Below are 288358 nucleotides of genomic sequence, written 5' to 3' on the forward strand. Positions count from 1 at the left end.
TCGTATTCCTTTATTTTTGATTACGCAAGAGTCAATTTGTGATTCAGCCCCTGGGTGGCAGTGTTTCTGGATTGACTTCCGGGTCTATCTATGGCCTCTCTAGGCAGTGTTAGAGCCTTTTTTCTCTGTGGCACTGCCACCGGCCTGTGGGCGTGGTCTGCCTCAGAGCTGACTCTCTGATGGTCACTCCCCGCTCCGATCCCCAGGTTCCAGAAAAACAACTTTCCCCTGCAGTCTCCCAGGGTGTCCCCAACTGGGTGATCCTATGTATTGGGCTTAGTAATCAGAAGCAAGGATTTGAAGAGGAAAAAGCCCAAGTGTGCGAACTCCAGGACTGCGAGTAAACCCAGGCACAAAGGGAGCGCACGGGCTGCGCGTAAGTCTGGACAGCCTGAAATTCTTAGGGTGTCCCTGCACTTCAGATCAAAATGGGTTGCTTTTTAGAGTGCCCTTCTCTTAGCAGCTCTGAGGACCCCTTTCCACAATCACAGATCACGCCAGCCCCTACAGCCACGGATTTTTCTAGGCACAGACTTCCCTGGTCCTCCAGCTCCCGCAAAACGCGCGTTCCTCTCTCCCGCCGGGACCAGAGACCTCACCTTATCCCAGGCGAAATCTGACCTTTCCGTGGTGGAGTGTAGAGCTCCTCTGAACCCGTGTGCTTGCGCCAGTTGGGGAGCGTTGTTCTGGGGCTCGCAGCTGTTCCTGGGGTGCCGCCGTTGTGGATTCTCAGGCTTCAGGTAAGCTCCACTTTCCGGATCAAGATGGCGCAGACTCCGCGTCCAAGCCCGCAGCTCCGGGAGGGGACCCAGCCGCAGTTGGTGCTGCCAGGTCAGGGGAACCCCGTTCAGCAGTCCCCCACCTCCTTCTGGAATTCAGCTGTCTCCCAACCAGCCAACAAACACTCCTTGTGCGTCCCTCAGCTGTTCTTTCTTTCTGCTCCGGGACAAGGCTCGGAACACGTCTGTCTATTCCGCCGCCATTATTCCCTCTCTCCTCGCAAGATCTTTTTTCAATGACCTAGATCAGTGGTCGGCAAACTCATTTCCTCCTCCTGTTTTTTAAGTTTTTTTCCAGTTGTGCTCTGCTTGGGTGTTTTTACCTACTTTGTCTTCTAGCTTACTGATGCGGTCCTCAGCTTCTTCCACTCTACTGTTGATGCTTTCTATTGTGTTCTTTATTACAGCTGTCATTCTTCATTTCTTCTTAGTTATTCTTCATTTCCTCTTGATTCTTACTCATGCTGTTGAATTTGTCTGCCATCCTTTTCAGCGTCCTTATGACCATCACTCTGAATTCTTTCTCTGACAAATTGCTTGCCTCCATTTCATTTACTTCCTTTTTTGGTGAGTCCTTTTCTTTCATATGGGAGCTGTTTCTTTGTCTCCCCATCTTTTCTCCTCTCAGGGTATCTGGTTATGTGGTTCACTCTCTGCCACGTTGACCAAAAGGCACAAAATACAACTCAACAAGACATGACATGGAGGGAATAAAACATGAATGTATTCACTACACTAATAACCCCAAATAAAGGTGATCACCAGAGAAAAGAGAATTAGGGGAGAGAAAACAGCACAAAAATGATAGTGAGAAAAGGGAAAAAGGTAAGAGAGAAAAGAAAAAGAAGAAAAAAGAAGGGGGAAAAATATATGTATATGGGGAGAAAACTCCACAAAACCAACAACTAATCCAAAAAATGCAAACAACAAGCACCCAGAAAAAAGGAGGGAAGTTAAATCTGAAGTGGCAGAGCTTATTTCCAAAAGTTAAGGTAAAGGAATTTAATGGAAGTGGGAATGGCCACAATTCAGTATAGAGGAGGTAGAAAGAGAATGAGTGTATAAGAAGAAAAGTAACAAACAAAAAACTCAATTAAAAAATAATAATAAATAATATTAATTAAAAATATACATATTAAATATATATAAGAAAATTTATATTTATAAAAATTAAAAAAATGTCCCCCTTTCTTTAATCTATCTATATATTAATCTATTTTTGGAAAAGGAGAATAGAGTAGAGAACAGATAGGCCTGAAGTTTGGTGAGTGAAACTAATTAAGCTATTAGTAGAAAAAGAGAACAAGTAAGGAGAGCAAAAACAAAAGCATAAAATAAAAAAAAATGAACAAACAACAACAAGAAGAAAAATAATTGGCTAGCGAAGAAAGAGAAAAGAAAAGGGTGCATGTACTTGGAGCAGGGGAGAGGAAATTAGATATATGAGTAAGCCAACAGAGACTACTATAATAGTGATGTGTCAATAAAGCAGATCAAGAAGATTAATTTTTAACAAGGAGTAAATAGAAATGAGAGAGAAAAGCTAAAACAGGAACAGGAGAAGAGAACCAGAATGAAAAAGAAAGAAGTGAGGAAGAAAGATTTGGCATAAAGGAAAAAATGAGATAGAGTAAAATAATGATAAAAAATAAAAATAGAATGTAGAACACTAATCCAAAAACAAACAAAATGAAAGGTGAAGGAGAAGAAGAAGAAGAAGAAGAAGAAGAAGAAGAAGAAGAAGAAGAAGAAGAAGAAGAAGAAGAAGAAATAAGATAAATAAAACAAAGAAAAGAGAAAAAATGTTAGTTTCTTAAGTAAAAGATAAAAAATAAAAATGTGAAGTAGTGAAGTTCGTTTGCTTCAGCTGAGTTTTAATGTCCCAACGGGGCTGGTTTAAGACCCCTCTCTACTGTTCTGTCTGCCACCTCTCAGTTTCCTGTCAGGTAGTCAGCATTGTGTTGAAGTTCCCAGCATCCATCGCTCCTCTGTGTCAGATGCCAAAGCCTTGGTTTCAAGCAGGCAGAATCAACCTGCCCACTTTGTTTTTCTGCCTGTTTTCAATCATATTTACACAAGTGTCTATTTCTCACACAGCCTCCAGGTGGCGGTGTTTCTGTATTAGTTTCTGGGACCAAATGGCCCCTCAATCCAGTCCCCAGGGCTCCCTGGGGGTACTTAGAATCTTTGTTTCTCTGTCACACGCAAGGCTGGGTGTGGCTGCATTGCTAGGAGGGGCCTGGTCTTCAGGAGAAAAATGTCTGTTCAGGGTTGGAAGGATCGGACTGTCCCAGAGCTGGCTTCCTGATCGTCTCTCCCTGTTTTGCTCCCCAGCTTCCACAAAACCACCTTCCCCTGCACCACTGCCTCAGTGAGTGTTTGTAATTGAAAGATCCTATGCACTGGGTTTAGCGAGTAAAAGCAAGGAAGTTATAAAGACAGAGCAACTGTGCTGCTGCTGCGCGTCTCTCTCCACCCGGCACTGTGCGGTCAGTGCAGAACTTCAGGCTGCCTTTCTAGGTGTGGCCTCCCACAGCTGTGGGCTTAAATCTAGAGTGCCCGCTGCCAGCAGCCCTGTGGATCCCCTTCCACAGCTGAGTGCTACACGTGTCCCCAAGGGACATGGATTTGGTGCAGCTCAGTCTCCCTCTGACACTCTAGTCCCAGCTGTGTGCGTTTCTCCCTCCACCCAGATCCCCGATCCCCGATCCCACCTCTCTCCAGGCGACCTCTGATCTTTCCATCCATGGATTGTCTCACCAGCTGTGTGTTTAATTCTCCAATTCCAGATGGATGTTATTCAATTTAGCTGTTTCTTCTATCTGCTCTGTGAGAAGGCACAGGACCTGTCCGCCTATTTGGCCGCCATTTTGTCTCCCCCTGGACAAACTTTTCAGGCGCTGTGGCGGGAAGGCTGGAGTCTCAGTGTTCATGGGTTTGCAGCCGAGGCAGCTGGTCCCTGGTCCGTATGGCTGTAGGGTCCCGGGTGGTGTCTGAGGTCTCCCCGGTTAAGGTAATGCTGGGCTTCCGATCACAGCTGCTCTCCCCTTCAAGATGGCCTGGAAATATCTTTATTTCATTTTTATTTCTGAATAACATTTTTATTGGATATAGTATTATAGGTTGATTTGTTTCAGCACTTTATAGATATCATTCCACTGTCTCCTGGCTTGCAGTGTGACTGAAAGACAGCAGAATTTATATCTTTCCCTTGTATGAAATGTGTCTTTTTCTCTGGCTTCTTTGAAGATTTTGTCACTGGTTTTCACCAATTTGATTATGTTGTGACCTCCTGTAGTTTTCTTTGTGCTTATCTTATTGGGTTGTATTGAGCTTTTTGGATCTATGAATTGATATTTTTTACAAAACTGGAAACACCTTTGAACATTCTATTTTCAAAATTTTTCTGTCCCCACTCTTCTCCTGGAATTCTAATTATATGTATGCTGATATTTTCTCACAGGGAACTGCCATTTTATTCATTTTTTAAGTCTCTTCTTTCTGTACCTCAATTTGATAATTTCTATTGCCATTTCTTGAAGAAGTTTTTTTCATTGTCCTATCATCTATTAAGTTGAATCTAGCAGCCATAGCATCAACTCTTATCATCTATATCTTTCATTCAGATATTGTATTTTTAGCTCTAAAATTTCCATTTATTTGTATTTTTAAATTGAGATATAATGCTTACACCATAAAATCCATTACTTTACAAGTACCATTTATTTCCTCATTGTGTTCATGTTTTCCTTTAAATTCCTTAATATATTCATAACAACTTTTTTAAAATTGTCTGATACATTTTTTTACTCTGTCATTGCTGGGTTACTATCTATTACCTTAATTTTTCTCCTGACTATGGGTCACACTTTCCTACTTCTTTGCAGGTCTTGTGTCTTTTAATTGAATATAGGACATTGCAAATGTTTTATTTTTAAGCGTTTGAGTTTTATCTTATTTTAAAGACAACAAAATATTTGAGCTTCATTCTTACACATAGTTAATTTTCTTGTAGATCATTATGGTCCTTCTGAGACTTAATTTTAAGCTCTGTTGGGTGGATCTACAGTAGCCTTTTTCTTAGTGCTACTTCAGTTCTATTCCTAAGGTGTGACTTTTCTGGGATTTCTACTGAATGTCCTGGGCATTTATTAAAATACTAGAGGCCCAGTGCATGAAATTTATGCACAGGTAGGGTCCCTAGCAGCTGCTGGCTGCTGGCCAGGGCCTCCCTTCCCCCGGCTGCTGGCCAGGGCCTCCCTTCGCACCCGCCTTGGCCTGGCACTGCCTGCTCACCTGCTCCACCATCCCACTGCGATCCTGCTCTCATTGGGGCCCATTGTCGTGTCCTGTAACAAGACTCCTGAAGAGTCATACTCCTCTATTTCAAGTTCATCTTCTGCCCTTCTCATATGTTCATGCTGTTCGCCATGGAAGTTACACCTTGTTTTCACACGCATCCCTTTCTGCGTGTCTTCCTGTTTGTTCTGTTGACTGGCTGCTGGAAACAAAGCCGGGAATTGCATTCAATGTGAATCTGGATTTTGTTACTTCCAACATCTCTCTTCTCTTTCCAATATTGTAATAAAATCAACATGTGCTTCTTTGAATCTTGATTCCACATGGACAGAGGCAAGTAATTCTCCATCTTGTGCAATTTCTTTTATCTATTAAACAACTTTAGTTTGCTTGCTGGCAGGGGTAATACACATTTATTAAAAACAAAATGGTGCCCTAGCTGGTTTTTCTCAGTGGTTAGAGCATCGGCCTGTGGACTAAAGGGTCCCAGGTTCCAGGCAGTCAAGGGTCCACAACATGCCCAGGCTTGCAGGAGGTAGCCAATCAATGATTCTCTCTCATCATTGATGTTTCTATCTCTCTCTCTCCCTTCTCCCTTCCTCTCTGAAATCAATAAAAAGTATATTTTTTAAAAACCACACAAAATGGTGCCCAGCTGACACGGTTCAGTGGTTAAGCATCAACCTATGAACCAGGAGGTTATGGTTTGATTCCCGGTCAGGGCATATGTCTGGGTTTTGGGCTCAACCCCCAGTATGGGGCATGCAGGAGGTAGCTGGTCAATGACTCTCTCTCATCATTGATGTTTCTCTCTTTCTCCCTCTCTCTTCCTCTTTGAAATCAATAGAAATATATATTTTTAAATGGTGTACAGAATAAAGAAGGCTACTTTAAATTCTACCACTCTAACACAAAAGTTAGCTTCATTTTTTTATATCGCCACCTGATCCTTGCTCCACTACACATATATCTGATACACTTATTTGCTGTATCATTAACTAAGCATTTCCCCATAACATTAGACATCAGTCAGCTATTATTTAGTCTACAAACATGATAAATCATAAAAACAATGGTATCATGGATTAGCAAAATCCTTAGTTATTATATAATCTGAGTATTGTAACATCTCTTTATTCTACTTTCTTTCATTTATTTATTCATTCATTTACTCATTAATCCCACAGACATTCATGGTGCTAGGTAGTGGGGGTACAAATATAAATAAGACAGACACTGTCCCTGCCATCTAGGAGGGGAGATGGCCATCATGTGATCTTCATGCATGTACCCACATGATGTCCTACATTCATGTTATATTTACACAAGCTTCAACATGTAGAATATCTCATTTTTAATGCTTATCATGTACAAGTGGCCAGAGTGGCAGTGGATGTTTTGGTGCACTGAGTTAGTTCCTCAAGGCTGTAAAACCAGAACCATGGAAGACCTGCCTTCTCCTTTTGTGGTTTAACCTCCAGCCAGCACTCCCTTCTACTTCCTGCCATAGGACTGGCAGTCAGATAAAATGTTCTTTTGAATGAGAAAAACAATTAAGCATTGAAAATGTGAGAATAAGAAAGCACAAGATAAAAATAGAACTCACCAGCCTGCTTTATAAAATGTATTTTTAACTGGTGGGTTTAATGGTAGCATTTTTATCATCCTCCATACTTTCTGAACTATGCCACATTTATAAGGAGAAAGTCAGCAAAACATTAACTGTACCACTTAACTCTAGTTTTCAACTCTAGGCCATTATGAGGAAAGCTGTTTTATGTTTGAAGCCCAGAATTAATCATTAACTCTTAAAAAAACACTTTAGAAAAAACTTACTTTGAAATATATTTTTAAATTGATTTCAGAGAGGAAAGGAGAGGGAGAAAGAGATAGAAATATCAATGATGAATCATTGATCAGCTGCCTCCTGCACGCCCCCTACAGGGGATTGAGCCTGCAAGCCGGTCATGTGCCTTGACTGGAATCGTGATCTCCTGGTTTAAAGGTCAATGCTCAACCACTGAGCCATGCCCACTGGACAAAAAAAAACTTTAAAAAAAATACAACTTAAGCCTGACTGGTGTGGCTCAGTGGTTGAGCATTGACCCATGAACCAAGAGGTCACCACTTTGATTTTCAGTCAGGGCACAAGCCCAGGTTTCAGGTTTGATCCCCAATTGTGGGGAGGGGAAGGGGTGCAGGAAATAGCTGATCAATGGTTCTCTCTCATTGATGTTTCGATCTCTCTATCCTTCTCCCTTCCTCTCTCTCTAAAATCAATATAAATATATTTTTAAAAATTCAATTTAAAGCCTATACTTGAAAGAATAGCACCGTCAACCCTTGTGTTGTTATGCCCAGATTTCGTGATCCCCAAAGACCACCAGGGAGCCGAGTCCGATGCAAAAGCAAAGAGCCTTTAATCGAGCTAGCTCGAGCTCAGTCCCACACACACACACACACACACCGGCATAGCGCGAGGTGGAGAGATAGAGAGCCCCAGACCCCAAACGCGCTGATTTATAAGGGGCCTGGGAGAGGTAGGAGGGGTGAGGTAGTGTGGCCTCCGCTGATTGGTCGGGGTCAGGTTGCACATGGGGGCAGGGCACGGCTTACTTTCCTCTTGCATTTCTATTGGCTAATTCAAAAGTGTGGGTTGGGCTCTTGGAGAGGTTCTAGGGCGGGAACCTGACTCCACGAGGTGGAGGACATGGAACAAAGGGAACATGGAGTCGGTCTCTCCCCGCCCTTTCAGTGTACCCTTTCTCTAATTTCAACAGTTCTTTACTGTTTTGCCCATTTTGCTGCATTTGCTTGTATATATATATATATACACATTTTTTGCTGAAATTATTTGAAAGTAGATTATAGGCATCACAACACTTCACCCCTAAAAGTTTCAGTACACACCTCCTAAGAACAAAGAGATTCTCTTATAGAACTACAATGTCATTACCACATCCAAGAAATGTATCATTAATTTAATAGGATCACATAATAACCTGCTGTGGTATCTTAGGATCGTGTGGCCTTGGGACTCAGCCCATCTCCCTGCTGGAACTAGCTGCCAGCTCAGCTGCCTGTGCATCGAGTCCTGTCCCCGTCATGCCCACACTCCTGTTCATGACTAAAAGCCTGACTTGGGCGCTTTCACTGTCCAGAGGCTGTGCCAGGCACCTTCATCCACAGCTCAGACCCCTGGATGCAGATGCCTTCCAGACCCCTATAACTGAGACACTCCCCCCACCCCGTTCCCCATCCCTCCGGGCCAGCCCCACAGCTAGACTGATGACTCTTGACCTTGACCTGTGGCCATGCTGTAGCTGCCCATTGATATTTAAAATAGCAACATGTTAATCATACATAATAGGACTGGCCATTGACATTTCCAATGTGTTCCTTGCACATGATGCTACCATGGAAAATGGCTTTCAGCAGCAACACCCATGAGCTTGAATTTCATTAACATTTATATCAGAAGATAGGTTCTCATAAAAGCAATGTGCATTTCAGGTTCTTAGTAAGGGAAAATGCTTTGGTCAGATGAAGATCAAAGTGTTAAAGGTGGGGAGGGAATGGACTGCTTCCACTCTCATTCCTCTTGTTCATTTATTCTTTCAGCTCAAGCCTGCTCTTGCAGCAGGGCAGGGAGAGCAAGTGGCCATCACAGGATGGCGCCCAATGAGCAAAGACTCAGCACCAGGACAAATGGACATGTGACACAGACATCTTCTAGCCTTGGTCCCTGCCCTGGTCACTCGCAGGCTAGGAATGGTGAGGACTCCGAGAGCCCTTTGACCTGGGGAAGAGATCCTGGTGCTACCGCAGGGTACAGGCTCCGCTGAGTGGAGTGTTCACTGCCGTCTGCCAGTAACAGGAACTTGCTGCAAGGACGAAAAGCTGAGAGAAAAGGAAAAGGCAGGGGTTGAATAAAAATAGGAACAGGCTTGATGCTCTGACAGGCAAGATCCTTAATTAATCTGGTCCCTCAATGAGTAGAAATATCTCATTTGAAATAGAACTTTCCTCCCCCACCCCCACAAGCTTTGGGGCTTTCTGTTTCCACCACATTAAGGCCCTGACAAAGGGCTGCAGCACTGTGGATGCAGGAAAGGAGGGCAAGAGCAGACATTAAATGGCTCACCCATTCCTCCCTTTTATGCAAACAGTGCTGGAGGCTGTGTGCTGGTTACCTAGGAAACAGCTTGGATGTGAAACTCCAGAAAATGTGCTATCAGGCAGCAGCCAATGCAATTGCTGATTTTTTTGCTGGCATTGCATGATGCCAGGCCATTGTCTTAACTACTCTGAACCGGTTTCCTCATGTGCAAGGAGGACAGAACATCTACCAAGCAGGTGTGTGAGTGCATGTGGGTGGGTATATGAATGCATGTGGGTATGGGTGTGGGTGTGTGAGTGCATGAGTATGGGTGTGTGTGCATGTGAATGTGGGTTTCTGTGCATATGAGTGTGGGTGTGTGTGAATGTGAGTGAGGATGTGTGTGCATGTGAGTGTAGGTTTGTGAGTGTGCATGTGAGTGTGGGTGTGTGTGAATGTGGATGTTTGTGCATGTGAGTGTAGGTGTGTGAGTGCATGTGAATGTGGGTGTGTGAGTAAATGAGTGTGGGTGTGAGTGCATGTGACTGTGGGTGTGCGTGAGCAAAAGCGCCTCAGCTAGCTGCATTACACAGGAGGAGCTCAGTGTGTATTTCCTTCCATCTTTCTTACTTGCCTCACAAGCAGAAGGTATTAAAAGGCACCATTGAATAAATGGGATGTAGATCTGACATGGAAAGTTGGGGTAATGAATGAGAAGTTAATTCAATTGGTATAACTAAAATGATAATTTAACACTTAATAAGAAAATTCATTATGTGGTGTTAGATGATAAATCTTTTGTAAATTGAAAAATTATTTACAAATACTTCTAATTTATCAGCTTTGTAAAATGAAAAGTTTTAGTTTAATGTTTTAGCTGCCCTTTGAATGACCACAGCTGCGTAGTAGGGGCATGAGGACCTCAGAAACAGCACTCCCTGTTGCTCTGCTCAAGTTCAGACCAAGTGAGAAATGAATGTGGGAGTTGGACAGATCACCGGCAGAAAGGCAGCATTATTACTGATATAGTACCTGTTACTGTCCTGTGCAGAAACAATGGGCCTTTGGATGCTGCTCTCCAGAATTGGAAAGACTCACACTCTCATCCCAGGCAGCGCTAGACAATTGTGGCCACTCCCTGCCTTAGTTCCCCAGTGGAGCCACTGTAAGACATAGGCAGCTTCAGCTCACTCTCTCAGCATGCAGGCTGGTGTCACAGCAGCAGAATCTGAGGTTGTCGATCACGTGTGCACTGAATACTTAAAAGTTCAGGCTACATGTTTCCAGTTTAATTAAGGAAGTGATCCCTCTTCAGGACTATGAGGCTCTCATATCCCCAGCTGTTAAGTTTAGGCCACTATGGCACTTCCGCTGAAGAGAGCTGCCTACTCCAGAGCCATGAGCCCTTCCTCGGGGGTCATCTCATATACAAGAGCTAGTCCAGGCTCTGGCCGGGGAGCTCAGTTGGTTAGAGTGTTGTCCCAATACATCAAGGTTGTGGATTTGCTCCCTGGTCAGGGCACATACAAGAATCAACCAATAAATGCATAAATAAGTGGAACAACAAACCAATGTTTCTCTCTCCAAATCAAGAAATAACATTTTTTTTTAAAAAAGCTGGTCCATGGGGGGAAGGTACAAAGGTTTAGCCTTCTTGCTTTAATTTGGGACATCTCTGAAGGGTCATCTGAGCTCCAGAGCACCCTTTGGGATGGGCTGAGCCCTTTATTGGGATTGCACAATTCACTCCTCACTCCCCCCAGTCCTGCTTCCTTCATTCTCCAATGTGCTTCTTATATAAATTTCTCTGAGTATGTTTCCTGAGGAACTGATCTGACAGTTTTCCAAGTAACTAAATCATGCACTTAGATTGTAAGAAGGTGATGGACTTCACCATATAGAATTATATCCGGAAACTTACATTTTTCTGTCATTTAAGTGATATCCTATCTAATAAAAGAGTAATATGCAAATTGACCGTACCTCCACCATGCCCACAAGCCACACCCACCAGCCAATCAGGAGCGAATATGCAAATAAACCCAACCAAGATGGCTGAAGCCACAGAGAGCAGGAGGGAGGCTTGGGTTTCCCCAGCAATGGAGGAAGCCAAGTTTTCCGCCTGCCCTTGCCGGCCCAGGCCTCCACTCCAGGCTACAAAGTTTCAATTATAGAAGATAAATAAATCCAAACAGAAATGGCAGCAGTCACGGAGCTGGAGAGAGTAGGAGGCTAGGGTTGCCCCCGGTGATGGAGGAAGCCAAGCTTTGCAGCCCTGGCCTGCTTTGGCCTCCACTTAAGGCTATTAAATTATAGAAGCTACATAAATCCCAACAGAAATGGCTGCCACCACAGAGCAAGCAGAAGGCTTGGCTCCACTCAAGGCTACAAAGTTTCAATTGTAGAAGATAAATAAACCCCAGATCCCAGGTCCTCTGCTTGGGTCACCAGGGGGCATGGCCGGCCTGCAAACCACCACAGGCCCCTCGCCCAGGCCACCCCACCCCCCAAGGGAACCCCCACCCTGATCCAGGACACCCTTCAGGACAAACCAGCTGGCCCCCTCCCGTGCACCAGACCTCTATCCTATCTAATAAAAGAGTAATATGCAGATTGACCATCACTCCAACACACAAAATGGCTGCCCCCAGGTGGTCAAAGATCCTGCCCCCATGTGGACACAAGATGACCAGCAGGGGAGAGCAGTTGGGAGGGACCAGGCCTGCAAGGGAGGGCAGTTGGGGGCAATCAAACCTGCAGGGGAGGGCAGTTAGGGGTGACCAGGCCACCAGAGGAAGGAAGTTGGGGGTGACCGGGCCTGCAGTGAAGGGCAGTTGGGGAAGACCCAGGCCTGCAGGGGAGGGCAGTTAGGGGTGATCAGGCCTGCAGGGGAGGGCAGTTAGGGGTGACCAGACCTGCAGGGGAGGGCAGTTAGGGGTGACCAGACCTGCAGGGGAGGATAGTTAGGGGTGACCAGGCCTGCAGGGGAGGGTAGTTAGGGGCAAACAGGCTGGCAGGGGAGTGGTTAGGGGGTGATCAGGTTGGCAGGCAGAAGCGGTTAGGGGCAATCAGGAAGGCAGGCAGGCGAGCAGTTGGGAGCCAGCAGTCCTGGATTGTGAGAAGGATGTCTGACTGCCCGTTTAGGCCTGATCCCATCAGGGCAGTCGGACATCCCTTGAGGGGGTCTCAGATTGGAGAGGGTGCAGGCTGGGCTGAGGGACACCCCCCCCCCACCAGTGCATGAGTTTTGTGCACCAGGCCTCTAGTTTTTATATAATCACTAGAGGCCCGGTTCACGAAATTCGTGCATGGGTGTGGTCCCTAGGCTTGGCCGGCAATTGAAGTGCAAGCGTCTGGTGTGGAAGGGCAGGTCCTAGCTGACCTCTGGGCCATGGGCAGCACCTGGGCCCCCAGGCTCCTGCACAGCTCCCTCCGCCTGAGTCATCGGGCCCCTGCCTGGCTCCCTCAGCACCTGGGAGCTGGGCGGCAGCCCCACCCCCCACCACCTCCACTGGTTGCCATCTGCAGGGTGATCAGGCCCTGTTTGCACCCACCTTGGCCTGCTGCCGCCCACTCACCTGCTCCACCATCCCGCCACAGTCCTGCTCTCGTTGGGGCCCATCAGGGCTGGTAGCACCTCCACTGCCACCTGCTGCCAGCACTGCATCGCCAATGCCCGCCATGTTCCATGCAGCCCCCTGGTGGTCAGCATATGTCATAGCGAGCGGTCAAACTCCCAGTTGAGGGGACAATTTGTATATTAGGCTTTTATCATATAGGATATTTCTCCAACCCCCCTCCTCCCTCCAGTTTTCTCTGTGGAGTACCTGGTCATCTAAGATTGGACTTCCAGCCAGTCTCCCAATTTTCTTATCAAATTCTCTCCAATTTTCTATCTCTCTCTCGTCTTACTGTACTTTCTAGATTTGCTTGTCTTTATCTTCCAGTGTCTCAATTAAGTTTTCATTTGTGCTCTTGTAAATTTTGATTTCTAAGAGCATTTTCTTACGTCTTTAAATTTTATATTTTTATAGCATTCTGTTTTTATTTCATGGATGCACTATCATCTCATATCTGAGGAATTCATGAGATATATATTTTTTTGGTTTTTTGTTAATCCTCACCTGAAGATATTTTTTCAATTGATTTTTAGAGAGAGTGGAAAGGAGGGAGGGAAGGAGGGAGGAAGGAGGAGAGAGAGAGAGAGGGAGGAGAGAGAGAGAGAGAGAGAGAAGGGAAGAGAAGAGAAGAGAAGACATCAATTGGTTGACTCCCCACACCCTCTGACCAGGGCCATGATCGAACCTGCAGCCAAGGTATGTGCCCTTGAGCAGGAATGGAACCCATGACTCTTTGGTGCACAGGCTGACACTCTAACCACTGAGAAAAATTGGCCAGGGCAGATTCATGAAATTTTTAACAGACATTTTTGTCTCCTTTATATAATTTCCTCCATGTTTCTTTATTTTTTATTTATTGATTTATTTGAGAGAGGTGGGCGGGAAGAGGGGAGAAAGAAAGAGAAACATAGATTTGTTGTTCCACTTATTTATGCATTCCTTTGTTGATTCCTGTATGTGCCCTGAGCAAGGATTGCACCCGCAACCTTGGTGTTGGGGCAAAGCCTCAAAAGTCTAAATTCAGGATGGATTCCAAAGAACTGACTATAAGAGCTTTAATAGGAGAAACTTACATATAGGGGCAAAGCAGCTGCTCCCAGTGGTGGCCAGGCTGGGAAGAATGCACACCCTCCCAGAACAGGGCTTCTCTTTTCATGGGGGGTTAGTAGTAAAAGCATGTGGGGCGCAGTTCTGTAGACCACCTGAAAGAGCAATGCATTCCTCAGTTAACAGGCTGTTATCACACTCTATACATTCATTAATCTCCCTCCTGGGGCCTGAGGGTTACCTTTGGGCGGTATTCTGGCTTTCCGGCTAGTCAGCCAAGCCTAAGGCCACAGAGTTAAACAGTCACAGAAGGCTAGAGTCCAATATTTCCCTGACGCCTTTATTGCTGGAGACATATTGCACCTCTGAGCTCCCTTATACCTGATGTCTGAGGATGACACTTTAACCAACTGAGCTACCCAGCAGGGCCATATTTCTTTTTTTTTTTTTTAAATATATTTTATTGATTTTTTACAGAGAGGAAGGGAGAGGGATAGAGAGCCAGAAACATCGATGAGAGAGAAACATCGATCAGCTGCCTCCTGCACACCCCCCACTGGGGATGTGCCCGCAACCAAGGTACATGCCCTTGACCGGAATCGAACCTGGGACCCTTGAGTCCGCAGGCTGACGCTCTATCCACTGAGCCAAACCGGCCAGGGCCATATTTCTTTTTTTTAAAATCTTTGCTTGTTTGAGCCTCTGTCTTTCATGATAGCGGCTTTCTTCAGGTGTCTGGTAATCTTAGGTTTATGCTCCTTTAAGAAAGACATGAAGCTATTGGAATCTCTCAGCCCATGGGTGGAGCTTTTAGACTACAGGACTCATTGGGTGAAGTATGAGTGATCTGTCCAGTTGTTTGCTCAGAGAACCATCGGAGACTGTACAGATTGAATGATAGCTGAATGTTTACTCTGTGACGGTGAAATTTTATATGTCAACTTGGCTAAGCTGTGGAGCCCAGCTCTTTGGTCAAACAATAGTCTCAGTGTTGCTGTGAAGGTATTTTGTAGACTCGACTCATATTAAAATCAATTTACTTTAAAACAGATGACTTTTCATGATGAGCCTTGTCCAATCCCGTGAAGGCCTTAGGAGCAAACACTGGTTCCACAGAGAAGAATCCCTTGCAGGCGCCTGTCTGAGTTCCTGGCCTGCTGGCCTCCCCGCACACTCCAGACTCTGCTGGGTCTGTTTCCAGAGAACACTCACCAATACATGCTTCTTTGGAAGTGACTTTTCTCCTCTATCAACAGGTGAATTCTATTCCTCTACCTCCTCAATCTGGGTTTAGTTACATGATTTGCTTTTGCTAATGGGGCATTAGCAAATGTGATACAAGCAAGGGTGGGAAAGGCATTTGTGAATGGGGGTTTGCCCTCTCCTGCCACTGGGGACCCCTTTGCCACCAAAGGAACAAGCATTACTAACCTGACGGACAACGAAAGACATGGCTGTTGCTCCAGTTGACACTAAGCCAACTGCCAGACATAACAATGCATCTCACTAGATCCACAGGCCTGCTGACCACAGACACGTGCATGAAGCTGCCCTAGAACATCAAGCCCCACATGAACTGGCCCATAACAAAGACTACTCAGCCAGCCTTCAAATGTGTGATTGATAAGAAATGTTTCTGCTTGGCCAGTGTGGCTCAGCAGTTGAGCGCTGACCCAGAAACCAGGAGGTCACTGGTTCGACTCCCAGTCAGGTCACATGCCTGGGTTGTGGGCTCGATCTCTAGTGGGGGGTGTGCAGGAGGCAGCCAATCAATACTCTCATCAGTGTTTCTGTTTATCCCTTTCTCTTTCCCCTCTCTAAAAATCAATAAAAACATATTTTTTTAAAAAAGAAATGTTTTGCCTCTAAATGCACTAAATTTGGGGTTAATTTGTTAGGTTGCAAAAGATAGCAGATATAACCATTATTACTACATCTTTCTTCTTGAAATGGTCATATACACCAAAATATTCCTGCTTCCTATGCCTGGCTATCAGCATTCTGACAGCTGAGTAGAAGCCTGGAGGTTTCAGCATTTCACATGTAATATTTATACAATCCTCTGAATAAGTTAGGCCAACTATGAAGCTGTAGAGGGAACAAAGTCTCCATATAGAAGACTGCCCTTAATTCTAACACATGCAAGTCTGAGGGGTTCTCAAACCACCCTCGCTTTCAATGATTTTCCAGAAGGATTCACAGAACTCACTGAGCTGTTACACTTATGGTTATAGTTTATCATGGTGAAAGAGTATAAATTAAAATCAGCCAGGGGAGGAGACACATGGGGAGGAGTCCGAGGGGTCCAAATATAGAGGTTCCAGTCATCCTCTCTCTGCGGAGTAATAGACCATGTTAACTCGTGGCATCAATGTGTGACAACAAGCACAGAGGCCTGCCAACCAAGGAGGTTCACCTGAGCTGCTGGTGTCCAGAGTTTCACTGGGATTAGACCTCATACTGCCCGCATAGCCAACCTGCAGACTCCAGCCCATCTAGAGGTTGGGCTGCTACCTTTAGTCTCTCATTCCTAGGAGATCTGAACTGGCACCATGTGACCCAGAGTCCCCATCATCAATCACAGTGATAGAAGGGCTAGTGAGGAAAGCCCCAGGCAAACAAAGACACTCCTATTAGGCAGGGCATCCCAGGGTCCTAAAGATCACCTCCCAGGAACCATGGCAAGGGCCAGACCTTTGGGTAAATTAATTCTTCACAACACAGGTCACCCCTGGCCTTTATCCAAGACTCTGAAAGCAAATCATCTTTGTCTGGGCATCTCTATTTCATGTAGCATCTATTAGAGCAACAGGAAACACTAAGCGATTCATCCTATAAAGTCATTACATATATTTTCATACTTTTGGATGAAGTTGACTCTTTCCACTCTTGATTTGCTGTTATTTGTATCTTATGATAAACTTGCACATAACTATTAAGCCTAAAAATGAGCTGATGGTTAGGTAAGTCCAGTTCTTCCCCACACTAGTCATTTTGTTACATCTTGAGGAGCTTTTAACTCTATTTCTCAATATATTTGATTGTCAATATCAGTCTTAGAAGACTGTTTACGCAAGATGGTTGAATCTGACCAACAAGGCCAGTGCTACACTGCATCACAGTATGGTGACCTGAGCAGTGAGAGTCACAGACGCTGCCACATCACCAGAGCCCAGTGAACCACGAACACTTAGTTCAGTCCATCGTCATGTCCTGGGATGTTGTCTGAGTGACGCTGCTCAGTTCTGCAGGTTTTCACTCACCTGCTCAGGTTCCAAAAAGGAGAGTGGTCTCAGCAGCATGTGGCTCTGCCCTTCCGGCATCTGGTATAATTGGGCTAAGTCTTTTTCGAGGGACCAATATAAATATTTTACTTTCCTCATTGTATAAATCATGTATTCATTACTTTATCCTTCATGACCATTCCTCCTTCTCCACATTTATCATTTTATCTTTTATCAAACTTTTGCACTTTTGTTTAGAAAGGATTTGGGTTTGGCCACTGCTGGTCTAGAAGCCAGCAGCAATACTAGTCTAGGAAGTACCTTCCCTCAGTCCACTTCCATTTACACAGCATGGGGCTAACAGGTGCAGAACTAGTGGGCTGCCTTGACCACTAGGAAATACAGCTCCTTTCCCTTGTTAACCCCAATTTTGCCAGATGGGATAGAGGCACAACCTTTATCTCTTTTTTTTAAATATATTTTATTGATTTTTTACAGAGAGGAAGGGAGAGGGATAGAGAGCCAGAAACATCGATGAGAGAGAAACATCGATCAGCTGCCTCTTGCACACCCCCTACTGGGGATGTGCCTGCAACCAAGGTACATGCCCTTGACCAGAATCGAACCTGGGGCCCTTCAGTCCACAGGCGGATGCTCTATCCACTGAGCCAAACCGGTTAGGGCACAACTTTTATCTTTATCCCATCAACATCCACTTTATTTATCCAACTAGAGGCCGGGTGCATGAATTTATGCATAGGTGGGGTCCCTCGGCCTGGCCAACGATTGAGGCCTATTGGGGGCCGGCCAGCCAGGGGGAGGGACCCTGGGAGGTTGGCCGGCCAGCCCCCCCCACCCCCCTGCCAATTGGGGCCTGTGGGGGAGCCAGCCGGGTGGGGGAGGGGCTGCGGGAGGTTGGCTGTGGGAGTGCACTGACCATCAGGGGGCAGCTCTTGCATTGAGCGTCTGCCCCCTGGTGGTCAGTGTGCATCATAGTGACTGGCCAACCGCTCGTTCTGGTCATTCAGTCGTAAAGGTTGCTTAGGCTTTTATATGTAGAGATAGTAAATGTTTAAAGATTTCTATCCTAGTGGATGGTTCTCTGGATTCTCCCCATTGTCTTTCCCCTCATTGTCTTGTAAATCTTAGCCTCCACTGGCTGCAACCAACTATTCCCTTTGATGGCAGCCCTGAGGTACCTCAGAACAGCCTGAATCCAAGCTGGTTCAGCCTCAAGATCCAGTCCGACACTCTACCTTTCATTTGATAACAACAACAGGCTTGATACTAGATTGTTTCTTGTTACTTGGTTTTCTTATGCATCCAGTGAGCCAACTTCTCAGGAGTTGGAGCTTTCATTTCTAAATTCCTTTGGTAAATTTTACCTCCAATAACTAATTATAACACAGCTGTAGTTCTATACCACAGGTGACCTTGTGGTTACCCCAAAATCAAAGGCTCATCAGCCTCCACCCTTTCATCCTTCCTTTTCTTGAACCATACGTTTCAGCGAGTTGAGGTCAGGCTAGTGAATGCCACTTCTGACAGCAACTGAGAAGTATTTGGGCCAACTGCCAAGTTAGAGGGAACAGCCTCCAAGATCATTCTTATTTCTGATACCAATTGCAAGGTCAGGGAGCCCTAACATTACCCTTGGATCTGATAATTCACTAGGAGGACTCACAGAACTTACTGAAAGATATTATACTCACAGCTTTCCTTCCTTCCTTCCTTCCTTCCTTCCTTCCTTCCTTCCTTCCTTCCTTCCTTCTTTCCTTCCTTCTTTCCTTCCTTTCTTTTTTTATGGAGAAAGGATACAAATTCAAATCACCCAAGAGCACATAGGGTGAAATCCAGAGGAATACCAAACACACAATTTATGTTGTTCTCCATGGAGTCAGGACATGTTACTTTACCTGGACAGATGTTTGACAATATACAGGGAGTATTGCCAACCATGGAAGCTCACCTGAGCTCAGTGTTCAGAGTTTTTATTGTGCTTTGGGCGCATGTTTGTGGATGTCCCAGTCCACCCATCTAAACTCTATCATCCCCCTCTCCACTGCAGTCTCCCTGGGCCCTAGAGGTATACACACGCATGGCCTGCCCTTTGGGCTACTCAGGGAGGGTGGGTTATACATACACTAGAAGTGGGCTTGGAGGGGTGCAAGCTTTGGGTACATATGACCTTTTGGTTCTACAAATGTCGCCCCTGGAGAGGGGCATAGGCAAAAAAAGGGAAAAACGTGCCTGCAGTTGAAACAGATCCTGTTATTTAGCAAATCTCATTAACCCTTATCAAATCTTTAACCAGACTGCCTTCCTTTATTGCCATAACTATACTATCACCTCCGACTTCAGCTCACCCGGTCCTAGATGATCCAAAAGGTGCACAAAAGCACATTACATCTGCAAGACGAGGTGCAGAATCCCAGACACAGAAAGTGGTTTGGCTTCCGTCCTTACCAGGTTCTCAAGAAGCTTTGGATCAAGAAGCTGAGGGGCTGGAGGACTCTAAGGCTGGACCACTCAGCAGACCATGTGTGGACAATCTGTGTCCAGAGCTGCTGCTGCCTGGGCCACTCAGAAGGTTTGCCAGAATCCCCCATTTTCCATGCTCTGCTTCTGACAATGACCAGAAGTGTAGGCAATCTTATTGCAACACCAGCATCATCACCACAGAATGACAGGAAGTCCAGCAAATAGTCTGCATTGGACCTGATCCTGGCTTCCCCAGGGAGCACCTGTGCAGGGGTCAGAAGGAACCGCTGTGTGTGCGTTCCCGTAAATGTCTATGCCACCTCCAGAACTATTCACTGCAACCTGGAAATTCAGCAAATTGCCACTGTCATCCTAACTCTGCCACCTAAGTGTGCTCAGGCCCCACATCTCTGAGCCTTCTCAGCTAGCTCCCTTCAAACCTCAAATTGTGCGTCGACTGCCTTGTTTAACCTTTAATAATAATTCTTTTTCATCAGGTTCCTAAGTCTGCCTCTTGTGAAATCTCTGATCTCTAAGACCCTCTTCACCTGCCAGTCTAGGAACTTGCTCAGCAGAGAATAACAGCTAGTTCTTCGGGGCCAGCAGGAATGTGGAGGCCAGCCCACCTCTGACAACTGATTGGACCAAAGTCAACCTCACCATGACTCCTCTTCTGTTCCTAACAGTGCTAACCACAGACTGCCTGTGTGAAACAACAGGGGCGCTGACACGTGCTCACCCTGCCCCTTTCCACCCTCTACCCTGCTTCACCCAACTTTAGTCAGGCTTCCCCCACCCACAAACCAGGAATTTGGGGTCATCCCCAAGTCTAAGCAAGCGCACAGGTGAACACTATGCCCCTTAACAGTTCACACTGAGAATCTGCTGACAACAGAGAAAAATATTCCTGTGGCAGCAACCCAATTATGTGCCTGTTTCCCACTCTTGTTTCCTCCCCACCCACGAAGCTCCATGGTCCTGCTCAAACCTCCACAAGAAGAAAAGCCTATTCTGTATGATTTTAGACGCTTGCAGGTGTCTGAGATGACAGCATTCTCCCTAGTGCATTAGCCTTCAATTAAAGTTGCTCCTTACCAAAGTCTAGATATGTTTCTATTTGGCAACAGAGTTGCATAGATGAGGTGTTAGATCATCTGCCCAATGCGAGCACCATCTAGACATGGTAACATATGCCAGTCTGGCTTCCTGGCTCCCAAGCATGGTGTATGGGTGTGGGCAGCATCTGAACAAGGACATATCTCTGTCAGAACCGTCACATTGCCCACCCAGCCTCCCTGCCCCCTTTTTCTGCTGCCAGTTCACAATGGAGGTTGTGCTCTCACTAGGGCCAGCTGCATTCACTGCCCCAGTCCTGCTTCCAGGCTCCTGCCTACTCTCCTCAACACCCTCTTGAGCTCAGTGGTCAGAGGCCAGTATGGATGCCAGGGGCATAAAACTGCACACTTGGAGGGCTGGGTGGGGCTTGTGCCAGGAGACATTGATTCCCAACGCAGCCACAGGGTGGGATCCAATTGGGTCTGGATCTTGCCTAGACCCATACATCAGCCTGGACGCTGGGACCTCAGCCCTGCCTGGGGCTGCCAGCCTCCCCAGCACCCACAGTTCCTCCAGGAGACCTGCTGTGCCCACCCTCCTCAAGCCCCTCCCAGCTCTTCAGTCTATCACCATCACATGGCCCATGCTCTGCCAGTTTCCAAGCCCCTCAGCAGCCTCTGCTGGAGGGACAGGGGTGCACAGCTACCTGGTCTGTCTGGGACTCCTTGACCATCTGACCACCATGGCCGCTGCTCCAAGGGCACCAGAGAAGAAAAGGGCCATCCTTACTGATGTTTAGGAAGCCAGGCCTTCATGTGATTTTTTAAATTTCCAGTTTTGGGAGGTCATCAGTGATGAGCATGGGATCGACCCCACTGGCAGTTACCATGGAGACAGCGAGTTGCAGCTGGAGAGAATCAATGTGTACTACAATGAAGCTGCTGGTGATTATTTGAATGTTTTTTGCTTTTCTTTCAACCTTGCTTTCCATACTGGGGCAGATGCAATGTACTAGGAACATACAAATGACAGAGAAATGCTTCTTGCATTCATTTAAAGTGTCAGCTGCTAAAAAATACACTACAGTTCCTTAAGACTCCTGCATGTTTGCCATGGCCACGCTTGCTCATTAGCTCCTTTATGAAGCAGCAACACTCCCCTATTCTTGTCCTTTTGTGTCACACGCTGGAATGAGCTCTAGTGAACTCTGCTGTGAGAGGCGCAGAGAGCACCACCTTGTCTGATTCCTTTGCCATCACAGATCTAAGTCCAGCTCTTCCCCCCGCAGGTAACAAGTACGTACCTCGGGCCATCCTGGTGGACCTGGAGCCGGGCACGATGGACTCGGTCAGGTCTGGACCATTTGGCCAGATCTTCAGGCTGGACAACTTCATGTTTGGTATGTTATCGTGATCGGTGGGAACTGGCTCAGTGAGTCTTCTTCCTAAACACTGTGGAAATCAGAGTTTTTCGTGTTGAGTGCCAAGGTGGACACTGTGTGTCCACAGACAGCCCTGAGTCATGGCCTCATTCCACCCAGTCCCCAGGCTGTGACTGTCCAGACGGCTCTAAGAGCACTGTCAGCCTGCAGGGGCTGGTAGGTAGTCCTGGAACCACAGAGCAGCCTGTGAAGGGTAAGGGATGAAGGGCGATGAACAAGCTTCCAGTGGGAGTTACTAGGCTACTGGTAAGTTCAGAGGGCCCGTCACAGTAGGTCGCCACTCCAAGAAGCAAAGGCACAGGAGTGAGGCCCCTGCTTGGAGCCTGTGTTCTCCCCTGATCTCATTGTGCCTTTGCTCTTGCCTGGTAATGGGGCCTAACTTAAGTGTATAAATACTGAGACACACCTGTGCCAACTGGTCATGAGCACGTGTCCTTTCCCAGGATCGGGCCCTGACAGTGTCCGAGCTCACCCAGGCAATGGCATGTCCTTCTGTCAATCCAAACGCCAGCAGTGGAGGGCCTGGAAGGGTGAGATGGTTGCTAGCAGCTCCACAAAGACCCAGGACAGCTTCATCTGAGTCACAGTGTGATGAGGCTGCCCAGAAGCTGTAGTCAGCCTGCATTGCACACAGCTCTCCATCCAGAACAACCCAGCTTTGGGCAAAAAAGGTGAAGGGATTCAGAAGTACGAAGTGATCCTTACAAAATAGTCACAGGGATGTAAAGCAGAGCATAGGGAATATAGTCAATAATATTGTAATAACTAGGTATGGTGTCAGATGGGTCTCCGTTTATCTGGGTGATCATTTCATAAGCTATATAAATATCTAATCACCATGTTGTATACCCCAAACTAATATAATGTTGTATGTCAAATATAATTGAAAAAAACATTTTAAAGAGAGAAAAAGGAAAACAAAGTACAAAACGACTAGTTCTGAATCCAGTGCCTCCCTAGATTATAGCTGATTTCAAATTCTGTTTCATTGGGGGGAGAGGGGGGAGAGCAGGAAGGGACTGGAATGTTTAGCTGGGCTGGCCCTTGCTGGACCACTCCCTTCAGCATTACCCCCTAGGGATAACATCTAGGCCTCAGCTGTGCCTGCTGTGAGGCCCTCCCAGCACACTTTCAGTAGAAGACAGACTGGCTGGGTTCTGCACGCCTAGCTGGCAGCACATAGAGGAAAAGGCTGACGTCAACCTTGTTGTTTGCCTTGAAAGTGAAAGAACAAACCTTGAGCTCTGGAGCCTCGGTGAAAATGACCAGCACCCTTTCTGCCCTCAGCTTGGCCCCGTGAAGTGTACGTGGTGGCCCCACCCAAATGCTTTGGCAGCTCCCAGCGTGAAAAGGGTCTATATTCAGAAAATAGATGGGAGGGGATCAGGACACGGGAAAGTGAAGGGAATAGGCTCCTCCAGGCGCTAGTCCAGTCCTGTACCGGCCTTGGTGGTCCTCGGGCTCAGAAACATCCTCAAGGTGTGGACCCCTATTGACATGCACACCCTTGGGGTTTGGGTGAGAGAAAGAGCATTGCAAGTGGTGCTGCTTGTTTGTTTCCTTGCTGTGGACAACCTCCTGGACCAGGGGCCAGAATCACAACACCAAGGTATGTACACACTGTTATGGGCACAAAGGAGGGAGCATCACAGAGGAAATGACTTTAGAGCTGAGCCCTGCTTCAAGGGGAAGAGCTCCTGAAGTGGGGGAAGGAGGGAAAGACTGGGGAAGGGGTGGGGAGAAGGGAGAGCAGGAAGTAAGCAAGGAAATAGTAAGACCAATTGTAACAGCTAAAATTTATATAACACCATGGCTCAGGTGCTTTCTTTCAAATATTCATTCAATCCTTGTAACAACCCCAGAAGGCAGTTACTATTGTTATTCCCACTTTACAGATGAGGCAATTGGAGCACAGAGAGGTTAAGTAACTTGCCCTGGGTCACATAGCTAGTAAGTGGCATATTCAAGATTTGCACCAACTCTGTCCAGGGCCTGTGGGAACGTGGAGTGGGCTGAATGGGGGGTAATTTAGTCCAGTAACGTGAACAGCCTTGGCCAGTGAAACAGGAACAGTAAGCCCTGAGAATTTGATATGGCCCAGACGCCACAGATTACAGGAAAATAGCAGCAGTTCAGAGAAGATTACATATATCTGAGAGTTTGTAAGATCATTTCTGATTTAAATCATGGCATAATAAAATACAGTATTTTTACATTCTTAATGTTGAAGGCAAAAATAATTGAACTTATGTTAAAAAGGAACAGACAGCCGGCCTCTGTGGCTCAGTGGTTGAGTGTCAACCTATGAACCAGGAGGCCATGGTTTGATTCTGGTCAGGGCACGGGTTGGCCCCATTTCCTGCTATTATCTGTTTGTGCTGTGCAGACTAGCACTAAGGTGGCATGGCCTGGTGGTTGGCCTGCCTACAGGTGGAGGAGAGAGGAGCTCCCAGCCCTTGGATGAGCCAGCTTAGAGTGGGCAGGCATTATTTAAAAACCCGCTGTGTGCTTCTGTCAGTGGTGAAACAGCACCAGAATGTCACTGGCGACTGGACCTGAGTTCAGAGATCTCAGTTCTTGCATTCTGGCTAAGAAATAATTCTGATACAAGACTCAAATTAGGAGGAGATCCAAGATGGCGGCGTAGGTAAACACCTAAACTGCTGCCTCGCACAACAATTTCAAAACTACAACTAAAAGACAGAACGTCTATCACCCAGAACCATGGGAAAGCTGGCTGAGTGGAAGTTCTACAACTAGAAGGAAAGAGCAAACAGCATTGAGGGGTGCACAAGCGCTGAAAAGCTGAGGTACGGAGACGCGCGAATCGGGCTGGCGACGGGTGACTGGGAGCGCTGCTGTTTTCAACCCGAAGGGAGATAAGCTCCCCGATTACTCCGAACTCGTTACTGGGGAGACGCGGGGGACCCAAACTCCTACGGGGAGAAGCTGGACTGTCTGCTGTGGCGTCGGAAAGTGAGGGAGGCTTGCTTGCAGGGCTGCGCGCAGGAACAATTGTTTATTGTACTGGGGCACGGGACGCAGGGACACGGTCGGAGACCCAGAGCTGGCTTACTGGCAGCCATCGCTGTTTGCCACGCCCTAGCCTAGTGACGCCCTGAGACCCCGCCCAGCACAATCTACAAACCCACCCAAGCTCCAAGCAGCGGCTTTAGCATATGAATGGCCTGCCCTATCGCAGCTTAACCTAGCAAACTTGCAGCCCCAGTCAGACAGCTCCAAAACCTCCAAACCCCAAGCAAAGAGGAGAAAACTGCAGTTCTTGCTGTAGCTCCTGCTGGGTGGCCTCAGACAGTAGCTGACCTGCACCCCATTGGAGATCCAGAAGCCAGTGTACCTAGTGGTCAGTGTGAGACACCATATTTCAACTCCTCACATCCATAAGTGATACATTCAAGAGGCAGACTCAGTGAGCACCAAAGCCCCACTGAAACAAGTCCTGCACCATAAGCGTGTCTCCAGCGCAGCAGTTCTTCCATTATAGACACAGCGGGTCCTCACGGCCAATTGGCCTGGAGGTCAATTCCTCCCAGTGTACCAACAGCAATCGAGGCTTAACTACACCAAGACTTTGCACTCAGCCCACAAAGGGGTGTACCAAAGGCGTCCACCTCAGGTGATTGGGGAGGCTGAGCTACTGGCCCCTATAGGTCACCTACCACACAAAGCCACTCCGTCAACATAAGGAAGCAGCAAAATGGGGAGACAAAGAAACATGTCACGAATGAGAGAAATGGAGGAAAGCAAACTAATGGATGACATAGAGTTCAGAACCACATTTATAAGGTTACTCAAGAATCTTCTAAAAACCGCCGAGAAACTTGATGAGACCTCCGAGGAGCTTAGTGAGACCTTCAAGGACCTTAATGAGAATGCCAAAAAAATGGAAAAGGACCAGTCAGAAATTAAGCATACACTGTCTGAAATAAAGAATATACAGAAACTCAACTGTAGATCAACGTACCCCAAGAATCAAACTAAAGATCTGAAATATGAGGAAACAAAAAACACCCAACCAGAAAAACAAAAAGAAAAAATCCAAAAATATGAAGATAGTGTAAGGAGCCTCTGGGACAACTTTAAGCGTACCAACATCCGAATTTTTGGGGTGCCAGAAGAAGACAGAGAGCAAAATATTGAAAACCTATTAGAAGAAATAATGACAGAAAACTTTCCCTACCTGGTGAAAGAAATAGACGTACAAGTTCAGGAAGCACACAGAACCCCATACAAGAGAAATCCAAAGAGGACCACACCAAGACACATCATAATTAAAATGCCAAGGGCAAAAGACAAAGAGAGAATCTTGAAAGCAGCAAGAGAAAAACAGTTAGTTACCTACAAGGGAGCACCCATACGACTGTCAGCTGATTTCTCGGCAGAAACTATGCAGGCCAGAAGGGAGTGGCAAGAAATATTCAAAGTGATGAACAGCAAGAACCTACAACCAAGATTACTCTACCCAGCAAAGCTATCATTCAGAGTTGAAGGTCAGATAAAGAGCTTCACAGACAAGAAAAAGCTAAAGGAGTTCATCACCACCAAACCAGGATTACATGAAATGCTGAAGGGTGTTCTTTAAGAAGAGGAAGAAGAAGAAAAAGGTAAAGATAAAAATTATGAACAACAAAATGACATCAAATACATGCCTACCAACAAGTGAATCTAAAAATCAAGTGAATAAAAAATCTGAAGAACAGAATGGACTGGTGAATATAATAGAATCAGGGACATAGAAAGAGAGTGGACTGACAATTCTCAGGGGGAAGGGGGTGTGAGGGGTGGGGGAAGAGACTGGACAAAAAGCTTACACCTATGAATGAAGACAGTGGCGGGGGGTAAGGGCATGGGGTGGGGTGGGGAATCAGGTGGAGGGGAGCTAGGGGGAAAAAAAGAGGAACACCTGTAATAATCTGAACAATAAAGATTTATTTAAAAAAAAAGACTCAAATTATAAGAGGAAGTTTATTTAGAAAGTTACAGAAGTAGAAAAAGTGAGCTAGCTGGGTGTGAGCTCAGGAAACAGATTACAGAGGCCAAAGATGAGCCCTTGGAGCAGGGGTCCTCAGACTTTTTAAACAGGGGGCCAGTTCACTGTCCCTCAGACCGTTGGAGGGCCGGACTATAGTTTAAAAAAAAAAACTATGAACAAATTCCTATGCTCACTGCGGGCCCGCGACGAGTCGGCTGCTAAGCAGGACAGGCAGCGGCACCCAGTGGGCCGGATAAATGTCCTTCGCGGGCCGCATGTGGCCCGCTGGCCGTAGTTTGAGGATGCCTGCCTTGGAGCTTAGGAAAGAGAAAGGTAAAGGTAAAGCACCTGTGGGGAAGATGTGGGGGAAGGTGTGCTACAGGGAGGGAGAGGGCACTGGGCCATCAGTCTTGAGGGTATTTACCTGGAGGTCTCAGGGGAGGATCCAAATAGAATATTCATCAGCTTTCCAGGTGTGTCCTTTCAGGGTCATGGTCTCTGCTGATTGGTGGGCCCCAGGGCAGGGGGTCATTAGTAAATGTAGCTGGTCATGATCTCAGCTACCAGCATCACTTGTCTTTGTTTTGCTACTTTTCTGGGCCTGGAGCTGAAACGCAACTGAGGCCTAGATGTTATCCCTAGGGGTTAATGCTGAAGGGAGTGGTCCAGCAAGGGCCTGCTTGGGAATTGAATGAGGCCACTCTTAGGCCCTTGTTCCTCCTCTGAAGGGGACTACCACATTGTTGGAAGCTGCCCATTGCCTTCACTAGCAGAAAGAGGTGGACAAGGAACTGGAAGGCTGGTCAACCTTGAGGCTCTGGCAAAGGTTAGAGCCATACACCCACTGTCTAGTTGAGACAATGGTAGCTGAAGCAACTTCCACCTTTCAGTTTTATGTAAATCCTTACTGATAAGATAGTTTGCCTGTTACTGGAAGTTGCCTGCCTAAGGGCTATAGGTGGATCCCAAAAGCGGAGTCCTCTCTTGGGCTCCCACCTGGCCCCCAATTCCCAAATTAGTATTTTCTTGTCTTGTCTCTTTCATTTGTGTGCGGCCTCCTCCAGAGCCCGAATCCTGAACCTGAACCCTGAACCATGCGGGATGTGGGGGGTACACTCGCAACTGACAGCCCGATGGGGGCACTCACACCACATGACTAGTGACATGCCAGGGGAGGGAAGGTGAGGGGAGGGTCCGAACCTCATGACCAGCAATATGAAAGGTCAGGGGTCCAAACTACATGACAGATGAGACAGTTGGAACATAGAGAGGTTAAGTGATATGCTAGGGGAGGAAAGGTTACCTTGGGGGTGAGGTCCTTGTTTTCCCAAATTTGCCTGTTGCTAGGTACCCGGAGCTTTCTGCCTTGGTGACCTTCTGTACCTGGCCCATCATCCCTGCTCTGCTCAGGTCTGTCTAACTGACTACCACTGTTCTCTGACATCAGGGGCAGGTGTTGGAGGAGGTATGGGCAAACAAGTAAGAAGGCTGGGGCAGGAGGAGGCGGCCTTGGGAAGAACATTGGCTGCCAGTAACCCACAGAGGCCCTGCTATAAGAAATGTCACTTACTTATTGACTGCATGTACACTAAAGGTCCAGTTCACAAACACTGTCTCTCATCTTCACAACATAATACAATTGATTTCCAAATTTCAGACCAGTAAGAGAGGCTCTGCGAGGTTAGGTGACTTGCTTAACAACCCAATCAGGATGCAGCCGAGTGGGCACACTCCACAGGGTGATCTACACCTCCACAGGTAGAGAGATGCCCACCTGATAGAGTCCTCACATCACCAATAGCATCCTTTCCTGGTCTTATCATCTCTCCTCTTTGGCATACCATGGTTGAAACAACAAAGGCCAAGAGGCGATTATCTTCAGAAAGGCTTTGTGGAACTGTGTAATGGAGCAGGCCCTTCTCTGGAGAGGCTCTGGAAGACTCCAGCTGGCCGTGAAGAGCCCAAGCCCCGTGAGTTGGCGATAAAGGTGGAGGACCAACCCTAGGAACCTGGGAACAGCACTTGTGGGATGGGCTCTATCGGGGGAGGGGGGGGGAGCCATATGGGGAGGGGAAAGAAGAGGAGGAAGTCTAGGAAACCCCTCCCACCCTGAGAGGAGGCCCCAGGTGCCTGCCTGTGTGGTGGGGGCACCCTGAAAGACCAGCTTCCTAAAGCAGGGTGATAAAGCCATGATTTTGCCCACGCACCTCAGATATATGCTCACTAGTAACATGACAAATAGGCTTAGTATTTATGACAGCATCATCTCGGGTTTTATGGGGTATTTTTGCTCCAGAAACTAGACCTGCTTTCATATAGAGCTGCTCATTTCCTGCTCACAAAGCTGGCTTCAGGGCTCCTATAATTATCAACATTTTATAGTAGGAGAAACTGGCCCCAGAGAGGAAAAGGAGGATGTGCTGAGAAACAAAAGCAGTCCCAGGCCCCTGCTCACCTGGCCCACTGTTAAGATCATCTTCGAGAAGAATTAAGGTTGGGCCATACCTCACCCTAACCAAACCTTTAACACTCACCGGGTGCCTTCTCTTTATAGAAGGAGTCTAGATGCCTTCATTTACTAGCTCTCTGGCTACTCAGCTCTTTCAGCCTCCTTCCAGAGCTATGGCATCCGGATAGTATACTGTTTGCTCCAGAATAGTGCTGTTGAATAGAAATACAATGTGAACCACATAGGTCATTTAAAATTTTCTAGTAATCACTGCTAGTCTAGAAGTTATTTAAAAAGTTAACAAAAACAAGTGAAATTAATTTCAAAATATATCCCAAATATGTTGATATGCAATTAATATACAAAATCAGTAATGAAATGTTTTACATTCTTTTAACTTATGGAATCCATGGGATCCTCTGAGTATTTTACACTGAAAGCACATATCAGTTCAGAGTACCCACGTTTCACGTGTTCTATATTCACACGTGGCTGGTGGCGCCGGGACTGGCCTGCCCAGATCTGTAAGATTTTGCTGTGAGGATGAGGTGACACCGTGTATGTAAGGCACTCCCACTTTGGCTGAAGCTTGGCTATTCTATTCACATTCATCCCCTTCCCTCTCTCTCTGCCACACACGCTCGCATAATTTTCCACATTTAAGTGGCCTTTACAAGGACCCAAGACCCAAAGCATACAAATCCAGCCCCGCGTCCCTTTTCCTAGCCCCTCCCAAACCAACCATCTTCCTTACACGCAGAAGGGGAGAGCCGCCCACCCTCCCTCCTTGTTTTCCTTGAAGCCAGCTGCCTGCCCATCGTCCTCACCGGAGAACACACACTCCCCACTTGCAGGCCCCCCTGGGTTCATAATCGCCGCGAACCCCTCCCCCGCACCTCCTCCCCACCGGAATAGAAAGAAAACGAGGCTCAGGACGCAAGAAACCTCAGCGAGCCCCTGTAGACTGCACTGAAAATTCTGGGCTCCCCACTCCAAAAGGGTGCTGGGTGTCTCTCGCCCTCCCCCGCCCGGGAGGCAAGGACCCTGTTTGGAGGCAGCCCCTCCTCCGGGTCCCAGGACCCAGGTCTCCAACGCCTCTCAGGGATCCAGAGGGACGGGGTGGGGTGGGGTGGGGTGGGGTGGGGTGGGGATTCGGCTTTCCTGAATCACCCAGTGCAGAGTATGGCGGCACCGTGGGTCGGGGAGAGGATGGCTGGCTGGGTCGGAGGCCCTGGGGTCTAGGTTCCTTCCGTGGACCCAGTGGGCGCGACGACCAGCCGGACCCCGGCACCTCGCACCGCGCCCCGGCTCCCCCTCGCGGTGCCGCAGTCTCGGGCGCGCCGCCCTCCGCAGGTCCGCCCCGATTACGTCAGCGCAGGCCGGGCGGGGCTGTCGGCATAAAAGGTGGAGCCCAGGCGCACCCGCAGGTTTCAGGGCTCCAGTTCTCCGTCCTGCCGCGCTCCCAGTCCCGAGGTCCAGCGCCTCCACCCGCTCCACAGCCGGCACCATGCGCGAGATCGTGCACATCCAGGCGGGCCAGTGCGGCAACCAGATCGGCGCCAAGGTGGGCGCGTCCCCGAAGAGGGGGTCTTGAGGGGCGGCGGACCCCGTGGGTGGCAGCGGGTCCCGAAGGAGCGGACCGGGCCGGGAGTGGCAGGGGGTCCCCTGGGTGCGGGCCGGGGTGGCAGCGGGTCTCCGGAGTACCCGCCGGACAAGGGACGCATTTTCAGGGCGGCCGCCCGCGGGCTCCGGAAGCCCCATCACCTGCTGCGATCAGCGGTGACGCAGCTGTAAGTGCCTTTAATCAAGGCCCTTTGAAATTTCCTCGGAACCGACCTTAAGCTGCGTGTAGTTGGCATTTCTCTGGGTGTATTAGTCTCTGAAATTTGGAAAGAGGCTGCGGCCGTATCAATCCAGAGGCCTCATGTGGAATTTAATGGGATATTTTTGTCCATAGTTTGAATGAAAAAATTGCAGTGTCATTGAGGTGACAGATGTTATGCAGACTACTTGTTGGGATACAGAGATGCAATGTTAGGTCATTTCCCCAATCCGAGCACCATCTGCATGGTAATATATGCCAGTCTGGCTTCCTGGCTTCCAGGCGGCAGGTGACGGTATCGGGGCTGCAGTTACCCCCAGTGGGCGAGGCCGTGGTGCGGGGGTGTGGTTGGCATCTGAGGGAGGACAGATCTCTGTCGGAACCGCCATGTTCCCACCCAGCCTCCCCGGTGCCAGGGCCCTGCGCGCCGCCTGGTCTTCCCTGGTCCTCGTGCCCATGAGTCTCCCTGGTCCGCTGAGGGAGCCTAGACCCAGCACCAAGGGCCTCCGACTCAGCCAGCCATCCGCTCCCCGACCCACGGTGCCGCCCTTCCTGCTGCCAGTTCACAATGGAATCTGCGCCCTCAAAAGGGATCAGCTCCACTCACTGCCCCAGTCCTGCTTCCAGGCTCCTCCCTTCCCCACTCCACCCATCCCCCGTGAGCTCAGTGGCATAAAACTGCACACTTGGAGGGCTGGGTGGGGCTTGTGCCAGGAGACATTGATTCCCAACGCAGCCACAGGGTGGGATCCAATTGGGTCTGGATCTTGCCTAGACCCATACATCAGCCTGGACGCTGGGACCTCAGCCCTGCCTGGGGCTGCCAGCCTCCCCAGCACCCACAGTTCCTCCAGGAGACCTGCTGTGCCCACCCTCCTCAAGCCCCTCCCAGCTCTTCAGTCTATCACCATCACATGGCCCATGCTCTGCCAGTTTCCAAGCCCCTCAGCAGCCTCTGCTGGAGGGACAGGGGTGCACAGCTACCTGGTCTGTCTGGGACTCCTTGACCATCTGACCACCATGGCCGCTGCTCCAAGGGCACCAGAGAAGAAAAGGGCCATCCTTACTGATGTTTAGGAAGCCAGGCCTTCATGTGATTTTTTAAATTTCCAGTTTTGGGAGGTCATCAGTGATGAGCATGGGATCGACCCCACTGGCAGTTACCATGGAGACAGCGAGTTGCAGCTGGAGAGAATCAATGTGTACTACAATGAAGCTGCTGGTGATTATTTGAATGTTTTTTGCTTTTCTTTCAACCTTGCTTTCCATACTGGGGCAGATGCAATGTACTAGGAACATACAAATGACAGAGAAATGCTTCTTGCATTCATTTAAAGTGTCAGCTGCTAAAAAATACACTACAGTTCCTTAAGACTCCTGCATGTTTGCCATGGCCACGCTTGCTCATTAGCTCCTTTATGAAGCAGCAACACTCCCCTATTCTTGTCCTTTTGTGTCACACGCTGGAATGAGCTCTAGTGAACTCTGCTGTGAGAGGCGCAGAGAGCACCACCTTGTCTGATTCCTTTGCCATCACAGATCTAAGTCCAGCTCTTCCCCCCGCAGGTAACAAGTACGTACCTCGGGCCATCCTGGTGGACCTGGAGCCGGGCACGATGGACTCGGTCAGGTCTGGACCATTTGGCCAGATCTTCAGGCCGGACAACTTCGTGTTTGGTATGTTATCGTGATCGGTGGGAACTGGCTCAGTGAGTCTTCTTCCTAAACACTGTGGAAATCAGAGTTTTTCGTGTTGAGTGCCAAGGTGGACACTGTGTGTCCACAGACAGCCCTGAGTCATGGCCTCATTCCACCCAGTCCCCAGGCTGTGACTGTCCAGACGGCTCTAAGAGCACTGTCAGCCTGCAGGGGCTGGTAGGTAGTCCTGGAACCACAGAGCAGCCTGTGAAGGGTAAGGGATGAAGGGCGATGAACAAGCTTCCAGTGGGAGTTACTAGGCTACTGGTAAGTTCAGAGGGCCCGTCACAGTAGGTCGCCACTCCAAGAAGCAAAGGCACAGGAGTGAGGCCCCTGCTTGGAGCCTGTGTTCTCCCCTGATCTCATTGTGCCTTTGCTCTTGCCTGGTAATGGGGTCTAATATAAATGTTGTTGTTTTTATTTTTTGGGGGGTGGGGGGAATAAGAGAACATTTATTAGGTAAGTTACAGAGGTATTAAAAGTAATTCCCAGAAGCAATTGGCTTAGGAAACAAGTTATTCAGGTAAAGGAAGAGCCCCTAAGAGCTTGGAAGTGAGGAAGCTAATGGTATAGTGCAGCCGTGGGCAAACTACGGTCTGCGGGCCGGATCCGGCTGTTCTATCCGGTTCTCTTGCTCTCCCCTCTGCTCCTTTACTTTGAATTTATATTAGTTCACACAAACACTCCATCCATGCTTTTGTTCCGGCCCTCCGGTCCAGTTTAAGAACCCATTGTGGCCCTCAGTCAAAAAGTTTGCCCACCCCTGGTATAGTGCCTGGAGGCGGGAGGGGGAAGGAAAGGAAAGGGAAAGAAAGGGCAGGATGCACTCCCTTGAGGGACTGCACACTGGGTCCTCCATCCTAAGGGTTTTAAGGGTTGGGATTTTAGGAGAAGTCTCAGGGCAGTGGTCGGCAAACTCATTAGTCAACAGAGCCAAATATCAACAGTACAATTATTGAACTTTCTTTTGAGAGCCAAATTTTTTAAACTTAAACTTCTTCTAATGCCACTTCTTCAAAATAGACTCGCCCAGGCCGTGGTATTTTGTGGAAGAGCCACACTCAAGGGGCCAAAGAGCCGCACGTGGCTCGTGAGCCGCAGTTTGCCGACCACGGTCCCAGGGGAAGATCTCAATAGAATATTCAGCAGCTTTCCAGGTGTGTCCTCTCAGGGTTGTGGTTTCCACTGATTGACTGGTGGGCACCAGGGCAGGGGGTCATTATTCAATGGAGCTGGTCCTGAGGTCAACTGTGGCTGGATTGGTTGCTTACCTGGTCCTGGAGCTTAAATACAACTAAGGCCTGGATGTTATCTTCAGGGAGGAAAAGTCAGGGTGTCCAAACCCCATGACCATCAATATGCTAGAGGAAAAGTCACCCTTGGGGCCACATCCCACCCTACAATTGATTGTCCACTGTTAGATACCCAGGGCTCTAAGTATTTTGTTTTTAAATATATTTTTATTGATTTCAGAGCAGAAGAGAGGGAGAGAGAGAGAAATATAAATGATGAGACAGAATCATTGATTGGCTGCCTCTTACATGCCCCACACTGGGGATCGAGCCCTAAATCTGGGCATGTGCCCTGACCCAGAATTGAACCATGGCCTTCTGGCTCGTAGGTTGATGCTCAACCACTGAACCACATTAGTCTGGCTAAGCTTTTTTTTTTTAATCCTCATCCTATCTAATAAAGAGGGAATATACTAATTAACCATCACTCCATCACAAAGATGGCTGCACCCACAGCTGAAGCCAAGTTTCCATAAGGAGCCTTACGAGCAATCAGCAGGGACCTGAGGCTACACCCTCCCCCGCCCCCATAGGGCTTGACAGAGGACCTCAGGCTGTGCCCCCTACCTGGCAGGGCTTGACAGGGGACCTCAGGCTGTGCCCCCGCCCTGGCATCAGGCTGGGGGACCTCAGGCCATGCCCCCCACCCCAGCGCCAGGCTAGGGGACCTGAGGCCATGCCCCCCGCCTGGCAGGGCTTGACGGAAAACCTCAAGGTGCGCTTCCCATCCTGGTGCTGAGCTAGGGGACTTCAGGCTGCTCCCCCTGCCCCAGTGCCAGGCTGGGGGACCTCAGACCGCACCCCCTGCCCAGTGGGGCTTGACGGGGGACCTCAGGCCATGCCCCCCGCTTCAGCATCGGGCCAGGGGACCTGAGGCTGTGCCCTCCTGCCTGGCTGGGGTTGACAGGGGACCTCAGGCCGTGCCCCCCACCGAGCAGGGCTTGACAGAGGACCTCAAGGTGTACCCCCAGTGCTGGGTCAGGGGAACCTCAGACCACACCCCCCACCTGGCGGGGCTTGACAGAGGACTCAGACCTAACCCTCCACCTGGCGGGGCTTGACAGAGGACTCAGAACTAACCCTCCACCTGGCAGGGCTTCACAGGGGACTTTAGGCCACGCCCCCCCACCCCAGCACCAGGCTGGGGGACCTAGGCCGCACCCCCCACCCCAGTACTGGGCCAGGGGACCTGAGGCTGCACCCTCCTGCCCAGCGGGGCTTGATGGGGGACCTGAGGCTGCACCCCCCCCCCTGCCCCACCTGGCAGGGCTTGATGGGGGACCTCAGGCCATGTCCCCCACCCAGTGGGGCTTGATGGGGGACCTCAAGGCATGCCCCTGCCCCGGTCTGGGCTGGGGGACCTCAGGCCACGCCCCCCATCCTGGCACCGGGCCAGGGGCCCTGAGGCTATGTCCCCTGACTGGCGGGGCTTGACAAGGGTGGGACTGGCCAGGTCTGGATCTAGCCCAATAGGGGTGGGGGTCGGCTGGGTCTGGGTCTCACGCGATTTTGAGGCACATGTGGGTGGGCAGGAACTTGATTCTGGGTCCCGTGGTGCGCCCCAGACTCTGACAGGAAGAAGGTTTTCATATACATTTTACTAATTTTCTTTCATCTCTGACACTTCTATTATAGAGAAAGGGCAAATAGCAATATTAAATTTTTTCCTCTAATTAATCCCCTTTTAATGTGCACGAATTTCGTGCACCAGGCCACTAGCCTGAGGATAATGTTTTTATTGATTCGAGAGAGAAACATTGATGTGAGAGAGAAACATCAATCCATTGCCTCCCAAATGCACCCCCAACAAGGGATTGAACCCAAAACTTAGGTGTGTGCCCTGACAGGGTGCAAGGGACAAAGTTCCAACCCACTGAGCCACCTGGCCAGTGCCTTAAGTTTTATGTAATGTTGTCATTCTTAAATTCTCTGTCCTTTAGAAATAGTTTTGTTCAACTAATAACCTCGTTTGAACTAATCTCATTTTATTATGACCTCCAGTGTTTTTTCAAGGTCACTGTTATAGAGAAATTTTCAGTAGGTAAGAAAAGGCATCTAGTGCAGAGTCAAAATGGCAGAACTCTGAATTCCTTATGGTTCCCTAATAGTCTCCTTTCTCTCTGGCAGGCCAGAGTGGGGCCGGGAACAACTGGGCAAAGGGCCACTACACGGAGGGCGCCGAACTGGTAGACTCAGTCCTGGATGTGGTGAGGAAGGAGTCAGAAAGCTGTGACTGTCTGCAGGGCTTCCAGCTGACCCACTCGCTGGGGGGTGGCACCGGGTCGGGGATGGGCACGCTGCTCATCAGCAAGATCCGGGAGGAGTACCCAGACCGCATCATGAACACCTTCAGCGTGATGCCCTCACCCAAGGTGTCCGACACGGTGGTGGAGCCCTACAACGCCACCCTCTCCGTGCACCAGCTGGTGGAGAACACAGATGAGACCTACTGCATCGACAACGAGGCCCTGTATGACATCTGCTTCCGCACCCTGAAACTGACAACCCCCACGTACGGGGACCTCAACCACCTGGTGTCCGCCACCATGAGCGGGGTCACCACCTGCCTGCGCTTCCCGGGCCAGCTGAACGCGGACCTGCGCAAGCTGGCGGTGAACATGGTGCCCTTCCCGCGCCTGCACTTCTTCATGCCCGGCTTCGCGCCGCTGACCAGCCGGGGCAGCCAGCAGTACCGCGCCCTGACGGTGCCCGAGCTCACCCAGCAGATGTTCGACTCCAAGAACATGATGGCCGCGTGTGACCCGCGCCACGGCCGCTACCTGACGGTGGCCGCTATCTTCCGGGGCCGCATGTCCATGAAGGAGGTGGACGAGCAGATGCTCAACGTGCAGAACAAGAACAGCAGCTACTTCGTGGAGTGGATCCCCAACAACGTGAAGACGGCCGTGTGCGACATCCCGCCGCGGGGCCTGAAGATGTCGGCCACCTTCATCGGCAACAGCACGGCCATCCAGGAGCTGTTCAAGCGCATCTCGGAGCAGTTCACGGCCATGTTCCGGCGCAAGGCCTTCCTGCACTGGTACACGGGCGAGGGCATGGACGAGATGGAGTTCACCGAGGCCGAGAGCAACATGAACGACCTGGTGTCCGAGTACCAGCAGTACCAGGATGCCACGGCTGATGAGCAGGGCGAGTTCGAGGAGGAGGAGGTCGAGGAAGAGGCTTAAGAACTTGTCAGAGACATCGTGCTGCCTCAGTGAATTTCTGTTGTCCTCAATGAAGCATGGTCTTTCTATTTGTATCTATGGTGCTCAGTTTTGCCTCTGTCAGAAATTCACACTGTTGATATAATAATGTGGAACTCCTAAAAATTAAGATATAAACTATACTAATTAAAATGCATGTGTCCAAAATCTTGTGGCTTTTTTATTCTTTTCACTACATTCTTCTTGACTGTTTTTGCGTTTAGCAATTTTAACAAAATAGAATTTGTATTTAATGTTTTAAGTAATAGTTCTTTTAATAAAGAGATAAAAATAAATATTTTTCCATCTTCACTGGTTCAAAGTATTAAAGTAAAGGAATCCAGCAAAGGTAAGGGAGTGAATGGGGATTTGAGGATAAAGCAGACTTTCTTCCCTTTGTTAGAGTTAGAGCAACCCTGTGAAATGTAGAATCCGGGACCTTAGGCAAGGACTTTCTTCTACGTACTTCCTTTACACAAAGTGATAATACAACTAAAAAGACTAGTGACCCCTTGTACCTCTCAGATAAAAAGTACAGCATGAGTTCAAGGTGCCCTAAAATAGCAGTCAGGATCACTACAAATGCTCATCTAAGATTTATTCGCAAATAAAGTAAATCATGACAGGAATTTATTTTGTCAATGTCAGAAATTCACAACTTAATGTTAAGAAGTAGTGGAGGGAAGAGCTGGAAACCGGACGGCAGGTGCAGGGAGGTGTGCCATGGGGTGGTTGCAGAGGCAGCAGCAGCTGAAGCCCACGCAGCCCCAGCTCACAGATTCTCGGGGACACTTTCATTGTAAGAAGTCTTCTACTAACTTGTTGAATTCATTTGCAAAACGTAAATGGAGGTTGTGTTTGCCTTCTGGCATCAGATGCAACCTAAAGATAAAAAGCCTATGTTTAATGGCACAGCATTTAAACCCTCTTACCCGCCCCAGCATTACCTGAAAATCTATAGTAAAACCTGCCGCATTTTTTCCTGACTACTACTGGGGATAATATGTAAGGTACACAGTACACACTTTCCTGAATGTAGACTTAGAGTGAAAGCCTTCTGGAGTGTATGACTGCCTCTGAGGCTGACTCACAGTAACAGAGCGCACATGCTGTATTTGGAATTGTATTCCATAACAGATGGTTTAACTGAACCTGACTGAGAGGGGCATAGGCTTTGGTTATTAAAAAAAACCAAAAAACAATTTTACTAGTAATATGGTTGATTTTAACAAGATTAGAAAGATGATAAAATATAGTGTCCAGAATCCGCTGGATAGGAACAGGTGAGCTGCTTGGGATATCTATATAGTGGGAAAACCCTTAGGCAACCCTGCTAGCGGTTCTCAACCTGTGGGTCACAGGTTGAGAACCACTGCTGTAGAGCCTAAGACCATCAGAAAACACAGATATTTACATTATGATTCATAACAGTAGCAAAATTACAGTTATGAAGTAGCAATGAAAATAATTTTATGGTTGGGGGTCACCACAACATGAGGAACTGTATTAAAGGGTTGCAGCATGAGAAAGGTTGAGAACCACTGCTCTAATGTGTATTGAGTTGGATTCAGAAGCAGAGACCCCAATCTTCCCAACTTGCAAGTCCTCCTTTGTGGATAGTCATGCTGATTATCATGTGCTCTTCCCCATTTCTGTGAGTCATTCACTCAGCACCCGTAATGAGGAAGGAGAGACACCAGCAGTGAATCCCTTCTCTTTCACCTCATTGCTGTCTGCATTCTTCCTATAGTAATCTCTAGGTTTCAGGGAAATAAAAACAAGTCCCCTTCATTAAGATTATGGGAGATCTGTTCTGAGGCATCTACATTCAGAACTGCACTGAATTATGGATGGATGGATGGACAGATGAGGCTGTAAAGAAAATTGTTCTTCTCCTTGAGACCTTCTGGGGGTCATTTCAAGTTCTTTAATACGCTTCCTTTAGGTCTTACACAAAGTCCCGGGACCTGAGGCCTCTGTATGCTCCTCTTTGGGAATAGCACCATGCCAGGCAGTAGCTAGAGGTGTCCAGGCAACGCAGCAACTCTACTGCCGGCCCAGGTTCTCACCCAAATAACAAAAGGATCCAATTACATGCTCCATGGAGCGTGTTTCAAACAACCACATCCCTCAGGAAAATCAGGAGGAAATCCCCACCACCTAACACATGGTTCAGCTGGAGTGGAAGGACCTCTGAGACAGTACCCAGGAGTTCCTATTTGCTGGGACAGGTTCCTCATTGCATTTGGCACTTTCAGAAAAAGATGTGATTAGATCTTTTGAGAAATTAAAATGTCTAACCTCACAGTATAAACCCAGTGGTCAGTTTATTTCTGCCTGATACAGTCCTTCTAGGATCTCACTCTTTATAGCCAGGTAGCAAAGGAGAAATGATGCGGCCACCTACCATCCTTTCCTCAGTCCAACCTTCTACAGCTTTCAAATTAAGCTCTGAGAGCTACAGATATGAACAAGACCGTAAATAATGTGCTGTAGCATTCTCTTCCACGTTGATATAATAAAATTCTAAATTATTTATGAACCCATAGAGTTTCCAGCAAGTCTGTATTTTTGTTTTAATGGAAAACCAAAGTAGGCTTCTGCCCAACTGCCTGTGAACTGGGCTATTGGCTGTTCACACCTTCAGAGTCAGACTGAAGCATCAGCTCTTCTGCTTCTCAGGCCTTCAGGTCAGACTGGAACCACGCCTCTTCTCTCCCGGGTCCGCACCTTCCTAACTCACTCCAGCTTGCTGACAGATGATCTTGGGCTTCTTGGCCTCTCCACTGTGTGAGCCAACTAACACACCCACACACCTAGACTAATAATGGTGCTGAACATGGGACAGAGGACAACCTGCCTCTCGCCTGCTATGGAGCTATTTCCTGGTGTCTCCAGGAGCCCCTGATCACCTGCACCTACACCAGCCTCCCACCCACAAAAGTGGCAGCTACTGTGTGTTGTAAAATATTCACTCATTCTTCAAAAAATATTTTGAATGATATCATCCTCGATTTACTCACAAGGAAACAGGTACAGAAATCCATGTACACTGCACTCCCTCCCTCCCCCAATTCCTGCTCCTCACCAACACTGCTATGAGTGTTTCTCTGGATCCCAAATACCCAGTCTGCTCTCCTGGCAGGACTCTGTTCCCCACTGCTCCCCTTTGGCCGACACTGGCCCCAGGCGCCAGTGGATATTCCTCCTCATTCTTTCCCATCTGCTCTGGCCTCAGCCCAGAACACGAAGTTGGACTCTGTACCATGCTTTTTGGCCCTGAGTCACCAGTTGGTGACCAATGGCCATCCACAGAGGCTTGGCCCTATGTGCCTCTGCTGCTCCCACATTCTCTTTCAAAATGTACTAGACTGCATCCTTGGATAGGTGTTGACATGCTCAACAGGCAGAAAATGAAATTCACATGTTCACCACTGTATAAAGGTATGAATAAGAAGCTGTGTGGCCTCAGGCAGATGAGTAATTGGAGATGGAGGAGGGAGAGGAGGAGAAGAAGACTGAAGGATGAGTACACTTGGCCAGGGAGTGAAGGGGTGAGGGCTAGAGCAGGACCAGGCAAAGTGCTGGTCACTTGCAACTGGGTCTCAAATCCGGGTCTCAGATCCTGACCTCTGCTGGCCCCCAATTCCTGAGATCCGAGGATCTCCTCAGAAACAGACAATTATGGACTGAACTGCATTCTCCCAAAATTGTATGTTGAAGTCCTAACCCCCAGCACAGTGTGACCTTATTTGGATATACGTCTTTAAAGAGGTAATTAAGTTAAAATGATGTCATTAGGGCCCACACTAATATGGCTGGTATCCTTATAAAAAAAAGGAGATCAGGACACACACAGGCACAGAGGGAAGACCATGTGAGGACACAGGGAGAAAACGGCCGTCTACAAGCCATGGAGAGAGGCCTCGAAACCAACCCTACTGACACTTTGATCTCGGACTTCCAGCCTCCAGAACTGTGAGGAAATAAACTTCTAGTATCTAAGCCTCCCACCCAGTCTCTGGCATTTGTTGTAGCAGCCCTGGCAGACTAATACACATAATGAGCAGACACACAGTTCAACAAGCTGTGGAGTCATCAGCTCTTCTGAGAGGTCTGAGCCCCACTGCCTCCTGGGGCCCATCACCCCAACTCCAAAGAGTCTGATGCCAGCCTCTCCTCAATGCAAATTCTTTGAAAACGAGCTGGGGCTGGCCTCATGGGTGATGCCTGTCTGGGAACAGGAGACGCCCAAGCAGAGGCTGACTAGCTAGACAGGTGGTGAGCTGTGTCAGTGCTTTCCTGTCTCGGAGGGAGGGCCGGACAAGCAGGGATACACAGGGACTGGGGCAGGACAGGGGACCAAAGGGGCAGGTCTGCTCCCCACCACTATTGTGATCAGACCAGCTCCTATTTTACATTTATATCTTGGACTTATGCATAAGATTTGTTGGGAGAAAGGGTTCAACTGCCTAAAAACAAATTTTAAAACTGGTGAACTTGAATGATCTCTAAAGTTTGTTTGCTTCCAGGAGATTCTATCACTGTTCTCCCACAAAGAGAGCAAAGAGAGAGACATTAACCTGAGCAAGACACAGGCCTGCTGAACAACCCCACCCTTCATTAACCTCTTTCTGAGGAGAGAAAGGCATTGGTTTCATATTTGATATTTATTTGTTGGTAACATCTTTGAAGGGACAGACTGTATCTTTGAGTTAAAAAATTACCTGACAAAGTAATAAAATACCAAGTTCCCTGGAGTTTGCTACACTCTGAGTTGCTACACCTGTTGTCAAGTGGCATGGTATTCAGAACCACAGTATGACTTTGGTGCTCAAGGAATCCACCTTCCTTTTATGGGGTTCAAAATAAACCACATCCATCCTAGGTAAATTCATGTCCAGCATCAAGGGCTGTTTCAGCAGAGGAAGGGAGTAGGTGTAAACTGCAAGCTAGTTTTAGATAATCACTGCTAATAGCACTTTACCTTCAATGGATTTGTTCCAAAGAATGTTGCTCTAAGAAAAGTGATCTTCCATAAAATAGTCTGCTGAAACAATTAACACCAGAACAGTAAGGGGATATTTTTCTCTCATACTGTTGTATCCTGTTAGGACACGGGTCTGGAATAGAATTCCTACATTAAACTTCCTTGCAGACTGACCTTATTGAACCTGGCTGTACAAGGGAACACATGCATTTACTATGAGAGTCAGCATACAAAACCCTGTCATTTCTGAAGGTAGAAAACAATTAACCAGAGCAGCAAGTATATAACCCAGGCATCTTACCATCATATTAAAATAAGAGTATGTTTATGAGAGGCAGCTGTGCTGTGGGGGAAAACACTATATTAGGAGAAAAACCATCTAGAATTTGTCTTTAATTGGCTATGCAACCTTGGACGATTACTTAGCATCTCAGCCTTGATATTCTTATGTGTAAAATGGGGACGATACTTCTTTTCCATAAGTTAGTTGTAAAGTATAATTGGATTTTTGTATATAAAATGCCTTTTAAAATATAAAATGCTATATAATGATAGACATTATACAGGCTTATGGTAATTATTTATTGTAGAATCAGAAGCATGCCCCCACATTTAAAAGTTCTCTTGGGAACTGCTTTCAAGGCAGAAGCAGATGCAGTACAGCAGGATGACACTTTTCATCTACAATTAATCTAATAGATATGAGATGATAGAACTAGCAGTGGGAAATGTTAGGGGCAAAAATAGAATATTGGGGAATTGCTATGGTTATGGGAAATATTAATCATGCTCTGTTAACCATGATTGCCTTGTGTTGGTTAAAGAAAGGACCTTCTGACCTGGCTGGACTTTGTATGCCCCTGGGACCTGGGAGTTAACCTTGGACCTGGGATTCAACCTTGGAACGATTCTCATTTAAGAACCAACCAAAGGACTTGTATGCATGCATACAAGCCTAAGCAATGGACACAGACAACAGGGGGTTGAGGGCATGAGTGGGAGGTGGGGGAGGGCAATGGGGTGATAAGGACACATATGTAATACCTTAATCAATAAAGAAAAAAAACAACAACTGCCTATTATCATGGAAAGATTAACAACCTTTTTTACACAAACAATGGAGTCCCACCCCAGCCTCCTCCTTCCCCTTGCCTGTAACCCCTACTTCCCCATGAAATCCTTGTCTTACCCTATATAAGCAGCTGGCTTATGGGGGGCTGCAGAGCAGATTTTTTTTATTTTTATTTTATTTTTTTAATATATATTTTATTGATTTTTTACAGAGAGGAAGGGAGAGAGATAGTTAGAAACATCGATGAGAGAGAAACATCGATCAGCTGCCTCTTGCACACCTCCTACTGGGGATGTGCCCGCAACCAAGGTACATGCCCTTGACCGGAATCGAACCTGGGACCCCTCAGTCCGCAGGCCGACGCTCTATCCACTGAGCCAAACCGGTTAGGGCTGCAGAGCAGATTTTTGAGGATGACCTACTGCTCTCCCATACTGCTGACAGTATTGGAATAAACACTCATATGTGATTCAAAAAAAAAAAAAAAAAACACAACACAAAAACAAAACCAAAAAAAGTTCTCTGAGAAATTTGTTTGTTAAAATATAGCATGGAATAGTGTGATTAGGAAGCAGTGGAATAGTTTCTGAGTCACTTTCCCTCCTGAACTGTGGGAGCTCCCAGGGCAGCGCTGGCCCACAGTAGGCATCAGAAGTTGGCTCATGAAGGGAAAGGAGGGAGAGAGGGAGAATGAGAGGAAGGAACAAAGGGGGAAGGAAGAAAAGGATGAAAGGAGAGAGCGAATGAGCAAGGAAGGATTTTCTTAGGCTGCTAATAAAAGCCAGTTTCAAAAAATTCCAGAGTCCCAAAGGTGCCCTAAGTAATGACAGTACCGTTGAAGTTTACATTTAGTCTGTGAAGTGGTGGAGGCTCATTGGATGTTTATTTTCCAGTATGTTTGCTTTAAAAAAAAATTAGGTAACTATCTTCTAGTCACACCTCATTTTCTCCTTCAGGACATGCATCCATTGCATGTAAGGGAAATACTGAGTTTATTCCACTTTGAACTTTCATCTTGACAGAGTGGGCTGTAGATTTTGGGTGGCAAAGCTGGCTCCTGTGCCAGCCAAAGTATTTAAAATATAAATTTATATATTTTTTCAAATTCAATATATATATATATATATATATATATATATATATATATATTTATTTTTTAAATAAATCTTTATTCAGATTATTACAATTGTTTCTCCTTTTTCCCCCCATAGCTCCCCTCCACCCGGTTCCCACCCCACCTTCTGCCCTTACCTCCCCCGCACTGTCCTCATCCATAGGTGTATGATTTTTGTCCAGTCTCTTCCTGAATGCCCCCATACCCCTTTCCCCCTGAGAATTATCAGTCCACTCCCTTTTTATGCCCCTGATTCTATTATATTCACCAGATTATTCTGTTCCTCAGGTTTTTAATTCACTTGATTTTTAGGTTCACTTGTTGATAGATATGTATTTGTTGTTCATAATTTTTATCTTTACTTTTTTCTTCTTCCTCTTCTTTAAGAATATCTTTCAGCATTTCATATAATACTGGTTTGGTGGTGATGAACTCCTTTAGCTTTTTTCTTATCTGTGAAGCTCTTTATCTGCCCTTCAATTCTGAATGATAGCTTTGCTGGGTAGAGTAATCTTGGTTGTAGGTTCTTGCTATTCATCACTTGGAAAATTTCTTGCCACTCCCGTCTGGCCTGCATAGTTTCTGTTGAGAAATCAGCAGACAATCGTATGGGTGCTCCCTTGTAGGTAATTAACTGTTTTTCTCTTGCTGCTTTTAAGATTCTCTCTTTGTCTTTGCCCTTGGCATTTTAATTATGATGTGTCTTGGTGTGGTCCTCTTTGGATTCCTTTTGTTTGGGGTTCTGTGGGCTTCCTGGACTTGTAAGTCTATTTCTTTCACCAGGTGGGGGAAGTTTTCTGTCATTATTTCTTCCAATAGGTTTTCAGTATCTTGCTCTCTCTCTTCTTCTGGCACCCCCATAATTCTGATGTTGGTACGCTTGAAGTTGTCCCAGAGTCTTCTTACATTATCTTCAACTTTTTGGATTTTTTTTTTGCTTTTTGCTTTTTCGGTTGAGTGTTTTTTGCTTCTTTGTATTTCAATTCTTTGACTTGATTTTTGTGTTCCTCTAGTCTGTTTTTGGGTCTCTGTATAATATTTTTTATTTCAGTCAGTGTATGTTTAATTTCTAGTTGGCCCTTTTTCATATCTTCGAGGGTCTCGTTATATTTATGGGCCTTTTCTAGGATATTCTTGAAAAGCCTTATAACCGTGGTTTTGAATTCTATATCCAGTCGTTTGTTTTCCTCCATTTCTTTCGTTTGTAATCTGTTTCTTTGATGTCACATTTTCACTGCTTCCCTGAGTTGGTAGGGTAGTTTTGTGTGCTAGGTTTCCTATACGGCCCAGTGGGTCTGCCTCCCCAGTTCACCTGAGGTGGACACTCTTGGTGCACCCCTTTGTGGACTGTGTGTACAGCCTTGTTGTAGTTAAGTCTTGATTGTTGCTGGTATCACTGGGAGGAATTGACCTCCAGGCCAGTTGGCTGTGAGGATCAGCTGTGTCTACACTGGGAGAAGTTTGGTGCTGGAGACTGCCTTATAGGATTAGACTTGCCAAATTGCAATAGCCTCTGTGCTCAGCTTGGATGGGGTGGAGTCTCAGGGCAGAGCAGACAGTCTTGGCTTCCAGTCAGCCTTGCCCTTGCGCGCGAGTCTCCAGACCTCTGCCTTCCGTGGTTCCCGAGTTTCTGCCTTACAGTCCAGATTTCCCCCACAAGAGCGTGGGTCCCCAGGGGCTCTCCTGGAACTGGGGTTCAGTGCAGTCAGAACTGGGGCTCAGTGCAGTCAGGAGCTTCTGACTCCCTTCCACTAGGGGAAGCCTATGGCAACCTCTGCAGCCTTTGTGCACACTGGCACGCACGCGCCTCCAGACCTCTGCCTTTCCCGGCTCCTGAGTCTCCGCCCGAGAGTCCAGATTCAGATTCCCCCCCCCCCCCGCCCCGCAAGAGCATGGGTCCCCAGGGGCTCGCCTGGAACTGGGGTTCAGTGCAGTCAGAACTGGGGTTCAGTGCAGTCAGGTGCTTCCGACTCCCTTCTGCTAGGGAAAGCCTGTGGCAACCTCTGCAGCCTTTGTGCACACTGGCACGTGCGCGCCTCCAGACCCCTGCCCGCTGGGGCTCCCCCAGGTCTCCCCTGGGTTTCTGAGTCTCCGGGTGCCTTTCTCTCTTCCTGACAGTCCAGACTCCCCCTGTATGAGCCTGGGTCCACGGGGTTTCGCCCGGGACTGGGGTTCAGTGCAGTCAGAACTGGGGTTCAGTGCAGTCGAGGGCTTCCTTCCCCCTTCCGCCAGAGAAAGTCAGCCAGGCTCTCAGCTGCCCTTCCTCTCTGCGCGCACAAAGACCCTTTGCCGTACCTCCAATTCTCTGTGAGCTTTTCTCTTTCCTTCTAGTTGTAGAATTTTCACTCAGCCAGCTTTCCTGTGGTTCTGGATGGTGTCCGTTCTGTCTTTTAGTTGTAGTTTTGAAATTGTTGTGCGAGGCAGCAGTTTAGGTGCTTACCTATGCCGCCATCTTGGTTTCTCCCTCAATATATTTTTCTTTAATTTAATTTATTTTTTCCATCACCATTTATCCCTTCTATGCCCTCACCTACCCCCTTCTCCTCCCCAACCCACTGCGTCCCATAATCACCACTATCATCCATGTCCATGAGTTCTTTCTCTCTCTCTCTCTCTCTTTTTTTTTTTCTCAATCCTCCCTCCTCATCTACTCTCTACGAGAGCTATATGCCTATTCTCTATTTATGAGTCTGTCTCTATTTTGCTTGGTAATTCAGTTTGTTCATTAAATTCCACATATAAGTGAAATCATATGATACTTGTCTTTCTCTGACTGGCTTATTTCAGTTAGCATAACAGTCTCCAGGTTAAAAAAAATAATACTAAAATAAAATAAAATATAAATTTCTATTCACTCTATACAAAAATGTAGGGAACTGAAGAACATAATTTTTGCTGACATAGCTTACAACGTTCCTGAAGCCCAAAGCCGGTTGGCAGAAACGAGAATGCAAAGGACAAGCAACATCTATCTGCTGTCTAACCAAGCACGCCACCAGCATGGTTGGGCATATGTTGGTATTTATAATTCTGAATAACAGGTTTATGTCTGGTATGTACATATTTAAGGCTGAAATAACATGAAAAGTTTACAACATAATTTTAAGAAAAAAAAAAGCAGCATCAGAGTTGAATATAGAATATGATTATTTCTATGTGAAAAAAAAGGAGAAACACAAAAATGCTAATGTAAAAGAATTGGGTGGCAAGCAAAAGGTTATTTGTTTCCTTCTGATTTTACTGATTTTCTTTATTGGGTAATGACAATGATAAACTAGCCTGAAAATTCCCAAATTGCATAAAATTGCTTTAGTTCACAATGATTACTTTAAACCTAAATTATCACCAGTGGTACAGAACTTGGTTTGCATCAGCACAGTTGCCTTCATAGTAACAAGACTTGTACCTGAGATTCCCTTCCTGGTGATTACTGGTTGCCCACAAACCAGGACTCTACTCCTGCTCCCCCTGTTTCCCGGGTGCCCTGTAGACAGTGGTACTGTTTATGGACATTGGTAACATGGGGGTGGGGAGCCTTCCTGTCTCTTCCTTACTGCAGCTCTGCCATTTTCTCCGAAGCCCTGAGGCACCGGATGCTGACGCGGAGATTGGACTTACTGTGACCCTCTCACGTGCTGGTGGATGAAGTCAGCATGAAAACGCGGGACTAGAGGGTCCTTCTCACCATGCACGATTAAGGTGGGGCACTGAACCAGGGGCAGCAAGTGCCGACAGATATTACCTGAAACACAAATGCATGAGAGTCGGCTTTAATGCGACCACTCCACAAGCGTAGGCAAAGCGAGAGCTGGGCAAGTCATGCCTCTCTTAGGACCCAGGTCCCGTCTGTAAAATCAGTGGTTTAAATTAGAAGTGGTCTGAGGTGCCTTCCAGCTCTAACGTTCTTTGGGTTTCCTTTTCTGCTGGGTGGTTTTTTTGTTTTGTTTTTGTCTCCTTTTCTTTTAAAGCTCTAGTAGTGAACAGTTTTGCCTGGTTTAAATGCATCATCCATGTAAAACATTAAGAAAAACAAACAAACTAACGCCCACAACTCTTTATATTACACTAGTGGCCTGGTGCACGAAATTCGTGCACGGGGGGGGGGGGAAGGAGGGAGGGGGGAAGGGTGTCCCTCAGCCCGGCCTGCACCCTCTCCAATCTGGGACCTCTCAGGAGATAACAGCAGTCAGACATCCCTCTCACAATCCAGAACTGCTGGTTCCTAACCGCTTACCTGCCTGCCTGATTGCCCCTAACTGCTTCTGCCTGCCAGTCTGATTGCCCCTAACCACCTCTGCCTCGGCCCTGCATCCGGGACCCAGGATCCCCTCCTCCAGCCAACCACAGGCACCCGGATCTGGGCTTCCCTCCCTCTGGTCAGCCATAGGCACCCAGGCTGGCTGTAGCCGCAGGGGATGGTGGGCAGGTGGCTTCGCCTGGACTGCACCCGCAAGTGCTGGCACCCGGGACTGCGGGGTGGGCAGCTTTTCCGTCTACCAGGCTATAGCCAGCCACAGGTGCTGGCGCCTAGACCGCAGGCGGGCGGCTTCTCTGTCTTCCCTGGGATGCAGTGTGGGTGACTTCTCTGGCTGGCTGCAGCCTGGGATCACGGGGCAGGCGGCTTCTTCGTCTCCCGGGCTTCACCCAGCCTCAGGTGCTGGGGCCCGGTTTCTCCATCTCCCCCAGGATGTGGGGCAAGCAGATGTAAGGCTTCTGCTGCTGGCTGCGGCCTGGGATCACAGGGCAGGTGGCTTCTTCGTCTCCTGGGCTGCAGCCAGCCTCACGTGTTGGGGCCCAGTTTCTCCATCTCCCCCAGGACATGGAGCGGGCGGCTTCTCCAGCTGGCTGTAGCCTGGGATCACGTGCCAGGCTCCTGGGCCACACCCAGCCTCAGGCACTGGGGCCTGGTTTCTCCGTCTCAACCCAGGACGTGGGGCAGGTGGATGTGAGGCTTCTGCTGCTTTCTGAGGCTTGGGATCACGGGGCAGGTAGCTTCTTGGTCTCCCTGGCTGCAGCCAGCCTCAGGCACTGGCACCCAACCTCTCCAACTCCCACAGGCCTGGAGCGGCTGGGGGGCAGGGCTGCCGCCATCATTTCAGGTTAATTTGCATACTCACTCTGATTGGCTGTTGGGTGTAGCGGAGTGACAGTAATTTGCATGTTTCTCTTTTATTAGTGTAGATAGAGGCAGTTCCCAGTTTGCAAAGCCATGGTAGGTGCTTGGCATCTGAAAAGCATCTGCTGTGCAACAATGGCTTAGGTGGTCCTTGGGGTCCCAGTTAGCCCTCAAAGCCTATATACTTCACAGTGAACTTACAATTTACACAGCTTCTCTCATCCCTCCTGCCTTTGACATTCTGACTGACAGACTTTTGAGAGATGATAAACTCCTCACTCCCACTTTTAACAACCTTTCTGAGGCAAATATGGCAGAGCCTGGGCTCCTGCCCCTGTCTACCTGCTCCACCCCACCCCCCACCCATGCAGTCTCAGTGGCTCTTCAGCCACTTTGAGCTTCAGCCTTCTCCTCTGATCAAACAGGGATTAACCCCAGTTCCCTGGTGGCCAAGGGGCCAGGAACAGAAGAAGCCAGAGCTCAGGTTTCTGGCACCAGCAGTTGCTCCACAAAGCCAGCATCTCCCTCTTCCCTTCCTCTGCATGTGCCAAGCAGAAAGCTCTGTGGCTCCCAGAAGGTAGGGGCCAGCCTGGGGTGCTGTTCTGGGCACCTGCCTCTCCCTTCCTCTCAGTCAAGGTAGACCAGGGAAATACTTCTCTAGGTCACTGACGCTTCCCTCGCCTGTCCCTGGGATAACACGCACCTGCCAACTGTATACTCAGATAATTAAAGTGCTATTACTGAGTGCTCATTGTCTGTTAGGAACTGTTCAAATTATTTAATACCCACAAAACACATGGTAGTTACGTTTTAACTCATTTAGTATGTACGATTATAAATCAAGTACTTTTATTAAGCACTTCCTCTGTACTTGGGAGTGACCAAAGCTGAACATATATAACTCATTCAGTCCTCAAAACAACTGCATGAGGTAGTTACTAGTATCTCCAGTTCTCAGACAGGAAGCTGCAGCTTAGAGAAGCAAAATGACCTGCCGGCATCCATTCTAAAAGCAAGCCAAGCGGCAAAACCAAAATTCACACTCGGGCCTTTCTAACTCCAAATCTGTGCAATTAATCCCTATGCTAGTCTGAGCTTCTATAAACTTGAGTGTACAACCATGAAAAAGGGCTCTTGCCAAATTAGTATAGAAGGGGGATGAGTAGTTTATTAACAATCTTGCCATAAGATGATTGATACACTGCTAGATCCTCTATATTATGACATTTTTTCACTTCCTTTTTCTTTTTTAAAGATAGATTTTACTTTTTAGAGTTTTAGGTTTACAGAAAAACTAAAGGAAAGGGACAGAGATTTCCCCACAACACCCCTGCCTTCACACATGGCCTCCCCCATACCAACATCCCTGAGTGGTACATTGTTTACAGTGAATGAGCCGCCACTGACATACCATTTTCGCCCAAAGTCCACAGTTTTCCTTAGGGCTCACGCTTGCTGTTGGACAAACTATGGGTGTGGACAAATGTATAAGGACATGTCCAGTATGGTAGCACACAGAGCATTTGCACTGTCCCAGAATCCCTCTGGTGGCCGTTTTAATAGGTGAATAGGGGATCACGTTGTTTGGCCCAGTTTTTAATTGGATTTTTTTCTTATTGTTCACTTTTAAGAGTTCTTTGTATATTTTTGGTAGTTCTTTTGCACATGGGTCTTTTGCACATATTTCCTCCCAGTCTGTGGCCTGTCCTTTCATTTTTCTGACAGTACCTTTTGCAGAGCAGCAGTTCTTAACTTTAACATATACAGGACATATTTTTGAACTGCTCATTTAATTCTGCTTCTACCTTTGAGAAATCCTACCTGTTCACTACTCTCTTCAAGAAAGCATAGAAGTTTGCATGTCATAAAGTGGCCTTCTTTAGTGGAGAACTGTCTCAGACATTGTTGTACAGTGTTTTTTTGTTTGCTGTCAGAGCTGGGGGAAATGGATTTCAAGGACCTGCTTCTATGAGTGGATACTGCTTTCAAACAGGAGATACTGGCTGTTTTGAACTTAAGCCAAGAAAGTTACACTTCCAAATATCCTTTTCATTGTGAAAGTTTTGACAGATGACTCATTCTGGAAATTATTACTTAAGAGATCAAATTGGCCCTTCAATCACAATGATTTTGTACTGAATGTTCTCCAAGATTAGATCTTAGCTATTCTCTATTTTTTCAGCAATTAAAAAAACACACAAGAGATTAAAAATGTAAATATCTATATAAAACACTTTAATTAAGAATGTCTCTTAAAGATGTCAATTCTTACTGTAATTGGAAATCATTAATTTTCAGATAAAGACAGGAAGACATTGATTAGGGCTAAAGTCATATAACTTAGTTCTGAAGATGGGAGAAGAACTGAACACTCTTCCTCATGCTAATTTTGCAGAGGCTGATGGTCACAACAGAAAGTCCCTCCTTCTTTGTCCTGGGGTAACTCATCTAAATGGGCAAAGAGAAAAAAACGTGGCATATGCTGCAGCTTGTTTGTTTTCCAATTCCTCATTCTGAAGTTAGAAAATAAAGACTCTTGGAGGCTTCTGGATAATTATTTTGAGAAAGGTCTGCTATTAAAGACCTTTATAGTAGACACTCTGTCTAGTTGAAGTGGATTTAATACCCAAGAACTTGCATGTACACAGTCACTAGTACCCTCTGTTTCTATGTCAGTGTGTGTGGGTCATGGGCGAATGCATTTATCCCTGAGGGATTCTGGAACATCAGGGAGGAACTCAGGCCAACTCTATAATCAGCAAAGAAACCATTAAATAGTTCATGTAACCTACCATCCGGAAGATGTTTAAACTGTTTTATGCCATCCACCCACTTTTCACAGGTTTTTGCAAAGTAGTCATACCCATATAGGGTTTCTAGAGGCTTTTTTGTTTTCTCACTCCACTTAGAAACATCTCGGATACCTGAAAAACAGTAGTGTGAACAAGGATAGGTTTAGTGTCATACTAAAGTTTATCTGTAAATATTCCAAGCACAGTTCAGAGCCACTGTCTGCTTTCTGTTGCCAAGAACACTTCCCCAGGTTCTGTATGGCTCACTCCTCACTCCATCTGGGTCAGCGAGGCCTTCCCTTCCGACCACCCTCCCTCCACCTACTCCACTTAGCACTTATCACTTCTTTGCAGTGTTTTCTGTGTCCATGGCTGAGTGTCTGTCTCCCCACTAGGATGTAAGCCCCAGTGTAAGCCACTTTGCTTTGTTTTGCCCCCAACTGTACCCCCAGGGCCTGGAACAGTGCTTAGTACAAAATAAGCAACAATAAATTCTTACCAAGTGAGTGAAATCAGATCTGTAGTTAATGCTTTCTGTTAAAGGTATATAATTAAAAAAGATATTCCTCTAATTAAGGTCATCTGAGTAAGGGTGATATTATTTACCAAAGAGGTTGTTTTTCTGAATTGTGTTTATGTACATTGAGAAATGCACACATATTTTTTATTCTAATTCCTGCTACTGAAGAAATATGGTTGTAAAAGGCTAAATACTAACTTCAAACTATACTGTAGATGATTCACTATTAGAAAAGGAAATAATAGTTAAAAACACCTTTAAAATAAATAAACACATTTAATTACATAGCCTAATCTTTTCCATAATTCTTTAAATACACTGAGATACAGATTCTAATCCTCCTGAGCATATTAAATATTGCTCATCTAGAGCTTTTAATACACCACCTCTGCTACAAGATGCACCTTTAAGACAAGCTGACACTAATAATGAGAATTTACATTGAACAAGATCTTAGCACTCATACCTGGCAGACGCCCAATATATACTCAGTGAATGGAAGTAATGAAATGGTAGAGCGGGGGCGGGGTGGGGGAGAACTGCTACTTACAGCTATATAACTGCCTTCTAAAAAGGGAAGGTCCTGTTCCAGAGCCTGCCTTTGTTCTCCTGATTGGTTTAAATCTGGAGGTGGAAATTCTTTGTGCAAAAGTGAAAAGACTCCAGAGATGGCTGTAGAGAGGAACCTAAAAACTAAGTGGTGGACGGAGAATTTGGGAAGAAGAAAAAGGAAAGTTGAAGGGGGTGGGGAGGGGAAGTGGTTGGAGAGAGGTGCTAGCAAGATCGTGTGAAGATGGCCAGTTAAAAATTCCCTGTACATGGGATCTACTCAGCCATAAAAAGGAAGGAAATCTTCCCTTTGCAACAGCATGGATGGACCTGGAAAATATTATGCTAAGTGAAATAAGCTAGCCAGAGAAAGACAAGTACCATATGATTTCACTCATATGTGGAATTTAATGAACAAAATAAACCAATAAAATAGGAACAGACTCATAGATACAGAGAACAGACTATCAGCTGTCAGAGGAGTGTGGAGTTGTAGGGCTGGGTGAAAAAGGTGAAGGGATTAAGTAATAAAAAATGAAACAACAACTCATAGACACATACAACAGTATGGTGATTACCAGAGAAAAAGGCGGGGGGAGGGGGCGCGGGGAGTGTGTGGAAGGCTTTAAAAATAAATTTAAAAAATATTCCCTGTAGATTTTTTTTTTTTTTTGGCTATACAGCAGACCATACCCTCTGAAAAGTCCTCTTACAGTGAAACAATTAGATCTTTAAAATATATAGTTTTTGTTGCATTGTTGGAGTTGTAGTAATTAATGGACTAGAGTATGAATGTATATGAGTTTATATGTGTATGTGTAAGTGAAAGTGAACCCTGAAAATAGAACAAAGAGTGGTAAGACTACTCAAAGGGCTGCTTTTGGGGAAATGTGACTGTTAGCTGGGGTTGGGAGCGTGGAGCTGAACCTGAGACTCTTGGGTTGGCTGAAGTGAAACTGGCCCCACCTGGTCCAACCCTGTGGTTCCCAGGAGTAGTGAATGCACATGCTCTGTGGAGGAAGCATTCTCAATGACACTCACTGGTCTTTCCTGTGGTTCCCAGAGTAAGAATAAGCAAATATCTGCTTCTAATCGAGATCACAAACTATCAGAATCTTTATGAAGCTAAAAAATAAACTTAAAAGAGAAAGTTTAAAAAATTATGCAGAACACCACACCGAGAGATAGGAAAATGAACAAGAGGTAGGGAAGATGGAAAGACAAGGTCTACAAAGTCCAACCAGTTCCAGAAAATTAGGAGAGAAGGAGAATGCAGGGCATGCAATACTTGAATGAAACAGGCAAGCCTGTTTTTTAGAACTGATAACAGAGAAGAGTCCACAGACAAAAATAAAATGTAATCCAAATAAGAGAAATAAAAAGAAGCCACACTTAGACACAGAATAGTATATCAGCAACATATCAAAGAAAAAGAGAAAATCTGAAAAACAGGCAGAGATCAGACACATCACTCCACAGCAAGGAAATTAAACTGACAAAACTTCTCAATAGCAATTAAAGAAAGCAGCAGACAGGTTAATGCTGGAGAAAATAATTTTCCACTTATATTTCTATTCTTAGCCAAACAATCTTTAAAGAATGAGGGTAACATAAAAGACATTCTTAGGTACGAGTGTACGGTTAACACACCTGCCCTTATAGAACTTCTAAAGAATAACTTCAGGAAAGAGAGAAAGGATCTTAGAAGGAATGTCTGAGATGAAAGAAGGACAGGTGAGCAAAGTAACTGACAGTTTGGTAAATGTAAAAACAAACAAAACTCACCAAGTTAATGAGAAAATAAAACATTATAACATTTCTCCACATTGAATTAAATAATTCTGCCCAAATATAAAGCAAAAGACAAGCCACAAGTTGTACAACATAACTACTAACACAACTACTAACCAGCAAGAGGATAGCAATCAGATTATCAAAAAACAAAACTAAAAAAATCACACCATCCCTGCTGCAAACCAGTAACAATGAAATAATATTGAAAGTGTTCCAGTCTGCTGTTACACCTAATAAAGTATACCTGTTAAACATATTGTGTTATATGTGTAGTTATCTATAAAATAGCGAGCCACAGTCGTAACATCCACAACGACCGGAGGCTCGACCTAATGCCAGGCTGAGCGGGCTGAACTGCTGACTTCTTGGAGAGAGAGGGGGGGGGGGGCTGATCAGTGGCAGTGACAGCGGCTGCTTATGAGGCCCAGAGAGAAGCAGGGTGATCAGACCCTGCTTCTCTCTCTGGGTCTCGCCAGCAGCCAAGCCTCTCTCTCTCTCCCAGAGGTCAGCAGTTCAGCCTGCTCACCAGCAGCCTGGGGCAGCTGACCATCAGCCTTGCCTCTATGATCAGGTCCAGAGATAGGCCCAGAGACGCTGACTGGCATAGAAACCGACCAATCAGAACCAAATCTGGGTGAACTGCGAAGGCAGAACCTAAGGTGGGGGCTGAGGAGGCGTTTTAAGAGCTATTTGGTGTAAGGTGTAAGAAAGTAATTCAATTTTCTAGTGACTGGTTTGGCAGTATAGTGCATACGGCTGGCTATCAGTCCAGATATAGGGATTATGTATTTTTGTCTGCCAAGAGCATTTCCTCCTGCTGAAAAAAGGGTCCCCGCCCCCTTTAAGCAATCCTATCCTATATAATATATCTATACTAATAAAAGGGTAATATGCTAATTAGACTGGGTCAACCAGCCATCTTCCAGATGTCTGACTTCCTTCTGGACAAAGCCATGGTAGTGGGGGCCAAGGCAGAGGCAGTTAGGGGTGATCAGGCAGGAAGGCAGAGAGGTTAGGGGTGATCAGGCAGGCAGGGGGGGGGCAAGGTAGGGGCAATCAGGCTGGTAAGGGGGCAAGGTAGGGGTGATCAGGCCAGCAGGGGGACAAGGTAGGGGAGATCAGGCCAGCAGGCAGAGGGGTTAGAGGCGATCAGGCAGGCAGGCAGGCGAGTGGTTAGGAGCCAGTCATCCTGGATTGCGAGAGGGATGTCCAACTGCTGGTTTAGGCCCTGTGGGATCGGGCCTAAACTGGCAGTCAGACATCCCCCAAGGGGTCCCAGATTTGAGAGGGTGCAGGCCGGGCTAAGGAACCCCCCTTTGTGCACAAATTTCATTTACCGGGCCTCTAGTCCTATATAATAAAAGGGTAATATGCAAATAGACCGAATGGCAGAAAAATGGAACAACCAATCAAAGCGTAGTATGCTAATGATATGCAAAGGCTGCTCAACTGCTTGCTATGACATGCACCGACCACCTGGGGGCAGACAGTCAACTGGCCAACCAGTCGCTATGATGTGCACTGACCACCAGGGGCAGGTGCTCTGACTGGTAGGTTAGTTTGCTGCAGGGGTCCGGCCAATTGGGACTGAGCGAGATGGGCCGGACATGCCCTGTAGCCCTCCTGAGGTCCCTCCCTGGATCATGCACCAGTGGAGTCCCTCAGCCTGGCCTGTGCCCTCTTGCAATCTGGGACCCCTCGGGGGATGTTGGAGAGCCGGTTTCAGCCCGATCCCGCAGGCCACTCCCCTTGGGAGGGCACCAGACACAGGGCTCGTGGCTGGTGAGTGCTGCTGTGGCAGCACGAGCTTCTCCCGAACAGGACTGATTAAGCGTGAGCCCACAGCAGGCACAGTAGGGCTGGGATGAGTGGGAGTGACAGTTAGGAGCTGCAAGTGGTGTTGGACTGCGGGTTTAGGCCTGATCCCTGCAGGGCACCAAGAGGGACCCCATCCATGCACGAATTCATGCACTGGGCCTCTAGTTACATAATAAAAACTTAAAAACTGCCCTGGCCAGTTTGGCTCAGTGGATAGAGCGTTGGCCTGCAGACTGGAGGGTCCTGGGTTTGATTCCAGTTGGGGGCATGTGCCTTGGTTGTGTGCACATCCCCAGTGGAGGGTGTGCAGGAGGCGGCTGTTCCGTGTTTCTCTCTCATTGATGTTTCTGGCTCTCTATCCCTCTCCCTTCCTCTCTGTAGAAAATCAATAAAATATATTTAAAGAAAAAAAAACTTAAAAATCAAGAAAAATAAATGACATGGCCCTGGCCGGTTTGCTCTGTGGTTAGAGCGCCGGCCTGTGGACTGAAGGGTCTCAGGTTCAATTCTGGTCAAGGGCACATACCTTGGTTGCAGGCTCGATCCCTGGCCCTGGTTGAGGCTTGTGTGGGAGGCAACCAATGGATGCATCTCTCTTACATCGATGTTTCTCTATCTCTCCCTGCCCTTCCATTCAAAAAAAAAAAGACATGAATAAGTATAGTACAGAAGAAAAAGCCCTAGTGGTGCATAAACACATAAAAATATTCTCAACTCTATTGGTAATAGAAAAATGCAAATTTAGGACCCCCCAATAAGATACCATTTTACACACATTTGACTGGCTGGCATTAAGAAGTCTAATTATTCTAAGTTGTTTGTTTGTTTGTTTTGTTAATCCTCACTCGAGGATGTTTTTCCATTGATTTTTAGAGAAAGTGGAAGGGAAAGGGAGAGACAGAGAAAGAGAAACATCGATGTGAGAAAGACACATCAATTAGTTGCCTCCGGGATCGAGCCTGCAACTGAGGTACATGCCCTTGACTGGAATCGAACCAGGGACCCTTCAGTCTGTGGGGCAACACTCTATCCACTGAGCAAAACTGGCCAGGGCTGATGATTCCAAGCTTTGATGAGGATCTAAGTTAAGGTACTCATGTGTTGCTGGTGGAAGTGTAAATTTATTTAGTTGCAGAACAATCTGTCATTGGCAATGAGGTGTATTTGTATTCCACAACACTCAGCAATTTCCTACACCCTAGAGAGACACTGTGGCTCACATGCTCCACAGGACAAGTACAAGAATGTTCATAACAACACTGGAAACAGACCAATTGTCCATTGATAAAAGAAAGGGAATGTAGAATGCAGCACGCTTGCTCAGTGGAGTATGATACAACAACATCATGAATGAATTCTAGAAATATAATGCTCCCTGAAGTATCACAAAAGACGAGCTACAGTGTGAAATCACTCAGTATAGTTCAAAAACAAAATATATAATAAAACATATAATATAACATATAATAAAATATAAATGTATGTTTAATTTATGATTTATATATCTAACATTTATATAGAAATGTTACACATTTCTATAACATTAATATATAAATTAATATATTGTATATAATATTTTAAACATATATTTTATAAATTTATATACATTTTTATCAAATAAAGTAAGTCCCCCGTGGTAGGAAGGCCAAGACCTTTTAAGAACTAAATTGGCTAATGTTCAATATGAAGATATTTTTCTTGCTAAAATGTAAATTCCTCCCATGACACTTAGGACCCTCTAATACCATGGTTGTTCACAAGTTCCTGACTCAAGAGCAGAGATGCTATCTCATTCAAGTTTGTATCTGTTGTGACTAACACACAGCAGACTTTCAATAATGTTTACTGGATTAACAAGGTGCTGAAGGAAAGGATGGTTTTGTGGGGTAGGGAAGAGAAAAGTGGGAGATGGACTTAGAAAGACAGAGGTCCTGGGTCACTGAAACACTGTGTGACAGCAGGCGATCCTTCAAATGAATTAACTTAATAAAGCCAGGCATCTAGAGCAAGAGGTACCTATGGGAATGTGAAATCTGGGATAAGCACAGGAAATATTACCTGAATCTCAAGGGCAGGGAAATCCAGCTGGAGCTGGGCAAGCCAATTGTTCACACCAAGCTCGGTAGTTAGAACACAGGCTTAGAAGTCACACTGCCTACTTCTGAAACCCAGCTCTTGCACTTACTGGCTCTGCGACCCTGAGCAAGTAAGTTCCTTAACTTCTCTGTGATATAGTTTCCTTACCTAAGAAATGAGAATTATAATAACATTATGGGATAAAAGCAAATAAGTTAGAGATGGAATGTGCTAACAACAGTGCTTGGCCTATAACAAACACTCAAAAATAGTCCACATATTTATATATTTACTTCTGTAATTTTTTAAAAGAGGAAGCCAGTTTTACACCAAAGTATAATTTCCACCAAAAATAAGTAGTAATTATGTTTCATAGTTAAGTTCCTAAAGTTACCATTTGAATCAAACTGTTTGTTGATCCAAAACAACTAATTTATATCCAAAAAGAAACTGATATATTTCTTTTTGAGCATATAATTTGTGATAAGCACTGGAAACTTAATGAAGAAAACACTCATTCATCATCAATTAGTGAGTTAATCACTAATTGACTGGCTGGAATTAAGAAGTCTAATTCCAGGTGTCCCATGGGTGTGGTAGCACAAAGGCACTGTTTTCTCTGGACTGGTGGTGGCGGGGGGGGGGAGCCATCTTCACACAAGTTAAAGAGAAACTGGGCAGACTTTATAACACATGTGCCATTAGAGTTCCAGAAGAAGAGAAAGACATTGACAAAGAAAAAATATCAGATAGAATAATGACTACAAATTTCCCAAATTTGGTGCTCCAAAATACACAAAGCAAAAAACTAAAAAAGGAGAAAGAGGCAAATCCACAATTATATCTGGAGACTGCAACATTTATCTCTCCATTTTCTCTACAGCACAAGTAGAGAAAAATCAGAAAGGATAAAGAAGGGCTGAACAATACTACCAGCCAACTTCACCTACTAGTAATTGACATTTATAGAACACTCCAACGAACAGCAGCATAACACATATTATTTTCAAATGCACATAGAACACTTATCAAGATAGATTATATTCTGGGACATAAAACAAATGTAAAAGAACTGAAATCATATCAAGTATTTGTTCTGAACATTAAGTTCAGAAAATCAAGTTCTTTGGGAAAAAAACAATGAAATTGATAATCTTCTAGTTAATCTGGTCAGGATAAAAAGATAGATAATACAAGTTACCAGTTTTGGGGAATAAAGAGGGGATATCACTATAGCTCTTACAAACTTTTAAAAAGAAATAAGGGAATACTACAAAGTACGCTAAAATAATCCACTGGCTTTGACAAGTAGATTATACTTATCTCAGTGAGAACAGTTTCAGTATGGGCCAGAATGGGAGATGGTCCAGAAGAGACTGAAGAAGGAATGCGAAGAGAATGTGTAGAAGCAGAGAGTGCAGACAACTTTTTCCTTAAGATTGTGGGAAAGGACAAAGAATGGTAAGGTAGTAACTATAGGTAAGAAGTAAACCTTTTGGAGGAGGAACAATGCCCACCTTTATAGACTGAGAGGGAAGGTCCAGGGAGAGAAGTCAGTAATACAGGAGAGGGAGGGAGAACCAAAGGCACCATGTCCTAGAGGCAGCAGGAGGGAAAGGACTAGCAACAGAGTGGAATGGCTTTACACAAGACAGCCACTCTCCTTGGAACCAGGGGGCGATACACTAAGGACAGGCAGGAGTTCCAACTGGGGGATTGGAAACAAAATCAGACTTATCATTTAAGAATTTCATAGTTCTTTATCACACAGAAAGACTGTCAAGAGCTAAAGTTCTACAGTCCTAGCTAGTTTGGCTCAGTGGACAGGGCGTTGGCCCATGGATTGAAGGGTTCTGGGTTCGATTCCAATCAAGGTTGCAGGCTCAATCCCTGACCCTGGTCAGGGCGCCTGCAGGAGGCAACTAATCGATGTGTCTTTCTCTCTCTGTCATTCCCTCTCCCTTCTACTCTTTCTAAAAATCAATGGAAAAATATCCTTCGGTTATGATTAACAACAAAAAAGAACTAAGATTCTATAATAAAACATTGCCATTAAAGAGCTTACTTAAGTCATGTGAATTGCAGAACAGCTGAAAAAGACTATACTTGTAATATTCTAACACATGGGTCTGCAAGCTATTTCTGTAAAGGACCAGAGAATAAATATTTTAGGCTTTGTAAGCCAAGAGGCAAAACCAAAGATATATAGAAAAAGGAGAGAAACTTCTGATCTTCCTGGCCCTAACTGTCTGGGGTAGGCCATCTGGGAACCTACAGCAACACACTCCTGGCCTGAAGAGAAGGGTCTTTGTGGGCCAGGCCAGCGTGCGGTGTGGGGAGGGTAGCCCAGGTCAATTTCACTTTGTGCTCCAGGGACCCCCAAATACTGATGTGCCCTTTTCTCCTCCTCAGGGCCAGGCGGTCTCAATTTGGGCAGCCTGCTGGAGGCTAAGCAACTCCTGAATTGTCAACTGAAATTCCATGACTGGGTGCCTTGTTATAACCAACAGTCACCAAGGTGTATGTGACCACCAATCCAGGTCCTGGTAGCTATATTGGGAGTGGAGGAGGAAATGGGGATGAAGAGGAACACCCTATATTGGTCTCTAAGACTCACTACAATAGCCTCCCCAATGGTGCCCGAGTCTTAAAAAAACAGATGGTGAACTGGAAATGTACTCATGTTTCTACAAACCTCAAAGATAAGCCAATCCCACCTCTAAGCAACGCAGCTGTACTGTCTTAAAACATGTGAATAGAGAGGAATGGCAGTGTGAAAAACCCCTTGTCTTCTCCCCCAAAATTTCAACAAGTTAACCAACTATAATTCAACAAAGAAATCCCTGCTCAACACAGATGCATGCCTGAGAGACCCATGCATTAAAACTTCTAAAGGTGGGCAACTAGGAATAAACAGGGACACAAGAAGAGGGAAAGCACAGATGACCTGAAGATGCAGCTGGCAACTGGGAGCTCACACCCTGGAGGAACAGAGAGCTGTGGGGGAGGGAGGATAGACCAGCAGGGTGAGAGGCAAAGAGAGAACAGATGTCAGAGCATGGGGTTCTGCCACGTGGCTCTCCACTGTCTGGCTGGCAGTGGTGTTTCATACAAAGAAATGGAACCACAGAGCCCTGCTGCTGCTTGGAATCCCAAAACCCACTTCCCATTGCCCTTGGAATTGTGTCAAAGAGCATATTATCTGTAAACCAAGAGCTATTGCAGTAGAACCACTGTTTCCCTCTGTGATTGATCCCTAGGAGGGGTGCTTAGAGCAGGACCACACGGAGGTCGTTCAAGTTTGTATTTGTTGTGACTAACACACAGCCTTGTTGGAACTCCTTTGTAAGTAACAAATTACTTTTCTCTTGCTGGCTTTAAGATTCTCTCTTTGTCTTTAATTTTGGGCATTTTAATTATGATGTGTCTGGGCATGGGCCTGTGTGGGTTCTTGCTTGGGACTCTTTGTGCCTCTTGTACTTGTGTGACTTTTTCCTTCATCAGGTTAGGGAAGTTTTCTGCCTTTATTCCTTCAAGCATGTTCTCTATTCCTTGCTCCCTTTCTTGTCCTTCTGGGGCACCTATTATGCGAATATTGTTACGTTTCATGTTGTTCCACAGCTCCCTTAAAGTGTCCTCCTGTTTTTAAATTGTTGTTTTCTTTTTGGTTCTCTGATTGAGTGATTTTTTTTCTACTCTGTCTTCGGATTCACTGATCTGACCTTCGGCTTTCCCTAATCTGCTATGTATTCCTTCCACTGTGTTCTTTATTAGTGCTATGCCATTCTTCATAGTTACTATACATTTTCTCATGCTGTTGAGCATCTTTGCCATCATTATTCTGAATTCTATGTCTGATAAATTTCTTATCTCCATTTCAGTTACCTCTTCTTCTGGAGAATTCTCTTGTTCTTTGGTTTGTGGATTGTTAGTTTTTTGTCTCCCCATTTTGCCTGCCTGTTTGGGTTTGTGACTATGTATTAACTAGATCTGCTATGCCTCCCAATATCTAGTGCAGGACAATGTCAAATGCTGTTTCTGACTAATTACATCAGGCAAAGACTCAAAGCCTCCAGAGACCTGCCTCTGTCTGAAGAGTGATTGTAATGGCAATGGTCCACAGGTGGGGCGAGAGGTTTTCCAACAATGTGGGGCAATTGCTTCTGACTCTGAATGTAATTTTTTAAAGAAATAGAAAAAGAAATCATCAGACTTGTGTGGAACCACAAAAGACCTCGAATAGCCAAGGCTATCCTAATAAAAAAGAATGAAGCTTAAGGTATCATGCTACCAGACTTCAAATTATACTACAGAGCTACAATAATCAAAACAGCATGGTATTGGCAGAGAAACAGACACACAGATCAATGAAACAGAATAGAGAGCTCAGCTATAAAACTACATGTATATGGATAGATAATTTTTGACAAAGGAGCCAGAAATATAAGACCCAAAACAATAAGTTATATAGAAGAAAATACAGGTACCAACCTTATGGACTTTGGTCATAGAGAGCATTTTATGAACTTAACTCCAAAGGCAAGGGAAATAAAAGCAAAAATAAGTGAATGGGACTGTATCAAACTAAAAAGCTTCTGCACAGCAAGACACTGACAACAAAACAAAGAGGCAGCCTACCAGATGGGAGATGATATTTGAAAATAGTTTCTCTGACAGAAGTTTACTTTTCTTTAAAATATATAAAGAACTCATAAAACTCAATACCAAACAAACAACCCAATCAAAAAATGGGAAGAGGACCTAACAATACACCTCTCCAAGAAGACAAATGAACAGTCAATAGATATATGAAAAGAGATTCAACCTCACTGGCAATTAAGGAAATGCAAATCAAAACTACAATGAGATACTACCTTATACCAGTTAGAATGGCCAGTATCAACAAAACAAGCAATAACAAGTGTTGGACAGGTTGTGGAAAAAAGGGAACCCTCATCCACTGCTGGTGGGAATATAGACTGGTACAATCACTATGGAAAGCAGTCGGGGGATTCCTCAAAAATTTGAAAATAGAGCTACCATATGACCCAGCAATCTCTCTCCTGGGTATATCCCCCAAAACCTTGAAATCGTGTATTCACAAAGATATATGCATCCCTATATTCACTGCCACATTATTCATGGTGGCCAAACCATGGAAACAACCAAAGTGCCCTCTAACAGGGGACTGGACAAAGAAGATGTGGTACATATACACAATGGAATACTACTCGGCTATAAGAAAAAGATTAAATTGCACCATTTGCAACAACATGGATGGATCTTGAGAACATTATGCTAAATGAAATAAGTCAGTCAGAAAAAGCTAAGAACCATATGATTTCACTCATATGTGGGATATAAAACTGAAATTCATGAAAACAAACAGCAGTGTGGTGGTTACCAGAGGATGAGGGAGAAGAGGGTCCTAATATATGATGCCAGGAGAAGATTTGACTTGGGGTGGTGAGTACATGGTGCAATATACTGATCTTATAGAAACCCACATCTGAAACCTATATGCTCATGTTGACCAATGTCACCCCAATCCTATCTAATTAAGAGGTAATATGCAAACTGGCCCTCACACCCTTGCAGAAGATGGCCGCCCCCATGTGGTCAAAGATGGCCACCACAAGATGGCTGGCAGGGGAGGGTAGTTGGGGTGATCAGGCCAGCAGGGGAGGGCAGTTGGGGGGGACCAGGCCAGCAGGGGAGGGCAGTTGGGGGCGACCAGGCCTGTGGGGAAGGGCAGTTAGGGGCAATTGGGCCAGCAGGGGAGCAGTTCGGCGTCGATCAGGCTGGTAGGGGAGTGGTCAGGGGCAATCAGGCAGGCAGGCAGGCAGGCAAGCAGTTGGGAGCCAGCATTCCTGGATTGTGAAAGAGATGTCCAACTGCCAGTTTAGGCCCGATACCTGTGGACATCCCCCGAGGGGTCCCGGATTGGAGAGGGTGCAGGCTGGGCTGAGGGACACCTCCTCCAGTGCACGAATTTCATGCAACAGGCCTCTAGTACATTTAATAAAATATTAAAAAATCAAAATAAAATAAAAAATGTGAATAGCGCAAACATTATCAAAATATCAGGTTTCATATTTGAATACAATATTTCCTTTTGCACTCATGTTATTTTAAATGAGGTTATGAATAAGTTCACTACAAGTAGGAGAAAATGTAAATACTAGTTTTGCCCTTTCCTGAATCGTAAACATGCTACTTCTGGAAAGAGAAAGCTTTAAATCACAGACTGGCTAAATTGCATTACCATTCTGAGAAATTATTATTCCTACCTTAGGAATGAGAACTAGAAGAGGATATGACTTGCCAGGACATATCAAAATAAGAATTGAAGGGGAGAGGGGAGAGGAGGATGCTACTTATCATTACGTCTCCAGTTCATGGAACCTACCCTGATAAATCATCTCATCTTCCTCAGTCACATAGGCGTTGGCCCCCCAAATCACTATCTTATGGATGTAAGATGGGTATTTTGCAGCTGCAATGAGGGCTGTTATACCACCATCACTCCACCCCAGCAAAGAGATCTTCTTAAACTTCAGCGTCTGTGGTAAACACAACAAAAAGCACAGCACAGATTATTGCTCCTCTCTGTCAAAAGAACCCAATAATCAATAATTAACAGAATCAATATAGCTGTGGGGTTTGGAATATCAATTGGTAATTAATGAAAAATCATTGAGTCTACCACTTGATGACATAAATGCTTTCTCTCAATTAGTTTGGTGTAAATATAATTGTCATAAGTATTGTTTTGAATTTTGAAGAAACTACTTCTGTTTGGATAGAATCTCAAGGAACTGGAAACAATGGAAATCAGCTGAACTTGGACATGACCAATAACATGAACACTTGAGCAAAGACTTTGAGAACAGCTGTGCAGATAAGAAAGGGAGATTGGATGAAATTAAGTCATTGCATCTGGTTATGTCCCTAATTTCAACATTGTGAAGAAGTGGCTGGAGGAAGTTTGGAAGAGTATGGTGTCATGGGGAGGTTATATTAGTCCCAGAGTGAACGAACAGGGCTCTGAAAATGTGCTTCAGAGGGAAAATGAACAGAGATGCTGTCTATGACAGAAATGCTGTCTAGAACAGAGATGCTGTCTAGAAGTAAAATTTGAATTGGGAAAATTAAGTTAAGGAGTTAACAAATACCAGTCCAAGATAGTTCCTGATAAACTGGGATTACCACTATGGATAACAACTTGACACTACCTTGTGAAATGAACACGTGCATTTTCTGTATCCCAGCAAGCCATTGCCTAAGTGGGTATGGAACTTTTATGCATATGTACCAGGAAATAGGTCTAGGATATCCACAGCGGCATTGTTATAATAGAAAAACAAACAAACAAACAAAAACAGGACTAAAATGACAACAGACAACAGAATGATCTCTATACTGCTGTTTATAATCACCAAAGAAAAGGGCAACTTAAAAATGAAGTTATTTATCTACCATTAGAAGAGATGTGAATAAGAAGTAGTACATCCATACAAGGAAATACTATGCACCTATAATACTGATGTACCTCAGCTGGAGTGGCTCAGGTGGTTGAGCATGGTACCGAGTACCAAAAGGTTGCTGGTTCTATTCCTAGTCTATACCCGAGTTGTGGGTTTGATTGTCAGTCAGGAAGCATACAGAAAGCAACCTGTCAATGTTTCTCTCTCACATCAATGTTTCTTTCTCTCTCCCTCTTTTACCCCCCTCCCCCCAGCATGTCCTTAGGTGAGGATTTTTTTTTTTGAATGAAGAAAATGCTGATGTAAACTTATATTTATTGACATGGAAGTATCTCCTTGACCAATTGAAGAAACAGTAGGTACAGTATAATGCCATCAATATAAAATGGTGTATTTATATATGTAACTAGAGGCCCAGTGCATGGATTCATGCACCAGTGGGGTCCCTCAGCCTGGCCTGTACTCTCTCGCAATCCGGGACCCCTTGGGGGATGTCCGAGAGCCAGTTTCAGCCCAATCCCGCAGGCCATGCTGAGGGACCCCACTGGTGCATGAATCTGTGCACCAGGTCTCTGGTATGCATATAAGATCTTTGGTTAATCTCTTCCTGCTCCCCCTCTCCCCTCTTCCCTCTGAGATTCATCAATCTGTTCCATGTTTCCATGCCTGTGGTTTCCACTCCTGTGTTGAACGTCTGCCCCCTGGTGGCCAGTATGCATTATAGTTATTGGCCGGTTGGCCAGTTGCTTAGGCATATATATATATATATATATATATATATATATATATATGATTAGCCAAAAAGGCAGAGCCTCAAAGGCTTGGTTGGTAGTGATAGCTCTACATAGTTGGACTGTGGGCTATTTCTACTTTCTTCTTCATACCTATTTATTTATTTTATTTTTATTTATTTTTTTAAAATATATTTTATTGATTTTTACAGAGAGGAAGAGAGAGGGATAGACAGCTAGAAACATCGATGAGAGAGAGACATCGATCAGCTGCCTCCTGCACGCCCCCTACTGGGGATGTGCCCGCAACCCATGTACATGCCCTTGACCGGAATCGAATCTGGGACCCTTCAGTCCGCAGGCCGACGCTCTATCCACTGAGCCAAACCGGTCAGGCCCTATTTAAACGTTTAAAATTTTCTATAGGAACTATACAGTATTACCCTTGTAGAAATAAAAAACAAGATAAATGACAGGTCCAGCCATTCTCTCTCCCCTGGGCTCTTCCCTAAGAGACCCACCTTCATCAAATCAACAGCATCTTTTGCATCCCTTTCAAAAAAGTCCCCTGGGAAATCTCGATCTGGGGGTCTGGAATGTCCATATCCTCGAGGATCCCAAGCAACCACTGTGAAGAGCTTCTTATTTAGGTTTTTAATCTGAGGTCCAAAATCAGTCTCTCCACTTCCTAAAAATAGCCACTTGGTTAATTCAGATGAATGCTTTCACTGTTTCAAACACTTTATTGTAAAAAAAGAAATAATTACAGTCTTAAATCAAAGTAACTCGTTTCTACTCAAAGTTAGACATCAGAATGTAATCAGCCAAGGAGTCTTGCTTGCAATGAGAATCCATTAACTGGGAGGCTGACTTCCTTTCCCTACGGAGCTCAGAGTTGCCTCTTATCTCCCCCTAGTGGCTACTTTGAGAAAGACAGAGGTCCTGATTCTTCATTTGGTCCTGTGTTATTACTGAAGTCCTGCACTTTTGATACCTCCCCAGCTTAATCTTCCTTTAAAAAATAAATCATGATACTGCACAGAAATAGACTTACTAATATGATATGCTTATGGGTTATTTTTTCTTTTCTTTTTTAAAAATGACTATTACAAGTGAGAGAGATTATAATATCTGTAAACAAATTTATGAGATTTGATCCAAGTTATTTAAAATAGAATTCTAAAATCCAAATGTTCTTTTACTAAGCGAATGTGAATAGCTCTGTAGGTATTTTGGGGTTATAACTAGAAATCAGAAAATTAAAAACAGAAATGATGCGGGAGGGCGGGGTGTGGAAGAAACAACTCAATTAGTTTATTTCATTAAAAAATTACAAAACAGCCCGGCTGCCTGTGGAGAGGGGAACTGGGTGCTGTGGACAGGGGATTTGGAGATAAAATCTCACTATCTGTCTGATTTTTTAATCAGGTAAATGTTTTACATAAACAAAGTTTTTATAACTGGATAATGATTGCAATACTGAAATAATGAAAATCTAAGCCGATAAGTTATTTATTGCTTTTAGAGATGGCTTTGGCTCGACATCAGCCATTGGAGTAAATGTCCTTCTTCATTATAATAGCTTAAGGAAAAACATATACTAAATGCTATCTAGACAAGGATGCCTCCATAGCTACAGTACCACATTTAGCTCAAATTCAGTCAGGTGGAACCATCAACTGAAATACTTTAGGAGAAGGAAGCAAATTATTTTTAAAAAATAAGTATAAATTGGGATTATTTAATTAAACAAAACTACCCAATACTAAGACACTTAAAACTAACTTTTAGATGTCCTGAGATCACTAGAAAATCTCCCCCTTAACTTGCTACTACATTGAAACCACTTATCTGTAAAATGAGATTGAGATTCAGCTGGCTTTACAACAGTTCATTCATATTGATCTAATTTTGATTGTCAAAACATCTGTAAGCTCTGTTTTGTTCTTAGCTCTTATTTTAACACATAGTCAACCACAAAGGGCCATCAATCCATCTTTCAGCATGGAAAGTCTCCCAAATGGAAAACCCAGAATTCCAGGCAATCTGGAATGGCTGGTCACTCACTCATCTTTGTCTATCCCTTCTTCCCATATCTCTTTCATTGACCCTGTCATCCTACCAAAGTGTAGACAACCAACTATACAGTGTACTTGCATGGGAAAAAACAGGTATATAAAGGAATAAAAAATACATATAGCAGAAAGTTATCTTTCTAAATCACCTAACATTTATTATAGCAAATACTACTTAAAGCATTTCTGCAAAGCACTAAAATTAGTAATCAGCATTTGGCCACTACTCTTGTGAAAGCCTCGTGGATCACACCACATGCTAAAGCAGTCCATGAAAACCTTGCAGACCCAACATTCCAGGAAGCAGCAGGACGGCATGCTCGCCCTCTCCGGTCCGCTGGTAATGCAGGTGGACACCGTTCACAGCCACTTTGGTGGAGGTTACTGAGGTGCTAGAATAGAAAAACCCCATCCAGAAAGAAAAAGTGTAAGTTAGCAGGGCCAATGTAATATGACAAAACTGCCCTTTCATACATGAGTCAGCTCCAGTGCCCTTTTCAGGCCTCTCAGAATACTCTGATTTGTGCTTCAGTTTTCCCAACCTGAAAAATGACATGAGTTTGTATCTTCCTCACTAGACTGCAGATCTGGGCTGGGTCTTCACATTTGAATGTCCAGCTTGGGGCTTACCCTACAAAAGTACTGAGAGGCTTGCTCAAATCAGTGACCAGACAGGCCCATGGGCACAAGCCCAGGGAGCTGGAAGCCAGTAGTGCCAATGTGCAGGCTGATATGGGGGCTCCACACACTGGAACATGATGAGCATCTGCGCAGCACAGACCACCTTCTGAACCTTAGTGGGTCCAGAGGAGTGACCTGGACCTGCAGCTGACCTGGCAGCATTCCTAAGGATGAGACTGATCTCCAGGGTCCACAGGGAAGGCCTGGATCTCAAGGCTGTCCTTAGGCATATGACTTCTCACGTTCTTTAGCCAACTACAGAAGGGCTCTAGTTAAGAATGCTTGTCTGCACTGATATGGCCAAACTAGTTTTTAAGATGTTGAAATACTTCTGTGTTGATAGTTAAATAGCTAGGTCCATAAGCTCTCATCTCAAGAGCCCTCCCCCTGCTAACCAACCCTCCTTGGCCCAAGACTTTCCATGATTCAGCATCTCACTGCACATGCTTGGCGTGGAGAGGGTCTCGGGCCAGGGCTACTGCCAGGGTCTGTTCTGATTGTATGATGTGTGTGCTATACCAGGTGTTCTGTTCTGATTCCTCTCCTCAGCTGTTCGTCCAGAAGCTCTGGGACACCTATGCTGGGATGAAGGCCCCCATATCAGGTTCTAGCAGCCTCCCCCCAATTTCCCAGAAGGCTGAGTGACTTGAGGAAGGGACATTATGGCATGCCAGGACAGATGCTGGAACAAATGTGCTGAACACAGATACATCAAGTCTTAAACAACACATAATTTCTGGAAAAATAAGACAGAATTGATTGGTAATAAGGCCTGACATGACTGTGAGCTCATTATCTACACAAATATTATGGGAAGAGCAATAATAAAGGCACTAAGCAGTGGTTGTATCATACCAACATTGCCAAGTTACTTATTATTGATGTCCTATTCCTCTAATTTATTGTTATTGTCAAGATGACTCTAGGATCAAGATAAAAGCAAATAACGTTGTACTAATATTCATTTCAAATGTTTGTTTACTGACACATTTGCTTTGCTTACAGTCTATTAGGAGAAAAGATGAAGACGCAGAGATTCACCAGCAAACCCTCAGGGAGGGGTAGGTCATGAGTGAGGGAAGAACTTGAGGTACACAGTTGGAGCAAAGGTTATTAGTATCTCCTGTGTTCACCACCCAGGAATGCGGAAGCTCCCCAGATAAGATGACTGGCATTTGCACAGCTTACGATAGTGATGTGTACCTTTCTTACTCCTGTGCCCTAAAGATTTTTAAGGGGCTCCCTTCCTTGCTTGTAGAAGTAATTTGTACACTGAGGATGTTATGCACCATCAGAGGATCCCCCCTTCCTCACCCAACTCTGTCAATGCCCAAGCCAGTGCGTTTTCATGACTGGGTGCTGCTGTCTGCATCTCTCCAGGATCCCAGGAGCCAGCCCTAGGGCACTGTCTCAAACAGGCTTCCCTTCCCTTCAGTGTTCATCTCTGTTATTAAAAAACCCTCCACTTTCCCTCTGCACTTTGCTGTATGTTTTGATTCGCCATTCCAAATTTCTTTTCTTTATTATTATCCCTATCCCATATTTTTTTGGTTGCCTAGTAATACAGAAATAAAATCAGGTAGTCTAAAATGGGGCATGATGGCACTTGATGTCAGATTACTAGGGCAGAGGCAGCTTTAAAGGAGAGACAGCCTGGCCAGTGTGGCTCAGTGGTTGAGCATCAACCTATGAACCAGGAGGTCATAGTTCGATTCCCAATCAAGAACACATGCCCAGGTTGCAGGCTCCATCCCCGGTAGGGGACGTGCAGGAGGCAGTCAATCAATGATTCTCTCTCATCATTGATATTTCTATCTCTCTCTCCCTTCCTCTCTGAAATAAAAAATATATATTTTAAAGGAAATAAAAAAATATATTTTAAAGGAGAGGCAGAGAGATTTCATCAGATATTTGAAAAAGAGGAAGAAAGTAGCATTTGAAATGAACTTCCAAGAATACAGTGAGAGGATGATTCTAACAGAGGAAGTAGTGTGATAGAAGGCACAGGAGGAAGGACACATGTGGGGACAGGGCAGTGTTCAGCCTGGCAGGAGTGGGGGAAAAGAGGGAGCATATTTTGAGGCTGAGCAGTGACAGGTTTGTGGTTCAGGGGAAAGGAATGGCCTAGTGCACTGCCATCAACATATACCAATCTCCAGTCTTGGGAAACAGGATAGAGGACTGCTTATAAACAAAAGTAAATTAAATGAAAATCAATTTCAAACATAAGAAAAAACGTTTTATTTTAAAAATAATAATTATTGAGTGATTAATTTTCACATAAAAATTTAAATGGGTACAGCCTTTTTTCTCCAGCTTATCAAGGGGTCCTTAGATGGCAGGCAGGCCTCAGATAAACATTGTTACACTGTGAAGAGTCACCTGCAGGGAGCAGGCCTGGAAGGGCCCTGACATGTGCGTATTACTTGAACTATATGCAAAGTACCAACTTTCCCAACTCTCAGCTAGGAAAAAGATAGAAAAGTTCAGAAAATTTAAAGAACGAAAGTAAATCCCTTTCCTCGGACAGTTAATTTGTTGTTTCCACTACTTTCTCCCTCCTAATGATTGCTTCTCTAACCAAGGTGTTCTTAAGCAGGTGTGTTCACTAGAATTACCTGTGAAGAGGAAAAATATACCTGCCTAGGACAATCCTGGGGGACCACCAGTCAGTAACTGGGGTAGGACCCTGGCATGTACTCTCTAAAATGCCTATACCCTATTGTACTATTCATTCATATATTTTCTGAACACCTACTTTGGGCACTCCGTGTGGCTTGGAGGCTGGCATGGAAGACAGATGATGAATCCTGCAACCAGCAGGTACTATGAAGTTTGCCAAGTATTATGACAGAAGAGTAGGGGAATACAGGAGACCCTGGGGTTGAAGGTGGCGGACATCATGTTCCCCATGCCTTCACTATCATCTACATGGCTGCCCACTCAGCTCCTTTCTATGAGTGTTTCCAGCCTGCTGCTGTATCAATGGGGCTCAAACTTAGATTTGAATCATGTGGCAAAACTTTTAATTATTATAACTGCATTTTTAAGTTTTTTTTTTCTTTTCTGGCAAATTTAAATCTCTGGATGCCCAGGCTGCACTAAATCAACATCTCTGGGGTGGGATCCAGGCATTTGTATTATTTTTAAATCCCCAAGAGATTCTAATAGGTAATCCAGGTAAAGAACTACTATACTGAGTTAATTTCTTGGAGGAGAAAAAAAAAAAATCCTGTCTCCCTTTTAAAAAGCCTGTAGAAAGGCATGCTCATCTACAAGAGCCTATGTCTTACCTTTTATTTGTCCTTGACTCCTTTTTTTCTGGGAGGTTGGACAATTTTGTGAAAGGGAAGGTCAGGAGCAATGCAATGGCAATCAGTTCCTGATTGAGGGGCTGAGCCACTCCCCTCAAAGGGGAAGAGTCTACTGTGGGGGGAGGTCAGAATGTAAGAGTTTGGGGCAAATAACTAAACTAACACTAACATTTAGTGTCACTATTAAACTAAATAATGGACTGCTAAGAGCTTATCTCATCTCCTTCATTTTGTGATGTAAGGCACATTAATTACAAGTAACCACACTTTACCATTGAGGAAGCCGATGTTTAGGAGGGTTAGGCAATTGCCCCGTCATCCTGCTGGGAAGTTGCAAAGTCAAGATGAGCACCTGACTGTCTGATACCAAAGCCTGTGGCACTTTTTACACTTTGCTCAGAAATAAAAATGGGGACTATTAATAGGAAACATCCTCACTTTGAAAGTCCTACATAGTCTCTATATCTTGTATGTTGAGCAATTTCTTTTGTATATCTTTTCCAAAGTAACCATTGGCTACAATAAAGCTACCTCGCAGAGCATGGATTTACATGAATTTTGATGACACACTTTTACATCTTTTATACTCTGCTTTGTTATTTAGATATTCATATATGTATCATTGCTAACTTTACCCACTAATTACTTAATTTTTACCTCCAAGGCCTTTAACATTCACTCTCTCAAATACTCTGTACAATTCTGCAAGGCATGCAGCTCAGAGAGGTTAAGTAACCTGCTCAGGTTAATGTAGCCAGAAGTGGCAATGTAGCCATTTGAACACCAAAGGCCATCATTCTTCTGTAACCTCATGGCTGAAGAGGTTCCCCAATAGGGCTCCAGCACTAGGGCCATTCACCCTGACTGCCAGACAGAAGGTGGTGGCAGGTTCCAGGGGGAAGGAAGCTCTCTGGTTCTCCCGAAGAACATTCCGAGGTTAAACTTGGAAAAATTTTTTTTGTCAGGCAGTTAGTTAGGTTCTGTAAATTATTAATATTGCAGCTGTATGTAACATAACTTCCAGATTAGAAATAAGAAAAGTCAGCATTCCAAATAACAGACTTACAAACAAGTTTTCAGAACACAACTCAATTGTAGTCGGGCACTGGCGCTTTTACCTACTTACTCTGGGCTGCAGCCTTGTTTCAGGATTAACCAATGCCACTGCTTATTTTCCCTGATTAAATGTCACATAAATTTGCAACCACAGTTATAAAATGGCAGTTCAAATTCCAGAGAAACCTGTTTTTGAGATGTATTAGGAAGAATGATTTGAATGCTAATGAATCAGCCTTCCTTCAACCATTAAATAACCTACCATAACTTTGATATTGTTAAAATCACAGTAATTTTATTTCAATCCTGTTCTGCAAATAGGAAACTGGATTAAAGCACCATTTTACAGCATTGGTTTATAACTGTGGCCATTGACATATATTTCCATTTGCATCAAAACAATCTTGAAATTCTTCTAAAAGATCTATACTAATAAAAGGGTAATATGCTAATTAGACTGGACATCTTCCGGACATCCTTCCAGATAAAGCCATGGTGGCAGAAGCCAAGGCAGAGGTGGTTAGGGGCAATCAGGCCAGCAGGGGAGCAGTTAGGGGCAACCAGGCCGGCAGGGGGGCAGTAAGGGGCAATCAGACTGGCAGTAAGGGGGCAGCCAGGCTGGCAGGGGGGCAGTTAAGGGGCGATCAGGCTGGCAAGCAGAGGCAGTTAGGGGCGATGAGGCAGGCAGGCGAGTGGTCCAGTGGTTCCGGAGGGATCGTGCCTAAATCGGCAGTCGGACATCCCCCGAGGGGTCCCAGATGGAGAGAATGAAGGCCTGGTTGAGGGACACCCACGCCCGTGCACGAATTTTGTGCACCGGGCTTCTAGTCTATAATAATAAAAGAGAACCTAAACCAAATATGAAACTCCTAATCAATCACAATATAAAAATGTAAAGCTGGTCACATTTTCTTCCTTTCTCCTTTCAAATTAAGTTTTCAAATGAGAAATTTCCACCTTAGAGAAAGTGAAGTTCTCAATGCTCTCTCTAGCATTTGACTTTTCTTCCTATCACGAATGGAACTTGCCCATCAACAGTTAACTGCGCCCACCTGGTGTGGCTCAGTGGTGAGCAGGGACCAAAGGTCATGGTTTGATTCCTCGTTGGGGCACATGCCCCAGTGGGGGTGTGTGCAGGAGACAGCCCATCAATGATTCTCTCTCATCACTGATATTTCTCTTTCTCCCTCTCCCTTCCTCTCTGAAATCAATAAAAATATTTTTAAAAAATATTTCAAACCAGTTAACTGCATACATGCATTGCGCGCGCGTGTGTGTGCGTGTGTGTGTGTGCGTGTGTGTGTGTGTGTGTGTGTATAGGGAGGTAGGTCTTTAGGGAATTCTTGCTGCTCTATCCACACTGTCCGCCTAGTATCTCTTAGGACCCAAGGCACCCATTTTTAAGACAGCGGGTCAGAGATTAATCGGGTTTTTGTTGTTGGTGGTGGTTTATCTCAAAATGTGTGTGCGGTGTGGGGGGGGGGGGGGGGAAACAGGGGGCGCGAGAGAAAGGCGGGCTCTCGGGCGTCTCCGCAGACCCCCAGCACCTGTGGGAGTCAGGCGGGGGCTTGGGTGCTCCCCGACCCGGGTGCTTCTGCAGGAGATAAGCAAAGGAAGGCTCGCGCTCGGGATCCTGGCTCTGAGCGCTAGTAGTCGCAGGCATCCTCAGGCTGGCTTTCGATAAACGAAACATGAGAGATTATTGCCCTGAAGGTCTTACGAGATTAGACAGAGCAACGGACTCCGAGCACGGGGTTCGAGGCTGTAATCTGCCACGCGTGCCTGTGACTAATCCTGACGTTTCTTCCCCGGCCCTTCGGTGCACAGCGACCGGCCGCGCACCTCTCCCGCCCCACGCCACCCCCGGAGGCGCGAACACATCACGGAGCTCGTGCAGGGGAGTGGGCCATTACCCGAACGCCGCGGCGGGCCGGGCCAGGGGAACTTGGGGCCCCGACTTCAGAGCCGAGAGAAGGAGCCGCAGGCGGAGCACCCCCCGGCTGTTCAGCGCCGTCGCCATCGTCCCAGGTCGCGCCGGTGCCAGGAGAGCGCATGCGTGACCCACTACAGGCTCCTTGGACGCGCCGCCGCCTGTCGGGTCGCGCAGGCGCCAGGCCTCAGCCTGACCCATCACCCCCAGGCCCAGCCTCCGCGGGTACGCCTCGCTTCGCGGGACGCTGGATAGCAATCTGGGTGCTCGCTGAACCGTGACCGAACGGGCACTGGCGGTCCTGCGGGAACCCGGGCACGGATCGTCTTCACGTTGGATCTGCCCGCCCCGCGCTCGGCGGGGTAACCTAGCGGTGCAGGTGGGCGAGCAGCCCCTGTCCCGCTCACCTAGAGGCAAGGAGTGGGTAGGCTCGGAGTTTGGCTGTCAAGGCGGGTGAAGTGCATTTGCTTCTAGAGATGATGTGATTAAAACATTTTTGTTCTTTACACCACCTCACACTCATTATGATAGCTGTTATTTTAAAACAACACAGAAATTAATGTGTTGGAGGATGTGGAGAAACCCTGTGCATTGTTGGGAATATACAGTGGTGCAGTGGCTATGGAAAATAGTAAAAAAAAAAAAAAATTAGACATTGTACTACTGTTATAGGCACTTAGATAGACATGAGCAGAGCAAGGACCATGGACCAGGTGCAGAAGGTCACCCGGGAGCAAAGTTCCTGGGGCCTAGCAAGAGGCAAAACTGGGAAAACAAGAACCTGGTCCCCGGCTGCTCTCCCCAGTCTGCGAGACAGCCCGGCGGGTCCTTCTCCTCCAATCCTGGTTTTTCTCTCTCGCTCGTTAGTGCAGAATAAACTTCCTCTTTTAACATGCAAAAAAAAGAACCTGGTCCCCAAGGTAACATTTCCTCAACTAGCATATCCCTGGTCATGCAGTTTGGACCCCTGCTCTTTCATCTGGCTGGTCAGGCGGTTTAGACAATGCCCCAAACCGCCCGTGCCCGTCCCTTCCCCCTCTCCTCCCTCCCCCCCCCCCCGCCCCCACACAAACACACCTTTCCTCTCAAGAGAGAACATCAAAACCAGGCAAGTGACATCCTGCCTGCCTCAGGACCAGCTGCATTGACTAATGACCCCCTGCCCTGGTGCTGACCAATCAGAGGAGATGATGACCCTGAAAGAGCACTCCTGGAAACTTGAGGAATATTCTATTGAGACCTTCCCCTGAGACCTCCCCTAAAAGTCCCACCTACAAGAGGAAGTAAATACCCTCAACACAAAGGACCCAGTGCTGGCTCTTCCCCAGAGGAGCACACCTGAGCCTCTAAGGGACCCCACAAGACTCCAACCCCCTGAACCTGCCTCCAAGGCTCCCTTTTCTCTGACTTCTCAGTGAGACAAAGGAGCTCAGCCTAGGCTCTCCTGTTGCTTCTTCTATGCCCTTCCTTGTTTCACCCTCCTAAGTGTGTTTTGCTGCAGCCAATAAATTTTGCTGCACTTTGTCTCTTAATTGAAATGTTTCCTTCAAGAAGACAAGAACTGAGGTCTTGACGTCTCACTGGTGTAACACTACCATAATCCAGCAATTCCACTTCTGGGTATAGACCCCCAAAGAATCAAAAGCAGGCTGTATATTCATACATCCAGTTCATAGCAGCGTTATTCACAATAGCTAAAAAGTGGAAGCAACCCAACTGTCTATCAATGAATGAAGGTATAAATACAATATGTATGCATATAATGGAATACCGTTTTGTCTTAAAAAGGAAATTCTGACACCTGCTACATGGATGAATCTTGAGGCCATCATGCTCAGTGGAATAAGCCAGTCACAAAAGGCCAAATACTGGATGATTCCACTTATATATAGGTCCCCAAAGCAGACAAATTCATAGAGATAGAAAGTAGGATGGTGGTTGTCAGGGACTGGGGCAGAGGGGTAGGTAGTTTAATAGGGACAGACTTTCAGTTTTGCAAAATGAAAAGGTTATGGAGAAGGATGGTGGTGATGTTAGCACAATGTCAATGTACTTAACGCCACTGAGCTGTACACTTGAAAATGGTTAAGATGGTAAATTTATGTCATGTGTATTTTACCACATTAGAATTATTTTCTTCGTGACCATATAACTCAAGCTTTATAAAGGTTATTAACATCTGGAGATTCAGTGGAGAAAAACAACACTCCTTTTCTTCTACCATTATGCCTTACCTTAACTGTAAATGACTGGCAGATTGGCTGTTTAGTCTTGGCTTGAATTATTCAAGATGATTACAGCTTCCTTGCATATATTATTTCTCCTCCAAGAAACCCACTGTGCTTCTAAGTGTAATAGTCATGGAAAGTTCTGTTACCTCTGGGGTCCTCACTAGCCCATTAGAATTTCTTGGTCAGTAAAGGCAGGTTTGGCTTAATATGGAATATGCAAAAATATTTACATTCTACTTTCAACATAAATCTATCCCATTAAATTTCCTGAATAGAAAAATATATATTTCAGCTGGCTGCTGTCATTTGAATTTCACACATCTTTGGTAGGGCCAACATTTTATTTTTTTCCTGAAATGTTAATTGGGGTTTCTTGTCAGAGATGATGAGGATTAAAAATAATTGTCTACAATTTTAACACCAATTATCCTACTGGTAAGCAAAATGGCAGCACTATAACGTTTTAGATTATTGGGGTCACAATTTAAAGTACACATTTAAGAACTAGTCCTTTATATATAACACAAGTGTAGTTTAAAAATAACTATTTCTGTGCCAGGCACCTTATGATGCATTATCTTATTTTATTCTTTACATCAATCTTATAAACTTTGCCCTCTCTATTTATAGATGAGGAAACTGAGGCTAAGAGAGGTTAGGAAGCAGGCCCCAGATATTTAACTAAACAGTAGCAGAGCGGGATTTGTCTGCTAGATTTTAGAATCCTGCATGTGAATTATTACATATTACAGAATTCACTGCAGTAGCATCACCATTCTGATCAGTTTTGTGATCAGAAGGTTCTTCAATCATCCTATAAACACCTTTTTATTTTTTAATCCTCACCCAAGAATATTTTTTCCAATGATTTCTAGAAAGAATGGAATGGAGGGAGGAGGGGGAGACAGAGAAACATTGACATGAGAGAGACACATCAATTGGTTGCCTCCCACATGTGCCCCTACTGGGGATGGGGATCAAACCGGCAACCCAGGTATGTGCTCTTGACTGGGAATCAAACCTACGACCCTTTGGTCCACAGGCTCATGCTCTAACCACTTAACTGGCCAGGACTAAACACCTATTTTTATTTATATTAGTATAATTAGAAAAACTGTTCTCTATAAATAATACACATTAAAATGTTCAGCAAAATACTATTTAAAACATTTTTTAAGAAAGAACTTTTCTTATTTTTGAAGACCTAACTTCATATTCTGGACTCAAAGCAAAGATTATGACCATAGCAACAAGTGGACAATCTGCCAAGCAAGACTGAGCTGGAAGTGGGTCTTATTTGCCAGCGGTCCTTAGAGTCTAAATATCTTTTTGAAACCAATCACGGATACTCTTCTTTCTCATTTTGTAGTCTGTCATCTCACCTGGTTTCTGCCAAGGACTAGTGTTTTTGTGGTGCTTGGGCCTCGTACTAAACTCCTCCGAAACCAATTAGACTCTTTGCAGCCCAGGTTTGAGAGAGTGGAGGCGGAAGGAACAGCCTCTGAGCCGTGTCTGAGGGATGGCAGTGCTAGCTTTTATCCCAAAACAAAATGCTCTTTTTACCATCAGCTTTCTCTCTGCTGCCAATAGCAGGTAGTGAAAGAGGATTTTGTATTGGAACAGCTAACCTAAGTGGTAAAGTCCCAGTGGAGAACCCTAAACTGTCTCATTTATACAAACACACATCATTTCAATGGTTTACATTTAATGTACAAAATTTTATTTTTAAAAAGTCAATTAAAATACTTTCCACTTTTGCCTCTTATCAATAATCATTCAATCACCTTGGAAGCTAAAGATTTTACAACACTGTTAAGATAGAGTACAGGGACACATTTAGAAAAGAACTTACCCAGCCCCCACTAGCAAAGCCTGGGACCCTTTCCCCTAGTTTTCCTTTTGGTCTTTGTGATCAATGCTGTGCGGCAATTAAGTAGTGAGCCTGCAAATGTGTGGTGAGAAAACTGAGATTCACAGTTTTATCACAGGTTCTCAACAGGAGTGATTTTGCCCTTCCAGGGAACATCTGGCACTGTCCAGAGATATCTGTGTCACAACTGAGGAGGGGAGGAGGGGGAGAACAGGGCTATTGGCATCTAGTAGGGGGAGGCCAGTGTTGTTCCCAAACATCATACAATGCACAGGACAGTCCCCTACAGCAAAGATCCGGCCCAAGATGCCAGTGGTGCTGGGATGGAGAAATTCTGCTTTACAGTCCCATTTCATTTCAGGGGTGTGTGTGTGTGTGTGTGTGTGTGTGTGTGTGTGTGTGTAACTGCTGGGGGAGATTTAGAATCAGAACCAACAATACATATGAACCCTCACCAGACACTAGTATCTGTCCCGACAGCCAGACTGACCACACTGAACCGGGATAAACTGGGGAGCTATTCAACAGTGATAGGCCCTGAGGCTTCTGTCATAGCCTGCTGCCTCCTCAGGGCATACAGGTTGGGAAAGTGCCTAAAGTGCCAGGATGCTAAGAAAGAACTTAAAAACTTAATCAAGATTTTTGTAGTTGTCATAATTTGTAGCAATTTCTTGCAACAACTGCCTGGGAAATTGTGATGATCTATATTTCCCCCCTTCTTAGTACACCTTAAAATCCCTTCAGTTAATTTATGGTATGGATATTGCATGCAATTCTTGAAGCTTGTAGTGACTGATACAGCATTTGATACTGATGTGAACAGACCCTATAACTGGAATGAACTGTGGTAGTGATACCAAAAAATCTATTTGAAGAAAAGTTAGATTTTTTTCTGTACTTTGTTTATAATAGGAGCCTATGTGGAGAAAAGAGCACAAAATAAGAAAGTTGGTTTAGTTTACATTCTCCGAATTTTTTTAGCATAATTGGAGGTTATGGGATAAAGTGAAAGAAAATGATCTTCCTAAAATATTTCTGCTTTCCCTTTCAAAACCCATCAGACTTCTTTTTTCTTTTCTTTTTTTAATCTTCACCTGAGGATATTTTTGCACTGATTTTTAGAGAGAGTGGAAGAGAGAGGGAAAGATCGAGAGAAATACCAATGTAAGAGAAACACATCGATTGGTTGTCTCCTGCTTGCACCTTGACCAGGGCCCGGGCTGGGGAGGATCCTGCAACCGAGATACATGCCCCTTGACTGGAATCAAACTGGGACCCTTCAGTCCGCAGGCCGAGCCAAACTAGCCAGGGCAAGGCTCTTTTTTCATCAAGGCTCAGGCATTCAGTTTAGCGGGTTGTTTGCTGTAGGTTTCTTTCCCATTTCCAGTTATGAAATGCAGGAAATGATTTTTGTGTAGACACAGAACCCAGGTCAGTGAGGCAGCCCACTCTCAGTGGCTCATTCACTAAGTGGGGGTTGACTTCACGGATGGTCTGAGGCAGCCCATTCTCAGTGGCTCACCCACTAAGTGAGGAGATGACTTCATGCTGCCGAAGCTGCTTCTAGTTAGTTCTGGCTGGTAGATCCCAAAGAGTTCAGAAGGTCTATGCGTGAGCACTGGTAGAGCGCCCGGGCCAGCTTTCCCACGGTGGCCCCCTTACTGCCTTCCCTCATCAGCCATTTCTGGAGCATCTGGTAAACCTTCTCTTTTAATCCATCTCTCTCATAGTCATGGTCAATTTCATCAATCTGCGATTCGGTGAAGCCCAGTTTACGGGCACAATTTTTCCAGGTCCTTCCCAGATTTTCCCTGACTGGGTCCAAGTGTTTATCAGTCAGACTAGTGGTATTATCTGCCAAAAAGAAAGGAGAAGGCGTCAAGCTGAAACCCATTTGAACATTCTAGCTTCAAAAACCTGTATAAAGTGAAGAGCACCTGGAGTCCAGTGGAAAAGATAACTTCATTATATAGCTATTGACTCATTGGGTGGTACTTTACATGTCTGCTAGCCCATTAGGGGAGTTTTTGTGAATTAAAATAAGGAACCTCTTCCTCCTAGCAAATGCATCTCTGAGCTGCAGCTGATGGCTTTGGGATTAAAACGCTTGCCTGACTGTTAGGCTGTTTTAGACAACCTTAGCCAGTGACCCTGTTTATACTAGATCTTCCTAATGTAAATGAGAAAACACCATTTATTTTCTTTTGGGCATTTTTAACTTACATATAGCCAGAGTTAAGGTCACTCAACTCCTGAGCCCCTTCACCCAACAGTTATCTTTCCTCTTACTTAATCAAGGAAACTGAGACCATCAAGTGCAAAACTACCTACTCAATGACAATGCCTCCCCTGTCTTTTAAGGGATGAGGCATGTATATTCTTCAAGGTCTATTTCTAGACTCCTCCCTCCCTGCCTCAACTGTTGTCCTCTCTTCTCCAATAGCCATAATCTCCCTCTTTCTACTGGTTCCTGCCTTTAGGCCTTCACAAAAATGACAAAAGGAAACAGAAATAGAAAATAATCACCACAAACAAACCATACTCCTTGATCCTCATTCTACCTCAGAAAGCTGAATATAAAGAAAAAGACATCTCATTTTTGCCCCTTAACTCACATTCTTTCCTCAGTTCCCCATAATGCAGCTGTTATCACCACCACTGGACGTCAGCAATCCCCAAATCTCCCAAGATATTTGACAAATTTCATCACTACCTCTCTGCAAGAGGGAACCCTGGGTTTCATCAGATTCTTAAAGATACCCTTGTCTCTCCCAAATTTAGGAACCTATGCTCTAGGTCAGTGGTCGGCAAACTCATTAGTCAACAGAGCCAAATATCAACAGTACAACGATTGAAATTTCTTTTGAGAGCCAAATTTTTTAAACTTAAACTTCTTCTGACGCCACTTCTTCAAAATAGACTCGCCCAGGCCGTGGTATATTGTGGAAGAGCCACACTCAAGGGGCCAAAGAGCTGCATGTGGCTCGCGAGCCGCAGTTTGCTGACCACTGCTCTAGGTATTTTAAAAACTATCCTTCAAGTGGGCTAGACCAGGGATTGGCAGCCTGTGGCCTATGGCCCAACGCTGGCCCGTGGCCTACTTCTGTAAACACTGTTTTACTGGAACACAGCCATCCACACACATATTGTCTGTGGCTGCTACTGCACTACAGTGTAAGTTGAGTAGTTGCAACAGAGACCTCAAGGCCAGTGAAGCCTAAAACATTTACTATCTAGACCTTAATAGAAAAAAATTGCCAACCCTAGGGTTAATCAGAAAGCTGGGTTCTTAAATCACATTGTTTAGGCCTAATGACTGCTTTCTCCAGGTTGTGTTTTGGGATTAATGTTATAAGCCTGCATAGTGGGACCCTATAAGAGAAAGTCCTCATTTTTATTACAGATGCTGTTAAGGGCACAGTCTCCTATTGTTTACACAATTCCTTCTGCTGAAGACCTGAAGGAGCTCTGTCCTAGGTTTGGATAATGATGTTGATGATGATCATAATCTAATCCTTTTGTAGTTCTTACTATGTGCCAGGCAGTGTTCTAAGCTCTTTATACATCTTGACTCACTTAATTTTCACAACAATCCATGAATTAGCTATTGTAATAATTTTTCCCATACTAAACATAAATAAATTACAATGACATTATATGGAAATTACACAGATATTTTACAGAGGAAACAGGGGACACCTTTCAGGAAGAATAACCAGATACACTTTAGGATTCCACTACATCCCTCTCAACAAGTAAGAAAGTTCAAGGTTTCTAGACAATGGGCCCTTAAAGAGCATCTTACCAAAGATATATTGGTACTTAGAAGCTGGCTCTTTCCAGTTCACATATGTGCTATCCAGTAACGGCAAGCTCATTCCAACCTCCATACGATTATTGTCTCCAATCTGAATTCCAGCACTGTTGTATATGGCACATTTTGCAGTCTCATCTGAATAGAGAGAAGCACACAGGTGAGCACACCTAAATTGAAGGTAAGGGGAAAAATGCAACACTGTAAAGGGCAGGGCTTCACTCCAAATGTTAAGTTAAACTATTTTATGCCACCTTGTAAAATTTTCCTTCTTAAAATGTGGCTGAACCACATCCATTAGGATGGCTACGATCAAAAACAGAAAATAACAAGTGTTGACAAGGATGTAGATAAATTGGAACTCTTGCGTGCTAATGTGGGAATACAAAATGGTACAGCCTCTGTAGTAACAGTTTGGCGGTTCTTCCAAAAATTAAAAATAGAATTACCCTATGTTCCAACAATTCCTTTTCTGAGTATATACTTCAAAGAATTGAAAGCAGGGTCTCAAACAGGTATTTACATCCCTATGCAGCATTATTCACAATAGCCAAAAAGTGAAAGCCACTCGGTGTCCATCAATAGATGAATGGATACACAAAACATGGTGTATACATACAATGGGATATTATTTGGCCTTAAAAAGGAAGGAAATTCTGACACACATTACAACATGAATGAACCTTTAGAACATTATACTAACTGAAGTAAAAATAAATACTGTATGCTTGATTCCAGTTATATGAGGTACCTACAGTAATTAAATTCATAGACATAAAAAGTAGAAGGCTGGTTGCCAGGGGCTGGGAGGAGAAAGGAAAATGGGGATTTGTTGTGTGATGAGTACAGAGTCTCAGTTCAGGAAGATGAAAAGAGTTCTGGAAATGGATGATGGTGACAATGAGATTTTCATCACAAATGGTAGCCTTTGGCCTATATGAGATTAGAAATAAAAATATCCAAGACTTATTTCTTATCTTCAGAAAACAGCAAGCAAGTAAAAGAATACAAGCAGATCCCTTCGCTTGCACCAGAGATTGGGTATAATGGGACCATTGTGATTCAGGTTAGAGTGGAAGATGCCTACCAGTTACAAAACCTATAAACCAACACGGGTAGGCAGCTGCACTGAATCCTACCCAAACTGAACTACCCAGGCCAAGTGGTTAGATGGAGACTATTTCATGGTGTAAGCTGCATCTGGCAGCTGAAGACTCTGAACCATTTGCCCTTTGTTACCTTATAGTCTACAACAGAGTTAACGGCTGTTTTATTTTCAGAAAGAAAAAAAAAAAGACAAGATTGGACTGAAAGGCCTCTTTACCTCTTGATGTCAGGGAGATGAATGGAATGGTGGGAGTGTTTCCCAGCAGGTTGGTCTCAGGCACTGGAGTTTTATGCAGGCCTGGTATCTGGTTTGCATTTGTCCCAGACCAAAATCTGGAACCTTCTGTTCCCGCGCCCAATGGTCTTGCTCTAAAATCATACGGATTATATGGAGTCCAGTGGAGTCCTTGGGATTGGCAGGTCAGTCCAGCTGGTTGGTGTACTGCACTCCCAGGATTGGCTGTGTTGGAAGAAGCAAGGCCTTTTATCCCTGGGTTTTGAACAGTCTCATAAGGTCTTGGCTGTGCAAAAGGGTCATGGGAGACCCTTCGTCTCCTTTCCTCCTCTCTGTTGTAAGCTACACCCTGCCTGGGTTGCTGTTTTGTTTGCTTGTCCATGCGGCTGCCAAAAAGATGGTAGTTGGCTTCCTCCTGGAGTTTGTTCTGCAGGCTGCACTCATTCTCCTCTGGCTGGTAGTCTGGGGAGGGAGCAAACCAGGACTCCTCCACAGGACCCATCCTGAGTCCCTGTGAACTGTGCAGCGAACTGGGCTGTTCTGTGGCTAAGAAGAAATATTCAACATTGGAGAGAGTTTCATGAAACATTAAACAGTAAAATGAAACCTGAGCCCCATAATGGATCTGTCCTCAGAGTAAAATACTGAAAACACTGAGAATAAGTAAATTCTTTTTTTTGTTAATCCTCACCAAAGGATATTTTTCTATTGATTTCTTTTTAGAGAGAGTGGAAGGGAGAGGGAGAGACAGAGAAAGATGCATCTATTGGTTGCCTCCTGCATGCACCCCAACCGGGGCCAGGGATCAAGCTTGCAACCGAGGTACATGACCTTATCGGAATCGAACCCTAGACCCTCCAGTCCACAGGCCAATGCTCTATCCACTGAGCCAAACCAGCTAAGGCTGGCCCTCTTCTTTTATATGGAATGAATAGGAGCCCCTGCCTGACAGTGAGAGAGCACTAGGGAAGTTATAACAAGCAATAAGGTGGGTGTCACAGGAATGACCAAGGAAGAAAAGGACTTGTGTTGCAGCAGTGAGGTGGCTGTCTCCTTGGTGTGATCCAGGGTTGGAAAATAAGAGCAACAGCTCTGGCCCTGGCCGGCTTTGCTAAGTGGTTAAGAGTATTGGCCTACGCACCGAAGGGTCGTGGATTCTAGTCCTGGTCAAGAGCAGGTTTGATCCAAAGCCCTGGTTGGGGCACGTGTGAGAGACAAATAATCAGTGTGTCTCTCACATCCATGTTCCCTCTCTCTCTCCACCTCCTTCCCTCCCTTCTACTCTCTTTAATCCATTGTACGCCATAAGTGTCTGTAGACGCAAGCTGTGGACCTTCCCCATGCATGTCTATAAAAAAAAAAAAAATGTTTTCCCTAAGTGGCAGCCCTGATCAACTTTAAAATCATTTTTCATGAGAATTTTCAGCTGAAAATATTCAAGAGCACCCGAATTGTGAGTAATATATTTATTTTTATAATATTCATTGCAAATTGATTTTTTAAATTAAATTTAAAATATCATGGCGTGTGGGGATTGTTTCCGTTTTGGACGCATGGCAGTTAACTGGTTAAAAATTAATGGAAAAAATATCCTCGTTTGTTACAACAACAAAAAAGAGCAGCAGCTTTGTGCTGTTTCCCATGGATCCTTTCATTCTTCAAAAGCCCTATCAGAGTAGGAGTAATTATCATGATTTGATGGATGAGGTTTAAGAGGTTAAGTGCCCTAGAACAGATAGCTAATAAATGGCTTCAAACTCCTGTAGTCTGCCTTCCCTTTTGTTGTAAGGAAAAAGTATCCCTGCCTGACTCTGACACCAACCTCTCTGTACTCTGGGTCCAGTCATCTCTGACCTTCTCAAGGACTTGGCTCCCACATGTCTCCTTTTTCCTAAGCCATCACTTTCTCCCTATCGGATATTTTAGGACTCATGTTCAGGATAGTTTATGATTTTGGTGAACTCAATGTTACTTAACATTTCAAATATATATATCTTGGCTCTGAATCTATACTAATAAAAGAGAAATATGCAAATTAACCATCACTCTGCTACGCCCACCAGCCAATCAGAGGGAATAATCAAATTAGAAGGAGAAAGATGGTGGCTGCCCAGCTGCTCCAGGCACGAGTGGCGGGGCAGGACGAGTGGCGGGGCAGGATGCCTGTTATGAGAGGGAGGGTGGGGGCGAAGGGATCTGTTGGAAGCCACTCATTGTCTTCACTAGCAGAGAGGTGTGGACAAGGAATCCGGAAGGCTGGTTAACCTTGAAGGTTCTGAAAGGTCAGAGCCAAGCACCCACTGTCTAGTTGAGACAAAGGGAGCTAAAGCAACTTCCACCTTTTCGTTTTATGTAAATCCTTGCTGATTGGCTATTATTGGAATTGCCTGCCTAAGGGCTATGGGTGTATCCCACAATCTGAATAAAAGGAATAGCAAGGCCAGAGTGGGGTGGAGTCCTTCCTCTTGAGCTGGGCTCCCGCCTGGCCCCCAATATTTCCAAATTAATATTTTCTAGTCTCTTTCATTTGTGTGCGGCCTCCTCCAGAGCCCAAACCCTGAACCTGAACCCTGAACCACGTGGGACGTGGGGGGGACACTCTCAACTGGCAGCCCAATGTAGGGTACTCGCAGGGATCTACAAGAGTGGCACTCTGGCCACAGCGAAGACAAAGACTGCAGACTCTGGCCAGAGTCAGCAGCAAAGGCGGCAGACTCCGGCCGAAGCGAAGGCCTGGGTCCCAGGTGCCGGAGGAAAACTGGTGCTGGAAGTCAAGGGAAGGAAGGCCTATAGTATATTATAAATTCCTTTATGACAGGTGTTAAATTGTATAGCTTCTTCTATTTTTCATATGGTTGTGAATAATATTTTAGAGAGTACAGTGCATGTATGAGCAAACAAATAAATGGATAAACAGATTTTCAACCGTAGTCTAAGTTACCTGAATTTGACCTGCTTGGAGGCATTGCTACACAATCTATTTGGAGAGACTGCATTCTCTTCACAACTTCATTTTGGCTAGGATACTCTTTCTATAATACAGAGCAAAATACATATTTTAGTAAATAGCGAAAATAGTTCTAGAAAATTATTTTAAGAAGAATGAATCTTTTCAGAAGGCAGAAATTTTACATAGCTCTTATAAGCAGTGAATATTAAAAAGAATAAATGGTTTTCCCAAATAGTCAAAACTATCTTAAAAAGAGAGGAACAAAGTTGGAGGGTTCACACTTTCTGATTTTAAAAATCTCTACAAAGCTAGAGTAATCAAAACAAGTGGTATAACCTAAGACATATAGACCAGCAATTTTCAACCTTTTTCATCTCATGGCACACATGAAATAAGTACTAAATTCTGTGGCACACCCAAAAATATATTACATTTTTTGCTGATCTAATTTTTAAGAAGGGTATTTTGATTCATTCATGCCAGACAGCTACTGTTGTACTGGCTGTTGTCATTTTTTTATTTCACAATATAAGGAAAAAGAGGTCAGTGTCCCTGACTAAATAGTCAGGAATTGCATGTTTTAAAAATTCTTGTAGCACACAGGTTGAAAATTGCTGTGCTAAGTGAATATGCTAGACACAAAAACATGAATATTGTGTGATCACACATCAGTGGGGTACCTAAAAGAGGCCAATTCATAGAGACAGAAAGTAACATAGAGGTTACCAGGGGCTGCGCACAGAAAAGAATGTGGAGTATAATGGGTACAGTTTCTGTTTGGGGTTTTAAAATGTGGAAATGGAAACTGCTGATGGTTGCATAACACTGTGAATGTATTTAATGCCACTGAATTGTACACTTAAAAATGGTTATTATGAAAAAAATGGTTATTATGATGGCAAATTTTATGTATCTTACCACAATAAAAAATTTTATTCCTACAAAATAATACTCATTATAGAAAATGTAGGGATTTATATTTAAAAAGAAAGTTACACATTGTGCCTTCACTCAAAGAAAAAAATTAACATTATGGTATTTTCTTCAAGTCTTTTTTCTTAGTCATATTTGAATTTTGCTCCTAATAGACTGCAAGCTACATAGGTAGGTGGTTAAAAATATTCACTGAACAAACCTATGAGTGATTTGGGGGAGACTGTTAGAGGATATTAATTATGTACAAAGTTTGTAGCATTTTATAGATTGCTTTTTATTTAACCTGATAAGCATTTTTATGTTATTTTAATTTATAAAAGTAACTAGAGGTCCGGTACACAAAATTCATGCACTGGGGGGGGGGGGGATTGGGGGGAGGGAGGGTCCCTCAGCCCGGCCTGCACCCTCTCGCAGTCCGGGACCCCTCAGGGGATGTCCACCCACTGGCTGAGGCCTGATACCCTGGGGATCAGGCCTAAGTTGGCAGTCAGACATCAAGGGATGTCTGGGCCTGCAGTCTGGGGCTCTTGCAGTCTAGAACCCCTCGCTCCTTACCGCCTGCCTGCAGTGGAGGCGGGAGAGGCTCCTGCCACCGCCACTGCGCTTGCCAGCCATGAGCTGGCTTCTGGCTGAGTAGTGCTCCACCTATGGGAGCATACTAACCACCAGGGGGCAGCTCCTGCATTGAGCATCTGCCCCTGGTAGTCAGTGTGCGTCACAGCAATCAGTCATTCTGGTCATTCCACCCTTCGGTCAATTTGCATATTAGGGTTTTATTATATAGGATTGTTTTCTCTTGATAGTTATGTTTTATTACACAAAATATATAAGTACACATTCCTTTAAAAAACTCAAATTGTGCACAATCACACAGAACAACACTTGAAAGTTGTTTCTTCCAACCCACGCTCTTTTTCAGTCCCTAGAGGTAATCCTTACTCAGAGCAGGTTGTTCATCCTTTTAATCTCTCTAGGTATTTGCATATGTATTTGTAAATATACATACATATATATTCATATATATACGTACATACATGTATACATACACACACAAATATATTCAAAAGGATCATACTCTATGTATATTTTGACATTTTTTCCACTAACAACAAGTCTTCAAGATCTTTCTGTATCATTATATGTTAGTTTCTGTCTCTTTAAATGGTTATATATTATGTAGTTTCAATGAATCATAATTTAGTATATTTACTTATGAATTATTTGGGTTGTTTCCAATTTTCTACTCTAAGAAACTAAGGTGCAAGGAACTCCTAAATCCTTGAGCATACATGTGAGTAGGATAGATTATTAAGAGTAGAATTTCTGCAAAAATTATGTGCTTTTAAAAATTTGATAGATGCTTCATTTTCAATAAACCTCACCAATTCACACTCCTGTTGTTGTTGCTCATCCTTACTCGAGGGTATTTTTTCCATTGATTTTTTTTTAGAAAGAGTGGAAGGGATGGGGAGAGACAGAGAGAGAGAGAGAGAAAAAAATACATCAATGTGAGAGAGACACATTGACTGGCTGCCTCTCGCACATGCCCTGACAGGGGTTGGGGATCGAGCCTGAAATGGAGGTACACGCCCTTGACCAGAATCGAACCTGTGGCCCTTCAGTCCATGGGCCAACACTCCAACCACTGAGCCAAAGTGGCTAGGGCAACCAATTCACACTCTTAACAAATAGTGTGTGGGGACTGCTTCTTACTCTGCATTTTCACCAACACTTGGTATTACCAATCTTTTAAAAATGTTGATCTTAGTGATGAAAAATTATAATCAATTCATTCTGCTTTTCTCTAATAATGAGGCCACGTATCTTTTTTTTTTCATTGTCCATGGATGGATTCATTTGGTCATATTTTATTCAGGACCATCGCTTCTATATTATGTGTGATTGGCCTGTAATTTTCCTTTCTTTCCTTCCTTCCTTGTATCTTCTTTTTCAAGTCTGGGAAAAAAGGATATGCTAGTCTCATAAAATGAGTCTGGGAGAGTTCTCTTCTCTATTATCTGGACAAACTTATAAGATTAAAATAATGTATTCATTGAATATTTGGTAGAAATCAAATTTGCATATGTATTTGACCACAGCTATCTGGTTGTGGGATTTTCTTTATGGGAAGAATTTTCCATCACTGATTCTATCTTTTTTAATGGTTATAGGATTAGCAGGTTTTTAACTCAATATTTGAGTCAGTTTTGCTAAGTTATACTTTATTTCTAGAAATTTGCACATTTTATCTAAGTTCTAAAATTAATTAGCAACAAGTTGGTCACAATATCCTCTTAATACCACATTGATGTCTACAGGAGCTATAGTGATGCCTCTTTACTCATTATTTCAGTATTTTTTCTATTTTCCCTGATTGGTCTTAACTAGTTGATTTTATTAGCCTTTTCAAAGAACCAACGTTTAAATTTTTTGATCCTCTATTAGCTGCTTTCTTTCTTTTTTTTTTTTTAAATTTATTTTTTTATTATTTTTTTTAATATATTTTATTGATTTTTTACAGAGAGGAAGGGAGAGGGATAGAGAGTTAGAAACATCGATGAGAGAGAAACATCGATCAGCTGCCTCCTGCACACCTCCTACTGGGGATGTGCCCGCAGCTAAGGTACATGCCCTTGACCGGAATCGAACCTGGGACCCTTCAGTCCACAGGCCGACGCTCTATCCACTGAGCCAAACCGGTTTCGGCTAGCTGCTTTCTTTGTCACTAATTTATGCTCTTCCCTTTTTTTTACCTGTTTAACCATTTTTTTAATTTACATTTTGTAGATTTTTAAAAAATCTTTATTGTTCAGATTATTACAGCTGTTCCTCTTTTTTTCCACCATAGCTCCCCTCCACCTGGTTCCCAGCCCACCCCATGCCCTTACCCCCCCCACTGTCCTCATCCATAGGTGTATGATTTTTGTTGAGTTTCTTTCTGTAGCCCCCACACCTCTTCCCCCCAGAGAATTGTCAGTCCACTCCCTTTCTATGCCCCTGATTCTATTATGTTCATCAGATTTTTTATTCACTTGATTTTTAGGTTCACTTGTTGATAGATATGTATTTGTTGTTCATAATTCTTATCTTTACCTTTTTCTTCCTCTTCTTACAGAATACCTTTCAGCATTTCATAATACTGGTTTGGCGGTGATGAACTCCTTTAGTTTTTTCTTATCTGTGAAGCTCTTTATCTGCCCTTCAATTCTGAATGATAGCTTTGCTGGGTAGAGTAATCTTGGTTGTAGGTTCTTGCTATTCATCACTTTGTATACTTCTTGCCACTCCCTTCTGGCCTGCATAGTTTCTGTTGAGAAATCAGCTGACAGTCGTATGGGGGCTCCCTTGTAGGTAACTAACTGTTTTTCTCTTGCTGCTTTTAATATTCTCTCTTTGTCTTTTGCCCTTGGCATTTTAATTATGATGTGTCTTGGTGTGGTCCTCTTTGGATTCCTTTTGTTTGGTGTTCTCTGTGCTTCCTGGACTTGTAAGTCTATTTCTTGCACCAGGTAGGGAAAGTTTTCTGTCATTATTTCTTCAAATAAGTTTTCAGTATCTTGCTCTCTCTCTTCTTCTGGCACCCCCATAATTTGGATATTGGTATGCTTGAAGTTGAACCAGAGGCTCCTTACACTATCTTCATATTTTTGGATTCTTTTTCTTTTTGATTTTCCGGTTGGGTGTTTTTTGCTTCTTTGTATTTCAAATCTTTGACTTGATTCTTGGGATCCTCTAGTCTGCTGTTGGATCTCTGTATATTATTTTTTATTTCAGTCAGTGTATGCTTAATTTCTAGTTGGCCCTTTTTCATATCCTCGAGGGTCTCACTAAATTTATCGGCGGTTTCTAGAAAATTCTTGAAAAACCTTATAACCGTGGTTTTGAACTCTATATCCAGTAATTTGCTTTCCTCCATTTCTTTCATTTGTGACATGTTTCTTTGTCTCCACATTTTGGCTGCTTCCCTGAGTTGATAGAGTGGCTTTGTGTGCTAGGTGTCCTATAGGGCCCAGTGGATCAGCCTCCCCAGTTACCTGAGGTAGACCCTCTTGGTACACCCCTTTGTGGGCTGTGTGCACAGTCTTGTTGTAGTTAAGCCTTGATTGTTGTTGGTATCACTGGGAGGAATTGACCTCCAGGCCAGTTGGCTGTGAGGATCAGCTGTGTTACGATGGGAGAACTTCTGTGCTGGAGACACCCTTATGAGGCAAGACTTGCTTCAGTGGGGCTTTGGTGCTCACTGAGTCTGCCCCCTAAGTGTGTCCCTTATGGATCTGAAGAGTTGTAATCTGGATGGTCCTACTCTGACCCCTGGGTACACTGACTCTTGGATCTCCAAGGAGGTGCAAATTTAATTTAGCCTCTACCTGAGGCCACCCAGCAGGAGCTATAGAGAGATCTGCAGATTCCTCTTCTTTGTTTGGGTTTTGGAGGTGCCCAGATGAGGCCCAGCTGTGAAGCAATGCAAGCTGCTGTGGGGCCTTGGGCATTCTTTTGGATGTTCTGGGTCTCTCTGACTCAGCTGCAGTTTGATAGGTAAGTTTAGATTTCAAAGGACCAGACCATTCATATGCAAAAGCCTCTGCACACAGCTTGGATGGGGCGGAGTCTCAGGGCGGAGCAAACAGCAATGGCTTCCCGTCAGCCTTGCCCTAAGAAGCCCCCGGGTCTCAGTGTCCCTTGGTAATCGCTGCAAGTGCCTCTGAGAGAAAGCCGCCCTCAAGTTCCGCCCGCTGCCAGACAGTCCAGTTTCTCCCCGTATGAGTCTGTGTCCCCAGAGTCTCACCCGGAACTGGAGTTCAGAGCAGTTGGGAGCTTGTGTCTCCCTCCGGCTTGAAAAACCCAGCTGCGTATTCGGTTGCCAGCCCTCTCCACGCGCGCACCTCCGTACCTCTGCACTTTACTTCCGCAGCTCCTCTGAGTCTCAGTGTGCTTTTCTCTTCCCTTCTAGTTGTAGAATTTCCACTTAGCCAGCCTTCCTGTGGTTCTGGATGATGTCCGTTTTGTCTTTTAGTTGTAGTTTTGAAGTGGTTGTGCGAGGTGGCAAGTTCAGGTGTTTACCTATGCCGCCATCTTGGTTTCTCCTCCATCTTGTAGATCTGTGCTCTTCTCTTTTTACTGCTTTCTATTTGCTCTAGGTTTATTTTGCTATCTTCTCTAGATGAATGCTTGGCTAATTCATTTTCAGACTTTCATATATATAAATCAATGACTATATTTTACTATTAAATACTCCTTTGCAAATTCTGTACTTTTAATATGTAGCATTTTGTTAGCTCCAAATATTTTCTAAATTCCATTTCTTTTTACCCAAAGGGTATTTAAAAGTATATTTGTTAATGTCTAACCAATGGAGTTTGTAATTATCTTCTCAGATTAATTTCTAGTATAACTGAAATGCAGTCAGAGAATGCAATACTTTTTATGTAATCACAATCCTTCAAACGATTGAGACTCGTTTTATATTCCAGTACAAAGTCAATTTGTGAAAATGTTCTGAATGTTCAGGAAAAGCCTTTAAAGATAAGAATTCTGCAGTTATTAGACACACTGTTTTAAATATTTCCATTAGGTCAAATGTGTTATGTTCTTCAAAGTTTCTATATCCTTACTGACAAATTTTGTTTGTTCTACAAATTAGAAGGAAATTTGTATTAAAATCTCCCAATTATGATTGTGGATTTGTCTATTTCTTCTTTGAGTTCTGCCAATTTTTGCTTTCCATACTTTGAGGCCATGCTTTCATGAGCATGTACATATTTAAAGCTATTATTATCAGCCTTATTAATTGAACCTTTTATCATATGAACTATTACTGATTATTGTGCTAATGCTTTTCTGCCTTAGTGACCATCTTTCATGATGCCCTTTTGATGGCTTTCTTGGCTTGCAGTAGATGTCTCTCTTTTAAAGTGTAAAAGTCTGGCAATTCTTTTTTTTTTATTATTTTATTTTTTTACTAGATGTTTCCTGCATGGTTTATCTCCTCAGACATTGTCCGCAGGACTCTGAGAAGTTGTAGGAATATGCAGGCGCAGACTCAAGGCCCGGCTTTCTCTCCAACGTTGTGGAAAGGGACTGTACATCACGGGGCAGAGCCCTATGCTCCCCTACGCCACCTGGACAGAGCCCGGGGAGAGTGACCTCCCAGGGTATCCACGTTGGGGGTCTGGCAATTCTTAACTGTACAAGTGTTTTTCCTTTTTTGTATTTTAAAATTGCTATTTGCCTGCCTGTTTTATTCACTGTAGTCTCCTTTTCATGATTCCAGCAGTATATTGCTGAAAGACTATGACAGTAGCTCATTTCCAAAGTGTGTATGGAGGGCAGGTCTCTGCTTCCCTTTGTTGGTTAGTTGGTACTGGTCTTTGACACACCTCTCTGACTCCAGGCTTTCAAACTTACCGCTTCAGCCCAAAGCAGCTGCTTCTCCCATTTGTTGCTCAGCACAAGGCACTTAGGGGGAGGAGCCAACTTGCATGACTGATAGAACTGTGAACCCCAAGTAATCTCCCTGCCAATGTCTTAGGTGCCATGCTGTTTCTTCTCTATATTGACTCAAGACTTGTTCCTCTGGTACTTCTTCAGCATTGTGTTCCAGGTTGGCTTTGCCTTTTCTGTTACATGTTTCAGCAAGTGTAATTCTGTTGGCTTTCTATCTTTCAAAACTTCCTCCAACTGACTGATCCACATAGGGTACTTCCTATTCTATTCAAGAGAAATTGTGCTTCTGTTTTCACATTGCTGTGTACAGTTTCTCTCATTTCATTAGTCTCAAAGGCAGAATGGGTCCAGAATGCGAAGGCCAAGTTGATATCTTCATAAAATTGATAATTTTGTTTTATGTAGCTACCAAGCTAGCTTACCTCCAATCTCAGTAACTCATTATATTGCTTTGGTTTTCATGACTAAAAATATATATATGCTCTGATATATTAACATTTTTAGCATCTGCTCTATTACTTACCTTTAAACTCTTCACGTCCTCTTCTACATCTTCTTCTAAATTATGTAAATAAAAAGGCCTAAATTTTTCTTCAATGCCTGGATAAGAAAAACAGTACTTTAAATTTCTTAAGTATTTTATAAAATAAAATTGAAATGTTAGTAATCTATTATCTTTGAATTACTTACCTCATCTGTGGGAAAGCAGTAAAATAAAAATATAAATACCAAATCACTGACTTTCAGGAAAAAACTAACAAGATTAATAACTAGGGAGACAGAACAAGGGACAGTATAGCACTGAAGACCAAGAGCTCCTGCCTAACAGCATGTGGTTTCTCTGGCTATCTGGCACAGAGCCCCATCCACCGTGAGCTAACCTCCAAATGAACCAGGATGGGTGCACTCTGTTTCTGCCCCTGTGGCATCAGATTTATATAGGATGGAATACTCAGAATGAGGATTTGGTATAAAGAGTTACAGCTGTTGGCCTTGAAAGAAAAAAGCAACTGCCACTCTCTGGACGAGGGAGTAGATGTACTTTTCCTTATTTCTCCTGCTAAGCACAATGGAAACCCATATATATATATGAAAATATAGGAGTCTGAGCAGAGGAGAGACAAAGGCAGACCAGATAGGGACTTTGGGATCTGAGAAAAGACATGCTAATGAGTTCACTGGGTTTTCCTTTTGCCTCATAGATTCCAAACTTGCACCCGAAAAAGCTAGCAACCCAACAACAACAAAAGCCCAACCAAACCCCAACCAATAAAATACTTCCCATTCTATTCCATTGATTTTTATCTTATTTAAAATATCCTATCTAATAAAAAAGTAATATGCAAATTGACCATCACTCCAACACACGAGATGACCACCCCCATGTGATCAAAGATGGCTGCCCCCATGTGGACACAAGATGGCCACAAGATGGCCGGCATGGGAGGGCAGTTGGGAGAAACCAGACCTGCAAGGGAGAGCGGTTGGGGGCAATCAGGCCAGCAGGGAGGGAAGTTAGGGGTGACCAGGCCAGCAGGGGAGGGCAGTTAGGGGTGACCAGGCTGGCAAGAGAGGGCAGTTAGGGCCAACCAGGCTGGCAGGGGAGTGGTCAGGGGTTGTTCAGGCTGGCAGGTAGAAGCGGTTAGGGGCAATCAGGCAGGCAGGCAAGTGAGTGGTTGGAAGCCAGCAGTCCTGGATTGTGAGAGAGATGTCCAACTGCCCGTTTAGGCCCAATCCTGGTGAGATTGGGCCTAAACGGGCAGTCGGACATCCCTCGAGGGGTCCCAGATTGGAGAGGGTGCAGGCTGGGCTGAGGAACACACCCCCCCATGCACAAATTTCATGCACCGGGCCTCTAGTATATATATATTATTTCAGAGAGGAGGAGGAGGAGGAGGAGGAGGAGGAGGAGGGGAGAGAGAGAGAGAGAGAGAGAGAGAGAGAGAGAGAGAAACATTAATGATGAGAGACAATCATTGATTGGCAGCCTCCTGCATGCTTCCCACTGGGAATCGAGCCTGCAACCCAGGCATGTGCTCAGACTGGAAATCAAACTATGTGGGTCATAGGTGGATGCTCAACCACCAAGCTACACCAGCCGGCCTTCCATTGATTTTTAGAAAGCATGGAAGGGAGGGAGGGAAAGGGGTAGGGAGGAACAGAAGAAGAAACAGAGGGGGAGAGAGAGGAAGGGAAGGAGGGAGAGAGGTGAGATGCAATTAAGTGACTGGGGCCAGCAATCGAACCTGCCCTTGACTGGGAATGAAACCCGTGACAATTTGGTGCATGGACTGACAATCTAACCACTGAGAAACATGGGCTGGGGCCCATTTTTAATTATTTCAATACTGCTTCACAATGGTTGCACCAGTCTGCATTCCCACCAGCAGTGTTAGTTCTCCTTTTTCCACATCCTCACCAGCACTTGATATTTGTTGATTTATTAATGGTAGCCATTCTGGCAGGTGTGAAGTGATACCTCATTATAGTTTTAATTTGAATCTCTCTGATGATTAGTGACATTGAATATTTTTTCATATGTCTCTTAGCCATCTCTATGCCCTCTTTGGAGAAGTGTCTAGTCAGGTCTTTTGCCCATTTTTAAATTGGACTGTTTGATTTCATTTTGTCAAATTGTGTGAGTTCTTTATATATTTTAGAATTTAACCCCTTATCAGATGTATCATTGGCAAATATGTGCTCCCAAACAGTGTGCTCCCTTTTGAGTATGATTTCTTTTGCTGTGCAGAAACTTTTTATTTTGATGTGGTCTCATTTGTTTATTTTTTCCTTTGCTTCTCTTGCCCTAGGCGATGTATCTGCAAAAATTCTGCTCAATGAGACATCTGAGATTTTACTGCCTATGGTTTCTTCTAAGATTTTTATGTTTTATGACTTACATTTAAGGCTTTTATCCATTTTGAGTTTATTCTTGTGTATGGTATAAGTTGGCGATCTAGTTTCATTTTTTTGCATGTACTAGTATCTGTTCAATTTTCCCAAAACCATTTACTCCATTGTATGTTCTTGCCTCTTTTGTCAAATATTAATTGAGTGTAATGGCGTGGGTTGATTTCTGAGGTTTCTGTTCTGTTCCATTGATCTATGTGTCTGTTCTTGCACCAGTACCAGGCTGTTTTGATTACAATGGCTTTGTAGTATAACTTGAAATCTGGTATTGTGATCTTTCCAACTTTCTTCTTCTTTTTCAAAGTTACTGTGGCTATTCAAAGTATTCTTTGGTTCCATATATATTTTTGGAATATTTGTTCTAGATCTGTGAAATATGCCATTGACTGCTGATTAGGGATTGTGTTGAACCTGTAGATTGCTTTGGATAGTATGGACATTTAAATTATGTTAATTCTTCCAATCCATGAACACAGTATAGGCTTCCACTTGTTTGTATCTTCCTCTATTTCTTTTTTCAATATCCTATAGTTTTCTGAGTACAGGTTTTTACCTCCTTGGTTAAGTTTATTCCTGTATGTATGTATGTGTATATATATATATATATATATATATATATATATATATATATATATATAATTTGCAATGGTAAATGGGATTACTTTTTAGTTTCTCTTCCTGAGAGTTCATTTTGGGTCTATAAAATGCCACCGATTTCCAGATGTTAATTTGTATCCCGCTACTTTGCCAAATTAATTTATTAAACTAGCAGTTTTTTTATGGAGTCTTTAGTGTTTTCTATGTACACTATCATGTCATCTGCAAATAATGACAGTTTTACTTTCTCCTTTCCAATTTGGATGCCTTTTTTCTTCTTCTTTTGTCTGATCACTGTGGCTAGGACTTCCAGGACTATGTTGAGTAAGAGTGGTGAAAGCAGACATCCTTATCTTGTACCTGTTCTTAAGGGAAACGCTTTTAGTTTTTGCCCATTGAGTATGATGTTGGCTGTAGTTTAGTCTTGTATGGCTTTTATTATGTTGAGGTATGATCACTCTATTCCCCCTTTACTGAGAGTTGTTATCAAAAAAGGGTTTAGCCCAGTGTGTCGGCCTGCAGACTGAAAGGTCCTGGGTTCAATTCCTATCAAGGGCATAAGCCCGGGTTTCAGGCTTGAACCCCAATAGTGGGTGTGCAGGAGACAGCTGATCAATGATTTTCTCTCATCATTGATGCTTCTATCTCTCTCTCCCTCTCTGAAATCAATAAAAATTAATTAATTAATTAATTAATTAATGGTGCTGGATTTTGTCGAATGCTTTTTCTGTACCTATTGATATGATCATGTGGTTTTGTCTTTCAATTTGTTTATGTGATGTATTCATGTTTATTGATTTGAGAATATTGTACCAGCCTTGCATCCCCAGAATAAATCCTACTTGATCAGGGTGTATGATCTTTTTAGTGTATTGCTAGGTCCAATTTGCTAATATTTTATTAAGGATTTTGGCACTCTGTTCATCAGGGATATTGGCCTATAATTTTCTTTTTCTGTGTGTGTGATTTCTTTATCTGGCTTTGGAATTAGGATAATGCTGGCCTCATAAAAAGCTTCAGTCTTCCCTCTTCTTGAGTTTTTTGGAATAGTGTGAGGGGGATAGGTATTAGTTCTACTTTGAATGTTAGGTAAAACTCACCTGTAAATCCTTTCGATCCAGGACTTTTGTTTGCTGAGAGCTTTTTGTTGTTGTTTTTTGTTTGCTTGTTTGTTTTTTAGTTCTTCAATTTCTTTTAGCTGTTATCAGCCTATTCAGGTTTTCTGATTCCTCCTGATTGAATTTTATAAGATTGTATGTTTCCAGGAATTTGTCCATTTCATCCAGGTTGTCTAGTTTATTGGCATATATAGATGTTCATAGTATTTTCTTCCCATCCTCTGTATTTCTGTGGTGTCAGTTGTTATGTCACCACTTTTGTTTCTGATTTTATTTATTGGGGTCTTCTCTCTTTGTTTCTTGATGAGTCTGGCTAATAGTTCACATATCTTGTTTATATTTTCAAAGAACCAGCTCTTTTTTTCATTGATCCTTTGTATTTTTTTAGTTTCTTTGTCATTTATTTCCACTCTGGTCTTTATTATTTCCTTCCTTCTACTTCCTCAGAACTTTTCTTGCTGTTCTCTTTGTAATTCTTTTAGTTGTAGGGTTACTCTGAGCTTTTTCTTGTTTCTTGAGGTAGGCCTGTAAAGCTATGAACTTCCCTGTCAGTACTGTTTTTGCTGTGTCCCATAGATTTTGCATTGTTGTGTGTGTGTGTGTTGTTTTTTCATTTTTATTCCAGGAAGTTTTTTATTTCTTGCTTGATATAATTGGTAACCCATTCATTGTTTGATAACATGCTATTTAGCCTCCAGGTGTTTGAATGTTTTTGAGTTTTTTTAATTATAATTGATTTCTACCTTCATGCTGTTGTGTTCTGAGATGCTTCATATGATTTCAGTTTTCTTAAACTTTTAAGAGACTTATTTTGTGTCCTAACTTGTGGTTTATCTTTGAGACTGTCCATTTGTACTTGAGAAGAATGTATATTCTGCAGCTTTGGGATAAAATGTTCTGTAAATAGCAATTAAATCCATCTGATCTAGTGTGATATTTAAGGTTGCTGCTTTCTTGTTTTTTGTCTGGAAGATTTATCCAGTGATGTCAGGGGGATGTTAAAGTCTCCCACTGTGACTGTATTGTTGTCAGTCTATCCCTTAAATTCCATCAAGAGATTTTTATATATTTGGGTGCTCCTGTATTGGGCACATATATGTTTATAAGGGATATATTTTCTTGCAGAATCATTCCCTTTAGTATTATATAGTGATATTTTTCTCTTGTTATACTAGTAGCATTTGTTGTGAAGTCCATTTTATCAAATATAAGTAATGCTACCCCTGTTTTTTTTTGTTTGCTTGTTTCTATTTGCTTGGAAAATATTTTGCAATCCCTTCACTTTCAACCTGTGTGAGTCATTTGTTTTGAGGTGGGTCTCTTATGGACAGCATATATATGTGTCATGTTTTTTTATCCATTCAACTGCTCTATGACTTTTCATTGGAGCACTTAATCCATTTACATTTAAGGTTATTATTGATAGGTAATTATTTATTGCCATTTTTATGCCTATGTTCTTCTCTCTCTCTTCCTTTTTCTTCTTCTTCTTACAATAGTCCCTTTAGCATTTCTTGCAATGCTGATTTTGTGTTAATAAATTCTTTTAGACCTTTTTAGTCTGGGAAGCTCTTTACTTCACTTTCAATTTTGAATGATAACTTCGCTGGACAGAGTCGTATTGGTTTCAGGTCCTTGCTTTTTAATACTTTGAATACTTTATGCCATTCCCTTCTGGCCTGTAGTGTTTCTGTTGAGAAATCAGCTGACAGCCCTATGGGAGCTCCTTTGTAGATAAATGGCTATCTCACTCTTACTGCCCTTAAGATTTGTCTTTAACCTTTGCCATTTTAATTACAATTTGTCTTGGTGTGGGTCTCTTTGTGTTCCTCTTGACTGACTCTCTGTGCTTCCTGAACTTGTGTGACTTTTTCCTTCACCAGGTTAGGGAAGTTTTCTGTCATTATTTTGTCAAACAGGTTTTCTATCCCTTGCTCACTTTCTTTTCCCTCTGGTACCCTTATGATGTGGATTTTGTTCCATTTCATTGTTCCAAAATTTCCTTAAACTCTCCTCGTGCATTTTAAGTATGTTTTTCTTTTTGCTGCGCTAATTGAGATTTTTTTTCTACCATGTCTTCCAAATTGCTGATTCCATCATCTGCTTCATCAAGCCTTTTTTTAATTGCTTTCAGTATTCTTGGTGTCAGATATAGTATTCTTCATTTTTGCCTTGTTCTTATTCATTGTTTATATGCCCCATTTTATGATAATGTAGTGCCCACTATGTTCCTTATAATTCCCATTAAGTTCCTTGTAGTTATCAGTAAGTTCCTTGACCATGCTTATAACCACTACTCTGAAATCTATGTCTGATGAACTGCTTACCTCCATCTCACTTAGGTATTTTTCTGAAGATTTCTCCTTTTCTTTAATTTGGGGATTATTTCTTTGTCTCCCCATTTTAGTTGTCTTTTGGTGCTTATTTCTATGTATTAGATATGCCTACTTATGACTCCCAGTCTTCATGGGGTGGACTTTTGTAGAAAATGTCCTGTGGAACCCAGTAATGTAGTCTCCTTAAACCCCTGAACTAGATGCTCTATGAATGACCCTTTTGTGGGTTATTTGGGCTCCCCTGTTGTAATTGGGTCTTGACTGGTGTTTTCCCATTTGTGGGTGGGACCTCCTTTCAGGCTGGCTAACTGAGAAGCTCAGCCCAAACCACATCATGTGAGCTGTTGTACTGGTGCTGACAGGGCAAAACAAAACAAAACAAACAGGAAACAAACAAAGACATATAAGAGATTCCAACAGCAAAACAACCACAAAAGAAAATATAACTACAAGAGAGAAAAAGAGGATAAGAATAAAACAAAACAAAAAAGAAAAAGGTAATAATACTACAAATAAAATATAAATAAAAACAATACTAGAAGAGGAAAAGAGGAAGAAAAAAGATTCTGAAAGTAAACAAGGGAGAGAAATAAAATAAGAGTAAAAAATAGGAAAAGGAAAACAGTAAGAAAGAAGAGAAATAAAAAAAATGTGAAAAGGTGAAAAAAGATAAAGTGAAAGGAGGGATAGAAAGAAAGAATAAAAATAGAGTAAGAAAAGGAAGAAAGCAAATAAGAGATATGAAAGAAACAAGGGAAAAAAAGAAAAAAAAAGAAAACAATAAAACCAAAGCAATAAAAAAAGAAAAAATATTGAACCCTTCTCCCCGCCCCCCGCAAGGTTGCAGGCTCGATACCCAATGTGAGGCATGCAGGGGGCAGTCGATTGATGTTTTTCTCTCATCATTGATGTTTCTATATCTCTATCCCTCTTCCTTCCTCTCTGAAATCAATAAAAATATACTAAATAAAAATTTTAAAAAAAGAAACATTCAGTACCACCCCAACCTCCATGGAGTCCAATCACCAATGATTTAATCAATCACGTCTACCTAGTGAAGCCTCCATGTAAATCTCTAAACAACGGAGTTTGGAGAGCTTTCAGGTCAGTGACTTCATTGAGTTTCTGAAAGAGTGGCATGTCCAGAGAGTGCATGGGAGCTCTGTAGTACCTCCACTCCCTCTCCACTCCCCAAATACCTTGCTTTATGCCTTCCATTGGCTGTTCCTGAGTTGTATCCTTTATAATAAACCAGTAAATGTAAGTAAAATGTCTTCTGAGTTCTGTGAGTTGTCCTAGTGAATTACCATATCCAGGGAGTGTTATGAGGACTCCTAAATTTGTATTCCAGTTGGGAGGAAGTGTGGGTTGCCTATTTGTATCTGGTCTTTGAAATGGAGATAATTTTGCAGCAGGACTAAGCCCTTAAACCTGTGGAGTCTGACAATAACTCTGGGTAGATAGTGTCAGAATTTAGTTGAAGTCTAGGACATACAGTTAGTGAAACATTTGGTGCCAGAAGCAGTATTAGAAAAAAGACACCATATCCTGGCCAGTGTGGCTCAGTAGGTTAGGCATCATCCCATACACCAAAAGGTTGCCAGTTCGATTTCAAGTCAGGGCACATGCTAGGTTGTGGGCTCAATCCCTGGTGGGGGACTGTGCAGCAAGCAGCTGATACATGTTTCACTCTCACATTGATGCTTCTCTCTCTCCCTCTTCCTCTCTCTCTAAAAATCAATAAAAATATTTTTAAAAAGAAAAAGACACCACAACACAGCACTAAAAAATATGGGTAAATACAAAAGACTTTCTTTCTCCTCTTGCATTTTCTAAACTATATTTGGCAGTTGAAGCATAATTGTAACACTCTCATGTGTTCAAAATGTACATAGAGGAAATATTTAAGGCAATTATATACAGGGGAAGGTAAAGAGAAGTTTTTATACTTCTCTTAAACTGGTAAAATAATATTAGTAGACTCTGATCAATTATGTATAGATTATGTAATACCTATAGCATCCAATAGAAACACTACATTTAAAGATAAGTCAAATAGAATTCTAAAAAATATTCAAGAACTCATAGGAAGGCAGGAAAAAACAACAACAAAGAAAAAAACCTCAAAAAGGCAGATGTGAGTCCTAACATATCAATAATTACATTAACTGTAAATAGTCCAAAAACACCAGATAAAAGACAGAGATTGGCAGAATATTAAAATAATAACCCAACTATTAGTATATGCTCTCATAAGAAACTCACTTCATATATAATTATAGGCAGCTTAATCTAAGAAAATGAGTAAAGATATATCATAGAAAGCAGGGTATATTAATACCCAATAAAGCTATATTAATACCCAATAAAGTGAACTTCAGAGCAAAAAGAATTACTACAGACTGAAAGGGACATTTATCTACACTAATAAAAGAGAAAGATGCAAACTGACTGTACTTTCGCAATGCCCACCAGCCAATCAGGAGTGCGTATGCAAATTAACCTAACAAAGATGGTGGGTTAATTTGCATATGCAGGCGCTGAGTGGCCGGGGGTGGGGTGGAATGCAGGCGTTCCAGGCCTCTGGGCAGTGTCAGAAGGCAGAAAGGCAGCTCTGGCCGGAGCGAAGGCCGTGCAGGCAGCCAGGGGAAGGAAAGCCCATTCTTGCACAAATCTCCGTGCATCAAGCCTCTAGTATAATGATAAAAGGATCAATCCATCAAGACATAGCAATCCTAAATGGATATGCACCAAACAATAGAGACACACAAAAATTAACTCCAAATGGATCATGTTTTCCAGTAAGATATAAAAGGAGTAACTGGCAAGAAAGACAACCAAATATTTAGTTCTGTGCTCTTGTTCTGTTAGCAATGAAGAATTTTCCTTGACAATCATAGAAAAAATTAACAACACAGACCTAAATGTAAAATTGTAAAAATTTTAGAACAAAATATAGAAGAAAATCTTTGGGACCTAACCCTGACAGTTCTTAGACTTGACACTAAAAGTACAATCCATAAGCAAAATAACTAGACTTCATTGAAATAAAAAAAAAAAAAATTTTACTCTGAAAGACCCTGCTATGAGAATGAAAAAACAAGCTACAGATTGGTTGAAAATATGTACAAACCACATATCCAACAAAAGAATACTATACAGAATATACTGTATAAAGAACATTCACAATTCAATAGTAAAAAAAACAACAAACGAGCAATCCAATTAGAAAATGGAAAAGACATAAAGCAATTGTTAGAGTCACCAAAGGAGGAATGCATGAGGCCAAAGGGGTGAAGAATTATGAATTTGTTGGGTCATCTGGATATGAGATGGGCTGAGCCCCAAAATGGCGCCAGCCCACAGAGACTGGGAGTCAGAGGTTTTTAAAGGACTCTAGGGGGGCTTTTTCTGGGTGGAAAATTCTCTGTGCAGGTCAGGATTCTGGGAAACTCTGGAGGGGAGAGATAATGGTCTTAGCAGGTGGGATGTGGTCTAAGCAAGTAGAATGTCCATTGTGAAGTGGCCTGAAGGTCAGTTCCCAGGGGAAGGGGTATTGATTCAATTATTTGATCAGACCTAACAGCAGTATTTCACCAAAGAAAATAAACAGATGGAAAATAAGAAAATAAGTACATGAAAAGATATTCAATGTCATTAGTCATTTGAGAAATGTAAATTTAAACCACAATGAGATATTACATCACACCTACTAGAATGACTAAAATAAAAATACGACAATACTAGTAAATGTGGACAAAGATGGAGAGAAACTAGATCATTCACACACATTGCTGATGGGAATATATAAAACAGTAGAACTACTCTAGAAAACAGTTTGGCAGTTTCTTAAAACCAACCAAACAACTAAACATGAAACTACCACCAACCTAGCTATCTCATTGCTGGGTATTTATTCCAGAGAAATGAAGACTTCTATTCACAGAAAACCCAGTAACATGAATATTTACAGCAGCTTCAGTCCTAATAGCCTAAAACTGGGAACAAACCAGATGTTCTTCAAGTAGTGAATAAACCAACTGTGGTACATCCATACCATGGAATAGTACTCAACGATAAAAAGCAATGAATACCTGGATGAATCTCTAGACCAGCCGTGGGCAAACTACGGCCCGCGGGCCGGATCTGGCCCATTCGGCTGTTTTATCCAGCCCGCGAAGCCGAAAGAGCGGAGGGTTCTCTTGCTCTCCCCTCCGCTCCTTCACCAGCAGCAGTGTTAACATGGCAACGTCGGGAAACACGGCCACAGCTCCTTCTTCTGAGTGGGCGGATTTATATCCACCTGTTCAGTAGAAGGAACAACCTCTCAATCTTCCAGAGGCTCCTTGTAATGCCCGCGGACGCGTCCCCCGACATCACCCTGGGAATGCGTAGACACGTTATCTGGTGATGTAGGGAGACACGCCCCTGGAGAGCACAGTATCAGAGCATTAGCTAAAAAGGAGACCAACAACACCGTTCCCACTGAAGTTGATGTTTTAAAGACCAAAAACCTTTCAACCCAGTCTACATTGCCATCTACATCTACGTCCCGGGCATAATTTGGAAGTTGCACTAAAGAAAATGTTTAATTTACTGTTTACACATTTTGTTCTTTTCTATTTGTTTTAGTTTTAAATTATTTTATTATATTTAAGTTTAATTTGAAAGGCTTTTGTACCTTTCCTTTGTTAGGCAATTTTATTTTGCCTTTGCCATCTTCAATATAAGGTATGTTATTGTGCTATGATTCCTCCATTTTTTGAAGTTTCAAATTATAATAATTAGTGTTTACAATCTTCTTGTTAAAATGTTTGAAATGAATAAAACTATTGAAATAAAAAAAAAAAGACCGTACCCTTTTATGTAATGATGTTTACTTTGACTTTATATTAGTTCACACAAACACTCCATCCATGCTTTTGTTCCGGCCCTCCGGTCCAGTTTAAGAACCCATTGTGGCCCTCGAGTCAAAAAGTTTGCCCACCCCTGCTCTAGAGATTCTAGAAATTCTCTAGAGTCTAGAGAATTATACTGAGTGTCAAAAAGCCAATCCCACAGATTACCAAAAGGTATTTTATGATTCCATTTATGTAACATTCATGAAATAACAAAATTATAGAAATGGAGAACAGTTTAGTGGTTTCCAGAGGGAAGGGAAGAGTGGGATTAGGGAGGGAGGTGGGTGTAGCTATAAAAAGAACAACCTGAGGGACTTTGGTGGCAATGGAAAAGTTCTGCATCTGACTGTATCATTCACAATATCCCAGTTGTAACACTGTACTATAGTTTGGCCAGATGTATCATTGGGGGAAACTAGGTAAAAGGAACATGGGCTGTCTCTTTGTCTCAGCTGCTGCATATAAGTCTACAATTATCTCAAAACAAGAACTTCAATTTTTAAAAAGTGAAAAAGGCATGAAAGAAAAGAAATCAAGCCAGGAGAAGATTTAAGCTGACTGAGCAAATAAGAAAATAGGCACTAAATCAAAGGACCCTTCTAATCCTTTGGTGGTAAGTGGTAGGTGGGGCTTCATTTCTGTTTTCTCAGAGCAGAAACAGGAGGGCAAAATGCTTTAAAGGCTCCTAAGTGATTTCCTACTATTTATTTTTTTTCTTCACCCAATTTTCTTCTTTCCTCTGCCTCTAGGATCTTAGCGAGATCCTTAGTAACATAGAGGAATGGGACAAACCCATGTGAGTGGTATTCACTGTATGCATATGGGAGTTCATTTGTTTATGAATTGTACTTTTAGTGTCAAGTCTAAATGGATAAACAAGTGAATGGATAAACAAAATGTGGCATATGCATATAGTGAATACCACTCAACAATAAAAAGGAAATTCTGACACCTGCCACAACATGAATGAACCTTAGGACATTATTCTCAGTGAAATAAGCCAGTCACAAAAGGAGAAATACTGTATGATTCCTCTTATAATGAGGAACCCAAAGTAGTCAAATTCATAGAGACAGAAAGTAGAATGGTAATTGTCAAGGGCTAGGGTAGGGGCATTAGTGTTTAAAGGGGACAGTTTCAATTTGGGAAGATGGAAAAGTTCTGTGGATGGATGGGAGTGATGGTTGCACAACACTGTGAATGTACTTAATGCCACTGAACTGTATATTTAAAAATGGTTAATATGCTAACTGATGTGATATATATATATATATATTTTAACACAATTTACAAAATTAATTATGAAACAAATTAAATTTTGGGAGGGATAGCATCTTTTCATTGAAGAAAAAATGTTTGAAATCTAGAAAATCAGTTTGAAATCACAAGTGGAACTCAGTTTTTTGAAGACTCAAAGCAACTTTCTGACATCTTACTAGGAAAACCGCCACATCGGTGACTGTACACAGTCCTAAGAGACGCCCTTACCAGGAAATGTTGGCCGCACTTCCGGGTCCGCTTCCCAGCACTGCTTCATGAGGCTGATAATCTCCTTTGGGCAGTACTCAATGATGTCGTCCACATGTGGCCTATTCCCAGATTTAATACATATGATCAGCTGCTGCTCACAGATCGCATCTGTAAAGCAAAGAGGAGCCTCAGTTTAGACTTGCTTTTAGGTCCTACTCTTCTCGGGCATCTCGGGCAGGGAGGTGACAGAACTTGGACCACGCCACTAATCTCTCTCTGCCTGGGACATGCTTTTAGTAAAGCTGTTCATCTGATAGGGGCAGAAGGGCCCTGTGGCAAGGAGCCACACAACATTTCAATTTCTGCAGATGAAAGACAGAATTCACAAGAAAGCTACCTCCTGGTAGAACAAGTGGAATATTAATGAGTGACTTAAAAGGTAGAGTGATGCCAAAACTGGTTTGGCTCAGTGGATAGAGCGTCGGCCTGCAGACTGAAGGGTCCCAGGTTCGATTCCGGTCAAGGGCATGTAACTTGGTTGCGGGCACATCCCCAGTAGGAGGTGTGCAAGAGGCAGCTGATTGATGTTTCTCTCTCATCGATGTTTCTAACTCTCTATCCCTCTTCCTTCCTCTCTGTAAAAAAAAATCAATAAAATATATTTTAAAAAAAAAAAGGTAGAGTGATAATTGCTACTCAAGAAGTAAATACAAGGTTCTGAGAACGCAGTCTTCACCAGATGGTCAGAGAAGGCTTTGTGGAGTCAAGAAAAATAAGGAGTTATCCAGGTAAGAAATGGGGAAGGAGGACTCAGAGAGGATGACTATGGGCTAGGGAAGTAGGATATAAATAGATTGGAGGTTCCGTAAATTATGATGTATCCCAGAAATTATGAGTATTTCAGTATAATTGAGCATATTGCCTAAGGGGAAAAAAAGGAGTAAAGCTAGAGAAAGAAGCAAAAGCCAAATCAGAAAGGACCTAGTATTGCATACTGAGGAATTTGAACTTTATCTTTAAGGCCCCAGAGAATCTTGTAAAAAATTTTTTTTAAACAGATGAGTGAGACGATCATATTTTCTTTTGGGATGACCAGTTGGGCTGCAGTGTGAATGGTGGATGCATATGAGGAGCCTACTGCAGAAATACAAAGGGTTTGACTAAATAGAGTCCAGTGGTGATAGAAACAAGTGGGTGGATTAAAGGTGTATCTTGAATCATATATATACTTTGACTTTGTAAGTTTGGATGTCTGATTGTATGTGGGAGATGAGGAACAAGGCTGAATGATTAAGGTTTCTGGTTGGGCAACTCAGCAGATGGGTGATGATGCCATCGCTGAACATAACAAGAGCTGCAAAGCTGAGTGGGCTACAGGAGAGCAAGTAGATGAATTTGTCTGGGGGAATGTTGCTTTGAGGTTCCTCTGGTACATGGAATAGTTCTAACAGACAAGTGGATCTCTAGGCCAGGGCTAGAGATAAGAGATTTGAGAGACATGGGCAAAGAGGTGATCATTGAATCATGGTAGCTCATAATCACCCAAAGAAGAATGGGTAGGAAAATGTCTATTAGTTTAGGCACTTAACACACTGAAGAATGACTACTTACGTATCTGTTCTACATGAACCATGTCTGTCTCATCCTTACAGTCTCAATTCTGTTAAAGTGCCCATAGAGGTTCTGAAATGAAATAACTCTTGAATGAAGGAGTGAATGGATGCAAGTCATCTGACATGCATGCCTTGTAGGACGAAAGGGTAAGTCCTCACACGCAGGAGCCAGCAAGCTTTCTTGTCCAGGAAGAGTCCTGGAATTTCCCAGCACCTCCTGAGCTTAGATGCATTATCGCGGCTCCTGTTTGTCCTGTGGCCCCTGATTCCTAAACTGAGATTATTCATTCAGTCAATAATCATTTATTGAGCACCTACTATGTTTCTGGCACTGTGTGTGCAGATACTTGGAAAATGGAAGAAGATAAATCAGATGTGGTCCCAGCCCTTGCGGACCTTAAAGTCTAATGGGTAAGACAGACATTAAATGAACAAACCATTATAAATTTTAATTGACTTCATTGAAGGCCATTATCTCATTTAATGATTTTGATGAATACCGAAATCCCACTCCTGTATAAATGTCTTACTTTCATATGGCTCCTTGTTTGCAAATATTGCCCACAGTACTATGGCAAAGCTGTACACGTCCGACTTCTCCGAGGGCCTGGCGTTGATGTCATTCAGGTGCTCGGGCGCCATGTAGTAGAGAGTGCCACCGTTTTTCTTAGATAGACTGTCCGCTTTCCTCTGCTCATTGTGTTCCTCTTTAGTCAACTTACTCCACGTCTTAAAGGACGCAACGCCAAGGTCAGCTATCTGCAAGTGATCAAACCAACAGGATTGTTCTATGAAAATGACAAGCGGATCAGATTTGTCTTGAAATTTGGGGCTCATCCAATAGATTGGAGGTACAGTGAACTTTCCAGAAATGGCTGCAGTGAATAGTGTTAAAATAGCTACTTCTGAACAGACTCAGAAACTTTGTATTTCCTCAGTCATTTAGAAAACCTCCCCTAAGAAATGTCCATGTGAAGTTCTGGTATCTCAATTCTTATGTAATTGGAAAAAAACAGGAAATCTGCTAGAGCAGGTGGTGGGAGGGGAGGAAAGGAGGTGAAACAGAAGACATTTCTGACATGAACAGCAAAACACATTTGTCCTAATTTTTCATTTACTCTGCATATGTTTTCCAACTATTTCTGGAGGAAAAACGGTTAATTTCTTCTGAGCGTGCTTATATAGCAGACAGTGGTGAGGTACTGCACCTTCTATTTTCCAAAATGGTATCCGAAAGCCCATGGATGCTAGTCTCCAAGGGTCCCAAAGACACTGTGGATAGGGCTGTGCTGCTACGGGTTTTGAGTTGGTAGCCTTAACTGAATCTAAGAGAAGATGGGAGGGGAAGGAGGAGAAAAACTGATAAAAAGCAGAGAGAAAAACACCAACATCAGACACACACACACACACACACACACACACACACACACAAAAGAGAGAAGTGGCAGTGCAAAACGACAAAACAATGCAGTGACCGAGAAATCAAAGGTGACAGTTTCACTTCGGCCTCTAGGAATCCAGCATCTGCGGATGAATTCTGGCACGTGGTTATGTAAAACCCACAGATTCTAACATAACAGATATGTTATTAATGTAAAGAAGGAACGTTCCTCTTAAGACAGGAATAAGAACCCATCAAAGACGAGGATGAAGTGTTAGAAGAATCTTCTAGCAAAGAGGAACACCTGTGAAAGCAGTCCCACAGTCCTTACCCCTAGACCGCTTCCCCTTTCAGATTTTTGCACTTGGATCCCTGCTGCCAGAGCCAATTAGCTATGATGACCCCACCTACTTAAATATAAAGTGAAGGACAACAAAATCCCTTTCTTGTTTCCTTTCCTGCGATGAAAAGAGTTGGAAGTTTTCAAAAGGAAACATAAAAAATGGAGGTGAAAGTACACAAATCCATAAAAAATATAAACTCCATCAAGTCTGTGTCTTTCTTTTCAGTCCTTGGCACCACCGTCACCATGAGAAACTGAGGCAGGTCTTCCTTTGTAGTCACCGTGTACAAACATGGATTTACAGTGAAGAGTTACAACTAAAATCACCCAAGCTTCTACAGCCTTTGGATTATGGTTTACCTTAATGTGAAAGTTGTCATCAACCAGGATATTTTCAGGCTTTAGGTCCTTGTGTATTACACCTTCTCCATGTAAATAGCACATTCCTTCAATGGTCTCCATAATTATCCTTCCTTTTACAGAAAGGGGGATGCTGATCTAAAACAAGTAACATTAAGTGTATGAAATGGAAAGGCAATCAAACACGCCAAAGCAACTGTTTCACTCAAGAGTAGTGGGGGCTGCACATGAGGACGCAGTTACCTGCCTTCTCTCCGCTCTGCAGCACTGCGGACATTGCAAAACAGGCTCCCTTTTGAAGAAAGAGTTCGCCATAGGTGCTGAGGGTATTAATGGTGTGTTTTTCAGTGTAAAACTAAAACTTCCATGACAATATGCTAATATATAAAAATGATATACAATTAAGCTCCTTGAGAATAAAAATTATTATTATTATTATTATTGTTGTTGTTGTTGTTGTTGTTGTTGTTGTTTAGGATGTATGCTTACTACCTAGCATCCTGGAATGTTTGGTGAATGAATGGGTAAACAGACAAAAAACAAACATTCTCTATGGTATACTAATATGATGTTCTACTATGTATTAAATATGTGAAAAATGTCATGGAAATGTGTGCATGAAATAATGTTAAAAGAAAAAATTCAAGGGAATGTGCTTACACTGATTAAAAACATGGAAAGATTAATCAATGAGATAATATAAGGTCCTTAATGCTGAAATGAATGTATTATCTATTTTGTGACTTTATCAGGCACTTCAGGTTTTGTAGACTCTCAGGTCATTCTTACAATTGTATTCTAGTTACATGAACATCTATGTTAATATAGAGAATTCCAGTTTTTACTTACAGTAGTTAAACATTAGATTTGTTTAACATCATGAAACAAACTCTGTGTGTGAGAGCATAGTCCCTAGTTTACAAATAGGCTGCTTCCTAAAAATGTATGTGCCTGTTGGTTGTTGGTAAACAGGAAACATTTAAATGCTGGATGTTAGACTCCCAAGCAAAGCCCCCAAACCATATCTGCCTCATACCGCAGCTGAACTGCAGTATTTACAGCCTGATCACCACCGTACAAAAATGGCCAGAGATCCTTCCGTCTTCCACGGTGTACCTTTGCAGTTAGGAAAAATTTCTGAGCAAGCACTGTAGATCCCTTTCACATCCCTCTTTCTGTTTCTCTCCCTCCGTCCTCCTGACTTTCTTGTTGAGCCTGTCAGTGCACCTTATCTTTGCCTGCTTCCTTCATGCACCTGATCTTATCTAGTTTTGGAGAGAAGAACAATCTGATCAAATGATAATACAATGTGTACAAGTGATTATCTTGTATCTTGTATCTTTCCCACAGGTATTTGTGAGAGATGTCTGTGACTTAGAAGAATTGGCATAGCTTCGGCAGCTATGAGGCCAGGGGAGAAAATGGAAAAGTGGAGGATGTTTGCCATAGAGACAATCATATCCCACCACCCTCACAGACAATCTATGCTTTGCCAAACCCAGTTATTTGCAGTTTTCCAAATTTGGCATACTCTCGTTCCTTGGCACATGCCATTCTCTCTGCCTGGAACACTTACCCCTAATTCTCTGCTTTCAAAACCTCTACTTGTCCTTCAGGTTTTTGCTCAAGCATCCTCCTTTTGGAATCCTTTCCTACCTGTCCCATGCTAGAGTGTGTTTCTCTCCTCCGTGTTCCCATAGCACACAATGAAGTGGTCTATCAAAACATCACGCACTATTTGCCCCCTTTACTTGTCTATGTCTTATTTGCTACTGTTTCCTAAGCAATTAGCACAAGGCCTTCCTCTTAACAGATACATAAACTTTTAAAAATGCTTTAGACTTATTTGGTTTTGGTAAACTTGTTATTTTCCTATTTTAAGTCTTACTTCTCCAGTGTTGTTGCCTCTAATGCTATACATTTAAGCTGTAAGTTTCTTAAATGGTATCAATGTGCAATCATTAATACTCCTTCTCATACAGGCCTTTATAGAATACACTCTTTAATCAATCAGTTAATATGTGATTGTTATCCATTGTGCATATACCCCTCATCAGACCCTGTGCTTCATGCAGAGAGGGCCTGTCTCTGAATTGTGGATCTCAGAGTGGCTGACAGCAGGGACCCAGACAACTGTCTGCAGGGAGGAGAGAAGGGCCCGGCCACCCTCTGGGCAGGGAGAGTCACGGAGGATTTAATGAGGGATTGACCAGAAAATCCAAAATATCTAACAATTTGCGGAAAGATTATTTTCACCAACATCTACAAAAGAACACGAAGCATAACCATCTCAGACAAGTGCACAGTCACCCTGGGCTCTGTGGGGTGGAGCGCACCTCGGCCTTCAGCACGTGCATCAGGTTGCCCTTCTCCATGTACTCCATCACCAGGGAGTAGTTCCCCTCCTCTATGATGATGCCCAGCAGCTTCACCACCCGCTCGTGTCTCAGTCTGTGCATCATCTTGCCCTCCTCAAGGAGGGACTCGTTGTACCTGTGGGAGGGAAAGGTACTGTGAGGATGGGCAGTTAGCTCCTCTTCCCTTTGTGCCCCCGCCAGTGCAGCCCACATCTCCCGGGCATCCTGGTGCACGTGCTTTTGTCACTACTTGTTGTACTGGTCTCTGCCAGGCACTGACTACAAGCTGTAGAAGGCAGAGTGGTTTTTCCTTCCCAGTGGCTGGCAGTGAGCCCTTAAGAAATATCACACTGCTGAACCAACGAGAGAACAGTAACGTGAAGAGCAGCAACAACACACGGTCTGAGAAAAGGACAGTGCTGGGCAGTGTAAGGAAAATGCAGCCTCTCTCATAACCACTGTGGCAAGAAGGGATGTAAAACAGTACTACCAACTGTTTTAAACAGAGAGTTCCTGGAACCGCTAAGTAATGAACCACTTTCTTTTCTTTTCCATACTTAGGGCTAGTCCTCACCAAACATGTGGAGCAAGTCTATTTTCACTGATCTCTCCCATTTCCTTTTCATCACCTTCCTCATCACCTTCCTCAACACCATCTCCTTCCCTTTCTCTACTTTAAAAAAATACATTTTTTTATTGATTTGAGAGATGAAGGAAGGGAGAGAGAAACATCAATGATGAGAGAGAATCGTTGATCAGCTGCCTCCTGCATGCCCCACACGGGGGATCGAGCCCATAACCCAGGCATGTACCCTGACTGGGAATTGAACTGTGATCTCGTGGGCTTTGTCTACTTTATTGCCTTCATTTCTCATCCTTTATTTACCAGCTGTAACCTTTTCATCAACCAGCCTCAAAATCCTTGTCAGCTAGCTATACAGTGACAATAACCACCTTGTAGGGTTGTTGGACATGAGCCCGTGTGCTGACACTTACATCATGGTCTGTCTCATTCTAAAGCCAGTGCCAGCCTTCCCCACTGCAGCCCTGTACCTCCACAGCCTCCGCCCCCTGGGGCCAGCCCATAGTGGGCCCACCTGCCCCACTCCCCACTCACTCTGTTCGCTTAGGCCCCGTGTACACCTTCTTCAGTATGACCAGCCCATGGGATCTGTGTAAACACAAGGACACCTTCCCGAAGCCCCCGCTGTCTAGGTGCTTCGTCTCCAGGAAGTCACTGGATTTCATCTTAATGTCATCCAAAGACATGTCTGGTTTCCTTCCGTTGCGCAGAATGCTCAAAAACACAGCACCTTTTCTTCACCTCAGAGCTGTGCCCTGTAAAGAAAACAAGAAACCATCTCAGTGCAGAAAACTCATTATACTAAAACCACGTGTTTGGTGGACCTCGATTTTTTGAGGATAGACTTATAATGAACGTTTCCCCATATAGCTAAGAATCACAGAAGACCACAACTTTGATTCCTCAGACTTTCATTGCTGGCAACATACAGGACTATAAAAGTTTGAAAACCCTCCTGCTACAAAGGACCCATATATGTTGGGTAACACAATACAAACACGTATTCCCATGCACAGCTAGGTCAGCAGGAAGGAAAACCCCAGGGACTGAACACAAACAGGGCACTGGCCACAAGCCGTGACCCAGACAGTAACTGCTGTGGACTGAATGTTCGGGCCACCCCCAAATTCACACATTGAAGTCCAATAAGTAGTATTAGAAGGTGGCGTATTTGGAAGGTAATTTGGTCAGGAAGGTGGACTTTAGTTTCCTTATAAAAGAAAGGAGGGAGTTTTCTTTCTCTCTCCACCACGTGAGGACATAAGAAGATGGCCAGTAAGGGAGCCCTCACCACACATGGGTCTGCTGGCACTTGACGGTGGACTTCTTAGCCCCTAGAACTGTGAAAAATAAATGTCCTTTGTTTAAGACCCCCAGTCTGAAATCTGTCCTAGCAGCGAACTGACTAAGACAGTGGCCCTCTGGGCACAACTAACTCGCTATCCAGAGGCCAGGGACCAAAGCCCAGATGGGACAACAGCTGAGGTCAGGAAATGCAAGAAGAGGGTTGAAAGAAAGATACCCCTTAATACGGCACTCCTCGGTGTGCTCCCCTACTCCTCCGTGAAAGGATGGATTAGAAAAAAAGCAGCCTATTAGCAAAGGAACTCATCTTAGACTGGGCCTAGGGTATAAAAAATGTCTGTGTGAATTCATAACCTTGGGCCTGTCCTCAACTAGACTTGAGCTTTGAATGTAGCCAGGATTCTTATAGCCATGATTCCCCAAACCAAGAACTTTTACATAGAAAGTGGTCACAGACTGATGGCATCCCTGGATTATAATGCTAAAGCAAACACAACACAATCCAGCCAGGCCAGACAAGATTCCCAGAAATAAAGAACTCCCTTTCCAAAATTATAAAACACAAAGAAAAATTTCATCATGAACCAGACTCAGCTGAATATTAGGCATTATAGGTAATTAAATTGCCGAATAGCTCTAAGGTAATCTTATATAATAAAGAGGTAATATGCAAATTGACCCTCACATCCTCACAATATGGCTGCCTATGACCAGGCTGGCAGGGGGGGTTAGTGAGGGATGACCAAACAACTGAACAAGCAGGCTGCATGGGGCAACCAGGCCGGCAAGGGGGGGTCAGTGAGGGACGACTAAACGACTGATCAGCAGGCTGCGTGGAGCAACCAGGCTGGCAGGGGTGTTAGTAAGGGATGACCAAACAACTGATCAGCAGGCTGCGTGAGGCGACCAGTTTGGCAGCTAGGGGGGGGGGGGGTTGGGGGGCAGTTAGGGGCAACCAGGCAGGCAGGCAGGTGAGCAATTAGGAAACAGCAATCCAGGATTGTGAGAGGGATGTCCGACTGCTGGTTGAGGTCCGATTCCCAGGATCGGGCCTAAACTGGCAGTTGGACATCCCCCAAGAGGTCCCGGATTTGAGAGGGTGCAGGCTGGGCTGAGGGGACCCCCCCCCCCCCACAATGCATGAATTTCGTGCACCGGTCCTCTAGTTATGAACATAAGAAGGAATTTGAAGAATATAAAAAGAACGATGCACTATCTAAAAAAAAAACAGGAAGATGTGAAAAGGATGAGGATTTGGAGAATTTGTACATCAATGCTATGAAATATACAATGTATACAATTTCCAAGAAGAACTATCTGTTTCATCCTTCTAGTCTTCTTCCATTCACTGTATTCATTGTTTCCCTAAACTGAAATGATGAATAAAAATCCATGGGGCAGCACAAGACACTACTACACATTCACCAGAATATACAAATAATGGTGAAAATATGAAGCAATTGGAATTCCCATTGTGTTGGTGGGAGTATAAAATTGTACAGTCACTTTGGGAAAAGGTCTGGCAGTTTCTTATAAAACTAAACATATACCTATACTATGACCCAGCAATTCCAAGCCAAGAGAAATGAAAACATATGTCCCAAAAGACTTGTGCAGTGTTCATAGCAGCTTTATTGGTAATAGCCCCAAACTGGAAACAGCTATTTATCAATAAGAGAATGGGAAAAAAAATCCCTGTGGTATATTCATACAATGGAATACTACCCAGCAATAAAAAGAAACAAACTACCAATACACACAACAATGTGAGTGAATCACAAGTACATTGTGTTGAGTAAAACCTTTTACAAAAGAATGTATACAATATAATTCCATTTATATGAAGTTCTAGAACAGTCAAACTAATCTGTGTTGTTAAAGGAACACTGGTTGCTGGGGCTAGAGTAAGGATTGAGTGGGATGAGGCATGGGGGACTTTCTGGGGTGAAGGTAATGTTTTAGAATCTTGGGAGGGGGGGGGCTTAGGGTTATACAGACATAAGCATTGGCCAATACTCAGCAGGTAATACTCCTAGGAACTGCAGGTAAACTTTACATCAAAAGAAAAGTATGTAAACATACTGAACTCTAGCAAGTGGTGTGCATGCTGAAATACTTAGGGGGAAGTATACTGATATCTGACTTATTTGCAGACAGACTGGTGGATAGAGAAAGGGATAAGTGATGGATGGCTATGCAATAAAGCAAGCAGAGTAAAATTATGTTAATGGTGCATATGTGTGAGTTTACTGTAAAAACTTTTTAACTTTGCACTTTGAAGATTTTTTATAATAAAACTAGAGGCCTGGTGCACGAAATTCGTACACTGGAGGGGGGTGTCCCTCAGCCCAGCCTGCACCCTCTCCAATCTGGGACCCCTTGGGGGATGTCCGACTGCTGGTTTAGGCCCGATCCCTGTGGGACATCCCTCTCACAATCTGGGACTGCTGGCTCCCAACTGCTCGCCTGACTGCCTGCCTGATCACCCCCTAACCACTCCCTTGCCAGCCTGATTGATGCCTAACTGCTCCCTTGCCAGCCCAATCGCCCCCAACTGCCCTCCCCTGCTGGCCTGGTAACCCCCAACTGCTCTCCCCTGAAGGCCTGGTCCCCCCCAACTGCCCTCCACTGTAGGCCTGGTCCCCCCCAACTGCCCTCCCCTGCTGGCCTGGTCACCCCTAACTGCCCTCGCCTGCTGGCCTGATCGCCCACAACTACCCTCCGGCTGGCCATCTTATGGTGGCCATCTTTGACTACATGAGGGCGGCCAATTTAACCACATGGAGGCGGCCGTCTTTGACCACATGGAGGTGGCTATCTTGTGCGAGGGTGTGAGGGTCTATTTGCATATTACCTCTTTATTATATAGGATGTTGGGAGTGGGGGAGTTTTAAAAAACCAAAGTACCTGGAAGGGTTCCTGAAAAATGCCTGGGCTGACAGTGGTCTTGTGCGGTGGCCGGCTGCAGTCGGGCTCAGGTCACCAGCCTCTACACCTTGTACAAAGGCTGTGGGTGGGCCCTGCCACCTGACCACGTGCACATATCAGAACAGTAGAGGACACCATGGACCACCTTCTTATAATATGAGTCATCACCAAACAAGAGGAAGCACCCTCGAAAAGTAGCCCATCTGTGGGTCAGAGGTGGGGGAGGAGGGAGGCTGTTCACTCATGAAGACTGAGAGGACACAGGGTCAGGCAGGCACTGAAGGCGAGGAAGTGGAGGCCATCATGATGGGGGGAAAAGCACTGGCCTTCCTTTCTCTTGATTGAAATCTAGTTCTGTAATTTATTAGCCCTGTCACTTGGATACTTCACATAAGCCTCACTTTTCTCATTTTCAAAAGGAAATAATGACGGCGTCACAGGACCAATAAGGATTATATAAGAACAAATATTTGAAAACACATTTGTTGCCTATTTTATGGCTCTGGTTGGCCCAGCTGCCCACATTCATCCCATTTTCTAGGCTTTGCAAATGACAACAGGCAGCTGACATCACTTTGCTCAGCAGTTCTCCACTGACCAATCCTTGTGAGTGTGTGTGTGTGTGTGTGTAAGAAATAAAACGTATTTCAGCATTTGTTTTAGGCCTCCTTTTCCATTTCTATAGATCCTCTGCAGCACACAGAATCCATCTTAGGAGGGTATTTTACCCCGCTCTTCCATAACAACCCCTTTAAGTACAGTCTTCTCCTGGCTACATGCTACTCATCCTTCAGGTCTCAGCCTTTATCATATCCTCAGGGAAGCCAGCCTAAGTCTTCCCATTAGACATTTCCACGGAACCCTGTATTTCTCCCTTGAAACAGTTAAGACAGTTGCAATGTGAGATTTCTAAGAAACCTCACAGACGGCAGGAAACACTTGCTCACTGTCTCCAGTGCCTAGCACAGAACCTGATCCGTGGCAGTTGATCATTGAATGGACAATTTTTTTAAAAGAACTCTTTAATTGTCCCCAAATAAAGGGTACAGTTAAGTGAATTATGGCACATTCATAAAATGGAATATTATTTAGCCATTCAAAATTATAGTCTGTTAGATATACATATGTAATGAAAGACACCAAAATGTTAGCAAGGCATATATTTGGATGGCAGGATGTTTACTTTCTTCTTTACACTTTTATTAGATTTCACAAATTTTCTACAATAAACACAAACTACATTTATAATGACAATTAATTTTTAAAGAAAGTAATTCCTTCACTCAAAAGTTCTTTATTCTGAGGAATTAAATCAGAGATGCTGATAAAAATTATGTACAGACAAGGATGTTCCCAGTTACCTTACAGAGAACAAAAACCATATAGAACAATTTACACATACAGAGGAAAGAATAAGTTATGGCCCATCCACACTCTGAAATACATCTAGCAGGCTTCAAAAATGATGTTATATGTGAATATTTAAAAACATTTAAGGAAAACTCAGATTAAAGAAACATGTCCTGAAATATGCCTATTGGGGTATAAAACTTCAGTTTTATGAGTTCTGTTTGGGATCTCTCCTTCAGCTCAGGTCTTCCTCCCCAAATCTGCCAAAACAACTAAGACTTGAAGTGTCTCCTGGGAGCATGATGCTCAGTTGAAGGCCTCCAGGTGAGTCCACTGCACTCTGTGAGGTTGGTTCCCGTCCCAAGTCAATTCTCGTTATAGTCTGGCAGTTTGCTGGTTTAGTCTGATCTTTCTTAATCTTATGAACTTTTCCATTGTTTCCAATGATTTCTAATGTTTACGCTTTACTCCCCTTTCTTCCATTAACAATTCAACTTTATAAGCACTGACTATCTTAGGAAGGCCCTGTCAGTGGTTTACATACCCATGAGTAATAGAAACACTGCCTGTAGGCAGGTATAAACCACCTTATAAAGCCATGTTACACAGCAATTAAGGAAAGCACACTGGCCTGTTATGTCATGTTATGACAACTAATTTCAACTAGTTGTGTCCATTGTAATGGGATAAATGGGTATTAATTCAGGGATTCAGAGAAGCAAATGTTTTCCACTGATACTGATTAAAAATTCTAAGAAATTTCATGACTTATCTATAAGGCAGTTGAGTCTGTATATTAAAGTATTCAGACCTATATTCAATTAATGTTTGTCAATTATACCTCAATAAAACTAGGGAAAATATAAATGAATAATAAATAATGAATACCCCCCAAACAGGCATAATTAATTTATGCTATTAACAGTCAGAGTAGCGGTTAATATTAGGTGGAATACAGGAGATAGTGAATGAGAAGGGGGTTTCAGGAATGATAGTAATGCTCTATTTTCTTAATTTGAGTAATGTTCACTTTGTGATACTACATACAGCTATACAGTTATGATCTGTGCATCTTTCTGTACATGTTATACATCAATAAAAAAGTTTTTTAGTCCTGGCCAGTTTGGCTCAGTGGTTGGAGGGCCAGGTTCAATTCTGGTCAAGGGCACATACCTCAATTACAGGCTTGATACCCGCCCCAGTTGGGGCACATGTGGGAGGCAACCAATCGATGTGTGTTGCTCACATCGATGTTTGTCTCTTGGTCTCTCCCCTTCCCTTCCACTCTAAAAATCAATGGAAAAATATCCTCGGGAGAAGATTAACAAAAAATAAATAAAAGTTTTTTAAAGGCTTTAGAAAATATATTTATCTTTCAGGGTTAGAGGATGATTTTTTCAATTCAATGACCATTATAAGTCGGACAAAAAAAAATGTTGGTTGCTTACCTATTATTGCCCCCACCCACCCACCCACTGCCCTTTCCCTGCTAATAGGACTTTGACTTTACTCATGTATCTAACATGAACTTCACTAAAGTTTTATGATTATACAGCTTGATGCTTTCCCCAGACAAATGAGAACTCTGAGCAAGGAAGAGCCAAATGATGAACAAGAAACAAGACTGAAAAAGTTTAACCACATTATCATGTACATTAGCACATTGTGACACCGTGAAATAAGTTCTAGTCTCATTAAACCAATTTACAAACGAAGAAACTAAAATTTGGAGTTGAATGATTCACCTAAAGTGGCAGAACCTTTGACTCTTCACTCCAACTTCCACTATTAATTCACTAACAACATGCAACTTCATCTAGATAGCAAACTATAATCTGTCCTTGTTAAAAATCAGATGCAAGTACCTAATCTTATAGTCCTGCTCACCTATATTAGATAAGTAGGCTATAATCAGAAATATGAGGAATATACAGACTAACTTTTAAAAACATGAAAATATATGGTTCAAAATCAATATTCTACAGGTTAATACAATCACTTTTGCCAGAGTATAATATCCAACCAAAGCATGTGAAGGTATATTTTTCAAATCCCTAGATCAGGCGTCCTCAAACTACAGCCCGCGGACCACATGCGGCCCGCCAAGGACATTTATCCGGCCCGCCGGGTGCCGCTGCCTGTCCTGCTTAGCAGCCGACTCATCCCGGGCCCGCAGTGCGCATAGGAATTTGTTCATAGTTTTTTTTTAAACTATAGTCCGGCCCTCCAACGGTCTGAGGGACAGTGAACTGGCCCCCTGTTTAAAAAGTTTGAGGACCCCTGCAGATCATATTAATGGTATTAACATGTTATGGATTAATAAAAAACAAATAAGTTTACCATTTTGGAAATAGGTATTTGAAGAATTTTTATTAGCTTTTATTAATAATATTCACAATCCTGAAAGTGGAACATATCTCTAGTGGTCAATATAGGGCAGACTGAAGAAAATGAAAATTAAATAATTGTTATTGCTATTTTATCAGTAATAATAATGACAATACACCCTAAATTTTAAACAGGCTTAGTCTCCACTTTTTGTTTAGAAGAGCTTCAGTTTTCCACATTTCTAATTGACTATCATTTCTTCCTTAATCTAGCACCAACCAGGTGGTTACAAACTGCAAATCAAGTATTGTCACTCTACATTCCAAAGTTGGCTCAGAGCCTTGATTTCTTCATGTGTAAACCAGGGAAGGGGTTCTGCAAGGTTGATTATAACAGCCTCAGGCTTTATCAAAAATAAAAGTTCTGAGCAAGGAAGAGACAAACCATCAGCAGGACACAAAGAGCAGTGTCTCCCCCTACTCTCCCCCCTCCCCACACACAAACACTCCCAGTGGGTTTTTGTCAAATGCTTTTAAGGATGAAACTAATCTTCTTCAAAACCGTGAAAAGATTCCGTAACACTTCATAAAAGCAAATGCCACTGACCACCGAAGAGGCCTCCTAGGGTTGACATCAGCCGTTTTGGTCGATGGGTCTGTTGACTCTTCTTTTCCATTAGCTAGTTCACGTCTAAAATTATGCAGAAATGCTTTTGATTGTGTTTGCAACCCCCTATGGCCCCAAGTGCAAAAAAAGGTCCTTTCGAAGGTCGGTAAGAAGTCCCAGGCAGAGCCACCTACTAACCCTATTATGGCGACTGTAACTTACTGAAACTGCAATGAAAGCTCATCATTCCCACCAAAATAATAAAACCGAAGGTTCTGTCTAAACATCACACAGCTTTCGTGGCCGGAGGGGAGGTCTCCGCCCTTGTACGGATTTACACCAAAAGCTCCGAGGAGCAAGTGTCTGAGCCTTGGACAGTCAGCCTTGCGCCCGAATTCCGGGAGCGCTGGCGGAGGTTTCTAGGACTAGGTAACATTTATTTTCCTTTGTCCCCCCAACTCGCTTTAAAACAGAGTCAAGCTGGGATCCTTTGGCTGGAAGATCTCTAGGAGCCCGCCGACCTAGTCCTCCTGAGCGGGAAAGACCTGGGAAAGGCGACCTTACCCGACTTCCGGGAATACCGCTCACTCACAACCGACTTCCGGGAACGCCGCGGACTCCGCCCACCACCCGATGGGCCATTCGCCGCTCGACTTCGGGGCCCCGCCCCCAACTCATCGGGAGCCCCGCCCACCTTAGGTCCCGCCCCTTCCGGCATCCCAGTTCGCGGAACTTGCCGCTGCTGCCTCCGCTCCGACGCACCCGATAGTTATTTACTTTCGTTTTCGCGGCAAACCTCTCCAAGCTCAAGGCTGAAGGAAACAGTGGTGGAGATCCGGAATTACTCCGTTTTCGCGGCCGCCTCGCAGGGTCGCACCCGGGAAGGACGCCGGAGCCTGACGGAGTCCACAGGGACAGCTCGGCGGGCTCGGGGAGACTGGACCGCAGTGGCCGCCCGGCCCCGCGCTCAGCGCACCCGGCTCGGTGGGCCAGCGCTCCCTCGGCCAGTGGGCAGCACGCTCGGCACCTGACGGTGTGGGCCGAGACCGCCGCGCTGCGGAGGCTGCCCAGGGGTACGGTCCGGTGTTCGCGCTGCCCGCGCCTCAAATGAGCGAACTCCGGGGCGGGCAGCGGGGCGTGGACTGCTCGCTGTGCCTCCACCCCCTGCCCCGCGGAGGAGGAAGACGAGGGGGAGCGCCGCCCTGCGCCGCGGCGCTCTGTACCCCGAGATCCGAGGTCTATTTGCATCCCAGCCTTACTCTGAAGCGGATTGGGAGGCCAGGAAAGAGGAAATGTTACCTGGTCCTAGAAACCTCTGCCACCGGGAGAGGCAGCTCGGCGGAGTTGGCAGCGCCGGTGGGTTACCTAGGGGGTGGGTTACCCAGGGGATGGGCTACCCAGTGGGTAGGATTCTAAGCTCTTACAGCAGACCCAGACCCTCAGGCAAATTACCCTCTCTTCACTTGTAAGTTGAGGCTAATAAAATCTCTGGGGCTGTGGAGGGAGAAATGTAATTATTTATTTTGTGGCCTTTTAAACTGGTGATGGGGAAGTCTCAAGCAAAATGGGAAATGCTTGCTATAGTGCTATATTAAAAAGCCAATAATACATACTGCATGATCACATATAAAAAGATATAGAGTCACGTGAATGAGAAGCTACAAACTGAAAGAAAATACTTGAAAAAGACATGTCTGATAACTGTTATCCAAAATACATTTGACCCTTAACAACTTGGCTTTGTACTTTGTGGGTCTACTAATACAGGATTTTAAAAAGCTGTGTTTAAGTGGACCCACGCAATTCAGACCCACCTTGTTAAAGGGTCAAGTGTATTTCTATGTTGGAGGGGCCGCCTAAGTTATACCCAGATTTACGACTGCTTGGGTGGTGGATGCCCCAACACCCCCACCTCTTGTTTTAGGGTCAACTAAAAACTTAACACTCAACAATTAAGAAAAGGAATAACCTAATTAGAAAATAGACAAAATATCTGAATACACATCTGAGGATACAGATGGCAAGTAAGAATGTGAAAAGATGCTCATCATTATAGGGAATTACAAATTTGAAAAAACACCGAGATACTACTCTTACATATTTTCTAGAATGACTAAAATCCAAAATATTGACAATACCAAATGTTGGTGAGGATGTGGAACAACAGGAATTCTCATTCATTGTTTGCATGAATCAAACTGGTACAGCCACTTTGGAAGAAAATTTGACAGTTATTTTTGTTGTGTTTTTTTTTAAAGCAAAAACTGTCTTACCATATGACTCAGCAACCATATATCTTGGTATTAACCCAAATGAATTGAATATTATTCAGTTCCAAAAAGAAATGTGCTATCAAGCCACCAAAAGACATGGTTGAACCTTAAATGGTTGTTTCTAAGTGAAAGAAGACAATTTGAAAAAGTTCATAATAATGTGATTCCAACTGTAACATTCTGGAGAAGGCAAAATTGTGGAGACAAAAAAATCCATAGTTGTCAGGTTTGTGTGGAGGGATGGATCAATAGGTGGAGCACAGGATTTTAGGGCAATGAAATTATTATGTATGATACTATATTGGTGGGTACATTATACATTTGTCAAAACCCATAAGTGTACAACAGTGAAACCAAATGTAAAGTAATGGACTTTGCTTAATAATGATGTGTCAGTGTTGGTTAATTGTTGGACTTTGCTTAATAACGAATGTACCACACTGCAAGATGTTGATGATGGGAGAGGCTTTGTGTTTTGGGGTAGAATATGTGGGAATGACTCAGCAACCACATGTCTTGGTATTAACCCAAATGATCTGAAAACTTATGTCTATACAAAAGCCTGCACATAAATGTTTATAGCACCTTTATTAATTGCCAAAACTTAAAGGCAACCAAGATTGTCCTTCAATAGGTGAATGTGCCAAAAACAAGCAACAACAAAAACCACCTGTGGTCCACCCATTTGCATGATCACTCACTTTTGCTGTGAAACTAAAATTGTAAAAAAAAAAAAAGCTGTAAAAAAAATAAAGTTACATATATTATTTAATGAAAGGGTTACCTATTCATTTAACAAACATTTCTAAATAGTGTATAACAAGTATGTACTAGATACAAGAATATCTGATGGTAGATACAAATGATACAAAAAGGCATTCATTCAATAAATATTTACAGATTACCTGTTTTAGGCACTAAAGACTTGATTGTTAATAAACGAAATATCTCTACCCTTATGGAGCTTACATTCTAATGGGGAAGATGAATGGATGAATAAACTATGTAGTATGTTAGTAGCAAATATTAAGAGAGAGAAAGCACCAAAGTTGGATAGGTGTTCATATATGTGTGGGTAGTATATCACAATTTTAGATGGAGTGGCCAAGGAAAATCTCACTGTAAAGGTAATATTTGAGTAGACAACTAAAGGAAGTCAGGGAGGAAGCCATGAGGATATCTTGGGGATTAGCATACAGAGCAGAGAAAGGAGAGCAAGGGCAGCAGCTCAGAGATGGGAGCAGAGGGAGAAGCCACATGTGGAATAAACAAGACAAAGTAGTAATAGAGGATCAGGTCAAGGAACAGGAAAAATAGTGTGAGGACTTATGGATAGTTTGTGTGTTTTTTTTTAATATGTCTATTTCAGAGAGGAAGGGAGAGGGAAAGAGAAACATCAATGATGAGAGAGAATCATTGATTGGCTGCTTCCTGCACACCCCCTACTGGGGATCAAGCCTGCAACCTGGGCATGTGCCCTTGACCCGAATCGAACCTGAGACCCTTCAGTCCGCAAGCTGGTGCTCTATCCACTGAGCCAAACCAGCTAAGGCTTATGGATGATTTTATGAAGATTGTTTTTTATACTGAATTAGTCGAGTCATTGGAGGGTTTTGTGCAGAGAGGAAGCATACTCTAAATTATAATAGGATTAGAGGCTCAGTGCACGAAATTTGTGCACAGGGGGTAGGGGGGTCTCCTCAGCACGGCCTGCACCCTTTCTAATCCGGGACCCTTTAGGGGATGTCTGACTGCCTCTCGCAATCTGGGACCACTGGCTCCTAACCGCTTGCCTGCCTGCTTGCCTGATTGCCCCTAACCCCTCTGCCTGCCTGCCTGATCTCCCCTAACCACCTCTGACTGCCTGATTGCCCCTAACCACCTCTGCCTCACCCTGCACCCAGGACCCAGGATTCCCACCCTCTGGCCGGCCGTAGGCACCCAGGACCTGGACTGGCTTCGCCTGGGCCGGCCACAGCCGCAGGGGACAGTGGGCAGACAGCTTCGCCTGGGCTGTAGCTGCAGGTACCCGGGACCACGGGGCGTGCGGCTTGTCCCTCTCCCGGGCCCAGGCGCAGGCACAGCCGCTGGGACCCGGGACCGCAGGGCGTGCAGCTTGTCCCTCTCCTGGGCCGCAGCCTGGCTGGTCCCCATTCCTTTCTCCCCAGTGTTGAGTGTCTGAGCAGTTCAGGCATGAGGGTGTGAGGGCGTGATGACCATTTGCATATTAGCTCTTTATTATATAGGATTGCTCTGGTTGCTGAGTTGAAAATAGACTGCAAAGGGACAGCAAAGCAGAAGGTTATTGCAGTAATGCAGACAGGTGAAGATGGCTTGGATGAGAGTGATAGCAATAGAAATAACAATAAATTGTCGGGTTCTGGATAAAATATGAATGTGGAAGTGACAGGATTAGCTTAGGGACCAGAAACAGTGTAGGAAATAAAATAACTGGGATGTTGTTTTTTTTCTGAGCATAACTTGAAGGACAGAGTTGAACAGTGCAAACAGCAAGTTTGTGAAAATAGATCTCTGTTTGAACATGTTAATTTGAAATGTCTATTAAACATCCAGGTGGAGATGTCAAGTAGGCAAGTGGGTATCTGAATATGGAGCTCAAGGAAGGGTTCCAGGTTGAAAATGTAAATCAGAATGTCATGAACACATGGATGGCATCTAAAGCTGTGAGTCAAGATATCAAGGAAGGAATGGAGATAGAAAAGAGGTCTGAGGAGTGAGGCCTGAGGTCCTACAATATTTATGAGTTGATGAGATGAAGAGCAGCCACCAGGAAACTAGGGGGAACTAGGTGTGTGGGGGGATCCTTAAGAGAATTATTAGTTGTGCCAAATGCTGCTAATATGTCAGGAAAGATGGACTGAGAATTTACCATTGCATTTGGTAACATGGATATTTTCAAAGACCACAATAATGGAAGTTTTTGTAGTATGGTGGGAGTAGATTCAAGAAAATGTTTGAGGACATGGGGAGAGAGACTGAGTATAGTTAGGTCTTAAAAAGGAATTTTTCAGAAAAGGGAATGAGATGAATATGACAATAGTCAGAGGTGAAAATGGTGTAAAAAATTATTAAGATCTCATATTTATTCTAAGAAACTTCACAGTCTTTTGGAGAGACATTTTTTTCCATACAAATGTTATTTAATAAGGGGAATGATAAAGGTATGTGCCGGGTGTTATGACAACAGGAAAAGGTTCTACTTATCAAGATAATAATTCTACTCAAGAGGAAGAAAATCAGGAAAGACTTCACAAATATGAGTAGAGAAATTCCTATTCTGGTCTTGATAGAACATACAGAATGAATCCTTCCATTGAAAACAATAATGCAACATGGACAAAACATGTAAAATGACTGCTTGAAGGCATTAGAGAGCAGCTAACATAGGGAGAACTGAAAAGGCTACTGTCCTTGAGAAGAAAGCATATGAAGTGAGCTCCATATTCATTCACACAGCATTTTCTCTCAGGGCATTTCTAATTCTGTGTAAAGGGAAATAGAGCCCAAGCAGAAAGTAGCAGTCCCACTGGGTGAGTAGGTCAGAATCTGGAACCCAAGCAGCAAAACTTAGGAGGGTACTAAAGAGAAACGACTCAAAAATTGTCCATTGAAATTACACTGCAATGATTGGCTGATGACTAAACTGCACATTTGTAGGGACAGACTCCAGGAAACCCAGCAGGCAAGAGCAAATCAGAGGCTAAAAAGCTGAGCAGAGTTTTCAGTAGCTCCGTAGTACTAGCAAAATAGATGTTGGATTTCAAGCCCTGCCAGGCTGGAGAGGCTATGAGGAACACTCTAATCTTTCTATCAATATATCAGAGAAGAGGCAGCCCTATGAGTCAAGACCATGCTTGTTTTAATCTGCCCAGGCTACCATAACAAAATGCTATAGACTGGGTAGCTGAAACAACTCACATTTATTTTCTCATTGTTCTACAGGCTGGAAGTATGAGATCAGGATGCCAGCATGCTCAGTTTCTGGTTAGGCCTCTCTTCCTGGCTTGTAGGTGGCCACCAGCTCACATGACCTTTTCTTTGTGCACCTGTGGAGAGAAAGAAAGCTCTATGGTGTGTCTTTTAATAAAAGCACATATCCCATGTGAGGGTTCCATCCTCATGACCTCATGTAAACCTAATTACCTGCTAAAGAACCCATCTATAAATGTCAGCACCCTGGAGTGTTAAGGCATAAACATAAGAATTTGGGGTGGGGGACACAATTCAATCCATGGCAATGTCCTCAAAGTAAGAATGTGACTCAAGAATAAGGGCAAAATAGCACAGCTCTAACAAAGCCTGGCTAAAATAGGACCACAGTAATTTGCTAGTACACTTTCTGCTTGCCAGAGGAAACTTAACCCCTTTTGAACAAAGGCAACATCATCTGCACCTCTACATTTTCTCATAGTGTCTGGCACCCAGTAAAACAAGTATGAAACATGCTAAAAAAGCAGAAATTATTTTTTAAAAATTAGAGAAGAGCCCTAACCGGTTTGGCTCAGTGGATAGAGCGTCAGCCTGCAGACTGAAGGGTCCCAGGTTCGATTCCAGTCAAGGGCATGTACCTTGGTTGCGGGCACATCCCCAGTAAGGGGGTGTACAAGAGGCAGCTGATTGATGTTTCTCTCTCATCGATGTTTCTAACTATCCCTCTCCCTTCCTCTCTGTAAAAAGTCAATAAAATATATTTTAAAAAAATAAGAGAAAGAAAGACAAAAGAAATAGTACCAATGGAAATACAGATATTGAATAATCAGACAGGGACTTAAAATAATTGATAAAAATTTTAAAACAAAATAGATGAAATAAAAAAGTCTCACTAGAAATCTGGAAGCTCTTTAAAGAAAGCCAAATGGAGATTCTAGAACCTGAAATATGTTATATTTGAAGTTAAGAAAGCAAATGGATGGGTTTAAAAAACAGATAAAAAACAGGATTAGTGAACTGAAAGATAGATCAGTAAAAAATAGCCAGAGTGAAGAACAGAGAGAAAAATAGATGGAAATAGAAAGGAAAAAAAAAGAGGACAAGAATCACATGGGACATGATGAAAAGGTCAAATATTTGTGCTACTGAAATACCAGTGGGAGAGAATTGGAAAGGAGACATATAGAAAAAAATACTGGCCAAAGTTTTAAAAAATTTAATGGAATAATTAACACATTAAAGAAACTTTACAACCCCTATACAGGATAAATACAAAGAAAATTGCACCTAGACACAGAATAGTAAGCTGAAAAAAACAAAAAAACAAAACAAAAAGAAAATCTTAAAAACTGGAGAGAAAAGACCTACTACCTTTAAGATGGTAACAGCAATACAGATGGCTGATTTTTTTAAAAACAGAAATTGAAAACAAATTGTCACCTTTAAAGTGTTGATAGGGGAAATATACACTGAGTGGCCAGATTATTACGACCACCCCATCAGTACTTCATTGGGCCACCTTTTGCCTTCAATACTGCGACGATTCTTCTTGGCATTGGCTCCACGAGATGTTGAAAGGTGATGCGAGGAATTTGACACCATGCCTGATGAATATCACTGTCCAGTTCTGTGAGATTTGATGGTTGTGGAACCAGCTGCCTGATGGCTCTTTTAACTTCGTCCCACAAATGCTCAATTGGATTGAGATCTGGTGATTGTGAGAGCCACCTAAGCAAGGTAAAGTCTCCCTCATGTTCTTGAAACCACTCCTGCACAATATGAGCACTGTGGCATGGCGCATTGTCTTGTTGGAAGAAGTCATCTCCATTGGGATAAGCCATCAACATGACAGGATGAACTTGATCAGCAATGCTACTTAGGTATGTTGTGCTATTCAGACATTGTTCCACACTAATTAAAGGGCCCAAATCATGCCAGGAAAACATGCCCCAAACCATAACACTGCCCCCACCAGCTTGAAGGGTTGTACTCATGCATGTGAGGTGCATGCTTTCATGCTGTTTCCGCAAAATTCTCACTCTGCCATCTGCATGATGCAACTGGAAACGTGATTCATCGGACCACATGACTTTTTTCCAATGCTTGACTATCCAATCCTGGTGTTCCTGTGCGAAATGGAGATGTTTTATCTTGGTAACTTCAGACAGCAAAGGTGTTCGAACAGGCCTTCGGCTTCCATATCCCATACAATGCAGTAAGGCTAATTTCCCTACAAACGTCAGGTGGTCGTAATAATCTGTCCACTCGGGGTATATCTATACCTATATCTTCCAACCTAAAGTTTAATAACTAGCTAAAATATCCTTCAAAAACTGAAAGCAAAATAAACTTCCCACCCCCTCTCCAAACAAAAGCTTCAAGGATTTATTGCCAGAAGAGCTGCATTACAAAAAAATACTAGAGCGTTCTATTAGCTGAAGGCAAATTATCTCAGAGAGAACACAGAATGACAGGAAGGAAAAAAAATACTGAAAAGGAGAGAAATGTGGAATCCTATATAATAAAAGCCTAATATGCTAAGTGTCCGGTCATCTGGTCATCCGTTCAACCAATCAAAGCATAATATGCTAATGATATGCTAAGGCTGCTCAACTGCTCGCTATGACATGCACTGACCACCAGGGGGCAGATGCTCCAACTGGTAGGTTAGCTCGCTGTTGGAGTCCAGCTGATTGGGACTGAGCGAGATGGGCCAGACAGGCCCTGGAGCCCTCCTGCAGTCCCTCCCCAGCCCTGATCATGCACTGGTGCGTCCCTTGGCCTGGCCTGTGCCATCTCACAATCTGGGCTGAGGGAACCCCCCCAAGTGCATGAATTTCATGCACTGGTCCTCTAGTAATATAAATAAATGTTGAATGTTTAAAATAATAATCATGATGATGCCTTGTGGGCTTTAAAACGTAGAAATGAAATATATGATAATTGTACAAATGAAATATATGGCAATTGTGCAAGATGTAAACAAATGAAATTAAACTATCTTTAGTTTCTAGCATTGTTTGTGAAATGATAAAAATATTAATTTGTGGACTACCTATCTCAAAATAAATAGTATAATTTCTATAAGATTAATATAAAATGTATACGTAAAAAGCTTATACAGGGAAATAGCCTATCTAATAAAAGAGTAATATGCAAATTGACCATACCTCGGCTATGCCCACAAGCCACACCCACCAGCCAATCAGGAACGAGTATGCAAATTAACCCAACCAAGATGGCTGCGGCCATGGAGTAAGCAGGAAGCTTGGGTTTCCCCGGCAATGGAGGAAGCCAAGCTTTCTGCACACCCTGGCAGGCCCAGGCCTCCACTCAAGGCTACAAAGTTTCAATTATAGAAGATAAATAAATCCCAACAAAAATGGCAGCAGCCACGGAGCTGGAGAGAGCAGGAGGCTTGGGTTGCCCCTGGTGATAGAGGAAGCCAAGCTTTCCACACACCCTGGCTTGCTTTGGCCTCTGTTCAAGGCTACAAAGTTTCAAATATAGAAGATAAATAAATCCCAACAAAAATGGCTGCAGCCACGGAGCTGGAGAGAGCAGGAGGCTTTAGTTGCCCCTGGCGATGGAGGAAGCCAAACTTCCCCCACATCCTGGCCAGCCCAGGCTTCCACTCAAGGCTACAAAGTTTCAATTGTAGAAGATAAATAAATCCCAGATACCAGGTCCTCCGCTTGGGTCGCCGGGGGCATGGCTGGCCTGCAAACCACCATAGGCCCCTCACCCAGGCCACCCCACACCCCAAGGGAACCCCCAACCTGATCCAGGACACCCTTCAGGGCAAACCAGCCGACCCCCACCCGTGTACCAAGCCTCTATCCTATCTAATCCTATCTAATAAAAGAATAATATGCAAATTGACCATGACTCCAATACACAAGATGGCTGCCCTCATGTGGTCAAAGATGACTGCCCCCATGTGGACACAAGATGGCCACCACAAGATGGCCAGCAGGGGAGGGCAGTTGGAAGGGACCAGTTCTGCAAGGGAGGGCAGTTGGGGGCAATCAAGCCTGCAGGGGAGGGCAGTTAGGGGTGACCAGGCCAGCAGAGGAGGGAAGTTGGAGGCGACTGGGCCTGCAGGGAAGGGCAGTTGGGTGGGACCCAGGCCTGCAGGGGATAGCACTTGGGGGGGACCAGGCATGCAGGGGAGGGCAGTTAGGGGCAAACAGGCTGGCAGGGGAGCAGTTAGGCATCAATCAGGCTGGCAGGGGAGTGGTTAGGGGTGATCAGGCTGGCAGGCAGAAGCGGTTAGGGGCAATCAGGAAGGCAGGCAGGCGAGCAGTTGGGAGCCAGCAGTCCTGGATTGTGAGAGGGATGTCCGACTACCCATTGGATTGGGCCTAAATGGGCAGTCGGACATCCCTTGAGGGGTCCCAGATTGGAGAGGGTGCAGGCTGGGCTGAGGGACACACACCCCCGTGCACGAATTTTGTGCACCCAGCCACTAGTGTATAAATAAGCTTCTAAGTGCACATTTTTTTGGGGGGTGTTTTGAATTCATTGAAGATAGTTCTATCTCAAAATCAGAAGGAAAAACAGCAAATATGTAGATATCTGGCATTTTAAAATTAGATTATTTGGTGGAGGATGTTATTAAATCTGTGTGTCCCTAAGGACCAAGTTTCCCCCAGGCTGGTGTGTGAGTGCTTCATTTGAAACGAAGCTGTTCCTCACACTATAAGGGGAAGCACAAAGGTCTGGACCGACCTTTGTGCACAGAGAGTCGCTCCACAGTGGACCAACTCTCTGTGCACAAATTTCATGCACCAGGCCCCTAGTAATAACATAAAGCATTTTAATAATCCAAAATCATGCAATGAAGAGAAAACAAAGGAACAAAGACAGGTAGGGTAGCAATGGCCCTGTTTAAAAAGAGAGAGCCCGCCCAGCTGGTGTGGCTCAGTGGTTGAGTGTCAACCTATGAATCAGGAGGTCGCATGAATGGGTTGCAGGTTCAATTACCAGTGTGGGGTGTGCAGAAGGCATCCAATCAATGATTCTCTTTCATCATTGATGTTTCTCTCTCTCTCCCTTCCTTTCTAAAATCAATAAAAATATATTTTTAAAAAATAATAAAAAGAAAAGGCCCACTGATATCAGGAATGAAAAAAGGGACATCAATACAAAATTTAAAAGGATTAAAAGTAAGGAATTATTATTAACACTTTTATGCTATTAATTTAATAATGTAGATGAAATAGAGAAATTTCTTGAAAAATATAACTTGCCAAAACTTACCCAAGAAAAAATAGAATATTGGAATATTCCTGTGTTTTTTGATGATATTGAATGCATCATTTAAAATCAAACAAAAGTCCACACCCAAATGACTTCATTGGTATTTTTTTCCGAACCATTTAAAGATGAAATAATGAAAATCATACATAAACTTTTCTAGTGAATAGGAAAAGAGGAATCTTTCCAAACATTTTTAATAAGACTAACTCAACCTTGGTAGCTAAACTTAACAAAAACAGCACCAGAAAATAAAATTATAGCCCAATATATCTCATTAACATAAATGCAAATAATCCTAAATTAGATATTGTCAAATTGAATCTAGTGACATGTCTACAGAATAACACATCATGACCAACCAGGCTTTATTCCATAAATGAAATATTAATTTAACATTAAAAAATCAAAGCAATTCACCACATTACAGAAGAAAAAAAATCATATGATCTACTCAAAAGATGCTAAAGAAGAATGGATAAAAATTCAAGACTTGTTTATAATAAAAACTTTCAAAAAATAAGAATAGAAGAGAATTTTTCTAAATGGATAAAGAATATTTACACCAATGTACAGATAACATCATACTTAATCATGAAATATTAAAGAATTTCTTTTGCAATCAGGAGCAAGACAAGAAGGCCTACTATCATCACTTCTCTTCAAAATTGTGCTGGAGTCTATCACCAGTGCAATAAGGAAGGAAAAGAGTTAAAACATAAAAATAGCATGGCTGGTGTGGCTCAGTGGTTGAGCATCAACCTATGAACTAGGAGGTCATGGTTTGATTCCCGGTCAGGACACTTGCCCGGGTGCAATTCCCATTAGAGGTCATGCAGGAGGCAGCCGATCAATGATTCTTTCTCATCATTGATGTTTCTATCTCTCTCTCCCTCTCCCTTCCTCTCTGAAATCAATAAAAATATATTAAACAAACAAAAACATAAAAATAGTAAAACAAGAAATAAAGTTGTTATTTCAGATGACATGATTATGTGTGTAGATTATTCAAAAGGATCTAAAACAAACTTAAAATTAATAAGTGACTTTAGTAAAATCATTGGATTCAAAATAAATATTAAAAATCATCTGTATCTAGCAAAAAGCAAATAAAAGATAAAGATACAAAAGCCATGGCATTTTCAACAGCAGTAACATTGGGGCTCATACAGTAAAAAATATGTAGGACCACTAAAAAAGAACTATAAAATATTACCAAGAGACATGACAGAAAACCTAAATAAATAAAGGGATTTCTCTTTCTAGATTGGAAGACTCAATGTTATTTCTCCTCAAATCAGTTTTTTTTTTTTTTGGCTAGTGCTTTTGATGTCATGTCTAAAAACTCTCTATGTCAGCCCAGGTCATGAAGTTTATTCCTATATTTTCTTCTAGAAGTTTCTTTTTAATTTTTTATTTTTCAATTACAGTTTACATTCAATATTTTGTATTAGTTTAGGTGTACAGCAATATTTTGTATTAGTTTAGGTGTACAGTATAGTGGTTAGATAACCATACACTTTACAAAGTAGTCCCCAGTATTTCAAGTACCTACCTGGCACATATACATAATTATTACAATACTGGAGGCATGGTGCATGAATTCGTGCATGGGTGGCGTCCCTCTGGGAGGCTGCAGGGATCGGGCTGAAACCTGCAGTCCAACGCCGCCTGCAGCTACTACCTGCTGTTCCTGCTCATCCTGGCCCCACTGTGCCTGCCGCAGGCCCTTGACCAATCAATTCTGATCTGGAGAGGCTTGCGCTGCTGCAGCAGAGCTCGCCAGCCATGAGCCCTGTGTCTGGAGCCCTCCCAAAGGAAGTGGCCTACAGGATTGGGCTGAAACCAGTTCTCTGACATCCCTTGAGGGGTCCTGGATTGTGAGAGGGCGCAGGCCAGGCTGAGGGACCCCATTGGTGTGTGATCGGGCCAGGGAGAGACTACGGGAGGACTCTAGGGTGTGTCTGGCCCATTTCACTCAGTCCCAATCAGCCGGACCCCAGCAGCCAGCTAACCTACCAGTCAGAGCATCTGGCCCCTGGTGGTCAGTGCATGTCATAGCAAGCGTTTGAGCAGCTTTAGCATATCATTAGTGTATTACGCTTTGATTGGTTGTTCGGTTGTTCTGCCATACTTGCATATTACCCTTTTATTATATAGGACTAGTGGCCCGCTGCAGGAAATTTGTGCACGGAGGAGGGATGTTCCCTCAGCCCAGCCTGCACCCTCTCCAATCGGACATCCCTCTTGCAATCTAGGACCGTTGGCTCCTAACCACTCACCTGCCTGCCTGCCTGATCTCCCCTAACTGCCTCTGCCTGCCTGCCTGCCTGATCACCCCTAACTGCCCTCCCCTGCCAGCCTGGTTACCCCCAACGCCCCTCCCTTGCCGGCTTGATCTTGTCCCTAACTGCCCTCCCCTTGCTGACCTGGTTGCCCCCAACTGCCCTCCCCTGCAGGCCTGATCTCACCCCAAACTGCCCTCCTCTGCCAGCCAATTTGGTTCTGATTGGTCAGTTTCTATGACAGTCAGCATCAATAGCTCCGCCTCCTAGGCAGCCATTGGTTCCTCACACTTCACCCAGATTTGGTTCTGATTGGTCCGTTTCTATGCCAGTGAGCATCTCTGGGCTTATCAATGGGGCCTGATCAGAAAGGCGGGGCTGATCAGCAGCCCTGGTGGAGGCCTGGAGAGAAATGGAGGCACGGCTGCTGTCCAGACTGGGAGCGAAAGGGAGAGGCAAGTGCTGATCAAAAGCTGCCACAGAGGCAATGGATCAGTTCCTGCTTCTCTCTTCAGGCCTCTCTCTGACCCTGATTTGCAGCCCCCTCAGCAGTCAGTGCTGGGGCACCACACCTGCAGCGGAAGCAGTCCTGAAGCAGTCACTGAAGGACTGACTTTCATTTGGTTGAGCCGCGGTCATTGCTGGTCATTATGACCCAGGGTTTTTATATATTAGGATTATTATATAGGAATAGTGGCCCAGTGCACGAAAATCGTACACATTAAAAGGGAATTAATTAGAGGAAATATTTTAATATTGCTATTTGCCCTTTCTCTATTATAGAAGTGTCAGAGATAAAAGAAAATTAGTAAAATGTATATGAAAATCTCCCTCCTGTCAGAGTCTGGGGCGCACCACGGGACCCAGAGTCAAGTCCCCACCCACCCATGAGTGCCTCAAAATTATGTGAGACCCAGAACCAGCCAGTCCCACCCCCGTCAAGCCCTGCAGAGTGAGGGGGCGCAGCCTCAGATCCCCTGTCAAGCCCCGCTGGGTGGGGAGTGCAGCCTCAGGTCCCCCGTCAAGCCCTGCCGGGTGGGAGGTGTGGCCTCAGGTCCCCCAGCACAGCCTCAGGTCCCCTGGCCCCAGTGCGACGGTGTGAGGGCACAAGGGTGTGAGGGTGTGATGACCATTTGCATATTAGCTCTTTATTATATAGGACTAGAGGCCCAGTGCATGAAAGGTGTGTACTGCGGGGGGGGGGGGGGGGCCTAGCCCGGCCTGCCTCTTCTCACAGTCCGGGAGCCCTCGGGGGATGTCCTACTGATAGCTTAGGCCCGCTCCCCACATATTACCCTTTTATTATATAGGAACAGGCCTAAGCCGCAGTCTGGCCTCCCTCTGCCAGAGGCAACTGGCTGATCAGGGAAAGGCACCACCCCTATCACCCCCTCACTGTTGCTACCTCTGGCCTCCCTCTGCAGGAGGTGACCCACCGACCAGGGGAAGGCGACACCTCCATCATGCCCCTGACACTGCCACTACCAGCTGCAAGGCTGCCCGAGCCTCGGACTTCGCAGCCACTGAGGCTTGCCTGAGCCTCACCCAGCCCTCATTGCCATTGGCAGCTTGCCTGAGCTCAGGGCCGGCCCTGGGCAAGCAGCAGTGGCCATGGTGTCCCCAACGCTGCAAGTCCCCACTCCTGTCCCTGATGCTGCAAGTCCCCACCCACCCACACCTGCTGCGTGCGCAGCCTGTTGATCAGTTGTTACTGTGATGGCATCCCAACCAATTTGCATATTACCCTATTATTAGATAGATTATTGACTATGTTCCCTATGCTGTATTTTACATACTATGACATTTTTGTGACTAGCAATTTGTACTTCTTAATCCTTTTACATTTTTCACCCAGCCCCTGACCCCCCTTTCTCTGACAGCCATCAGTCTGATTTCTGTACCTATGAGTCTGTATTTATTTTGTTTGGTTATTTTGCTCTTTAGATTCAACATATAAGTAAAATCATATGGCATTTGTTTTCCTCTGACTTATTTCACTCAGCATAATATTCTCTAGTCATCCATGCTGTCACAAACAGTAAGATTTCATTCTTTTTTTATGGCAGAGTAACATTATATATATATTTACACTAATAAAAGAGAAACATGCAAATTAACCATCACTCTGCTACGCCACAAGCTACGCCCACCAGCCAATCAGGAGTGAGTATGCAAATTAACCCAACCAAGATGGCGGCTGGCCACAGAGCTGGAGCAAGCAGGAGGCTTGGGTTACCCCTGGCGATGGAGGAAGCCAAGCTTCCCACCCACCCTGGCTGGCCCTGGCCTCTGTTCAAGGCTACAAAGTTTCAATTATAGAAGATAAATAAATCCTAGATACTTGCTTCCAGCCGACCCTGGCTTCTGCTCAAGGAGGCACTGAAAAAAAAAGAAAGAAAAAGAAAAAAGTAGGGGCTGGGACCTTGGGCTGCCGGGGGGTGATCAGGCCAGGATGGGACAGCAAGGGCCGTTGGGGGTAAACAGACCAGCAGGGGGGCCAGTTGGAGGTGAGCAGGCCATCAGTGGGGGTCAGTTGGAGGTGATCAGGATGGGGGGGGCAGTTTGGAGTGAGCAGGCCAGCAGGGGGCAATTGGGGGCAAGCAGGCCAGTGGGGAGGGAAGGTGGAGTGAGCAGGCCAGCAAGGGGGTGCAGCTTGGGGCGAGCAGGCCAGCAGACAGAGTGGTTAGGGGCAATCAGGCAAGCAGGCAGGCAGGCAGGTGAGTGGCTGGAGCCAGCAGTCCCGGATTGTGAGAGGGATGTCTGACTGCCAGTTTAGGCCCGATCCCTGTAAACCGGCAGTAGGACATCCTTCGGGGGGTCCCAGATTGGAGAGGGTGCAGGCCAGGCTGAGGGACACCCCCTCCCCCCTGTGCACGAATTTCGTGCATCGGGCCACTAGTATAATAATGAAAGCATAATATGCTAATTAGACCAAACATCCTTCCAGACATCCTCTGGGACCAAGCCAAGGTTGCAGCCATGGGATCGAGGCAGCCGTTATGGCTGCGAGAGAGGGATCCAGGCAGCCAGGGCTGCGAAGGCCTATTCTTGCACAAATTTTGTGCATTGGGCCTCTAGTGTGTGTGTATATATATATATGTATGTGTATATATATGTATATATATGTATGTGTATATATATGTATATATATGTGTATATATATGTATATATATGTGTGTATATGTGTATATATGTATATATGTATATATATGTATATATGCATATATGTATATATGTATATATATGTATATATGACAGCTTTTTTATCCATTCATCTATTGATGGGCACTTAGAGAAGGATCTAATTTCTAGAGTTACTACATTATAATAGTCAAATGATCAGCTTTCAGCAACAATGACAACAACAACAACAAAAAACCCACAATGCATAAGCAGACACAGAAAAGTGTGGATCAATCAAAGGAACAAAATAAATTAGCACCAACTATCCCTCAGTAAGTTGAGGTATAGAATTTACTAAACAAAGATTTAAAAATAACTGTCTTAGCCCAGCCAGCATGGCTTGGTTGAGCATCAATCCGTGAACCAGGAGGTCACTGTTCAATTCCCAGTCAGGGCATATGCCCAGATTGTGGGCTCGATCCCCAGTGGGGACATGCAGGAGGCAGCCAATCAATGATTCTCTCTCAACATTGATGTTTTTCTCCCTCTCCCTTTCTCTCTCTGAAATCAATTAAAAAATATGTTAAAAATATATATATTCAAAAAGCCAAAGAAAAATATGGACAATGACCAAAGGAAATCAGAAAAATGATGTATGGACAAAATGAGAATATTAATAAAGAGATATAAATTATAAAAAGAAACCTAACAGATACTCTGGAGCCAAAAGTACAATAACTGAGATAAAAATGTACTAGACTAGTTAAATATCAGAGCAGGAAGGAGAATCAGTGAACTTGAAAATAAGACAATTAAAATAATCATGCCTGAGGAACAGAAAGAAAAAAAGAGAAAAATGTGAACAGACCCTAAGGAACTTGTGGGACATCATGAATTGTATTAACATACACATTATGGGAGTCACAGATTAAGAAAGATTGAAAGAGGTAGAAAGAATATTTGAAAAAATAATTGCTCAATACTGACCAAATTTTATGAAACTCATGAATCTAAAAATCCAAGAAGCTCAATAACTCCAAGTATTATAACCTCAAAGAGACTCAGATTATAATTCAACTATTGGAAGACAAATACAAAGAGGATCTTTAAAGCAACAAAAGAGAAGCAACTCATCATATACAAGGGATCCTCATAAGATTAACAGCTGATATCTCATCAGAAGCCATGGAGGTGAAAAAGAAAAAGAAAAAGAAAAAGAAAAAGAAAAAAGCAGGATGACATATTTAAAGTACTGAAAGAAAAACATATCAACTGATAATTTTATATCTGGAAAAGCTGTCCTTCAAACGTGATGAAGAAATTAAGACTATCAGATAAACAAAATCTGAACTTTTTACCATTTGACCAAAACTTCAAGAAATATTAAAGGGAGTTTTTCAGGTTAAAATAAAGGACAACCAACAGTAACTCAAAGCAGTATAAGAAATAAAGATCTCTAATAAAGCCATATACATAGGCAAATATAAAGCAAATTTTATTGTATTTTTGGTTTGTAATCCCACTTTTTATTCCTTACATGATTAAAAAGATGAATGCATAAAATCAATTTAAAATCTAAGTTATTGGGCACATGATGTATAAAGATATAATTTGTGACAACATAAATGAGGGAGAATGGAGATATATAGGAGCAGGTTTTTATATTTTTTTGAAGTAAAATTTGCATCAATTCAAGATAGCTTAATTTAAATTTAATATGTTAAGTATAATCCCCCATGGTAACCACAAAACATACCTGAAGACTATACAAATAAGGAAATGAAAAGGTAATTAAAATAATTCACTAATAATATTTGACTAAACCTAACAGAACCAATAATGGAGAAAATGAGGAACATGAAAAGCTATGAGACATATAGAAAACAAATAGCTAGACGGCAGAAACAAGCCTCTCCTTAATTACCTTAAATGTAAATAGATTAAACTCAAATAGAAAAGAAAAGGTTTGCAGAATGGATTAAAAATATGACCCAGGGGTACCATCTCACACCTGTCAGAATGGCTATCATCTACAAATCAACAAATGACAAGTGCTGGTGAGGATGTGGCGAAAAAGGAACCCTCATGCACTACTGGTGGGAATGCAGACTGGGCTAGCCACTGTGGAAAACAGTATGGAGTTTCCTCAAAAAATTAAGGATGGAACTCCCATTTGACCCAGCAATCCCATTTCTAGGAATATATCTCAAGAAATCAGAAACACCAGTCAGAAAGGATATATCCACCCCTATGTTCATAGCAGCACAATTTACAATAGTTAGGATTTGGAAACAGCCTAAGTGCCCATCAGCAGTTGAGTAGATTAGAAAACTGTGGTACATCTACACAATGGAATACTATGCTGCCATGAAAAAAAAGAACTCTTACCATTTGCAACAGCATGGATGGACCTGGAGAGCATTATGCTAAGCGAAATAATCCAGTCAGAGAGAGATAAATATCACACGATCTCACTCATTTGTGGAATATAATGAACGAAAATAGACCCAGAGACATAGAAACATCAAACAGACTGTCACACCTCAGAGGAAAGGCAGGGGAGGGTGGGGGGGGTGGTATAAGAGATCAACCAAAGGACTTGTATGCATGCATATAAGCAAAACCAATGGACACAGACAGTAGGGGGATGTGGGCATGTGCTGGGGGTAGGAGTGGCTGGGGAGATGTCAATGGGGGGAAAAGGAGACATATGTAATACTTTAAACAATTAAGAATTTTTAAAAAATGACCCAGCCCTGTCTGGTATGCTCAGTGGTTAGATTGTTGTCCTGTGCACTGAAGAGCCATGGGTTCAATTCCCGGTCAGGCCACATGCCCAGGTTGTGGGTTGATCCCTGGTCAGGCGTGTGTGTGGGGCAGCCAATCAATGATCCTTTTTCACATTGATGTTTCTCTATCTCTTCCTCCCTCCCTCTCTCTTTTTCTCTCTCTGAAATCAATGAAAAGCATTTTCTCAGGTGAGGATTAAAAAGGATATATGATTGCCCAACAGGCATGGCTCATTGTTTGAGCATCGATCTATGAACCAGGAGGTCACGTGTTCAATTCCTGGTGAGGGCACATGCCTGGGATGCGGGCTCCATCCCCAATGGGGGGCGTGAAGAAGGCAGCCTATCAATGATTCTCTCTCATCATTGATGTTTCTATCTCTCTCTCCCTCTCTCTTCCTCTCTGAAGTCAATAATTAAAAATATTTTTAAAAAGATATATAATCAAACTATATGCTATCTACAAAAGACTTACATGAGATTAAAAAAAAAACCTAATAGATTGAAAGTGAAGTAATAGAAAAAGACTTCCATACAAATGGTAAACAAAATAAAATTACGGTGGCTATAGTAATATCAGATTTTAACCCCAAAATTGTTAAAAGAGACAAAAAGAACATTATATGTTAACTAGAGGCCTGGTGCACGAAATTTGTGCATGGGGCAGGGTGTCCCTCAGCCCAGCCTGCACCCTCTCCAATCTGAGACCCCTCGAGGGACGTCCAACTGCCCTCTCACAATCCGGGACTGCTGGCTCCCAACTGCTCACCTGCCTGCCTTCCTGATTGCCCCTAACTGCTTCTGCCTGCCAGCCTGATCACCCCCTAACCACTCCCTTGCCAGCCTGTTTGCCCCTAACTGCCCTCCCATGCAGGCCTGGTCCCCCCACAACTGCTCTCCCCTGCCGGCCTGGTCACCCCTGCAGGCTGGATTGCCCCCAACTGCCCTCCCTTGCAGGCCTGGTCCTTCCCAACTGCTTTCCCCTGCTGGTCATCTTGTGGTGGCCATCTTGTGTCCACATGGGGGCAGGATCTTGACCACATGGGGGCAGCCATCTTGTATGTTGGAGTGATGGTCAATTTGCATATTACTCTTTTATTAGATAGGATAAGAGTCAATTCCTTATGATTTAATTATGAACATATATGCACAAAAAACAAATTCCCACAATATATAAAGCATATGTTGACACAATGAAAAGAAATAGTGTGTTTTACCTTAATAGTTGAACACTTTAATATTCCACTTTCAATAATGGATAGAACTAGGTAGAAGATTAGTAAGAAAATAGAAGACTTGAACAATGCTATAAATCACCTACACCTTACAGACATATAGAGAACACTCCACTCAACAACAGCAGAATATACACTTCTTAAGTGCATGTTGAACATTCTTCACAATAGACCATATTTTAGACCAAACAAGTCTCAATAAATTAAAGACGATTAAAGTAATACACAAATTCTTCAAATCAATGATAATTGATGTGATCAATAATAGAAGTAAAACTGAAAAACTCAGATATAAATGGAAATTAAATAATACACTATTAAAAAATAAACACTATTATAAAGAAGAAATTATACGAGAAATTAGAAAATACTTAGAAATGAATGAAAATTAAAACAAAACATACCAAAACTTGTGGGATTCAGTGAAAACAGTGCTCAAAGGGAAAATTATAGCTTTAAGTGCCTACATTAAATAAGAAGAAAGATTTCAGATTTATAATATAACTTTGTACCTTTAGGAACTAGAACAAAAAGAGTAAACTAAGTTGAAAGCTAGCAAAAGGAAGAAAATAATAAATGTTAGAGCAAATGTAAATAAAATAAAAAATAGAAAATAAAGAATCAATGAAACCAAAATCGATTTTTTTAAAAGATCAGCAAAATTGAAAACCTTGCCTGGCTGGTGTGGCTCAGTGATTGAGTGTCAACCCATGAACCAGGCAGTCAGGATTCAATTCCTGGTAAGCGCACATGTCCAGGTTTTGGGCTCGATCCCCAGTGTGAGGTATGCAGAAGACAGCCGATCAATGATTCTCTCTCATCATTGATTTATCTATCCTTCTCTCCCTCTCTGTTCCTCTCTCTGAAATCAATAAAAAAAAAACATAAAAAAATGAAAACCTTTAGCTAAACTAAGATAGAAAAAAAAAAAGAAGACACAAATAACTAAAATAAAAATAGAAGTGGGATATTACTGCCAACCACACTGAAATGAAAAGGATTATAAGATAATCATGTTAACAACTGTATAAGAACAAATTGAATAACCTAGATGATGTGGCCAAATTTCTAGAATGACACAAATTACCTAAACTTTATTGATAAAATGGAAAATTCCAACAGACCCATAACAAGTTAAGAGATTGGACCACTAATTAGGAATCTCCCAACAGAGAAAAGTTCAGGCTGTAAGGGTGAATTTTACCAAACATTTAATAATTCCAGAAAATGGAACATTTCCTAACTCATTCTATGAAGCCATCAGTACCCTGATACCAAAGCCAGATAAAGACATCACAAGAAAACTACATACCAATATCATTGTGCATATTGATGCAAAAATCCTTAACCAAAAATTTGCAAACCTAGTCAAACAGGATAGCTAAAGGATTATATGTCAGGACAAAGCAGTATTCACCCAGGAATAAAAGGGTAGTTCAATATGTATAAAACAATCAATGGAACATACCACATTAATAAAATAAAGGGAGAAAAACGCATCACACGATCATCTCAATAGACACAGAAAAAGCATTTGACAAAATTCAGCACTAATTCATGATCAAAACATTCAGAAACTAAGAATATCAAGAAACTTCCTAAAGCTTCTGCCACCATGGCATCCCTGGGGTCATTGGCATTTTTCTCCCTTCTGTGCTCCCTCTCTTGTCTGGATGAATGGCGTGGGATCCCAGACCTAGAGTGATGAAGATTTGGTGCTTGAAAATGAGAGTCAGACATCTTGTGAAGCATCAGATAGAAAAGCAGCAAAGAGATGGAACTTGCCTAAGCCTTCAACCAAAGTTTTACCACCTGCTGAACAGGCCACACAGAGCGGTTCCAAATTTACCTGAAGAACCTCCTGAAGCAGCTGAGGAAGTAGTTACTGCTGCTGTCTGTGTCCAGGTGGGAGTGTCCCAAGGAGAAGGTTTGTATTTATTTATTTGGTTTTTTTTATTTGTTTTTTTTTATTTATTTTAATATATATTTTATTTATTTATTTATTTATTTATTTATTTATTTATTTATTTATTTATTTATTTCAGAGAGGAAGGGGGAGAGAGAGAAAGATAGAAACATCAATGATGAGAGAGAATCATTGATAGGCTGCTTCTTGCACACCCCACAGTGGGGATTGACCCCACAACCCAGGCATGTGCCCTGACCGGGAATCGAACCATCACCTCTTGGTTTATAGGTTGATGCTCAACCACTGTGCCATGCCAGCCGGGTGAGGAGGAGGTTTTTCAAATCCTAAAGTTCACAGGTTCTATTTGACTGGATGATGAAAATTGGGTACCACACATCCCTATAAAGCCTTTCTACTTCCTTTCCTAGAGGCCTATGGAAGTGTAGGGTGGCCATTGCATGACATAGGAATAACTGTGGATACTGTACTCAAAGCAGAAGAAAAAGAGCCAAGCAACTAGAAACAAGAACTACCTATTCTACATAAAATCAGTTATGTTATGACCTTACAGGACAGTAGAGGATTCACATTAAAATCATGCCATACCTTGACTGAGCTCAAAGCAGTGAACACTTTAATGTCAATATCCATGGGAATATATGGTCATAAAGGATTAGGAAAGGAGTGCTCTCTGCATATAATGATTTTGGAATATGTCATTTTATAATGTACCAAGTGAGAGCTCGGTAAAAATGTATACAATAAAGCACTCAATAACTTATTTGGTTCAACTGATATTGTTTATCATTATGTTGAAAAACAAAACCATATGACTTTGGTTTCTGCCTCTTCAATCCATTTTAATTACACTATATTTCACAATTCAGTGAAACTCTTAATAGTCTTATAAATAGCAATGTTTCTTCTGCTGTATTCCTAGAAATTAAAAACTTTAAGAGAATGTTCAAAGCTCTTTACAGCTTTAAAGTTTTTTTAAAGTATATTTTGATTGTTGATAGTAGTACAGATATTTCCCATTCCCTGCCCTCCAAAGTTCTTTTTGATAAGTATGTATTAATCTTTACTTAATGTTTGGGATTTATATAATTTTGCCTTGCATTAAATTGTAATATTTACAAAGTGGCCTCAGTGGTTGAGCGTTAACCTATGAATCGAGAGGTTAGGGCACATGCCCGGGTTGTAGGCTTGATCCCCAGTAGGGGGTGTGCAGGAGGCAGCAGACCAATGATTCTCTCTCATTATTGATGTTTCTATCTCTTTCTCCCTCTCCTTCCTCTCTGAAATCAATAAAAATATATTTTTAAAAAATCAATAAGTAGAGAAACCAAGATGGCGGCATAGGTAAACACCCAAACTGCTGCCTCGCACAACAATATCAAAACTACAACTAAAAGACAAAACGAACACCATCCAGAACCACAGGAAAGCTGGCTGAGTGGAAATTCTACAACTAGAAAAAAAGAGGAAAACACATTGAGACTCAGAGGAGCTGCAAAACGCTGAGGTATGGAGACTCGCACGCGGAGAGGATGGGCGGCTGAGTGCTTGGGCAGCTGAGTGCGTGGCTGGCTTTCTAAAGTGGGAGGGAGACGAAGCTCCCAACTGTGCTGAACTCCAGTTCCGGGCAAGTTTCTGGGAACCCCGACTCATTCGGGGAGAAACTGGACTGTCTGGCAGCGGGCGAAACTTGAGGGCGGCTTTCTCTCAGAGGTGCTTGCAGTGATTACCAAGGGACACTGAGACCCAGGGGCCTCATAGGGCAGGGCTGATGAGAAACCAAGGCTGTCTGCTCTGCCCTGAAACTCCGCCCCATCCAAGCTGAGCACAGAGGCTTTTGCATTTTGCAAGTCTTGTCTCCTAAGAGTGTCTCCAGCACAGAAGTGTTCCCAGCATAGACACAGCTGATCCTCACAGCCATTTGGCCCGGAGGTCAATTCCTCCCAGTGATACCAACAACAATCAAGACTTAAATACAACAAGGCTGAGCACACAGTCCACAAAGGGGTGCACCAAGAGTGTCCACCTCAGGTAACTGGGGAGGCTGAGCCACTAGAGGACACCTACCACACAAAGTTACTCTACCAACTCAGGGAAGCAGCGAAAATGCAGAGACAAAGAAATGGGTCACAAATGACAAAAATGGAGGAAAACAAATGACTGGATATAGAGTTCAAAACCACGGTTATAAGGTTTTTCAAGAATTTCCTAGAAAAGGCCAATAAATTTAGCGAGACCCTCGAGGATATGAAAAAGGACCAACTAGAAATTAAACATACACTGACTGAAATAAAAAATATTGTACAGAGACCTAACAGCAGATTAGAGGACCACAAGAATCAAGTCAGAGTTGAAATACAAAGAATCAAAAAACACTCAGCCAGAAAAGCAAAAAACAAAAAACAAAAAAAGAATCCAAAAACTTGAAGATAGTGTAAGGAGTCTCTGTGACAACCTCAAGCATACCAACATCCGAATTATGGGGGTGCCAGAAGAATAGAGACAGCAAGATACTGTAAACCTATTTGAAGAAATAATGACCTAAAACTTCCCCACCTGGTGAAAGAAATAGACTTACAAGTCCAGGAAGCACAGAGAACACCAAACAAAAAGAATCCAAAGAGGACCACATCAAGACACATCATAATTAAAATGCCAAGAGCAAAAGACAAAGAGAGAATCTTAAAAGCAGCAAGAGAAAAACAGTTAATTACCTACAAGGGAGCACCCATACGACTGTCAGCTGATTTCTCAACAGAAACTATGCAGGCCAGAAGGGAGTGGCAAGAAATATTCAAAGTGATCAATAGCAAGAACCTACAACCAAGATTACTCTACCCAGCAAAGCTATCATTCAGAATTGAAGGTCAGATAAAGAGCTTCGAAGATAAGAAAAAGCTAAAGGAGTTCATCACCACCATACCAGGATTATATGAAATGCTGAAAGGTATTCTTTAAGAAGAGGAAGAAGAAAAAGGTAAAGATAAAAATTATGAACAACAAATACATGTCTATCAACAAGTGAACCTAAAAATCAAGTGAATAAAAAATCTGATGAACATAATAGAATCAGGGGCATAGAAAGGGAGTGGACTGACAATTCTCGATGGGAAAGGGATATGAGAGGTGCAGGAAGAGACTGGACAAAAAGCGTACACCTATGGATGAGGATAGTGGTGGGGAGGTAAGGGCAGAGGGTGGGGTGGGAACCGGGTGGAGGGGAGCTATGGGGGAAAAAAAGAGGAACAATTGTAATAATCTGAACAATTGTAATAATCTGAACAATAAAGGTTTTAAATTAAAAAAATCAATAAGTAAAACTTTAAAAAAAGGGAAACAAAGAGGTCAGAAATAAACCCATATATCTATGGCTAAATGATTTTTTTTTAAATCCTCACCTGAGCATACTTTTCCATTGATTTTTTTTTAGAGAGAGTGGAAGGGAGGGGGAGAGACAGAGAGAGAAACATTGATGTGAAAGAGACACATCAATTGGTTGCCTCTCCCAAGGTACATGCCCTTGACCAGAATCAAACCCGAGACCCTTCAGTCCACTGAGCCAAACTGGGTAAGGTTGGCTAATCAGTTTTTGACAAGGGTACCAAGTCCATTCAATGGAGAAAGAATCATTTCTTCAACAGATGGTGCTGGGACAATTTGATTTCCACATGTGTAAAAGGCCACGGCCCACGTGGCTTTTGGGTTCAAAGGCTTGGAGAAAGGGCTGACACGCAAATTAATACACAAGACAAGGAATATAAATTTGGAAATTATGGGGGAATCCAGGGAAAGCTTAGCTGTCGTAGCCAAGTTCTACTGAATCTCCATTCCCATCTGCTTTTATTTACTAGAATACACAATTGCCTTTTAAGAATGCAAACAGACATATCAAAGGTGATTGTTTAGTAAACAGTAAGATTATCAGGTTGGGGGAGTTTGCTTTAGGCCACTGAGTCAGCAGTAGGTAATAAAATGCAAATATCCACCCTGTGAGTATCAAAGAGCCCAATTCAGCCTTCTGACTAAACTTTTCACATTTATATTGATTACTGTTGATCTTGGTTCTCAGCACACATGTAAAAAAATTAAGTTGGATCCCTACCTAAAACCATATAAAATTAATTTAGAAAGGATCAGCAACCTAAATATAAAAGCTAATGCCATAAAACTTTTTATTCTTATAATAAAATATAAGAATAAATTGTCATGACTTTAAATTTGGCAATGGATTCTAGGACATGACATCAAAAGTATGAGCAGCAACAACAAAACAGATTGCTTAACTTCATCAAAATTAAAAACTTATGCATGAATTACATTATCAAGAAAGTGGAACGACAGCCTACAAAGTAGGAGAAAGTATTTATAAATCATATGTCTGATAAGGGTTTAACATACAGAATTTATAAAGTACTCTTACCTCTCAACAACAAAAGATAACCCAATTTAAAGATGGCCAAAGGATTTCAAAAGACATTTCTGTAAAGAAGATATAAAAATGGTCAATAGGCATATAAAAAGATACTCAACATCCTTAGTCACTAGGGAAATGCAAATCAAATCCTATCTAATAAAATAGTAATATGCAAATTGACCATCACTCCAAGACACAAGATGGCTGCCCCTATGTGGACATAAGATGGCCGCCACAAGATGGCTGGCAAGGGAGGGCAGTTGTGGGCAGTTGGGGGTGACCAGGCCAGCAAGGGAGGGCAGTTGGGGGGACCCAGGCCTGCAGGGGAGGGCAGTTGGAGGGACCAGGCCTGAAGGAGAAGGCAGTTGTGGGCAATCAGGCAAGCAGCGAGAGCAGTTAGGGGTGACCGGGCTGGCAGAGGAGGGCAGTTGGGGGAGACCAGGTCAGCAGGGGAGGGCAGTTGGGGGGGAACAGGACTGCAAGGGAGGACAGTTGTGGGGGGCAGGCCTACAGGGGAGAGCAGTTGGGGGGGACCAGGCCTGCAGGGGAGGGCAGGTGGGGGGGACCAGGCCTGCAGGGAAGGGCAGTTGGGGGAGACCAGGCCAGCAGGGGATGGCAGTTTTGGGGGACCAGGCCTACAGGGGAGGGCAGTTGGAGGGGGCCAGGCCTGCAGGGGAGGGCAGTTAGGGGTTACCAGGCCAGCAGAGGAGGGCTGTTGGGGGCAACCAGGCCTACAGGGGAGGACAGTTAGGGGTGACCAGACTGGCAGGGGAGGGAAGTTAGGGGTGACGAGGTCGGCAGGGGAGGGCAGTTAGGGGCAATTGGGCCAGCTGGTGAGCAGTTCGGTGTCAATCAGGCTGGCAGTGGAGTGGTTAGGGGGTGATCAGGCTGGCAGGCAGAAGCAGTTAGGGGCAATCAGAGGCAGGCAAGTAGTTGGGAGCCAGCAGTCCTGGTTTGTGAGAGGGATGTCTGTTTAGGCCCACCAGGATCAGGCCTAAACGGGCAGTTGGACATCCCTCAAGGGGTCTCAGATTGGATAGAGTGCAGGCTGGGCTGAGGGACACCCCCCGCCCCCGTGCACGAATTTTGTGCACCAGGCCTCTAGTCCATAATGAGATACCACTTTACACCTACAATGATTGCTATAATTAAAGAAATTGAAAATAACAAATGTTGGTAAAAATGTGGAGAAATTAGAACTCTTGTGCATTGCTGGAGGAAATGTGAAATGGTGCAGCCACTGTAGAAGACATTTTGCATTTCTTCAAAATGCTAAACATAGAATTACCATATGACCCAGCAATTCTACTCTTAGATATATACCCCCCAAAATTGCAGTGACTCAAACAGATACATTTATGAAAGTATTCAATGCAGCTTTATTCACAATGGCCAAAACAACTCACACATCTTTCAAGGTATGGATGCCCCCCCCAAAATGTGTATATACATACAATGAAATCTTACTCAGACATAAGGATTGAAGTTCTGATACATGATACAACATGATAAACCTTATAAACATAACTAGAGGCCCGGTGCACGAAATTCGTGCACGGTGGGGAGGGGTGTCCCTCAGCCCAGCCTGCACCCTCTCCAATCTGGGACCCCTCAAGGGATGTCTGACCACCCGCTTAGGCTCAATCCCAATAGGATTGGGCCTAAACGGGCGGTTGGACATCCCTCTCACAATCCAGGACTGCTGGCTCCCAACTGCTTGCCTGCCTGCCTTCCTGATTGTCCCTGACCACTTCTGCCTGCCAGCCTGATCACCCCCTAAATACTCCCCTGCCAGCCTGATTGATGCCTAACTGCTTCCCTGCCAGCCTGGTCACCCCTAACTGCCCTCCCCTTAAGGCCTGGTCTCCCCTAACTGCCCTCCCCTGCAGGTATGGTCACCCCTAACTGCCCTTCCTTGCAGGCCTAGTCACCCCCAACTTCCCTCCTCTGCCGGCCTGGTCACCCCTAACTGCCCTCCCCTGCAGGCTTGATCGCCCCCAACTGTCCTCCCTTGCAGGCCTGGTTCTTCCCAACTGCCCTCCCTTGCTGGCCATCTTGTGGTGGCCATCTTGTGTCCACATGGGGGCAGCCATCTTTGACCACATGGGGGCAGCCATCTTGTGTGTTGGACTGATGGTCAATTTGCATATTACTCTTTTATTAGATAGGTTGGTTTATTCTAGAACTAGAGGCCCAGTGCACAAAATTCATGCATGGGGGTGGGGGGGTTTCTCAGCCTGGCCTGTGCCCTCTCACAGTCCAGGACCTCTTGCTTCTTACCACCCACCTACTCGCTGCTCCTTACCTCTAGGCTCGCTGCTCCTTAGTGCTACCACAGAGTTGGGAGAGGCTCCCACCACTGCCACTGTGCTCACCAGCCATGAGCCTGGCTTCTGGCTGAGTGGTGCTCCCCCTGTGGGAACGCACTGACCACCAGGGGGCAGCTCCTGCATTGAGCATCTGCCCCCTGGTGGTCAGTACACATCATAGCGACCAGTCATTCTGTCAATTTGCATATTAGGGTTTTATTATATAGAATAGGCAAACTCATAGAGACAGAGAGTAGATTAGAGTTTATTAGGGGCTGAAGAGAAGGAGGAATGCAGAGTTACTCCTCAATGTTACAGAGTTTCTGTTTGAGGGTGATTAAATATTTGGAAATAGATATTGGTCATAGTTGCATAACATAGTGAATGTGATTAATGCTACTGGATTGTACATTGTAAAATCATTAAAATGGAATATTTATATTTTATACTGCATATTTTTTAACGGAATAAAACATAAAATAAAAACACTGAAGCATGCTGGTAAGAATATAAAGTAGTCGAGGGAAACCAAGATGGCAGCATAGGTAAGCACCTAAACTGCTGCCTCGCACAACAATTTCAAAACTACAACTAAAAGACAGAACGGACACCATCCAGAACCACAGGAAAGCTGGCTGAGTGAAAATTCTACAACTAGAAGGAAAGAGAAAAGCTCACAGAGAATTGGAGGTACGGCAAAGGGTCTTTGTGCACGCAGAGAGGAAGGGCGGCTGAGAGCCTGGCTGACTTTCTCTGGCGGAAGGGGGAAGGAAGCCTCCGACCGCACTGAACCCCAGTTCTGACTGCACTGAACCCCAGTTCCAGGCGAGCCCCTAGGGACCCACGCTCTTGTGGGGGGAGTCTGGACTCTCGGGCGGAGACTCGGGAGCCGGGGAAGGCGGAGGACTGAAAGTGCGCAAGCGCGTATGCGCTGGTGCGCACAAAGGCTGCGGGGGGTTGCCACAGGCTTTCCCTAGTGGAAGGGAGTCAGAGGATTCTGACTGCACTGAGCCCCAGTTCTGACTGCACTGAACCCCAGTTCCGGGCGAGCCCTGGGGACCCATGCTCTTACGGGGGGAGTCTGGACTCTCGGGCGGAGACTCGGGAGCTGGGGAAGGCAGAAGTCTGAAGGTGCACGCGTGCCAGTGCGCACAAAGGCTACAGAGGTTGCCACAGGCTTTCCCTAGTGGAAGGGAGTTGGAGGCTCCTGACTGCACTGAGCCCCAGTTCTGACTGCACTGGACCCCAGTTCCAGGCGAGTCCCTGGGGACCCACGCTCTTGTGGGGGGAATCTGGACTCTCGGGCGGAGACTCGGAAGGCGGAGGACTGAAGGCGCGCGCGTGCCAGTGCGCACAAAGGCTGCGGAGGTTGCCACAGGCTTTCCCTAGTGGAAGGGAGTCAGAGGCTCCTGACTGCACTGAGCCCCAGTTCTGACTGCAGTGCACCCCAGTTCCAGGCGAGCCCCTGGGGACCCACGCTCTTGTGGGGGGAGTCTGGACTCTCGGGCGGAGACTCAGGAGTCAGGGAAGGCAGAGGTCTGAAGGCGCGCATGTGCACGCAAGGGCAAGCCTGACTGGAAGCCAAGACCGAGACTCAACCCCATCCAAGCTGAGCACAGAGGCTATTGCAATTTGGCAAGTCTAATCCTATAAGGCTGTCTCCAGCACTGAACTTCTCCCAGCATAGACACAGCTGATCCTTACAGCCAACTGGCCTGGAGGTCAATTCTTCCCAGTGATACCAACAACAATCAAGACTTCATTACAACAAGGCTGTACACACAGTCCACAAAGGGGTGCACCAAGAGTGTCCACCTCAGGTTAACTGGGGAGGCAGACCCACTGGGCCATATTGGAAACCTAGCACACAAATATACCGTACCAACTCAGGAAAGCAGTGAACATGCGGCGTCAAAGAATCAGATCACAAATGAAAGAAATGGAGGGAAAAAAACGACTGGATATAGAATTCAAAACCACGGTTATAAGGCTTTTCAAGAATATCCTAGAAAAGGCCGATAAATATAACGAGACCCTCAAAGATATGAAAAAGGACCAACTAGAAATTAAACATACACTGACTGAAATAAAAAATATTATACAGAGACCCAAAAACAGACTAGAGGAACACAAAAATCAAGTCAAAGAATTGAAATACAAAGAAGCAAAAAACACTCAACAGAAAAAGCAAAAAGCAAAAATAAAAAATCCAAAAAGTTGAAGATGGTGTAAGAAGACTCTGGGACAACTTCAAGCGTACCAACATCAGAATTATGGGGGTGCCAGAAGAAGAGAGAGAGCAAGATACTGAAAACCTATTTGAAGAAATAATGACCTAAAACTTCCCCCACCTGGTGAAAGAAATAGACTTACAAGTCCAGGAAGCACACAGAACCCCAAACAAAAGGAATCCAAAGAGGACTACACCAAGACACATCATAATTAAAATGCCAAGAGCAAAAGACAAAGAGAGAATATTAAAAGCAGCAAGAGAAAAACAGTTAATTACCTACAAGGGAGCACCCATACGACTGTCAGCTGCTTTCTCAACAGAAACTATGCAGGCCAGACGGGAGTGGCAAGGAATATTCAAAGTGATGAATAGCCAGAACCTACAACCAAGATTACTCTACCCAGCAAAGCTATCATTCAGAATTGAAGGGCAGATAAAAAGCTTCACAGATAAGAAAAAGCTAAAGGAGTTCATCACCACCAAACCAGTATTATATGAAATGCTGAAAGGTATTCTTAAAGAAGAGGAAGAAGAAAAAAGTAAAGATTAAAATTATGAACAACAAATACATATCTATCAACAAGTGAACCTAAAAATCAAGTGAATTAGAAACCTGAGGAACAGAATAATCTGGTGAATATAATAGAATCAGGGGCATAGAAAGGGAGTGGGCTGATAATTCTCAGGGGGAAAGGGGTATGGGGGGTTCATGAAGAGACTGGACAAAAATCATTCACCTATGGATAAGGACAGTGAGGGGGAGGTAAGGGCAGAAGATGGGGTGGGAACTGGGTGGAGGGGAGCTATGGGGGGAAAAAGGAGAAACAATTGTAATAATCTGAATAAAGATTTATTAAAATAAAAAAAAGAATATAAAGTAGTCAACCATTTTGGCAGTTTCTTAAAAAGTTAAACATACAGTTAATACCCTGTTTTCCCAAAAATAAGACAGTGTCTTATATTAATTTTTGCCCCCAAAGACACGCTAGGTCTTATTTTCAGAGGATGTCTTATTTTTTCCATGAAGAAGAATACGGTACACATTTATTGTTAAATGAAAATAAAGGAAATTCATTACCTGTATACGGTACGGTAGTACGGTAGTTGTCAACACAAACCAGACAAACTGTGAATCCTACAGTATCAAGAATTTACTCATTTATTCAATGACAATCATTTCATCATCTTCTGGAACATCATCATAACAATCCAATTCCTGAATTTCCTGGTGAATTTCTTGTGACTCCATTTCTTTCAGAATCAGTGGACCAAATCTCTCATGTTTAGCAATAGCACTGTCTTTAAATGAGTACTTCTTGTCAAGGTAGCCTGCTCGCAGTGCATTTGCAATGCAACTGTCAGTGATTTTCTCCCACAAATTCTTCACCCAAGTCACAACTTCTTGCAGTTTAGGTTTCACAAAGTTTCCACGCTGATTTCTCTCCATTCTATTTTCAATGTAGTCATTAATTTCCATGCGCAAATTGTCTTTGAATGGCTTGTTTATTGCAATATCAAGAGTCTGGAGATAGGCCATCATTCCTGCAGGAATCATTATCTGATCTATTTTTCTTTCGTGAAGAAATGTCTTCATGTCTTTAGCGCGGTGAGTGCTGGCTGCATCCCAGACTAGCAGATCTCTTTGGCTCCCTCGCATAACAAGCGGCAGCATTAAATCGACCCACTTCCTTATAACTGCTTGTGTGGCCCAGGCTTTTTCAGTTTCAAGAATAAAAACACCCAAAACATGTTCAATCTTTTCCTTCTTGCCCTTAGAAATGATTAAAGGTGGGATTTTAGTGCCATCCAGACGAACTGCCAAAATACAGGAAACACGTGCACTTTCGTAAGCAGTGGAGGGAATGTACGTTAAGGAGGCACCCTGCTGTTCAATTGTTGTTTGAGATGATTGGCCCATAAACACTGGGCCAATCCATAGTTTCATCCATAGCAATCATGTTGGAAAGATTGTATTTAGAGAAGTCAGCATCATCAATAAAGGACTTGAATGCAAGTGCTCGCTTAATAACTTGAGTATCTTCCAACCTAAACAATGTTGTAGATCTTCTTAAAGACAGTTCACTTCGCTGAAGGAAATTATCCAGCCAGTGTTGTGATGCTTTGAAGTCTTCGGGGGCTATGTCAAACTGTGGTGCCACTGCAAGGGCAAATTCTTGAATCTGAGCCCTATTCACAACCAAAGCCTTTGCTCTCCTGTCAACAACCCATTCATAGATCAGGTCTTCCAGCTCAGAAAATAATGGTTGCCGACCTGATCCACACTTGCGCTTTTTAGCATTTCCCTTGTCCACTTGTTCAATGAGGTTACCATACTCTGCTCGCCATTTTCGGACCAATCGGATACTCAACATCTTCTCTTTGCAGAAAGCAGTAAGATTTTGGCCCCAAGAGTCTTCCACGATTCCTTTCTTGTACCCCACGGAGTAGCTTTTTCTTTTTGCGCTCATTTCTAGGGGTAAAAAAAAAAAAGGAATTGGGGTATCAAGGTGGGGGGAGGGGGATCACTCAAAATGACAAAGGGGGTATCAGAGGGGGGTATCAAAATGGCACAGGAGAATCAGAGGGGGGATTACCATTTTAGTAACCCCTTTTGATCCTCCTGTGTCATTTTGATTGCCCCCTCTGATCCTCCTGTGTCATTTTAAGTGATCCCCCTCCCCCCACCCCTGTGCCACTGAACACCTTCACCAGACATCCCCCCTACCCCTTTATCAGACATTTACCCCCTGGGGCCTGCCTGGGGACTGTCACTGGGCTTGCTGGGGCCTGGATCTGGGCTGGAGCAGGGTCTGCCACTGACTGAGAACCTTCAGTCATCATGAAGGCAGCCGCGAGCATCAGGTAGTGTCACCAGAGACAGACCAGCACTCACCACTTTCACCGCGTCCCGTCCGCTCTAATCCTCCTGTTCTTCTACACGCATCTGCGAAAGTCTCCTCCTCTCTCCCGCCCCGCGCTCACCGCTCACTCCGACCTCCGCTCCACCTCCACACAGCAGTGACGTCAGGACTCCGCGTAACGTCACTGGTTGCTAGACGCCAGTTGGGGCAGCCCTAGTGACCAGTTTACGGTAAATTAATTTTCATTCTGAGACAGAGCCTGGGGCCTTATTTTCGGGGGATGCCTTATATTTCACTCAGAAGGAAACCTGTAAGTAGGTCTTATTTTCGGAGGATGTTTTATTTTCGGGGAAACACGGTATTTGATCCAGTCGTTCCACTTCTATGAATTTATCTAAGAGAAAAAGAGCATATGTCCATAAAAAATTATTCATAGCAACTTTATTTATAGACCAAAGCTCTAATCAACCCAAATGCAATTAACATGTGAATAAATAAACAAATTGTGAGATAGCCATACAATGGAATTCTATTCAGTAATAAAAAGAATGAATTATGCAGAAACATGAATCAATCTCAAAATACTATGCTGAGTGTAAGAAGCCAGAAGGGAAAAAAGTACATACTAAATTATTCCAATTATATTAAACTCTAGAAAATGCACAGCAATGGCAAGAAGACCAGTGGTTTCTTGGTGAGAGAGGAAAGGAGGAGCTGAAGTGAGGACCTGCAAAGAAACACAAGGAAACTTTTCAGAAGATGAGTATGTTCACTCCCCTGATTTTGGTAATGGTTTTATGAGTGTATGCATATGGTCAATTCTTATAAAACTACACATAAACTATACACTATTTATTGTATGTCAAGTATGCCTCAATAAAACTATGTTTTAAACCCCAAGAATTACACCTGACTTGTTGCCATAAACCATACAAGCAAAAAGAGAATGGAGTGAAATATATAGTGTTGAAAGAAAAAAAAAATCCACCAACTTGGAATTCTATATCCATTGACACTATTCTTCAAAAATGAAGGAGAAATAACAAATGTACTGAGAAAAATGAGAGAATTTTCACTAGTAGACATGCCCTGCAAAAAATATTAAAAAGTTCTTTAGAGAGAAGGAAAATGATATGGGTCAGAAACTCAAATCTACACAAAGGAAGGAAGAGTGTTAGAAAAGAAATAAATGAAGGTAACATAATTTTTGTTATTCTTAATGGATATAATAAATAATTGTTAAAAGTAATAATATTAACAATACAGTCAGTGATTATAGCATAAGGATAGGTGAAATGAATAATAGCAATGTTATATGGGATTGGAAAGAAGGGTAGAAATATTGTATTCTATTATCTAGTATCTGCATTACCTGTAAAGCAGTATTAGTGTTATTTGAAAGTACATTTATATGAATCATAAATGTATATTGCAAATTATAGGGCAACCACTAAAACCTTTTTTAAATAAGTGTAATTGATATGGCAAGAGAGGAGAGAAAATGAAATCATACATTACTAAATTAAAATCATATAAAGTAGAAAAAGAGAAGTTTTTTTAAAAAAAGAATAAAAAACCAATTGCAATGAATACAAAATAGTTATAAACATGGCAAATATTAATCTAACACTATCAATAATCACTTTAGCCCTGGCTGGTGTTAATTCAGTTGGTTGGAGCATTGTCCCATACACCAAAAAGTGGTGGGTTCCGATTCCCGGTCAGGGCACATACCCAGTTTGCAGGTTCCATCCCCAGTCGGAGTGCATGTGGGAAGCAACTGGTCAATGTTTCTCTCTCATTTCAATCTCTCTCTCTCTCTCCCTTCCTCTTTCTAAAATTAATTTTAAAAAATTTTAAATCAGTTTACATGTGAATGGACTAAATACACTAATTAAAAGAAAAAGACTGTCAGATGCATAACAAAACAAGGCCCAACTCTATGTTGTCTATAAGCATCTCACTTTACTAGTAAAGACTCAGATAGGTTAAAAGTAAAAGGATGGCGAAAAATATGCCATGCTAACAGTAATCAAAAGAAAGCTGGAATAGCTATATTAATTTAGACAAAGCTGATGTTACAGCCAGGAAAATTATCAGGAATAAAAAGAGCATTACATAACAATAAAGGAGTCAATTCTCCATGAAGATGAAACAATCTTTATATACATGCAAATAACAACAGAAGGTCAAAATATGTGAAGCAAAAACTGATAGAACTTCAAAAAGAAATAGACAAATCCACTATTATAGTGTGAAGTTTCTTAAAAATTAAATTTTTTTAATATGTTTTTTATTGATTTTTTACAGAGAGGAAGGGAGAGGAATAGAGTCAGAAACATCCATGAGAGAGAAACATCGATCAGCTGCCTCCTGCACATCCCCTACTGGGGATGTGCCCACAACCAAGGTACATGCCCTTGACCAGAATTGAACCTGGGACCTTTCATTCCGCAGGTGACGCTCTATCCACTGAGCCAAACCAATCAGAGCAAAATTAAATTTTTTAATACATCTTTATTGTTCAGATTATTACAGCTGTTCCTCTTTTTTCCCCCCATAGCTCCCCTACACCTGGTTCCCACCCCACCCCATGCCCATACCTCCGCATTGTCCTCATCCATAGGTGTAAGATTTTTGTCCAGTCTCTTCCCGCACCCCCCACAGCCTCTTCCCCCCGAGAATTGTCAGTCCACTCCCTTTCCATGCCCCTGATTCTATTACATTCACCAGTCTGTTCTGTTTATCAGGTTTTTTATTCATTTGATTTTTAGATTCACCTGTTGATAGATATGTATTTGTTGTTACTTTGTTGTTCATAATTTTTATCTTTACCTTTTTCTTCCTCTTCTTAGAGAATACCCTTCAGCATTTCATATAACCCTGGTTTGGTGGTGATGAACTCCTTCATTTTTTTCTTGTCTGTGAAGCTCTTTATCTGACCTTCAATTCTGAATGATAGCTTTGCTGGGTAGTGTAATCTTGGTTGTAGGTTCTTGCTATTCATCACTTTGTATATTTCTTGCCACTCCCTTCTGGCCTGCATAGTTTCTGTTAAGAAATCAGCTGACAATCGTATGGGCACTCCCTTGTAGGTAACTAACTGTTTTTCTCTTGCTGCTTTTAAGATTCTCTCTTTGTCTTTTGCTCTTGGCATTTTAATTATGATGTGTCTTGGTGTGGTCCTCTTTGGATTCCTCTTGTTTGGGGTTCTCTGTGCTTTCTGGACTTGTAAGTCTATTTCTTTCACCAGGTAGGGGAAGTTTTAGGTCATTATTTCTTCCATCTCTCTCTCTTCTTCTGGCACCCCCATAATTTGGATGTTGGTATGCTTGAAGTTGTCCCAGAGGCTCCTTACACTATCTTCATATTTTTGGATTCTTTTTTTTTGTTTTGCTTTTCTGGTTGCTGCTGCCAGGTAGCGGGCCTTCTTTTGGAAGCTCTGGGGCTCTCTGACCCAGCTGCAGTTTGTTTTAGGGGAAAGGAAAGGTCATTCATATGCAAACGCTTGGGTGTGGTTGTAAATTGGGTGGGGCGGGGTCTCTGGGAATCACCAGGGCAGAGCAAACAGCAATGGCTGCCCTGAACTGGATAAGTCCCTGGTTCTCCGCATCCCGTGCCCCCATGCAGGAACAATGATCACTGTGAGTACCTCTAAGAGTAAGCCACTCTCGCGTTCCTGTCCTGATGCCAGACAGTCCAGTTTCTCCCTGTATGTGTCTGGGTCCCCCAGAGTCTCACCCAGAACTGCAATTCAGAGCAAGTGGGAGCTTGTATCTCCCTTCCAGTTTAAAGAGGAGCACATACAGGTGCCAGCACCTTCTGCGCCTCTGCACCTCTTACCAGTCTCACTGCACTTTCTTCACCTCTCTAGTTGTGGAACTTCCACTTAGCCTGCTTTCCCACGGTTCTGGGTGGTAGTTGTTCTGCCGTTTAGTTGTGGTTTTGATGTGGTTGTGAGAGGCAGCAAGTATAGGTGATTATCTATGCCACCATTTTGGTTTCTCTTAAAAATTAAATTTACTGGGGTGACATTGGTTAATAGAATCATATAAGTTTCAGGTATAGATTTCTATGATAGAAGATCTGTATATTGCCCTGTGAGCCTATCATCCAATGTCAAATCATCCACCACCATATAGTAGGCCCTCTTTACCCACCAAATTGCCCTTCCCTCTGGCAACAACTACACTGCTGTTTGTGTCCCACATATGAGTGAAATCATATGGTTCTTAGCTTTTTCTAACTGGCTTATTTCACTTAGCATAATATTCTCAAGGTCCATCCATGTTATCGCAAATGGCAATAGTTCATCTTTTCATATGGCTGAGTAGTATTTTATAGTATATATGTGCCACATCTTCTTTATTGAGGTTTTAATATTCCTCTTTCAGTAACTGACAAAATCAGTAAGACTATATTTGAACTAAACAGCACATTAATCAACTGGGTCTCACTGACAATGATAAAATACTTCACTCCAAAACAGTAGAATATACATTATTTTCTAGTGCACATAAAACACTCACCAAGATAGACCACCATAGTAAATATTTTAACAAATTTAAGATAATAGAAATACTACAAAGCATGTTATTAGATGATAATGAAATTAAAATAGAAACAAATAACAGAAAGATAGAGGGAAAATCTCAGGCTATTTGAAGATTAAACAACATACTTCTAAATAATACATGAGTAATTCTGAACACTGCCAATCAGAATATCAAAAGGCTCCAAAGATTGAAAGTAAAGCATTCTCTATTAGAACATATGTGCCCAGAAAAACAATGGCAAAAAAAGGTGGCGGAGTAGGTGGAAGCTACACTGACACTCTTCCAAGAACAAACTGGAAATACAACTAAAATACTGAAGAACCCACCCTGAAAAATCAACTGAGGACTAACTGGAGAGAATCCTAATCAAGGACAGAAACTGGAGACCCCATAGAGACTGGGAGGAAGTGAGGAGACACGAACGGGCTAGCCGGGTTCCCACAGATAGTAGCTAAAGTCCTGGAGGCATATCTCAACTGTGGACGTTCCCACTGAGAACTTTGGGGTCTAAATTCCAAGATGGGTCCCCCAGTCCAGAGCACCGGAACTGAGAAAAGTGCCCACATAACATTTGGCTGTGAAAAGCAGCAGGGTTGCTGTCTGCTAGCAAGAGACAGCTGGAAATTCAGACATCCTCTTAAAGGACCAACACACACACACATATATATATGAGTTCCAGAGGACTTTAAGGAAGAGATTGATAGCAAAACAGTCATAGTAGTTAACACCCTGCTGACTTCACTGGATAGATCTTCCAGACAAAAAATTCACAAGGAAACAGAGACTCTAAATAACACACTGGAACAGATGGCTTTAACTGACATTTATAGAACATTTCACCTTAAAGCTAAAGAATATTCATTCTTCTCAAGTGCACATGAGTTATTCTCAAAGATAGACCGCATGTTAGGACACACAAAAAAAGGTCTCTATAAGTTCAAGAAATTGAAATCATATTGAGCATCTTCTCAGATCACAGTGGAATGAAATTAGAAATCAACTACAGTAAAAATATTCAAAAACATATGGAGGCTAAATAGCATGTTATTAAATAATGAATGGGTTGCAAATGAGATCAAGAAAGAAATCAGAAACTTCCTGGAAACAAATGAAAATGAACACACGACAACCCCAAATCTCTGGGAGAGAGCAAAAGCAGTCCTGAGAGGGAAGTTCATAAATACTACAGGCCTACCTCAAAAAATAAGAAAAATTAATAATAAACTATTTAACCCTACAACTTAAAGAATTAGAAAGAGAGCAACAAGAAAAGCCCAGAGTAGGTAGAAGGAAGGAAATAATAAAGATTAGAGCAGAAATAAATAACATAGAAACTAAAAAACAATATCAAAAAATCAATGAGACCAAGAGCTGATTCTTTGAAAAGATAAACAAGATTGATGAACCATTAGCCAGACTCATCAAGAAACAAAGGGAGAGGACCCAAATAAATAAAATCAGAAATGAAAGCAGAGAAATAACAACTGACACTTAAAGAATTAGAAAAGGAACAACAAGAAAAGCCCATAGGAAGTAGAAGGAAGGAAATAATAAAACAGCCTGTACTGATCAACGGACAGAACAGAGATCCCAGAAATCGACCCAAGCCATTTTGCTCAATTAATACTTGACAAAGGAGGCAAGAACTTACAATGGAGTCAAACTAGTCTCTTCAATAAATGGTGTTGGGAAAATTGGACAGATACATGCAAAAAATGAAACTAGATGACCAACTTACACCATACACAAGAATAAACTTGAAATGAATAAAAGACTTAAATGTACGTTGGGAAACCATAAAAATCCTAGAAGAAACCATAGGCAGCAAAATCTCAGACATCTCTTGTAACGATATGTATTACAATTTGTAATACATCTCCTAGGCAGTGGTCGGCAAACTGCGGCTCGCGAGCCACATGCGGCTCTTTGGCCCCTTGAGTGTGGCTCTTCCACAAAATACCACAGCCTGGGTGAGTCTATTTTGAAGAAGTGGCATTAGAAGAAGTTTAAGTTTAAAAAATTTGGCACTCAAAAGAAATTTCAATTGTTGTGCTATTGATATTTGGCTTTGTTGACTAATGAGTTTGCCGACCACTGTCCTAGGGCAAAGGAAACTAAGGAGAATATAAACAAATGGGACTACATCAAAATAAAAAGCTTCTGCACAGCAAAAGAAACCATCAACAAAATGAAAAGAGAGCCCACTGAATGGGAGAACATATTTGGCAATGATACATCTGATAAAGGGTTAATATCCAAAATACATAAGGCTCTCATACAACTTAACAAAAGGAAGATAAACAATCCAATTTAAAAATGGGCAAAGGACCTAAATAGACACTTCTCCAAAGTGGACATACAGATGGCCAAGAGACATAGGAAAAAATGCTGAAAGTCACTGATCATTAGACACAAATTAAAACAACAATGAGGTATCTCCTCATGCCTGTCAGAATGGCTACCATCAACAAATCAACAAATGACAAGTGCTGGTAAGGATGTGGAGAAAAGGGAACCCTAGGAAACTGCTGGTGGGAATACGGACTGGGCCAGCTATTATGGAAAACAGTATGGAGTTTCCTAAAAAAAAATTAAATATAGAACTGCCATTTGACCCAGTGTTCCCACTTCTAGGAATATATCCTAAGAAACTGAAAACATGAATCAAAAAGAATGTATGCACCCCTGTGTTCATAGTAGCCCAATTTACAATAGCTAAGATCTGGAAACAGCCCAAGTGCCCATAAGTAGATGAGTGGATTAAAGAGCTGTGGTACATTTACACCATGGAATACTATGCAGCAGTAAAAATAAGCCAGTCAGAGAAAGACAAGTATCACATGATCTCATTCATATGTGGAATCTAATGAACAAAATAAACTGATGAATAAATTGATCCAGAGATATAGAACCATGGAACAGACTATGGAATGTCAGAGGAAAGGCAGGGGTGGGTGGGAAGCGATCAATCAAGGAACTTGTATGCAAATATGAATAAGCTATGGACACAGACAATAGGGTGGTAAAGACCTGGGGTGGGGGGACAAGGGCAGGCTAGAAGGGGTCAATGGGGGATAAAAGGGAACATATGTAATACTTTCAACAATAAAGCTTTAATTTTAAAAAATAAATAAAATCCAAATTCTTACCCCCATAAAAAGAAAGAAAAACAAACAAACAAAAATAAATAATTAATACATGAGTAAAAAAACAAATCTCAGGAGAAATTTAAAAATATCTATAGTAATAAAAGGGTAATATGCAAATTGATTGGGACGCCCTCACAGTAACGACTGAACATCAGGCTGCGTGTGTTGACAAGGCCAGCAGGGGGGTTAGTGAGGGATGACCAAATAACTGAACAGCAGGCTGCATGGGGCAACCAGGCCAGCTGGGGGGTTAGGGAGGGCCGACCAAACGACTGAACAGCAGGCTGTGTGGGGCGACCAGGCTGGCAGGGGGAACAGTGAGGGACAAACAAACAACCGAACAGCAGGCTGCATGGGACAACCAGGCCAGCAGGAGGGGCAGTGAGGGGTGACCAGGCCAGCAGGGGAGGCAGTTGGGGGTGACCAGGCTGGTGGGGGGGGCAGTTGGGGACAACCAGGCCAGCAAGGTGGGGGGGGGGAGTTAGGGGTGACCAGGCCAGCAGGGAGGGCAGTAAGGGGTGACCAGGCCAGCAGGGGTGGCAGTAAGGGGCAACCAGACCAGCAAAGGGGCAGTTGGGGGCAACCAGGCCTGCAGGGGGGACAGTTAGGGGCAATCAGGCTGGCAGGCAGAGGCAGTTAGGGGCAATCAGGCAGGTAGGCAGGTGAGCAGTTAGGAGCCAGCGGTCCCAGATTGTGAGAGGGATGTCTGACTGCCGGTTTATGAATAACTCTATGCCCACAAACCAGCAGTCAGACATCCCCTGAGGGGTCCCGGATTGGAGAGGGTGCAGGCTGGAATGAGGGGACCCCCCACCCCCCACACCCCATGCATGATTTTGTGCACCGGGCCTCTAGTATATATCTATTTACAAAAATAGAGTTCATTAAAAACATCCCTACTGTTTGAGGAGCTTTCTCTGTTAACTTTGTCTTAAATTAAAAACAAAGTAGAGAGCACTTCTAATTATGATTTAAAAAATGTTTAAAGTCAAAACTGTAAAAAAGTTACAGCAAAAGGGTAATATTTATTCATATTTTCAATATTTTTTTGTTATTTTGTGGCTATTTTTAAATAGAAGGGAAGCAATCAAATTGCTTACAGTGCACCACTACCGTGGGGCGGCCAGCAGGAGCCAGTATAATATAGCATCTGTACCCCTCGCTCTGGGTCTGTCCAGCATGGACAGGCCAGCTAGTGGGCCTTGGCCTCTGAGGGGGTCCTTCCCCAGGGTCTGCGGGTAAGGTAGCCTCGGAGGGCCGCTCTTCAGCAGGCAGGGCGGGCACCCCCTTAGTGAGGTCCGGGGCTGGGTCTATGCTCCCTGACTGGCTCAGGGGCGGCTCCACCGCCCTGTTGCCCCCCTCAGGCTATTTAAAAATATTTTGACTAAAAACTACAACTTATAGAAATTAGTGGGATGCAGCAAAAGCTGTTCATAGAGAGAAATTTTTAGTATTAAATGCAAATATTAGAAAAGAAGGAAGCTCTGATATCAATAATGTAAGCTTCTATATTACAGAGTTAGGGATAATAAAGCAAAAAGAAAAAGAAAAATTAGGGCATATATTATTGACTTTGAAATCAGGAAATCAATAGAGAAAACCAATAAAACCGAAAGCATGTTCTTTGAAAAGGCCATCTAATTGATAAAGTTCTAGCCAACCTAACCAAGAAAAAAAGAGAGAAGCCACTAATTAAATTTAGAAATAAAAAAGAGGTCATCACTACTGACTTTTCGGACATTAAAAGGGTCACAAAGGAATATTATGAATAACTCTATGCCCACAAACTTGATAACTCAGATGAAGTGGACCCATTTCTTAAAAGACACAAACCACTGGAACTCACAAAAGGAGAAATAGATAATCTGATTAGGCCTATAATAACTAAAAATTACAAAAAGTAATATTACCTTTTACAAGAGAAACCACCAGGTCCAGATTGTTTCCATTTCTTTTGGAATTCCATTTCCAAAAGAAATTATGCCAATTCTCCACAATTTCTTTCAGAAAATAGCAGAGAGGTTATTTCCTATCTCATTTTAGGAGGTCAACATTACCATAATATCAAAATCAAGTGAAGACAGTACAGGAAAACAACAATAATTCTTATAAACGTAGATGCAAGATTATTCAACAAAATATTACAAATCCCAATCCAACAAAGTATACAAAGAATTATATACCACTATCAATTAGGATTTATTCCAGATATGCAAGACTAGTTTCCATTAGAAAATCAATTAAAGCAATCCACACATCAATAAACTAAAGAAGAAAAGTCATGTCATTATATCAATTGATGCAGAAATAGCATTTGAGAAAATCCAACACCCATTCATAATAAACTCTCAGGGAACCGGGAAGAATGGGGAATGTCCTCCCCTTGATTAGGAATATACAAAATCTTTCTGGTAACAACATACTTTATGATGAAAAAGTAGATAGTTTTCCCCTAAGACCAGGAACAAGGCAAGTCTCCTCTGGCCACTCCTATTTAACATTATACTGGAAATCTTAGCTTGTGCAATAAGACACAAATAGGAAGTTAAAAGTATACAGGTTGGGAAGGGGGAGAAATAAAACTTTTTTCAGATGACACAATTATTTATGTAAATATACAAGAGAATTAGCAAAAAAAGAATAACAGCAAAAACTCCTTGAACTAATTACTAATTTTAGCAAGGCCCTAGGACACAAGGTTAATATACAAAAGTCAATCACTTTCGTTTATTTCTTCAGTGAACTATTAAAATTTAAAACACAATACTGTTTATATTAGCATCGAATAATGAAATAGCTACAAACCTGACAAAATATGCACAGGGTCTTTATGTATAAACTACAAAATTCTGATAAATAAATCAAAGAAGATTAAATGAATGAGATATTCCAAAATCATGGATTGGAAAAATAAATATTGTTAAGACGTCAATTCTTCCCAACTTTACATACAGATTCAATGCAATAGCAATGAAAACCTCAGCAAGCTATTTGTGGATATTGAGACACTGTTTCAAAAATTTATATGGAAAGGTAAAAAAAAACAAAAAACCCTCAGAATAGCCAACACAATAAAAAGAAGAACAAAAGAGGACTGGCATTAGCTGATTTCAAAACTCCACAGATTGACAAAGATCAAGACAATGTTGGTGAAAGAAAAGACACAGATCAAAGGACCAGAATAAATCCCCCAGAAGTAGACCCATTCAAATACCAGAAGTAGACCCATTCAAATACAGTCATCTCATCATTGACAAAGGAACAAAGGCAATTCAATAGAAAAATGATAGTCTTTTCAACTAACGGTATTGGAACAATTGAACACCCATATGCGAAAAAATTATAGACCTTATACCTTTCACGGAAAATTAACTAAAAGTTAATCATAGACATAAATTAAAAATACAAAACTATAAAACTTTTAGATAAAACAAGAAGAAAATCTAGGTGATGCTGGGTTTGTCAATGAATTTTCAGCATGCCAAAAGCATGATCCATGATATAAAAATGGATAAGTTAGGCTTGATTAAAATGAAAACTTTTGCTCTGGAAAGAAACTATTGAGAGAATGAGAAGACATTTAACATACTTGGAGAAAATATTTGCAAAGAACATATCTGATAAAGGATTTGTACTAAAATATTTTTTAAAACTCTTAAAGTTCAACAATACAAAAACAAAATTCAAAATGGACAAAATATTTGGACAGAAGAAGATATAGAGATGGCAAATAAACATATGAAAAGGTGATATGATATAATTTGTCACAAGGGAATTGCAAATTAAAACAACAATGGGTTGTTTATTCATTGTAGCCATCCATTAGAATGGCTAAGATTTAAAAAAACAACAAGCTGACAATACCAATTGAGGATATTTAAATTAAGTAACTTATTCATTGCTGGTGGGAATGTAAAATGGTACAGCTACTATGGAAGATAGTTTGGCAGTTACTTAAAAAGCTAAACACACCCTTACCTATGATCTACCAACTGTACTCTTATTTACTCAAAAGAATTGAAAACTTATGTCCACACAAAAGTGTATTACACATGAATGTCTATAGCAGAATTATTCATAATTGCCCAAACCTGTAATCAACCAAGGTGTCCTTCAATAGGTGAAAGATAAACTATAGTACAATTCATGCAATGAAATATTCAGCAACAAGAAGAAATAAATTATCAAGCCATTGAAAGACACAAAGGAATCTTAAATGTGTATGGCTAAGTGAAGCTAGTCTGAAAAAGCTACCTATTGTTTCATTCCAATTATATGACACTAGTGGCCCGATGCACGAAATTTGTGCACATTAAAAGGGGATTAGTTAGAGGAAATAATTTTTTAAAAATATATTTTATTGATATTTTACAGAGAGGAAGGGAGAGGGATAGAGAGCTAGAAACATCGATGAGAGAGAAACATCAATCAGCTGCCTCTTGCACACCTTCCACTGGGGATGTGCCCGCAACCAAGGTACATGCCCTTGACTGGAATCGAACCCGGAACCCTTCAGTCCGCAGGCCGACTCTCTATCCACTGAGCCAAACCAGTTTCGGCTAGAGGAAATAATTTAATATTGTTATTTGCTCTTTCTCTATAATAGAAGTGTCAGAGATGAAAGAAAATTAGTAAAATGTATATGAAAACCTTCCTCCTGTCAGAGTCTGGGGCACACCACGGGACCCAGAGTCAAGTCCCCGCCCACCCACATGTGCCTCAAAATGGCATGAGATCCAGACCCGGCCGCCCACCCACCCCCATTGGGCTAGATCCAGACCCGGCCATTCCCACCCTTGTCAAGCCCCGCCAGGCAGGGGACGTAGCCTCAGGTTCCCTGGCCAGGCCCCAGGATGGGGGGCGTGGCCTGAGGTCCCCCAGCCCAGACCAGGGTGGGGGGCATGCCTTGAGGTCTCCCATCAAGCCCTGCCAGGTGGGGGCCATGGCCTGAGGTCCCCCGTCAAGCCCCACAGGGGTTGGGGAGGGCATAGCCTCAGATATGAGGCTGCACCGTCAGGCGGGGGTGCGCAGCCTCAGATCCCCTGGCCCAGCACCGGGATGGGGGCACAGCCTCAGGTCCCCTGTCAAGCCCCACTGGGCGAGGGGGCGTGGCCTGAGTTCCCCCGACCCAGCACTGGGGGTGCACCTTGAGGTCCCCCATCAAGCCCCGCTGGGTGGGTAGCATGGCCTGAGGTCCCCTGTCAAGCCCTGCCAGGTAGAAGGGCGCAGCCTTAGGTCCCCTGGCCTGGCGCTGGGGCGGGGGTTGCGGCCTGAGGTCCCCATCAAGCCCCACCGGGTGGGGGTCGCATGGTCCCCCAGCCTGGTGCCAAGGCGGGAGGCGTGGCCTGAGGTCCCCTATCAAGTCCTGCGGGTGGGGGGTGCAGTCTGAGGTCCCCTAGCCCAGCACCAGGACAGGAAGTGCTCCTTGAGGTCCCCTGTCAAGCCCCACGGGGGTGGGGGAGGGCATAGCCTCAGGTCCTGCTGATTGCTTGTTAAGGCTCCTTATGGGATCTTGGCCTCAGCTGTGGGTGTAGCCATCTTTGTGATGGAGTGATGGTTAATTAGCATATTCCCTCTTTATTAGATAGGATTTTGGAAAAGGCAAAACTATAAAGACAGTAAAAAGTCAGTGGTTAAAAAAAAAAAGATCAGTGGTTGCTGGGGGAGAAACAAATCGGTGAAACATGGGGTATTTTAGTACAGTAAAACTATTCTCTATGGTACTATAATAGTGGACACATAGCATCATGCATTTGTCAAAACTTATATAACTTTACCACACAAAGAAACTTAATGTATGCAAATTTAAATATTAATTTAGGAGGTCTGGAGATCCCAGGAAAAAATGTAGACTGTGACAAGAGAATCTCACTGAATTACAAATATATGAAACAACCTTGCTTGGGGTGGGAAAAGGTGCTGACCTAAGTTACTTTGGAAATGAATGAAGTCTAAGACCAAAGATAAAAGGAAATACACATAAGACTGTACTCTAATTGATAAAGTTGATTCCCACAGGGTATGAGTTAATTCTTCTTTAAAATTATATTTTTATTGATTTCAGAGAGGAAGGGAGAAGGAGAGAGAATCGTTGATCAGCTGCTTTCTGCATGCCCCACACTAGAGATCAAGCCCACAGCCTGGGCATATGCCCTGACCTGGAATCAAACCGTGACCTCCTGGTTCATAGGTCAACGTTCAACCATTGAGCAACACTAGCCTGGCTGAGTTAACAATTCTGATATTGTTATACATGTATACTGGAATTGAATAATTTAAAAAATGGTGGATTGTGGGAGCCAAGTTTCTTGGCTCCCATAAACAAGGGGAGGAAACTAGACTGATACATGTGGAACGGTTAGAGTTGAACACAATAAAAACTTAATGTGAATACAGATGGCTGCATCCTATATAATAAAAGCCTAACATGCTAAGTTTCTGGTCATCTGGTGACTGGTCGACTGTTTAACCAATCAAAGCGTAATATGCTAATGATATTCTAAGGCCGCTCAACCACTCACTATGATGTGCACTGACTACCAGGGGCAGATGCTCCGATCAGTAGGTTAGCTTGCTGCTGTGGTCTGGCCAATTGGGACTGAGTGAGATGGGACCAGACATGCCCTGGAGCCCTCCTGTGGCCCCTCCTTGGCCCTGATCATGCACCAGTGGGGTCCCTCAGCCTGGCCTATGCCCCTCGCAATCCGGAATCCCTTGGGGGATGTCAGAGAGCCAGTTTCAGCCCAATCCCATAGGCCACTCCCCTCGGGTGGGCACCAGACCCAGGGCTCATGGCTGGCAAGCACTGCTGTGGCAGCACAAGCCTCTCCCTATCAGGACTGATTGGGCACGAGCCTGCTGCAGGTGCAGTGGGGCTGGGATGAGCGGAAGCAACAAGTAAGAGCTGCAAGGGTCGTTGGACTGTAGATTTCAGCCCAATCCCCACAGGCCACACTGAGGGACCCCACCCATGCACGATTTCGTGCACCAGGCCTCTAGTTTAGAAATAAATGTGTTGCTATATCATGCATTTATTGCCTCCAGTTTAGAGAGCCTGAAAGAAACCACACTATACAATAGAAATGAGCACTCCTACTATCCAGATCTTGGTTTCTAAAAGGTGGAATACTGTGGAAAGGGACAATGGGGGTAAGATCAAGGGGGCATCTGTAATACTCTCACACTAAAGAAATAAAATAAAATAAAATAAAATAAAATAAAATAAAATAAGGAATACTTTGCCCTAGCCAGTTTGGCTCAGTGGATAGAGCGGAACCCCAAAGGTCCCGGGTTTGATTCTGGTCAAAGGCATGTACCTCAGTTGCAGGCTTCTCCCCAGCCCAGGCCCTGGTCAGGGCTTGTGCAGGAGGCAACCAATCGATGTGTTTCTCTCACATTGATGTTTCTCTCTGCCTTTCCCTCTCTTCCATTCTCTCTAAAATCAATGGGAAAATATCATCAGATGAGGATTAATATTAAAAACAAAAAACAAGGTGGGATAGTTTAGCCAGAAAATTAATAAAGTAGCATTGGATTGCAACTTAAAGTATAGAATAATATCTTTGAGTACATACTTATACAAATAAATTATTGAGTAAATAAACAATGAATAAATAACTAAATGGAGGGGAAAAGACAAATCTCCTATGCAAAATTCCAAATAAATTATATAGATACTAGGGGCCTGGTGCACGAATTTGTGCACCAGTGGGGTCCCTCAGTCTGGCCTGCAGGATAGGGCTGAAACCGACTCTCCGACATCTCCCACCCCCACCCCCCCACCCCCCGCAGAGGTCCCGGATTGTGAGAGGGTGCAGGCCACACCAAGGGACCCCACCCTCACAAGATTGGGGCCAGGGAGCTAGCAGCAAGCTAACCTACCAGTCAGAGTATCTACCCTCTGGTGGTCAGTGCACATCATAACAAGCAGTTGAGTGGCCTTAGCATATCATTAGCATATTACACTTTGATTGGTTGAAGGAACGACTGGACAACTGGACACTTAGCATATTAGTCTTTTATTATATAGGATTCCACTTTAAAGGAAGGAAAGCATAACTGCCACATTTTAAGTGTAGGCTCGACTAAATGACTTCTTTCCAAATAATACAGCATGAAAAGGGGTGAGGGGATATTATAAATTAAAACTACTTCAGCCAGCTGATCAAGTTCAACATCAACAATCATGAATCACATTAATAGTATTTCTTTCTTTCCAATGTGTATAGCTTTTTTTTTTCTTGCCTTATTGCACTGACTAGGTCTTCTAGAATGATGTTAAGAGGAATGGTGAGAGTGGCCATTGTTGCCTTGTTCTTGATTTCATAAAAAATATAAAAGTAACTGTAGGTTTTAGGTGTTCCTTATCAGGTTGAGGACATTTCTTTTTATTCAAAGTTTACTGAGAGGTTTTGTTTTTGTTTTTCATGAATGGACTGAATTTTGTCAAATGCTTTTTTTCTGCATCAATGAATATAATCATGTAGTTTTTCTTCCTTAACATATTATTGATTACACTAGAGGCCCGGTGCACAAAATTCGTGCACTGGGTGGGGGGCGGAGGAGTGTCCCTCAGCCCAGCCTGCACCCTCTCCAATCTGGGACCCCTTGTGGGATGTCTGACTGCCAGTTTAGGCATGAGATCAGGCCTAAACTGGCAGTTGGACATCCCTCTCACAATCTGGGACTGCTGGCTCCCAACCGCTTGCCTGCCTGCCTGCCTGCCTGATTGCCCCTAACCACTTCTGCCTGCCAGCCTGATCACCCCCTAACCACTCCCCTGCCAGCCCAATTACCCCCAACTGCCCTCCCCTGCAGGCCCGGTTACCCTTAACTGCCCTCCCCCGCAGGCCTGGTCCCCCGCAACTGGCCTCCCTCTGCTTCAGGCCCGGTCACCCCCAACTGCCCTCCCCTGTTGGCCTGGTCACCCCTAACTGCCCTCCCCTGCCATACAGGTCGCCCCCAACTGCCATCCCCTGCTGGCCTAGTCACCCTTAACTGCCCTCCCCTGCAGGCCTTTTCACCCACAACTGCTCTCCCCTGCCAGCCATCTTGTGGTGGCCATCTTTTGACCACATGGGGTGGCCATCTTGTGCAAGGGTGTGATGGTCAATTTGCATATTACTTCTTTATTATATAGGATTGATTAATGTTCAAATATTGTACCAGGCTTGCTTTCCTGGGATAAATCCCACTTTGTCATTCTGTTTATACATTGCTGGATCTGTTTGCTATTTTTTTGTTGTTGTTGAGTATTTCTGCATTTATGTTAAAAAGTATAGAGGTAAGCCCTAGCTGGTTTGGCTCAGAATGAAGGGTCTAGGGTTCGATTCTGGTCAAGGACACATACCTGGGTTGCAGTGTGGGAGGCAACCAATTGATGTATCTCTCTCTCTCATATTGATGTTTCTCTCTGTCTCTCCCTCTCCTTCCACTCCCTCTCTCTAAAAAAAAATAGTATAGGTATAGTGTTCTATAAGTATAATGGTCTAAAATTTCTTCTGTGCACTCTTTGTTTTTGCTATCATGATACTGCTAGCCTCATAAAATGAATTCCCCCTTTTATTTTCTGGAAGAGATTGTTTGTTTTCTCATTTAAATAGTTGGTAGAACTCACCACTAAAACCATATGGCCTAGAGATTTCTTGTTTGGAAGGCTTTTAACTATAAATTCAATTTCTTCAATAGTATAGGACTATTCAAATTATCTATTGCAACCTAGGCACATTTTAGTAGTTTGTAGTTTTCAAGGAATTGGTTGATTTCATTTAAAGTTGATGTGTATAGAAATGTTTATAGTATTGTTTTATTGTCTTATTAGTTTTTTTGAAGGCAGATATTTTAATCCATGCCCAAGAAATTTAACTGAAACAAATATATTTGGGATCGATGGAGATGTGTTGGTGAGGCTGTGGAAAAAAGGGAACTCTTGTGCACTGTTGGTGGGAATGCAAATTGGTGCAGCCACTGTGGAAAACAGTATGGAAGTGCCTCAAAAAATTAAAAATAAATCTGCCTTGTGACCCAGCAATTCCACTTCTGGATATATAGCCGAAGAACTCTAAAACACTAATTTGAAAGAATATACCCCTATGCTCATTGCAGCATTATTTACAATAGCAAAACTATGGAAACAACCCAAGTGTCCACCAATAGAGGAGTGGATAAGAAAGTTGTGGAATATTACTCAACTATAAAAAAAAATGAAATCTTACCATTTGCAATAGCATGGATGGACCTTGAAGGTATTATGCTAAGTGAAATAAGTCATTCAGAGAAAGACAACTGCCATATAATTTCACTTATATGTGGAATAAAAAGAATATTATAAGTAGAACAAACAAAACAGAAACAGACTCATAGATACAGAGAACAGACTGATGGTTGTTAGAGGGGACAGGGTTGGGAGAGTGAGTGAAAAGGGTGAAGGGATTGAAAAGTACAAATTGACAGTTACAAAATAGTCACTGGATGTAAAGTACAGCATAGGGAATTTAGTCATTAAAACTGTAATAACTATGTATGGTGCCATGTGGGTACTAGAAATATCAGGGGGAACACTTTGTAAAGTCTTAATAGTTTCTGAATGTCTGTGGGTCGGTAATGATATTCCCTCTTTAGTAATCATATTAATCATTCTTGGGCGGTGCTGGGGCCTGGAGCTGGATCTAAGATGACAGTGGTGGCGGTGGGGCAAGTGTTGCAGGGCCCGTGTGGCCCTGTCGGTGTTCCACTGTGCTGGCCTCTCACCTTCAGGGACTCAAATCTCGAGATCCAGCGGCGAAAAGCAGGCACAGGGCTGGCATCGCCCTCTACAGCAATGAGGGTGAAGATGTGTGTGCTCGGTGTCCCGTGAGACCGAGTGCAGCCAGGCGGGCGGGCGGTCCTTCGTCCTCACCCTGGGCTGTAACTGCTTCCTCATCCAGCTCATCACACCCATGACCTCCTGGAGACCATCCGAGGCCGCACCCGGAGCTGTCGGTGTTCAGCGACCGAGGGCGGAATCAGCGCCCTGCGTATTTCCAGTCTCATGGCCACGGGCGGATGACCATTTCTGGCAGCCTCAGTGGACACATTTGACACCCGGAGCCTGGTGGCCAAGTCTGTCAAGCACGGCGAAGGGCATTTGCACAGGATGGACATCCCCCGTCTGCATTCCGGGCTGGGTCAGGGCCCTGCTTTCTGGTTTGACGTCAGGTTCATAGGCTCCACAATGACCGTGTGGCTGCTCACGGTCCTGACGGAGCTCTGACCCACTGGTTCCAGGTCCGGTACTTGTTCCAGCCACCACTGCTCGCCAAGGCTGAGGACAGCTCTCAGAGACATGTCTGCTTCTTGCCGACGAGTGACAGAGCGACGGCATCAGTACTGTGGCCCAGGCAGACCGGACAGGCTCCAAATCCAGTAACCTCTGGAACACGAGGACCCCTTCTGCAGATACACATGCAGGATGCCTCACCCGCCTGGCTTCCACCACCCAGCCTCCTCAACTGCTTCCTCATCCAGCTCCTCACACCCATGAGAACACGGAACCCCTGCACCTCCGACCTGAGCGGTGGGTTGGCGCGGCCGAGAGGCCGACTGCCTACGACCTGAGCAATGTCACCCAAGGCCCTGCTGTGGCTCCAGTGCGGGCCAGTCGGTCACACCCGCTCACGGGTGGGCTCCACAGTGAGCACGGGATGTCAAGGGTCCTCCGGCCCCTCCAGTGGGGAGCGGACTGACAGCATCAGGAAACCAAATGAAGACCTGCACACCCCCTCCAGCCAGTGGCTTTCACCTGTATTGGAGAAGCCCAACACCAGTCACGGCCTCTTTGCTATGGGAACTTGGACACTTTTTCACACAATGTTGCTTCCGCCACCCCCCGCTCTACCACCCATCCACCCACATCTTGGCCCTGAGCCATGTGGCTGCCATATTTTACACAAGATCATGTGGTGGGAGCCTTATATCCTCATCCTGCCCTCTCCACCCTGACCCGGACTTAACATCCAACAAACAAGTGTCCAGGCCTAACAGCAGCAGGCCCTGGGAGCAACTGGCAGGGAGCAACTGTGGCCCCTCCTGTCTCCAGGGGAAAGCAGTTCTAGCTAGACTGGGCTTCCCCTTCAGCTACCTTGGTCACAATGAGCATGACATGCTGTCTTTTCTAATTGTATTTTAAAATATATTTTTATTGATTTCAGAAAGGAAGGGAGAGGGAGAGAGAGATAGAAACATGTGTCCTGATCGGGAATTGAACCGTGACTTCCTAGTTCATAGGTTGACGCTCAATCACTGAGGCACCGGTTGGGCTCTACTTGTATTTTTTAATGAAAAGAACCAGTGTCATTCCACAGACCCGCTGAGAAACCAGGCCGTCCGGGCTGAGCCAGCAGCCCCTGTTCCCAGCTCAGAGGCTCAGTGGTGAGCAGTGGCCCTGCCAGGTCTTCAGGACAAGGTAGGGCCATGCTTGTGCAGCCCCTCAGCCCCCTCCAACAAATGTACAACCCATCCCAGCTGTTGGGAAGGCCCTCCTCTCAGGCCCCTGCCTCTTGCTGCTGTCCTGTCCCTGAGCCCTTCAGAGTCCCTCTCCCCCACTCCTGCAAAGAGGTAGAACAAGAGGCCTTGGGGCCTGGAGGGGAGGACAGTCATTGTCAGTCACCTGGCAGACACAGAACCCTCAAGGATTCTTTCCCCTGTAGCTAACATAGGCCTGTGTATTTCCCTCAAGATTTGTAGATGTTCCAGTCCCTACTATGATTACAGGGCATTTTGCAGGGATCTTCCCCTTCAATAAATAAATAAATAAAATAAACAAGGGAATGTGTTTCAGCACAGGCAATATTCTTCTACTTCTGCTCCCCCCATTTCTAACACCCCCAAACTTGGATGAGGTGGAGCTGAGGCTAGGCCTAAGGCCCTGCTAACTGGGTGCTCTGGGAAGGGCAGGCACAGCTGAGGCTAAAGTGACCCCCTTCCCTTTCCTGCCATTCCCTTGGGGAAAGCAGAAGGCTCAGCAGGTGGCCCCTGGGGCAATAGCTGAGCTAGAAGCTCCTTGGCCAGCCACCCCTCTCCTTCCTTAATATAAATTCCCTGAATCATTTTTACATAGAAAATAAAAGTGTTCGCTTTGTAAAAGAAAAACAAAACAACAAAAACAATTTGTGTCTTCTTTGTCAATCTTTCTGGAGGTTTATCAATTTCACTGATATTTTCAAAGAACCAATTTTGAGTTATTTTCTTTATTGCTTTCTGTTTTCAATTTCATTGATTTCTATTCCCATCTTTATTATTTCCTTCTTTCTGCTTCTATTCGGTATATTTTGCTCTTCTTTTTCTTATTCCTTAAGATGGATGCTTAAATTATTGATTCAAGACCTTTCCTCTTTTTTCTTCTTTTCTATTATTAAGCATTAAATGCTATAAATTTCCCTCTAAGCACCTCTTCAGATGCATCTCAAAAATACTCATATGTTGTATTTTCATTCAGTTCAAAATAGTTTCTAATTTTTCTCAAGATTTCCTCTTTTACCCGTGGATCATTTATGTGTTTTGTTTAATTTCCAAGTGTGTAGTGATTTTTCTTTTATTGATTACTAGTTTAATTCCATTATGGTCAGAGAACACATTTCAATTATTTTAAATTTGTTAGGAGACAGGATATAGTCTATTTCAGTGAATGTTTTATGTATAATTGAAAATAATGAGCTGTTGTTAGATGGAGGGTTACATAGGTGTCAATTAAGTGCAGTTGGTTGATGATATTTTTGGTTATTTCATCTCTGTGCTGATGTTTTGTCTTTAGCTTTATTTCTGAGATAAACGGTTTCCAGTGGGAAATCTGTAGTCATTTGAAATGTTCTTCCCCTATGGGCAATACATTATTTTTCCTTTGGCTACATTCAAATTTTTTGTCTTTAGTTTTCAATAGTTTCATTAAGAGAGATTCATTGTGATATACCTAGGTGTGAATTTCAGTTTATGTTGTTTCGGGTTGAATTTATAGGTTTATCTCTTTTACCAAATTTGAAAAGTTTTTAGCTATTGTTTCTCCAAATACTTTTTAAAAGTGCACTCATTCTCCTCTCCTTCTCAAATTCCAATAACACCAATATTAGACCTTCTGTTGTTGTGCCTTAGGTCCTTGAGGCTATGTGTATTTTTCAAAATCTTTATCTCTTTTATTCAGATTCAATAATTTCTATTGATCTAGCATCAAATCTACTGATTCTTTTCCCTGTGTTCTTCATTCTGTTACTGAGATCATATTTTGGTTATTGTATTTTGCAGTCCTAAATTTTTCACTTGTTTCTTTTTAATATCTTCCATTTATTTACTGAGATTTTTTTTTACTTTTCCATTGGTTTCTAGAGTATTTGTGATTGGTCATTACAGAATTTTTATAATAGGTACTAGAGGCCCGGTGCACAAAATTCATGCATGGGGGGAGGGGATCCCTCAGCCTGGCCAGCAATGACGCCAGTGTCCCTCGCCCTGGCCTCTGGCCAAAGGCCCCTCTCCTTCCTCTGTGCGGCCGAGGAGCAGACGCTGGGCTTGTGTTGTGGGGCGATGTTGCCAGTGTCCCGCCCTGGCTGCTATGGGCGCCACCATCTTTGTCATGGAGTGCCAGTTAATTTGCATATTATTCTTTTATTAGATAGGATTATAAAGTCCTTGTCAGTTCATTCCAACATCTGTGTCATCTCGGTGTTAGCAACCTCTTTTTTTCCCCCATGCAAGTTGTGATTTGGTTCTTGAATACCAAGTAATTTTGGATTGTTTTCTGGCTAGTTTGAATATTATGTTATGAAACTCTGGGTCTTATTTAAATTCCATGGAGAATGTTGTTATTTCTGTTTTATGAAGTAATCACCTTGTTAAGTAAGGTCAGGTCACAAATTCTAACGCACTTTCAGTGAGCTGTGGTTCCCATGTCAGTTTAGTTCTCAAAGACTTTGCAGCGTTGTTTGGACCTGTCCTCTGTGTATGACACCAAGGGCCCATCTGTGACCTGAGAAAAAGTTTATCTTTTAGCTCAGTTCTCAGAGTGTTTGGTAGGCTGACTGAGACCAGAACTATATGTCTGTGGTCCAGAAGTCACACCTAACTTTATAATGCAGGTTTCATGCACCTTTCTTTCTCCCTTTGTATAATCTCCCCAGGACTTCCTGCTTCGATGTGACTTCTATTTCCAGTCTGCAGACAGAAAGCTGGGCTTTAGGAGAAACCAAGATGGCGGCATAGGTAAACACCTGAACTGCTGCCTCACAAAACAATTTCAAAACTACAACTAAAGGACAAAACAGACATCATCCAGAACCACAGGAAGGCTGGCTCAGTGGAAATTCTACAACTAGAAGGAAAGAGAAAAGCACACTGAGACTTAGAGGAGCTGCGGAAGTAAAGGCAGAGGTACGGAGGTGCGGAGAGGGCTGGCAACTGAGTACGTGGCTGGCTTTCTCAATTGGGATGGGAGACAAAAGCTCCCGACTGCTCTGAACTCCAGTTCTGGGTGAGACTTTGGGGACCCAGACTCATACGGGGAGAAACTGGACTGGCAGCAGGTGAAACTCGAGGGCAGCTTTCTCTTAGAGGTGCTTGCAGTGGTTACTGTGGGACACTGAGACCCAGGGGCCTCTTAGGGCAGGGCTGACGGGAAGCCACTGCTGTTTGCTCTGCCCTGAGACTCCGCCCCATCCAAGCTGTGAGCAGCGGCTTTTGCATATGAATGGCCTGGTCCTTTGAAATCTAAACTTACCTATCAAACTGCAGCTAAGTCAGAGAGACCCAGAACATCCAAAAGAATGCCCAAGGCCCCACAGCAGCTTGCATTGCTTCACAGCTGGGCCTCATCTGGGCACCTCCAAACCCCAAACAAAGAAGAAGAATCTGCAGATGTCTCCATAGCTCCTGCTGGGTGGCCTCAGGCAGAGGCTAAATTAGCTCCTCCTTGGAGATCTCAGAGCCAGTGTACCCAGGGTTCAGAGTAGGACCATCCAGATAACAACTCCTCAGATCCATAAGAGACACACTCAGGGGGCAGACTCCGTGAGCACCAAAGCCCCACTGAAGCAAGTCTTGCCTCATAAGGGTGTCTCCAGCACAGAAGTTCTCCCATCATAGACACAGCTGATCCTCACAGCCATTTGGCCTGGAGGTCAATTCCTCCCAGTGATACCAACAACAATCAAGGCCTAACTACAACAAGACTGTGCACAAGCCCACAAAGGGGTGCACCAAGAGTGTCCACCTCAGGTAACTGGGGAGGCTGAGCCACTGGGCCCTATAGGACACCTAGCACACAAAGCCACTCTATCAACTCATGGAAGCAGTGAAAATGCGGAGACAAAGAAACAGGTCACAAATGAAAAAAATGGAGGAAAGCAAACGACTGGATACAGAGTTCAAAGCCACAATTATAAGGTTTTTCAAGAATTTTTTAGAAAAGATCAATAAATTTAGTGAGACCCTCAAGAATATGAAACAGGACCAACTAGAAATTAAGCATACACTGACTGAAATAAAAAATAATATACAGAGATCCAAGAGCAGACTAGAGGATTGCAAGAATCAAGTCAAAGATCTGAAATACAAAGAAGCAAAAAACACCCAACCGGAAAATCAAAAAGAAAAAGAATACAAAAATATGAAGATAGTGTAAGGAGCCTGTGGTTCAACTTCAAGCATACCAACATCCGAATTATGGGGGTGCCAGAAGAAGAGGCAGAGCAAGACACTGAAAACCTATTTGAAGAAATAATGACTGAAAACGTCCCCCACCTGGTGAAAGAAATAGACTTGTTACAAGTCCAGGAAGCGCAGAGAACCCCAAACAAGAGGAATCCAAAGAGGACCACACCAAGACACATCATAATTAAAATGCCAAGAGCAAAAGACAAAGAGAGAATATTAAAAGCAGCAAGAGAAAAACAGTTAGTTACCTACAAGGGAGCACCCATACGACTGTCAGCTGATTTCTCAACAGAAACTATGCAAGCCAGACGGGAGTGGCAAGAAATATTCAGTGTTGAATAGCAAGAACCTACAACCAAGATTACTCTACCCAGCAAAGCTATCATTCAGAATTGAAGGGCAGATAAAAAGCTTCACAGATAAGAAAAAGCTCAAGGATTTCATCACTGCCAAACCAGTATTATATGAAATGCTGAAAGGTACTCTTTAAGAAGAGGAAGAAGAAGAAAAAGGTAAAGATAAAAATTATGAACAATAAATACATATCTATCAACAAGTGAATCTAAAAATCAAGTGAATAAAAAATCTGATGAACAGAATAAACTGGTGAATATAATAGAATCAGGGGCATATAAAGGGAGTGGACTGATAATTCTCAGGGGAAAAGGGGTGTGGGGGGTACGGGAGGAGACTGGACAAAAATCGTACACCTATGGATGAGGACAGTGGGGGGCGTGGTAAGGGCAGAGGGTGACGTGGGAACCGGGTGGAGGGGAGCTATGGGGGGAAAAAGAGGAACAATTGTAATACTCTGAACAATAAAGATTTATTTTAAAAAAATAAAAAAAAATAAAACAAAACACTTGGAACAGTAAAAAAAAAAAAAAAAAAAAAAAAAAAAAAAAAAAGCTGGGCTTTAACTTCCCCACTCTGCCACATGCTTTTACAAGTGCACTCACATCTGGACACAAGAGAAGGGAGGACAGAAAGCAGCAAGGTTTTTGGGTTTTGTCCCAACTTCTTAAGACCACAGTATTATTGATTGGAGAAGAAGGCTTTATTTCTCCTGCATGTCCCCTACTGGGGATCGAGCCTGCAATCCTGGCATGTGCCCTTGAACAGAATTGAACCCGGGACCCTTTAGTCTGCAGGCTGACACTCTATCCACTGAGGCAAACCAGCTAAGGCCTTATGCCTAGTTTTTACCTTGTTGGGAAAGGCATCCACTTTGGGCACTGAGTTCGCTGCAGTTTCTTACTGAGCATGCCAAGGATGTTTGATTGCTCACTACCTGGGCTCCTTCTCAGGGTTTGAAGTGAGCAACCTCAAGGGATGCGTTAACATGTCTCCCCAGCAGAAAGCAGGCTTGCCTCTGCTGTCTGTAAAAGGAGCGAGTCCCCAAGCTCGGGGTTCCTCTTCTGTAACCCTCTGTGTGTGAAGGCATCCATCCTGTGCCTTTGCATTGCCTTCATGGAACCTGGGGGGCATGAGGAACCAACACAAAAGAGTATAGTGCCCTCTAGCTATTGCTTTTGCTGTGAGTAATAAAGTCTTTGGTCTCTGACCAGAAGTCTCTGCCTTCTACCAGCATCCCCAAAACAGGATCTAACAGGCCTGCTTGATAGCTTGTAAACAGGGTAAAACTTTAGTATCTGCCCAGTTTTGGGCGACTACTATTTCTTACATGCAAGGGTTTTCATGATCAGGTTTTATAAATTGTGCGTAACACCACACTTACTTTTTTCTACTAGGTTTATGCTGTAACACCAAGTTGAAATAAATTAATTTGCTTAATCAATCCATATTTAGGATTCTTTCCTTCATTTAAAAATAATATATTACTTGGTAACTTTAAAGTACTTTTTGAAGATAAATTCTCAAGAATGTATGAAAAGTATTAAATGAAATAAACATTTTCTTCATAAATTGCCTTGTTAGAAAAGAATTATTGTGAAAGAAAAAATAACAGTAGTAGAAGAAAATGCAGCTCTATGATCATATCTAAGATTTAAAAAATTATAAGTGGTGAATATGTTCCCCAGATTGTATCTGGGAATATGAACCAAGCTATTTTCAGAGTTACAGAGTTAGAAAAATTTGATTTTGCTGGGTAAAATATGAAGCACACTAATTTATGAAAGTTCTTAACCATCTGGGTTGTTTATCATAAAGCCTTTATTCACATCATGAAATGTAGCAGTCTGAGTCCAATCAGGATACAGGAAGCACACAATAGGTTAAACAGAAGTTTAATATAAAGAATTATTAGCTAGAGGCCTGGTGCATGAAAATTTATGCACTGGAGGGGGGTCCCTCAGTCCGGCCTGCCCCCTCTCACAGTCCGGGAGCCCTCAGGGGCAGAAAGCGACCTGACGATCAGAGGAAGGTGCAAGCCTCGGCTGGCCCTGGTTACCTTAGCCTCGGGTGGCCCTGAGCAGACATCCAAGGCTTGCCTGCACCTCAGGCCGGCCCTGGGCGGCTGGGGGTGCTGAGAGGACTGGGGAACTCCGAAGGCAGCCAGGCGCCTGCTGCCCCGGTGGGGCTGAGGGGACTGGGCACTGCCATCTTTGAGGGCATGGCAGTCAATTAGCATATTCCCTCCTTATTGGCTGTGGGCGCCACCATTTTGCGATGGTGTGAGGGTAAATTAGCATATTCCCTCCTTATTAGATAGCATGATAAAAAAGTGACTATAAGATACAAGTCACCTTTGTAAGGTTTCCTTGTGCTGAGGGACAGTACATATGGAAGGGCAGATGGTACAGGGTTCAGACCTGTTGGAGCAGGTGTGGCTCAGCCCAGGAATGGCAAAGACGTGCTTATTTGCTCAAGCTGGAGCTGGTCTGGAGTTGCTGGATGAGTAACAGTCCACCTGGGGGAGTGCAGGCAGATGAGCAGCACCTGCAAAAAGGTCATTTGGCCTGTCCAGCAGGGAACTAGCTGTGCATACCCTCCCTCTGGGCCACAGGGGGCTTAAAGGAATTCTGTTAATCACAACAAATATATTAAAGGTGGCATTCAGGGCTGAGAGACAATAAATTGATAACTAACACATTAAGTATATTCAACCAACTTTTTTAGAGATTTTATTTAACTATAGTTCCACCTGACCACTCTTTGGTGGGCTGTGTTGAATGTCATTGCCCAAGTACTGAGGGGGCATGCAGTGGGTGGGCTCTGCCTCTGGGCCCACAGTACCACCATGTCTTTCCTGTCTTTTTTTGATGCATCCTCAGGAGCAAAACCCATCTGAGGGGCAAGGAAAGGACTTTAGCTCCACAGAAGCTAAAGTGCTCAAGTCACAAAGTCAGGAAAAAAAATGGATTGGGAACCACCCCTCACAGGTCCACTCAGATACAAATTCTGCAAAGCCCTTTCAAGAAGGATTAAATGCCAGTTAACTAAAAACAGCCCCAGCCCATGTCAGGTCAAAATGCACAGGACATGCAAGGTTTCCAATAATTAAGATCCCTCCAACTTTTCTAATTTCTGACTGTGGCAGGGACAAATTATGGTGTCAGTATTAGTAAAGTGATCATCGAGAGCCCCTCACTTCTGCAGAATTTTAGTTCTTAGAACCACTAACCAATCTTTCTAAGTAAAAACATTCTCCCCTTAGAAAGAGCACCTCCCTCCTACCTTGTCTTCCTATAAGCTCAATCTCATGAAGCAATTCTAGCATAGCTGCACTTTGTTCCAGATACGCTGACACTGGATTCTCCTTGGCATTTGTTACCTTGTTGCAGCCTCAGCATAGATATGCACAGTTCGCCACACAGAAGGGAACACAGTGCAAAAGTTTAGTATTCGATTCCATCCAGAAGGATTCAGTCAGTCAGCTCTCAGAAGGCCTCGTTAGAAGGCACTGCCAGCTAGTCATCCAGCTTTTCCACACAGTGCTAGACTGACAATGATTAGGGCAGAATAGGTTAGCATCTACAAGTTCTAATTTTGTTTCTATATTCAGAATCAACTCAATAATTAACAATTGATCATCAAGGACTCAGCGGCTGCTGCTTTGCACGGAGGTGAGGCAGGAGGTGGAGAAGGTTGGCACACAGCTGTGAGAGCAGGCCCCCATTCTTTATCTATCTACAGGAATACCACTCAGGACACCTACTTCATTGCCTTCTTGTTATAATAATGTTATGGTCATAAGGAAACCCCTCTAATGTATGAAATAATTATTGTGTGAAATGTTTGCTGCGTGAAGACCCCAATACTCTATAACTTCCAAATTGGTGAACACCCCACTATCTTGATGTAAACGCCCTGCTCCTAGCATAAGGCACACCGACTGGCCCACACTGATAAAGACACAAGTTGTTTACTACTGGCTATATAAGCATGGGACCTTCGTCAGTTGACGACTCCTGCCTGATAAGAGGAGGACTCCATGTCGGAGCCCCTGACTGGCTGCTCTGCTATGCTAGCCTGAACCAACTGCGGCCGCCTGTCTGTCTCCGTCTTCGTCGTCCATCTTTCGGTGTGCATCGCCAGGTGGCCTTTGCTGGAGCCTAGGACCCACTAGGAATAGGTAAATAAACCTTGTGTGATTGCATACTAATTCTGTCTTGTGAGTTCATGTGTTCCGGTTTGGCTCAGCTGTCTAGACGTTAAAGTACCAGGGGATAGGCTGTTATTGCTGACTCCTGGTCACCTGCGTTTGTCCCACTAAGTCTAGACAGATAATTAATTAATTGGGGCATAATGGGACACTTCTTGTGAAGATTAACGACACACTTCAGGTGAATTATGTAGCACAGTACATGGCACTGACTGAGCAGTCTATAAACTTTAGCCATTGTTCTGATTCGCATTTAGTGAAAAAATGTGCTTACCTTCTGGGCTAGGTGTCTAGAAACGGTCTGGGAGTGCAGTTGGGGGGCACCCATGTGTGCAGGGGAGGACATGGGAGTCCCTTAAATGAACTGACCTGCGCACACCCTGAACCGAGGCTTACTACCAGGACCTGCCACCAGAGGGCAGCACACGCACAGCCTGGCTGTCCTGGCCCAGCTCCAGCCCTTGGGAGTGAGTCAAACTGTGGGCTCAGATCCAGAGGCCCTGGAGGCCCACCCACTTCTCCGCAGGCATGTGCACATAGTGCCCCAGGTGCTCTGCGCACAGAAAGCGGCTTCACTTCCGAACGTGCCAAGCCAGGTGATTAGAATCATTATCTTGGGAAGGTGTTGACTCACGCAGGCCACTTACAGTTTGTGAAACAGATTTAAAACAAAACAAACAAACAAACAAACAAACAATCACCAAGGTAAACAAAGACAAGGAGGATTTTTTTTTAATTCTCCAGACTTGTCAGGTAGATGGCCTGTTGTAAGCCTAAAGGACCTTGATAATCTCATTTTGGCAAAGCCAGGTGCAAGCTGGCCTGCGGCCATGGAAGAGGGTGGGGAGCGGAGTGAGGAGGGTGCTCTTGAGTCACTCAGAGGACAAAGGGCCCTCTAGCCACAGTTGGCCTGGAGACTTGGAATTTAAAATTTGTGATTCTGGTGGTCTGACTAAGCAATCAGATTTGTGAATACTATTTCTTGATGCACTTTACCAAGTATACGCGTGGTATGTACACTACACTGCAATCCGAAGATACCTGGCTTATCCCATATTAAGAAGTATTAAATATACTTAATAGGAGGACAAAAGAGAGAGAGAGAAAGAGAGAGAGAGAGAGAATAGGAGGGAAAGCAATCCTGAAATATCACCAGATTAGCTTCCTGAATCTTTCCTTGTTCCTCAAGTATATCTCTGGTTGCAGACATTTTCTTACAGTCTCCACTACCTTCCAACTCACACCTGAAGAACCTGGGGTGGCAGAGGGTTCCTGGGTAGAGATGTGGCACACCTAGTTATTCTTGCCCCAAGCTAGTAGGAGATCCTACCCAGCAGACAGGGCCAGAGCCGTCCTCTGTCTTCCATTCCACATGTGTTCATTGGTATTCTAGTATGTGCTGGGCGCCATGGGTTCCCAATGTTGGTATGCATTTTCATGACCTAAGGAATGGATAGGTAAATAGGAACCAAAATATGTGTAGCAGTGTGGGAAGGAGCTCCTGCTTAGACAGCTATATCTGTCCGATCAACTCTAGGAAACAGATTCCAGCCAGAATCAGTCAAAACCACAATCAAAATCTAAGGCACCAATGTGCATGGAGGAGGGTGGGGGATTAGCTCCACTGAGGTGAGCCAGGAAGACTCATCAGACAGGGCATTCTTGAATGGAATTTTGAGGGATGCCTTGAGTTTTCCAGAGACAAGTTTGAGAGGTGGCAGGAACGGGGTCATTGAAGGCAAAGCACTTGACCGTATGAGAGTTCTCCCCGAAGCACGAGGTCTATGAGTGTCAGGGTGGACTGTGCCAGAGTTTGTGGCAGCCAAGGGCGGGGTAGGGAGTCTTTACAAGAAAGCAGACTAGGGGTAGGTCGGCCCATATCACGGGAGGTCTTGGACTTCATCTGGAAGCAATGGACAACAATAGAAGGTGTTTGCACTGGAAGGGGACTTAGAGCATGCTCAGATTTGTGTTTTAGAGACATTCTTTGGGAGCAATGTAGAAAAGGGCAAGGGTGAAGGTGGGGCAACTAATTAGGAGGTGATTGTATGATAACAAGAGGCTCGGTGCATGGATTTGTGCACCAGTGGGGTCCCTCGGCCTGGCCTGCACCCTCTCACAATTGGGACCTCTTGGGGGATGTCGGAGAGCCAATTTCAGCCTGATCCCCACAGGCCAGGCTGAGAGACCCCACCAGTGCACAAACCCATGCACAGGGCCTCTAGTATGCATAAAAGATCTTTGGTTAATCTCTTCCTGCCCTCCCCCAGCAGCAACCTAACCCATAGCCAATTCCTTAAGGAATTGGGCTCCCTCCTCCCTCCTTTCTGGGTCCAGGGTATGGGTGAAGCAGATTCGGGGCTGATAATGCCCCAGCAGTAACCTAACCCACGGCTGATTTCGCAAGGAATCAGGCTCCCTCCTCTACTGGTCAGAGCGTCTGCCCCCTGGTGGTCATTGCGCATCATAGCTACCGAGCGAATGGTTGGAACGGTTGCTTAGACTTTTATATATATAGTTAAAAACTTCCAGGGCCCCATGTGGCCCAGTCTCACCAGGCTTTTATGCTAAGAAACAAAATGCAACAGCTAAAAGTTATTTTTTAAAATAACGTTATTAAAAAACAATTCCAGTCTTTTCTTCTGCTTCTGTAAAATGCTAAAGGGAATGCAATTTAAAGCACATAGCAACACATTGTGGCCATTTTTCCTCTTCAGCAGTCCACATGCCTTAAATGTGAGTAATTGGAGAGTAGGAATTCTGTGTCTTGTTTTTCCTTGAATTCACAGCTTTTAGAATAGCATTTGGAGCTTAACAAAGCTCTGTGTAGGTATTTTTTACTCCATGGTGCAGCCTCTCACACTGAAAACCTAGTTCCTCCCACTCTTGGCCCACCTGGCCTACCTCCTTCTTCCCAGTTTCCCATCTTTGCACCACCGGAATCTGGGAACTCGCCTGACAAGATCTGTGCTCTGCCTGGAGGCTGGTGGAAAGCTTTGAGGATAAAGATGAAATCTTTCTGTGGCAGAGAGGTTGAGGACACTCAGGTACTAATGACTTCTACCTCCATCTCAATTGGTGTCTCCAGATGAGAGATGATAAGGACTAAACTCAGGCACTGGCAACGGGGTGGGGGGGGTGGGGAAGCAAGGATGTCTAGGACAGACATCACAAAAACCACCTGCAGGACTGCATCCGCGAAGACTGGAAACCTGGAGCGTTGCCATGACTGAAAGAAAGATGATTTTGATGTATTCCCTGAACACCCATGTGGCCTTGAAAGTCAATGATAGATACTGCTTATTGAGCACATACTCCACGCCAGGCAGTACAATACACTAGATGCCTTTGACACAGAGACATTTGTAAAGTCATATACATAACGCACATGTGGTCATGAAGTATGGTAGCAATCATCTCAGGTAGAAACTGCTGTTTGGGTTCTATACTTATTTGTTTGCTAAAACAAGAGAAAGTTATTTTGATTTTCTGAACTTATGTATGCTATCCCAATACTCCATTGATGATGGTTTGAATATCCCATTGATTGTGATCTCACTGGTTACTGAAGCACATTCTTCTGGGAACCAGGACAGCTCAATTATCCCAAATTGTCTCAGTAGCTACAGATAACTGAGTTTTGGTTGACTCAGTGGTCCCAGAATCAGAACAGACCCTAAATTGCTTCAGTAGCTACAGATAATGCATTCCGGTTGACTCAGTGGTCCTGGAATCTGGACAGCACAATTATTCTAAATTGCCCCGGTGGTCCCAGATAATGTGTTTCTGTTGATTCAGTGATTCGTAGATACTTTAGATAACTAACTTGCTCAATTTCGCTTCTGCAAAAATGCTTTTCGCAAAACAGGTTCCTCATTCCAAGCCCAAAGATGTAATTGATACCTTTGTGATATTCTGCATATAAGCCAGATGTGGCGAGCTTTTCGGGGCTGCGAGGTCTGGAGCACTTTAGCCCCTCGTATGCCGCCGGCCTTTAATAAATGACTCCATAATTCGACTTCTTGAGGCATCCTTTGTAAGATGGGGCTACGCTACAACAGTCATGGTCATTTCCATCTTACAGAGATGGAAACCAAGGCACTGAGAAGACAGGTGGTTTGCCTAATGTCACAGAGTCAGTAAGTAGCAGAATTTGGACTCAACCCCAAATCTGTACAACATCAGAGACCAAAATTGTTAAGCTAGGTGTATTTGCTTAGGAGTTTACAAATACTAGTTTGTCTTGGGGTGGGGATTAGACTCTGTCCTGGTGTCATATTTATTTCTATAGTTTGTTGTGTTGTCTTCTTCTTTTTTAAAATTTCTTTATTGATTAAGGTATTACATATGTGTCCTCATCCCTCCATTACCCCCCCCCCAACTCATGCCCTCACCCCTCTGGTGTTCATGTCCATTGGTTAGGCTTATATTCATGCATACAAGTCCTTTGGTTGATCTCTCCTCCTTTCGCCCACCCTCCCCTACCTTCCCTCTGAGGTCTGGCAGTCTGATCAATGCTTCTCTGCCTCTGGATCTGTCCCTGTTCATCAGTTTATGTTGTTCATTATATTCCACAAATGAGTGAGATCATGTGGTATTTGTCTTTCTGCCTGGCTTATTTCACTTAGCATAATGCTCTCCAGTTCCATCCATGCTGTTGCAAATGGTAAGAATTCCTTCTTTTTTACTGCAGCGTAGTATTCCATTGTGTAGATGTACCACAGTTTTTTAATCCACTCATCTGCTGATGGACACTTAGGCTGTTTCCAAATCTTAGCTATGATGAATTGTGCTGCTATGAACATAGGGGTGCATATATCCTTTCTGATTTGTGTTTCTAGTTTCTTGGGATATATTCCTAGAAGTGGGATCACTGGGTCAAATGGCAGTTCCATTTTTAGTTTTTTGAGGAATCTCCATACTGTTCTCCACAGTGGCTGCACCACTCTGCATTCCCACCAGCAGTTCAGAAGAGTTCCTTTTTCTCCGCATCCTTGCCAACACCTGTCGTTTGTTGATTTGTTGATGATAGCCATTCTCACGGGTGTGAGATGATACCGCATTGTTGTTTTGATTTGCATCTCTCGGATAATTAGTGACTTTGAGCATGTTTTCATATGTCTCTTAGCCTTCCTTCTGTCCTCCTTTGAAAAGTGTCTATTTAGGTCCGTTGCCCATTTTTTTATTGGATTGTTTATCTTCCTTTTGTTAAGTTGTATGAGTTCCCTAAAAATGTTGGAGATTAAACCCTTATCGGTGATGTCATTGGCAAATATGTTCTCCCATGCAGTGGGCTTTCTTGTTGTTTTGTTGATGGTTTCTTTTGCTGTGCAAAAGCTTTTTATTTTGATGTAGTCCCATTTGTTTATTTTCTCTTTAGTTTCCATTGCCCTAGGAGCAGTATCAGTGAAGAAGTTCCTTTGGCACATGTCTGAGATTTTTCTGCCTGTGGATTCCTCTAGTATTTTTATGGTTTCCTGTCTTATGTTTAAGTCCTTTATCCATTTTGAGTTTATTTTTGTGTATGGTGTAAGTTGGTGGTCTAGTTTCATTTTTTTGTATGTATCTGTCCAATTTTCCCAACACCATTTGTTGAAGAGACTATCTTGACTCCATTTTATGTTCATGCCTCCTTTGTCAAATATTAATTGGGCATAGTGGTTTGGGTCGATTTCTGGGTTCTCTATTTTATTCCATTGATCTATATGTCTGTTCTTGTGCCAGTACCAGGCTGTTTTAAGAACAGTGGCTTTGTAATACAGCTTGATATCTGGTATTGAGATCCTACCTACTTTGTTCTTCTTTCTCAGGATTGCTGCAGCTATTCGGGGTCTTTTTTTTATTCCAGATGAATTTTTGGAAAGTTCGTTGTAGGTCTGTGAAATATGCCATTGGTATTTTAATGGGATTGTATTGAATCTGTAGATTGCTTTGGGTAATATGGACATTTTGATGATGTTGATTCTACCAATCCATGAACACGGTATGTTCTTCCATCTATTTATGTCTTCTCTATCTCTTTTTTCAGTGTCCTGTAGTTTTTCGCATATAGGTCTTTTACCTCCTTAGTTAAGTTTATTCCTAGGTATCTTAATTTTTTTGGTGCGATGGTAAATGGGATTGCTTTTTTAGTCTCTCTTTCTATAAGTCCACTATTGGTGTAAAGAAATGCCATAGATTTCTTGGCATTAATTTTGTATCCTGCTACCTTGCCAAATTTATTTATTAAGTCTAATAATTTTTTGATGGAGTCTTTAGGGTTTTCTATGTACAATATCATGTCAACTGCAAATAAGGACAGTTTTACTTCTTCTTTTCCAATTTGGATGCCTTTTATTTCTTCTTCTTGTTTGATCGCAATGGCTAGTACTTCCAGTACTATGTTGAACAGGAGTGGTGAGAGTGGGCATCCCTGTCTTGTTCCTGTTCTTAGGGGAAATGGTTTTAGATTTTGTCCATTGAGTATGATGTTGGCTGTGGGTTTTTCATATATGGCTTTTATTATGTTGAGGTATGATCCTTCTAGTCACACCTTGCTGAGTGTTTTGATCAAGAAGGGGTGTTGGATTTTGTCAAATGCTTTTTCTGCATCAATTGATATGATTATGTGATTTTTATTTCTCAATTTGTTTATGTGATGTATCACATTTATTGATTTGCGGATATTGTACCATCCTTGCATCCCTGGGATAAATCCTACTTGGTCATGGTGTATGATCTTTCTGATGTATTGCTGGATCCGGTTTGCTAGAATTTTGTTGAGGATTTTGGCATCTATGTTCATGAGGGATATTGGTCTATAATTCTCTTTCATTGTGTTGTCTTTATCTGGTTTTGGTATTAGGGTGATGCTGGCTTCATGGAATGAGCTTGGAAGTGTTCCTTCCTCTTGAATTTTTTGGAATAGTCTGAGGAGGATAGGTTTTAGTTCTTCCTTGAATGTTTGGTAAAACTCCCCTGTGAAGCTGTCTGGCCCTGGGCTTTTGTTTGCTGGGAGCTTTTTGATGACTGCTTCAATTTCTTCCATAGTTATCGGCCTATTGAGATTTTTAGAATCTTCCTGATTGAGTTTTGGAAGGTTGTATTTTTCTAGGAATATGTCCATTTCCTCTAGGTTGTCTAGTTTGTTGGAGTAGAGTTGTTCATAGTATTTTTTAACAATCCTTTGTATTTCTGAGGGGTCTGATGTTATTTTGCCTCTCTCATTTCTGATTTTGTTTATTTGGGTCCTCTCTCTTTGCTTCTTGGTGAGCCTGGCTAGAGGTTCATCAATCTTGTTTATTCTTTCAAAGAACCAGCTCTTGGTTTCATTGATCTTTTGTATTTTTTTTTCTTCTCTATGTCATTTATTTCTGCTCTGATCTTTATTATCTCCTTCCTTCTGCTCACTCTGGACTTTTCTTGTTGCTCTCTTTTTAATTCTTTGAGTTGTAGAGTTAGATGATTTACTACCATTTTTTCTTGTTTTTTTGAGGTAGGCTTGTAGAGCTATAAACTTCCCTCTCAGGACTGCTTTCATTGTGTCCCATAGATTTTGGGTTGTTGTGCTTTTGTTGTCATTAGTTTCCAGGATGCTTTTAATTTCTTCTTTGATCTCTTTGGTAACTCAGTCATTATTTAATAGCATGCTATTCAGCTTCCAGGTGTTTGAGATTTTTGGATTGTTTTTATTGTAGTTTAGTTCTAGTTTTATGGCATTGTGGTCTGAGGAGATGCTTGGTATGATTTCAATCTTCTTGAATTTGGGGAGACTTTGCTTGTGACCTAATATGTGGTCTATTTTTGAAAATGTCCCATGTGCACTTGAGAAGAACATATATTCTGTGTCTTTGGGGTGAAATGTTCTGAAGATTTCAGTTAAGTCCATCTGATCTAGTGAGTCATTTAGGATTACTGTGTTTTTGCTGATTTTTTGTCTAGAGGATTTATCCAGTGATGTCAGAGGTGTATTAAAGTCCCCTACTATGATTGTATTGTTGTCGATCTCTTCCTTGATATCTTCCAGGAGTTTTGTTATGTATTTGGGTGCTCCTGCATTGGGTGCATATATGTTTATCAGGGTTATAACCTCTTGTTGTATCGATCCCTTTAGTATTATGAAGTGGCCATCCTTATCTCTTGTTATGGCATTTACTTTGAGGTCTATTTTGTCAGATACAAGTATTGCTACCCCAGCTTTTTTTTCATTTCCATTTGCCTGAAAGATATTTTTCCATCCCTTCACTTTCAATCTGTGTGAGTCTTTTGTTCTCATGTGGGTCTCTTGTAGACAGCATATATATGGGTCATGTTTTTTTTATCCATTCAGCCACTCGATGTCTTTTGATTGGAGCATTTAGTCCGTTTACGTTTAAAGTTATTACTGAAAGGTATTTGTTTGTAGTCATATCTATTTTTGTGTCTGTGTTCCTTCTTACCTGTTTATTTCTTCTTTTTACAGCAGACCCTTTAGCATTTCTTGCATTGCTGGTTTGGTGGTGATAAACTCCCTTAGCCTTTTTTTTGTCTGCGAAGCTCCTGATTTCCCCTTCAATTTTGATTGATAGTCTTGCTGGATAGAGTATTCTTGGATTGAGTCCTTTGCTTTGCAGCACTTTGTATACCTCCTTCCATCCCCTTCTAGCTTGATGTGTTTCTGTTGAGAAATCATTTGATAATTTGATGGGGGTTCCTTTGTAGGTAACTCTCTGTGTCTCTCTTGCCGCCTTTAAGATTCTCTCTTTGTCGTTGATATTTGCCATTGAAATTATGATGTGTCTTGGTGTGGGCTTTTGGCGTTGATTCTGCTTGGGACTCTCTGTACTTGTGTAACTTTTTTCTTCCCCATATCTGGGAAGTTTTCTGTCTTTATTTCTTCAAATAGATTTTCTAATCCTTGCTGCTCTTCTTGTCCTTCTGGCAGCCCTATTATACGTATGTTACTTCATTTCATGTTGTCCCAAAACTCCCTTAGGCTTTCCTCCTGCTTTTTAATTTTTTTCTCCAGTTGCTGTTCAGATTGAGCTTGTTTCTGTACCTGGTCTTCTAACTCACTAATTCAGTCCTCTGCTTCTTCTCGTCTACTGTTGAAACTTTCCATGGTGTTTTTGATTGTAGCTATGTCACTTTTCATTTCTTCCTGATTCTTGCATAGGTTGTTGATTTTCTCATCCATCTGATGTATAGATTCCACGACCATTACTCTGAAATCCTTTTCGGTCATGTTGCATGCTTCAATTTCACTAATTTCCTTTCTTGGCGACTCCTCATTATCTTTCCTCTGGGGATTGTGTCGTCTCCCCATTCTGACTATCACCAGAAGGTTCAAGCTTCAAGTTGCGTGGAACTGGGCCATGTGCCGTGGGAGCTTTGCACCACCCGAGTGTCACTGAAGTGCTCCGACACTAGGACGTGTGGCTGCCGTGGGTTGGTGGGAACCAGGCTTGCCCAGGGTCAGTGTTCCCAGTGTTCAGTGTGGTCTCCTGTGTGCACTTAGAGTCAGGGACCCTGCCTGCACCACACAGTTGGCGTGTGCCGAAAATGAGTCCCCTAGCACATGCCAGGAGTCAGAGTTTCCCTGTATCTGCACCAAGAATCGAGTATCAGAGTCTCTGTTGCCTCGTGCAGCTTCTCGCTGAGAATCAGGGTCCCTGTGTGCACATGCGCCAAGAATTGGAGTCACTGGCTCTTAGTGTGAATGTGCTGTGAATCAGGGATCCCAGGCGCACATGGTAAGAAACAGAGTCAAGTCGGTGGTGCTCAGTGCTGCCTGTTTCTGGTAGAATTTGGGTCCCAGTCACCATGGGGGACTGGGTTGTACAATAGCTCTGTGGCGTGCCTGTGCTGCGGGAAACTGACTTCTGTGTGCACTTGCCCAGAATCAAAGTCAGGTGGCACTGCCACCCTGCATGGGCTTCGGGTTTGGTCACCTTATTGCGTCGCGGGGAGCAGATTCCAGTCTTTCAAATTTCAATAGCAGCGCTGCGATCTGGGCGTGCTCTCTCAAGCTCAAATTCCCCGTAGGGGAGCTGAGTCCTGTGCATGCTCTCAAGCTCAAATTCCCCTGTAGGGGCACTGCAGCTCGAGCAAGGGGCGGGTCTATCAGTTACTATGGCGCTATCCGAGAGCCTGCGGGGTGGGGAATAGGCTCTTTGACTCACAGAAATCTGCTGCCGGGAAGTCTGGATTCTTGTTGTCTGTTGGTCTGAAGCTGTGGTGGCAGTTCTCTGTCCCCAGTGGATGCAGGGTCCTGGTTTGTGTCTGAGACCAGGATCCTAGTCTCAAGCAGCTCTGTTTCTCAAGATGGCATGGTCTCCGTGCCCGCACCGGCCGCCCAGAAGTGTCCGCTTTGTGCACGGGGCTCCGCCGTCTAAGACTGCCCGGTTTGGCAGCCCCTTGGAGGACCTGCAGAATCTAACTGTCCCTAGCTCATACACACACACACCACACATGACTACACTCTCCTCTATGGGTTCCTCACTCTCTCACACTCTCTCCCTCCCTACCTTCCTGCCGGTCACCATCTTGATCTCCTCCTCCTTTCTGTCTTTCTTCTTTTTAGTCTACTATTGTTTTGGGTAGAAAAAAGAGAACAATGATGTAAAAGATAAGAGTATTTATGGAAAAAATCTATCACTGTTATTGATTTAGGTAGACACTTGTGACTTATTAGTTAATAATTTCAGATAATGCTATGTTGGTCAATCAACAAAACTATTAGCAAATATTTAAGTGCATCACCACATTCAAAGCTGAGAAATAATTTTTTCATTTGACATAGTCCCACTTGTAGTGGTGGGACTCTGATCAAGTTACTTCAACTCTGTAAGCCCCTGTTTACCCATCTGTAAAAATGGAGATAATAATAAAAACGGACACACTGCCAGCTCATCCTGGGAGAAGTCAGCACAAAATACAGGCCTTCCATCAGTGGTTCAGGAGTTCCAGTGACACAGGATCTGATTCCTGATAAACTTTGTGCTCAATGCTTCTTAATGAAACAAATGACTGTATGAATTTACATTTCACTGCATCTTTCCACTTTACAGAGAGAAAGAGCAAAAGGCAAAGAGAAATCAGACATACTGTATTAGTCTACACATCAAAGTCATTAGCAGCCCTGGGACTGGACTACTGGGGATCCCAGAGAATATAAAACTATTTCTGGGACCTCAGGGAAAAGATTCCAACATGACAGGACTGAAGGCCTCCTGGCCTCTTGCACATAATGTGGGGTAACTATGGAAGGCCAGACTCCCCTTATTTCATAGAAGGGAAACTGAGGCCCAAATAGGTTGATAAAATAGTTCAAGGCCTCTCCATCAGTTACTGGCAGAACTAGTATTGACCTCGGGACTCTGTACCGCCCTCTGCTGCCTCCTTCAGTTCTCCACTATGGCCCACTCTTCAATTCATGCGCCTCCACTGTGCACTAGACACTAAGTACTTAACTCATTTGGTGAGAAAAAAGAATTGGACAAATATTACTGCCAGAAACCGATCATTGTCTCACTAATTAGAAAGGTGTAGACAAGGAACCTGGAAGGCTGGTCAATCTTGAAGCTCTGAAAGGTCAGAGCCAACCACTTCCTATCTAATTGAGTCAATGGTAGCTGAAGCAACTTCCCCACCAAATAATCATGTAAATCCTTACTGATAAGATAATCTGCCTGTTACTGGAATTGCCTGCCTAAGGGCAATGGGTGTATCCCAAACCTGAATAAAAGGGATGGCAAGGCCAAAGCAAAGGGTAGTCCTCCCACTAGAGTTGGGCTTCTGCCTGGCCCCCATTTCCCAAATTAATATTTTTCTAGTTCTTTCATTTGTGTGCGGCCTTCTCCAGAACCTGAACCCTGAACCTGTACCCTGAACCATGCAGGACGCGAAAGGGGTTCCCACATATTACTATAAATTTTGGTCTAATTTTATACACTTCTATGTGTGTTCTTTAAAAGAATATATTTTTTTATTGATTTCAGAGAGGCAAGGAGAGGAAGAGAGAGATAGAAACATCAATGATGAGAGAGAATCATTCATTGACTGCCTCCCCAACACACCCTATTGAGGATTGAGCCTGCAACCAGGCCTGTGCCCTAACGGGGATCGAACCATGACCACCTGGTTCATAGGTCAATGCTCAACCACTGAACCACACCAGTCGAGCTCTATGTGTTTTTTAATTTTAATATATTTTTATTGACTTCAGAGAAGAAGAGAGAGGGAGAGAGATATGTAAACATCAATGATGAAAGAGAATCATTGATTGGCAGCCTCCTGCACGCCCCCCACTGGGGATCAAGCATGTGCCCTGACTGGGCATTGATCTGTGACCTCCTGATTCATAGGTCCCACACTCAACCACTGAGCCACGCCGGCTGGGCTCTATTTGTATTTTTATATCATTATACTCAGATTACAAAATTAATCTGTGTTTTGTTTTCACTGTAGTAGTTATTTCCATGTAGATACAAACTGTGCTGGTTGAATTATTTAGGATTGTTCAGTTACTATGAAACCATTTAAGCAAAAACAGCAACATATTGCCTTGCAGGACTAAAGAACTAAAGAAAAAACTCCAGCTTCAGCAAGGATGGCTCCAGGTGTTCAAAAATGTCATTAGGAAGTTGTCTTCTTTATATAGTTTAGATGAGCTTTTCTCAGGGTTGGCTTCATTTTCGGGGCAGTGCTCACTGTCATGGTCCATGAACAACTTAGTCATGGCTCTAAGTGCAGAAGCAAGAAGCCTCTTCTCCCAGGAGGCCAGTGAGTTCCTGAGTTTCATCTCATTGCTTGGCTTGGATTTTCTGGGGCCCGGGACAATGATTGGTCAAGTTTGTCAGGTGCCACTCCTTGGTACTGAGGAGGTGTGACCCTTATGAAAACCACACTTGACCAAAGGGCATGATTCCCCAAGGAAAATCAGGCTGTTGCCACTAGGAGAAACAGCAACTGATGTGGGATAGACATGGATGACGGCTGGTGACTCCTGCCATCAAAACGGCCTGGTGGATGGCCACGGCATTCTTTATCATTTGGAATGAGGAGAATGTGAACCCTGATCACAGGCACTCAGGTTGCTTCCATCCATGCTGTCTCAAAGGGTAAGAGATCCTTCTTTTTCACAGCTCCATAGTATTCCAGTGTGTAAATTTACCACAGCTTTTTACCCACTCATCTGCTGATGGGCTCTTGGGCTGTTTCCAGATCTTAGCTATTGTAACTAACACTGCTATGAACATAGGAGTGCATATATTCTTTTTGATTGGCATTTTGGGGGTCTAGGATATATTCCCAGAAATGGGATCACTGGGCCAAATAGTGGTTCCAATTTTACTTTTTTGAGGAAACTCCATACTGTTTTCCATAGTGGCTGCACCAGTCTGCATTCCCATCAGCAGTGTACGAGGGTTCCCTTTTCCCCACGTCCTCACCAGCACTTGTTGATTTATTGATGGTAGCCATTCTGGCAGGTATAAGGTAATACCTCATTGTAGTTTTAGTTTGCATCTCTTTGGTGATTACTGACCTTGAGCATTTTTTCATGTCTCTTGGCCATCTGTATGTCTACTTTGGAAAAGTGTCTATTTAGGTCCTTTGCAAATAGATTAGATTCAAACCTTAAGCTTCCAAAGCAGTTTTATAAATAGAAATACTTAAATTATAAAATAGCTTGATGTAGCATCCTTTTTAAAATTAATGTATTTTTATTGATTTCAGAGAGGGAGAGACAGAAACATCGAGAGAGAGAATCATTGATTGGCTGCCTCCTGCATGCCCCTGAGCCACACTGGCCAGGCTAGCATCCTTTTTTAAAAATTCAAAACTTTTTATTGATAATGAAAATTGCTGTTTGAGTTTTTAAACTTAATCTGAAACAGAGACATGTTAAAAGTAATGCTATGCTACATTATTTAAGATTACTGGCAAATTAATACGTTGTTCTTAAGACTTGCATTCTAATTATAGACAATGGAATGTCTGAGTATGGAATAAGTACTGGAATAAATCCCTTAAAAATACACTATATATGAAAAGATATTTGAGAAAAAAAAAAAAAAGAAGATTGGGTGATTTTGAAGATGCTTCTGAAAACAATGCTAGAGAGCACGGCCCCAAAGGAGAGTCTGAGGGAGGCAGTTCCTAAAGTCTGCAGAGAAGGGTCAGGAAAGAGAACCTAAAAAGATGAGCCTCAAAAAACGATGACGAGCCCTACCTAGCTGGTTTGGCTCAGTGGACAGAGCATCAGCCTGCAGACTGAAGGGACCCGGGTTCAATTCCGGTCAAGGGCACATGCCCGGGTTGCAGGCTCAATCTCCAGTAGGGGGCGTGCAGGAGGCAGCCGATCAATGATCCTCTCTCATCATTGATGTTTCTATCTCCCTCTCCCTCTCCTTTCCCCTCTGAAATCAATAAAAATATATGTAAAAAGATAACGAGGAGCCTGGCTGGGCTCCTCGGTTGGAGCGTTATCCCATGCATCAAAAAGCTGTGGATTTGGTTCCTGCTCAGGGCACATACCTTGATTACAGGTTTGGTTCCTGGTCAGGGCACATATGGAAGGTGAACAATCGATGTTCTCTCTCACATTGATGTTTCTCTCTCTCAAAAAATCAATTTAAAAAGACATATCCTCAAGTGAGGATTAAAAAAAAAAAGGTGACAAGAAAGGCTTTGCAAAAGGTCTGAAGGAGACCCTGAAAAGGAAGTTGAACAGGAGGATGGCCCCAAAAAGGTCTGAGGAAGATGTCTTGGAAAGAGAATCTGAAGACTGCTCTGGAAAAGATGGCTCCAAAAAATAATTAGAAGAAAATGGTGTTGAAAGTTAGGAGAAATGACCCTGAAAATTTAGAGTCTGAGGATAATGGGTCTGAGAGAATGAGGAGAAAAGTGCTGAGTGTGAAGATCCAGATGCAAAGGAAGAAGGTGAATATGAAAACATATTGGATGATGCATCAGATAGAGAAGAGGAGGAAGAAAATGCAGATGGAGAGGGTCTGACAATGCTGAGGAAGAGGATGCAGGTGAACAGTTGTTGAAGATGAAGATGCCAACAAGGTGGTGTTTGATGAGGAGGATCCAGTGAGGAGTGCAGGCCGAGTCCCATGTGAGGGGCCTGCAGGGGTGTTGGCAACAAGGAAGGGCCCTGTCCACAAGCAGAGGCTTTGTCCTCAGAGGTGATGATGATGATGGTGATGAAGATCAGAAGCAGGAGGAGGAGGAGATTGAATCTCTATAACTTGTTTTTGTGGAAACACTTCTATCTCCCCGTGCCTACTCTGTGGGGGTAATTATTAGTGGTGCTACATGAACACATGCATCATGATAGGAAGCCATTAGACTATTGTTTGGAAATTTTCATTGTAATTAGCACTCAGTGATTTTAAATATAATTTAAATGGCTGTTCAATTAAAACTCATAGTCATAATACAAGTTAAAAAAAAAAAAAGATGGAAGAAGTAAGTCCAAACAGCACTAAAACACTAGCTATGGAAAGATTAAAGTTTCCTATGAGAAAAATAGGAACGCAAGTTATAAAATAAAACAAATACAAATTAACAAATACAGCTTAATGTGAAGAGGAATATCTGAAAACATTACCCATGAAGAATGAATATAGGGAGAGGGACAGATATCAGAAAGGAAAGCAAGCCTGGGTGAAAAATGGTATTAGAATAGAATTCAATAGGACCTGCTGATTAGAGAAATTTTGGATCTGGCTGCATAACCCTCTTAAGAAACCCATTCCCACACCTCAGTAAATAGATCCAGTGAACTTGTTGTAATTGAGTTTTATTACAGCAGCATCTTCTCTTCCCGTGCGCTTGCATCTCCTAGTGTGTTGCTCACATGATGTTACTGCCCAAAGTACCAAGGGGGCATGCAGGGGATGGGCACTTCCTTCCAGATGGTCTCTAGCCGCTGGGTCCAAGATGCCACCATCTGCTTTCTTTCCTCTTCTGATGCAGTCTCAGGAGCAAAACTGATCTGGGGGGCGAGCACTTTAAATCCACAGAAGTGCAAGGTGCCATGCTACAGCCACAAAGAACCAAAGAATTGATCGGAAGCCACACCCTTACACGGCATTCAGGTGGATAATTAAAGGGGCATATGGCATGAAATAAAACTTCAAAAACACAACTGAAAACCTTGAATGCTACTGGGTAACTGAAAACAACGAAGTGCCCTGTGACCTTAGGATGCTATTACCGGGGAGTTGAAGAATTCTGGGCAACAAGAAGTTCCAAATTCTATTCTGATCATTGATCTTTGCTACTGACTCAGACACTGAACTTTATGGTTTTGATTGACTAAGCAAATTAGTATCCATTTATATGATAGATTATTCTAGAATGAGATTATTCTAGCTATAATGTGCCACCCTGGAAGGTTTCTCAAGATATGTATTAAATAAAAACAATAAGAAGTTTGAAGCAACATTTATACCATTTATGTGAAAAAAATAAATATAATAAACCTAGTAATATAGATTATTAAGAATGATTATTTTTAAGGTGAAATTAAGAGTACTTTGTAATTTTGTATTTTATAGTCTCACTTTTTTCTGTTATGCACTTTTACAAAGTGAAAAAATATAAAGTTTTTTTTAAAAACAAGAAGAATTTAAGTGTGGACAATGGCACGTGAGAGACCAGTTGGCTTTGAAGAAAGACGTTAAGGCTTATAAATTATCATTTCCTTCTCAGAGCATCACTAAGTGGAATCCCTGTATCATCTCCTTTCAAAGAAGACCACTTTTTCTTTCCTAGAAACATCCCTCTCTTTCCTCTGCATTCCTTCCCTTAAAACCCACATCCTGTCCAGGCCTACCCTACCAGGGTTGGTGGGAGGCAAAAGGCCCACACATCACCGTCACATTTTAAAAGTGAGCTCACAAACTTTTAAATATGTGATCACCCCTCCCTGGACAACCATGCCTTATAACAATGTGGAAGAACGTTCCCATCTCAGTTACGGAGTCTCTTGGCAGTTCTGTGCTCCTCCCCTCAACCTGCTTGAACCTGCCATGCCCACTGCTTTCCCCTTTGCAGACCACCATTCCTGGGGCCCCTGGGCCCAGTGGTGCGCACACAGTAGGGCCTGAATCCTGGGGACCTGTGTGAGGGGCTCTGAGGAGAAGGCACAGCCCGGGCTCCATGGACCTCCTCTGTGGGGGGCGTGAGGCTGTCAGGAATGCCAGGCCCTGACACCTCTCGCCAGGGTTGAAGGGCAATGCTGCCTTTAAGCAAGCAGCAAGGCCTGCAGAGGACTCTATAGCTCTGTGGGCTCAGTACCTGCCCAGGTTCCCCCGACCCCCCGCCGGGGCAATCCTGTTATCTGCAGAGCAGACTCCAGCTAACCAGGCTTCTCCTAGCTCCCACCCAAACAATATTGCAGCCTGTCATTGTAATTTGTGTTGGCCCTATTGGCCAACCTTTTCAGTGCTGCTAAGTCAAAAAATTAAAAAGGGTAAAATGTTATAATTTCCTGTATCCAGATGGAGTCAAAATGATCTGGGTTTCAGGCTTCGGTCCCATCTTATTTTGCACCTGGGGAAGCTGTGGGGAGAGGGGGTGGGGTGCAGTGCAATGGCTACCTGGAGGGGCCACAAGAAGTATCTAAAATCTCCACTGACTCCAGTTCTCGTGTACATCTCGGCCGTGCCGCCCGTGGTTATGGAAAGGAGGGCCAGTTTACCCTGTGGAAGAGAAAGCACATGTGTCATGTGAACCCCAGAGGAGGAGACAAATGTCACTGTGACTCCAGCACAGAGCTCTACAATGACCAGGAGGGGCATCTGGGGAGGGACAACTGTAACACTCCCACTTCCAGGAAGGCCAGCTGCAGGTGACAGCTGCCCCCAATGGGAGGCGGGGAGGGAGCAATCAGAGGGAACAGTCTGATCTCCCCACTCCTGCCAGAAGGTGGGTTCAGCGCTGCAGGTGAGAAGTGGGTAAGGCGGGTGCAGACCTGAGGGGCTGGGAGGTTGGGGGCTGAAGGAGGCCAGGCCAGGCCATGCTCACACATGGCACCACTCAGCAAATGTTAGCATCACTTCTGGTCCAAGCTGGATCTTTGTGACTTAGTGTTTTCCTTATATGCACTATTTTCTGAAGCTTTTAGAATTTTAATCATCGTGTATTTTAGTAAGAAATTCAGAGCTACCACGTGTTGGGTATGTACCGGCTTCTATGGGAAGCTCTGAGAGATGAACTGTGAGGGGAGCAGAGCCACCTGCCCCCTCGAAGTCAGTGCTGCGCAGCACGTGGCCCACTTTGAGACCAATGTTATAATCTGATTATTATTTAACAGGAAAGGAGTAAAGGGAAGACTAGAGAATAGAGGCATGCCATTTATACAGCTTTGCTAACTTAACATTCTCCACATCTGTTCCCCACTGATTGATGTGGGAAGGGACTGGACACAGGCAGTTTGGACGCATGCCCAGTAAAGTCTGGATGATGTGAGAAGATGCTTATCTGTCAGTCACACCTGGGAACAGGTAAGTGGCCAGAATGAGTGGGGCACTGCGAGGACATGAAACCTGAATATTTAAACATTTGCACAAAGGTGCATGCTCTCTTGGTTCTCTGCCTGGCGCACTGGGCTCCTTGCTCTCCTGTTGCAGGGAGTGTCCTTCCTTGTACCCATGTGGCTCACGGCCATGTGGAACCCAAACTATAGGCTGATGGAATTTAATTAACTGATGCTGAACTGGACCCAGCTGCAACATGGAACAGATACTTTGGACACTGGCTTTGCTTTTGGATCTGCTGGAACCTCAGCTGCCCCCTTTTCAGGACTGGGTTAAGGGGCATCAGACTTTACAACCCCAGGAATGTAACTCCATGCTAGTAAAGCTTTTTACCACATCTCATTCACCTGGGGCAGTGGTCGGCAAACTCATTAGTCAACAGAGCCAAATATCAACAGCACAATGATTGAAATTTCTTTTGAGAGCCAAAAACCGACTTCTGCGCATGGGCCACGAAGTTTCAATCGCACTGTACGTGCGCACCCGCACGTGGTATTTTGTGGAAGAGCCACACTCAAGGGGCCAAAGAGCCGCATGTGGCTCGCGAGCCGCAGTTTGCCGACCACTGACCTGGGGGGTCTTCTGAAAATACCCATTTCAGCGGTATGCAAGAACCCCACTCCCACTCGTGTGCACCCGGCCCACTAATTTCTCTAGCAACAACACCACCCTCCTAGCAAAAGCTTCAGGCCCTCACAGCCATACACGTAGTGCACTGTGGCTGTGTCTGTGCCCCTGCCTAGAGAGACAAAGCTCCAAGGCTTCAGAATCAATGCTTTCATTCACCCACGTGCAGCGCAGAGCTTTCTTTGCCCATAGTTGGGGCTCAATCAATATTGGTTTTTAAAAAAGCAAACTAGAAATATAACTCGATGAGATGCACTCTGTCCCTCCCTCATTCTATAGTCATCTTTATCCCAGCACATACCTTGAGAAACCCGGAATCATAGAAGCCTGGGAGGTCGAAGGCAAACCCCTGGCACAGCACCCTGTCCATCCAGCCTTTCAGGATGGCCGGCACGCTGAACCAGTACAGCGGGAACTGGGGACAACACCAAGGACAAACGAATGCTGTGGTTGTCTTAGGCTTCGTGGTTCAGTCTATCTGGTGACGCAGAAGGAATCCCGCTGCCCTCTTGCAGGGTGACGGAGCAGGCGAGTGTAACCCACGGGGCAGCACAAGTGAGGACATTTCTTCCCTTTCAGGGTGAGGCATGCAGTGTGGGTTTGAGAAGGTGGAGTGGGGTGGGGCAGAGTGGACAATGGTCCTGGTTGCTGTCACGGGTGGCTCTGCATCCCCTACTGACAGCCCCCTTACGCTGGACCCCAAGCAGACGGGGAGGCGCTCGGAAGCTCTGTTAGACTCGGATCTGTGGCGGCAGTCTGTGGCCGACATAATGGAAGGGACATGAGGAAGGCTGTGGAAATAGATTCTGCCTCTTTGTGTGCCTGGGGGGAGCTGCTGCCATCTGGAAATCAGATTGAGTTAGGTTCTGAGAAGCTTCAGGTTTGACACAAACTAAAGCCTTACCCTCAGATCCCACACACCAGTGGTAAGATCTCCCCAAAGTTTTCATGTTCTCATGGAAGCCCTGACACTATATCCAATAATGCCACCAATGCAGAGATGGACACAGACAAGAATCAGTTACTAAAGGTGAAAGGGGGCCTGTGCTTCACATGTTTTCACTCTAACTCACACTCAGACCCGGGACTTGCACTGATCCAAACTTCACAACCTACTTCTGTGTGATATTGGCAAGTTACTTAACCTCTCTGTGCCTCCTTTTCCTAATCTGCAAATAGGGCTACTCCTACTTCCTAGCTCACAGCATTGTGGTGAGGGAGGATCCAGAACAGAGCAACTGCTCAGTGAAGAGTGAGATGTGTATGGTAACAGCAGGAGTGACGCTGAATGAAACAAATAAACCAACAATGCAGACCCTGTTGGTAAAGTATAAGGAAGTGAGAAGGAGGGTGGAAGAAGAGAGGTGACATGGGGTAGAGTAAGAAAACAACTTAGTCATCTCAACAATAAAAATACAGTTAAAACAAAACAAAATAAAACAAAACAAACCATTATAAAAGAAGAGGCCTTGGCTTGCTTTAGCTATGCAGTTCCATGAATGGTCAGCTGACCCGAGAGAGCTGCTTGTGGTTCTGAGGCCAGAGTTGCTATAGCCCCATCATCCTTTGGCCAGAAAGCGGTGGCCTTGTTCTCCCACTTCCTGCCTGCACCAGGGTTGGGAAGCAGACAATCTGGACCAATCAGTTCCATCTTGGAGACTCTGGATCTAGAGACTCCCGTCCTTGGTGTGAAGCCAGGGGAGGACAGAGCCAGCAGGTGGAGAACAGATGAGACTCAGAGAAAGAAGAGCCTCTGTTTCCACTGTCCCTTGCCACCCTCTGTCCTGGGTTCCAGGAGACCCAGGTGACTAGGGCCCTAAGAATAAATTCCCCTTTTTCTCTAGTTTGACTTGTATTTCCATTACCCCAATGACTCCCAAAGACTAAGTGTTTATATTGTTGCCAAGCTTAGGGTCACATCCTTGACTGCAAACCTTCTAGCTGTGGCAGGGAGTGGCCTTGATGAGGTAGGCCAGTTCTTGGGCCAGTTCTTTAGGAAGTAAATCCTGGCCCTGGAATGATTTGTGAATGAAATACAGGGATGGTGGGCGGGTGAGGCAACCCATGAGAGGCAGAAAACAATAGATTCTCCTCTTAATGATCAGGATATTTAAGGCAGGAGCTGCATGTGACCTGCTGGTATAGATAACGCTGGTTTTCCTCTAGCCCCTGCCTGTGTGGGTGGGGAAAAGAGGGAAATGAAAGCAACACGATATGCCCAATCAGACATTTATTGGACCAATGGGCTAAAGGCAAAATACTTCTATTTACTTGGGGGTCAGGATTTTGAATGAGTAATATTGGCTATATGGATCTCCTTACCCAACTAGGCATAAATAAGTGTGCAAATGTGCTGAAAATATCAACACCACTTCTAGAAGTATGAAATCCAATATTTGGAAAGAGTTCATCAATAGAATGAATCTAATTCATTATAATAATTAGAGGAAAACAAACCTGAAATATCACTAGATCAGCTTCCTGAACCTTTTTCTGCTCATCGACTATGTCACTGGTAAGAGACCGCTTCTTGCAGGCTTCATATGCTTCCACTCCATAACTGAAGACCTCGGGGTTAGAGAGAGCACCTGGAGAGAAGAGGCCAAATGTTCTCACTCTCAGGGAAACATCCACAGCCATCCAGGCCAATTCCACTGGTGTCATTTACCCTGGACTCCCCAAAGCAAGTCACCAGATAGTCACTGAGACCCAGGCTATGGAATAAAAAGAAAGGAAGCTGCTGTCCTTACCTTCCAGGACTCAAAGTCCAGGAGGAGAAGTAGTGAAATAACTAACCAAATGATTAACATACAAAACAGAATTGGTCAGCTAGCTCAGTCCAGAGCTATAGCCAGATCAGCCTCACGTCACAGAGTCAAGATGCATGTGCTCTAACTCTGGGTGTGTGTTAAGTACAGTGGTGGCCCTCAGGGGCAGTCACCAGCTCTGTTTGGGTGGGTTAGCAAACATATCTCTGGGAATGGGCTTTGTGAACTGGGTTTTCAAAATGGAGCAGGAGTTACCAGGCAGCCTGGAACACTAGAGGGAAGTGGAAGGATGTTCTGGACAAAAGACACAAGGCACTTGACTGCCAACCAGGTCAGCACATCTGAGGACCTCGGGTGGAAAGCCAGTAGGGATGCGTGTGATATGTCTGCAGATGGGCCTCTGGCCTTGTGAGTTTTGCTAAGGAGCTTAAGCTTTTCCTGCACATGGGGAGCCATATGGTTTAAGAAGAGAAAAAATAAGTTCTGTGATTTAGATTTAGAAAAGCTTCCTATAGCAGCAGGGGGATGAGAACAAGCCTGGGGGGTGGGGGATTCTGGATCTAGAGATGGTAGCAATGGGTGGGAGGAGGTTTTTCACGGCTAGAACTTAAAGTACTACCCAACAGCAACTAAGATGAAAGATGAGGTATCTTGATCTCTGACTTTAATTGGGCTCGTGTCAACTAGAATGACTCATCAGAAGGCATTCATCAGTATTAGCCACAGGTTACCCTTTACATTGTCAGGGGCAGTGCTCCACCCACTCTACCTTCTCTATCTTCACAACCTGGTGAGATGGGTATAATTCCCAACTACCAACGGGGAACCTGAGACTAAAGAGAGGCCAGAGTCTAGTTCAATGCCCCAGAGCCTTAAGTGGCAGTAGAGGTGGGAGGATGAAGGTGCAGGTTTGAACCACTGCGCACTCGGGGTCTGGAGATGAGCCAGCAAGCTCCAGGTCGCTTGGAGAAGAGCCAAGAGGAGAACTGGACCCACAGTGCTTCAATAGATTCACAATTTAAAAACTTCAGTGTTCTTTGCCACCTCTTTTAATCTACCTACATTTCACTGTTATTCGAAAAACACATATTGAGTGCCTTCTTTGCATAAGGTTCATTATTGACAGGGAACCCTAGGAGGGTAACTGCCCTATAGATAGGTCAAAGGAGGTTACCTTTAATCTCTTATTATGGGCAAGGCCTTTAATTCAGGTCTTCCAGGTAGTTAAGGGAGGGGCAGAATTTTCTGTGGTAGAAAGTTTTATTTGCATGGAATTTCATCCCTGACTTTCTTTTTCTTTAAATATATTTTTATTTCAGAGAGAAAGGGAGAGGAAGAGAGAGGTAGAAACATCAATGATGAGAGAGAATCATTGATTAGCTGCTTTCTGCACACACCTCACTGGGATTAAGCCTGCAACCCAGGCATGTTCCCTTGAACAGAATCAAACCCAGAACCCTTTGGTCCACTGGCCAACCCTCTATCCACTGAGTCAAACTGGCTAGGGCCATCCCTCCGTTTCTTAAAGTCCCATTTCTAATCTAGGCCTAGAAGAGGTGTAGCTGGTGACTCAGCAGCTAAAAGCAAGGGCAGTGTCCAAAATTTTTCTTCCACAGTGGAGCTAGACTGGTACAACAGGTTAGTTACAGTCCATCAGCCCATTGTGTGGGGTCCACATGCAAGAGAGCAGGAACACAAGAGCCTGGAAGCCTGGAGCACAAGAGGCAAGAGAGAGAACTCCCTTGTTTAGGAGCTTAAGTTCCTTAAATCTTTCCCTGCTTTCAGTGGCCACACCTCCTTTGGCAAATGACCCGTTCCCAGGTGTGACTGACAAGTAAGTATCTTCCCTATGTCACCCAGACTTTACAGGGCATGCCTATAATATTTGGTCTCCTCTTTGTTCCTTTCCAGTTATTAACAACTGGGTTTATTATAATGGTATCACTTACATTCTCCCTTTAATTCCAAGTGCATAAAAGAAATTGCAAAACTGTCATTCTCAGGAGTATCTAAGAACGCTTCCTGGCAATGTTGTCAGTTTGGGTTCAAATAAACATATAAAATTTTCTACAGGATGGACAATCTTACCTTGGCAGTGTTAGGGCACTTACATTTGTAAGAGAAAATCCCTCATTGTACCAGGAAGAGGAAGACATCTACATCGCTAGAAACTGTTATTCATGGAGAAGGTTTCAACTTAAGTCTGCACAATCCTAGCCTTGTAACATTTCCTGGTAACCTCTCATAACTGACTCCCCACCCCCAACGTCATTTTTTGCCTTTAGCTAAAGATGGTGTTTAAAGTGCTGGCTTCTGCCATTTTGAAGAGCTACTCACTTTTCCTGAGTCTCTCCCATGTATATGGGAAGAATAGAAGTTTAATTTGTTTTTCTCCTGATAATCTGTCTCATGTCAATTTAATTATTAGACCAGCTAGAAGAACTTAGAAGGGGAGAGTAAAACTTTTCCTCCCCAACAATATCAAAGCAATAGTTTTTATTAGTGTGGGTGTGAAGAGATCTTTCTAAGCAAGAAGTAAATCCAGAGCCATAAAAGAAAGACTGACACATAGCTTGAAATAAAAGTTGGAAGCAACATAAATATAAATCAACATAGGAATGGGTAAGTTATAATACTTACTGTTACCATTGTCATTAGCTAGTTATTAATAACAGGACAGGAGCAAAGGGAAGGCCAGACATTACAAGCATGGGCTGCTTCACCAGGAAGCTGCAATTTCACACTCTCCAGGGAACCACTGGCCCATTCCCTGCAGATCCTTGGGGGAAGGGACTGGACGAAAGGGAAGATGGGTGCATGCACAGTGAGTCAGGGTGATGTAGGGAAAGTACTTGCCTGTCAATCTAATCTGGGAACAAAGATAATTGGCCAGAAGGGTGGAGCCACTGCAAGCCTTAGAAAATTTTGGGAATACAAAATTCCTGAAACAAAGGAATTTTCTCTCTCTGGTTCCTCTGGCTTTGCTCCTGCTTACTTGCATTTGCCCCTGTTCCCTCCATACCCTATGGACTGCAGAAGCCATATGGCTCATGGCTGTGTGGACCCCACACATACAGGACTAAGCTAGCTTGATTGGACTGTGCAAATATGGTGTGGAAACTCTGAACACTGGCTTTAATTCTAGCCCCACTGAAGACAAGACTGGAGTTTTTCCTTGGTGGGATGGATGGAGATGGGACCATGGAAACTCAGGTGTTTAATTCCATGCAAATAAATAACACTAATTCTCCCATGCGAATCTCAGAAAACTGCTTTACTCATGACATTGCCAGAATCCTACTCCCACCAGCAATAGGCAAGAAAACAGAGAGCTCCCCACCGATAACAATACCGGGGAATGCTACATAATCTTGAAAAAGACTTCTGAATGCTCTAAGGGAATAAAGCAAGTAACAATGGTTGTATTTATATCTGTGTCTATAGATTTTCTAATCATATACATCAATAAAAACTTTTTTTTATATTTAGAATAAGGTCTACAAGGATCCATACCAGAAAGTTAAGCTTACTTGACTCTGGGTACAGTGTAGTATGTGATAATAATTGATTGATTTATTAATAGAAAATAAAGACCTGGAGAGGCAAGGACGTCAGCTATTATCTTCAGTACTAAATACTAAATATGGAGATCTCATTAATGCAATTACAAACATAAGGAAGTTTAATGTATTAAATAGTGGAAAAGCAGAGGTGAAATGATCCTTATTTGCAGATTATGTGATTGTATATTGGAAAGGCACAGAGCATCACCTGAAAACTACCACAGATAGTAAGTAAATGAGCAATGGTTGGATGCACACACACACGTGGATGCAGAGGTATATACCAAGATTAATCCTCTCTACACAGAGAAACAAAAACCAGTCCATAAGAATCAGGTAAGATCTCTATAAAGAAAACTTGTCAACAGACCTGGAGGGTTGTAAAGAAGACATGAGCAAATGAAAAGCCATACAATTTTCTCAGATAGAAAGAATTGGCATCATAAAAGTTCACCTGTAAATTTATCTACTTATTTAATTGATTCTTGAGAGAGAGAGAGAGAGAGAGAAACAATGATGTGAGAGTGAAACATTGATCAGTTGCCTCCCGCTCGTACCACCACTTGGTATTGAACCCACAACTAGGTATATGCCCTGACCAGGAATCAAACCCACAACCTTCTGGCATACAGGATGACGCTCTAATCAACTGAGATACACCGGCTAGAGCTCATCTGTAAATTTAATGGGATCTGAATTAAAATATCATCTGGTTACTTATTGAATCTAGAAACCTAATTCAAAAGATTTAATGAAAAAGTAAAGTAAAAATAGAAAATAAGGGAAATGAGGGTGACATAACTCTATCATATATTAAATTTGCCAAAATAAATAAAGTTGTGTGGTAGAAAATAAACAAGTCATGGACAGAAAACAAAGAGAAACTATAAAGTAGTGTAGATGAAAAGGGGCCACATACTTAACCAGACAAGCTAAGCCAAGGCCTGCAGGCCTCATAAACTCAGACACCAAAAGTAATCACATAGGATGGTCTGAAATTAAAACATTCTAACTAAAAGCAAGTCATGTCCTAGGCTAGAATCTTCTGTGACAAAGGTCAATTTTGACCTTGATTGAGCCTGTCTAGTGTCTTTTTGCATCTACCATGACATGCCTTTGGAATGTCAAGGTTTATTCCCTTTTTTCTGACCCCTCCTGGCACAACCACAGTACCAGGGCAGAGACCATAAATTCTCTCATTGTTCTTGTTATCATGTTTATTATTGACTGTTAACTATCCCATACCCACAAATGTAAAATAAGTATTTGTCTATCCGTTTTACTTTTTATCCACTCCTAGAGATTTCTCTGCATTGTTTTCTCCCACTTCCCTAATCCATCACCAGTGAATTTCATGTTAACCCCTTACATCTTGCCCTTTGATTCTAATGCATAAAATAAGTGGTAAAACTGCCATTTTCCCAATCCACTGAGATTTTGCTTCCCAGCAATTGTTGTCAGTTTGGCTCAAATAAACTCACAAAAGTTCTCTAAAGGTTTGAATGTTTGTTATGTTGAAAATAGAGTGAAATGTAAGTGGAAATTTAGATCACAGTGAAGGTGGCATTTTAAATCAGAGCAAATAGTTAGATCATGCAATAAATGGTGAGGAGAAAACTGAGTAGATAGTTGGGAAATACTTGGACTCATGCCTCACATCATACACTGAAATAAATTTTGAATGGATAAAGTTTGTAATTTTAAAAAGTAGAATCTGTAAAATACTACAAGAAATTATAAAACTTAAAAAAAAATAAACTTAGAGTTTATATATATATGATGCAAAATCCAGATCTTAGAAAGTTTGCCCTTTGATCAAAAGCCAACTAATTAAAAGTAAATAAAATCCTGCATGGAAAAAAAAGATAATCCAAGAGGCACAGTAAAAAACAAACAAACAAAAAATGGTGGAAATGTATTTACAATTCATATCCTACACTAAATGCTAATTTTATAATTATAAAGAGCTCTTTAAAATCAATAAGGAAAGGGAGAATTCTAAAATGGTGGTGGAGTAAGTGGAAGCTACACTGATACTCTCCCAGGACCAAAGTAGAAATACAACTAAAATACAGAAAAACCACCCAGAAAAATCAACTGAGGACTCTGAGCTCCAACCCCAGAGTCTCCAAGGACAGAAAGAGCCCTAATAACCAAGGACAGAAAGTGGAGACTGCATAAAGACTGGTAGGAAGTGTGGAGGGGCGAAAGGGCTGGCTGAGCCCTCACAGACAGCAGCTGAAGGTATGGAGAGATATCTCAGTTTTGGGGAGTTCCCAATGAGAACCCTGAGTCTAAATGCCAAGCTAGGCTCCACAGAACAGAGAACCAGAATTGAGAAAGGTGCTCACAGAACATCTGGCTGTTAATAGCAGTAGGATTGCTGTCGGCCAGGGAGAGGCAGCTAGAAATACAGACACCCTCTTAAAAGGCAAATACAAAAAAATTTGTGTGCAGCCACTCACCTTGGGCTTTGGCATAGGGAGGGCAGAGTGGACTGGAGCTGTGTGAGGAGAGTCCAGAGTTGGGGGCTCTGGGGTTGGAGCTCAGAGTGCAGACAACCTGATTTCATACGCTGTCATTACCTCACGCTGTGGAGGACATCTTTCTCTAGTGGATCTTTGCTATCCAGGCAGTTTTTGCCTGGGGGAAGGCAGTTGCCCCACCTTGTTGGAAGACCTCTATCACCACCCTGATGTTGATAGCCTGAGGCTAATAAAGCTTGAGTGTTAATTGAACTGAAGGCAGAGGAAGATCTCTGTGGGCTCTGAGTCTCTGCCTGATCTTCTTTTGGGCCCGAAGCAGACCCTGGTGCACATCTTGGTCCTTTCCAAAGGCACAAAGCCCCAGCAGAGGGAGCCACAAGATGTGGATTGCTGATTGCTCCAAACGGTACTCAGAGAAAGTCTCAGTGTCTAACATTGTCCTGTACTAGAAATTGGGAGTCATAGCAGATCCACATAATACATAGACACAAACCCAAACAGGCAGCCAAATGGGGAGACAAAAAAACCAAGCCCCAAATGAAAGAACAAGAGAATTCTCAAGAAGAGCTAAAAAAAAATGGACATAAGAAATTTATCAGACATAGAGTTCAGAATAATGATGGCAAAGATGATCAACAACATGAATAAAGATATAGCAAGTATGAAAAAAGATGACTGGGTTACCATGAGATCAAGAAAGAAATAAAAAACTTCCTGGAAACCAATGAAAATGAACACACAACAACCCAAAAGTCTCTGGGTCACAGCAAAAGCAGTGCTGAGAGGGAAGGTCATAGCACTACAGGCCTACCTCAAAAAACAAAAAAAAATTAATAAAAAACCTTTAACCCTACAACTTAAAGAATTAGAAAGAGAACAAGAGAAGCCCAGAGTACGTAGATACTTTGAGCGAGACATCTAGAAATCTTCTTGATGCCTATCTTCTGAACTCAGAACCTGGGATTACAGTCTGCTCCAATCACTAACCAAAACTTCTGTTCTTATAGAGATGCCTCTGCTAAATACCTGATGATGTAGACCAAAGGCCTAACTTTGGGAACCCATCTGCATCACCGACTCCTGAAATGAGACACAGCTGTTTAAATAAACTCTTTCTCAAGACTGAGTCTGGCCCTAGCTGGTTTGGCTCAGTGGATAGTGCGTAGGCCTGGGGACTGAAGAACCCCAGGTTCGATTCCAGTCAAGGGCACATGCCCGGGTTGTGGGCTCGATCCCCAGTGGTGGGGGGGGGCGCACAGGAGGCAGCCGATCAATGATTCTCTCTCATCATTGATGTTTCTCCCTTTCCCTTCCTCTCTGAAATCAATAAAAATATATTAAAAAAAAAAAAAAAGACTGAGTCTGGTTTAAGGAGAACTGAAACAATCTACCAATCCACCTTCTGAAAAGTGAACTTCTCAGGAAACTTTAATGGGGAGACTGAAGGGGTTCAGGACAGGCCTCTCCCAGACATGCCACTTGCCATGTGAATTATTTTGAGCTGAAGGCAATTGAGACCCTGCTGGCCCACAGACAACTTTTACTTCTCCCTGAAAGAATTTAAATTAGGGCCTTGCCAATAATAAGTGTTATTAGCAGAAATAACTTTTTATAGGGCAGGGTAAACTTCTAATTACTAAACACCTGCTATTCTTATCATCTTGCAATGACCTTTGTCCCCTCTGAAGCCCCAAGGTGCCTTACTTCATCCTTAGCTCAGAATGCCATGTGTACTGCATTTTCCCTTTCTGTCTCTGAACCTCTCATGTATGTTGGGTTCCCATATGTATATATGTACATAATTGAATTTTGTTATTTTCTCTTGTTGATCTGTCTCATATTTATTGGACCAGAGGACAAAGGAAAATTTATCCCTCCCCATAATAGTAAAACTCACTTATTATAATGAGAAAAATGCAAATTAGAACTATACCAGGAGCCAATTTTTTCACTTGTCAGATTCCCAATTTTCAAAAATTGGTAACACTTTTGGAGACAGTGAGGAAATGAGCACTTGTAAGCATTGCTGGTAGGAGTATAAACTGGTTCAACATTTATGGGAAGCAATTTGATATTACCTATGAAAACTAAAAATGCACATTCCTCCCACCAGCCATTCCACTATTAGATCTACTAGCATATGTAGGACAACACATGTGGTGATGATTATTCACTACAGCACTGTTTATAACAGCAAAAGGTGGAAAACACCTAAAGTGCCCTTGAGTAGGGGCTAATTAAACTATGACATCCAAACAATGGAATAGTTTGTAGCAGTAAAAGAAAGAAATGTGCAAATCAATGGATATAATATACTACCATTTTTTTAAAAAGTGGAGAATATACCTGTAATTGCTTTATATAGCACAGACTGTCCTAGGATGGATAGTGAGAAAATGGGTAACACTTATTACCTCAGGGCCAGAGAAACTGGTGTCCACGGGATGGTAAGCAAACTTGCACTGTGGAATTCTCCACTTGAGAATTGTATATTATGTGTAATGGTTACTTTTTTCTCTAAAACTTTTTTAAATTATAAAAATAAAAAGTAAGAAAACAAATAATCTGACTTAAAAATGGTCAGAGGACTTTAATAAATATTTTTCCAAGGAAGACATATAAATGGCCAACAGGTACATGAAAAGATGTTCAACTTCACTAGCTACTGGAGAAATGCAAATCAAAACCACAATGAGATACCACCTAACACCTGTTAGAATGGTTATTATAAAAAAAGACAAGAAATAGCAAGTGTTGGCAAGAAGGTGGAGAAAAGGGAACCCCTATTGGTGCTCTATTGGTGGGAATATAAACTGGTGAATCCACTATGGAAAATAGCATGGAGGGTCCTCAAAAAATTAAAACTAGAACTACCTTATGACTCAGCAATTTCACTTCTGGGTATTTATCCAAAGAAAACAAAAACACTAATTTGAAAAAATATAGGCTCCTTGTGTTCATTATAGCATTATTTACAATAGCTAAGGCATGGAAATAACCTAAATGTCCATCGGTGAACACATGGATAAAGAAAATGTGGTATATATACAATGGAATACTATTACTCAGCCACAAAGAAAGAATGGAACCTTACCATTTGCAACAATATGGGTGGACCTACAGGGTATTATGCTAAGTGAAATACGTCAAAAAGAAAAAGATGCATACTGTATGATCTCACTTACACATGGAATATATATTTTAAAAAAAGAACAAAAAAACAAAACACCAAAAATCAAACAAAAATAAGTGAGTTCATGGATATAGAGAACAGATTAGTGGGTTTCTGAGGCAGGGATTGGGGAGTGGGCCATACAGATGAAGGGGGTCAAAGGTACAATTTTTAGGTATAAAATGAGTAAGTCATGGAGATGCTATGTACAGCATGGTGACTATAGTGAATAAGCCTATATTGCTCATTGGAAAGTAGCTGGATGGTGGACCTTAAAAGTGCTCATCATGAGGAAAAGGAATTTGTAATTATGTGAGGTGATGAGAGTTAACTGGACTTACTATGGTCATCATTTTGCAATACATACAAATATTGAATCATTACACTATAAAGCTGAAACTAATGTTCTATCAGTTGAGCCTCAATAAAAAAATGCACACACACAAAGGAGGAAGTTTTAAAAGATACAGCTTGTGTCCCATGACTTACCAGTGATATCGTTCCTTGTGGCTCTTGGCTCAAAGTTCATGGCATAGAGGTCAGACACGGTGACGGTGCAGCCCTGCTTGCTCAAGGTCTCCACAGCCACTTTCTTCAGACAGCCATTGAAAGACTGGGGCTCCTGGTGCGCATAAACGATAAGCACTTTCTTACCTAAGTCCAGAGAAGAGATTATTTCTCTTAAAGAGCAATTCTTCTTTGTCAAAATTAAAAAGACTAAAATGGAAATGACATGTGTAGGAGCATTACAGCATTTGAAGCAAGAAATACCAACCTTTTCAGTGGGTGAGGTTTTAGCATAGCTCTTGGGTACTTGAGTTTACTAATATGCAAATATATAATGGGTCCAATTATGATTGGTCAAAACTCACACAACCAAGTTCATTGAAAGCCCAATCTAGCTTGGTTATCCTCTGAGAAGCTGAAGCCCTGTTCTTAAACTCTGAAATAAAAAGCTCCCTGACTCATGTTTTGTGCTAACCCTATGTGGGCAGGTGTCAGCTACTGACATACAGTCTTGCTTTCTTTCCTCCAGACCCAGAGAAATGTCACTTAATCAAGATATGAAACACTGGACTCCTAGTACTACTACAGGGAAGGCAGGGCCGTAAGGAGCCCAGCTGTTGGTGGTGAGATGACAAGAAGTGTAAGAGTCAGGTCTTACGGGTCCTGGCTGTGCCACTATTACCAATAGCTCCTGAAGCAGTATTGTCCTTGCTAGAAGATAACTTGAAATTATACTCTGATTTTTTTTTTTTTTTTTTTTTTTTTTGCAAGAGGCAGCTCTGGTGATTTGCTTAAAATTTCCCAGGAAAAGCCTAAGGCTAAATATTTAAACTTTTGATTTAAAATGTTCAGTTTAGGTCCCTAAGGAGAAAATACAAAGGTTAGTTTGAAGCAAACAATTTTGGGGCATTCCACTGAGTATAAAGGTTAAATTCCATGAGTTAATGATTTACTTTTTAAAAAACTTTAACTTCTCAGACTCATTGGTCATGAATGGACTCTACTTGGGGGCTTCACAGGAAAATGGATACAAATATTTATACCAATGGTTCTCAACTAGGGACAGTATTGTCTCCCAGGAGACATTTTCAGTTTTCATGGCTGGGAGGGTTCAGGGGGTGTAGGGGGTGCGGGGGGGGGGGGGCGCGGGATGCAGGGGAACTTCTGGCATCTGATAGACAGAGCCCCAAGGATGCTGCACAAAACAAAGGGTTTTCTGGCCCAAAATGTCAGTAGTGCTGAGGTGGAAAACCCTAATGTACAGTATCATGTGTAAGGTGTACCTCTATGTTCTGAAATTAAAAGATTTTTATGTTATACTAGTGTCCCAGTGCACAAATTCATGCACAATGAAAGGAAGTTAATTAGAAGAAATATTTTAATATCGCTATTCGCCCTTTCTCTATATTAGAAGTGTCAACCAAATTTACGATTGACAATGACAGATCAAAATACACGAGTGCGATTGGCACCAGCGAGAGCTTTATATGTATCGCACATGCGCGAGTCAACTTAGCCTTTTATATAGGATAAATTTGCTTAATTAGAACTGCATTCTGATTTAGCTAAACTTTTTCCAGCCCAGTCAAGCACCCCAACTTCTCTTTCAGGTAATTGTCAGCAACACAGCAGTAAATATCAACACGAAGCAGATTATTATTGTAGATCACGCAGGGAGAACAAAGGGTAAAATATTTAACTGTAGCAGTGTTTGACTATATTCTATGCAGTAAGAAAACCTACAGTCATTTTCAAGTTTCACCATTTCTTAATTCTTTTCAGTTGGGTCAAGTTTCTAACTTTCTAAATCTCCGTTTTCTGGCTAATGAAAAGAAAATAGGATTCTACCAAATCTCCTACCTACTCCAGGACTTCTGTGAGGATCAAATGAGATAAGGCATGTGAAAATGCTTCACAAACATTTGGTTAAAGTGTAAAATGTTTGCACCTGGCTATAGAGCAAGTCATGTTCCTGGGCTGAAGAAACTCCAAGGAGGCTAGTTGCTAGGGAAAGGAAGCTGGGTGTTGCTATGTGACATCATGACCTGGAGCCCAGAGCGACCATTTCTGGGCTGGGCTGGGCTGTAGGCCACATTTTTCACCATGGGGTCTTGGCAGTGTTGGCTGTGATTTGGTGGGCTGTCGCTACAGGGTGGTGGCAGGGCCTGTGTCCCACTTGGGAGAAGCCGAGTGTTGGTTTATCGGTGCCAGGTCCGTGGTGCCGTTTATTTTTAAATGGCCAGTGCACGTCATGGCAGCTCCTGCATTGAGCATCTGCCCCCTGGTAGTCAGTGCATGTCATAGCTACTGGTTGGACAGACACTTAGCCTTTTATATATAGAGATTATTGAGAGAGAAAAAGATGTTGCAGAATGGGGTCATGAGCAGGGAGACAAGTAAACATGGGGAGTCATACTGAATTTTTAACTGTGGTAACCCAGGGGGCTCATTCACGCAACTATTTATTGAGCATCTACTATTCCCTGGGATCATTCCAGAGATTGGATAAGCATGGCCTTTACTTTGGAGGAACTTATATTTTGGTAGGATTTAAATAAACAATAAAATAAGTAAGAAAATAAAAAATAAAGTAATTCCAGATAGTGATCCACGTTATAAACAAGTTTTATACACTTCAGTGTTATTTAGATTTTTTCTAACAACATATTCAACTTTTAATTAAAATTTTAATTTAGAAAAGTTTAACTCTCCCATAGCTAATAGTCACCTGCCATGTTCTAGGCAGATGGATTTCTCTCTGACAGGTCAAAAGGGAGGTTTGCTTTAATCCTGGGCAAAGAAGGATTCTGAGTGGTGAGCCCCAAGCTTTCAGATGTAGTCACTCTCCTCAGGCCTCAACAACCTAGAAGAGAAAAAACAAACACTTGAGGGAGGTGGGGATACAAGGAGGTGAGGTTGATGTAGTGGCTCCAGGCCACACCACCACTTTGTGAAAGACATGCAAATGGATCAGCAAAAGGCTTTTCATGAGAGGCCAGGGCGCCTGTGAAGAAGCCGGTGGTGAATGGGCAGAAAAAGAAGTGGGTTCTGAAGTTCACCAGTGACTGCCCCACCCTGTAGCAAACAGAATCACAGCTGGGAAATTTGGTGGAGGCATTGTAACCAGTGAAAGAAGCAAGAGCAAGATCACTGTAACCTCTGAGGGGCCTTCTTCCAAAAGGTATTTGAAATATGTCACCTAACTCCAAAGCCAGATAAAGACACTACAAAGAAAGAAAATTACAGGGCAATATCCCTGATGAACACAGATGCTAAAATCCTCAACAAAATATTAGCAAATCAAACCCAGCAATATATGAAAAAACTCATACACCATGATCAAGTTGGATTTATTCCAGGGATGCAAGGCTGGTACAATATTCACAAATCAGTAAATGTGATACAGCACATAAAAAATTGAAAGACAAAAACCACATGATCATATCAATAGATGTAGAAAAAGCATCTGACAAAATCCAGCATCCTTTTTTTGATAACAACTCTCAGTAAATGGAATAGAGGTATCAGACTTCAATATAATAAAGGCCATATATGACAAACCTACAGCCAACATAATATTCAATAGGGAAAAACTAAAAGCATTTCCCTTTAGAACAGGAACAAGACAAGGATGTCTGCTTTTACCACTCTTATTCAACATAGTTCTGGAAGTCCTAGCCACAGCAATTAGACAATTAGAAGAGATAAAAGACATCCAAATTGGAAAGGAGGAAGTAAAACTGTCATGATTTACAGATGACATGATATTGTATATAGAAAATCCTAAAGACTCTACCTGGAAACTACTAGATTTAATAAATGAATTCAGTAAGGTAGCAGGATACAAAATCAACCTCCAAAAATCGATGGCATTTTTATATACCAACTAGAGGCCTGTTGCATGAAGATTTGTGCAATAGGCCTTCCTTCCCCTGGCTGCTGGCACCAGTTTTCCTCTGGCACCCGGGACCCAGGCCTTCGCTCCGGCTACAGTGGAGAAGCCAAGCCTCTTCAGTCTTCAGTCTTCGCTCAGGCCGGAGCCTTCAGTCTTCGCTCTGCGCCTGCATATGCAAATTAACACACCATCTTTGTTGGGTTAATTTGCATACTCACTCCTGACTGGCTGGTAGGCATCACAGAGGTATGGTCAATTTGCATATTTCTCTTTTATTAATGTAGATAATGAACTCTCAGAAAGAGAAACTTAAAAAGCAATCCCATTTACCATTGCAACAACTAAAAAATAACATACCTAGGAATAAACTTAAATAAGGAGGTAAAAGACCTGTACTTTGAAAATTATAGAACATTGAAAAAAGACATAGAGCGAGATACAAATAAATGGAAGCATATACCATGTTCATGGATTGGAAGAATTAACATCATTAAAATGTTTATACTACCCAAAGCAATATGTAAATTCAACACAATCCCTATTAAAATACCAATGGCACACTTCACAGAGCTAGAACACATACTCCAAAAATTTATATGGAACCATAAAAGACCCTGAATAGCTGTAACAATCTTGAGAAAGAAGAATGATGTAGATGGGATCGCAATACCAGATATCAAACTATACTACAAAGCCATTATAACCAAAACAGCCTGGCACTGGCACAAGAACAGGCATATAGACCAATGGATCAGAACAGAGACCCCAGAAATTGATCTACTCCATTACAGTCAATGAATATTTGACAAAGAAAGCAAGAACATACAATGGAGTAAAGACAGTCTCTTCAACAAATGGTGCTGGGAAAACTTGACAGACACATGAAAAAAGATGAAACTAGACCACCAACTTACACCATACATAAGAATAAACTCAAGATGGGTAAAAGACTTAAATGTAAGGCATGAAAACCTTAGAGGAGAACATAGGCAGTAAAATCTCAGATATCTCATGTAGCAATATGTTTACAGACTCATCTCATAGGGCAAATGAAAGTAAAGAGAAAATAAACAAATGGGACTACATCAAAATAGAAAGCTTCTGCACTGCAAAAGAAACCATCATTAAAATGAAAAGAGAGAGAACATGGGAGAACATATTTTCCAATGATACTTCTGAAAAGGGGTTAATATAAAAAATATATAAAGTACTCATACAATTCAACAAAAGGGAGACAAACAATCCAATTTAAAAATGGGCAGAAGACCTGAATAGACATTTCTCCAAAGAGGACATACAAATAAATGGCCAAGAGACATATGAAAAAATGCTCAAAGTCACTAATCATCAGAGAAATGCAAATTAAAACCACAATGAGATGTCACCTCACACCTGTCAGAACAGCTATCATCAAAAATCAACAAACAGCCGAAACCGGTTTGGCTCAGTGGATAGAGCGTCGGCCTGCGGACTCAAGGGTCCCAGGTTCGATTCCGGTCAAGGGCATGTACCTTGGTTGCGGCACATCCCCAGTAGGGGGCGTGCAGGAGGCAGCTGATCGATGTTTCTCTCTCATCGATGTTTCTAACTCTCTATCCCTCTCCCTTCCTCTCTGTATAAAAATCAATAAAATATATCTAAAAAAAAAAAATCAACAAACAACAAGTGCTGGTGAGGATGTGGACAAAAGGAAACCCTAGTTCACTGCTGGTGGGAATGCAGATTGGTTCAGAGACTATGGAAAACAGTATAGAGTTTACTCAAAAAATTAAAAATGGAACTGCTGTTGACCCAGCGATCCCACTTTTGGGAATATGTCCTAAAACACCAATCAGAAAGAATATATGCACCCCTATGTTCATAGCAGCATTATTTACAATAGCTAAGATTTGGAAACAGCCCAAGTGCCCATCAGTAGATGAATGGATAAAAAAAGCTGTGGAACATTTATACTATGAAATAATATGCAGCTGTAAAAAAAGAGGAATCTCTTATTCTTTGGGACAGCATGGATGGACCTGGGAAATATTATGTTAAGTAAAATAAGAATCTGAAAAAGACATATTATAACATGATCTCACCACATATTTGTGGAATCTAATGAACAAAATGAATTGACCAACAAAATAAGACCCGAAGCATAGAGGCATGGGACAGACTGACATACCTCAATGTGGGATTGGGGGAACGAGAAGAGATAAACCGAAGAACTTATACAGTGACCTGAGAGGCTGGGTAGGGGTTGGGGGGAGGGGGCAAAGGGGGAGGAGAATGGAAGATATCTGTAACACTATAAAAAATATAAAATATATTAAATAAATGGTGATCCCCCCAAAAAGAAAAAGGAAGGAAGGAAGGAAGGAAGGAAAGAAGGAAGGAAGGAAGGAAGGAAGGAAGGAAGGAAGGAAGGAAGGAAGGAAGGAAGGAAGAAAATAAAGTACTTTAGCAGATAAAATGGCCGGAGTGTGTTTAATATTTTAGGATAGAAAGATCTAAGCACAGATGAATGATGATAAGGACCAAGCCATGTAAAACCTTGGGAGAATAGCAAGTACTGGTAAGAGGCCTGAGTTGGGAACTGACCTAGAGTATTCAATAAACCCTGTTTGACTAGCCTGTGGTTAAACAAAGAATTTTGGTGGGCAATGCAGTCAGAGGTGGGCGGGGTCAGAGGGGGGGGGGCGGGGAGGACTTTATTCTAAGCATAACAAGACAGCCACTGGAGTGCCTTAAGCAGGAATGATATGTCCTGATTACTTTTTAAAAGGTTATCAGTGTCACTTCAGACTCATATAATAACTTACCCTGAACTTCTTAAGATGAAGGCCCAAAACAATTTTGGTTGGGGGGAAATTATTTAATTTTAATGCCTCTAGCAGGACATGTATTCTGTATCCCCAGCTCCCACCATTCCCTATTGCTTGCTTGGCCCAGTTACATATTCACATCACATGCCTGGACACTTGAGGCATTTGAGTTTGTGACTCCTGCTCTCCTACAATTCTCCAAGTTGTTCATAATAAGAAACAGGCTCAGGAAGTTACTTGTTCCAAATAAAACATTCGAGCCAGGCTTTGGACTTGCTGTCCAGTGCCCTTCAATTCCCACTCACTCCCCTTCCTTACACCCCACTCCACAGCAGTAATCCTCCCCCTTTGATAGGAATTATGCACTTATCCAGGTCAACAGAAAAGAACCACACGGATATTAAACTACATAGACTCCATCAATAGGCTGATATTGTTGATGTGCATTACTTCTTAATCAGTATCCAGAAGCTGTTGTATGTTTGCCTCTAACACACTGACAAGCTCTGTGCCTATCACTCCAGGTAGATAGCATTTCACTAGGTACCTACACCACCGTCTGCATGCCCATTTGTGACCGTTTCTCTATTGCTGGGCACTTCGGTTATGTCCAGAACTATAAACAGCACTGCTAGAAGCATATGTTATTTAATACATGCCCCTTTTCATGTATTTTTTTTTTTTTTTTTTTTTGCTGATATTTTAAGGGAAATTAAAGGTTAAAGAAGCTGATGTTTAAAGGTTTTGTCACAGACTGCCACAATGTACTGGACAAAGGGCGAGCTGTGGGGCGCTGGCGTTATTTGGCACCCCCTTCACGAACAGATCTTAGCCTCCCTGTCTCGATTGTAAATTTCCTCACTTGTAATAGCGTTGAGAGCAGATTAGTGGAGCCTGTTATAACCAGGCCTTGCATTCGGCAGGATTTAGGAAGAGGTCCGTAAAATCCTGATTCTGAAAGGATCAATGGGCCACGGTAGGAGGAACCATGGGGACCAGGGAGTCCACTCTGGCTGGGACACGAAAATCAGTAGAGACCTCTCCAGCCTGCAGACCCCGCCAAGAGAGAGCGCTGAGTTCTGGGAACTGCGCCTGCCAAGCCCCCGGGTCCATGGCAAGTGGAGGCACTCACCCTCCCGAAGCGGACGCCCCGGGTAAGAAGCGTCAGGACCGAACCCGCGTGGGCGGAAGGGAAGCTCCGGGTGTCCACGCCAGGTTCCGGACGCTGGGGCCGCGCACTCGCAGCTGCCAGGCCGAGGACAGATTTGGCCTGCTCTGCCCAGACCCAGCGGTCAGAGGAACTTGGGTTGCACAAGGCCTGGTCCTGGCCGCCCGGCCCCTGGCTCCTCTCAGGGCTCCTCTCCTGCGCTCCGCCCCACCCCTGCCAGGTCCAAGGGCCGTTCTCCGCCCCCAGCCTCGCCCCACCCACTACCCCGCTCGAGGCGACGCTCCGCCTCCTCAGACAATACCCCTGGCCACGCCCCTGGCCACGCCTTGTGCCCCACTCCCTCCTCCCCTTGGATTGAAGCAGCACCCGGGTTGGCTGAGTGCTGTGGAGAATGCTGGGCCCACCATGCTTGGAAGAGGGCTGCCCTCCTGCCCAGGAAGATATCTAGGTTAAAAAGTGAAGGTCCATATTTTAGCTATTGTAAATAATGCTGCATTGAACACAGGGTGCGTTTATCTTTTTGAAATAGTGTTTTCAGATAAATTCCCCAAAGTGGAATTGCTGGGTTGTATGGTAATTCTAGTTTTAATTTTTCGAGGAAAATCCTTACTATTTCCCATAGTGCTTCCACCAATTTACAATCCCACCAACAGTGCAGGAGGGTTCCTTTTCCCCACATTCCGACCAACATAGTGATCCTTCTAACTGGTGTGAGGTGATAGCTCACTGTGGTTTTGATTTGCATTCCCCTGATGATTAGTGATGTTGACCATCTTTTCATGTCTGTTGTTCATCTGAGTGTCTTTGGAGAAATGTCTATTCAGGTCCTCCACCCATGTTTTAATGAGATTTTTTTTTTATGCTGAACTGTATTCAGAAGTACAAACTGCCAGTTATAAAAACAGTCACAGTGATGTAAAGTACAGCATTGGGAATTTAGTCAATAATTGTAATACTAGTAATGATGTGTGGTGCCAGGTAGGTACTTATTCTAGTCATCATGTTGTAAGGTATATAAATGTCTAAGCACTATGTTGTACAGCTAAAAGTAATGTGTTATTATATGTCAACTATAATTTTGAAGTAAATTTTAAAGAAGATGGGCCATGGCACAACACTTAGCAATAAGAAGGAATGAACTAATTATACAGCCAATGTCCTGTGTGAATCCCCAGAGAATTATGAAGGAAAAAAGCCAATTGCAAAAGGTTCCATACACTGTGTAACTGTACAATTAGATGTACATGGTCCCACAAATTTGTGTAATATTCTTTAAATGACAGCTTATAGATATGGAGAACAGATTAGTAGTTGTCAGAGGTGAGGGAGGGGGTGGATGTGGCTATAAGAGGGCAACAGTAGGGACCCCTGTGGTGATGGATATTTTCGGTATCTGACTATCAATATGAATATTCTCGTTGTAATATTATGCTGTAGTTTGGCCAGATGTTTTCTTTTGGAGAAACTGGATAAAGTGCACATATGATATCTATGTGTTAACCTATGTGTTACTTCCTACAGCTGCATATCAATTTAGCTTTCTGAAAAGAAAAACTTTAATAATAATAAAAAGATGTTTCAAAGCCCAGGACATCCCCTAGAACAGCCGTGGGCAAACTATGGCCCGCGGGCCGGATCCGGCCTGTTTGGCTGTTCTATCCGGCCTGAGGAGCCGAAAGAGCGGAGGGTTCTCTTGCTTTCTCCTCCGCTCCTTCACCAGCAGCAGTGTTAACATGGCAACGTCGGGAAACACGGCCGCAGCTCCTTCTTCTGAGTGGGCGGATTTATATCTCCCCATTCAGTAGAAGGAACAACCTCTCAATCTTCCAGAGGCTCCTTGTAAAGCCCGCGGACGCGTCCCCGACATCACCCTGGGAATGCGTAGACACGTTATCGTGGTGATGTAGGGAGACACGCCCCTGGAGAGCACAGTATCAGAGCATTAGCTAAAAAGGAGACCAACAACATTGTTCCCACTGAAGTTGATGTTTTAAAGACCAAAACCTTTCAACCCAGTCTACATTGCCATCTACATCTACGTCCCGGGCATAATTTGGAAGTTGCACTAAAGAAAATGTTTAATTTACTGTTTACACATTTTGTTCTTTTCTATTTGTTTTAGTTTTAAATTATTTTATTATATTTAAGTTTAATTTGAAAGGCCTTTGTACCTTTCCTTTGTTAGGCAATTTTATTTTGCCTTTGCCATCTTCAATATAAGGTATGTTATTGTGCTATGATTCCTCCATTTTTTGAAGTTTCAAATTATAATAATTAGTGTTTACATTCTTCTTGTTAAAATGTTTGAAATGAATAACACTATTGAAATTAAAAAAAAAAACGGTACCCTTTTATGTAATGATGTTTACTTTGAATTTATATTAGTTCACACAAACACTCCATCCATGCTTTTGTTCCGGCCCTCCAGTCCAGTTTAAGAACCCATTGTGGCCCTCGAGTCAAAAAGTTTGCCCACCCCTGCCCTAGAAGGTGGAAAGTTATGGAACCAGTGCCTGTGGATGTGTTTGTGTGTGTGTTTGTGGGGTGGGGGGAGGGGTTTGCTGATGAGCAGTTTGAGCTCATTGTCTCTTTTTTCCTTTTTCCACCACTTGCTGATTTGTGCCATCTCATTTGGCAGTCAATCTACCATGATGACATCCCCAAGGATTGTCCTCCAAGTCTGTGCCTTGATTTCTGGTGTCCTTGGATGGTGCTGTTCAAACAATAGGGCAGAAGTAAAAAATCCCCTGTGTTCCTAATGTTCCTCATGAGCACAAGTGCTGCTGTTGTTTGTAGATGGTGTTGAGGTTGGTTTGTCTGCTGCTGATGCTTTCCTTGTATTCAGGGATGAGAATATGGTCTCTCTCTGAAATGCCCTCCTGTCAGCAGGGGACAGGACCACCTTACAGTGTGAGCCTAGGAAGTCCTGGAAGCAGTCTTTATTTTAGAACTAGAGGCCCAGTGCACGAAATTTGTGCACAGGGGTGGGGGGGGGGCTGTGTGTGTCCCTCAGCCCAGCCTGCACCCTCTCCAATCTGGACAGCTGGCCCCAACCGCTCGCCTGCCTGCCTGATTGCCCCTAACCACTCCCCTGCCAGCCTGTTCAACACCTAACTGCTCCCCTGCCGGCCCAATTGCCCCTAACTGCTCTCCCCTGCCAGCTTGATCGCCCCCAACTGCCCTCCCCTGCAGGCCTGGTCACCCCTAACTGCCCTCCCCTGTAGGCCTTGTCCCCCTCAACTGCCCACCCCTGCAGACCTTGTCCCTCCCAACTGCCCTCCCCTGAAGGCCTGGTCACCCCTAACTGCCCTCCCCTGCTGGCCTGGTTGCCCCCAACTGCCCTCCCCTGCTGGCCTGACTCCCCCCAACTGCCCTCCCCTGCAGGTCTGGTTCCCCCCAACTGCCCTCCCTTGTAGGCCTGGTCCCCCCCGACTGTCCTCCCCTGCAGGCCTGGTCTCCCCAACTGCCCTCCGCTTCAGGCCTGAGTCCCCCCCAACTGTCCTCCCCTGCTGGCCTGATCACATACATCTGCCCTCCCCTGTTGGCCTGATCGCCCAGAACTGCTCTCCCCTGCCGGCCATCTTGTGGTGGCCATCTTGTGTCCATATGGGGGCGGCCATCTTTGTGTTGGAGTGATGGTCAATTTGCATATTACCTCTTTATTGTATAGGATTACCTTTATCAGAGGAAAAGTACTCAAGGTATTTCCAAATGTACTAGGATGTCCACAAAAATAACATTTGTTTTTGTTTTCCCTCTTTCTGGTAAAATTGGCTTAGGAGACCTCAAATAATAGTTGTGTGGTAGAAAGTAAATGAATCATCCTAAGAAAGGAGGGTGTAGATCAGGTTCTCTGGAATAATTGAAGGTAGACTTTCCTACAATGAGGGAAAGAAACCCTGGTGTCCAGTGGGAGAGGTGTATTTTGTCTTTTGTGCTATGAGGTCTTCTAAGAAAACAACAACCAGACCTCTGGGTGGTGTGGATCCCACGAAAGGACCAGGGAGCTGAGAAATAGCAAGTGTTAGAAAATTCCTTGGAGACAACTAAGTCTCTTTTCAAGAAAATCACTTTTATGAACCAAATCTTGGTCCTGTATTATATATGATTAAAGAGTGGGTACATGCCTTAATACCAAAGATAGAAAATTATAGTAATTATGACATTTTATCATATTTTTATGAAACACTTCACCTCTATCATATCTCACATCAAATATCAATGGAAGAAATTTCTTGTATGCTTGTGTTCTAGCAAATTAAAAGTCTTTAAATATTTTGTGTCAATGCAAAATAAAAAGAGAAGTAGGTAAAAAGTGAATTGAGATCATGGAAACCAAACCAGAATAAAGGAAGACCAATGCAGATGCAACACTATCTTGATGGCTGACAATTAAAATATCTTAAATATATATACTTTAAAAAATAATAAAAGAATGACAAAGCTTGAGATCAGTAGGATTTATTCATTCATTCATTTTTTTCATTCTTTCATTAATTCAGAAAGTGTTTACACCTACTTAGTGTCAGTCACTATTTGGGGCCTGGAGGACTCAAATCTGAGCAAAAACAGACTCTGGTCCCTTGGTCCCCTGGAGTCATGGAACATACAAACTACTTGGGGAAATGGGAACTAGTGCAAAGAATAATTGCAATCATCTTGAAGGTGGGAGGGAGGGAGGGAGAGAGAGAGAGAGAGAGAGAGAGAGAGAGAGAGAGAGAGAGAGAGAGAGAGAGAGAGGGAGAGAGGGAGAGATTTGAAATAAAGAGGCTTGATGTGGAGAAATTTTTGCTAATGTTACATGTTCTCCCTCAGTACCAAAGTATATAGCCTGTCTTTTTCACAGACCTTAGGAATAGTAGATAATCATGCTGTTAATCTCATTTACTCCTAGGAAAAAATTAAATAATTTAAGAGTAGAAGGGGTCTCAGTTCCTGTTGGGGATTATTTTTTTGCAGGTCTTTTTTATAGCTATTATGGCTCCATTTTTGTAAAAAATATAAATATAAATATAGATGTTATATAACATTTTTATATGAATGCAGATGTTGTAAATATATCTCATAAATGCAGATGTTTCCATATATTCATATTTTAATATACACAAGGCTGTCTGGGGGAGAAAGGAGAGAAGGATTTCATTCTTTTACTTTTTATTTTTCTGGAATGCTTGTTTTTGTTACAGGGACACATTGTTTTTGCAAAATTATTATTATTTTCAAAAAAAATCTTTATTTTTGAGAGTATTACCGATTCCCCCCTCTTCCCCCCCATTGCCTCCCTCCACCCAGTTCCTGCCCCATCCTAGGCCTTCGCCACCCTAATGTCTGTGTCCATAGGTAATGCATATCCTATATAATAAAAGCCTAATATGCTAAGTGTCTGGTCATCTGGTCAGCCGTTCAACCAATCAAAGCATAATATGCTAATGATATGCTAAGGCCGCTCAACCACTTGCTGTGACATGCACTGACCACCAGGGGGCAGATGCTCCAACCGGTCGGTTAGCTTGCTGCTAGGGTCTGGCTGATCGGGACTGAGTAAGATGGGCTGGACACACTCTGGCACCCTTCTGTGGTCCCTTCCCGGCTGGCCAACCTCCCGCATCCCTTCTCGGCCCCGATCGTGCACCAGTGGGGTCCCTCGGCCTGGCCTGCACCCTCTCACAATCTGGGACCCCTGAGGGGATATTGGAGAGACAGTTTCGGCCCAATCCCACAGGCCAGGCTGAGGGACCCCACTGGTGCATGAATTAGTGCACTGGGCCTCTAGTATACATATAAGATCTTTGGTTAATTTCTTCTCACTCCCCTACTCCCTTCCCTCTGAGATTTATCTGTCTGTTTCATGTTTCCATGCCTCTGATTCTATTTTATCCATCAGTTTATTTTGTTCATTAGATTTCTTGTTAATTATTTTTTTAGATTCAATTATTGATAGATATGTATTTATTGCCATTTTATTGTTAATATTTTTTATCTTTTTTTTCTTCTTCTTCTAATTATTCTTCCTCTTCTTAAAGAAGACCCTTCAACATTTTATGTAATACTGGTTTGGTAGTGATGAACTCTTTTAGCTTTTTCTTGTCTGTGAAACTCTTTATCTGACCTTCGATTCTAAATGACAGCTTTGCTAAGTAGAGTAATCTTGGTTGTAGGTTCTTGCTATTCATCACTTTGAGGATTTCTTGCCTCTACCTTCTGGCCTGCACAGTTTCTGTTGAGAAATCAGCTGTTGGTCATATGGGTGCTCCCTTGTAGGTAACTGCTTTTCTCTTGCTGCTTTTAAGATTCTCTCTTTGTCTTTAACCCTTGGCATTTTAATTATGATGTGTCTTGGTGTGGGCCTCTTTGGGTTCCTCTTGTTTGGGTTTATCTATGCTTCTGGGCTTGTAAGTCTATTTCTTTCACCAGTCATTATTTCTTAATAAGGTTTTCAATGTGTTATTCTTTCTTTTCTCCTTCTGGCATTCCCATAATGCAAATGTTGGGATGTTTTAAGTTATCCCAAAGGCTCCTTACACCATCTTCATATTTTTGGATTATTTTTTTTCTTTTTGCTATTCTGGTTGGGTGTTTTCTGCTCCCTCATATTCCAAATCATTGATTTGATTCTCAGAATCGTCTACAGTTGAATCTATGTAAATTATTATTTATTTAATTTTTGACCGATCCCTTTTCATGTCTTTGACATTCTCACTAAGATTCTTGAAAGTGTCACTAAGTCCCTTGATGCTCTCATTAATTCCCTTGAAACTCTCTTTAAGATCCTTGAGTAACCTTATAACCATTGTTTTGAACTCTGTATCGAGTAGTTTGCTAGCTTCTCTTTCATTTGTAACATGTTTCTTTGTCTCTGCATTTTGGCTATTTCCCTGCGTCTGTTTCTATATGTTAGCTAGAGCTGTTATGTCTCCTGGGATTGGTAACTGGCCTTATTTATTAGATGTCCTGTAGGGCCCAGTGGCTCAGTCTCCCCAGTCTCCTGAGCTGGGCATTCTAGGTGCCCCCCTGTGTGACCTGTGTCCATAGTCTTATAATTGAACCTTGATTGCTGTTGGTGTCACTGGGAGGAATTGACCTCCAAGCCAATTGACTGTAAAGACCAGCTGTGTCTTCAATGGAAGAGCTGCTGTGCAGTAGACACCCCTATGGAGGAGAACTTGCTTTGGTGGTGCTTTGGTGCTCACTGAGTTTTCCCCTTGAGTGTGTCGCTTATGGATGTGTAGACTTGTAATCTGTTATGGTCTGATTACACTGGGTGCACTGGCTCTGGGGGCTTCTGGATGTGCAAAGCCAGCCACTCCCTGGGGTTAGTGGGCAGGAACTACAGAGAGATCTGCAGATGGCTGCTACTTGTATTGGTCTAGGAAGTGCCCAGGTAAGGCCCTGCTGAAGCAAGGAAGATTGGTGGTAGTGCCAGGTCTTGGGCCTTTTATTGATAGGTTTGGGGCATGCCAACTCCAGCTGCTGATTGTTTAAGAGATTTTGGCGAAGTCTGAATCTTGAGCCAGGACAGGCCATTCATATGGAAAAGCAGCTGTGGTGGGGCTGAAAATTGGATGGCTCAGGGTCTCAGGAGATTCCCCAGGTGTGGACCATGCTGATGGAAACTCAGATAAGACTTCCAGTCAGCTCTGCAATGGGGGAAGTTCAAGCACAGGAACAATGACCCCTGTGAACACCCCTGTCTGCGAGAAAGCCACCCCTGAGTTCCTGTCCTGATGCCAGACACTCTAGTTCCTCCACATATGTCCCTGGATTCCCCCAAAGCCACCACTCTACTGGAGCTCAGAGGAAGTAAGAGCATGTAAGTTTGTGTACAGGCCCTTTATGGGGAACACCTGGGACTCCAGCAACTTTGGTGTCACTGAGCCACAATCCCTGCTGGTTTTTATAGCCAGAAGTTAAGAGGACTTCTCAGCTCTGGAACCCTGGGCTGGGGGGTCTGGAGTATGGCTGAGACCCCCTGCTTATCACAGGAGACCTTGGAGATATCCCTCCTGATTAAAAAAAAATGCCACACATGAGTGTTGGACTAACCCATTCTGTGCCCCCACTCCTCCTACCAGTCTCAATGTGTTTTCTTCTTTACTTCTCTAGTTGTAGGACTTCCATACAGCCAGATTTCAGGCAGTTCTGAATGATGATTGTTCTGTATTTTAGTTGTAATTTTTTAAAAAATATGTTTTTATTGATTTCAGAGCGGAAGGGAGAGGGAGAGAGAGATTGAAACATCAATGATGAGAGAGAATCATTGATCGGCTGCCTCCTGCATGCCCCATACAGGGGATTGAGCCCACAACCCGAGAATGACTGGAATCAAACCTGGGACCCTTCAGTCCACAGGCCGATGCTCTATCCACTGAGCCAAACCGGCTAGGGCTTAGTTGTAATTTTGATGTGGTTGTGGGAGGCAGTGAGTACAGGCATTTACTCTTGCCATCTTGGTTCTCTTGCAACAGTATTATAGTCTACTAGAGGCCCGGTGCACGAAATTCGTGCACGGTGGGGAGGGGTGTCCCTCAGTCCAGCCTGCACCCTCTCCAATCTGGGACCTCTTGAGGGATGTCCGACTGCCCGTTTAGGCCCGATCCTGGTGGGATTGGGCCTAAATGGGTAGTCGGACATCCCTCTCACAATCCAGGACTGCTGGCTCCCAACTGCTCACCTGCCTGCCTTCCTGATTGCCCCTGACCACTTCTGCTTGCCAGCCTGATCACGCCCTAACCACTCCTCTGCCAGCCTGATTGATGCCTAACTGCTCCCCTGCCAGCCTGTTTGCCCCTAACTGCCCTCCCCTGCAGGCCTGGTCACCCCTAACTGCCCTCCCCTGCAGGCTTGATTGCCTCCAACTGCTCTCCCTTGCAGGCCTGGTCCCTCCCAACTGCCCTCCCCTGCTGGCCATCTTGTGGTGGCCATCTTGTGTCCACATGGGGGCAGCCATCTTGTGTGTTGGAGTGATGGTCAATCTGCATATTATTCTTTTATTAGATAGGATAGAGGCCTGGTGCATGGGTGGGGGCCAGCTGGTTTGCCCTGAAGGGTGTCCTGGATCAGGGTGGGGGTTCCCTTGGGGCATGGGGTGGTCTGGGCGAGGGTCCTGTGGTGGGTTGCAGGCCGGCCACACCCACTGGCAACCCAAGTGGAGGCCCTGGTATCTGGGACTTGTTTATCTTCTACAATTGAAACTTTGTAGCCTCAAGCGGAGCCAAGCCTTCTGCTTGCTCCATGGCAGAGTCATTTCTGTTGGGATTTATGTATCTTCTATAATTGAAACTTTGTAGCCTTAAGCAGAGGCCAAGGCAGGCCAGGGCTTCAGAAGCTTGGCTTCCGCCATTGCCAGGGGCAACCCTAGCCTCTTGCTCTTTCCAGCTCCGTGGCTGCCGCCATTTTTGTTGGGATTTATTTATCCTCTATAATTGAAACTTTGTAGCTTGGAGTGCAGGCCTGGGCCGGCCAGGGTATGTGGAAAGCTTGGCTTCCTCCATCGCCAGGGAAATCCAAGCCTCCCTCCTGCTCTCTCCGTGGCCGCATCCATCTTAGTTGGGTTAATTTGCATACTTGCTCCTGATTGGCTGGTGGGCATGGCTTGTGGGTGTAGCAGAGTGATGGTTAATTTGCATATTACTCTTTTATTAGATAGGATGTTGAACAATCTCTGGGCTGGGCTTGAGCTAAAAGAGGAATTAAACTAGGATAAAAACATTATGTCGAACTGAGTTCATATCGAGGTTTTCTATCCAAATCCCTAGAACTAGGGAAAAAATAAAATAATAAACCCTTAGTCCCACTGGAAAACAACAAGAGAATTTTTGGTGGATCAGAGAAACTCTCAATAAGCACTGAAAATAGAAACTGCAATTAGTGAAAAAGTACAACTTGCTGAAAACATTCACAGGAGATTACCATTATAAAAGCTGGGAACAGCTCCAGTGAAGCCCTAAGCATACACAGGGATTCAGAGATACAGATATAGCACCCTGGCTCTCAAGCATCCCACTCAAGGTGATTAATTAGGAGCCCCAACAGAAGCAGAAAGGAAGGTCAGCTCCTGAATTGGAGCACTGTGTGCCTACCCAAGTGAATAGCACAACTTTACAATATTTATCTGAACTTTGAGAATGGTACACTGAAGTAAGTACCAGCAAAACTTCCAATCCTCACCAGAGGACTTGTTTAGAGAGATGAAAGGAGAGGGAGAGGGAGAGGAAAAGGGAGAAGGAGAGGACATCCATGTGAGAGAAACATCAATCCGTTGCCTTCTGTATATATCCAAACTGGGGTAGAACTTGCAATCTAGGTATGTGCCTGACTAGGAATGAAACCAACAACCTTTTGGTGAACAGGACACTCAATCAACTGAGCCACTCAGGCCTGGTACACATCTACTATTTTAAGGACTTGCATAGGTTAAAGAAAACTCTACTATAAGCTTGAAGTTAAATTATATATTGTGCTTATTTTTGAAAGTGCAGTAAAAGTGGTCTAAGGTGTAGGTAAGATCCCAAACATTGAATTGGAGAGACAACAGAAAGCAATGCCTCAGGACTTCCATGAACACAGAGTGTACATACACTGTCCCACCTGAGGTGTGGATCTAATGATCTAGAGACAGAACCTTGGCAAAGGCAGCAGGCTCTGGCAGTGGTCTGAGTGGCATCAAGTGTATGGTCGGTTGGATGGTTTCTGATTAGCTCTCCTATGGTGGTGCTGGGAGCTGACACAGTTCATGCAGGTACCCTATGCTGACCTTACCAAGCCCCCTGCCATTCCGCAGAGCTCTCCTTATTCGGAGTCCCAGTCCTTCCTCCTCCCCAGGCTTCCAGCCTCCTGGGCCTGGCCTTCTTCCCCTCCCCTCCACCACCCTCACGGATGCACCTCGCACCTGGAGCTGTCCCAGGTCGGCGACGGTGAGGAGACTTGGCCTCCTCTCCAGGCAGTGACCTGGCAGGGGTCCTCAAACTACGGCCTGCGGGGCCACATGCGGCCCGTGGAGGACATTTATCTGGCCCAGCCTGCTTAGCAGCCGACTTGTCCCGGGCCCGCAGTGCGCATAGGAATTTGTTCATAGTTTGTTTTTTTTTTAAACTATAGTCCGGCCCTCCAACTGTCTGAGGGACAGTGAACTGGCTCCCTGTTTAAAAAGTTTGAGGACCCCTGTAAAGGGAACCCAGAATGAAGGAATTTCCTCATTAGGGTGGTGGCTGGTGCCCTGAAGGAAATACAGAGGGCGCTGTGGTACAAACTAATGGGCTGAGCGGTGTAGGTGCCACTAGTCCCTCCTCCACTGGCCTGAGCCCATATCCTCCTGCAGCGGTGCCACGCCTCCCTTTGGTCCCACCTCCCCTCGCTCCCCCCCAACCCCTACTCCCCACTCCGCCCCTGGCCCGTCCCAGCCCCCATTCTTCCGGTCCTTTCTTGCCCCTTGCACCCAACCCTGACGCGCCCTGGTCCCCTGGACCCCTCCCAGGTGTGGTGGCGGTCTGGGGGCTCAGGGAGCGGCTTCGGCCTGTGGGTGCGGCTGGACGGAGACCAAGGGCTGGGACTGTGGGAACAGCTGGGCGCGGAGGGGCGGCTCCGGCCAGGCCCTGCGCAGCGGGGAGGAAGGGGCGCCCTGGGAAGGGAGGAGATGGGGGTGGGGGTGGGGGTGGGGGTGGGGGTGGGGGGGTGGGGGTGGGGGGGTGGGGCGATCCCCAAACCGCCAACCTCGTGCCGGACCACCCAACCCCGCACCTAGGCGGGAGAGGAGCTAGGGTGGGCCTGGGGTGCCGCTACTCCAGGGCAGGGCTGGCCCCTTGGAGGCCGGGCCGTGCCTAAAGCTTTCAGGGGCTCCGAGCCCATTTCTCTCAGTACAGCTCAGCTGCCATCCCCGAGGCAAGCCTTTCCCAGGCATGTCTCCCCTCCTTCTTCCCGGAAACCCCGGGCCCTGCGCTCCAGGACACACCCCAGCGCTGTGCCCTTGCTAGTGTTTTCTGGAACGGCCTGCCACTCACCCCTCCTCCGCCCCACCCTTCTCGCCTTCCTGGAACCCTCCCGCCAAAGTCGCCTTCTGATCCCTCGAGCTCTGGCTGGGCAGGCCTGGGTGGCCCCCCCTCCCAAGCCGCCATTTCCCCACCGCCGGTAATTGCGTGCTGGTTTTTAGCATCTGGCTTAGCTTCCCCATTCATTTGTCAGCCATCATGCCTCCACACCTCTGTAGCCTTTAGTGTCTTCAGAGCGGACATTTGACTCAACTCTAAGGACCGTCACTGCAACTCAGCCATGGCTACCCACTCCTGTCACACATGGGCTAATCCTCCCAAACTGCTCACTTTCTCAGCTTCTTTTTTAAAATTAAGTTTATTGGGGTGACATTGGTTAATAACACTATATAAGTTTCAATGTACAATTCTATAATACATAATCTGTACGTTGCATTGTGTGCTCACCACCCAAAGTCTAGCCTCCTTCCCTCACCATATATTTGACCCCTTTTACCCTTTACTACCTGCCCCCAGCCCCAGCCCTCTGGTAAGCACCATACTGTTGTCTGTGTTCATGAGTTTGTTTCTTTTGTTTGTTCTTTTGTTGCTTTCTGTTTTATATCCCACATATGAGTGAAATCATATGGTTCTTGTCCTTTTCCATCTGACTTATAAGAGATTTTCTTAAATCCCATAATGCCCACATATCCTTTTCCTGGAAAGGTGAAATGTATTTAGAACCAAATGAATTAAATGCTAAATCAATTGGAAAAATAATGATTTTAAAGAAACTTCCACCAGAGGAAAATAATCTTGAAACTAAACATTTGTTACAGGATATTCCAAGACCACTTTGGGCCCTTTCCAGTACAGATATTGACAAAATCAAGTCAGCCACTTCTATTAAAATAACTTTTGAAGATACTTTGCCCCTACCTAATATTCACCAATATCATTTAAGACCTAATACACTAGCTGTAATTAAGCCCATTATATAAGATTATTTAAAAAGCAGACTATAATTTCATATACAAGCCCCTGTAATTCTCCTACCTTCCAATTAAAAATTGCAAATAATAAAAATTTATACAGAATCTCAGAGCTAAAATAAAATAGTTATACCCACACAACCTGTGGTTCAAAATCCACATAATTTTTTATCAGCCATTCCTGTAAACTGCTATTATTTTTCAATAATAGATTTATGTAGTGTGTTCTTCAAAATTCTAGTAGAAAAAGATAGTCAATATCTCTTTGCCTTCACCTGGGAAAATTGACAACTTACTTGGACTGTAATGCCCCAGGGATAAACCAAAAGTCCAACCTACTTCTTTGAATTATTAAAAACTAATATAAATAACTAGAGGCCTAGTGCATGAATTTGTGCACATTGAAAGGAAATTAATTAGAAGGTGGCCAGCTGGGTGGGACTGGACAAGGCTGGCCAGATATGCCCTGGAGCCAACCTCCCACAGTCCCTCCCCAGCTGGCCACACCTGGGGCAGTGCCAGGGCTCGCAGGGCGTCTGCAGAGTGAGCGGGGGTCCCTCCAGCACATGGGGTCCCTCAGCCTGACCTGCGGGGATTGGGCCTAAACCGGCAGTCAGACATCCCCCAAGGGGTCCAGGAGTGTGAGAGGGCACTCTGCAAAGTTGCTGTCTCTTGGCAGCTTCTGTATTAAGCATCTGCCCCCTGGTGGTCAGTGCGTGTCATAGTGACCAGTTGAATGGACAACTGTTTGCTTAGGGTTTTATATACGCTGAGTGGCCAGATTATTATGAGCTCTGAACTCATAATAATCTGGCCACTCAGTGTATATATATTAGAGGCCCGGTGCATAAATTCGTGCATGGGTGGGGTCCGGCCAGCCTGGCCAGGGGGAGGGGACATGGGCGGTTGGCCGGCCTGCCTGCTGGTCGAACTCCTGGTCAAGGGGACAATTTGCATATTAGCCTTTTATTATATAGGATATACACTGAGTGGCCAGATTATTATGTGTCCAGAAATCATAATAATCTGGTCACTCAGTGTATATACTAGTGGCCCGGTGCACAAAAGTATATGGATTCCCTCAGCCCAGCCTGCACCTTCTCCAATTGGGGGCCTGATCCCTAAACTGGCAGTCGGACATCCTTCTCGCAAACTGGGACTGCTGGCTCCTAACCGCTCACCTGCCTGTCTGCCTGATTGCCCCTGCCTCTGCCTGCCTGCCTGATTGCCCCTAACCCCTCTGTCTGCCTGCCTGATTGCCCCTAACTGCCCACCTCTGCCAGCCTGATCTCACCCCCATCTGCCCTCCCCTGCCAGCCTGATCTCACCCCCAACTGCCCTCCCCTGCTGGCCTGATCTCACCTCCAACGGCCCTCCCCTGCTGGCCTGATCTCGTCCTCAACTACCCTCCTTTGCCAGCCAATTTGGTTCCGATTGGTTGGTTTCTATTCCAGTCAGCGTCTAAAGCTCCACCTCATAGGCAGCCATTGGCTCCTCACAGTTGACCCAGATTTGGTTCTCTTTTTTTTTTTTTTTTTTTTTTTTTTGCGGGGGGCTGGGGTGGAGGGTGGGCTGTTTATTAAGTGGTTATTACAGTGGTCAGACCACATAAGTGGTGTCAGCCCCAGGAATGTGACTCTCAATGTTGATCACAAAGCCCCCAAGGCTGGTCCTAATGAGCCTCAAGGTCAGAAATGAAACTGAAAGGCCTTGGTCACATGCTGCTTCCAGGCATTCAGGTTGGGCAGCAGGAGGAGATGCCCATGACGTGCCAGGTCTCCCCATCAGACACCACTGAGGTCTGGTAGGACAGCAGCTGCACGCATACCTCTACCAGGAGCCCAATCATGGTAGGCAGCATGGCAGGGTTGGAGGGCTGAGCCCGGAACAGGAGCAGGGGCAGACCCCTGCGGAGAGGCACTTCTGGTCTGAAGGCAGCTCCATTGAGTGCCTGCAGCACAGGTCTGGTGCCCTGGACAAAGCCCACAGCATGGTAGGGGGTACCTGCCAGGGCCACACTCAGGAGGCCTTCCCCGCATCCTTGCTCTCCTAGCACAGTGGGGTTATGGGAGGTGGTTACATTGAGGCAGGCCTCCTTCACCAGCAGCTTGGCATTCACCAAGTTCACATCCGCATGATTAGAAGTGTCTTTGAGGAGGCCAACAATGACTGTGGGGCTCCGGCAGTTCCCGGCATTCTTCAGGGTTAAGCCCTGCGTTACCACCTGGATGGTCCCTTTGGGAGACCCTGCCCAGGCTCGCATCAGAGTCCCCAGAGCTTCTGCCAGACTGGTGTGCGAAGAGAAGACGCTGGTAAGGGCCTGGGTATTCACGACCCCTGCGAGGGCTCTCCCCTTCACCATGTCCACAAACTGGACAGTGATCCCCTCCCCGTAGCGGCTCTGGGCCTCCTTGGTGCTGGCGCCCAGGTGGGAGCAGGTGATGACGTTTTGGTGGTCCACCAAGGCATGGTCCTGAGGCGGCTCCTCTGTGAACACGTCCAGCACTGCACCTGCGCACTGCCCTGACTGCAGGGCCTGGAGCAGGGCGCCCTCATCCATGATCCCTCTGCAGGAGCAGTTCACCACGCGCACGCCCTTCTTGCACAGGGCGAAGGTGCTGTCATTCAGCAGGCCTGTCGTGGAGGGCAGGAGAGGGGTGTGCACAGTGATGAAGTCACAGAGGGGCCAGATCTCCTCCAGGGGCAGCTGCTGAATGCTGAAGGAGGCTGAGACCTCTAGTGAGATGATAGGGTTGTACCCTATAGTCTTCATCCCGAAGGACTGCATCCAGACGGCCACCTCTCTCTGGATCCTCCCCAGGCCAAGAATTCCCAGGGTCTTTCCATTCAACTCAGTTCCCATGAACTTCTTTCTGTCCCACTTGTCATCCTTCATCGAAGCTGTTGCCTGGGGAATCTGCCTGGCCAGATACATGATCATCTCACAGGTGAGCTCCGCAGCACTAAGACTGTTCCCATTGGGAGTGTTCACGACCATGATGCCCTTCCTCCTGGTGGCCTCCAGATCCACGTTGTCCATGCTGGTGTCGGCCCTGCCCACCACCTGGAGCTTCTCTGCTGCATTGATGACATCTGCGGTCACCTTGGTGGCCGAGCGGAGGATAAGGCCTTTGCAGTCCTGCAACTAGGCTATCAGCTCCTCTTTGATCAGGTTCTGCTTCTCCACCACCTGCAGCCCTCCATCTTGCAGAATCTTTCGGCAGCAAGGGTCCAAGCTGTCACTGATGAGCACTTTCTGTAGATTTGCAAAGGCCATTGCTGGAGCTGGCCTCCGGATGGACCGCTTTCCCTGGACAGAAACACCTCTAAGCCCCCAGATTTGGTTCTGATTGGTCAGTTTCTATGCGAGTCAGCGTCTTTGGGGCCTGATCAGATAGGCGGGGCTGATCAGAAGCCCCTTTGGAGTCCTGGAGAGAAATGGAGGCACGGCTGCTGGCCAGACTGGGAGAGAAAGAGAGAGCTGCCACAGAGGCAATAGATCAGTCCCTGCTTCTCTTTTCAGGCCTCTCTCTGGCCCTGATTCACAGCCCCTTCAGCAGTCAGTGCTGGGGCACCGTGCCTGAAGTGGCAGCAGTCAGCACTGGGTTGAGCACTGACTTCTGGTCTGGTTGAGCTTCCGTCATAACGGTGTTACACCCTGGCTCTTTATTATAGAGATAGATGTTAAATTTCTGAGAAATTCCACTCTAATACAGTATATGAATGACTTACTTTTATGACCCAAATGGCACAATTTCCCTATTGCAGCAACTAGCTATAAAAGAACATAAGGCCTCAAAGGATAAGTTACAATTTTGCTTACCTCAAGTAAAATACTTTGGCCATCTCATATCTAAAGATGAACTACAAATTAACTCTGTAAGACTTATAGGAACTCTATCTTTCCTTCTTCCAAAAACAAACAAACAAACAAACAAAACAACATAGAAGATTCCTGGGTTTGACTGGATATTGTCAAACTTGGGTTCCAAACTTTTCATTAATAGCCCAGCCTCTATATGCCCTATTAAAGTCAAATCAGCCCGATCAGTGTGTCTGAGTGGTTGAGGATTGACCTAGGAACCAGGAGATCATGGTTCCATTCCAGGTCAGGGCACATGCTTAGGTTTCAGGCTTGATCTCCAGTAGAGGGCCTGCTGGAGGCAGCCAATCAATGATTCTTTCTCATCATTGATGTTTCTATCTCTCTCTCCCTCTCCCTTTCTCCTTGAAGTTAATAAAAAGTATATATAAAATCAAATCAACCTAATCCAATTAAATGAAACACCAAAGGGAAACAAGCTGTAGAGGCTCTAAAGGAAGTATTGTCTAAAACTCCTGCTCTGGGACATCCAAATTATAAACTTCCCTCCTTCCTTTTCACACATGAAAGTAAAGGAAATGCTTTATGAGTTCTAATTCAGAAACATGGAGATCATAATAGACCTCTAGTGTATTATAGTCAGCAACTACATCCAGTAGGAAAAGGCTCCATCCCTGTAAAAGGGTGATCTCTACTTCAGCTATGTTACATAAACAGATGTTTTGATGGGCTCTCCTTTAACTATTTATGTTCCTCATTCTTTCGAATCTTAACTGAATTCTTATCACACTCAACACTTCTCTGTCAGTTGATTGACTTCTCATAAAATGCTCCTACTTTCTACACATAAAATTATTTTAACTCAGTGTAATTGCCTTAACCCTCTTTACCAAAAACAAAACAAAACAAAATAAACAAACACAAACAAACACCTAGAATTGTATTTAGTTTACTGACCACTTCTTCATCCTAGGAAGGAATGATTTTCAGGAAACTCCTATTGATAATACTGACTTAATTTGGTTCACAGATAAACCTTATCTGAAAAATAAATAGGAACATTACCAAGCTGGATATGCATTAACTTCCATGGTAGACATAACTGAATGTTCTTATCTGCCTGAAATAAGATCTGCCCAACAAGCTAAACAAATTGCTCTAATTCAACTTGTTAACTGGCCAAAAATCAAATAGCCAATATTCATACTAATGCATTTGGCGTAGCTTATGACTTTGGAATGTTATGCAAACAGCAAGGCTTCTTAACTTCCTCAGGACAGTCCATAAAAAATGGAAAACTAGTTGCAGAATTTTAAATACCACACAATAACCAAAACAATGGACAATTATAAAATTCCTACGACATTCTAAAGCTACCACTGAGCCAAACCAGCTAGGGCATTTAAGGTTATTATTTGTAGGTAATTATTTATTGCCATTTTAATTCTGTATGTCTAGGTTTCTCTATTTCTTCTTTTCATTACAACAATCCGTTTAGCATTTCTTGTAATGCTGGTTTGGTGGTGATGTGCTCCGTTAGCCTTTTTTTATCCGGGAAGCTCTTTATTTGACCGTCTATTTTGAATGATAGCCTTGCTGGATATAGTAATCTTGGTCTCAGATCCTTGTTTTCCATTACCTTGAGTACTTCATGCCATTCCTTTCTGGCCTGTAGAGTTTCTGATGAGAAATCAGGTGTCAGCCTTATTGGAGCTCCTTTGTAGGTAACAGTTTGCTTTTCTCTTGCTGTCTTTTACATTCTCTCTTTGTCTTTAATTTTTGTCATTTTAATTATGATGTGTCTGGGCGTGAGCCTGTTTGGGTTCTTCTTGCTTGGGGTTCTCTGTGCATCCTGGACTTCTGCAACTTTTTCCTTTATCAGGTCAGGGAAGTTTTCTGCCATTTATTTCTTCAAACTCATTCTTTATCAATTTCACCCTTTCTGCCTCTTCTGGCATACCTGCTATCTGAATATTGTTATATTGTTACGCTTCACATTGTCCTACAGCTCCCTTAATCTGTCCTCCTGTTTTTTTAATTGCTTTTTCTTTTTGGTTCTCTGATTGAGTGATTTTTTTTCAACCCTGTCTTTTAATTCACTGATTTGATCCTCAGATTCCCCTAACCTGCTGTGTATTCCTTCCAATGTGTTTTTTATTTGTGCTATGTCATTCTCTATTTCTGTTTCCATAGTTACTATATCTTTTCTCATAATGTTAAGCATCTTTACCATCATTATTCTGAACTCTATATCAGATAAATTCCTTATCTCCATTTCATTTATCTCTTCTTCTGGAGAATTCTCTTGTTCTTTCATTTGGGGGTTGTTTCTTTGTCCCCTCATTTTGGCTGCCTGTTTGGGTTTGTGATTATGTATTAGGTATATCTGCTATGCTTTTCAATCTCTAGTGCAAGACAGTATCAAATGTGGTTTCTGACTAATTAGATCAGGCAAAATTCAAAGCCTCCCAAGATCACCTCTGTCTACAGACTGATAGGATTTTGTCTTGAATTGCCCTCAGGCAATTGTCCACAGGTGTGGCAAGAGATTTTTTCAACAGGGTGGGGCAATTGCTTCTGCCTGGAAATTGTTATTGTCAGTCTCTCAATGGGCCTGAGCAACTCCACACTATGGGAAAGTGTTTTCCAATAGGGTGAATCAGCTGTCTTCTCCCCAGGCAAAGTGGCCTGTACATCCTGGGTGTGAAGGATGCCCTTCCCAGCATGAGGGAATGACTCAGCACAGGAAACTGGGGTTTCTGCCTCTGAGCTCTAACCTCAGAGCCTCTGATCCTGGCTTTTGCTCACACAGCTCCAGTCCACCCTGCCTTCCCTCTACCAGAGCACAAGGTGGGTGACATCAACAGGGAATTTTGTGTGTTGGCCCTTTAAGAGGGTGCCTGAATTTCTAGCCATCTCTTCCTGGCAGACTGCAACCCTGCTACTTTCCATAGCCAGACATTTTGTGGGTACCCTTTTCAGTTCTGGTGCTCTTTGCTGGGGGGGCCCAGCTTGGGGATTAGACCTCAGATTTCTCAGTGGGAACCCCCCCACAGCTTAGATATCTCTCTGGAACTTCACTTGCTATTTGTGGGAGCCCGGCCCACCCTTTTGCACCTCCACCCTTCCTATCATTCTCTGTGTGGTCTTTACTTTAGGTCCTCGGTTATCAGGGTTCTCTTCAGTGAGTCTTCTGTTGATTATTCAGGAAGTTTTTCTGTATTTTAGTTGTAATTCCAATTTGGTTCTGGGAGCATGTCCATGCAGCATCCACTTACTCCACTGCCATTTTTAATCTGTCTTCCATAAAATGATTTTTATATTATTATTATCCTCCTTATGGTTTCATAGTGAAAACAATATGAAATTATAGGCAGGATAACTTTGCCTAAGGTTAATAAAATCTATGATATTGATACTGAAAATCCAAAGTATTGGGAAATTGAAATTAATCCTCCCCATGAAGTCATTTCTATTGCAACTAACTGGCTAGGAGAATAATTAGAGCTTCTGTATAATTAAATAGTAGAAAATCTTCATTTACCTGGCCAAACATATCATAAGGTGCAAGTGACAGTGTATGAAGAAGGAAAACATATAACTAGCTTAATAAAAAATAATGATAATACATGTAAAGGGTTTTTCAGTTAACTGGGATGCTTGTTCCCCTCAGACCCTTCCTTATCTAGCATTAGACATGTTCTAATCAGTGTTACTGGTTTAATACTGATGCTTTTGTTCCTGGTATGTAAATGTTATACTAGAATCTAGTAACTAGATGCAGAAAAACAAAACTTAAGATAAGCAGCAATAAGAATTGGATTATGGTAGCTGAAAAATTAGGTATGATCCAGAATATTTTTTTAACAAGGTCACATAGGCTCTGACTGCCTCCCATTCACCTGGCTTTTCTTTCTTTCTTTTTTGTTTGTTGCCTTTTTATTTTAAATAATAATTCAACTGTGAATGCCATCAAATATTATGGTCTTTGCCCCATCCCCAGCAGTCCACCATGTTCAGCAGGACAAATGCTGACACTGGGACTTCCTAGAAATGAGCCTTCCTAGCACCATGGGACCCCCTTATTCAACCAAAATGTTGATCATCACTGCATCCTTTGGATTGATTTATGACCAAAAAGGGGATGTGTGGATGAAAAGGGGCCACATGCTAACCTAACAACCTCAGGGGAGGCCTGCATAGTGGCCTTACAAATTCAGAAACCTAAAATAACCACAAGGATGGTCTGAAATAAAAACTTTTAAACTAAAAGCAGTTTATGGCAGCTAGTCATATCCTAGTCCAGCATCTTGCCTGAAAAAGGTCAATATTTACCTTAACTGAACCTGTCTATTGTCTTTTTCATCTACAATAACATACTTTGGAATGTCAAAGTAATTTTCCTTTTTCCAGACCCCTGAAAGCACAGGTACCACTCTGCAAAGACCACAAATTACCTCATTGTTATTGAGTTAATTGTTGATTCTTAACTAACCAATACCCACCTAAATAAAAGAAATATGCCTATTATTTTACTTTTCATCCATTCCCTGAGGTTTCCCCACTTTGCTTTCTCCTGCCTCCCTAATCTATTATTAATGGATTTCATGTAACCCACTTATGTCTCCTTTTTTTTATTGTAATATATAAAACAAGGGCAAAACTGCCATTCTCTGGAGCATTAGCTCAACCCCCTGAGATTTTGCTTCCCAGCAATTGTCTACAGTTTGGCTCAAATAAACTCACAAAAAATTCTTCACAAGTCTGAATGTTTCTTATGTTGACATTCATTTCAAATCTATGGTCACATTTTAGGGAAGGAAAGCCAGTGAAATGAAGAATCTTCTCTAGCACAAGGTCCCTCTGAGTTTGAAAGAAAAGCTGGAGAGTGATCACCTGAAAGTTGTATTCTAGTGTTGGTGACTTAACCTGTGCTAAAATATGTGAGGAAAGGAGTCAGGTTCTTTGCCACAGTCCCCAAAAGCACTGGAAGAAAGCCAAACTTTCTGCAGTGAATCTAGGAGCAGAGAGCATGGTGGGAGCACTGCTGGCCTGCCCTCACAAATTGGGATGGTGCAGGACTCAGAGCTGAGGGTCCTCCTAAAACTATCCTTACGTAGGAACCTTAGAGAAGACTGGATCTGTTAGGGGCAGAAATACAATAATGGGGACTGGTTATAATTATAAGAAATATTAATTAGCTGTGTGATTGCTCTGTTCTGCTTAGAGAAAGGACATTCTGATCTGGCTGAAAGTTGTATGCCCTGGGACATGGGAGCTAACATTGGAATGCAGTCCATTATCCTTTTCTGAGAACTGCCTAGATTAACAACCTTGTTGCTGAAACAATCTGGCCTCAGAAGAGGCACTGGGTGTTTGCCACCCCCAGCCCCTATTGCCTGTAATCTGGTCCTGGAGGTGCCCAGGAGTACCTGCCCTCTGTGACCCCCCGAGACCGCATTGCCTGTAACCATTATACCTTGCCTACTTTCCCATACCTGTAATTCTTACTTTCCCAGGTAATCTTTGTCCTTCTCCTGAAGTAGAGCAGATTTTTGTGGATGTTCTTCCATATTGCCAGCATTATTGGAATAAACACTCATATATGATTCAACCCTGACACTGCTTAATTGGCTCAAGTAGTGACAGGCAGCCTGGATCCATTGGCTGTCCAGTTACACTACCTCCCAGCTGTGCACACATCCCAGAGGAAGGGAGTGGGTGTCCTTTATTTATCCTATGCCTGCAGTCTCATCAAAAATCCAATGCTTGCAGCTTTATCAGACCTCCTCTTCTTCCTTTTATCTACTGCGGGCAGTGACTTATTTTAAATTGACCTCTTAATGAACTATCACCGGCAGAAGGCAAGGTTACTTGCATTATGTCCTTAGCAGGCGTTGACCTTCCAGCAACACTCTCTGTGTTCATGACCTCATAACATGTTCATGACCTCATAACATGTTGCCTGCCTGGTCTTTGTCTTTTAGAAGTGACCCGTGCCCAGAGCAGGTTTCCCAAGTGAGTCTCTGGGAGGGGCTGCTACCATTTCTTTGAAGGAACTGCTAGGTCATCCTATATAATAAAAGGCTAATATGCAAATCGACCAAACCGAAGGGGGGGGGGGGTAAAGAGGAGAATAACTGTTATTATGACACGCACTGACCACCAGGGGAAGATGCTTAATGCAGGAGCTGCCCCCTGGTGGTCAGTGCGCTCCCACAGGGGGAGCTCCGCTCAGCCAGAAGCCGGGCTCACTGCTGGCAAGCGCATCAGCAGTGCCGAGAGCCTCTCCTGCCTCTGCAGCAGCGCTAAGGATGTCCACCCACTGCTTAGGCCCACTCCCCGAGCAGGCCTAAGCCATAGGTCGGACATCCCCCAAGGGGTCCCAGACTGCAAGAGGGTGCAGGCCGGGCTGAGGAACCCCGCCTGCCTGAATTTCGTGCACTGGGCCTCTAGTTAGATATAAAGAGCTATTAAGTATTGTAATGTTGTTAATTGCGTATTGCCATATGTCAGTGGTCAGCAAACTCATTAGTCAACAGAGCCAAATATCAACAGTACAACGATTGAAATTTCTTTTGAGAGCCAAATTTTTTAAACTTCTTCTAACGCCACTTCTTCAAAATAGGCTCACACAGGCCATGGTATTTTGTGGAAGAGCCACACTCAAGGGGCCAAAGAGCCGCATGTGGCTCACGAGCCGCAGTTTGCTGACCACGGCCATATGTCATTTGAATAATTTTCCTGTTGCTTATAGAAAACACTACATTATAATTGAGGGGAACCAGAGTTTGTCCATTCAAAATATGAATTTTGAGATAGTGATTATTTTAAGCTGGTTAATTAAAAGAAACAAAAGATCCAGAAAGAAACGTTGACCCTCTTCTATACATACCTCAAGAAATTCAGATAGAAAAACTTGCTTAAAGGAAGAGAGCTGTCACCTCATCATCATAATATGAACTACATGTGCAGACAGGGAAAAATCTAGCAAAGCCTGTTTGTGGGACAGCTATCTGTGCCCCATTATTTCTGGGTGGCAAAGCAAAGGTTTGTTCATTTGTTTATTGCACATTTGCTCTCTCTCATCTCCCTACAGATTGCCTGCTTTCCCTTGGAAATCAACCCTTGCCGCTCTCTCCTTTGCCCAGAATGGCACATAAACCTCAACTGCCAATCTGTCCTCAGGTCTCATTTTCTTTTTTTTTTTTAAGTTATACATGTTTATTTCAATTCAAAATTTTACAGATTAAAAGTTTGTATTTTATTAGAGTCAATTTGTAGGCAGTTCGCAGTAATGATTTCTCATGAAAAAAAGAAAGAGAGACCATACTCATCCAGATTTCAGATGTGAATGAAACCTCTTCCTGCAAACCGAGGGGATGGAAATGTTCCTGCCAGTCCAGCATATGATGAGTGGGATAGACAGGACACTATGTCGTGCCCAGGATGTGGGGAGAGGCTCAAAGCTGCAGGTAACAGACCTTCTCACAAAGGTGAGATGCAACACTGCTCCCTACAGCGCTTCACAGACACATCACGGTCACACCAATGCCCATGACCCTCCCATGTGGCAGCGATGACACCTGCACACTCTCAGAAGAAGTGCTTTTCCTCTACCAGTGCAAGAATTCAGGCAATGCTTTATCAAAGTGACGAGGTTCAAAAGAAATGTTTGCTCCAAGGCACCAAGGATATAAAGCGTTTTTAGAAAATACAGACTAAAACAGGGAATTTGTTCTCAATAGAGAACCCTGCTACATGTAAATAATTACTTCAGACAGATTACAATCAAATTGCATATCACATAGACTGTGCTGTGTGGGAGCAGGTCCGACCCAAGAGCATTCCCGGGGGCACTTGGGGCAGCTGCTGGTGGAGCTTACAGGGCTCTTCCCGGAGCTGAAGCACCTGCACAGCATTTGTATTTGTAAAACCCCTCTCCAGTCTTCTTGCCAAGCTTTTGCTCTGCTACCATCTTGTTCACGGACTGGCTGGGCTGAAACAGGGGGTTCTGTGTATCCATCTCATGCCACCCATCCATGATGAACTTCATTGTGTCTAGCCCAATGTAATCGAGAAGCTCAAACAGGCTCATGGGGTACCCAGCTCCCAGCTTCATAGTGATGTCGATGTCTTCCTTGGACACATCACCTCGTTCGTACAGCTGGACTGCTTCCATGGGGTAGGGCACCAGCAGGCAGGTCACAATAAAGCCAGGCATGCCGGTGCAAGTAACAGGATGATTTCACAGGGCTTTGCTCAAGTCTGTCAGAGATTCAAACGTCTTCTGGCTGGTCATTAGAGTTTCAATGACCTCCACGAGCTTCATCATGGACACTGGGTTGAAGAAGTGGAGCCGAGCCCTGCGAAGCGGTCCTGCCTGGTGGTGGCATTGGCTATGCTCGTGATCTGCAAAGAGGAAGTGTTGCTGGTAAAGATTGTGTGTTCAGAGGCAAACTTGTCCAGCCTCTTGAAGAGCTTGTTCTTCACCTTCAGGTTCTCCATGATGGCCTCCACCACCAGGTCCATGCTGTGGACTAACAATCTGTGTCTGTGTTGGTTGATATGTTGCTCAGGGTCTTCACAAACTCACCGCCTGCCTAAGGGTTTTCTGCAAACTTCTTGGCTATTTTCTTAAGGCTTTCCTCAATTCTCATTTTGCATTTTGCCAGGATGTCCTCTGCCTGGTCCACCAACACTACTGTGTGGCTAGGTGCTGTAGCAACCTGGGCAATGCCGGCGCCCGTCAGCCCGCCACCAATGACCGCCACGTGCTTGATGATAATTTTCTTCACCATGGCTGAGGCTGTGGATGAAGAGGACACGCTTTGTACAAACTGCCTGGTTATGAAAGCCCTGGTGCTGCGGGGAAAACAGACGCAGCGAATAAGGTGCGACTGCGACGCATGGGCGGCCAGCAGACCTCAGGTCTCACATTCTTATGAAACACCTGAATGCACATAATAAATCTGAATATTTCTCCTATTAATCTGTATCATGTTAATTTGATTATTGGTCCAGCTAGAAGAATTTAGAAAGGTAGAAGGAAAATTATTTTTTTTTGCCCCCACGTTATCTGTAAGGAAAACCAAGTAAGTGTAGGTAGTTACCTAGGAACTTACTTGATATCCTCCCTTGGAGGGCAGGGGTTTAGCTCCAGACCAGTGGTTCTCAACCTTCCTAATGCCGTGACCCTTTAATACAGTTCCTCATGTTGTGGTGACCCCCAACCATAAAATTATTTTTATTGCTACTTCATAACTGTAATTTTGCTACTGTTACAAATCTTAATGTAAATATCTGTGTTTTCCGATGGTCTTAGGCGACCCTGCTAGCGGTTCTCAACCTGTGGGTCGCAACCCACAGGTTGAGAACCGCTGCTGTAGAGCCTAAGATCATTGGAAAACACAGATATTTACATTACAATTCATAACAGTAGCAAAATTACAGTTATGAAGTAGCAACAAAAATAATTTTATGGTTGGGGGTCACCACAACATGAGGAACTGTATTAAAGGGTCACGGCATTAGGAAGGTTGAGAACCACTGCTCCAGACCAATCTTAGCATTTTGTACTATAGATGTTTGATAAATGTTAATTTAATTAGATTGAATTAGCTAAGCAATTGACCTAATTATGGATGGTTTAACTCATTACGGTAAGTTTTTTTTTCTTTGTTTACTCATTGAAGGTTTTAGTTGACTAGACTCTTAATGATGAATGGGATAGATGGGACACTCTGTTGTGCCCAGGATGTGGGGAGCTGCAGGTAACAGACCTCACAAAGGTGAGATGCAATGCTGCTCCCTACAGCGCTTCACAGACACATCACAGTCACACCAATGCCCATGAACCTCCCATGTGGCAGCGATGACCCCTGCACACTCTCAGAGGTTCATTGACTTTGATTTGATTTTTTAAAAATATGGCTAAGTCAATACAAATCCATCTCTACCACTGACATTAAAACCAAGGATCCTTAAGATTTTGATTAAATTCAGCTTTAAATCCTAGCTCTAAAAATCACATTTCTCTCTCTTTCCATAGCACTTAGAGACCAAGTTTTCCCCTGGATAGTCAGCAACCCTGAGGCAGCAGAATACAGTAGCTGAGACCTGACTAATGATCACAAGGCCTGGACCTCTGCCAGGCTAAAGGTAACACCTTGACCAAAGTTATGTTTCAATTCCTGAGCCCTCAGTTGAAATGACACGCTCCGACTACTTTCCCATGAAACCAGACAGAGGGACACTGGAACAGACCTTAGAACTTTCCTCAAGACCTGAAGAAATGATTTATTACTATTACTTCATGTCCCACCAATCAGCACCTGGCATGTCCTCAACCCCCTGTGATTTTTCCCTGTATAATCTGCAAACTACATGCCATTGGGGATTTTGGGCTTCTGAGCATTAACTTCGTGTTTTCCTGGATGGTATCATTCATCGATAGAACAGCCAATAGTTCTCCACTGCAATTCTTGGTGTCTAGTGTTTGGCTTTGCTAGTGCCGGGTGTATAAACTCTTTTTGTTCTGTAACAACATCAAGTTTAAAGTTTTATGAGGTAGTCAGTCCATATAATAATGAAAACTTTATGTGGAGAGCAATAGTATTATATTACATAATATATGAGGCAGGATAGTAAGAAGCCAAAAAAATTACTTGGCATGTGAAACAGAGAAAATAAGAGAAATAGCTGATTCAAACTGCCCTCATCAAGCACCCTGCCTCCTTCTCCCTTGCACAAACACTCCCTTAAGCATCAATCCCTCAGTATTATTAATGTAGGGAGAGAGTCTCATCTCCTCAAGTTGCTAGTTGAGGTTGATTTCTTGTGACATCCCATGTAAAGAAATTTTCTGAGACTCACAAGGGAGAACTTATTTTTATTTGCATGGAATTAAATCCCTGAATTTTCAAAGTCCCCTTTCCCTTTGCACAGTCATAGAAGTGTAGCTGGGGCTTTAGTAGAGCTAAATTCAGAGCCAGTGTCTAGAGAATCCATTCCATATTGGAGCAGAGTCCAATCCAGCACCAGGCTAGCTTAGCTTGTGTTTCCCACTGGAGTCCATGAGTCCATTGCATGTGGCGTCCGCATGGCTGTGGGACTTAGGGTCGAATACAAGTGACCAAGAGTCACAAGTCACGAGCCATTAACACCAAGCACAACAAGAACCCCAAGAAAGAGAACGTCTTTGTTTAGGAGATTAAGTATTCCCAAATTTTTATACACTTGCAGTGGCCAAGCCCATTCTGACCAATGATCTCAGTCCCCAGGTTTGACTGACAGACACCTTCCCTAGTCACCACAACTTTATTGGGGATGAGTTTATTTTTCCTTTGTTGGATCTCTTCCCCCAGTGTTTTGCAGGGAATAGTCCTGTGGTTCCCTGGGGAGTGCAAAGTTGCAGTTTTCAGGTGAAGCTGTCCTAATGACATGCCTATAATGGCTGGCCTTCCCCCTTTGCTCCTTTTCTATTATTAATAACTAGTTAACTACAACAGTATCAGTATCAAATAATCTGAGGAACAGAGCCTTAGTCTGGCCACAGAGAAAGAATTTTGATCAAAATAGAGATAACATCTAGGCCTCATTGTGTTTCAGCTCGAGGCCCGGAGAAGCAGCAAAAACAGATGAAGTTGGCTGGCTGCAGAACCAGATGCGATGACCAATTATCTCCTGCCCTGTCACCAACCAATCAGTACAGACCATAATCTGGCTCATTTTGATGAACCAGTATGTTAAAAGACACACCTGGAAATCTGATGAATATTATATTGAGATCCTCCCCAGAGACCTTCCCTAAAATTTCTGCCTTTAGGAAAGATGAAAACCTTTAAGTCAAAGGACACAATGCACACACTCTCTCTCAGAGCATGCCTCATGACTTCTTTCTTCAGGTGCATATCTTTGTTTTCTTTCTCCTAAACTCTAAGGGTCCCCATGAGACTTGCAACCAGGGAGGGAGCAGGCAGTGGCAGCTTATTCCAGGTTAACCTCCTGATCTTCTGTCCAAGCCCCCCCCCCCCGCCCCTGCTTTTTTTTCTCCCACCTGTGACTTGTTTCCTGACTCCATGCATCCCAGCTGGCTTAGTTTTCCTGCCTCTGTGACTTTATTTCTAAAAGACCAAGGCAGTTCTCTGAGCAGTCTGCTCGAATCTAAAGTGTACTTTCGCTTTGCATGCTAAATAAACTTCCTCTTGTACTAGAGTTCTTGGCTCTGACTTCTTTCTTTGGCAGACTCAAGAAGTGAGAGCTGACCTCACGGCTAACATATATGTCACAGTCATATCTTCCCAATTATGAGATGAGCAGAATTTCTTCTCCTTTTTATTAGAGCTGAAATGTCAGCAGAACAGAATGCACTTAGTCAAGGCGATGTTTATATGCTATTCTTCGATCTGGTCACTGGTGAGTTGCTGTGTGCTGTGCTCTGATGTAAAAACCAACTTGTGTTAAATGAGCTGGATATGGGTTGCAACATGCTTTTTAAAAATCCTCACCCAAGGATATTTTTCCCATTGATCTTTCTCCTCCTCCTCCTCCTCCTCCTTCCTCCTCCTCCTCCTCCTCCTCCTCCTCCTGCTCCTCTCCTCCTTTGAGAGAATGGAAATGAGGGAGGAAGGAAGGGGAGAGAGAGAGAGAGACATCGATGTGAAAGAGACACATTGGTTGATTGCCTCCCATTTGAACCCCAACCAGGGCCAGGGATCAAGCCTACAATCGGTATATGCCCTTGACTGGGAATCAAACCATGACCCTTTAGTCTGAGGGCTGACACTCTAACCACTGAGCGAAATTGGCCAGGGAGCAACATGCTTTTGAATGTGGTTTTGTGGGTCTATTATCTGCAAAATTTGAAAGGGGGATTATTTAAAAAAATAAAACATAGCATAACAAAATATTTACTGTAACAGCTCCAAATTTATAAGTGAAATGAACTGTGCTTAGTTCCCATCATAATATCTTTGGTTAATCTTTATTTCCAATTTACTGTTTGTACATCCAGATGGCTTTATAAACACCTAAAAGTCTCTATTTACTTTTGTTTTTTTACACGAGTAATGAAGTCCCATTAACTTAAAAAATAAAAAGCCAAAGTGAGAGGCAAAAAGCATTTAAGATCCAAAAGAATAGCTATTTCAGAAGTACTGATTCAGACAGAAATCCAAATATTGTCCTAATTAGGGGGTAAAAGCAAAGGATGTTCATGAGAAAAGGAAGGTAAATAATGCAATAAATGGAAAAACGTTTTATAAGTGCTGATAAACTAATATAGTGATACTATAAAGAATGTCTTTAATTTTCAGCTTGTTAGCCCTTCCCCCTCCCCACTTCTCTGTGAGAATCATCAGTCTGTTCCGTATTTCCACACCTGTGGTTTCTACTCCTGCTTTGAGCATCTGCCCCCTGGTGGTCAGTGCACGTCATAGCTACTGGCTGGTTGGCCGGTCGCTTAGGGTTTTATATCTTCTATACTAACAAAAGAGTAATATGCTAATTAGACTGGACAGCTGAACGACCTTCTGGATGACCTTCCGGAATGACCAGTGGGTGGGGGATGGGACCAGTGAGCCTGCTCCACCAGGCCAGCCATGGTGGTCCTGGTCCAGCGCTGTGGCCCCTTCCACAGAGGTGGTGCTGGGAGAGGCCATGTTGCAGTGGGCCCTGTCCCAGCACCATGCCTCTCCTGGAGCCTCTGCAGAGGCTGGACAGGGTGCAACCATGGTGCCTCAACCTCCCCCAGCCCCTTTCCAAGCCGACCTGGCCCCAGATAGTCCCCCCCCCACCAGTGGGTGGGGGGTGGGGCCAGTGCTAAGAAGCAGTGAGCCTGACTTCTGGTTGAGCCACACTCTCCCCTGCCCCTGCTCAGCCAGAAGCTGGGCTCACAGCTGGCAAGCACAGAAGAGGTGGCGTGAGCCTCTCCCACCTCCACAGCAGGCAGGCGGTAAAGAGCAAGGGGTCCTGGACTTCGAGAGCCCCAGACTGAGAGAGGGATGTCTGAGTTCCAGCTTAGGCCCAATCCCTGGGGGGTCCTGGACTGTGAGAGGGCAGAGGCTGGGCTGAGGCCACACCCCCCCCCACCAGTGCACGAATTTCATGCACCGGCCTCTAGTATATAGATAATGGCAATGCACAGGAATGGCTGATAATAAATTATGTGAATTTTGAACCACAGGTTGTATGGGAATAATTATTTTATTTATAGCTCTGAAATTCTGTATAAATTTTTATGCTTTTCCATTTCTTTTATTGGAAGGTAGGAGAATTACAGGGGTTTGTATATGAAATTATAAGTTCCCTTTTTAAGTAATTTTGTTTAATGGGCTTAATTTCAGCTAGTGCATCAGGTCTTAAATGATATTGGTGAATATTAGGTAGAGGCAAAGTTACTTTAAAAGGAGTGGCTGACTTGATTTTGTCAATATCTGTACTGGAAAGGGCCCAAAGTGGTATTGGAATATCCTGTAACAAATGTTTAGTTTCAAGATTATTTTCCTCTCGTGGAAGTTTCTTTAAAATCTCTATTTTTCCAATTGATTTAGCATTTAATTTATTTGTTTCTAAATACATTCCACTCTTCCAGGGAAAGGATATGTGGGCATTATGGGTTTTAAGAAAATCTCTCCATATCAGGTGAATCAGGGCCCATTGGACCAGTAAGAATATGTGTTGTCCCATAATATTCCTTACTTGAAAGGGGACAGGTTTTGATTTTAAAATTGTCATTGTTTGGATATCCCTGGCATTTGCACAGAAGCTTTATTCTGAGGGAGAGAGAAACTTAGTTGGGTAGCGTTAAGAATAGATAAAGTAGCCCCAGTATCTACAAGGGCCTTAGTAACTTCCCCTTTTAGGATAATTTCAATTTCTTCTAAAGTATTAGCAAGGAGAAAGGGAACAACCCTCTTAAATCCTATGAGCAGCTGTATGTTTGTTTCTGTTTGTTTTTTTCTTTGTAGATCCCATTTCAGTGTTCTGAAAATTTTCTTATGGTGACCTAGCTTTCCACAGTAAAAACAGACTCCTTTCTCCCCTTGTCTAAGAGACCTCTGAGTAGATTTGATTTGGTTGTTTAATTGTTGGAGGTGTAAAAGTTCATAATTTTGTCAGCTTTATTTTTTTCTCTTTTGAATAGTTTTGATAGTTGATTGCCAGAATAGCCAATTCATTAGCATGGGAGGTCTGTCAGTTTAATTTATGTTATTTGATCAAAGTTATAAGCTCTTCATCTAGTCCTTCCATAAATGCCAAATTCTGTAAGGGATCATTGTGATGATTCTTAAAACCTTCTGGAGACAGCCCTGAGTATTGTTTGAAAGTTTTTTTCAAAATGACCAAAGAAATCACAAGGATCTCAAACTCTCAGTTAAATATTCCCATGTGTGTTACTTCTATGAAGGAGAATATAAGGGGCAACCTGAGGGGTGGGGGGCGCGGGGAGTGGGAGGGCTATCAATCTGAATCTGTGCCAGTGACCAGTATCCTACTGCACATTCTTGTTAGCCTATAATTAAGTCACTGCCCCTTCCTTAGGCAATAATCTGTTTTCCTAAATACTCAGTTTACAAGGGCCACCAATCAAGAATTTAACAGCTTAGCCAGAAGGGAGGTCACTAGTACCACCCAGGCCAGGCCTTTAGCTGTAATCTTACTTCCCCATTCTGACTTAGTTAGGGCTGCAAAAGCCTGGAAGTAAGGAAACAAAGAATTTAGAAATATATATATAAGGAGTAATCTCATTCTATAAGTTGTTCAGGCTTTGGATCTTCGAATCCCCGGAGCCAGTAGTGCTGCTTTAAATAAAGGGTTTTTCCTGAATCTCCAGTACTCCTTGTATATTTTCTGGTCGCCTGGTAAATTCTGAAACATCTACAACTCAAAAGCCAGAACTAATTATGCGGCCTCACAACAGAGCCAATAGAACTATTATTCTATGTGTTGGAAGGAAAAACCAAAAACTTTTGGCAAGCAACTCTAATGACTGCATACAATTTTTCTCCTTTTGCAGTGGATGCCTCTGGGCATGTCCACAGCAGAGGAGATATTCAGGGGGGAAATGTACATTGTGTGAAGGGTTTTCTTCTCATAGTTTCTTTAATAGAGGGAGGGCAAGAGGTGCCATTGGCTTCAGAGTGGGCCTCCACGGGGGAAAGTCTGGATCCAGGGCTTAGTGAGAAGTGTGTGATTGTGTGTTTGACAGTTTGTTATGCTCAAGGAGGACAGCAAGTCTTAGAGTCAGTAGAATCTTCAAGGACCTGGAGAGGCGTGGTTTGCTGTTGTACAGCCCAAGGGAATGGGGGAGGAACAACAACTGAGAAGCTGACTCTTGTATTTCCTTCCTCATTCTCACTCAGAGAACTTGGCAAGGCAGGGTGAAAACCAGGGAAGGATGGGCAGTGGTAAAGCAAAAGGTGATATTTATTCAGGGAGGGAGCCATGCCAGTGGCAGCTGCCAGAGGTCATTTAACATGAGGGATAAAGGGTAAGGCCTCTTAGACCTAAATCGCTGCCGTCTTGTAGCCTCTTTGTAATCAGACATACAATGGGTCCCTGCTGCCTGTCACTACTCGAGCCAATGAAGCAGAGACAGGGTTGAATCATATATGAGTGTTTATTCCAATACTACTGGCAATATGGGAGAGCAGCAGGTCAGCCACAGAAATCTCCTCTGCACCCCACCATGAGCCAGTTGCTTATATAGTAAAAGTACAAAGAAAAAGTAGGCAAAAGGGCAGTTTGCAGATATGCAAAAGGACTAGGGGTCTTCAAAGGGCAGAGTGATAAGCAAGGACTGGGGTTACATGGGGAAATAGCCAAAGGGAGTGCCAGATGGGCAGTTAACAGGTAAGCAGGCTGGAGGTTTGCAAAGGCCTGCAGGTATGCAAAAGGGCTGACAATCTTCAAAGGGCTGGCAATTCTGGTTTCTGTAACAAACCTGTTAATCTTTCCATGATAATAGGGAGCTCCAAATGGGGAGGAAGGGCTGCATCTCCAGATCAGCTCCAGCCAGGGTAGAATGTGCCTTCTTCAATCAGAAACACGGTTAACAGAGCATGATTAATATTTCTAACAATACTAGCTGGTTCCCCAAATTCAATTGCTGCCCCCTTTCATCTTGACTTGTAACCACACTCTCCCCTGCACTGCCTCAGCACTCAGGAGCTTCCCTTATGCTGCCTCTGGCTGCCCAGAGACACCTCCATTGTGTCCATTCCAGCCCAGAGCCTTCCCTTTTCCATCCTGGACCCTGCATTAATTAACCAATACCTGTCTCTTCCTCTCCCCCAGCTCCCCTTTTTAAAACACCTTTCCATAAAAGATTTTAATCCCTACTTTCTGTGGTCTCAGCAATGCATTAGGGACAGAGCAATCTGATTAATTTAAAACTAAAATAGAAGCTATCATTTATTGAACCCTTTCTAAAGGTACACATATTGTCCCAAGTATATCATAGCCTTCATCTTCAAAACAAAGCTTTGGGATAAGTATCATTACAGATGAGGAAGTCAGGGGTGGAGAGCTGTAGTACTTATTTAATTGTGCAATTAGTAAGTGGCAGAATAAGGGCCACACCTAGCAGCAGAATTCAGGCACCTAACTGCAATGCTGACATATATGACTGATCAAAATGCTCCCAGGGAATCTTGATTTGGTGAAGTCCAGGCCACTCAGGGGAGATATTCTGAGGCAGAGTTTTTCTCAGTCCCCAGTGAGAGTATTCCCAGGCCAAAGTCTTCAGGTGGACTCCAGAAGGCCTTCGTGCCATGCCAAGAACATCCTCTCTTTGGCCCAGGTAAACTTAGAACTCTTGTTCCAATCCTTGTCCTTTCGGGACCTGAGTCCTTCCCAGCCCTTGCCTCCATCCTGAATGGGCTTGGCTGAACTGGATGCCTGGCTGGGAGCTCTCCCAGGCTCTGGCCTGAGGGAGGCACAGGACTCTCCCTTCTGATCCCAAACCTGGGTTGCCATATTCAGCTCAATTCTGGAAAGCTCCACTGACCAAACAGAAGATGCCTTCCCAGAGTTGGGAATGGGGCATAGGGCTGATCTGTCAGAAAAGCAAGCCCCAGGGACTAATTTCAGGTCCATATATTTTATACCTAAAATTAATACCTAAAACCAGTGCTTATATAAGGACATAATCCCTTCATTCTGAAATGCAGAATTTGGCAAACTCAGACTCTCATTGTGGGTTCTTGTCCTATGAAGTTTGAAGAATAAAATTCTAAGACTAAAAGATTTTTAGGCAAAAGTATAGAAATTTATTGTAATTGTATACCATTCGTATACCCCTGGGAAGGAGTCCCCAAATTGGGAAACCTGCTCTCTCTCTCTAATGGAAAAAATCTAGTCTCCTGAGGTTTTTTTTGTCTATTGATTTATATATGCTGGAAACTTCTTTGTCTGAACATGATATTTTCTAATTGGACTCTTCCTTAATTTATGTCCCCTGAGCTTTACTAATTGGCAACTTTCTCCTTATTCCTTATACTAGTGGCCTGGTGCACGAAATTTGTGCACATTAAAAGGGGATTAATTAGAGGAAATAATTTAATATTGCTATTTGCCCTTTCTCTATAATAGAAGTGTCAGAGATGAAAGAAAATTAGTAAAATGTATATGAAAACCTTCCTCCTGTCAGAGTCTGGGGCGCACCATGGGACCCAGAGTCAAGTCCCCGCCCACCCACATGCGCCTCAAAATCGTGTAGACCCAGACCTGGCTGCCCCCCCCCCCCCTGCATTGGGCTAGATCCAGACCTGGCCAGTCCCACCCTTATCAAGCCCCGCTGAGCAGGGGACGTAGCCTCAGGTCCCCTGGCTCGGCGCCAGGAGGGGGGGCGTGGCCTGAGGTCCCCCAGCCCAGACTGGGGCAGTGGGTGTGCCTTGAGGTCCCCCGTCAAGTCCCACCAGGTGGGGGACATGGCCTGAGATCGCCTGTCAAGCCACACTGGGTGGGGGGCATGGCCTGAGGTCCCCCATCAAGCCCCACCGGCAGGGGGGTGCAGCTTCAGGTCCCCTGTCAAGCCCCGCTGGGCGGGGGTCATGGCCTGAGTTCCCCCAACCCAGCACTGGGGGTGCACCTTGAGGTCCCCCATCAAGCCCCGCTGGGTGGGGAGCACGGCCTGAGGTCCCCTGTCAAGCCCTGCCAGGCAGGGGGGCGCAGCCTCAGGTCCCCTGGCCCGGTGCTGGGGTGGGGGGCGCGGCCTGAGATCCCCCGGCCTGGCGCTGGGGCGGGGGGAGCAGCCTGAGGTCCCCTAGCCCAGCACCAGGATAGGAAGTGCACCTTGAGGTCCCCTGTCAAGCCCTGCCAGGTGGGAGGCACAGCCTGAGGTCCCCTGTCAAACCCTGCCTGGTGGGGGGCACGGCCTGAAGTCCCCTGTCAAGCCCCACCTGGTGGGGAGCGTGGCCTGAGGTCCTCTAGCCCAGCACCAGGATGGGAAGCGCACCTTGAGGTCCCCTATCAAGCCCCACAGGGGCGGGGGAGGGCATAGCCTCAGGTCCCTGTTGATTGCTTGTTAAGGCTCCTTATGGGAACTTGGCCTCAGCTGTGGGTGCAGCCATCTTTGTGACAGAGTGATGGTCAGTTAGCATATTCCCTCTTTATTAGATAGGATGGTATTAGTTCCAACATTTCATAGCTCACTCGGTGCCCCTGCCTCCCTTTTTCTTCCCCTTATCTTGTAACATTGCTCTGTCCTCTGTGAATGTAAGAGAAGCAATCTGGTGACTTGGAGCTGTCTCCACCCATTATGTATTCTTCTACTCCCAAGGACCCCCCTTCCTGAAAACTGCCTTTCCTGTCTCTAAAATTCCTTTCAACTCCATGGATGAAAGTGGCCACATACTAACCCTGACAAGCTCAGGGGAGGCCAATATGATGGCCCTACAAACTATGAGATCAAAAGTAACCACTTGGCATAGTCTAAACATAAAAACTCCTTATAAAGCCCCTGGGAACAAACAGAAAGGAAACATTAATCATTTTCAGATGTTTACTGAGTATTTGTTAAACTCACCTAACTAGCAGTTACGAAGTCTGTACCTGTAATAGGTACATGCCTTTCGCCCTCTTTGCATATTTCTGTTCACACCATTCCTGACCTAGGACAGCAAGTTGGTATGTCAGTGACTTGAAGTAGCCATTAATCTATCCTTCCTTACCAAAGAAAAGTATAGTTCACAGTCTTTTATTCCAGAAATGAGATTAGATCTCAGCTGCTTAGATGTCAAATGATTTCATTATCATTTTTTTAAATAAAGACAAAGTGATAGAAAGAGTTTTGATCATTTTACCAGGTTATCAATGGGAAACTTTTCCTAAAAATCTGAGGGACAGAGACCCCAGGCCTGCCCTTCGCATCTTCCTCCTGAGGCATGAGGCTGGGAGACAACAGAGCAGAACACCTGAGAACTCAGGCAGCCGGTGCCCTGGCCACAGAGAGGCAGTTGACCTGGGCAATCTGGGCAGCGGTGTTCCCTTTTGCCCCCAGGAGGACCATGGCCAGGGCCCAGGAGAGGCTGGCAGGAGAAAAGAGCACGTTGTGAGAAGGGTTGTCTTCACACAGCATCTTGAAAAGGCGGAGGACAAAGGTGCCATTTGCTTCAGAAACAGCATCCATGAAGCAGGGTCTGGAGCCGGAGAATGAAGACAAGGTGGCTTCAATACCCCGCAGTGCTATGGCCCTGATACGGGTCAATTTTGAAGTAAACTTTTAAAAAATCTTATAGCTCACACATATTTCAGTGAAAGGAAAATCTATTTACTGTTCCTGTCCATCCCCAAAGTAAGCCCAAACCTTAAGGTAATTGGCTAAGTACGGTAGTGGCAGCAGATCAAACTGTTAAGCTCAAAGCTCCGTTAGTGAAATGGCTTCTACTCCACCTGGAGCGGCCTCCTGCTGCCGCCCCACGCTGCCCCCTGAAGCCTGCCAGCCCCACAGGGCGCCCCTGAGCCCTGGAAAACACTCTTCTGACCCCTGACCCCTGTTCCCAGGTAGATGGCTCAAGCACCACATGCTCAGGGGGCGCTGCTTCCTCCCCAGAGGAGGTGTCCCTTGGCTCTGCCCCCTGTCCCACCCAGCCTGGTCCTCCAGACTTGGCCAGGATTCCTTCCTGCCTGAGCTCACAATGTGGTCTGGCCAGGCTCCACGCTCAGAAAGGAGGACCCGCGGGATGAGTGTGTGCTGATGAATGAGTTGGGATGGACCGGCAGTGTTTGGATTTGTGAGTGGAAACTGGCGATTCAGCACAGAGATGAGGTGGGGCGGACATCATTGTGAGGGTCCCAGGAACACAGAGGAGATGCCAGAAAGTGGCAGCAGAGGGAACAGGGCTCTATACGGGGTGACCCCCGACAAAGGGGAGGCGACGTGCATGGAAGAGTCACCTGGAGAGCAGAGACCCTGGAGGAGGGGTTAGGGAGGGCCGACCAAAGGACTGAGCAGCAGGCTGCGTGGGGCGACTGTGGGAACCCCTTTCACGTCCCGCGTGGTTCAGGGTTCCGGTTCAGGGTTCGGGTTCTGGAGAAGGCCGCACACAAATGAAAAGAGACTTGGAAAAGTATTAATTTGGGAATATTGGGGGCCAGGCGGGAGCCCACCTCTAGTGGGAGGACTACCTCTTGCTCTGGCCTTGCAGTCCCTTTTATTGAGACTATGGGATATGCCCATAACCTTTAGGCAGGAAATTCCAATAACAGAAATTTACATAGGAGTAACAGAGGTGGAGGCTGCTTCAGCTAACAATGTTTTTACTAAACAGTGAGTGATTAAAACAATTAAGGTTGTTGACCAGCCTTCCCGGTTTCCTGTCCACATCTTTCTATTAGTGGGACAATGATTGTTTTCTGGCAGGCAACCAGGTCAGCAGAGGTGTTAGTGAGGGATGACCAAACGACTGAGCAGTGGACTGCATGGGGCAACCAGGCCGGGAAGGGGTTTAGTGAGGGCCAACTAAACGACTGAGTAGCGGGCTGTATGGGGTGACCAGGCCGGCAGCGGGGGCAGTTAGGGGTGACCAGGCTGGGGGGGGGTACTTGGGGGTGACCAGGTGGGCAGTGGGGGCAATTAGAGGTGACCAGGCCATCGGGGGGGGGGGGGGGCAGATAGGGGTGATCAGGCAGGCAGAGAGGTGAGCAATTAGGAGCCAGCAGTCCCGGATTGTGAGAGGGATGTCCGACTGGGATCGAGCCTAAACTGGCAGTCAGACATCCCCCGAGGGGTCCCAGATTGGAGAGGGTGCAGGCTGGGCTGAGGGGACTCCCCCATGCACGAATTTTGTGCACTGGGCCTCTAGTCCAATATAATTGTACAGATATGTGCCACCTACCTTTGGGATATGTTTTAAGAAACATGTTTTTAGGCAAGTTTGTTGTAGTGCAAACATCATAAAGTACACTTACACAAAACTAGACAGTACAGTCTACTCTAGACCTGGGCAATGTGGTGTAGCCTATTGTTCCTAGGCAAAAACTCTGTACAGCATGTTACTGTAAAAAACAGCATGAGGAGAAACCAAGATGGCGGCATAGGTAAGCGCCTAAACTGCTGCCTCGCACAACAATTTCAAAACTACAACTAAAAGACAGAACGGACACCATCCAGAACCACAGGAAAGCTGGCTGAGTGGAAATTCTACAACTAGAAGGAAAGAGGAAAGCTCACGGAGAAAGAGCGGCAAAGAGCTGAGGTACGGAGACACACGCGCTCAGAGAGGAAGGGCGGCGGAGTGCCTGGCTGGCTTTCTCTGACGAGAGGGGAAAGAAAGCCCCCGACTGCACTGAACCCCAGTTCCGACTGCACTGAACCTCAGTTCCGGGTGAAACCCTGTGGACCCAGGCTCATACAGGGGTAGTTTGGACTGTTGGGTGGAGAGAAAGGCACACGGAGACTCAGAAACTCGGAGACTCAGGGGAGCCACAGCGACAGGGGTCTGGAGGCGAGAGTGCGCACAAGGACTGACTTTGGAGGTTACCACAGGCTGTCCCTGGCAGAGGGGAGTCGGAGGCTTCTGACTGCACTGAACAGCAATTCTGGGTGAGCCCCTGGGGACCCACGCTCTTACGGGAGAAATCTGGACTGTAAGGTGGAAACTCGGGAACCGTGGAAGGCAGAGGTCTGGAGACTCGCGAGCAAGGGCAGGGCTGACAGGAAGCCAAGACTGTCTGCTCCGCCCTGAGACTCCGCCCCGAGACTCCGCTCCTTCCAAGCTGAGCACAGAGGCCTTTGCAATCTGGCAAGGCTAATCCTATAAGGCTGTCTCCAGCACCGAAAATCTCCCAGTGTAGACACAGCTGATCCTCACAGCCAACTGGCCTGCAGGTCAATTCCTCCCAGTGATACCAACAACAATCAAGACTTAACTACAACAAGGCTGTACACATAGTCCACAAAGGGATGCACCAAGAGTGTCCACCTCAGGTTAAGTGGGGAGGCCGACCCACTGGGCCATATAGGAAACCTAGCACACAAACCTACCCTACCAACTCAGGGAAGCAGTGAAAAATGGGGAGACGAACTGATCACAAACGAAAGAAATAGAGGAAAACAAACTACTGGATATAGAATTCAAAACCACGTTGTAAGGCTTTTCAAGAATATCCTAGAAAAGGCTGATAAATATAACGAGACCCTCGAAGATATGAAAAAGGACCAACTAGAAATTAAACATACACTGACTGAAATAAAAAAATATTATACAGAGACACAACAGCAGACTAGAGGAATGTAAGAATCAAGTCAAAGATTTGAAATACAAAGAAGCAAAAAACACTCAACTGGAAAAGCAAAAAAAAGAAAAAGAATCCAAAAAGTTGAAGATAGTGTAAGAAGCCTCTGGGACAACTTCAAGCGTACCAACATCAGAATTATGGGGGTGCCAGAAGAAGAGAGAGAGCAAGATACTGAAAACCTATTGGAAGAAATAATGACAGAAAACTTCCCCGACCTGGTGAAAGAAATAGACTTACAAGTCCAGGAAGCGCACAGAACCCCAAACAAAAGGAATCCAAAGAGGACCACACCAAGACACATCATAATTAAAATGCCTAGAGCAAAAGACAAAGAGAGAATATTAAAAGCAGCAAGAGAAAAACAGTTAGTTACCTACAAGGGAGCACCCATATGATTGTCAGCTGATTTCTCAACAGAAACTATGCAGGCCAGACGGGAGTGGCAAGAAATATTCAAAGTGTTGAATAGCAAGAATCTACAACCAAGACTACTCTACCCAGCAAAGCTATTATTCAGAATGGAAGGTCAGACAAAGAGCTTCACAGATAAGAAAAAGCTAAAGGAGTTCATCACCACCAAACCAGTATTATATGAAATGCTGAAAGGTATTCTTTAAGAAGAGGAAGAAGAAAAAAGTGAAGAGAAAAATTATGATCAACAAATACATATCTATCAACAAGTGAACCTAAAAATCAAGTGAATTAAAAATCTGAGGAACAGAATAATCTGGTGAATATAATAGAATCAGGGGCATATAAAGGGAGTGGACTGATAATTCTCAGGGGGAAAGGGGTATGGGGGGTGCAGGAAAAGACTGGACAAAAATCGTACACCTATGGATGAGGACAGTGTGGGGGGAGGTAAGGGCAAAGGGTGGGGTGGGAACCAGGTGGAGGGGAGCCATGGGGGGAAAAGGAGAAACAATTGTAATAATCTGAACAATAAAGATTTATTAAATTGAAAAAAAACAGCATGAGGTTAAAGTCCAGCACAAGAGAAAATGATTCCATCAAGAAACACAATAAACACAAAATGTATGAGGCTGCTGCCATACTGTTTTATAGAACATTGTTCTTTCATAAATAGAAAGATTACCCAGTCTAAAATAATGATAAACGTTATAATATAATAACTACATTTACTATCATTATCAAATATCATGTACTGTGCATAATTGTATATGCTGTACTTTTCTATGGCTGGCAGTGCAGTAGGTTTGTTTTCACCAGCGTCACCACAAACACATCAGTAATGCCTTGCACTATAGTGTTATGGTGGCTACAACATTACCAGGCAATAGGAAATTTTCAGCTCCATTATGATCTTGTGGGACCACCATGGTAGATGTACTCTGTTGTTGACCAAAATGTCATTAAGCAGCTAGTGATGGTAATTGTACTTTTATTCTCTTCACAGAAAATGTAAGGACTCCAGAAATTTTACCTCTATTTTTCTTCCCCAACATCAAAGGTATTATTTATTTTATTGTTGTGTATGTTTGAAATTCTGCAGACATTATTACTATTGTTTTATATGGTCAATATTTATTTAAATTTATATTTAAACTAGAGGCCTGGTGCATGAAAATTCATGCACTGGAGGGGGTGTCCCTCAGCCCGGCCTGCCCCCTCAAACAATCCGGGAGCCCTCAGGGGCGGGAGGTGACCCAGCAATCAGGGGAAGGTGATGCCCCATCACACCTCTGCTGCTGCCACTGCCAGCAGCGCAAGCCTCAGCCGGCCCTGGTTACCTGAGCCTCAGGCGGACCTGGGCAGCTGGGCAGCCGCCATCCACAGCTTGCCTACGCCTTAGGCTGGCCTTGGCTGGTGGGCTGAGGGGACTGGGGAACTCCTGAGGCAAGCCATGTGGTGCAACCAGGCCACGTGCCTTCCGCCCTGGCAAGGCTGAGGGGACTGGGCACTGCTATCTTGTGGCTGTGGGCACTGCTATCTTTGAGGGCGGGGTAGTCAATTAGCATATTGCCTCCTATTGGCTGTGGGCGCTGCCATCTTTGAGGGAGGGGCAGCAATTAGCATATTCCCTCCTAATGGGCTGTGGGCACTGCCATCTTTGGGGGAGGGGCAGTCAATTAGCATATTCCCTCCTTATGGGCTGTGGGCACTGCCATCTTTGATGGAGGGGTAGTCAATTAGTAAAAGGTGAGATTTATGCAATCTGAAGAGAAACCAAATTAGCATATTCCCTCTTTATTAGATAGGAGGGATTTTTTCTTGCTCTTGTTCTTTTCTTACAACTCTTATGTTCCTTTTGCATAAATAATATGCTCTAGAATTTTTTTTCTAATCTCTCTCAGTTTTTGTTTGTCTGAATATATCTTAAGGACTATTTTTCCTTGGTATAGAATAATTCTGGATTGGCAGGAGTTTTGAGTGGTGTTTCTCAGCATGTTAAATCAGTCTATAATCTCTGATTCTCATAATTTCTCTTGATTTATGTATTGTCCTTCTAACTGTTGCTCCTCTGAGGATACTTTGTCTTTTTTCTTTGGCTGTTTTTATTTCTTTCATGATTATCTCTTTGGTTTTCTGTAGTTTCACTGGAATGTGAGTAGAGATGGATTTCTTTGTAGTATCCCTCTTGGAGGGTAAGTAGGATTTCTAAAATCTGTGAATTGATGTTTTTACATATAACTTTTAGAATACACATTTTGAGTGTTAGATTATTAAATATTATCCCGCAGCATATTGTCTCTTGCCTTATGTTTTCCTGTTAAACATCTTCTTACTATTTTGACTATTCTTATCCTTCCTTTTATGTTTTTCATTCTTTTGTTTTTCTAGGCTTTACTCATTACAGTTGTCTTTCTGGAAGAAATTATGGGTAATTCTTTCTGGTCTGACAATTCACTTTTTTTTTTCTGTTTAATTTGTTGATAAATTTATCTATTTAGTTTTTCATGTGTTATATTTTTGAATTCTAGGATTTCTATTTCATTTGGTTCTTTTTTTAAAAAAATATTTTTAAATTAATTTCAGAGAGAAAGGGAGAGGAAGAGAGAACTAGAAACATCAATGATGAGAGAGAATCATTTATTGGCTGCCTTCTGCACACACCCAACTGGGGGTCAAGCCCATAACCCAGGCATGTGCCCTGACTGGGAATCAAACCGTGATCTCCTGGTTCATAGGTCAACGCTCAACCACTGAGCCATACTTGGCTGGGCTCTATTTCATTTTTATTCAAATATGTAGTATCTTTTAAATTTTTAGTTATCTGCTGAAATGTTTAACCTTGGTTTTTATCAACTTGATAAAACAGTGTTGTTTTATAATTTGTGTGTGATTATTCCAATATTTAGAACCCCTGTATTTCTGTTTGCACTATCTGTTTTTTCATGCTGATTGTTATTCATGTTGTCATAGCTTTTCACCCATCCCACTTATCTTTGATTATGTGCTAAATAGTGTAGTTTAAAAAGCTGATTATAAAAATAACTAGTGGCCTGGTGCACAGACTCCTGCACATTGAAAGGGAAATAATTAGAATAAATACTTTAATATTGCTATTTGCCCTTTTTCCCTCAGCACCTGGGAGCTGGGTGGCGGTCCTGCCCGCTGCCACCTCAGCTGGTCGCACCTGCCTTGGCCTGGTGCCGAACACTCACCTGCTCCACCATCCCACCATGGTCTCGCTCTTGCTCACGTTGGGGCCCATCTGGGCAGCAGCCCCTCCACTACTGCCTGCTGCCAGCACCACATGGCCGATGCCCACCATGTTCCATGCTGCCCCCTGGTGGTCAGCGCACGACATAGCGAGCGGTCGAATTCTCGGTCTCCTGGTTGAACCACCACCAGAGGGGGAAATTTGCATATTAGATTTTTATTATGTAGGATTTGAGTTTTATGAGTAATCTTCCCCAAGGGATGATTTTTGTTTGCTTCTTCCATATGCCTCTGGATAGCAGCAAACCAGAATAGATGTAATCCAATTCAAGGGACTGGAATTTGGGGGACTTCCAAGGACTTACATCAGGGCTGCATTCTGAGCTGCTTCAGTCATACTCCTAGAGTGTAGTTCTTATGTTGCCAAATGAAAGCACAGGGTCACAATGGAGTCCCCATACTTGACAGGCCAAAATTCTGCCAGCCTGGCCTTGAACATCATCAAAATCCCTGCTCCATGCCCTTTTACCCTGTTGGATTGGGAAATGCCCCTGGAGGAAAAGTGGCCCCAGTTTCTGTAGTCACCAATTTACACCGGATTGCTGAGTACTTCATAACCATGGCAGCTCCCTTGCCTTTGGGCTCATGCTTGCTCGGTTTGGTTTTTTGGTTGTGTTAAAAGGTCTGAGTTACCTAGTTCACCATTACAAGAATTAGATGTTCTCCACATAAAATATTTATTGAATTCTAGTTTCTGCTCTGAAATTTACTAGTTGTTTTAACCTTCAATAATTTATTTATAGTCCACTAGCCTGTTCTCTCATATATAAAGAGAAGGATTTGAGCAGAGTTGCATGGGACCAGGCAGTTCAGTTTCTACCTGATTAGCACAATGTACTCTAAATCACTGAGTAGATTTTAGCATAAGAGCCCAAAGAGAAGGATTACAGAATGCAGTGACTTGCTTTTCTTGTTTTTCCTATAGCTAAGAGAACCTTGAATATTGTAGGAGCCAGTACTGTAAGTATTTCAAGAAAAAAAGGAAGGAAAGGCTTGTCAACAGATTTGCTAAAATTTTTTTCTTTCATGGAGTCACTGACTATCATCATGGATGTCAGTATTGTCAGTCCAAGAACCCCATTAGTCCTGTCTTTTCTGAGATCAGATAGGAACAGGAAGAGGACTGAGATCAGTCTGGCTAGCAGAATCTTAGGAAACATTATTAGCCAGCCCACCAGCTTTGTGGGAGCATGAAAATGCAGCATTTCAAGCCCCATTCCAAGGAGTGCATTTGACTAAGGTTTGTAATGATCAAAGAGCCCCTGCCCCATCCAGCATTGCATAAAGCCATCCCATTGTTATCACAGTCTGGACTAGACGATGGAAATCAGGAGCCCTTATCAGAAAACACACAAGAAGCTGGTAACAGTGTGTTCTTTGCTCCCGCTCTTGCTTAACAGTCTCTCCTACTGCACTTCTCTTTTTGTGGTTTCATGGCATCTTTTAAGATAAGACACTTACTTCTTCATTCCTTGTGATCCCACACAAACTACAAACCAGGTGGAATGGAAAATAAGCTCTTTACTAGTTTGAAATCAGAGGGGCTATAATAGATTACCAATCCTTTAGAACAAAGGTTGAGAAACACTGGCCAAGGCAAATTTATCTTCATAATCCAACTTTTTATTGGGCTCCTTTCCCATATTTCAATTAAATGTCTGTTTTTAAGCCTCCCTTCAACAATGAATGTCTGTCTATCATAGCTTCCAGAAGTCTATCTGTGAAATAAATTACAGTATTATAATTTTTCTCATGGCTATCAAGAGAGTACAGCAGTTTCTTAGTTTACTACACTGTCAAGAATCTACATATCTGCTTGGTGCATTCAAAAGCAATCACTGACTTTTTCAATATAAAGAAAGGAAAATTGATACCTATGCCAAAGTTAATGCATGTAAACAGCCAACAGAGCTGACATTATAATGGAAGTTAGAGATTTGTTTTGGGATGGTAGATTTGTTGCAGAAGATATATGAAAACTATCACCACTGAAAGGGCCAGTGATAAAGCTGTGAGCTTGGCCTTGGATTTCCACAGTCTCTATGGTGAAGAAAGTCTGCCTAAGAATAGGATGTTAGTTGAGGGATTGTGTCGAATGAAAAAAAGGAATGGATGGTCAGCCACAAAATTTTCCTCTAGCATAAGCGAGCATTCGATGAAAATTGCAGCTGTTGCAGCCGAGGCCTCTGTGCCCTCCTCATTTACTTCCACAAAAGATTGGTGTATAATTTTTGATATAAAAATATCTCTGGCTCTTGACATGCCAGACAGATCAGCCTTGTTATTAAAGAGATCCTCTATACCCAGGCTGGCCAGGTGAGAGTTGAGGTTGTAGTTCTCTTCCAGCTTGAACCTGGGCAGGTGGACATTAACTTCAATGGAACTGAGATTCTCAGGTTTGGTCCACTCATGCAGTTTTTCTAAGGTCAATTGATCTTCGATCTGAAATGAGAATGGGCAAAAGAAGAGGTGAGAACTATTTCACATAAGCAAGGTAATAAACATTAATTACATGAATGGACTCATGTTATCAGTTGCTAATTAGTTTTTTTCATGTTTTGTGCCAAAATAGATTCCATTTGGAGGATTTCATTTCTTTTCAGCAATTGGTGAAAATAGAACAGAGCTCTGTTCCAAGCCATCAAGGGCCCAAGTAACAGGGACTTTGGACATTAGATGCTTCAACTACCCATCCATCCACCCACCCACCCATCCATCCACCCAGGTTTTCCTAAACCCCTACCACACTGGATTACTGTGATAGGCCATGATGGCTGTTATTCCTTTAACTGGTTGATTGGTGCAAGGTAAAATTCAAGTTTTCTTCTGTTTCTTCTATTCTGAACCCTACTGATCACTGTGGTTTTCTGTGAACTCACTGTGCTGAAGAAATCTCTAATACATTTAGCTTGTGGGTAAAAAAAGAAAAGGGACTAGTTCCTCATCTAAAATTGGGAGAGGGTTAATAATAGTACCTCTATGGCACTGTTGTGAGCATTAAATGACTTAATGAATGCAAAGCACTTGGCACACAGTAATTGCCACAAGAATGTCAGCTATTATATTACCATATCACTACTATTATTGGACTAGAATGGACCCATCATTCCACTTGTTCTACTGATGCTGATTATCTCTTTTGTGAGGCTGGAGAATTTCTCTTTATAATCAGGGAAGAGACAAATATGAAAATACAATTAAAAGAAGGAACATACTGATTTTAGTACAGACTTTATACATGCAAATAATTAATATTGGACCTCTTCCTGATAACAGTTTGGTTAGGGAGAGGGTAGAGAAAAACCACACAGTAGGCTAGAGACACTAAAGAAAAAACATAATCTTCACAGTTTAGCCTAGTCCTAGCCTGACAAGAAATGTCTTCGCCTTTAACTGAAATAAAATAGAAACATCATACAAAGTTCATATCAGAAAATAGGCTTAGCTTTCATATGGGTCTTTTCTACCATGTAGCTCTTAGAAATTTAATTCACAATCTATATGAATTGTGATGAGAATGAGCACTGTAATAATAGGATGTCATAGTACAAGATGAAGCTACCTACTCTAAATGTTTTGGGAATCTTAATTTTAATAAATTGGTTTCAATAAAACAATTCTAATTTTACTGCACTTTCCTCTGAAGTTCATTTAAGAATATTTCTGTGAACTGCCACTGACATGTTAAATTTAATATAGAACCTTAGATGTCCCCCACCACAACTGTTCACTGACAGTTGCTGAAAAGTTAATCTTAGGGCCGAAACCGGTTTGGCTCAGTGGTAGAGCGTCGGCCTGCGGACTGAAAGGTCCCAGGTTCAATTCCGGTCAAGGGCATGTACCTTGGTTGCGGGCATGTCCCCAGTAGGGGGTGTGCAGGAGGCAGCTGATCGATGTTTCTCTCTCATCGATGTTTCTAACTCTCTATCCCTCTCCCTTCCTCTCTGTAAAAAATCAATAAAATATATTAAAAAAAAAAAAAAGTTAATCTTAGGGCTTCAGAGTAGCAAACATTGATGGGCCACTACCACACAACATACACACAAGCAGAACCAATGTGTCAGACGGAAACATGAAGCATGAGCATGGGAGCCATTACCTTCTTCAGACCCGTGGCCTCGTCCTCGATGTCATCTGGCAGCAGGATGACCATGCTGAGCTCCCTGCCTTGGTAAGGCAGCTCCAGCACCCGGCACTTAAGGTCCTCAATGTAGCCAAATGGGAATTTGCTCTTCTGATACATCATTTTCACTGTTTTTGTGTCTTTCTGAATAGTCGAAAAAAACAAGTCACTCACATTATTATCTGCATTCTCTTAGAGCAAAGAGCAATTTTGTAATTACATCATCTCACCTTATTCAATCTGAAAGGTGTATCAGTTGTGGCCATTTTACTGAATTTCTCTTGCCAGTTTCCTTTGAAATAGATGGCATTAACTAGCACAAGTTTAGTCATATTATCAACCATGCCTGCAGCCAACAATTCTGGAATTTTCCCTAAAGAAATAAAGTAAGTTTTAAAAAAAAAAATTCACATATCAGTATTCCATTTTTGAATTGCATTGAAATGCAATACAAATTCATACTTTTTATTTAATTCCCATTAATGTATTAAGTTAGGAACGCCCTACCAGTGTGTTTTAACTGTAAATAAACCAACTAAAGGGTTTAAAAGCTAAAAACAGAACAGTCTTCTCTGCATTATATGAGAAACAATGAGCCTTCTTGGTGAATGGCCATTCTTTGGCAGGCATAAAAAATATTACTTAATGAAAATGATTTTTAAATAAGTCATTTCTTCAAAGCCTCCAAGTGGAAGCTGCTCTCACAGAAACTATTTTAACAGATATCAGAAGGCGAGGACAGTTAGTCCTCTGAAACACCAGTTCCCTTGTGACCACAGCATGGCCATGCCTTGGATGGGAGACCGGTGTTGGGTAGATGCCTTGACTCAGATCTTGACGAGGTTAGAGAGAGTTGTGGTGGAGAAACAGCTGAGATGGAGCCACCCCGACAGCTTAGACAAGACATTTGCCAAAACACTTAAGGCCACAGCAGTTTGTGTCACAAGTATGAGAATACTAGAGGCCCCATGTATGAAAATCGTGCAAGGTGCTTGGCGCCTGCTGCTGTGGCTGCCTCAGTCCTCACTACCACAGCTTCACCCGGAAGGTCTCCAGAAGGTCGCCTGCTCTAATTAGCATATTATGCTTCTATTATTACAGACTAGAGGCCCAGTGCACCAAATTCCGTCCCTCAGTCTGGCCTGCGCCATCTCGCAGTACAGGAGCCCTCGGGGGATGTCCGATGTCCGACTGCTGGCTTAGGGACCCCCAGCTTTCCATGGGAAGTGGGCCTAAGCCATCAGTCAGACATTCCCAGCGCTGCTGTGGAGGCAGGGGAAGCTCCCACTACTGCCGCTGCACTCACCAGCTGTGAGCCTAGCTTCTAGCTGAGTGGCGCTCCCCCTGTGGGAGCTCAATGATCACCAAGGGGCAGCCCCTGCTTTGAGTGGGATCGGGCCAAAACTGGCTCTCTGACATCTCCCAAGGGGTCCTGGATTGTGAGAGGGCATAGGCCAAGCCGATGGACCCCACCGATGCATAATCGGGGCTAGGGAGGGATTTGGGAGGTTGGCCAGCCAGAAAGGGACTGGGAGAGGCTTCCTGGGTGTATCTTGCCTGTCTCCTTCAGTCCCAATCGGCTGGACCCCAGCAGCAAAATAAACAACCAGTTGGAGCGTCTGCTCCCTGGTCGTCAGTGCACATCATAGTGAGCGGTTGAGTGGCCTTAGCATATCATTAGCATATTACACTTTGATTGGTTGAATAGACGACCGACTGGATGACCAGGCACTTAGCATATTAGGCTTCTTTGTATAGGATTCTTTTCCATAATCTGGCCAGGATGCATTTTCCTCAAAGCTTTATCCTTTTTATCCTACATTCAATGTTAGTTTTAATTTTAAAATGTGGTTTTGTAAATTTATGGGGAAAATATTTAGCTGCTTCAGTGAAAGCATGTTGAAGTTCCCACTTTGAGGAATTTTCACATTTAAAAGCTGTCTGGCACTGGGCAGTGGCAGAGGTTAGCCCCAGCGAGAGGGTGAGGACAGAGGAAAAGGGCAGGGAATCATCTGCAGGCTGGGAAAGTGGAAGGAGGAAAAGAACACCCAGTGTGTAATGAATGACTACATTCGGCCCACTCTCTTACCTTCAGTCTGCCCTTTGACCCACTCATTTATCACCTTTCTTGCATCTTCAGAGGCTCGCTGAAAATCTACACTGGCCAGTTCAGCACCATACATTTTCTGGGTTGAAGCTAAGAACTCCTGTTTAAAATAAAAAAGGTAAAAAACAAACAAACAAAACAACAACAACAACAACAAAAAACACACGAATAACTCCTACTACATACAGAAATGGTTTTCTAAAATCCTTAAAAGCAATAGAAATTGTCCTAAAAGATATAAATTTCATTGTAACAAAAAATGCTAACCCTTATACTTTTTGCATAACGGTAAAAAACACATAACATTAAATTTACCACCTTAATCATTTTAAGTGTACAGTTCAGTTGTGTTGGTGTTGTATAAAATTTACCAATTCTTTTCTAACCTTTGGGTGACATTTTTATAGTAAGTATACACTGATTGTTCTTGGAAGTGAATTATAGAATTCACTCTTGCTTTAATAAAACAGCCAGGGTCAATCTTTTCCTGTGAAGACTATCAAATGAAATTGAATCATTAATGGGGATACTGTCATATGTTTAAATTCTGTATTGTTTTCTGAATGTTTATAAAAATAAAAACTGACTTCTGTGACTTGATTGTGCTGGAAAATGTCTGCACTGTTTCGTGAGTTTTAGAATGTGAATGTAAAGTACTCACAGGGAGGAACTCATAGGTTTTCTCTCCATATAACCTATTAGCAAGTTTCAGAATATAGGGAGCTCCCCACTTGTTGATATCAGCATTCAGACTCTGAAAACTGGAATGAATCTCCTTAACCGCATCAAAGTGAAGAGTCTAAAATAGAGAAAACATTCTTTCTAAAGCCATTTATTTTGAAACGGATTCCTTGACATTTGCTTCTATAAATTAAATTAATGCTTTTATTACTAATTATTAATAATCTCAGCCCAATACTTTATTAAAATTTCATTGGAGAACAAAAGAATAGAGAATCTAAAATTTATAGCTTTGTGAAACATAATTACATTATAAGCTCTTTTTATATCACTTCTTTTTATAATAATAGTCCCATGAATGTAAGTGGGTAATAGGCTAAATATCTACCTATGTCTGCTTTTTCTCCAAAGAAAACCATAACTGGTATATTCATATATAAATTCTGTATCAAAGAGAGTTTTACTGAAAGTTCTCAGAAATAAACAGTAAAATTAAGAATCATCCCCTATGTGGGAGCACAAAGATATTACAGAATTGAGGGGATTTTTAAACTACACTGTCAGTAACTTAAAAATAACATCTATAAACTTAACATTCAGCAAAAGTTTAATTTTCATGTTACAAATCAAGAATCCCTTTATGGTTTTGTGAGTCCTGGGTTGGTTCCTTATTTTAACACACAAAGAATAAACTTACGCAATGTACAAAGTCCAGTTACTCACCAAGAAGGGAATATTTGCACAGTTGCTATGATAGATCTGCTTTAATGGAAAAGCATGGAACCCTTAAAACTATTTTTTGCTGAGGTAATACAGTCCCTGGATAAACCTCAAAATACAAGCTGACATTACCCTGCAAGAAGCAACTAACCATTATTACCAGGGGTAAAATGAAAAGTGGGTTTTGGAAAATATAAAAGTGATTTCATGTCTGCAGTGTTAACGACCATTGGTTTTTCAGAAAATGCGGAAATAAAAGATTTGGAGCTGGAACAGATGGATAAACTTGAATCCAAGGCTGGACCTTCCCCAGTTACTGGCACCTTGTAATCTTTCCCCTACTTAGGGAGAGCTAGAGTTCCCCTCTCAGAATTCACCAAAGACCACACAGCACAGTGGTGCGCCCCACACCCATGAAGGCCGTGTGGAAGGTCAGGCATTACTGCTTCTTCTCGCTGTAACAGGGACCTGCCTTACCACCCAGGGCTTGGCCCTGTCCCTGCAACGGCCGTACCTCACTTCTTTCCTCTCCTTCAGGCCCTCCTACCCACACAGGCACTTGTGCCAGGCACCGGGCTAGGCCTCAGCAGTATATAATCCCATGGTGCCCTGTTCCCTCTAAAAGGCAACACCGCCAACTTCTCCACTGTGGTGCATTCCCTGTGTTATTTTGTGCTGAAACGTAACATTACATAGCAGGCATTTATTAATGAGTAGCGGGTTGCATGCAAAGCAGAAACTGAAAAATCTGAGTTGAGAGGAGGTGCCTTCAAAGATTTGCCCACTGCAACAGAAGCAGCACACCACCGGGGCTTTCGTAGCTTTCTTCACTGCTGTATCCTCAGTCAAACACAAAACAGTGCCTGGCACATAGTATGTGCTCAGTAAGAACTCAATCATGAGTGAAAGCCTGCATATAAATGAACTGTTCTTGGGGCTTTTCTGGAAGTCTGGCCTCGTCGTGTATAGCTGTGGAACACACAAGTACAGTGTTTAAATCACCCTGTAAGAGCTCAAAGGCACGCCTTCCTAGTAGGGATGCACAGGGAACCCAGACTCCTTTTGTTAGTTTCTGCTGACCTTGGACATCTGTGCCGCGGTAGTGCCTCTGGTCCCCAGAAAGACCATGGCCAGCGCTGAGGAGATGCTTATGGGGGAGATGAAGATGTTCCCAGAGGGGTTGTTGTCCTTCAGGGTGCGGAAGAGGTCCACTGTGAACCGGGTGTTGGCCAAGCTCAGCTGCTCCATGGTGAGGCTACAACACAGGACAGAGGCCTAGCACACCAGCAAATTAGGCAATGACATTCCTCCACGTCTTCCTTGCCCTGAAATACCCGAAACTTGTACTTCCTTTCCTTTTTTCAGGAGGGCAAGAGCACTGTCCCATGAGCTCACAGGTGGGAACGGGACAAGGATCCATCAGCGACCTGGGACAGGACCCAGGGATCCTAGAGGGCGCTGCGTTGCAGACTCAGCAGCCAGGACTGGGCCTTTCCTACTCAGCGGGGGAGCACACACATTTCCCACCCTTTACCAGAAATGATAATTTTCTACTAGAAAATCAGAGCTACCAACTCCCCATTAAAGCAAGTTTCAGCAAAGTGATCAATTTTCCTCATTTTCAAGATTCAGTTGCTAATGTTTAGAGAGGTGAAGTGTCCCAAATCTTGAGGCTGGTATAGGAAGTGAGAGATTGAAAACCCAGCACGGGCCTTAGGGTCTGGGTGCAGCCCACCAGGAGCAGGGGACAAGCATCCTCTCTGACACCCTCAGGCTCTGGTGACTGGCCTTCCTCCTCAGCCCAGAAGCCTGCTTACCAATCCTGACTTCTCTCTGAGCTTGTTTCCACAGAGATGGGCAAGGAAGGATAGTTGTGCTGGCTGCTTCCCTGTAAGTAATACATTGAGTTATTACTGTTGTTATTGGAAAGTAACCTCTAGGATCACATTGGCCTCCCCTCCCTCCCTCCCTTCCTCCCTCCCTCCATACCTTCCTCCCTCTCTCTCTCCCTCCCTCTCTTCCTCTTACCTTCCCTCCCTCCACAGCAATGAAAAGCTATGCCTCCTGGGCTGCCTAAAAACTGTCTCAAACTGCTCAGGGAGGCAGGGAGTTGAGAAAGAAATAAAAATATTATGATCTCAGGCTTGGCTCTGGCTTCCAGCCACAAGGCCGCATCCAGTCCATGGCAGGCCAGCTGGCCCTCGCGCCCCAGATTAGGGGGTTGGGTGGGGGATGTTTCTGGTGTCGCTTCCTGCTCAGATGAGCAATTCAGGCAGCAATTCCAGAGAAAGGGCAGGGGCTGCGGGTACCCAGGCCACTGAAGGCCAGGGCTGAGCGAGGAGTAGGCACCTGGCAGATCCCAGCCCTGGGCAGCCCCTACCGGCTCCGTCTCACTTCCCTAATGGGCCTGGTGCCCCGACCTCACCGTTGCTGGCTGCTTGGGAGGGACTTGGAATCTGACAATACCCGCAGTGGCAAGCACCGCCCTTATATAGTCCCTGATGCGGTTGCAGCTCTGGGCCGGCAGGAGGAGGAACGGGGCGGGGTTGGGGGGCGGTAGGGGAAGAGGAAGAAGGGCGGCGCTGGGGGGCGGGGTGCTGGGGCGGAGCGACAGAAGGAGCAGGGTGGGGCAGCGGGGCGGGCACAGCAGGAGTCTGGGCACTGCCAGTAGAAGCCTAGATGAGGGTGGACTACTCAGGAGATGAGCACCTTTTTGAGTCTAGGGGACTCAAATCTCTGACAAGGACCTGATGGCCTAGTTCTTGCCTAAGTGTGAATCACTGAGATGACATAATTATCACCTCTTAGAGGGCAAACTAGCCCCTCTGAATCTCATCTGTATACTCCAAATTGGTTTTGTTTTTCTGTGCTTTTGTTTTCGTTTTGTGAGGTGGGGAGGAACCTCCAGTAAAAGATAAAACAGTCCTGTCAGCTGATGGTCATTGATGCCAGTTCAATGCCACCAGGAATCCCCAATTTAGGGTGCAGTGAAGAAGGAAACTTAGTGCAAACAGTTCTATTGTGATGCAGCTCAGTTACTAGTATGAAGCAGCAGGTGGCAAGGTGGCCCTCTCTGGCTAGCAAGCTCTGCTCTGCTCTGGTCTGCTCTGCCTGCTCCATTCCATCTTCCTCTTCCTGTTTCTCCAGGAAACAATCTTGAGTGGAAAGAGAAAGTGTGCTCCCAGAGACAGAAAGAGCTGGCTTAAATAGAGAGAAGTCCCCACCCCTGGTTTCGGATTGGTTCATTCTCATGCAAGAGAAGACTCCAAGTCCTCAAAGTTTGATTGCTCCAAAAAGCACTGTCCTGATTGGTCAGAATGGAGCTGCTCTGATTGATTAGTGAAAATGCTGATAAGGATATAAGTGCACATTTCCAAATGAATGGGGATAGCGATAGCCTCAGTCTTAAAGATTGAAATATATTCTAGGGACTCCTTTCTAAGGGCTGGCTCAGATGCAGGAACACAGTGCAGGCAGCCAGTTCAGTGCAGTCTTCTCCTTGAAGTGCCCTCCTGGTGAGTCCCCCTCATCCCAAAGAAATGGCTGCAAGGGTCTGTCTTATAAATTTGAGTCCATTTAGCCACCAGGAGTCCTTCTTGGTAGGTATCTTCTTTCTCAGGGTCCCCAGTTCCAAACAACAACCTTGATGTCACTATCTTTAGAAACCAACATGAATGTAGCCCCAGTATTCTATTCTCAGTGATGGCTACACACTATTTCTGTGGATCATTTGTTTGTTCCCAACTTTAAATTTCTGGGAATGTAACTTCACCAAAATTTATAGTGGTTGAGGGTCTGAAATAATTCTGCATTCATGAAAGTTGTCCCCTGTTTTCTTACAAATCTCAACATGAAACAGCAACAAAGAAAAAGTCCTATTGTGTGTGTGTGTGTGTGTGTGTGTTTTAGTATGGACAATATAGTGTGAAAGGGATTGTAGATTTTTGTTTTTTTTGTTTTTTACTCTGAGAACCTGTTAATCATGAAAAGGGTCAAGGAAGATCCAATAATGAGTGATAAAAATACTCTCTATAGATTTTCTTTTAAGCAGGAAGAGTTTAATAATGAAGATTTTAGACTGATTTACAGCTTATTAAATAAAGAAACCAACACTTATTGAAAGCCACTTATTGCTAAATTCAAGTGGTTTCATCAAATCTAGTAAGCTCTCCACCATTTCTCACAGAACCAAAGCACCACTCACTGGCTTCTTCAAAGAGCTCAATGTGAGAAAGTCAAGAAAGAGAGGCTGCACTGAGAAGTTATTAAATTAAAATCTGAGACACGTTAATTGAAGAAAAAGTTTTCTGAATTTTATTTTTTCTCCTGGCATGCTGTATTTGGGTTAAACAGAAAACAAAGCCATTTCCTAAGTCAATGTGTATACTGTATATAAGGTTCCGACAAAATTGACCGTTATACATCAATCAATCAATACATTTACTGTCTAGAGTTGAGGCAACATAACTGTTCTGTCAAATAACATTGTAGTGTTCTCCTTGTGAGTTTAAAATATAAATGGCCATAATCAAAGATCAGAGATACTCAGGAAGGTAGGGTATAGCTGTTGCAGAAGACCAAAGAAATACCCTTGGAACACAGCGTACCCGCAAGAGTAGAAGAGGCAAGATATCTGTCCAGGGTAAGGTTGTCTCTTAGCTATAGCCTGTTTTAGAGTCCAGTTCATGCACTGCATTTTCCCTGAACTCTGAGGCCTGTAAGCTGTATGTAGGTTCCATCTAATTCCTAAAGACTTGGCTACCTGTTGTACTATTTCTGCTACAAAGGCTGGGCCATTATTGGACCCTATGGTCAGAAGCATTCCATACCATGGAATTATATCCTTCAGCAAAGCCTTAGTGACTTCTCTCACCTTTTCAGTGTGAGTGGGATATGCCTCGACACAACCTGAAAAGGTGCAGACAAAGACTAGCAGGTATTTATTCCCTCTGCTAGGCTCTATTTCTGTAAAATCTACTTTTAAGTCCTTAAAAGGAGCTTGCCCACAGTGCTGAACTCCTATCGGTCCCACAGGACCCTGTTTAGCATTGTTCTGAGCACAGAGGAGGCTACGCTGAGAGACTGAGGCACACAAGGAGGGTAGACGGGCAATTAGGTAGTACCTGCCTATCAAAGCTTCTAGGGCAGCCTTTCCTAAATGAGTGAGTTCATGCTGCTAGAGGACTACCTTATGGGCTAACTGTTCTGGGACATAGACCCTATGATCTGGGAGTATCCATCAGCCTTCCATTGTTCTCTTGCTCCCTTCTTTCTGGGCCCATTTCTCTTCCTGAGGAGTGTATTTTGGAGTTTCAGGTAATTCGGGGGCCAACATGATTCATGCCGGTGCTGCTTGTTCTTTAGCAGTCAGCTTGGCTGAGGCATCAGCATGCTGGTTTCCTTCTGATACTGAGTCTTTCCCTTTCTGGTGACCTTTGCAATGGATGATGGCTATTTCCTTAGGCTCCCAGACTGCTTCTAGTAACTTTAAAATCTCATTCTGATTTTTTATTCCTTTTCCTCCTGCTGTCAAGAGCCCCCTTTCCTTATATATGGCCCCATGGACATGCAGGGTAGCAAAGACATAGCGTGAGTCAGTGTAGATGTTGGCACACTTATTCTTACTGAGTTCTAGGACTCTTACTAGGGCCCAAAGTTCTGCCCTCCGCGCTGACCATCCTTCAGGCAGGGCCTGTGCTTCAATTGTCTCAAAGTTTGATACCACTGCATATCCGGCTCATCTTTTTCCTTCATCTAAGTAGCTGCTGCCGTCTGTGAACAATACCAAGTCCGCATTTTGCAGGGGCCTATCACTTAGGTCTGGCCGGCTGGAATAAACCTCCTCTAGGACTTCCAGGCATTCATGCGCAGGGGCCCCCTCAGGGATGGGTAGAAAGGTGGAAGGATTAAGTGTTCTCACTGCTTCTAATTGTACCCATGGATTCTCACATAACAGCCCTTGATACAGAGTCATTCCAGCATGAGTCAGCCAGTGCTGCCCCCTTGCTTCCATCAGAGTGACAACAGCATGAGGTACTTTTACATTTAAGTTTTATCCTAAGGTAAGCTTATCCGCTTCCTTGACTAATAATGCCGTGGCTGCAAGGGCCCTGAGGCACAGGGGCTATCCAGAGGCAACTGGGTCAATCCACTTGGAGAGATAGGCTACTGGTCTTTGCCAGGGTCCAAACTCCTGGGTTAGAACTCCTAGGGCTACCCCGCTGTTCTCGTGAACAAAAAGATTAAAGTCTCGCGTCACATCTGGTAGCCCTAGTGCTGGGGCCTCAGTGAGCTTTGCCTTTATGGTGATGAAGGCTTTCTCCTGTTCAGGACCCCAGTCGGTGGGTGCCTTCTCTTCTCCTCTTGAAGCTTCATAGAGAGGCTTGGCCAGGTCTGAAAATTCTGGGATCAAAATTCAACAGAATCCTGCCACTCCCAGTAATTCCCGAATCTGCTGCCGGGTGCTAGGGATTGGGATGGCACATGCTTCCTGCTTCCTTTCAGTCCCTAGCCTTCATTTCCCTTGCGTGATCCAGAAGCCTAGATACTTGACTTCTTTCTGACAAATATGTGCCTTTTTCTTAGACACCGATAACTTGTTTCAGTTAGTAGTCTCAGAAGCGCTCATGTTCCCTCCCAGCACTGAGTTGGTGTGGAGCTGGCCAGTAGGAGGTCGTCTACATACTGGAGTAGAACACACCCCAAGTCCTATCCTAGGAACTTAGAGAGATCAGATGCTAGTGCTCCACTAAAAAGAGTAGGGGAGTTCTTGAACACTTGTGGCAGTCTGGTCCAGGTGAACTGCTCCTTGGCCCCTGTAGTTGGGTTTTCCCATTTGAAAGTGAAGAGGGGCTGACTGGAAGGCACTAATCGAAGACAGAAAATGGCATCTTTCAGATCTAGGCATGTAAACTATTCCACCTCTGATGGGATAAGTCCCAGAAGAGTGTAGGGGTTCAGCAGTGCTGAATGCAGGGTTATAACAGCCTCATTAATAGCCCGTAAGATCCTGCACCAGGTGGTAGTCATTAGTCCCAGGCTTTTTGACAGGCAAAAGAGGTGTGTTCCATGGAGACCTGCATCGTTTAACAAGTCCCCACTGAAGCAGCCAGTCTAAGTGGACCTGTATTCCTAGGCATGCTTCCCTTGGAATTGGATATTGGCAGATATTAATAGGCTGTGCCCCAGGCTTTAACTCAATTAGCACCAGGGCATGGTCCTTAGCCAGGCCTGGAGGGATTCTCTTCTGGCCAGACCAGCGGGAATTCCTTCTCTAATTCAGGTTCTAATGGTGAGGCTTTTGTCTGGGGGGTATAAAGTCTCCATTCTTCCTCCCTTGGCACTGCTAAGGACAGGATCATTGGGAAGGTCTCCTCACCTACGCAAAACTGTGCTGAGCCATCTGGAGCAAAAGTGATTTTTGCCCCCATTTTGGCTAAAAGGTCTCTACCCATTAGAGGCACTGAACAGTCTGGCAAATGTAGGAATTCATGAATTACTTGGTGACCACCAAGTTGGCATCAGCAAGGCCGGCAGAATGGTCTACGGGTTTGGTCTTCAGTAGCTCCAATAATGGTGACCTCCTTTCCCGAGAGAGGCGCTATTTTCTGTGTGACTACTGAGTGCTCAGCTCCCATATCAACCATAAAGTCCACAGTCTGACCCCCAATTTTCATTCTGACCACGGGCTCGTGGGGGCCTCGCTGAAGTGAGCCTGGTCTGTCCTAGTCGGAATCAGCCATTGCTACCCAATGAGATCTGCTTCAGGTGGCTCTGGTTGATAGCAACTGGGCCGAAAAGGGGGCCCAGTCTTTTTACTTTGCCGTTTGGGACATTCATTCTTCCAGTGTCCTGTTTCCTTACAATAGGCACACTGGTCTCGTCTCAGGCTCGCTCTTCCTTTTCCCCCTGGTCTGTATCCTTGCTGATGTGTCTGGGAGCCTGAGCCTCTAAAAGCTGCTGCTATTATATTGGCCCTTCTTTGTATTTTCTTTTCTTCCTCCCTCCTTGCCACACTGTCTCGATTGATGAAAACCTTGTTAGCTATCTCTAGAAGTTCAGTAGCATTCTTTCCTGCAAACCCTTCCAGTTTCTGTAATTTTCTTCTGATGTCAGGCTTGGCTTGGCCTACAAAAATGGCATTTACCATGGTTTGATTTTCTGGGGCCTCAGGTCTAAAGGGGTTGTAGATCCAGTATGCCTCACATAGTCTCTCATAGAAAGCTGCTGGACTTTCATCAGGTTTCTGGAAAACCTCAGAGATTTTAGCCATGTTGGTGGGCTTCTTGGCTCCGGCCCTGACCACCTGGAGGAAGGCCAGCCGATATCTTTCTAGCCCGGCCCTTCTGTCTTCTGAGTTTGGGTTCCAATCAGTTTCCTCATCTGGGAAGGCATTCCTGGCCCATCTGTCTGTAGCTAATATTCCTGCCGGGGCCTGGGTCTGGAGCCACTTCCGAGACTCTGTTACTACTCTCCTGCGCTCCTCAGTGGTAAAGAACGTGCAAAGGAGCTGCTTGCAGTCCACCTAGGTGGGCTTCTGGGTCTGGAAGATCGTTTCTAGGAGGTCTATCATGGCCTGAGGTTTTTCAGAATAAGCTGGGGTGTGATGTTTCCAATTCAAGATGTCACTAGTGGTAAAGGGCTGATAATAATAGACTTGCCCTCCCTCCTGCAAGGTCCCATCTTCGCCAACTACCTAGGCACCCCGAATCTCCCT

At 43.8% G+C, this 288358-nt stretch overlaps 6 protein-coding genes and 1 pseudogene across 19 annotated transcripts; 1 reads left to right on the forward strand and 6 right to left on the reverse strand.

Annotated features, from left to right (window-relative positions):
- The first annotated feature begins 30884 nt into the window (after positions 1-30884).
- Positions 30885-37674, forward strand: LOC308241490 (tubulin beta-2B chain-like). The gene is made up of 4 exons (XM_080654960.1): positions 30885-31052; positions 32424-32532; positions 32877-32987; positions 36428-37674. Exons 1-4 carry the CDS (start codon positions 30996-30998, stop codon positions 37486-37488), a joined length of 1338 nt encoding a protein of 445 aa, XP_080511086.1. The 5' UTR covers positions 30885-30995; the 3' UTR covers positions 37489-37674.
- Positions 37675-38119: 445 nt separating this feature from the next.
- BPHL (biphenyl hydrolase like) lies at positions 38120-76956 on the reverse strand. 4 transcript variants are annotated; one of them, XM_080654962.1, is made up of 7 exons: positions 76605-76956; positions 69929-70032; positions 68087-68253; positions 65757-65910; positions 52591-52722; positions 48301-48424; positions 38120-38388 (listed from the first exon to the last, which is right to left on the reverse strand). In XM_080654962.1, exons 1-7 carry the CDS (start codon positions 76820-76822, stop codon positions 38301-38303), a joined length of 987 nt encoding a protein of 328 aa, XP_080511088.1. In that variant the 5' UTR covers positions 76823-76956; the 3' UTR covers positions 38120-38300. The 4 variants fall into 4 exon arrangements, with proteins under 4 accessions (XP_080511088.1, XP_080511087.1, XP_080511089.1 ...); XM_080654961.1 differs by having other exon boundaries at positions 69920-70032; XM_080654963.1 differs by lacking the exon at positions 52591-52722.
- A 3597-nt stretch (positions 76957-80553) lies between these two features.
- On the reverse strand, positions 80554-125807 carry RIPK1 (receptor interacting serine/threonine kinase 1). Of its 5 annotated transcripts, none has more exons than XM_080656532.1 (11): positions 125472-125807; positions 116712-116932; positions 115574-115730; positions 113238-113375; positions 111684-111912; positions 109559-109708; positions 96732-96808; positions 88820-88910; positions 85861-86424; positions 84528-84674; positions 80554-82576 (listed from the first exon to the last, which is right to left on the reverse strand). In XM_080656532.1, the coding sequence occupies exons 2-11, from the start codon at positions 116861-116863 to the stop codon at positions 82290-82292; spliced, it is 1992 nt and encodes a 663-aa protein (XP_080512658.1). In that variant the 5' UTR covers positions 116864-116932; positions 125472-125807; the 3' UTR covers positions 80554-82289. The 5 variants fall into 5 exon arrangements, with proteins under 5 accessions (XP_080512658.1, XP_080512657.1, XP_080512659.1 ...); XM_080656531.1 differs by having other exon boundaries at positions 125457-125807; XM_080656533.1 differs by lacking the exon at positions 125472-125807 and adding an exon at positions 125259-125319.
- A 76162-nt stretch (positions 125808-201969) lies between these two features.
- Positions 201970-228118, reverse strand: NQO2 (N-ribosyldihydronicotinamide:quinone dehydrogenase 2). Of its 4 annotated transcripts, none has more exons than XM_080656536.1 (7): positions 227772-228106; positions 222666-222800; positions 219920-220084; positions 209899-210029; positions 207743-207856; positions 205876-205977; positions 201971-204311 (listed from the first exon to the last, which is right to left on the reverse strand). In XM_080656536.1, the coding sequence occupies exons 2-7, from the start codon at positions 222670-222672 to the stop codon at positions 204135-204137; spliced, it is 696 nt and encodes a 231-aa protein (XP_080512662.1). In that variant the 5' UTR covers positions 222673-222800; positions 227772-228106; the 3' UTR covers positions 201971-204134. The 4 variants fall into 4 exon arrangements, with proteins under 4 accessions (XP_080512663.1, XP_080512662.1, XP_080512664.1 ...); XM_080656538.1 differs by having other exon boundaries at positions 203628-204311; positions 219920-220052; positions 227772-228074; XM_080656537.1 differs by lacking the exon at positions 222666-222800 and having other exon boundaries at positions 201970-204311; positions 227772-228118.
- A 14332-nt stretch (positions 228119-242450) lies between these two features.
- Positions 242451-244039, reverse strand: LOC308241405 (D-3-phosphoglycerate dehydrogenase-like; the record flags this gene model as incomplete). Its single annotated transcript, XM_080654809.1, is given in 3 exon segments — positions 242451-242515; positions 242518-243907; positions 243911-244039. Coding segments are annotated over 3 exon segments (1584 nt in total).
- Positions 244040-252467: 8428 nt separating this feature from the next.
- On the reverse strand, positions 252468-272348 carry LOC308241147 (hydroxyacyl-coenzyme A dehydrogenase, mitochondrial-like; annotated as a pseudogene). The gene is made up of 2 exons: positions 272317-272348; positions 252468-253450 (listed from the first exon to the last, which is right to left on the reverse strand). The product of its transcript is annotated as a hydroxyacyl-coenzyme A dehydrogenase, mitochondrial-like (transcript).
- Positions 272349-273612: 1264 nt separating this feature from the next.
- LOC308242388 (leukocyte elastase inhibitor-like) lies at positions 273613-282168 on the reverse strand. 3 transcript variants are annotated; one of them, XM_080656599.1, is made up of 8 exons: positions 282068-282168; positions 281460-281530; positions 280723-280897; positions 278903-279040; positions 278224-278341; positions 276365-276507; positions 276111-276278; positions 273613-274453 (listed from the first exon to the last, which is right to left on the reverse strand). In XM_080656599.1, exons 3-8 carry the CDS (start codon positions 280888-280890, stop codon positions 274052-274054), a joined length of 1137 nt encoding a protein of 378 aa, XP_080512725.1. In that variant the 5' UTR covers positions 280891-280897; positions 281460-281530; positions 282068-282168; the 3' UTR covers positions 273613-274051. The 3 variants fall into 3 exon arrangements, with proteins under 3 accessions (XP_080512725.1, XP_080512726.1, XP_080512727.1); XM_080656600.1 differs by having other exon boundaries at positions 281671-282164; XM_080656601.1 differs by having other exon boundaries at positions 281992-282106.
- Between the last annotated feature and the right edge of the window lie 6190 nt (positions 282169-288358).

The sequence above is a fragment of the Plecotus auritus genome, assembly GCF_963455305.1.
Source record: "Plecotus auritus genome assembly, chromosome: 2".
NCBI lineage: Eukaryota > Metazoa > Chordata > Mammalia > Chiroptera > Vespertilionidae > Plecotus > Plecotus auritus.

What these genes read in the sequence shown, in the direction of transcription:
- LOC308241490 (XM_080654960.1), top strand. Translation starts at nt 30,996, where the DNA reads ATGCGCGAGATCGTGCACATCCAGGCGGGCCAGTGCGGCAACCAGATC. An exon ending in GCAACCAGATCGGCGCCAAG is followed by an intron (nt 31,053 to 32,423) that starts GTGGGCGCGTCC and finishes TTAAATTTCCAG; the next exon opens with TTTTGGGAGGTCATCAGTGA. An exon ending in GCCGGACAACTTCGTGTTTG is followed by an intron (nt 32,988 to 36,427) that starts GTATGTTATCGT and finishes TCTCTCTGGCAG; the next exon opens with GCCAGAGTGGGGCCGGGAAC.
- BPHL (XM_080654961.1), bottom strand. Translation starts at nt 76,822, where the DNA reads ATGGGTCAGGCTGAGGCCTGGCGCCTGCGCGACCCGACAGGCGGCGGC. An exon ending in GTTTAAACATCTTCCGGATG is followed by an intron (nt 48,425 to 52,590) that starts GTAGGTTACATG and finishes TTTGTGTTTCAG; the next exon opens with GTAATATCTGTCGGCACTTG. An exon ending in CAGCACGTGAGAGGGTCACA is followed by an intron (nt 38,389 to 48,300) that starts GTAAGTCCAATC and finishes TTTTATCTTTAG; the next exon opens with GTTGCATCTGATGCCAGAAG.
- RIPK1 (XM_080656532.1), bottom strand. Translation starts at nt 116,863, where the DNA reads ATGTCTTTGGATGACATTAAGATGAAATCCAGTGACTTCCTGGAGACG. An exon ending in ACGGGGCCTAAGCGAACAGA is followed by an intron (nt 115,731 to 116,711) that starts GTGAGTGGGGAG and finishes TCCCTCCCACAG; the next exon opens with GTACAACGAGTCCCTCCTTG. An exon ending in CATCTCCCTGACATCAAGAG is followed by an intron (nt 84,675 to 85,860) that starts GTAAAGAGGCCT and finishes CTCTCTATTCAG; the next exon opens with ATGAGACTGCAAAATGTGCC.
- NQO2 (XM_080656536.1), bottom strand. An exon ending in CACAAGGAACGATATCACTG is followed by an intron (nt 210,030 to 219,919) that starts GTAAGTCATGGG and finishes TCTTCTCTCCAG; the next exon opens with GTGCTCTCTCTAACCCCGAG. An exon ending in ATGATTCCGGGTTTCTCAAG is followed by an intron (nt 205,978 to 207,742) that starts GTATGTGCTGGG and finishes TCTCTTCCACAG; the next exon opens with GGTAAACTGGCCCTCCTTTC.
- LOC308242388 (XM_080656599.1), bottom strand. Translation starts at nt 280,890, where the DNA reads ATGGAGCAGCTGAGCTTGGCCAACACCCGGTTCACAGTGGACCTCTTC. An exon ending in AAACCTATGAGTTCCTCCCT is followed by an intron (nt 278,342 to 278,902) that starts GTGAGTACTTTA and finishes TATTTTAAACAG; the next exon opens with GAGTTCTTAGCTTCAACCCA. An exon ending in GGTCAAAGGGCAGACTGAAG is followed by an intron (nt 276,508 to 278,223) that starts GTAAGAGAGTGG and finishes TTATTTCTTTAG; the next exon opens with GGAAAATTCCAGAATTGTTG.